Below are 272,629 nucleotides of genomic sequence, written 5' to 3'. Positions count from 1 at the left end.
TCTCACACACTGATAGCTTGAGGCATGAACAGCTTGGTATTTATTTCTTACAAGAGTAGTTATTCATACAAAAGTACAACATTATCAACATTCCTCTGACCTCCTCAGCCATTGCACCAGCTGTCATCATCGGCGGCTCTATTGTAAGAAACATCTTGGTTCCCAGGGCAAAAACCCTGTGCTACCCAGGAGCACGAGTACAGGACATTTACAAGACTGCTTCCGACCGTTCTACGACAGATGCCGGGAGCTGATGCTGCCGTAGTCCATGTGGGGTCAAACGACATCAGGAGGCCTAGCTTGGAACTTCTGAAAATGTATTTTAAAGAACTGATTCTAGCACTGAAAGATTCCAAAAAGCGGCCAATCATTTCAGGTCCGCTACCATTGTTGGTCCATGGGTGTGAAAGATTCAGCAGGCTACTGGCATGACACACCTGGCTAAAAGATTACTGTACCGCTGTTGAAATCACTTTTATAGATAACTTTGACACCTTCTGGATACAGAAGATATTCTACAGGAATGACGGAGTCCATCCAAATCATCTTGGCTCCTGGACTCTGTCTACACATTTCAAGGCTGCGTTGAGACAATGACTTATCAATGACCCAAAACCAGCAACCTGGTTTAGGTTATCAGTCAACCTACCAGGGTAGTTACAAACAGCAGAGGAATGAAATCATCAACATGTATTGATCACATCTTTACTAATGCTGCAGAAATTTGATTTAAAGCAGTATCCAGATCCATCAGATGTAGTGATCACAATATAGTGGCCATGTTTAGGGAAACCAACGTTCCAAAGGCTGGGCCTAATATAGTGTATAAGAGATCTTACAATAAGTTTTGTAGTGATTCTTATGTTGATGATGTAAAGAATATTTTCTGGTCTGTGGTGTGTAATGAGGAGCAACCAGATGCTGCACTTGATACATTTATGAAATTGATTATTCCAGTTACTAATAAGCATGCACCCATTAAGAAAAGGACTGTAAAAACTGTTAAATCCCCTTGGACTGATGAGGAATTGAAAAATTGTATGGTTGAGAGGGATGAGGCAAAATGTATGGTAAATAAGTCTGGCAGCACAACCAATTGGCAAACGTACTGCAAATTGAGAAATCATGTGACTAAACTAAATAAAAAGAAGAAACTATACTATGAAACAAAAATAAATAATGTAAAGAATAAATAATGTAAAGAATAATAGTTAAAAGCTTTGGAGCACCTTAAATGAATCATTCATTGAATCAGATGGCTCATTCATCACAAAACCCACTGATATTGCCAACTACTTCAATTATTTTTTCATTGGCAAGATTAGTAAACTTAGGCAGGACAACAAATGCTGACACTACACATCCAAGTATATCTGACCAAATTATGAAAGACAAGCATTGTACTTTTGAATTCCGTAAAGTGAGTGTGGAAGAGGTGAAAAAATTGTTGACAAGCCACCGGGGTCTGACAACCTGGATGGAAAATTACTGAGGATATTAGTGGACAATATTGCCACTCCTATTTGCCATATCTTCCATTTAAGCCTACTAGAAAGTGTGTGCCCTCAGGCCTGGAGGGAAGTAAAAGTCATTCCGCTACCCAAGAATAGTAAAGCCCCCTTTACTGGTTCTAATAGCTGACCAATCAGCCTGTTATCAACCGTTAGTAAACTTTTGGAAAAAATTGTGTTTGACCAGATACAATGCTATTTTACAGTAAACAAATTGACAACAGACTTTCAGCACGCTTATAGGGAAGGACATTCAATACAGAACTTACACAAATGACTGATGATTGGCTGAGAGAAATTGATAATAAAAAGATTGTGGGAGCTGTTTTGTTTGACTTCAGTGTGGCTTTTGACAGTATTGATCATAGTCTACTGCTGGAAAAACGTATGTGTTATGGCTTTACACACCCTGCTATATTGTGGATAAAGATTTACCTGTCTAACAGAAATCAGAGGGTGTTATTTAATGGAAGCTTCTCCAACATAATCCAGGTAAAATGAGGAATTCCCCAGGGCAGCTGTCTAGGCAACTTACTTTTTTCAATCTTTACTAAAGGCATGCCACTGGCTTTGAGTAAAGCCAGTGTGTCTTTGTATGTGGATGACTCAACACTATACACGTCAGCTACTACAGTGACTGAAATGACTACAACACTTAACAAAGACCTGCATTTCAAATCAAATCCAATTGTATTGGTCACATACACGTGTTTAGCAGATGTTATTGCGGGTGTAGCGAAATGCTTGTGTTTCTTGCTCCAACAGTGCAGTAATATCTAACAAGTAATATCTAACAATTTCACAACAATACACACAATAAACACAATTTTAAGTAAAGGAATGGAATTAAGAATATATAAATATATGGACGTGCAATGTCAGCAATGCAAAATATGTAAACATTATTAAAGTGACTAGTGTTCCATATATTAAAGTGGCCAGTGATTTCAAGTCTATGTATATATGCAGCAGCCTCTAATGTGCTAGTGATGGCTATTTAACAGTCTGATGGTTTCGAGATAGAAGCTGATTTTCAGTCTCTCGGTCCCAGCTTTGATGCACCTGTACTGACCTCGCCTTCTGGATGATAGCAGAGTGAACAGGCAGTGGCTCGGGTAGTTGATGATCGATTTGGTCTTCCTGTGACATCGTGTGCTGTAGGTGTCCTGGAGGGCAGGTAGTGTGTGCCCGGTAATGCGTTGGGCAGACCGTACCACCCTCTGGAGAGCACTGCGGATGAGGGCGGTGCAGATTCCAAACCAGGCGTGATACGGTCCGACAGGATACTCAATTGTGCATCTGTAAAAGTTTGTGAGGAGTTTAGGTGCCAAGCCAATTTTCTTCAGCCTCCTGAGTTTGAAGAGGCGCTATTGCGCCTTCTTCACCACACTGTCTGTGTGGGTGGACCATTTCAGTTTGTTAGTGATGTCTATGCCGGGGGAACTTGAAACTTTCCACCTTCTCCACTGCGGTCCCATCGATGTGGATAGGGGGGTGCTCCCTCTGCTGTTTTCTGAAGTCCACGATCATCTCCTTTGTTTTGTTGACGTTGAGTGAGAGGTTATTTTCCTGGCACCACACTCTCAGAGCCCTCACCTGTCTCGGCATTGTTGGTAATCAAGCCTACTACTGTTGTGTCGTCTGCAAACTTGATGATTGAGTTGAAGGCGTGCGTGGCCACGCAGTCATGGGTGAACAGGGAATACAGGAGGGGGCTGAGCACGCACCCTTGTGGGGCCCCAGTGTTGAGGAGCAAAATGCCTATAGGAAGGGAGGAGCAAAATGATCAGATTTGCCGAAGGGAGGGCGGTGGACGGTCCTGTAGGCATCCCGGAAGTTGGAGTAGCAGTGGTCGAGTGTTTTAGCAGTGCGAGTACTGCAGTCAATATGTTGACAGAACTTCAGTAGCATTTTCCTCAAATTTGCTTTGATAAAATCCCCAGCTATGTAAATGCGGCCTCAGGATATGTGGTTTCCAGCTTGCATAAAGTCCAGTGAAGTTCTTTGAGGGCCGTTGTGGTATCAGCTTGACGGGGAATATACACTGCTGTGACTATAATCAAAGAGAATTCTCTTGGGAGGTAATACAGTCGGCATTTGATTGTGAGGTATTCTAGGTTGGGTGAACAAAAGGAATTAAATTCCTGTATGTTATCACAATTGCATCATGAGTAGTTAATCATGAAACATACACCCCCGCCCTTCTTCTTCCCGGAGAGATATTTATTCCTGTCTGCGCGATGAACTAAGAACCCAACTGGCTGTACGGACTCAGACAGTATATCCCGAGAGAGCCATGTTTCCGTGAAACAGAGTATGTTACAATCCCTGATGTCTCTCTGGAAGGAAATCCTCGCCTTCAGCTCGTCAACTTAGCGAGTAATATACTCGGAAGCTGTGGGTGGATAGCACGCCTCCTGAGTCAGACTAGAAGTCCACTCCTCTTCTCCGTCTGCGATGTTTTGGGTCAGCCTCTGGAATTAGTTCAATTGCCCTGGGGGTTACGAACAAAGGATCTGATTCGGGAAAGTCGTATTCCTGGTCGTAATGCTGGTAATGTTGGTAAGTTACCGCTGCTCTGTTATCCAAAAGTTATTCCCGGCTGTATGTAATAACAAACAAAAGAATCTGGCCTAATAATCTAAGAAATAACACATAAAAAAAAATACTGCAAAGTTGCCTAGGGGCAAGAAGCTCGGCTGCCTTCTCTATCGGCACCATTTTACTCAATTTAGTTTCAGAATGGGTGGCAAGGAATAAGTTAGTCCTAAATATTTCTAAAACTAAAAGCATTGTATTTGGGACAAATCATTCACTAAGCCCTAAACCTCAACTAAATCTTGTAATGAATAATGTAGAAATTTAGAAAGTTGAGGTGACTAAACTGCTTGGAGTAGCCCTGGATTGTAAACTGTCATGATCAAAACATATTGATACAACAGTAGTTCAAATGGGGAGAAGTCTGTCCATAATAAAGCGCTGCTCTGCCTTCTTAACGACACTATCAACAAGGCAGGTCCTACAGGCCCTAGTTTTGTCGCACCTGGACTACTGTTCAGTCGTGTGGTCAGGTGCCACAAAGAGGAACTTAGGGAAATTACAATTGGCTCAGAACAGGGTAGCACAGCTGGCCCTTAAAAGTACACGGGAGCTAACATTAATGATATGCATGTCAATCTCTCATGGCTCAAAGTAGAAGAGAGACTGACTTCATCACTACTTGTTTTTTTAAGAAGTGTTGACAAACTGAATGTACCGAGCTGTCTGTTTAAACTACAAGCACACAGCTCGGACACCCATGCATACCCCACAAGACATGCCACCAGAGGTCTCTTCACAATCCTCAAGTCCAGAACAGACATAGTACTACATAGAGCCATGACTACATGGAACTCTATTCCACAACTGATGCAAGTAGTAGAATCAGATTTTTTTTTAAACAGGTAGAAATATACCTTATGGAACAGCGGGGACTGTGAAGAGAGACACACAAAGGTACAGACACATGCATACGCACACATACATTGTAATATTGTTGTATGGTGGTATTATACATTTTGTATTATAGATATGTAGTGGTGTAATAATGTAATATGATGTGCTGTTTATATGTAATGAAAGTGCCTTAATGTGTTTGGACACCAGGAAGAGTAGCTGCTGCCTTGGCAACAGCTAATGGGGATCCATAATAAATACAAATACAGTTCTCTATAAACTGATGGGTCCTTGGGCGCAGAATGCAAAAACATTATAATACAGTAAATCATTTACAATCCCACTCTAACATAGGTTTCTATTGAGAAACAGTTATAGTTGATTTTCTTCATAAACTAAACAGGAGATAAAATCTTCTGGCTTGACCAGGAAATGCATTTATCAAAAAGGGGATATGCAGGTCACAGGTGGGCCATTTCACCAATTCGGTGCCGTTTGAGAAGTGTAACTTGGTCAAAAGAAGTGTTTGATTTCACCTAATTTAACATTGTCATAAAGAGCAAATGTTCAACTTCCTAAAAACATGTTTCCCATCTCAAGAGTTTAAATAAAATAATGACTATAGTAAGTGTACAGGGTTGACGTTAACCGGATTTCATCTTAAATCAGCCATAAATCCCCTCGTGACAGGGGAAATGGAAGCTGGTTGTGTGCAACAGGGAGTGGCAATTGAAATTGCCAAAACATTTCAAGCCTGTCCATCTATGGGTAACAGGGTTGGCGTGTTATGCACGACCCGGTATGTTTTCCACCACAAAGTACCAGAAAATGGACAAAAGGAGTATAACCAGCTCACCTGATTTTACACTATGATTGTTCAATGTTTTTGAAAAAATATTTTAAAAGGAATAATTTCACCATATTAAAATTAGTTCAGTTCACAGGGTTGACCTTAAATTAAGGGACAGACGTAAATTAATCCCCAATCTTCAGAAATGACTGTTGAAGCAACAAAATGACTAGGGATTTACAACAATGGTGAAACTTGGGAGACATTTTGGGATTAAGTGGGTTGAAATCTTCCTAGAAGTGACACAGGGTTAAATAAGATGCTGAATTTTTACACTTTAGCAAGCCTTTATTCATATAAAAAAAAAAAACTGATTTATTGAATGCTCCATGTGGTCTTTATTAAAGAGCACTTCATTTAATATAACAATTCAAATTCAATATTGGTGTACAATTTCTACTTAAATTATCAAAGGGACGCTAAAGGCGCTTTTCGTGGAATGACCCAGGTATCTTCTGGTTGAGAGTTCAGACCTTGGGCGGGGGTTCAGTCCCTAACACAGTTAAGGCCTTGGTTCCTAGACTTGGAATGCAGGGAACACAAACCTTCCATTGCGACAAGGTCACAGAAAGGTTGCATCTGATACTCTAACCCTCCTGTTCCACCAGTTTCTGACGTGTCACCATCACAATCTCCTCCATCACCTCCGGTTTTAAGATATCCTTGATCTAGAAAGACAGAGAGACAGGTAACTTTATATGCTTTGTAAACACTTTGAAATCTGATGAAAGGTGCTAAAAAGGCAATGTCATCATAGTCATCATATGAATGGCTTGGATGGCTTTAGATTGTGTGTCATGCAAAATGGCTTGCCATCGTGTCCTTTTTAAAAATAATGATCTAACTGAGGCACAATGAATGGAAAGGTTTGCTTCTTTCAGATCCTCTTTCCATTAGCCAGATCAGTACAGACAGCGTTACCTGGTGTGGGAGTGATGACTCGTAACAGTAGAGCACACTGGTGTCATACAGCAGCACCTTGTGTGCCCCCAAGGCCAGCAAGCAGTTCCTTAACCGCGAGATCACCTCCCGATCAGAGAGAGAGACAGGCTGAGAGAGGGAGAGGTTACAGTGAGGTGAGCCGAAAGACAATGTTGAAAAGGGGAAACAGAAGGATTGGGGTAGATAATATAAATCTAGTAAAAGTCAAACAGTTATAAGTCTTGTTGAAAGATAAGTACAAATTCAAGTAACACTTCATATTATCTACATAGAAGTTGGATCCCTTGTATTTCCCACTCGCATCTCTGTAGCCCCAGGCAGCTCTTACCTCCAGACTGGTGTAGTATCCTCCAGCCTCCTCATCCTGCTGTCCTGGAGCGGGGTACAGCCACACAAAGCCATTGTTGCCCAGGATGATGGAGGCCCCACACGGCAGGTTGTGGAAGTGGGTTTTCTGTCTCTTGATGAGAGAGGGAGATAGCTGCACAAGAACTCCTTGCCCCAGCTGATGTGATGTGGTTGCAAATTAATAAGAGAAGAATATGAGGTCAATGATTTTCAATCAATTTAAAAACCATAGAACATCAAAATTATTGATCACACATTGGGTAGTTCATCTTTGCTACCTTTCCGTATTTTAAACTGCGGGTGTGAAGAGAGAGTGCTCCATCCGAGAAAACAGACTGTACCTCTGCCTGAGAGAAGAGCTAGTCAAGGACAATCTTGACCATAGTCACATACAAATTATGAAACAGATAGAAGTTAATGCATTCATCAATGAGAGAATGACCCTTTCTAGTAGACGGTAGAGTAAAAAAAAAGGGAATCTCAAGATAACAAAGATTCCATGTATTTCAGTGTGGTTTGGAGGGTAGGCTGGATATTATGAAGGCAAAAGGGCCCAGGTTACTGGTTAGGGTCAGATCAGAGGATACACTGATGAGGTCCCCCTCCTGAAGGTAGTCTCTCATGGTGAGCTCATCTTCTGCTGACCGTCTCCTCTAAGAAGGACAGATATAGACATAGAAAGATTGATTTATGGTAAGACAAAGAAAGAAAGAGAGAATAATGAAAATAAATATCCAAAGAAGTTTGACCAACAGTGTCATAACAATATGCTTGCACTGGGTGCTAAGAGGAAGAGAGGACCAAGCACACATTTACCCAAAGACACTTCCATATTCCCAGATCTAAGTTGTCTATTCCACTCACCAGCTCTCCTCCGGGCAGATTGACAGAGGACAGCAACAACACAGAGTCCAGTCTGGAGTTGGTCTCCAACTTCCAGCGCTTCTGTTGCACCTGCAAACAGCAGACAAACACTAAGCTCCAACCAGGAGAAGCACGATCACCCCAAGTCATTATTAGCCTTACTGACCGTATCACCACCTCAAACGGAAACATACCTCTGTGATCCTTCCGACCACCACATCTCCAACCTCCCCATTGAACCTGGGAATCAGAACAGATTATGATGGCAAAATTAATCAATAACAAGTCATATAGTTTTTTTGTTGTTGTACATACCAACTTAGACTGTGATACAATAACAGCAGATGCTGCACAATGGAACAGTTGTCTTCAACATAGAGTCAGTAGCTAACCACTGTGGTAAATCTAAGCCTACAGACATTACTGTGGCACCTGGTCCACTTACCTGGTCCTGAGCGGCCGTACACAGATGAGCTTATTCACCCTCTCCACCTCTCCTGCCACAGAGGCTGTTAGTTTTTCTTCATCCATGTAAGTCCCATGACCCCTAGAATGAAAATCAGTGTGGTCTAATCATGACTCACTCTATATCCACTTTCAATGTCATGTATACTCCGGACTCCGACATTGCTCGTCCTAATATTTATATACTTCTTAATTCCATTATTTTACTTTTAGATCTGTGTGTATTCTTGTGAATTGTTAGATATTACTGCACTGCTGGAGCTAGGGACACAAGCATTTCACTACACCTGCAAGTACATCTGCTAAATATGTGTATGCGACCAATAAAATTTGATTTGAACACAATTCAAATTAACTTGGCAGAAGGTGTATGATTCAATTAAGAGAAACTTGAAATTGTGCAGCAAATATTAACAATAGTATAGTAACCCATATGGAAAAGATTGTTATATGTTCTACCTGGAACTTGTAAGTAATACATATAGCAGTAAATATACTTACAAGATTCATAGAATATTATTTTAATATCTGGGTATGGGTATTTAACATTTAGACATAACAGAAATATTGCATGTATTATATAAAAAACATACAAGAGACATGAAAGCAAAGCATTCTAAGGTCTCACATACATGGGACATACACATTTCAAAGCACTTGCATACCACTGTCTGACGTCATTGAAGCATGCAAGACCACCTCGAGGAGGAAAGCAGGAGGAGTGGTGAAGGAGGAGGAAGGGGAGAAGATGAGAGAAGAGGAGGAGGAGAGGGGAGAAAAGGACAGGAGGAGGGGGAGAATGAGGAATGACTGATAACTAAATAGATTCACTGCTGTTAAGTGGAGATCTCGCAACAATCATACAATCATTCTCACGATAGCACATTGGTACTAGTCTGTGAAAAATATCAAAGCTAAGTGGAGGCGTCATGCCCATAGGGGGCACAGGGGCATGTGCCCCCTCATAATTGTCCTGTTTAATATACATATAGTGGAATTTTTGGTTGTTTTTCTCTGTAATACTACTAGCCACCTGGCAATTTTATGAAGTTGGCTTTAGCTATCGTAGATTGGTTCCCAATATTCTAACTTGCTACCACGAAGACATTTCAGGCTATCAATAAAAAGTTAGAGTAGCTAGCTTGTCTAACTATCTTAGCTGGAATGCCTGCTGGCAAGTAATTACTAAATGTACTGAATAAGACTCACATTCCTTTCCATCTTTTACCCAGATTTCAGCAGATAAGCATATTTAGTTTAATTAAAAAGGTGCTACACATAGCAACCATGATATACTCTAGATCAGGGATGGGCAACTTTGATTGGGGTGGGGCCACACAAAAACAGAACTCATGAGGGGCTGCAGTGGCTTGTAGGTCTGCGTACCCACATCCATAACCCCTCCCCCCATTTTCTGAAATTCTACACATTTTGCCACAGGGCGGAGAGAAGATTTTGCAATTGTATAACTAATTTCATGCAATTCTACTCATTTTGCCATGCGGCATATAGAAATAATTGCAGTTTTAAAGCTCATTTCCTGAAATTCTACACATTTTGCTATAGGGTGGAGGCAAATGTTTGCAGTTTTAATACGATAACTGATGTGTTGGGTGTATTGGTTTTTAAATCTATCCATGATTGTGCACCACAATACATGTCAGAGATGATTTTAAGTTGTGTACCCAGTAGGTCCCTCAGTTCCTCTGGCCTTTTAACTATCCCAAAGCCTAGGACCAAAAGGCATGGAGAGGCAGCCTTTAGTTACCATTCCCCAATCCTCTGGAATAGCCTGCCAGACAACCTGAGGGGGCTGAAACTGTGGACATTTTTTAAAAGCGATCTTAAAAACACACCTTTTTAGCTTTGCTTTTCAGTCTTTTGTATTCTATTCTCTCAACAGTAAAAATCAAGTTTCTCATCCCTGCTCCAGATTTCAGGAAAAAGCTCTCTCATTTCAAAATGCTAAATTCTCCAACTTGACCCCCTCGAGACCACCCCTTTGCCATCCTCACATACTTTGTGCCCCCTCATATTTTTGGGTTGCATGACACCCCTGAAGCTAAGCAGGGCTGGGCTTGGTTAAAACACTGGATGGGAGACCAACGGCATAGCTGTAGATACATTAACTGTCCAGTAGGAGGTGCTGCCCAGCCTTAATCATGGAAACTCATATACAATACAAATACTGTATTTCTTTTAGTAATTGTCATGTTTTTTTATATGTTGACTTATAAAAAACAATGTAAAACCTACAATTAAAGCATTTATTTTGTAGAGGTTACATTCTCAGTACACACTTTTCTTATAATATTCATAGACGACTCATAATGAATATATTTTGGCTCAAATATGTCATACCATATATTTGTAGGAAATGCAGCACAATCAAGTATTCAATTGTGTATATCATATAAGGCATATAATTTAACACAAATACACCACTGACATACACTACCGTTCAAAAGTTTTGGGTCACTTAGAAATGTCCTTGTTTTCCATGAAAACATACATGAAATTAGTTGCAAAATGAATAGGAAATAGTCAAGACGTTGACAAGGTTATAAATAATGATTTTTAATTTAAATAATAATTGTGTCCTTCAAACTTTGCTTTCATCAAAGAATCCTCCATTTGCAGCAATTACAGCCTTGCAGACCTTTGGCATTCTAGTTATCAATTTGTTGAGGTAATCTGAAGAGATTTCACCTCATGCTTCCTGAAGCACCTCCACAAGTTGGATTGGCTTCTTGGGCACTTCTTACGTACCATACGGTCAAGCTGCTCCCACAACAGCTCAATAAGGTTGAGATCCGGTGACTGTGCCAGCCACTCCATTATAGACAGAATACCAGCTGACTGCTTCTTCCCTAAATAGTTCTTGCATAGTTTGGAGCTGTGCTTTGGGTCATTATCCTGTTGTAGGAGGAAATTGGCTCCAATTAAGTGCCATCCACAGGGTATGGTGTTGCAAAATAGAGTGATAGCCTTCCTTCTTCAAGATCCCTTTTACCCTGTACAAATCTACCACTTTACCACCACCAAAGCACCCCCAGACCATCACATTGCCTCCACCATGCTTGACAGATGGCGTCAAGCACTCCTCCAGCATCTCACAAATGTTGTTCTTTGTGATCCGAACACCTCAAACTTAGATTTGTCTGTCCATAACACTTTTTACAATCTCTCTCTGTCCAGTGTCTATGTTCTTTTGCCCATCTTAATCTTCTATTTTTACTGGCCTGTCTGAGATATGGCTTTTTCTTTGCAACTCTGCCGAGAAGGCCAGCATCCCGGAGTCGCCTCTTCACTGTTGAAGTTGAGACTGGTGTTTTGGGGGTACTATTTAATGAAGCTGCCAGTTGAGGACTTGTGAGGCGTCCGTTTCACAAACTAGACACTAATGTACTTGTCCTCAGTTGTACAACGGGCCCTCACACTCTTTCTATTCTGGTTAGAGCTAGTTTTGTGAAGGGAGTAGTACACAGTGTTGTACGAGATCTTCAATTTCTTGGTAATTTCTAGCATTAAATACCTTGATTTCTCAGAACAAGAAAAGACTGACGAGTTTCAGAAGAAAGTACTTTGTTTCTGACCATTTTGAGCCTGTAATCAAACCCACAAATTCTAATGCTCCAGATACTCAACTAGTCTAAAGAAGGCCAGTTTTATTGCTTCTTTAATCAGAACAACAGTTTTCAGGTGTGCTAACATAATTGCAAAAGGGTTTTCTAATGATCAATTATCCTTTTAAAATGATCAACTTGGATTAGCTAACACAACGTGCTATTGGAACACAGGAGTTGCTGATAATGGGCCTCTGTACGCCTATGTAGTTTTGCTTTTCTTTCAGAAACAAGGACATTTCTAAGTGACCCAAAACTTTTGAACTGTAGTGTATAAGGAAAAACACCTTACAGGATCCTTATTACGGATTACTTATTCGATTTTTGTATAAATAATCTTCTGCCATACAAGATTCTTATTTGATTTTCATTATTATTATCCATACGGGACGTCAAGCTGGCTAAATAACCTATGAATGGAGTGAATAGCTACAGTACTGCACAAGTGAAACTTGCAGAGTATTATGCACTAACAAGTGAGACCTGACATATCATGTCAACATCATCATATCTAACGTTAGCTAGCTACCTATCTAAAGCAAATTAGGCAAACAAGCCTGTATTAATATTGATTTACAGTAAAGAGAAGGACAAAAAAAAAAAAGCTCAGACTCAAAATATTATACAATTGGAGCAGCATGTTGACGGATTGTTTACTTGTACTCGTGAGATTCATACTAGCTTGTAGACAGACATACCTCATAAACCCTGTATCTGATGTAATCACATCACCGGGCACAACTAGATCTTTTCCATCCAAAGCAGACAGAGAGGGTGATAACGTTACTTGTTTCCGAAAAGTTGGTAATCTCATGTCCGCAGCCATGTTTTCTGTCTTCTGTAAATTTAAACGGCGCATGTAATTGACGTCATCGGATACTTGGCCATTCAGAATGTACCGAAGCCGATTTCCACAAAATCTAAATAATGTCTCTCGACATTCATTCATTTTATAACTTATTTTCACAATATTTCAAACTGCATGAGTAATAATGTGAAACAGACAATGCATTGCTTTGCAAAAAAAAAACATTGTTTACGTAAGGATGCTAGTTTTCTTTAGTGTCTTGCGCCATCATGTGGATTTGAAGCGATACAACCCACCGAGGGCGTTTTTCATTATCATTATGTGTAGAGGGCAATAAATAAATAACAGAGAATCATAACATTTTAACATGGAAATAGCTGTTCTATAATTCAGCCTACAGTAGTAGCCAATGTGTGGTGTTCAAAGTAGGCCTACATTCCATGAGACTTTCGAAAAGGAAGTGACTGAAAATGTTGTGTTGTTGTTTGATGCAAGAAACCACTTTACAAAATAAAATGCGTTATTATTCCCATACTTTTATTACAGAGAATCAGCCAAATTATGCTACCCTCTGCCTATTGGCTACTTAGCTGTTTCAAGCCTGTCTCAAAATACAACACTGCCCCTTTAAGACAAAAAAAGCTCTTTACCTGACTAGCTTTTGATAGAAATGTACACATTTTGTGCTCTTGTAGGAAAAAATCACTCCCCCATTTCTGACTACAAATGATCTCTAACAGGGCTAATAATTCACTAACTAGCAAAGGATATGAACAAATGTGCACACGTTTTACATGCAGCTCTCGCTTTGATCTCAAAACAAGCCATCTACTCATTACAGCTCATGCTGTAAACACAGTCCAGTTCAAAGGGAACGGCACAGATACATATATGGCAATGGTCTATTTGCATATAGGCCTACTGCAGCCCTGATTGGTTATGCCCCACAGGTCTGTGTAGAGCACGGCCGAGATGTGCATGTCAATGCAATAGAATCCTACTCCGATACTTTCTGCTTACAACAGCATCTCTGGCATTGTTAGTTTTGCATACTCTTGCATAGTTTGTTTTGTTTTGCATTGAAAGAGGCTAATATTGCATTGATTTGATTACAATTCCCACAGTAAAGGGGGTAACTCTCTAGGAAGTTGAGTGAAGTTCAATCTCGTGCTTCTCTGCTCTGGCTGATATTTCTTCTGCACAACATTGACTCGACAAGGTGTCGAATGCATTCGACAGGGATGCTTGCCCACGTTGACTCCAATGCTTCCCACAGTTGTGTCAAGTTGACTGGATGTCCTTTGGGTGGTGGACCATTCTTGATACACACAGGAAACTGTTGAACATGAAAAACCCAGCAGCGCTGCAGTTCTTGACACAAACCGGTGCGCCTGGCACCTACTGCCATACCCTGTTTAAAGGCACTTAAATATTTTGTATTGCCCATTCACACTCTGAACGGCACACATACACAATCCATGTCTCAAGGCTTAAACATATTTATTTAACCTGTCTCTTCCCCTTCATCTACACTGATTGAAGTGGATTTAACAAGTGACATCAATAAGGGATCATAGCTTTCACCTGGATTCACCTGGTCACTCTGTCATAGAACGAGCAGGTGTTCTTAATGTTTTGTATAGTTCACAGGAGGTTGGTGGCACCTTAATTGGGGAGAACGGACTCGTGGTAATGGCTAGAGGAATGGTATCAATTGCCTTTCCATTCACGCCGTTCAAGCCATTATTGTGAGCCGTCCTCCCCTCAGCAGCCTCCACTGCGCTAGTTCATAATAGGCTACCAAAATGTCCAAAGTAAAGAACACTATGCAGACGTATTAATATCATTCTTTATTTAGAATATAAGGAAAGCACACGTATTTACATTCACATACAGTTCATAATTACACAACACTTTACATTAATATACAGAGATAAAGGGACAATTTATTACAGTGTAAAATTTTGAAATAAATGTACACCTATTTCTACATACTGTACATTTCATTGGAATTCAACTTTTTTACTTTACTTTTTCAAACAACCTTCCTCCTGAGTTGGAAGGCCTACGATGACAGGACGTAAAGTGAGGATAATTGTATTTAATGACAGCATGAAGGAACCACCCAAAAAGTAAAATATGTTATGGTAAAACATCCTTATCTGAAATACAGAGTACTCTTCTTGACCAATAGAATTATTAACTAGAATAGCAAAGTATTTCCTTTGACATGCTGCATCCTGGCAATAGTATATTGAGTAAACAAACAGATGAATAATGGACAGTTAACCTAAAAATAGCCTACTCTTGGAACCAACATTCAGTCCTTTGTTCAGATTCTCTGTACAGGCAATAGTACAACAGTTTCCTTTGGAACAACAAAGTGTTTTTGACACACTCTGATTTTTTGTGACCATTACAAACATAATACCCAATAAGTCTAAGCAGACTCGATTGTAAATAAGGCAACCAGTAAAAAAGTATTTGAGAACGGCTGTACTATCAGCTCAACCCACCAGACATAGTACACTCAGACATACTCTGGTCCATTGCAATGTCATAGCGATGCCTGCCACACCAGCAAACAGTAGCTTCTCTGAGAATGAGGGAGAGCGCAACCTGTGGCTCAAGTGTGCAGAAGTAAAGTGCAGAGTTGTTTGCATTAGCAAGTTTCTCTTTCTTCTCTGCTATCATAGCACCATGGTGGGGATATGGTGAACCAGGGGGACCTGGTGTTGGGTCAGGCTGGTGATCGGTGGGGGTGGAGGTGAGATTTGGGAGGCAGTGTCTGCGCCCCCCGCACCTGGTCTGTGCCTGGCACTCTTCTGGTGTGCCCGCAGCCCTGCCAATTGGGAGTAGGCGCTCTGGCACACGTGGCACTTGTAGGGGCGCTCTCCGGTGTGCAGTCGCACGTGGTTGCGCAGGGTGGATGACTGGCTGAAGCGGCGGTTGCAGAAGCGGCAGACGAAGGGCTTGTCCAGGGTGTGGATGCGCATGTGGGAGCGCAGGTTACTACGCGAGTTGAAGCCCCGATGGCAGATTACGCAACGCATGCGGCTGGTCGCAGACGAGGAAGAGGAGGAGGAGGAGGAGGGGGAGCAAGATGAAGAGCCGTCACATGAGTGGGAGTCCTCTGAAGGGAAAGGAGAAAGAGAGGGAAGGTGAGATCTTTAATTCATAAACTGATGTGACTGCCATATCAAATGTTGATTTTGACATGGAATAGAATCAGTCTATTTGCAGTAGTTTGAAACGAATAAGGGTGGTGTAAATCTGTTGGCTGCAGCAGAGCCCATAACACACTGGCACCACAGGTAAAGGGGGTCAGATAGTAATCTGGTTCTCTAACGCCCATGTAACAGTATAATTTTAAACCGTCCCCTCGCCCCGACACGGGCGCGAACCAGGGACCCTCTGCACACATCAACAACTGACACCCACGAAGCGTCGTTACCCATCGCTCCACAAAAGCCGCGGCCCTTGCAGAGCAAGGCGCAACACTACTTGTAGGTTTTAGAGCAAGTGACGTAACTGATTGAAACGCTAGTAGCGCGTACCCGCTAACTAGCTAGCCATTTCACATCCGTTACACCCATAGCATGAGGAAAAAGGAGCTCACCATTGCGGCTCTTTTTCTGATGCTCTTCTTCTGTACCGGGAACGCCAGGAATACCAAGGAAGGTGTTGTGGGAGTTTCCGTACCACACTAGCAGCTCCTGGTCTGGAGGGATAGTCTGTAGAGAGCAGGAGGAGGAATGTTAAAGAACGAATAGGATGAGGTAACTATATCTGTGGAGATCCTTTGTTCCGATGATACTCTCCACCAACTTTGCATTACGCATCAAGAGTCACAGATCTCTGTACAAACAGCAGGTTGTGCTATTCAGCAGCTGAAAATAGGTTGCCCTATACAGGCTAGGGGAGATTTGACCCTTTTATACAGTCTATGGAGTCTATACCAACAAAGGCCTACAAACGAATGGGCTTAGCTGCAGAACTTGTCATGGCAGCAACCACACGCTTTCAACGGTCCTTGTGAAGGCTGCATGTCAGAGTTGTGAGTGACCGTATCTGGCTTGGTTCTCACCTCCACGGCCCTGTAGAAGATGCTGCTCCCGATCTGCACCACCTCCAGGTTCTGCTCCTGCTCGTTGCGGGCACACTTGATGTAGGTCATCCAGCTGCGATGGTCCTCCTGACTGGCATCAATGAAGTAGCGCACCGTGCCATCATCGTTGAACACCTGAGATCAACAGCAAGAGGTTAGGAGTCTGGTACAATTTTAATGCAAATTACACACTGGGCACACACTGGTTAAATTAAACTGGTTTCCACATTATTTAAATGAAATTACTTAAAACAAACGTGGAATTGACGTTGAATTTATGTCTTTGCCCAGTGGGTATTATTGTCCATGTGTGACATAGACTCTTATACATACAGCTTACTGGTGAACAAGACCAACTATTCCCCCTTGCACATGTGCTTCCTTCACAAAAACATGCCATACAGATTCATTGCTGTTATTCTCCTGCCTAATTGTGATAGCAGCTCAGTCCCTAGTTATGGTAGCTGCACAGATGATTCTCACCTCCCACATGAGGTTGTTGTTCTTTAGCAGGTCCACGTGTTCAGGGGAGATGACCGTGCCAGTAAATGGACCCATCTCTGTGCCTGCCTTGATCCAGGTCTTGGAGAAGATGCCCAGGCCCTCGCCAGGTATAGAGCTCTGGGCAATGATCACCTCACTGGGCAGCACCAGGCTGGACAGCTTCTGGACCTCTGCAAACAGAAAAAAAGAGTAGGTTATTTGACTGCTGCGTACATTTAATTAAACCTGTGAATTTGGTCATTCCATGGTTATAAATGCATGAAATTGTAGGCCTAACCAAGCTAATCAATTTGCCTAAAAGACGTTGAGGATAGGAGTGGTTTAAGTCAGGCATTGTGCATTAATGCCAATATTACGTTTTTTTTCATAAAATAAAATGTCAAAAAGCAAATGGTTGATGTATCATCTTTCGAATAAAAAAGTTAAATATGATGTTTTGATAAATCATGAATTTTAAATATATATTTGTACTGGCTGGTCTAAAATATTATTTAAGTGTCGTACGAATTAGGTGTTTAACATTTTGTAATTGCCAACACAGCAAATAGATTGCATCTTATTTTGGTGACGAAATATTAGGTAGCCTAACATCTCATCCACCGTTTAATTCGATTAAATGGATGAATTGAAAGTTATTGTTTCAAAAAAAATATTTAACTCGCAAGCATTTTCACCCTCGTTCCAAAAAATTAAGAAAACACTTGGGTTTCTTTAATGTCAGAATCAAAGAAAATGTATTTGGGACTGCGAAAAGACGGCTCGAAGAGAGGTTAAATGGTCTTCTATTGCTCAGGGTCCAGCCATTTGTCATGCTTCAGATGTGATATTCATTATACCCTACTGGAAAGAAACGGCTAATTCCAAATTCATTATCCTTTTAAGAACTTTGTAGCAATAAAATTGCGCTGAATGAAATGAGGACTTGTTTAAAAGGCCCAGGAATTTCTCGAACAAAAAAATGGAAAGGCGATTAGATGGTTGACATGGTATGAATGGCAATAGAATTAGCCTTCACGGCGCATTATCTGAAGAACAGAAATCTTTTAAGGCGAGAGAAAGAGAAAAGCGCCGGAGCCCATAGCTGCCAAAATAGGAAAAGAGACTGTCCGGAGATTGATGAATGCGGGATAAAACCCGGGACACCTCAAAGAAAGGGGACCTTTCTCTCCCTTCGGTTTAAGTGGAAACTTTCTCAGGTCAAGCACAAAGTTAACCAAATGAGTTTAATACCCTTCGTCTTTCAGTCAGCAACAGTTACACGCCTAACAAGCTTCTAAATGCAAGGTCTCAAAGCACTAAATGGGTTAATGCGCTAAATGGGTGGAAATAAAAGGTCCAAAGAATGAAAATACGGGAGAACAGTAATGAGAAAGTCACAGGGACCTTGGGAAGAAATCTAGAACAGAGGAGTGACGGTTTCCACTTATTTTGGTTCACTCTCAATGACACATGAGACCTCACTGAGGTTCTTGTGTTGAATACATTCTTACAAAATGCCTATTTTACACGCCTTTTAGTCAATTATTGTCAACAAGAGGGACACTTGTTAAAATAACAGAAATTGTTAATAGAAAATAAATCTAGGTTGAGTCAAAATGTTGAGGGTATTGTTTTTTTGGACCAGTCGTTTTATAGCCTAATAAAATGAACCATCTTTAAAATATATATATGATTTCACCCTGAGTATAGCCCATGTCACAATTTGGTATAATAATAATAATAATAATAAGCCTACATTTAACGAGACAAGCATTAGGATGTTAAATTGCAACAGATAGGCCTAGGCAACACGTTCTTTAGGCCTAGTGGCTGGTTGCCCGTACAGAAATCATAGGAACAATTCCAAAAGGGGCAATTACCTCCAACGAACGACTGCGCGAGGACCTCAGCTGTGAAGGCTGTCTTGGGACCGATGCTGCTCTGCCTCTCCTCCATCAGGTGCTCTCCGATCACATTTCTCCACCGTCCATACAGGAAACTGTGCAGAATGTCTGAGGTGATAATATCAGACAAGGACCGACTCTGGCATTTAAATCCAGACTTCAGGGCTAAAGCCTCTGCAGGTAATACCGAGCCCATCTCGCAAACTATTGCAAGCCGTGTTCAGATATGAGTGTCTTCAAATGCAAAGTGGATATTCCTTCCCGTTAGACGGCTGGGTGGAAATGTGCCGTCCTCCTGCAGCGAGGGTCCTCTTTATAAGTTGCTGGTCTGACCCCTCTCTAATGAGTTATTAATGACACTCCCCTTATGGTATGGACCTGCTCCAGCAGAAGAAAAGCCGCCTCTATTAGGCGGTCCTTCCCTTTCATGAGAGAGAGAGAGAACGAAAGAGAGAGAGTGAAATGGAGAGAGACAACAAGGAGCCTAAGCCAATAGACTACTCAGCAATATAAATGCATAATGTCTTTAATGCAGACATGATTGTAAATAAACAAAAATCTGTTAGGGGAGTATCCATTTTTTTCAGTCGCTTACAAATTATTCAACATCCCTTTACACACCAATCAGATGAGATTTTTCTTCATGAGAGATGTCCAAGACTGCCTTCTATAAAACTAATTCCAAAAAACACCTGGTCGCCAGTTTACCAATAGTTTTAGTAAAATATAAAATGTACATTTTAATGTTACTGAGTAGGGCCGTATAACATATAGCATAGATCACATGTAAATATGGCTAAACAATTGATGCAAAATTCACGTTTCTATATTCCACTCAAATGCTATACAGCACAATGAGTCCCACGATTATTTAACAGAGTGAAAATACTGTCAACTTTACACTGGTTCAACAATTAGTTTAAAAGTTTGTCTGTCATCAAATTAAGGTCATTGGGTCTGGGAGTTGCTTAAACGTTCTTTCTCAGGCATTCCGCATTCATGTGGTTGGCAATATTAATTTTCTTCCAGGGAGTTATAGCGCGGGAATAATAGAATAGAAACAAGCTCAACGTGCTTTACCGCATTGTTCCCATGCAAAAAATGCAAAGCTGCTTTGACGTGGTTCACTTCTCTAGCCCTTGTTGAAATAAGCGGTTTAATATTCATGGTTGTTCATAGCCCTTCAGTATATTGTGACAGCGTTTAGATGAGTATATACAGCCCCTTTCTTCTCAATAGCCACAGTTCTCTCTGTTTTTTCCTCTCTATTTTTCGGGCTTGATGGACTGGGGGTAAATGAGCAGTTTTCCTTCTCTTCCAGCAGAGAGAACATCTTTATTCCGTCCCCGGCTCGCGGGTTTCCTATTCAGTTCCTCTCCAAGTAATGTCAGGGGGCTGAAAAGTGCTGCAAATCAATCTTTCATGGTGTTTTGAGGGCACTTTGACACCCATGCACTCCGCCTTTCATTCCAACAACTACAAGGGGATGGTCCGAAAAGTTGGTCTCTGACGAATGTGGACTAGAATTCGAATGGAAAAGAAGATATGGATTCTAAATGCAAAGTATAGAACGGGTTATTTTGAATACAGAGATAGTGAAAAGGTGAGTGACAAAGCACGAAAAAAGATGACTGTGCAACCCAGCTGCTTTTTTTTGTTTTGTTAGGAGGGGCACCTCCTACATGTGTGCCTTTTCCCAGATGAAATGTCCCCCTCGCTGAATCTGATTCGTTCTCAGATTTATTTACATGTATAGCATTTCAGCATTTATTTTACTAAGAGGCTTCAGCTTTGAGTTAAATCGTAGGGCCAGGGGAGGGACCGGTCTTTATTAAAGAGGAATTAAATGAATTGGAATGGGGTAACGCATGGATTTGATTTACTTATATGCATTAACCTTTTATTTTTCTGTCTGGTAAAGCGATGGACACGTCAAGATCTATTGAAAAACTATTTAGGCCAATATTTTCTAAATTAAAGTGTTGCCTATGGATTAAACAATAGCCTTTAAATTTGCTATAGATTTCTTTCCAATATTTTGCAAAAAAATCTCACATTTTAGGCCTAGGGCAAGCAGCCACTAAACGTACAATTCTTAAAGAAATATGAAGTTTTATAGAATGAAGTAAAATATTGCAGATTAATCTTGTAGGCCTACAACAATTAAACTAAAGGTTCTTATATCACTACAAATTACGTTAGCCTATATATTCTTAAACTTTATATACACTATATGATATTTATTGTTTAACGGGGTTGAGCTTAAGAGTAGGCCTTTTTTATAATTCCATTTAAAACAACTTATTTTATTTCATTAATCAAATTATAGCTGCAAAGACTCATTTTTTTTGTACATGGCATGTTACTTCAATATTTGTAGTCACCCATTAAATAGACCAAGCTCATAATACCCCCTATAATTTTTTTGAATTACTGTAAATCCATATTTCCTACCTTAAAGTCTTACATAAAACATGCTTTCCTTAAAACAGTCCTCTTAAAAAAGACAAAAACACCCCTTCAGCCATGCTATTATATAACAAGCATTCAACATTAAAGTGGGCTGAATAAATCGTATTAAAAACACCAAGCTCCTTTTAGTTTTTAACCAAACAAACATTCCCAACCGGAAGACAAATTGTCATTCATTTCGAAGCTGAATCATTCCTGTTACTAAAAAAGCTACTTGCCAACTACAACCTCAGCTGAGAGGGATGGGCAGACAGGCCTCCCCTGGGCTCCTCCTTGGGGCCATTAAAAAGAGATTAAGGTAGATATCCCAGCATGGTGGATACAGTAGATCGGCTTATCTGCAGGAAAGGTGAGAGAGGGCCAGTCCCTCCCATAAAGGGGTTTCCCTGGAATGAGACAGGGAGGCAGGACACCTGCTTAACGAAACTGGAGCTTTAGAGGGGGGCAAAGAGGAGGAATGCAGATGTTTGTATGTGTGTGTGTTTGAGAGATAGAGCACCCCCAATTCCCCCCCTGCTCAGATAGACAGGCTTGGTACTAAGTAAACACATTGTTAAAATGGCCAAATTAATTAGACTATAATCAAATGCTTGCATTTCATCAAATAATTTGTCTCACTGTTGACTTACCCAGACCCGTGAAAACAGACTGCACAACCATCCATTTTTCTTTGGACAGCCCTGCATAAACAAATCAATAAAGCCCATTTAATAAACTATTCATTGCTGTACAGGGCAGCTATTCAGGACCAACGTTGTGAACAGTGAATGAGCCATAATACGTACTGTCCCCTTCACATTCCACATTCTCTACATGAATACCCCTGGCGTACACCTAAAACGAAACATATACAGTTAGCGATACTATAGGGATTAGGTTTCACATGTAGCAGCATAGAGACCCTATTCAAAAATGAACGGCCAACCCCTTCATAATCATGGCTCTCAACCCATCTGGAGGTGATCTGGAGAACAACTAAATGATCACGCCTATACAATGGCCAAGCAGGCCAGGGACTGTCCGCAGGGGTTTCATATTAAAAAGCAAGAGGATCAAAATCAAGGGCTGGATTTGGAAACAGCTGCACAGTATCAATGGGGGGGACAGGGCCGGGCAGAGTAGGGTCCACTATGGCCGAGGCCCCCCCACGGGGAGTAAAGATGTGGGATGACAAAGCTGCTCAATAACGGTGCTCTGGGGACACCCCTGTGGACCGTTCACAAAGGGAGAGGGACAATGAGAAGAGTCAGAGACAAGAGCAAAGAATAACGGAAAAAAATGTATCCAAGAATATGCTCAACCTACGCGTTTAATTTTTGGTATAGACGGGAATTATAAAGCTTTGCGATAGTATAAAACATTGCCTAATTGCCTAACTGAACTATGGGAGAACTTCAGGAGAATTTCTCCAAGTGTTTTGCCATACCTGCAAAAGTTGTTCAGCCTGGCTCTGCCTCTCCAGTCTGAAGTCGATGGTAGATAAAGCGATGTCCAAATTACATCTCATTAACTACAAGAACATACACTAAGGTGGAAAAATATGGCAAATGCAAAAATGGCATACACTAACTTCTCCACAAACCTTTTCGTGCATGGTCACAAGATTAAGTTCACGCAGTGATGATGCATTAAAATGGGTTTAACAGCAGAGTGGATCAATTAATCCCCTTTCCCTGATATTGGGATGGTTTTAGAAATCAGCCAATAGGTGGTCTATGAAAATAATTTGGGTCGTTCCATGAAATTCGTGTCTTTTGTGTCCCTTTGATATTCAGAAATTGTGCACCAATATTGAAATTTAAGTCTGTTATATTCAATAAAGTGCTCTTTAATATAGACCATGTAGAGAATGCAATCAATCTGAAAAGTCTTCCTAAAGTTCCAAAAGTCAGCATTTTTGCATGTCTCTAACTCCAAAATGGTTCACCATTGTAAAGCCCTAGTTATTTTGTTGCTCTGACAGTCATTTCTGAAGATTGTTTCATGTTAGTGATTCATTTACACCTCTCCCTCATGAAGTCAACCTTGTTACCTGAACTCTCATTTTCATTTGGTGAAACTATTCCTTTCTTAAAATAAAAATGTAACATCAAATAGTGAAATCAGTGTATAAGCAGATGAGCTGGTCCTTTTTCTGGTGTTTTGTGGTGGAAAACTGAGCGGGTCGAGGATAACACGTCAAGCCTTCTACCCTGCAGGCTAGAATGTTTTTAATAAAAAAAACATGTGAAGCTCGCATTCAATTGCCACTCCCTGTTGCACACAAGCTTCCATGCCCGTCACAATGTGATTTATGGAGGATTTAAGATTAACTAGACAACCCTGTTACAGCCAATCCTGTTTATTTTGAATTTAAGTCATTTTATTTAACCTCGAGATGGGAAAATATGTTTATGAAATTGAACATGTGCTCTTTGACAGAATGACAAAATTAGGTGAAAACAAAATACATATATTTTTTTTTTACCAAGTTACACATCTCCAAAGGCACCGAATTGGGGGAACTTGCATATATATATACACATACATACATGTACAATAAGAAACCACAATTGCCATATTCATACAGCTGAGATCACACAGGACCTTGTGGTAAAGAAAAAACACCTTTTAACTGATTGTATGGGAACCCAAATAATTCCAGTTCTGAGCCACCTACACATAGGTGAGTAAAAGCAGGGGGGGGGGGGGGGGGGGATGGCACTTCTGCATGTAAATTGCTTATTTACATATACGGGCAATTGATCAGTCTTTAGGCAACCCAAAAAAAAAAAAAAAAAAATCCTCCTGACTTTCCCAATGGGCAAGTGCATTTTAGACTTTGGCAATCACTGCCATGCATCTTCTGGACATGTATATGAACTTTACACATTTGTATTGTTTCTTCGTGTCTTAAGGTATGGTTGCCAACTGCCAAGCAAAGAAAAAAAACATAAGAGAAGTGGTATGAAAAAAAAAATGTACCATGACATAAGAGCACTCAGAAAATATTCTCACCCTAGACTTTTTCCACATTTTGTTGTGTTAATAGTAGATGGATAAATTTCCATCCGAGCATGGTGAAGTTTCTAATTGCACTTCGGATAGTTTATCATTTATACTTAGTCACTACAAAAGATACACACGTCCTTCCTAACTCTGTTGCCGGAGAGGAAGAAAACCGCTCAGGGATTTCACCATGAGGCCAATGGTGACTTTTAAACAGTAAGATTTTAATGGCTGTGATAGGACAAAACTGAAGATGGATCAACATTGTAGTTATTCCACAATACTAACCAAAATGACAGTGAAAAGGTCTGCACGGAATAAAAAAGTATTTCAAAACATGCATCCTAAGGCACTAAAGTTTTTTAAAAAAGAAAAAAAAAAGAGGAAAAATCAAATTTCTCCTGAATACAAGGTGTTATGTTTGGTGCAAATCCTACACAACACGTCACAGAGTACCACGCTTCATATTTTCAAGCATGGTGGTGGCTGCATCATGTTATGGGTATGCTTGTCATCGTCAAGGATAAGGGATATTTTTTTGGGGGGGGGGTTAAAAATAAACTGAATAGAGCTAAGCACGTGCAAAAATCCTAGCGGTAAACCTGATTCAGTGTGCTTTCCAGCAGACAGACAAATTCACCTTTCAGCAGGACAATAACCTAAAACAAGGCCAAATATACACTGGAGTTGCTTACCAGGACAACACTGAAAGTTCCTGAGTGGCCTAGTTACAGTTGACTTAAATCAGCTAGAAAATCTAAAAGGCAAGAGTTGGAAATGGCTGTCTAGCTTGACAGAGCTTGATGTATTTTAGAACGTGCAAATATTGTACAATCAAGGTGTGAGAAGCTCGTAGAGACTTACCCAGAAAGACTCACAGCTGTAATTGCTGCCAAAGGTGATTCTTATATGTATTGACTCAGGCGTGTGAATACTTATGTAAAATGAGATTTCTGCAGTTCATTTAATACATTCGCAAAAAATATAAAACGTGGTTTTCACTCACTATGGGGGTTGTGTGTGTAATAGATGGGTGAGAAAAAAGAAAAAAATACTTTCATCCTTTTTGAATTCAGGCTGTAACAAAATGTGGAAGTCAAGGGGTATGAATACTTTCTGTAGGCACTGTAGCAACTAATAAAGATAGTATACTTCACCCACAAGAGAGGCTTGCGGAACATTTATTTGAATTTGTGAACTGGCAAAGTGATTTTCTATAGAAAAAAAATATATCTTCTGTTTATACAACATACCATACAGTTTGACCTTTATATTTACTTCATGTATAGCGAATACTCATAGTATTAAAACAGAGCGCGGAGGAAAGGTTTCACAGTTTAAACCCAATAAAATCATTAACACTCAATACTGGTATGCGACAAGAAAACTAAGCTTTCAAATGGCAAAATAAAACAATTTTAACAGAACACAAAGGTAGTCTTGATGTTTTTAATACACGGTTACCTGTACATATGAGGAAAAAACACTAAAATTAAACATTTTGAAATTATAATATCCCTTTTCATTAAGCAATGAAGTTAACACTAGATTCATTTTGTAACTAATCAATCATACATATATTAGATCACACAAAGTAGAAAGAAAAATGAATTAAAAAGTTTAGCATTGGACTGTACACGAGTCCACAGTGTGTACTGGATGGGGCATTAGGGAAACTGGGTGGTACCAAATAAGACAATTTTGATCGTAATACTTAGCATATAAAAAACTACAATTAATTATTACACAGGTAGAATCCAGAGGCTTAGCAGTCTTGAATTATTTAGGTACAAAACATACATAAAAACCTGGCATTTCTCATTTTTGTCCATAGCAAGTTGCAACATCAAATTTCAAATTCACGATCTTTGAACATTTTCAGTATGAAAACAGAACAGAAAAACAGGGACAGTTTTCCTGTGATAATGACTCCATGAAAAAAACTTCTTTGATTTAATTATATATATATATTTTTAAATAAAGTATTTAGTCAAGTATCTGAGCATACATACATAGTTTTACAAGATAGCAAAGGCAAATAACTCACAAAATGCAACATCCCCTTTTCCCATATCAGATCATTGTAATAAATTATTCATTACATTTTCATATGACTAAAAAAAATTCATCTAAGAACTACAAGTTAAACGCCTGTCAAAATATTAGAGAATCCATCTTTGTTTCAAAAATGAAATAAGATATTGCACCTTTTTTAAACCAGAGTACAATAAAAGACAATGGAAAACAATACAAAGCACAACAGGAATTAAATTAGGAATTGACTGCCATTTGCCAACATTTCGTATTTTGCAACAAAATTATACATTTTCCTGTAACAAAATATCACAGTTTCATCTCACTGAATTAAAATGCTTTTTGTAAAAGGAAAAGAAAACATTTTTACACATTCTTAAAACATCTTATGACAAAACAAAAATTCATTCAAGACTGCTAAGCCCATAATTGCGATTTTATTGCAACAGAACTAGAAAAAATAGATTATATTGCGTTTACTGAAAAGTTACAACTCCGGGGTTCGTTTTGGCAATGTAATTTGAATCAAAAAGGAAAAAATAGAAAACAAAACAGCTCTCTCATAAGTCCAAAAGGGATCCCGGAAATTGTCAATTCAAAATAATGGTGTACACAAGTATTTAGTAACAATTAAATGTTCCTGATTTAGAAATATTCTTTTTTTAAATTGTATAAGTCATTCTACAGCTAGTGTTTCTCACTAAGAAAAAAGTAAAAGTCTTCAAGGCGTTGCAAATCTAGAAACCTCTGTTACAAAAGGTTTGTTTTCATCCTCTCAGTGATTCAAAAATCTTCAACTAAAGGGTGTCCTCTCTAATGATCCTGCAAAACAGGTTCACATCAGTGACAATGGACAGACAGACATTTACAAGTTACAGTACATCTATTTACAGAAACCACTTAGTTAAACAGGTGGAGAGGGTGCTAAGAGATGGAATGGGTTCTCACCTGAAGTCCTGGGGCCGGTGTCTGCTGTGCACCCTGGCCATAGTAGGCCCCCTGCTGTCTGTAATACTCCACCCAGGCAGCACTGTAGTCCGGAGGGGAGCTCTGCTGGGAGCCGGGGCCTGCTGCCTGGCCTGGGGAGAGGGTGAGCACAGGGTAGAGGATTGGGGGTGACAGAGGAAGGTCAGGGGAGAGGGAGTTGGAGGCACCAGAGCATAGAGCACTACTGACAGCATCAAACAGTGAGCAGAAATCTACTTCCTCCGATGTTGTGCACTCAAAAGGCAAGTCTATTGGAGGAGTTCAGTGGCCACGTGGGTGTAATCTTACTCTGTTTCTTGTAGAAATCCTCCCATGCTTTGCTGTAGTCAGAGCCACTGCTCTGGGCTTGGCTCTGCTGACCTGGGCACAATAAAACAAGGATGAGTCAATACAATACACACCAAACCAGCTACCAAGATCACCCCAATTCATGTGTTTGGCTCCATAAATTACATTTCTTCCAACTCAAATATATTCAATTATTCAAACAAATGCTAATGTACATTGGTGATAAAATCAAGAGTCTGCTCATTACACCTTTGAAATGGCATTGATACACTAAGCAATCCAGCTGCACAAACATGTAACCAAAATGGTGAACTTCTGACTTCAATCATCAGCGTCAAATGGTGTCAAGGTGACATGACGTTTCTTTGCACGAAACTTCTTTAAACAAGGGCAGGGGGAAGGTTTGAGATCTGGTTCCGAGGTGTATACTGCGCACAACCCTAACCCTAAGTGGAGGTGTTATACAAGCGAGAAGGGGTAGGAGCTCCCTTCTCTGTTCTCCCCCAGAAGACTGACTCTTGCCTATCTTTTTAGAATACGGCTCCCATGCTTTGGAATAGTCCATCTGGCCGGTCTGTGATCCATTGAGACCTGCAACCAGACAGATAACACTGTTGGAGGACAGAGTTACTGCATGAGGGTCTTTCAATGGAAGCTGAGGCTTACCATCCAGACATGACCTGCTGTATCCTATGGCTTGTGGCCCCTACCCAAACTTAGCCCAAACCCTAACTAGAACTTCCATCAAGTGAAAATTGGCTTTGAAATTTGGAGAAACAATGAAGGAAACATTTTTAAGTAAACCCATATCTGGACGGTTAGTCACATTTTGAATGCAAGAACTACCCTGCCCCTCTCGAGTTGAATTTAAATGCACTGCAGCATTGCGAAAACCAGCCTTCAGTCTTTAATCTCTCCAATTCCTTGTATTCCTAGAAAATTTCTGTTCAACTGGCAAAGTCTTGTCAGTAAGCTGAGCAGAGAGCATAAGACATAGCTAGTTTTAGTCCTCCTTCCACCTCTTTGTCCTCTTTCATTTCTCTGGGAGGGACTGTTATGCCCAGCATTATTTTGATGATTGCATGGTCTCCATATATCAAGGAATTGTAGTGAAATGGCAGACCGATATTGGTATTAAGTGTTATGGGTATCCCACCCTCAACCTAACTAACTTACTGGGGTCCTGCTGGCCCGGAGCCTGCCATGTCTGATATGTTGTGCCCCATCCTCCTGTCAGGAATGTCTGGGGTCCACTAACACCACAAAAACAGAGATAAGCATGTTAGACAGTTTAAAAGACCTACGGTCACAGTTTATATTTATACTAATTGTGTTGGCATGGGAATTGCTAAATCATTGTTTTCATATTTTGGTCAGTGTAAGTAGCAGCCGAGAAGGTAGATGAAAGCATGTTAGACAAATGTAACAGTGGTAAAAAGTGGGGAGACCAAGAAGCTACTCACTTCTGATGCGGGGTAGTTGGTCCTTGGCCGAATGGGTTCAGACCAAAACTGCTGTTGCCCCCCATTCCGGAGGCCTAGACGAGAGAGAGCAAGAAAGGACAGGAGACCACACTTGTGGTTAAACGGGGGTGAACAGGCAAGGCCAAAGGGCAGCGCTGGCCGCTGACGCACTCCATTAAGTCCATTTGATGGATTCTTCATGTTTAACCCCGGGTGACATACTGGTGGACGGTAGGGGCACAAGAACCAGTTGCACCCCCCTTTTGACATGTGCCCTCATGAATATCAGGCCAGACAATAGCTTTGGGGGGGGGGGGGGGGGGGGGGGTATAAAAGGACCACCTACCCCAATCTTCTCATCGATCAGCTGGCGGGCCATTTCCATCTGCTGGTGGGTGCCGCGGATGGAGAAGATGCGCACGTTGGGGTCGGTGTTAGGCGGCGGGTTTCTCTGCAGCTCCACGTGCGCTCCGGACTGCTGGTTGATGTTCTTGATGGTTTCTCCACCTTTTAGGGAAGAGGAAATACACACGTTTACATTTTACCTCCAATCAATCAGTTAGTAAAAATCACAAACACTTCTTCCCCTGCTGTCTGGTTCTTAAAAAGCACCAACACTTCTTCCCCTGCTGTCTGGTTCTTAAAAAGCACCAACACTTCTTCCCCTGCTGTCTGGTTCTTAAAAAGCACCAACACTTCTTCCCCTGCTGTCTGGTTCTTAAAAAGCACCAACACTTCTTCCCCTGCTGTCTGGTTCTTAAAAAGCACCAACACTTCTTCCCCTGCTGTCTGGTTCTTAAAAAGCACCAACACTTCTTCCCCTGCTGTCTGGTTCTTAAAAAGCACCAACACTTCTTCCCCTGCTGTCTGGTTCTTAAAAAGCACCAACACTTCTTCCCCTGCTGTCTGGTTCTTAAAAAGCACCAACACTTCTTCCCCTGCTGTCTGGTTCTTAAAAAGCACCAACACTTCTTCCCCTGCTGTCTGGTTCTTAAAAAGCACCAACACTTCTTCCCCTGCTGTCTGGTTCTTAAAAAGCACCAACACTTCTTCCCCTGCTGTCTGGTTCTTAAAAAGCACCAACACTTCTTCCCCTGCTGTCTGGTTCTTAAAAAGCACCAACACTTCTTCCCCTGCTGTCTGGTTCTTAAAAAGCACCAACACTTCTTCCCCTGCTGTCTGGTTCTTAAAAAGCACCAACACTTCTTCCCCTGCTGTCTGGTTCTTAAAAAGCACCAACACTTCTTCCCCTGCTGTCTGGTTCTTAAAAAGCACCAACACTTCTTCCCCTGCTGTCTGGTTCTTAAAAGCCACCAACACTTCTTCCTCTGCTGTCTGGTTCTATCCTTTAGGCTTCACCACACGTACCTAAACTCAACCGACTGAGGGTTAGTTGTAGTGATACCTACACCTTCATCCCCATTCTATTTTAACATCCGTGCTAATCAGAGACAAAGGACGACAACACTTCCTCCCCCACGCTGACGAATCAGACGGCAGCTTCCTGACGTGAAGGAGAGCAATTAAACCAGCAGGAAGAAATGAAACTTAGATGGGGGAGAAAAGACAAATTAAAGCGTATCCTCTTTCTGGGATGTCGTTAGTCTCCTTTTGCTTTCCCGACTCCATGTTGCATTGTGGGGAGGGGGGGATACAATTACAACCTCTCCCCCCTCCTGCCATCCCAGTGAAAGGAGCGAGGGGGCTGTCCCAACATCAATTACACATTTGTTCACTGGTGGCTGACACTGGGCTGACCCCAGCTGACCTCGCAGTAAAAACGCTCATCCAAACCTCTCCTCCTCCCGTAGCCTCTTCCCTGCTGCCAATAGACTACACATGGGCCATTAACCCATTGTCAACCAAATGAAACTTCTGCCTTAATGAAGCCATTATGAGGTCCCCCCAGTCAGACAGCAGAGGGGAATGAAGAGCCACACCATTCATTTCATGAACTGGGCCTCGCTGGGACCACATCATACGGCCTTATTATTGAGACTGGTTTAGTAAGCTGGACAAAAAAGAAGGGGATATAAAGTGCAACTGGCGAGGGACTTAGGGTAAGGGGGAGGGAGCCCAGACAAGTTGGCCAGCAGTATGGGAAAATCAACCAGGCGCTTAAACTTAAGTGAGAATCAAATGTTATTTGTCACATGCTTCGTAAACAAGTGTAGACTAACAGTGAAATGCTTACTTACGAGCCTTTCCAGACAATGGAGAAAAAAAATAAAAAAATAACAAGGAATAAATACAATGAGTAACAATAACTTGGCTATATAAATGGGGTATGAGTACTGAGTCGAGGTGCAGGGGAACGAGGTAATTGTGGTAGATATGTACATATAGGTAGGCATGAAGTGACTAGGCAACAGGATAGATAAACAGTAGCAGCAGCGTATGTGATGAGTCAAGAGTTCATGCAAAGAAACAGTTAATGCAGATAGTCAACCAAGAGCTACCCGGACTAACTATTTAGCAGTCTTATGGCTTGGGGGTACAAGCTGTTCAGGGTTCTGTTTGTTCCAGACTTCGGTACCGCTTGCCGTGCGGTAGCAGAGAGAACAGTCTGACTTTGATGGCTGGACTCTTGGACAATTTTTAGGGCCTTCCGCCGTAGAGGTCGACCGATTAATTAGGGACGATTTCAAGTTCATAAAATCGTTAATCTGCCTTTTTGGACACCGATTACATTGCAGGCAGACAACCTGTTACGCGAGTACAGCGTCAATGGGGCCTTGTGGCTGCAATGAGTCAAGGTAAGTTGCTAGCTAGCGTTAAACTTATCTTATATAAAAAATAAACAATCTTCACATAATCACTAATTAACCTAGTAATATCATTAACCATGTGTTGTTAAACTAGCTTGTCCTGCGGTGCATATAATCAATGCAGTGGCTGTTAATTTATCATCGAATCAGAGCCTACTTTAACTTCGCCAAACGGGTGATGATTTAACAAAAGCGCAATCTTGGCACAAATGTACCAAACAATAATCATCAATGCCTTTCTTAAAATCAATACACAGAAGTATATATTTTTAAACCTGCATATTTAGTTAATATTGCCTGCTAACATTAATTTATTTTAACTATGGAAATTGTGTCCCTTCTCTTGCATTCAGTGCAAGCAGAGTCAGCGTATATGCAACAGTTTGGGCCACCTGGCTCGTTGCGAACTGTGTGACCGTAACTCATTTGCCAGAATTTTACATAATTATGACACAACATTGAAGGTTGTGCAATGTAACAGCAATATTTAGACTTAGGGTTGCCACCCGTTCGATAAAATACAGAACGGTTTGTCGTATTTCACTGAAAGAATAAATGTTTTGTTTTCGAAATGATAGTTTCCGTATTTGACCATATTAATGACCTAAGGCTCGTATCTGTGTTTATTACATTATAATTAAGTCTGATTTGATAGAGAAGCCTGACTGAGCGGTGGTAGGCATCAGCAGGCTCGTAAGCATTCATTCAAACAGCACTTTACTGCGTTTGCCAGCAGCTCTTAACAATGCTTGAGGCACAGCGCTGTTTATGACTTCAAGCCTATCAACTCCCGAGATTAGGCTGGCAATACTAAAGTGCCTATAAGAACATCCAATAGTCAAAGGTATATGAAATACAAATGGTACAGAGAGAAATAGTCGACGCGTCATAATTCCTATAATAACTACAACCTAAAACTTCTGAACTGGGAATATTGAGCTACCAGCTGAGCAAGGAATTTACGTTAGCTATTTATTTTATTTTTATTTATTTTTTATTTATATGGCACATATTGCACTTTTTTACTTCAACACCGTTTTTTGCATTATTTAAAACAAATTGAACACGTTTCATTGTTTATTTGAGACTAAATAGATTTGATGTATTATATTAAGTTAAAATAAGTGTTCTTGTTAATTCAGTATTGTTGTAATTGTCATTATTACAAATATATATAAAAATCGGCATTGGCTTTTTTTTGGTCCTCCAATAAAAATCGGTATTGGCGTTGAAAAACCATAATCGGTCGACCTCTATTCTCCTGATACCGCCTGGTATGGAGGTCGTGGATAGCAGGAAGCTCAGCCCCAGTGATGTACTGGGGTCGTACGCACTATCCTCTGTAGCGCCTTGTGGCCGGACGCCAAGCGGTGATGCAGCCAGTCAAGATGCGCTCAATGGTGCAGCTGTAGAACTGAGGATCTGAGTGGCCATGCCAAATGTTTTCAGTCTCCTGAGGGGGAAAAGGCATTGTGCGTGGACCATTCCTTAGTGATGTGGATACCGAGGACCATGAAGCTCTCGACCCGCTCCACTACAGCCCTGTCCAAGTGGATGTGGGTGTGCTCCGGCCACCGTTTCCTGTAGTCCACGATCAGGTCATTTGTCTTGCTGACATTTAGGCAGCTCTACAGTTTAGCTCAATGCAGATGTTGCCTGTAATCCATGGCTTCTGGTTGAGATACGTACGTACCATCACTGTGGGGACGACCTTGTCGACGCACTATTAATGAAGCCGGTGACTGAGGTGGTAAACTCCAATGCCATCGGATGAATTCCATAACATATTCCAGTCAATGCTAGTGAAACCACCATGTAGCCTAGCATCCGATTCATTGCACTACTTCTGTATTGAGCGTGTCACTGGTACTTCTTTTTTTAGTTTTTACTTGTAAGCAGGAGGATATAGAGATATATATACACTGCTCAAAAAAATAAAGGGAACACTAAAATAACACATCCTAGATCTGAATGAATGAAATATTCTTATTAAATACTTTTTTCTTTACATAGTTGAATGTGCTGACAAAATCACACAAAAATTATCAATGGAAATCAAATTTATCAACCCATGGAGGTCTGGATTTGGAGTCACACTCAAAATTAAAAGTGGAAAACCACACTACAGGCTGATCCAACTTTGATGTAATGTCCTTAAAACAAGTCAAAATGAGGCTCAGTAGTGTGTGTGGCCTCCACGTGCCTGTATGACCTCCCTACAACGCCTGGGCATGCTCCTGATGAGGTGGCGGATGGTCTCCTGAGGGATCTCCTCCCAGACCTGGACTAAAGCATCCGCCAACTCCTGGACAGTCTGTGGTGCAACGTGGCGTTGGTGGATGGAGCGAGACATGATGTCCCAGATGTGCTCAATTGGATTCAGGTCTGGGGAACGGGCAGGCCAGTCCATAGCATCAATGCCTTCCTCTTGCAGGAACTGCTGACACACTCCAGCCACATGAGGTCTAGCATTGTCTTGCATTAGGAGGAACCCAGGGCCAACCGCACCAGCATACGGTCTCACAAGGGGTCTGAGGATCTCATCTCGGTACCTAATGGCAGTCAGGCTACCTCTGGCGAGCACATGGAGGGCTGTGCGGCCCCCCAAAGAAATGCCCCCCCACACCATGACTGACCCACCGCCAAACCGGTCATGCGTCTCCAGACTCTGTCACGTGCTCAGTGTGAACCTGCTTTCATCTGTGAAGAGCACAGGGCGCCAGTGGCGAATTTGCCAATCTTGGTGTTCTCTGGCAAATGCCAAACGTCCTGCACGGTGTTGGGCTGTAAGCACAACCCCCACCTGTGGACGTCGGGCCCTCATACCACCCTCATGGAGTCTGTTTCTGACCGTTTGAGCAGACACATGCACATTTGTGGCCTGCTGGAGGTCATTTTGCAGGGCTCTGGCAGTGCTCCACCTGCTCCTCCTTGCACAAAGGCGGAGGTAGCGGTCCTGCTGCTGGGTTGTTGCCCTCCTCCACGTCTCCTGATGTACTGGCCTGTCTCCTGGTAGCGCCTCCATGCTCTGGACACTACGCTGACACACAGCAAACCTTCTTGCCACAGCTCGCATTGATGTGCCATCCTGGATGAGCTGCACTACCTGAGCCACTTGTGTGGGTTGTAGACGCCGTCTCATGCTACCACTAGAGTGAAAGCACCGCCAGCATTCAAAAGTGACCAAATCATCAGCCAGGAAGCATAGGAACTGAGAAGTGGTCTGTGGTCACCACCTGCAGAACCACTCCTTTATTGGGGGTGTCTTGCTAATTGCCTATAATTTCCACCTGTTGTCTATTCCATTTGCACAACAGCATGTGAAATGTATTGTCAATCAGTGTTGCTTCCTAAGTGGACAGTTTGATTTCACAGAAGTGTGATTGACTTGGAGTTACATTGTGTTGTTTAAGTGTTCCCTTTATTTGTTTGAGCAGTGTATATATATATAGTTACGGTCAGATTTGCCAAATGGAGAGCTTTGTACGCGTTTCTGTGTGTGGAGTAAAAGTGATCTAGAGTTGTAGCCTCTAGTTGCACAGGGGACATGCTGGTAAAAATGAGGAAAGATTTGTTTCCCTGCATTAAAATCAACGGCTACTAGGAGCACTACCTGCAGCTATGCATTTTCTTGTTTGCTTATTGGCCCGATACAGCTCCTTTAGTGCGGTCTTAATGCCAGCATTGGTTTGTGGCGGTAAATAGACAACTATGAAAAATCCAGTACCAGTCAAAAGTTTGCACACACACACCTACTCATTTAAGGGTGTTTATTTTTTATTATTTTCTACACTGTAGAAAAATAGTGAAGAAATCACAACCATGAAATAACACATATGGACTCATGTAGTATCCAAAAGTGTTCAACAAATCAAAATATTGTTTATATCTGAGACTCTTCATAGTAGCCACCCATTGCCTTGACATCTTTGCACAGTCTTGGTATTCTCTGAACTTGCTTCACCTGGAATGCTTTTCCAACAGTCTTGAAGGAGTTCCCACATATGCTGAGCACTTGTTGGCTGCTTTTCCTTCACTCTGCAGTTAAAACTCATCCCAAACCATCTCAATTGGGTTGAGGTCGGGTGATTGTGGAGGCCAGGTCATCTGATGCTGCACTCCTCTGATGCTGCACTCACTCCTCTAATAGCCCCTAAAAAGCCTGGAGGTGTGTTGGGTCATTGTCCTGTTGAAAAACAAATGATAGTCCCACTAAGCTCAAACCAGATGGGATGGCGTATTGCTGCAGAGTGCTGTGGTAGCCATGCTGGTTAAGCGTGCCTTGAATTCTAAATAAGTAGCAGACAGTGTCACCAGCAAAGCCCCATCACACCACCTCCTCCATGCTTCACGGTGGGAACCACACATGCAGAGCTCATCCATTCACCTAGTCTGCGTCACAATGACGGTTGAAACCAAAAATCTCAAATTTGGACTCATCAGACCAAAGGACAGATTTCCACAGGTCTAATGTCCATTGCTTGTGTTTCTTGGCCCAAGCAATACTTCTTACTGGTGTCCTTTAGTAGTGTTTTCTTTGCAGCAATTTGACCATGAAGGCCTGATTCACGCAGTCTCCTCTGAACAGTTCATTTTGAATTGTCACTTGAACGCTGAAGCATTTATTTGGCCTGCTATTTCTGAGGACGGTAACTAATGAACTTATCCTCTGCAGCAGAGGTAACTGGCTTCTCCTTAACTGTTGCGGTCATCATGAGCCAGTTTCATCACAGCACTTGCTGGTTTTTGCAACAGCACTTGAAGAAATGTTCAAAGTTTTTGAAATTTTCCAGATTTACTGACCATGTCTTAAAGTAATTTTGTTTCTCTTTGCTTATTTGAGCTGTTCTTGACATATGGACTTGGTCTTTTACCAAATAGGGCCATCTTCTGTATACCACCCCTATCTTGTCACAATACAACTGATTGGCTCAAATGCATTGAGGAAAGAAAATCCACTTAAGGCACACCTGTTAATTGAAATGCATTCCAGGTGACTACCTCACGAAGCTGGTTGAGAGAATGCCAAGAGTGTGCAAAGATGTCAACAAGGCAAAGGGTGGCTACTTTGATAAATCTAAAATATAGTTTGATTGGTTTAACACTTGGTTACTACATGATTCAATGTGTGTTATTTCATAGTTTTGATGTCTTCCTTATTATATTACAACGTAGAAAAAAGTGAAAAGAAAAACCCTGGAATGAGTAGGTATCCAAACATTTCACTGTTAATGTAGATACAAATCTTTGTAAATAGTATGTCTGCAGCTTATCGTGAGGTATTGTTACTCTGCCAAGAAAACCTAGATACTTCCTTAACATTAGAGATAAGGCAGACCAGCTGTCGTTAACAAAAAGAAACAACCCCACTAAATTTATCCGAAGCCGCCTTTCAGTCTTGACAATGCATAGAAAAACCAGCTAGATAATTATCCATGTCCTTGTTCAGCCACGACTCAGAGAAACATAAAATATTACAGTTCTTCAGGTCCCGTTGATGGTCTCGAACGGAACTTGTCCATTTTCTCAAGTGATTGTACGTTCGCCAATAGAACCGAAGGTAGAGGCAGTTTATTTACTCGCCGAAATAGTCGTCAGGGAGCCCAATCATTTGCCTCTCATTTGTCTGCTCCAAGAATGTTTCTGAATGCAAATGAAATTCAAGAAAGTTTATTAAAAAAAGTTAATCCTTGAAGAAGAGTTGCAGACACAAGAATAGAAGTACTCTTTCAGTTGAATGTTAATATCTCCACAGTTTACATAAACCACAACAAAGAGATGGGTCTAAAACCTTACACATGTTCAGAAGATCATTTTTTACCTTAACCCCCCTTACCCGGATGATGCTGGGCTAATTGTGTGCCGCCCTATGGGACTACCAGTCATGGCCGGTAGTGACACAGCCTGGGATTGAACCCGGGTCTGTAGTGACACCGGAAACACTGCAATGCAGACCGCTGCGCCACTCGGGAGGCCGGAAGATGACTTGTCTAGAGTTGATGACTTGTCTAGAGTAGCATCCCGCAAACAATTAACCCCCCCATAAAATATTCACGTTACATTGACATAGTATATGTCATTAATGAATTTTGGGTCATCTTCAATTGGGAAATAACAGTTCAGTAAAGTGACTTTCTTGTGCAACATTTCCTATTATAAAACATCCATTTGGGTATGTAGTGATACTTGTAGAATTAAAAATGGGACAACAAATACTCAAAATCCAGAGAAGTATGTGGAGGAGAATACCAAACCATGCAAAGCATAAATTGCATGGAATGTTTAACATGATTCTTGAATCACTACCTCATCTCTGTGCCCCCCCACACACAATTAACTGTAAGGTCTCTCAGTCAATTTCAAGCACAGATTTAACCACAAAGACCAGGGAGGTTTTCCAATGCCTCGCAAAGGAGGGCACCTATTGGTAGATGGGTAAAAAAAAATATATATACACATTGAATATCTTTGAGCATGGTGAAGTTATTACACTTCGGAAGGTGTATCAAAACACACAGTCACTACAAAGACATCCTTAACTCAGTTGCCTGAAAAGGAAGGAAACTGCTCAGGGATTTCACAATGAGGCCAACGGTGACATTAAAACAGTAAGAGTAATGTCTGTAATAGGAGAAAACGGAGGATGGATCAACATTGCAGTTACTCCACAATACTAACCTAAATGAGAGTGAAAATATGGAAGCATATACAGAATAAACATGCATCCTGTTTGCAAAAAGGCACTAAAGTAAAAGTGCAAAGAAATTAAACTTCCTGAATACAAAGCGTTATGTTTGGGTCAAACACATCAACACTATTTTCAAGCATGGTGGTGGATGCATCATGTTATGGGTATGCTCATCATCAGCAAGGACTAGGGAGTTTTTTAGGATAAAAATAAACGTTACACAGCTAAGCACAGGCAAAATCCTAGAGGAAAACCTGTTTGTACGCTTTCCAACACGCTGGGAGAAATTCAACTTTCAACAGGAGAATTATCTAAAAAGAATAAGGCCAAATATACAAGTTGCTTACCAAGATGACATTGAATGTTCCTGAGTGGACTAGTTACAGTTTTGACTTAAATCAGCTTGAAAATCTACAGCAACATTTGAAAATGGCTGTCCAGCAATGATCAACAATCAACTTGACAGAGCTGCCAAAGGTGATTCTAACATGTATTGAGATATCTGTATTTAATTCAACAAAATTGAATTCAGACTAACAAAATGGATTAGTCAAGGGGTATGAATACTTTCAACAGGCACTAACATATATACAACATTTCAGTCAGTATGTATAATCTCCGACGTAGAGGGATCTGCATCGCTGCGTGTTCAGCTCTGTACGGGTCTTAATGGACAAAGAAATGGTACCATTGTATACTTAAACTGAAAACCAGTAGGCTATAGTTCAACCTAATAAGAAAGCGAAAATGTTTAAAGTTGAAAAGAAAGCATGGGGGTATGGGTGCAGGGCCTAAAATAAACACCAGCAGGTAGATTTTGGCATTGGTGAGTCAGATGCGTATTTCACCAGCCACGTTGGCAGGGCTCCACAGTGTGAGCATTTCACTCGCATTTGTGAATAAAAATAGTCAAGTAGGATCACATTCAGAGTAAAATAAACGCTACAGTAGCGGTTTTCAACATATTTGACATTTTGTTTAATAGCTGGTAAATTAACGTTGAAGTCGAAGAACTACGAATCCTACATAGCCTATTACACCTTGGCGCTGCAACACTGTCTGGCTGGGGGCTGGGCCCGTGTGTAGAGCAGAGTGAAAGTTTCATTTTTAGAAATGCACAGGCAAAAAAGATGGTCTAATTTACTTGTAACAAAAGTCTCTTCAAGTCAACTTCATCCTTGTGTTTCGTGGCTATTTACATAGGTTTTTCTATGTTGGAGTTTCAACTGCTAGGGAAGAGAAGACAATGCTCCTACATGTCAGACTCAATCTCACAAGCACAAACATGACTAGAGCCACGCTACCACGGTAACCTCCCGCCCGTGAATGTCACATCTGTGATATTTTGGTTAAAAGACTGTTTAATTAAATTTTGTGTGACAGTCCACATTACTTCTTACTAGTAATACATTTATTGTTTTAGAAACATTACAAAGCATGCTCATCCGTTGTTTTGTTAGTGTAATTTTAGCGGGGGGAAAAATGTTGGCTGGTAAAAAAAAAAGAGGCTGGTAGATTTTTATATATTTTTATCCATCTACCTGCCACAGTGGCTGGTGGACCAAAAAGTACATTTTATGCCCTGTATGTGTGGGTGGGTGGCGTGAGCCCCAAGTTACCAGGCTGTGTGTATTTGGGGGTGTAATCAGTGGGTCAAGCAGCTGCATAAAGGCATCGTAAAGATATTAATCACCTCAGTCTCTAAGGCTAGGCTGACAGGGCCCAGACCCACAGTCATATTGGACCAGTTCATATGCTAATGCAGGGAGGGGGGGTTCGCAGGGGGACGCAACGCCCAGGTTTATTCGCCCCCCCCCCCACCTCACAAAAGCCACTTGACATTTCTATTGCCTTGTTTCTATCATAGGTAAAGAGCCCCCCCTCTAACCACGCCCACCATGGTACACACACCCATAGGACAGGGACACACTCAGGGCTCCTCCGTAAGCGCAATGGTCAATGACTTTTAAATAGCTGGCAATGGAGTGAGCATGAATGGCCAATAAGCTAATTCCTCTCATTCATTCCCTCACTCCACTCCATTGAGCTGAAAGGGCCTCATTAGATGCCAGGAAAACTTCCACGTGATTGAAGGCTGTTATTATGAACCTTTAACAATTAATGTCACATTACATGCATTATCCCTGTCATTAAGCCCTTAGGGATGGGACAGAATGCCACTTGTGCTGCATGCATGAGCCAGTGGAGGGGGTGAGGTGAGGGGGTGGCTGGACCCACACCATACGGGCTCATTGTGCAACTTTAAATGGCATTTCATCACGAGAGAACAAGCACAAGCTAATGGCCTGGCAATGATTCACTTTGGGCATAATCAAGGTTCTTGATAAATTGCGTATGCCTCTTAAGTGATGAAGACCGCTGGTAAAATAAAGAACCGACTGAAAGACGACATCATGCATTAAAGCTTGGTTTTCCCCGAGAAGGCACAGTTGGAGATGTCCTCTAACATTTATTTTTTTTAAACTTTTCCTATTAGAAGTACACACTAAAGGGTAAAAAAAACAAACATGTCCATTTATTTTATTTTAAATAAACACTATTTTGCTCAACTGAACTTCGAGTAGGGCTTTCAAGGAGTTGGTCTGATGATGTCACCGGACTCCCACCTTGATTGAGGAACAATATTGAAGAAACGAGGAAATCCCCACACCCCCCACTTGTTCCATGTCATACCTGGACCACTTATTGAGATGTGCCTTTTGTTAATTAACTCAGGTGTTAAATGAGGTGAAAATGAGACCAGAGTAGGACTTTAAATGGGTCATTTGCTTTACTCACAAATGCATCCAAATGACAAAGATTGTTTTTGTTGGTAATGGATCTTGACACCCCCAAATGTAAAGCTTGCAGAATAATTTACTCACAGCGTTTGCTTTCTCACCTTTTCCAATCACCAGGCCACACTTGTCGGCAGGTATCGAGTATGTCACTTCCTGCAGTCCACCGGGAGCACCCATGTTCCAGTCTCCGCGGCCTCTGCCCCGGCCTCTGGGCCCCACGGGACTCCCAAAGCCATCCCGTTCCTGTAGAGAGGAACCAGAGGGTGAGAGCAGGCTCCTAGACAGACACAACAGCACAAACATTTGACACACCTCAACCATTCCCCTCAATCACGCACCCCCCCCAAGTATCACCAGTGCAGCAAAGTCTTGTCAAATTAAACAGCTCAGATAGACATTCTCTTCAAATTCGTGTGACTTGCATTATTTTACCTTCGACCCGATAGAAAGAGTAAACCATGGGATATGACCAAGAGCGCCACCATGTGGGAGTCTCTGTATGTTCTAGGGTTGGAGAATCAGACTAAGCTCACCCACCCAGTGTACATTCTCTGCTCAGGGGCAGTGGGGGTCAGGTGACAGAAACTAGCAAGGAGGTGGAGACCCACTGCCCTGTTACCTGTCTGTACACCTGTCTGAGGAGGTCCCCCCCACCACCCAGCCACAGGGCTAGGGGGTCCAGAGAAGCTTGAGAGGGGGCCAGGCTGGCCCTGTCCGGGAGCCAGCCAGCTAGAGAATGGGCTGGGGAGGCCTGGTACACAGGCAACAAGGAGTTTAAGGGGGGCATAGCTTACTTCAGAAATACTGTAAGGCAGGAGTGAACAAATCTGATACGTTTCATAAGGGGTTGTTAATTTCATGGCAAAATATTTAAAGTAGAAAAAGTGGAATCAGTGCTGTACCTGTACCTGTGCCGTTTGGACCAGCTCGTTGATGAGGTGCACTGCATGCTGGCAACGGTCAGACTGGCCCATCACCTGGGCAATCCGGTCAGGACTGATGCCATCGTCTGAAGGAGAGGGGGACACTAGTCAGAACTGTTACATTAAACATGGTCCTTTGTAGCCCAGTTGGAAGAGCATGACACTTGTAACGCCAGGGTAGTGGGTTTGATTCCCAGGACCACCCATAGGGAATAAGTATGCATTTATGACTAAGTCGCTTTGAAGTGTAATCATGGCACAGCCTCACTGAACATTACAGATTCTCCAAGACATTTGTTGTTACAGCCCCCATGTGAGTCGATTGAAGAACAAGACAGGCAAACAAGAGATTCCAGATTGATTCAAGATTGAGGCCATCACTAACATTGACAATTGTATTAGCCAAGCACACTGGACTATGCCTTTAGTAGAGGGGAGCGGTCTCACCTGGTTTGAACTGGATCCTGACCCCAGAGTCATTCTGGATCTTCTTGATCATCTCTCCGTTCCTGCCAATGACGATGCCCACAGCAAACCTGGGGACTGCCACATCCAGACTGCTTCCCCCCAGTCTGGATCCAAAGTCTCCCCTGCTGGCCCGGAAGTCTCCCTGGTCCTTGTCCCGGATGATCTCCACCACCAGCTCTCGTGCTTGCTGCAAAACACCCATGCCACCAGCAGAGAAATGTTAACATCTTTTAACTGTAATATACAAAAAGGCTGATTGATACCTTGAATCCTCTCTCCTTGCCTCTTTCAAACGTATTGGTCTTCTCCGACAAATTTTTATACTTTACAAAAATAGAAAACGCAACAATTTTACTGAGTTACAGTTCATAAGGAAAGCAGTCACTTGAAATAAATTCATTAGGCCTTAATCTAGGGATTTCACATGACTGGGGAGCCAGGCCCAGCCAATCAGATTGAGTTTATCCCCACAAAAGGGCATTATTACAGACAGAAATACTCCTCAGTTTCATCAGCTGTCCAGGTGGCTAGTCTTAGACCATCCCGCAGGAGAAGAAGCCAGATGGAGGTCTTGGGCTGGCGTGGTTACACGTGGTCTGCGGTTGATAAGCCAGTTGGACATCTTGCCAAATTCTCTAAAATGACGTTGGAGGTGGCTTATAGTAGGGAAATTAACATTCAATTCTCTGGCAACAGCTCAGGTGGACATTCCTGCAGTCAGCATGACAATTGCACACTCCCTCAAAAACGTAAGACATTTGTGACATTTTGATTTTTGACAAAACTGCACATTTTAGAGTGGCGTTGTTGTCCACAGCACAAGGTACACCTGTAACAATCATGCTGTTTAATCATCTTCTTGATATTCCACACCTGTCAGGTGGATGGATTATCTTGGCAAGGAGAAATGCTCACTAACAGGGATGTAAATAAATGTGTACAAATTGAGAGAAATAAGCTTTTTGTGCATATGGAACATTTCTGGGATCTTTTATTTCAGCTCATGAAACATGGGACCAACACTTTACATGTTGCCGTTATATTTTTGTTGAGCACACGAGCAGGCGTGGAGTTGGATAAGAAAGAGGGGATCCAGGTTTCAGGCACTGACTGACCTGCACTTTGTAGGGGTCCCCGGTGATTCTCAGGGGTTTGTCTGCTCCAGTGGGCATGGGGCCATCCTGGATCATCATCATCTTCACTCCGGTTCTCTCCTGTGGGGAGCAAACAGGTCAAAATAAATCTGAACTTCCTATTCCAGATGTAGAGGAAGTGAGATGGTTGAATAATGTTGACAATGAAGCACAAACTAGTAGATATCTTCTCACTGCTTATTGACAACTTCCTCCATTTCAATACCCACGGTTTTTGAAGAACTGCCTAACCTAATGTAGTTAACATCAATAACCCAAAACAGTGGCATAAGACATTTATTTAGCCGCTTAAAAACGAATCACTAAGTCCGGCGCATGTTAATACACGTGTGCTTCAACCACAGAATCCACTGTGAGCGTCTCCTACCTGCAGTTGTTTGATGGTGTCCCCTCCCTTGCCAATGACCAGGCCCACTTTGCTGGCAGGGATGAGGATCTCCTGGATGGCGCTGTTGCTGTCCATCTCGCTGTGGAACCCCGGGCCGTTCCGACACCGGTCCACAATCTGGCTCAGCAGCCTTTTGGCCTGCCTGTTGGGAGAGGGGCACAGTCCACTCATGTCCATGTTCATAAATAGCCAGACCATGCATACAAACTATACCTGATGGGTTTGTCCATGTGCAAAAAAATAGATATTGAATAGTGTCAAGGGATTGTAAGGTGGTGCCACCTAATAACAGCACTAGACCATTCATCCGGTGCTGGTCATTATGGTGGAGTTCAGGAGGGCGCCGCGTAGAGCAGTACGATAAACCGACACAGCCTTCCTCTTGCCGAAGCATTTTGCTTAGGTCTGTATTTGTGGCCGATTTTGCTACACAACGTTCCCGTAGATTGTAAAAGCATTATTTGGTCAACAGTAGTCTATGCATTATGTTGATTCCTGCTATGAAAGTATATGCCGGTCTCCGTTCCACTGCCGGCTGCTGGCGCCCACTCCCTCTCCCCACTGCGCGCACAGAGGGAGAGATGCAGTCGGAGAAGCATCAGCATATGACCTTTCTTCAAAATGCTATTGCGGGAAAAATGCGCACAGAGGGAGAGATGCAGTCGGAGAAGCATCAGCATATGACCTTTCTTCAAAATGCCATTGCGGGAAAAATACAGTTTTCAAAGCAACCAATGTTCTAGTTACAGAGCAGAGAGTGACAGCTTTCTGAGAGTATATCATGTATTTCTCACCTCTTAATATTGAGTTCATGGCACCACTTTACAACCAGTGTAGGCTGTGTTGTATGGGTTTTATGCCCCTGCGGAGCAGAGCGTGCTTTTCACAGTGAATAGGCCTACATCACATAGCTTAGGCATAGCGCTGGAAAGCTTTTGTGGGACATTAGCCTACATTTACTGATACATTAATCAATTAGCCTACATTGCTATATAGCAATAATATAATATTTAGAGTTAGCAATCTAGCTAAGTGTTTATCAGCTGGTGAATAATATAACCTATACGTCAATATGGACAAAGATTTCAGCAAATTCTCTATAGCCAAAAATAAATCAGATAATTCTGGATAATATTTTTAGAGGTAGCACATCAAAATATAAAATCATGCATTTCCAAGATATATTAGATGTAACTGCTTACTTTATCAATCATAGGCTACCATCTCAGTTGTCTTACTTGGCACTGGAAAAATGTTTTGTCTAGGGAGCCCCTTTTTGTTATCTGGCATATTAGTTCCATTTATTGTGACACTGTTGCAATAAACTCAAGTTCTGATTTTCACGACTTGTGACTCGACCATTGGGGCCTTCTTGTGACTTGTATTTGCACTTGGACTGGATTGGATACTATGATAAGCAGTATATTAGCAGCACTGGATGTGCTCAGCAGCGAGGGTTCTGTTCTCTAGCAGTGGGAAGGAAGCGCCACACCCGGCACACGCAGCCTACATCAGCTGGTGAGCTGTGGAAGAGAAAGACATGTGGGCAGACAGGCAGGCACCGCTCATAGGCGACAAGACGCCAAAGCGACTCTTTTGCTTCTCTGTAACCACCAGTCACCAGCCTACCATTTAGCTTTGCCTGGTTATGAAAAAACAAACTGTTTATGAAATTGAAAACTATAGTACTGCGTTTAAAAGTAAAGCAGTCTAGCTATTGTCCCTCTCCCCTCGAGTATTGAAAAGTAGGTCGTCTTCGAATTTGTTCTCTCGCTCTACCCTCCCAATTTCCCCAGTCTCCATTTAGTTTTCACTCTGGAATAAATTTAAAAAACTACACAAATAAACGGGAATTACAAAAAAGTAGCCGAGAGCCTGTCACAATTATTGCAAATTATAATATGGTCAATCTGACAGGAGCAATAGCCAATTCCGTAGAGACCATTCATCCCTTCAAAACCGCATTACCGATTAGACATAACTATTGAACATAATATAAAAGTGTGTTAGCCTATGAAACAAGTCCTTCTCACACAGGCTATTACAGGCAATCATGACCACATTACTATTGGTTTCACACAGACCCAGTGACTTAGACTAGAGCACTTGGACCTGGACTCGAGCACTGGGGCTCAGACTCATGACTTGACCTCGAGCACACAGGATTGGACCTTGAGTGACTCGACTACAACACTACTGCGATATGACCTCCCCCCCCAAAAATATTTATCATAATTCAACCGCTGATTTACCATTATCACAAATTTTTTAAAATTTATGGCCAAAAATCCATATGGTCATCACCCAGCTCTAGTGCCACTTTGCTGAGCTGACATGTTTCCTTACAATATATTTCCATCTGATCACTATGTAGCCATAAGCAAGGTACCAAATCCCTGAGGAGAATGTGCTGTAACTTACTCAATGTTCTCTGGACTTCCGGTTAGGGTGCAGGCCCTGTCCATCATGCCGCCGCTGTCTGTTACACAACACAACACACAGCTCCATTATACACACCTCCATGTTAACAGTCTATATGCTACCTTATTATTGATTCATGTTTATGAAGTCACATTGGTTATTTCACTACAAAATGACTCAATGTATTCATTGTGGGCGTATATATGGTTGCAGATAGGATTTGACAAGGCCTCAGTTTCTCTCAGCTGAACCTGTTGAGCAGGTTGTGTTATGAGCTTGCCTCGTACTCAGGGTGTGCTTCTGGGCTTCCTGGAAACGCTATCACCGATAACAGGAAGGACCTTAGTAGCTACTCAGTCAAGTACCGACATGACAAACTAAGGTATAGCGGGCCACTGTCTCTTCTTTAGGCAGAACTTACCTGCAGCTATCTGAATCTTGCAGCCTGACTCCAACTGAATTCTCGTGATCTGCTCTCCTCCTCTTCCAATGACTGAGTGTGGGTGAGAGGAAAGGGAATTACAACAGTTAAAATGTCAATATCCCAGCCCGTGTTTGTTTAAAATGACCCCAAACAGTTCATGTGAGTACTGTAAGTTGGAGACAATCACTAAAATGTGTATGGGAGTATTATCAACAGCTAAATGGCATTACTTACTGAATCCAACCATCTTATCAGGCACTTTGAAGTCTTCTGTCATAATAGCTCTGCAAGACACCACGACGACAATCAATGACCGAGGCCCCAGTACAAAACCATTAAGGGTATATACACTATCTACTGTGATGTAGTATGGCCTACTTACAAATTATAGGATTTTATTATTATACTTATGAAAGCTTGACGGGATAGTTCATCAACCCGAAGATACAACTCAGTGTTTCCCTAGGATTTTTTTCAGCAGCAATGACAAAGTGAGGTTGGGGGGGGTTGGTTTGGTAGTGGGCATGGCCAATGGCACCGTCTCTGACCAAAACTTTAGATAACCTGACATGTTTGCTGTTTTAAAGTGATTTCCCTGCAACCCTACACATTTTGCAACGGGGCTGAGAAAAAAACATAAGGCAAAATAATATTTAATGTACATTTTATTAAGCTGACTATCTAATATTACAGTAAAGCCACGTGCATTAAAGTACGAAATTTGCTGACTAGGATCAAAAAATGGCGATGAGAAGCGAACGCAAAATGCAAGTATTATTTAATAACTTTGTAAAATGAACAATACATTATACAAGGCCTAAAGCTTAAGTTACAAGGCAATACTGACATTAACAAGACAATAATGTAGGCACCAGAGAGGGAGTGTTCATGGCCTGAGAGGCCATGCTCCCAGAGTCCCTGGGGAGGAGAGAGTCAGTACTGCATCTCACCAGAGCAGGTCAAGAACAAAATGCAATTAATCTAAAACCACTTCATAAACATTGAGCTGTTTGATTAAAAAAAAAAATGCATTAATAACCAATAGTATTACAGATAGACGTACAGGAACTAAAGACAACAGAACCTCTGCTTCAGAGGTCTAAGGAATTGGGGGATAGGGAGAGCGACAGAAGGCTAAATGGCTTATGCCATGTTCTTATGCTATCTGACTGACTCAAACATAAAATCAAATGGGGGGCTCCATGCCAGGACTTTTTATTTTAGGTTCTGCCCGTCTAGTTTTTATTATGGTGATTGTTAGTTCTCAAAGATGATCCATTATCTTCACTACATACATTATATCTGGTTTGAGTCGTTTAAGTTTACACAGAAAACGTTTTAAAGTCACGAAAAATAAATAAATAAATGCATCATCTTTATTTGGAGTGGCGGCCCACCTCGGCTAAATTAATATAGGGGAAACACTGCATCTTAGGTTGCGCCCATATTTCCTATTCATTTGGATTGATGCCTGCCGATTTCTACAGAACATGGACTCTGCTCAACTCGAGACATGAAAACTTCAAACTGGGTATCCCTTTAATTCTTGAAAGTGTCATTCTGTGCCAAGTTTGATGACAAGAAGAACATGTGTTTGACTAAAACCACAGAGTTGCTTGCAGAACAAATAGGCCAAGACATGGGCCTATCTGAAATGCTACTGGATACAGGGGCAATAGTGAGGTTCATAGCCTGATTGATCTACTGTTAAATCAATATCTACTCACACATCCATCAATACAAAGTCATTTGAGAAGATGAGTCTCACCTTTGATGTACCATTCCACCCAGCTGGTTACCTACTGAGAAACGATATGATAGGAAAACAGGAAGGGGAAAAACAATTAGCTTGAGACCAAATTAACTCCAATCACTGCAAAACTCAATAATACAGAATAACCATTGTGGCTGCAGGACCAAGAGAAGTGACTCCGGGTGGATTGGATAAAAAAAACAGATGGAGATGGCTCTGTCTGACACACAGCAGGGGTGTGCACAGCTATGGAAATGAGGCGTGTGCATGGTTCAGAGATGGTACCCGGGTCACTGGTTATCAGCACAGACATACATTTTGACAGGTTGCAATAAGCAGTGGACTTAAAGGGTCACTGAATGATATGGTGCTACTGACAGAACACCATAAACGGATATCTACAAGGTTCACTACATTTTTACGGTCGCTTGCACATATTTAGTTGTTGGGAATGCATTGAGGTAAAGAAATTAAATGCCTATGAATATAAAGCATGTACGATGTGGTGTCAATTCACACAGACATTACACTGCAGAGGACTTGCGCTTAACTTAAATGGTGTTAAATGGTACTTGTACTATTTAAAAATGACCATTAAGGACCTAACAGGGATGACAGATATATTTATACAGCACAACAGCCGACTGTTGTTACATTTCATATTTTGTGTAGCTTAACCTTGAGAAACTGAAGAGCAAATTGTTGAAAACAAGTGAGTTGGCCAGCCAAACATCCACCAGAATTGCACACAACTTATTCAGCCATGCATACAGAGCAAAAACATACCACACCATGACAGGTTAAGAGGACAATAACTGACTGGAGTTTCCACTTCAGACACAAAATTGCCCAAATCTACATTTTGGGTGCATATGGGTAACCACACAAAACATTCCACCATTCTGCAAAGCCACACCCTTACGGGTTAGCTACAATTCCAGAAGAATCAACCGCCGACGTACACAACAACAATAATAATAACAATAATAATAATGTGGAAACTAAGGACAGCTTGTCAAACATGCTTGGTGAATTGAAAACATTGTTGGTAAACAAGATAGGCTAGTTCAAATTTACTGAGTGTTCCATTGTCATATGCTTCTAAAACAGACTGAGTAAAGTACGCAGGAAAATACTGACCTACAGAGTGGAAAAACTATGAGCAATGACAGATACACACTTTAGACACAAGTATTAGGACAAGTCATGAATTCTTTCGCAGACAAAATACAGTGTACATTTGAAATCAGAAACACACCCAGCGCTAAAGGCCCAAAAGAAAATGCAGATGTTGGAAAATGAAAACGCATACAGTTCAGTTACATTTCTAGTTTGCCAGGTTTCAAACTGCGAGAGCAAAACAGAATTGAGCCGGAATGTGAATCGAGGGCTTCAATGCAAAAACGTAAAACCATGTTCACACTGACCTTTGTGACCATCAGACAATACCTCTTAACCCCTTATTAGATTAGGCCAAGCCGTTTCCTCTTTTATAACATAAACGCTCAGACAGAACTGCTTCCTCAGGGAGAGGCTGGAGTTAAGTCATGAGTAAAGCCTTACATAAGGTTTAGCTGACTTCTGTTGCTCCTGCTTTTACTGGGCCTGTAAGCTTAGAAGGTAATTTTCCACATCAAGGACCCCCCCCCCCCATGAACTGGTCTCATCTCATCCCCTGCAATTCCTTCAAGGCAGCTGCAGCCCATTTGCTGAACTGATTCTGCAGCAAGATGTGGCAAACACACTAACACCACAGAATTACAATTCCTATAACCACTGGAAGGGTGAACGTGAAGCCAATGCAGCAAGATCCTTAATGTAAGGGCTCACTCAATTACAATGAAATCCAGATCAGTTGTGCTGTCTATTGAATTGTTTTCATCTGTAAATACACTTCATTGGTCATTAGCATAACAAAAAGTAACCATAATGACAATAGTTACAAAAATGAATCTTTATGAATAGCAACAACTGATATGAGCTCAATCAGCATTATCCACATTTCTAGAAGCACAGTTATTTTCTCTACTTGGTGGACTTGCCTCTAACCACAAACCTGTTTCACTTGCTGCTGCTTGCTGCATTTGGCCTTTTTTTAATCCCTTACAGCTTTGGAGGCATGTAACCTGCAGTTTGCGGTTTATCAAGCAACCAGTGTCAATCAATCATATCTGTCGCAGCTAGAGCATTGTGCTGCAGGAGGAGGGAGGGTTAGAATGAGAAATCCCCTCAATGGCCTCTGGGTAACTAGGGATCTGCTTCTGTTCTGACCTAACAGTTAATTTACTTTGTGGTGTTGGACAGTAATCCTGCCCTGAAATAACACAGGACGAGGAGGAGAAAGCTCTGTCTGAATCGAGTTACAGAGAGGCAGAGCACTTCCCAACTCCTCCTGGCTAGTGGTTACTCTTCCCACTTCCACATTTCCCCTCCCATTGGCACAAGGCAGCACCGATCCAAGCCAGCCCACTACTAGTACAATTACATGTCATTCAAAACGCAACAGACCTGCTATCCAGAGGGCCCCATTGCTCGACAAACATACTGGCTAGCTCCTACACCTTCCACAAATAGGCTACGAGACGGAATATACATAAACAAGTGACAAGAGCTCACATTACGTAGTGCCGTCACGACTGATCTCCTGACCTGGGGGTCGCTGATTATCCTGGTCAGTTGGCTACACCAGTCTCAAGACAGCTGAAATATGGAGTGGATTTAAAAAGCTAAGGTGGACCAATCAATTACTTCATAGTGTTTGCAATGGCTCTTCAGACAACAGGGTTTGATTCAGCCAACACTGTATTTGGCTTAAGTGTTGTAAGTGTTGTACCACAGTCCTCAACAAGTACGGTAAGATTGCATAAAAACCAGAAGGACCCTCACACTCGGGTGCAGCGCTCTTTCCCAAAGCCGTTTGAAGGGTACCCAGTTGAGCATACTGTAAATGGGATAAGTGTTAAGGCTCATTTTAAAACTGGAGGATTGTTTTGTATGGTGCTTGAGGGAGAGTGGAGACGCACTGCCACCGCCGGCTTACCTCCATCATCCATTGAGCGCTTCTGACCTCCGTAGCCGTAGAGAGAGGGGTCTAGGACTGGAGAAGAGTTGTTCATGTGGGGCATCTGGTCACCTCCCATCTTCGCCGCAATCTGAGGAGACAAGAGGGATAGAGGAGAGGGAGGGCGAGCACACTGATAGCAGCACATAACCGGTCCTAGATAATTAAACTAGTTATATCATTAGAAAGGTTTTATTTGACCTTTAGTAGTCAAGAGACATTTTTACTCAGTCCCCTACATCTGAAGGAAAATGAAAGGCAGTAACTACCTAGTTATGAAACTAGCTATAGCAGCACCACATGCACATTTGACAAAACACTGCTTACAACTCCTCACCCGAAATTTGCCCCTTGCATACACCAATTAACTACATGTATTCTCAGCAGATTGACATTCAAATCCAAACGCCACACAAAAGCATGAGGCCAGTTTCTCCCAAACCCCTCCTCCGCCACTAAAAAAGTATAGTTTCGGCAACATAGTCGCAAATTAGAGGCTGACAATTAGAGCCTTCCATCAACTTTATCTACTTCAGTGCCACCACACAGAGCTTCCTGCCTGCCTCTGAAAGTGACAGGCGAGGAGAAAAAACAACAGCTTTCCAACATGGCTCCTGATCCCAGTTAAGGCTGAGCTGAACTGGGTAGGGGGCCACAGACTGGGTGAGTGAGGGCTCCCCCTCTTCCCTAGAGCTAAACCTTCTTTCTGGGAAATGTCGGGGTGGTATGTCAACAATGTGAGCCGCACACTGAGAAATCAACTACCTAGCGAAAGGCTCGTGCCTAGAAGACTAGTATAGTCCTCACAAAACAACTGTTGCTGACTGTCAAGGGGGTTTGGGACAGGCTAGGTCCATGAGAGAAGAAATGCCAGAGGATATTCTGATGCTCAGGGAACATGCCCGAGGTTGGTGAGGCCTGTTTGCTCTAAAACTACAGGTCAAACACTCATGTGTCAGGGGGTAATTCAGCTCTGCATACTACACTATGGCATTAAGGTTCTTGAAGTAAAAAAAAGAAAAAAAAGAAATTCATGAAGGGCTGGACATTTGCATAAATATCCAGCTAAATCAAAAACATTACGAAGTGAAAGATTCTCCGGTACTTTTATATAGTTTTTGGCCAGTAGTTCGGAAAGTAGCGCAAGGCAAAAGTGGTCGCCGAAAATTGCGTACTACAACACATATGTGCACGTGTACCACATCATTGCTCCCTCGCTCTGCGTGCATCATGTGCCTCTTGCTAGATGTCACTCAAATGACGAGGGGCTGAAGCCCATTGTATTGAACTCATATTGCTTGGGGTCTGGCCCATGTGGGGGAAAATGGCACAGCTTCCAGAAAAAGTCAATTTTAAACAAGGGATTTCGTGGCTAAATGAGGTAAAACAGTAATTCCGCTCAGATTATGCATGTATGAACTCCACGTCGACACATCCAGCGCAAAGCTACTTCTATTCTTCCCATTCTTAAGTTTTGTTTTTGCCTCTTAATCTTGGTTTTGTCCATCAGCGTCAAACAGCTAAAAATACAATATTTTTGGTTAATGAAATTATATTACACAGCAGTTTAGATTAACCTCCTTTAAATGTTCACACCCAATGGAACATACATGTTCTTCGATTTATGCCCATACTTAAACATTGTAATTTGTTTTTTTTAGGCGAACGAGGATAATTTTTGCAACCAGGAAATGGAGGAGCAATTTTTGCATATTGCACCTTTAAGGAGAAACGGCATGCATTTACTTGATCAGAGAGAGAATAGAAACTCAACCTCAACATTGAATACATAGGGCCTACAGAAAACATAAGACAAGGGCTATTTTGGGGTGGAGTGCTATTTTAAGTTAGAAACAGTAGTGCTGAGCGATTAACCAGAATTCTGGTTAGGCGTGTTATACATTTATTAAACTAATTGACCTACGTCTGTTCAACTATTTGAATTCCCATTTTGGTTCTGTGCGCTCAAAGCGCAGTTTTTTATTTATTTAGATAAGAGAGATCATGCTCGAACTGCGCACTGTAGTAGGGAGTTGTAGTTTCCAATAGGCCAATATTCTACATAGTTTAGCAAAGAAAACATGGTAATTAACTACAATGACCATAATCCATTGTCTGGTCTGTGTGGGTCAGTCACAGAAAGAGAGAGGAGAGAGAACACACAATTGAGACAAATAGAGCTGTTGCTTCGAAGGCATCTACCTGAAAATATATCATTAAGTGACTGATAGTTGGTATTCAGTAGTCATAAAATGATGCCTTATTTATTTTGATGAACTACTAAAAACAGCGATTTTGTCAGACAGCAGCTCTATAGAGATGAGATGAAATAAAGTAATCAAATAAAACAAATGTAATATTTCATTAAAGTAATGTGAATTAATCATGGTTATGATAAGCAGTAATGGGCAGTCACTACCATCATTTATGAATTGTTTTATTCTGTGTTATAGCATTCAACCCACATAATGCATTTAAATATTTAAAAACATAATTGAAACGGAAAACTGATATTTTAAAAATCTAACTGAAACCAACCTCAAAAAGCACTAATTGCTCAGCACTAAGAAGCAGTGTATTGACATTTTTGGTCTTTGTACAGGCTGGCAGTAAAATGGGCAGTGTCTCTGGACCGGTTCTACTTTTCCCCCTATGGAGTTGATAAAAGCTAAATGGGCAAATGGCATGCATGGCTGTCCTATTCCTCTTCCCAGAAGCACAGACCTGGGGCCTACAGGGAAGGCGCAAGGGACAGCACGGTGCCACGGTTATCAGAGGAAAACTAAAACCTGACCCACAAGCGTGATGCATGACTACAAGGCCACACGCTTGTAGCTCATGGGATACGCACACAGCTGAGAGAGTTGGGGGAGAGACCTCAGGCATTATGAAATGGACACCAGTAGACCCAAACATGTGCTTATGCCATATGCTCATCTGGGTTTATTCGCAGGAGTGTGTCTTTGTCAGGGCGAATATGTTGTGAATATCTGGGTTAGTGTCGATTATGGTAATGAAGACTAATAGTTGCTTTTACAATACGCAGTTAGGAGGATTTCAGCTCATTATTTTCTTTGTCATATTTCCCTGGCCGAGACTATGTGAAAACAGGTGTGGGTTTTAGCCCTGGGAGTAAAGGCTTCACAAGAACTCGGCCCCGAGTGCAGATACCAACTAGGAAGGAATGGGGAGCGGTTGGCAGCTTTCCTTCACTGTTTCCAATAGCCTACGTCCTGAAGTTATAGTCATCGTAGGAAACTTTTACCATGTTGCATGCATGATACTGATATTTTAAATTGAATAATTTGCACAGTAGTAGCTATGTAGCTAGCTGTGGTTTGATGATCAATTGTAATATTGTAGTCGAATACAGAGAGTGTTTGAGGTTAAAGATGAATAAATTCTGAATAACTACAGTGCCTAGCATTTTTTCATCATATGCCCAAAATCACATTACTAACTTCGAGACGTCAAATAGTAGCTAGTTAGCTAGCTAAACAAATGCATAGGAAATATTGGAGGTTACAACTCGTTAGCTAACTAGCTAGTTAGTTACCGGTAGCTAATTCCGAGACTGGAGTAACGTTGTTGTAACGTTAGCTAACTAGTAGCTACTGACTGATAACGTCCATTACTATTTAGCTAGCTGACACCCTGGCTGCAAACAAAAGTTCAGTGTTCACATTTCCGCTAAACTAGACGGTCAACATTAGCTGTTGACGTTTCTAGCTAGTTAACCGTGCATGTTAACTGTCTGAATTTGTATAATCGAGGTTAGCTAGTTTTGCTACCAGACTGAAACACTCGATAGCTTAACAGCTAGCCAACGTTAACTCGGTACTGGATTCTGAAATTGTTTGACATGGCTACATCGCTGTAGTTAGCTAGCCAACTTATTTTATCCAGTGTAAATGTGCGAGTGGTTGCAATTTAACACATCGAGTTATCCGTTTTCTGCTATTAAGCTAACTTTTGACAGCGCGTGGCTGAAATAAGCTGATATTTCTGGCTTCACCACGAAACTAGGCCACGGCCATACCGGTAGTTTCTCGACGCTGGTGGTAAAAATAGTTAGCTAGTGCTAACTAGCTTCAACTTATGTGGCTTTACAACAGGTTGCAATTTGTTGCTTATGCCTTGCTTTAAAAAGTTACCCTCACCTCAGTTTTATGCAGTTGATTTCTATGTTGCGTCAATCATGCTTTGCCTAATTAAGTTGCTTAATTAATTAAGTTTTTATTGTGCGTCTTTTGGTCCGCATTCTCTTAATCTGCAGGCACAGCCATGCAAGTCACTTGGACCTAGTGTGGCTAGTTACTAGTTATATATACGGGCGAAGTGTGTTTTTTAGAGTAAAGGGGGTTCTGTGGGTGCGCTGGTAGAAAAAAAGTGCACTCCTCCACCACGCAGAATGGTCTTGTTCGTTTCTCGTCTGAAATCATTCGGTTTTTCTTCGTTGTAATGAATTACCTGTCGGGCCCGGTGTAAAGCGTCGGCGAAGCCATCTGCTTTCGTTCCAGGCTGAGCCACCGAGGCCTGTCCCTGTACCAACTCCGCCATCATCATCATCCCTACTACAGCAGCTCAGCGACACACCAAAAAAAAAAACTTTAGACTAGCGAGCAAATCAAGCAGCACACGCGCCGACCCCAGGAAGAAGAAGCTGAGCCCCTTTCTACACGATACCGCGAGATTCAGAACCATCCATTTTGGATAAATGTATTTGATGAAATCACGCGTTACTTGACAGATAGCAGTACCATTTTAACCGGAAGAAGTACTGATGGAGGTCAGATGGGTCGTCATTAGTTACCACAGCCACCACGTCATAAACTCCGCCTATTTCTAAATGTAACTTCTTAAAGATTCATTTCCTGGATGCTAAAATTATAATAGGTCGCCTAATTTCAGTTTATGTGACAAAACAAGCACGTATAGTGTAGATAATCATTGTAAACCGCTGTGAAATATATTTTCCATAACCAAAGTACTGTATTTTCAGCTGTGTTTAGCTGGTGTACAAAATCGAAAGTAAAATACGCAAATATGAAACTTAAGACCAGGAAGCATAGAAATAGCGCACATTGAACACATCTAAACAGGAATAGCGCACATAGAACAGATATACCGCTTCTTAGACTTGCTTAGACCCTAACCCTATGTGAATTTGGTCACGTCACCCAAAAAGTTACATATTGCAGCTGTAAAATGTCATTTTAAACCTAACCTTAATCACACTGTTAACTTTATGCCCAACCTTAACTTTAAATTAAGACAACATTTCTATTAAATTTTTTCACAAATTTCACAAATACAATAGAGCCAAATTTGACTTTGGGTCTGTGGTAACTAGTGGAAACCGGTCAGATGGTGGTGGGTTATGTTTCATGATATTGGATCGCTCCAATATATTGGTATCACTCCGTGGCGGAGGGATACATTCGAGGTAAGGATTTACAGATTCACTCCGGTGTACCTGTGTCACAGCTGGGGTCCGCCCCTATATATAGACCCCATGGCCGTGACACATGATCTCTTTAATTTTCTCGGCGGATGTCCGTATGGTTTGAGGTACAAACTTTCTGAAGTTCTCTTGGTAAGTCGCTTGGTAAGGGTAATATCTTGCATGGAAGTATACTCACTGGCTGTTTGCAGCCTGGAGCCCTCCTCTTGAGTGCTCCGCGCGCGTTTGATCTGTGTCTTCCGCCCGTGGTTTGTCGTACTTGTTTCGTTAGCGTTACAAAACGACTCCGTGTGCATCCATTAGTATGGTGGCTCTTGCTACTACAAAATGTAATTTACCTTTCACAACTTGCCGACTGGCTTGGTCTATGTGTGTGTTGTGAATTGCTTTAACATGCCAGAGGCGTGGGTTCTGTGCTAATTACCCTGCTATTTTCTTTCATGTTATTTCCTCTGCAGTGTAAGAGTATCATGGTGGGCTTTCCACTACGTAGAGTCATTAACTTTTGAGTTCCTAAACGGAGTTACTCCAACATATGGCTGTTTTTACTGCTTGGATATTAAACCGGCTAGGTAATATTGCAGTTGGAGTAAATCAAATCCATTACCTGTTTGTTTTTTTGTCTGCCTGTTTTTCCCACACAGGTTTTCCCTGTTTTTTTGCAGAGGTACTGGGTAATTTATCCCTCACCAGGTTCCTATTCCTCACTGGGTTACTACACCGGGTTCCTCTGCCATGGGCGCAGGTGGTTACCTCCCGGCGCCGTCTCTGGCTGGCCCAATCCCATCTCCCAGCTGCTCTCCAGAGAACAATTGCCACTCTACCCATCACCCTAGGGCTGACGTTTGGCTCAGGGGTTGATGACGTTCTGGAGCAGACCAATAAGGGTCGTAGGGACCGGGGGACCCTGAGACGGTTCATGCCGCCTCCTCAGGCCCCGGGTCCAAGGCAGACGGACTGTCGCCATCCACCTGCACCCGAATGACGGTGGGGTCCGTCTCCTTCCCCATCGCCTCGTGCTGAGGGACGACAGCGGGGAGGGGCACAGCGTGCGGTGGATCAACAACATGTCAACTGTCACCGCCATAGGGGTGTGCCTGGGGGACCCAGGCGCTCAGAGTGCCAGAGGAGAGGAGGGCCCCGGCAGGACCCTTGACAAACCTTCCCCCGGCCTCGGCCGCTTCTCCCGGTTTCAAAGAGCGAAGTGGGAGGAGGGTGTGGAGTCCCCCTGGGTGTTGTCCACAATGCTCAAGGGGTACGGACTATAATTCCGGACATCAGAACGGCTAAGTGGGTTCTACTCCATTTATTTTGTGATCCCAAAAAGAGACGGAGGGTTGATTCTGATTCTGGACCTCCGCAACCTCAATGGGTACTTGAAGGTACTGAGGTTCCACATGCAGTCCCCAGCCCGTGTGTTGCAGAATGTGTTCAGGGATCAGTGGTTTGTTATGCTGGACCTGAGGGATGCGTACTTCCATGTTCCTGTTCACCAAGCTTATTGGCAGTACCTCCGATTTGCTTTCGAAGGGACGGCTTACGAATTCATGGTTCTTCCCTTCGGCCTCTCCTTTGCACCCCGCACTTTCACAAAGTGCATGGACGCTGTCCTGGCACCTCTCACATCCCGAGGATTATTGATCCTCAATTACCTGGACGATTGGCTGATTTGTGCCCTGACCAGGACCCAGGTGCTGTCAGAGACATGCTCCTGACCCACATCGGCAGGCTGGGCACGACGAGTCGTCGTCTGACGCCCACACAGAGGGTGGCCTTCATTGGCATGGAACTGGACTCAGTTCTCATAAGAGCATGCCTGCCCACCAGAAGGGTTCAGGCGATCTTATCTTGCTTCAACCACTTTCGCCAGGGGCGGGTGGTATCCGCCCTGACCTGCCAACGCCTGTTGGGCCTGCTGACGGTGGCCTCGTTGCTGATTCCCCTGGGCCTGCTCCATATTCGGCCTCTTCAACGGTGGTTCAATTCCCACCGACTGCACCCGAAGCGCCACCGTTACCGCCAGCTGCGGGTGACTGCACAGTGCCTCGGGCATTGTTGAGGTGGCACTGTTTCTCCTTTCTCTTAGGGGGTGGAGATGCTGAGGATGTGTTGCTGGTCAGCACAGACCCCTCCCAGATCGGCTGGGGGGGTGTGGCCAAAGGCAAGTAGGCAAGGGGCTGTTGGCTACCCCCTTGAAGCGGCAGGCACATCAATACACTAGAGCTCCGAGCTGTACTGCTGGCCATGCAGTCTTTCCTTCCTCATCTGAAGGGAAGACATGTCCTGGTGAGAACGGACAACACCACATGTGTGGCTTACATCAACCATCAGGGTGGACTGAGGTCCCACCGCCTCTATCTTATGGCATGAGAGCTCCTTCTCTGGTGCAGCACCTGTGTGATTAGTTTAGGAGAGCGCAGGTGGACCTGTTTGCCTCCCTGGACAATGCACACTGCCCCCTGTGGTACTCTGTCGGAGCCACCAGGGCCTCTGGGCTTGGATGCTCTGGCTCACAATTGGCCAGGGCTGGAGCTTTACGCATTTCCCCTGATCCAGGGTGTGCCAGACAGGACCAGGATGGCGGAGCATCCTCTGCTGCTGGTGGCCCCATACTGTCTCAGACGACCCTGGTTCAGCCTTCTCCTGTCCCTGTTGTCTGGGGCCTTCTCCTGTACCTGTTGTCTGGGGCACCTTGGCAAATGCCCCTGAGATCTGACCTGCTGTCTCAGGCCGGGGGAACTCTGTGGCATCCGAGAACGCACCGCCTCAGTCTGTGGGCTTGGCCGCTGAACGACACCAATGGTCCATGTTAGGGCTACAGGAGGGTGTAATGTACACCATGCAGAGCACAAGAGCACCGGCTACAACTGCGGCATACCAGTTGCGCTGGCGGTTGTTCTGCTTTTGGTGCACTGGTATTGAGGTTGTGCCCGAGTCATGTGGGGTGCAGTATGTCCTCCCAATACCTGCAGTCTCGCTTGGATGAGGGCTTGGCAGCCTCTACACTTTGAGGGTATTTGGCTGCTATATCTATCAATCAATCAATCAAGTTTATTTTATATAGCCCTTCGTACATCAGCTAATATCTCGAAGTGCTGTACAGAAACCCAGCCTAAAACCCCAAACAGCTAGTAATGCAGGTGTAGAAGCACGGTGGCTAGGAAAAACTCCCTAGAAAGGCCAAAACCTAGGAAGAAACCTAGAGAGGAACCAGGCTATGAGGGGTGGCCAGTCCTCTTCTGGCTGTGCCGGGTGGAGATTATAACAGAACTATGCCAAGATGTTCAAAAATGTTCATAAGTGACAAGCATGGTCAAATAATAATCATGAATAATTTTCAGTTGGCTTTTCATAGCCGATCATTAAGAGTTGAAAAACAACAGGTCTGGGACAGGTGGCGGTTCCATAACCGCAGGCAGAACAGTTGAAACTGGAATAGCAGCAAGGCCAGGCGGACTGGGGACAGCAAGGAGTCACCACGCCCGGTAGTCCCGACGTATGGTCCTAGGGCTCAGGTCCTCCGAGAGAAAGAAAGAGAGAAGGAGAAAATTAGAGAGAGCCAAGATTTTCAAAATGTTCATAAATGACAAGCATGGTCAAATAATAATCAGGAATAAATCTCAGTTGGCTTTTCATAGCCGATCATTAAGAGTTGAAAACAGCAGGTCTGGGACAGGTAGGGGTTCCGTAACCGCAGGCAGAACAGTTGAAACTGGAATAGCAGCAAGGCCAGGCGGACTGGGGACAGCAAGGAGTCATCATGCCCGGTAGTCCTGACGTATGGTCCTAGGGCTCAGGTTCTCAGAGAGAGAGAAAGAAAGAGAGAACGAGAGAATTAGAGAGAGCATACTTAAATTCACACAGGACACTGGATAAGACAGGAGAAGTACTCCAGGTATAACCAACTGACCCTAGCCCCCCGACACATAAACTACTGCAGCATAAATACTGGAGGCTGAGACAGGAGCGGTCAGGAGACACTGTGGCCCCATCCGAAGATACCCCCGGACAGGGCCAAACAGGAAGGATATAACCCCACCCACTTTGCCAAAGCACAGCCCCCGCACCACTAGAGGGATATCTTCAACCACCAACTTACAATCCTGAGACAAGGCCGAGTATAGCCCACAAAGATCTCCACCACAGCACAAACCAAGGGGGGGCGCCAACCCAGACAGGAAGATCACGTCAGTAACTCAACCCACTCAAGTGGCGCACCCCTCCTAGGGACGGCATGAAAGCACCAGTAAGCCAGTGACTCAGCCCCTGTAATAGGGTTAGAGGCAGAGAATCCCAGTGGAGAGAGGGGAACCGGCCAGGCAGAGACAGCAAGGGCGGTTCGTTGCTCCAGAGCCTTTCCGCCTACCAGGCTTGTGGGGTGGATGGACAGGCCAGTGGGGCGCCATCCTTTGGTCTCCAGGTTTATGAAGGGCGTTCGTCGCCTGTGTCCACCTAGGACCTGCTCAATGGCGAACTGGGATCTGGATGTGGTCTTGGCAGCTTTGGCAAAGCTGCCTTTCGAACCATTGGAGTTTGCCTCCCTGAAACACCTCTCTATGAAGGTGGCTTTCTTGGTAGCGATTACTTCCATGAAGTGGGTGCGCTCCATGCTCTTTCAGTGCTACCGGATGGACCCCGGTGGGAGGAGTATATCTCTCCACCCCAACCCTTCATTCCTCCCGAAGGTTCTGTCAGACAGGCATGTGAACATCCCTTTCATCCTGTATGCTTACAACCCCCTGGGAGTGGCGAGGGAGTCAGGGCCTCCCTCCGGCATGCTGTGCCCTGTGCGGGCACTGGCTGCCTATGTGGAGCAGACTCGGTCAGTGAGAACAACACACCAGCTCTTTGTTTGCTATGCTGAGAGTCCTGGGGGCTGGGTTATCGAAGCAGAGGCTCTCTCACTGGATCGTGGACACGATTACGACAGCATACCGCCTGGCTGGCAGGCCAGTGCTGGGATCTGTGGTGGCACATTCAACGCGAGGTGTGGCTGCGTCTTGGGCTCTACTGAGAGGAGTGTCCCTCACTAATATCTGTGCTGGGGCCAGCTGGACTTTGCTAGATACTATTGGGTAAATGTGGCACCTCCCCTCTGCGGTTGGTTCAGCGGTCCTGGGTATCGCCTCCCCTTCCCAGGGACTGGGCCAAGACCCCCCTTCCACATTGACGGCCCCTGCGTCTCGGTCCCGCACTGGGACTTCGCCGTTGGCTGGCCAGGTCCCTCTAGCACCAACTAAATCTGGTACTGGTATACCAATATATTGGAGTGATCCAATATAGTGAAAAATAACGAAGGTTACGTATGTAACCACAGTTGTGAGCTGTATGGATCACTCCAATCCTCTATGGCACTACAGGCGCCTCAGAAATGATGTAGAGAACGTGTGTTGCGGCCATGGGGTCCATATATAGGGGAGGACCCCAGCCGTGACACAGGTGTACACAGGAGTGAATCTGTAAATCGTCACCTCAGATGTATCCCTCCACTGCGGAGTGATACCAATATATTGGCGTGACCCATATAGCTCACATAACCGTGGTTACATACAGCTGAAGTCGGAAGTTTACATACACTTAAGTTGGAGTCATTAAAACTCGTTTTTCAACCATGACACAAATTTCTTGTTAAACTATAGTTTTGGCAAGTCGGTTAGGACATCTACTTTGTGCATGACACAATTAATTTTACCAACAATTATTTACAGACAGGTAATTTCACTTATAATTCACTATCACAATTCCAGTGGGTCAGAAGTTTACATACACTAAGTTGACTGTGCCTTTAAACAGCTTGGAAAATTCCAGAAAATTATGTCATGGCTTCAGAAGCTTCTGATAGGCTAATTGACATCATTTGAGTCAATTGGAGGTGTACCTGTGGATGTATTTCAAGGCCTACCTTCAAACTCAGTGCCTCTTTGCTTGACATCATGGGAAAATCAAAAGAAATCAGCCAAGACCTCAGAAAAATGATTGTAGACCTCCACAAGTCTGGTTCATCCTTGGGAGAAATTTCCAAACGCCTGAAGGTACCACGTTCATTTGTACAAACGATAGTACACAAGTATAAACACCATGGGACCATGCAGCCGTCATACCTCTCAGGAAGGAGGCGCGTTCTGTCTCCTAGAGACAAACGTACTTTGGTGCGAAAAGTGCAAATCATTCCCAGAACAACGGCAAAGGACATTGTGAAGATGCTGGAGGAAACAGGTATAAAAGTATCTATATCCACAGTAAAACGAGTCCTATATCGACATAACCTGAAAGGCCGCTCAGCAAGGAAGAAGCCACTGCTCCAAAACCGCCATAAAAAAGCCAGACTACGGTTTGCAACTGCACATGGGGACAAAGATCGTACTTTATGGAGAAATGTCCTCTGGTCTGATGAAACAAAAATAGAACCGTTTGGCCATAATGACCATCGTTATGTTTGGAGGAAAAAAGGGGAAGCTTGCAAGCCGAAGAACACCATCTCAACCGTGAAGCACGGGGGTGGCAGCATCATGTTGTGGGGCTGCTTTGCTGCAGGAGGGACTGGTGCACTTCACAAAATAGATGGCATGAGTAAGGAAAATTATGTGGCTATATTGACGCAACATATCAAGACATCAGTCAGGAAGTTAAAGCTTTGTCACAAATGGGTCTTCCAAATGGACAATGACCCCAAGCATACTTCCAAAGTTGTGGCAAAATGGCTTAAGCACAACAAAGTCAAGGTATTGGAGTGGCAATCACAAAGCCCTGACCTCAATCCTATAGAAAAGTTGTGTGCAGAAATGAAAAAGCATGTGCGAGCAAGGAGGCCTACAAACCTGACTCAGTTACACCAGCTCTGTCAGGAGGAATGGGCCAAAATGTACCCAACTTATTGTGGGAAGCTTGTGGAAGGCTACCCAAAACGTTTGACCCAAGTTAAACAATTTAAAGGTAATGCTACCAAATACTAGTTGAATGTATGTAAACTTCTGACCCACTGGGAATGTGATGAAAGACAAAAGCTGAAGTAAATCATTCTCTACTATTATTCTGACATTTCACATTCTTATAATAAAGTGGTGATTCTAACTGACCTAAGATGAGGATTTTTTACAAGGATTAAATGTCAGGAATTGTGAAACTGAGTTTAAATGTATGTAAACTTTCGACTTCAACTGTACGTAACCTTTTGATTTTTAAAGAGCACGAGCAGCATGTTGATCAATATGAAAATGTTTGATTACATGAGGCATTAGGTGTGAATGTGTTTATATGTTTTGGAATACTCTTTAGGAATGTTTTTGTATAAAAATAAGTACAAGCTGATGTGTATTTTTAAACTTGCCCACTTAGTATGCAGTAGCACTACACTGTTTTACCGATGTTTGGCTAAATAAATATGAATTGTTTCCAGGTAAAAAAAATGTACCACTTCCTCACATCGCCCTTGTCACTGAGCTAACAGTGCGTATGGTCTTGAATTTGACCAGGTCACAGGATTTATATAACTGGCAAAACATTTTCAAACAAATTTGCAGTTTTATGTTAATTTTCTTCTGTTACTATTTGTGTGACCTCCTTTGTTAAACACTAAATGTAGCCTACTCAGATAATGGTCTACAAGGAAATTGGTTTTAAAATGTTTTTTTTGTGTGTTACAATTGCCTCCACAGTTGGCTAAATGTGTCTGTTTTTGCATGCAGGCCTATTCCTTATGAGTAAAGACGTGTTTTATTGTGTAATATGGGTGGAGACCATCGTGTAACCAATCTGGTTGGACCCAAAACAGTTGACATGTAAGCCTACAGAGATGAAAATTGAGGAATATTGATTTTCCTTCTCATTTTCTCCTTGCACATGTGGAAACATCTATCGTTACACATCTGGCAGACTCCAGCACTTTGGAGAGAGGCAAGTAAAATTGCCTCAAATTTATAGATGTTTATGCAAAACAGCTCATGTTCCTTAAATTCCATCCAATCCCAATGCTACAAGAACAAGATGCAAGTAGGCCTCACTCCAAAATTAATTTGGAGACAAACTGAATGTATAATGAAAGCACATTTGTTTGAGTAGCATAATTTTTTTTATTGTCCAAGGAATGCAGTGCTTTACATTTCCCCTGAAAATGCAAACAATGTGTTCTCTGTATGTACACCGAGTACACCAAACATTAGGAACACCTTCCTAATATTGAGTTGCACCCCCTTCTGCCCACAGAACAGCCTCAATTCATCAGGGTATGGACTCAACAAGGTGTTGAACGTGTTCCTTGGGGATGCTGGCCCATGTTGACTCCAGTGCTTCCTAACAGTTGTGTCAAGTTAGCTGGATGTCCTTTGGGTGGTGGACCATTCTTGATACACATGGGAAACTGTTGAGCATAAAAAACCCAGCAGTGTTGCAGTTCTTGACACAAACTGGTGAGCCTGGCACCTACTGCCATACCCTGTTTAAAGGCACTTAAATATTTTGTCTTGCCCATTCACCCTCTCAATGGCACACATACACAATCCATGTCTCAATATTTAAAAATCCTCCTTTAACCTGTCTCCTCCCCTTCATCTACACTGATTTGAAGTGGATTTAACAAGTGACATCAATAAGGGATCATAGCTTTCACCTGGATTCAGATGGTCAGTCTGTCATGGAAAGAGCAGGTATTCTTAATGTTTTGTATACTCAGTGTATAGTATGTGTGGGATATAAACATGTGTGTCAATGTTGGGGGGTGCTTGGACATGACTGATTAGGGTGGCCTGTGAGACAAGGAGATTGACATTCCCTTGGTCTGCTACCTCTTACGGACACAGAGATATCAATTTTCCTGCCTACTCAGCCTCATGCATTTTATCACATCCCAAAAAAAGAGAAGAAATTAAGTGGCTGAGAAGTAGGGGTTCCCATTACCATAGCCAGACTGACACCACTAAATTAAGATCTCACATTTTTGTGAAGTATGATCTTGCGCCGCTATTGCTACCATGTGCTCGACAATGTATTCAGACTCAGGGATGGGTAGGAATGGAAGTAAAATTCACACAGAACCATTAGAGATTCGGCCGCCTGCAGCCCCCAGTCTCTCTCCCAGCGGTACAGGAGAACAAGGATAGCCAAAGCAGGTGTGGTGGGCCTCTGGAGTCCTGCCAGTCAACAGTGGGAACTTTCATGAGAATGGAGGGGATGGTGGGGTGTGCAGAGTGTGGTTACCATATGAGGCTGATCAAGTGTCATGTTGCTCCCTCTCCTCTCCATTATTGTTGAGAAGGGTCTCTTGTCTCCTGGGTCGTCTGTGGTGAAATGTACAGACTTTCTCACTGTGTGTGTGTCTGTGGTAAGAGCTAAGCTTTACAACAACATGCTGAAGAATAACCAACCTGTGGGATTCCTTCCAAATGACAAAAACATGGCTTTCCTCTGAATGTTCCACTTGCTTCAGGCTTGTGACGTAGATCTATCACAGTATAAATGGGTTAGGGGGAATAAATGCACACATGCAATTGTCAGTCTCTATGACTGCATTTAGACAGGCAGCCCAATTCTGATATTTTTTTAATTCATTGATCTTTTAACCAATCGGATGAGCTCTGAAAAAGATCTGATGTGATTGGTCAATAGACCAATTAGTGGAAAAATATCAGAATTGGGCTGCCTGTCTAAATGCAACCCAGGTGTTTGAACTGGTTTCGAGTGAAGTACAGTACTGCTAAGCTTACACATTCATGCAGTTGTGAAAAAAGCATACAAGCATACATATGACTGCTAATTTTCTTTTTAAAATGCACTTGTTGATATGAGTGAGGATGTGCACCTTTCTCAGTGTTTTATCAAAAGACAATATAAAACATATTGGTTGCTTACGAGCTATGATATCAGTGGTATATGAGTAACTGAGCACAGATGGTCAGAGGACAACAGATGGCCAAAACTTTGAACATTGACACTGTCACTCATTAAATGACAGACATACTAAACTCAGCAAAAAAAGAAACGTCCTCTCACTGTCAACTGCGTTTTTATTTTCAACAAACTTAACATGTGTAAATATTTGTATGAACATAACAAGATTCAACAACTGAGACATGAACTGAACAAGATCCACAGACATGTGACTAACAGAAATGGAATAATGTGTCCCTGAACAAAGGGGGGGTCAAAATCAAAAGTCAGTATCTGGTGTGGCCACCAGCTACATTAAGTACTGCAGTGCATCTCCTCCTCATGGACTGCACCAGATTTGCCAGTTCTTGCTGTGAGATGTTACCCCACTCTTCCACCAAGGCACCTGCAAGTTCCCGGACATATCTGTGGGGAATGGCCCTAGCCCTCACCCTCCGATCCAACAGGTCCCAGAAGTGCTCAATGGAATTGAGATCCGGGCTCTTCGCTGGCCATGGCAGAACAGACATTCCTGTTTAGCAGGAAATCACGCACAGAACAAGCAGTATGGCTGGTGGCATTGTCATGCTGGAGGGTCATGTCAGGATGAGCCTGCAGGAAGGGTACGACATGAGGGAGGAGGATGTTGTCCCTGTAATGCACAGCGTCGAGATTGAGCTTGTTGTCATTGCAGGCAGTCTGATGATGCTGTGACACACCATGACGGACCCTCCACCTCAAAATCGATTCCGCTCCTGAGTACAGGCCTCGGTGTAACGCTCATTCCTTCGACAATAAACGCGAATCTGACCATCACCCCTGGTGAGACAAAACCGCGACTCGTCAGTGAAGAGCACTTTTTGCCAGTCCTGTCTGGTCCAGCGACGGTGGGTTTGTGCCCATAGGTGACGTTGCCGGTGATGTCTGGTGAGGACCTGCCTTACAACAGGACTACAAGCCCTCAGTCCAGCCTCTCTCAGCCTATTGCGGACAGTCTACGCACTGATGGAGGGATTGTGCGTTCCTGGTGTAACTCGGGCAGTTGTTGCCATCCTGTACCTGTCCCACAGGTGTGATGTTCGGATGTACTGATCCTGTGCAGGTGTTACACGTGGTCTGCCACTGCGAGGATGATCAGCTGTTCATCCTGTCTCCATGTAGCGCTGTCTTTGGCGTCTCACTGTACGGATATTGCAATTTATTGCCCTGGCCACATCTGCAGTCCTCATGCCTCCTTGCAGCATGCCTAAGGCATGTTCACGCAGATGAGCAGGGACCCTGGGCATCTTTCTTTTGGTGTTTTTCAGAGTCAGTAGAAAGGCCTCTCTTTGGTGTCCTAAGTTTTCATAACTGTGACCTTAATTGCCTACCGTCTGTAAACTGTTAGTGTCTTAATGACCGTTCCACAGGTGCATGTTCATTAATTGTTTATGGGTTATTGAACAAGCATGGGAAACAGTGTTTAAACCCTTTACAATGAAGATCTGTGAAGTTATTTAGATTTTTACGAATTATCTTTGAAAGACAGGGTCCTGAGAGAGACGTTTCTTTTTTTGCTGAGTTTAAATGCTTTGATTGAGCTACATTATAGATGACCCCAGAACCATGAAATATCCAGATGTTGGGCTTGTTCAGTAATCACTTTGGAAAAAGAAACATATTTGGACAGAAGCTATAAATAAGAAGCTACTTTAACACCATTTTGAAATGTCAACATCTCAGAAAATGCAGGATTATGAAAACAGTACCTCTCTGGGGATTATTGGGAAATAGAAAGGTTAAACACAAACACTCGCACACTTATCCCAGTTGCCTCTGATTATTTCACCCTCTCCCCCAGAAGAAGGGGCCATATAGAACTATAATTGCAGTATCTCTCAGCATGTATGTGGAATTCTGAAGGCAGGATACATACAGGGATATTGTTTCATTGAGAACCCTCTTCGGTATCTCTATCTCTGTCCAGCTTTCAGTTTTCCTTCAAATACAAATCATTGTCTATGGAGAGAGGAAATATCCCCCCAAAAAATGTTCATAAAATGCAACTTCAAAAGGAAGTAAAGGGAAAGATCATTTTCAGTACCAGTGTAATTGTAAGAAAACTACAGACAATAGGAAATGAAAAAGGAGATCAGGCAGGAGAAAAAGGCATCTGATCAGTAAGTATCACTTTGATGTGAAAAAGAACAGAGAAATGAAATGAAACTGTATGATGGCTGGAGAAGGAGTACCTTAAAATAAAAAATCCTGAAATTCAAAAAAAAAATATTGACAGGTGAATATTTGAAAACAGACAGTCGTTCTCCAATGACAGGAAATGTACACGTTTACCTCCTTATTTCCCCCCTTGTCTTTTCAGCTTCCTCAGCCTCCAACCCCCAGCCACTTTGCTTTGATTCAGCTCTGTATCTGTATTTTAAATGACTCAATTACATTGGATCCTGTGGTGAAAATTATGGATGTTTTCCACTATTTCTCTCTCTCCTCTGGGACAGCATGACCCTGCCCTGCCACCAATCAACCCCACCTCTTCCCTCCACCAATCTTTCCTGCCCCACCTGTCCTACTCTTCTTTCCCCAGCTCTTTCCTCTGAAAATTTTCACTTTATTGTGTGTCTATCTGCGACAGAGGAAATAATAGCTAATTGGGCTTGTGTGTGAGCTCTATTCGCCGTGAACTGACAGTGTTTGGCTGCTGTTTTTCCAGCAGCTAAAGCTTCGCCTGTCATCACTGCATAAGTCAGAGTCTAGCTAGAGTGTATCCTTTCAATGACAGGAGCCCACAGTGCTTCCAGCCATTCAAAGCCACCCAGACAGAAATGAACACACACATCAGCAGGAATAGTAAACAGAATAGTCTTTATTCTTTAAAAGCAACAGACGTTTCCCTTCAGGCTCACAGTTTACAACCCTGGTTAATCAGGCTCACAGTTCACAACCTTGGTTAATGTGTATGTCTGTTTCCACAACAACGAAAAGGAATGTTACATGGAAACGAAAATAACGTCAAGGAACTATTCATAAAATGCAAGTTGTACCGGTTGATTATTCTCTCTCATTGTGTGAGAAAGACATGGATCCACAATTGAATTCTGTCTCATTAGAATCTCTGTTGAAAAGCAAATGAAATATGAGGTGCTTTATCTAGCCCTCTAGTGGTGAAAGTTATCCATATATATATATACTATTGCACGGTGTATTTCCCTGATTACACTACTGCTCTAAAGTGGTCATTAAGAAAAAAGTGGCTCTGATGAAGATTTCAGAATGTGCGAAGATGCTAACAAGACACACTCCAACCGACCACTGCCAATCAGCATCAGTCATTACACCACATGCACATATACAGTACACTGAGCAAACATTCTGAACATCTTCCTAATATTGAGTTCCACCCCCTATTGCCCTCAGAACAGCCTCAATTCGTTGGGGCATGACTCTACAAGGTGTCGAATGGATGCTGGCTCATGTTGATTCCAATGCTTCCCACATTTGTGTCAAGTTGGCTGGATGTCCTTTGGGTGATGGACCATTCTTGATACATGCGAATAACTGTTGAGCATGAAAAACCCAGCAGCGTAGCATTTCTTCACACAAACCGGGGCGTCTGGCACCTACTACCATACCCCGTTCAAAGGCACTTATATTTTCTCTTGCCCATTCACCCTCTGAATGGCACACATACACAATCCATTTGTCTCAAGGCTTAAGTATCCTTCTTTAACCTGCCTCCACTTCATCTACACTGATTGAAGGGGATTTAACAAGTGACATCAATAAGGGATCATAACTTTCCCCTGGTCAGTATGTCATGGAAAGAGCAATGTTTTGTATACTCATTGTAAACAGGGCCATTAAACATTAAAATCACCTTCCTAGGGATACACTCACACTCAAGCAGGATCACCACCTTGAACCTGATAGGCCACTCATCCATTCACCACCTCTTCCAGAAACAAATCGAAGGACATAATGAGTGTGCCTGCTAACAAACCAGCAGACTCCAGGGAGGGAGCTGGAGAGCGTAGTCACTGCCAGGGAGATAAATCTATTGATTTGAGATAAACATACTACATTACTGCTGCCCTGGGGAGTTGGGTTTTGGAGCTGGTCTGAGACCACAGGGCAGCTGGTTATGGGATAGAGACCAGACCCCTCTGATCCTGGCTGCTTCTCCCTGGTGAGATCTGTGAAGACTTCCTGGCTGCACACTCCCTCTATGGAACTGGCTGGGGGAGGAAAGCCCCTCTTAGAGAAGCTTTAAACCCCATGGATTTGTCATCTATGGATTTGTATTGGTCTGAATGGGGCACAGGGCAAACCATCATTCACATCTATCCCTACATGAACACTGTTGTGACAAAGATGGAGAGGTATGAATGGGGTGGAGTAGACAGCAGGTAACATTTATTTATTTAACCTTAATTTAACTAGGCAAGTCAGTTAAGAACACATTCTTATTTACAATGATGGCCTATGAACAGTGGGTTAACTGCCTTGTTCAGGGGCAGAATGACAGATGTTTACCTTGTCAGCTCGGGGATTCAATCTAGCAACCTTTCGGTTACTGGCCCAACACTCTAACCACAAGCCTATCTTCCGCCCCTAACATATCTGTTAAAATACTATTGTGAATATGAAAAGTTTAGAAAAGTATGTTGGATAATATTTAGCAGATGATGAAATACAACAGAATTCCTGTGCAGTGACCACATTGTAAATCTACCAAACTTTCCAACATATTTAAATCTTGCATTTTGGTGAACAAGATTCAGCCTGGCCACAAAGACCTCGTAGACCAAGAAAAAGTTAATCTGGCATTGTAAAAGGCTATCGATTAGCCCTGGCCCCAGGGGGACAGACCCTATAAGTCTAGTTGCTGTAACAGGAGACAGGGAATCCCAAACACTCATTAACCCTCTCAGATGGGCAACATTAAGCAGGAGGCAAAATATTTATAATTTTCCATCAATATTTCATCACTGGCTGTGTCCAAACAAAGACAAGGCTTTGACCATAATGGTCCTACATCCGTTTATAGATTTTGGGGAGAGGAAGTAACATACCAGTGTCCTTTGACACCAGAAATAAGTCTGTCCCAACCGCCGTGAACACAGGATCCATGCATATTAGATAGCTAGGTTGTCCTACAGTCAAGTACTGTAGAATAAGCACTGCAAAAGGAGAGGCTGTTATGTTTCTCTGATACACTTTCACAGCCTGGGTTTGCTTCACATTAAACATACTGCAACTCATATGTCGAACACGGTGGTGGACTTGGCAAGGCATCTTCGGTGTCACATGTCACTGTCTGTGAAACCTTATACCATCCTCACATCTCATCACAGTGGGATTAAGTCACCTAATGCCTACATCCATTAATCCCAGCGGTTCCACTTAACACAGAACAGTATATAGTAAGTCAGAACCAATCTGTGGTGTGTCTCGGCCTGTCGTAAATCTCCCCGACTCACTCTGCAGTGAGAGGATGACCTCATTGTCTTTTCCTGGCCCATTAGCTTTCTGGGGAAACCTCTGGGGACCGTTGTTAACCCCTCTGGTGCTGGATCAGGCAGCATTACACTCCATCCCAACCAGGTGGAATTGGTTTCATATTCTAAAATATTGATGGACTAATTTGCTCTACATGCTATGCAGATAATGTCACACATTGGTTTCATAACATTGAGGATTACATGCATATTATTTGGGTGCATTTCGACAGTCAAAAGTGTCTGCCTCCCCACACATCATTTGCACTGATCTGTAAACCAAGGGGAGTTGAAGGCAATAAGGTACATGCATACTGTGAATTTTATTTAACCCATCCGGCTCCTTCCTCAGTGCCAATCTACTCTGCACCCAGAACCAAAAGTTCATGTGAGACCCCGCCTCTTAATGTTTCCATCTGTCAGGAGAGACTACCTCAGTGCAGACGGAGTGAACACAGGGAAGGAATGCGCTCATGCGTTACTGCCACTCTTCCAGGTGTCTAGCTGGGAACCGTGGACGCAGGGTCTACACTCCCAGTCCCAGGGTGAAGTGCACTACAGACATAATAGAGAAAGCTTATGGGGCTGTCGTCTTAGGTTACAGGTTCACCATAATGATGGGACCTGCCTTGCATTCTAATTGCAGGTAATTGACCTCCTGTGGACTGTTATTGTTCCAGCTTCTTTTGTGCTGGCTGCCGTTTAGAGCAGAGGTCAGTGAACCTGGGACCCCTGACTCCTCCAGACAGGTAGGCTAGGATTAAATGACCCAAGACGTTCTGTTAGAGAATAGACTCATCTTCTGTGCTTAATAGACCCCCAGCTCTCCCTCCTTTACTGTTACATTGTTTGCCATTAACTTCAGTTTACAGAAAACTTTATGAGGATGACTTGATTGAAGATATTGTTTCTCATTCAGTTATACACTTTAGAGCAGGTACAGATGAATTCCGAGAGAAATAAAAAAATATGTATAATTTGAACAATTCACAATTTGAGATATCGCAGTTACAAATTGGACTACAGTCCATGTCGTTCACATTTTTCACTACAGCAGAGACAAATCACCTGCACCCGTGCACCCTCTCTGTCACAAAATACTAGAGGATCCGTCTCAAGAGGCCACAGTAACCTGGGAACAATGGTGTCCTTTGTGTGCAGTGAGAGAGTGACAGAGAGTGAAGGTCTGCTCCTACGGAGACAGACAGAAGAGCATCCATTAGGGCTCCATTCAGGGACGCCGTTGACTTTCATGTCGTCCCATTGTGGCGCTGCTCCTTGGAGAGGCTGACACAGAGTGGGTAATGAGGGGTAATTGACTCAGGGTCAAGGATGATTAATTCCCTTGGTCAGGTGTCCTCGCTTTCATACCTGACAGAGACGCAGGCTGCCGTGAAGCCACAGGCGGGCGGGCAGAGCGGAGCAGGAGGCTGGCTGGCGCTGAAACACGAGACACAGGCAACACACACGGTACACACTGCCCAGGCCGTTCTCATGATGTCATCCAATCCTTGGACAGGCTAGTGGTTAATGCTCTGAACTGCGGCACCTTGACTGCTGCCACAGACCACAGCTCTCCATCACTCTCTCTCACACACACCTAGCCACCACTCTCTCACACACCTAGCAGTGTTCACATGTCAGTCTGCTTCATTTATATGGCTAATGACCTGGGGTAAGACACAAAGGTGAAAGGTCATAACTATCTTCCCCCTACACAGAGTTATACTGAGCTCCAACCACAGACCACAGATTGAGAGTGACAGTCGTACTACCCTCCTTTCTCCTTCAGCTTCACTGGCTAATCTGAATCCCTCATTTTCTGCACAAGCAATTTCCCCCCGAAAGGCCAGTGATTACAGGCGACCTGCTGAATGTATGCACGCGTTACTAAATGCCAGGGCTTGCTGGTAATTGACCAGGCAGACTGAGACGCCTGCGGTGTAATTGAGCAGGGTTGAGGGGTTCTGGTGGGACTGAAAGGACCTGGGGATCCCCCACCGGCCATTAAGCCCAGCAGGAGGGCTCCTGCTTGGGTCCACCTCAGGCTCAGGGCGGCCCCTCATTCAGCCTATCGCCCCTTCAACAGTGTGGGACACACCAAGATCTGGAGAGGGTTTGGATCATATAGTGTGAGAGGAAGAATGAAAAATAAGACTATAGGGCACTAACTTTAAAAACAGTTTGTTTAAATTCAAAATCATTTAACATTGATTCTGCATTGAGACACGCACATCCATGTCAATGGAGCCTCAGAGAAGTTTATACGTTCATAAGATGAGAAGTTCATCTCTTGCTGGCTGTCTGTCCATATGCAGTTGGGATGAAGAGAGCAGAGCACACATGCTGAGCCTGATATACGTCGACCCCCAATTGGCCTGTCCTTTCACTCCAGTCGTGCCGTCACAGACCAGAAATAGTCTCATCACTTCCACTACAGTAGATGACAGCTAGCCTAGCAACAAGGCCAAAGCACACCAGTGCAACCAACTAACCTCCCACTAGGCAACAGCGTCATCTACTGATCTACATATACTGTTAACATGATACAGCTTCCCTGATACCCTTAACCGCTTGACGGAACAGTGCCCAGATACGACTGTTCTGTACCAAAAGGACACCTATCAGATATACTAAATCAATGTGAGAATTTTCATTTACCCTCTTAAGCACAAAATTTAGTGTGACAGCAATACACTTCAATGATCCAAATACGTTTTATTTCAAGATACGGTAACAAACACCTAATATGAAATATACAACTAAAAAACTACTCCGGTAAGGCAAGAGGGATGAGAGTAAACATTAGGAAGTGTAAAGCTGCTTAAGACACAGGGGAGAGAAAGATGATCCAAGGCTGACCGTCTAGCCCTAGTGCTTGGAGCGATGTTCCCCCTGCAAACGGTGGTGCTCCCTTAGTCTGCAGTGAGAGAACAGAGAGTTAGTTAGCGCATTTATCTACATTTAAAAAATGTATGTAAAAAAATATGGTTGACGCTCAAGAAGCCTTCTTGAAAATATAACTTTTTGGGACAAATGAGTTTGCTTATGAAGGACACAAACCTGACAGCGTTGATCTTGATGAATCCAGAGGCATCACATGGGTCATAGTCTCCCTGCACGTCCATACTGGGACGAAAGAAGAGGGATAAGTCACGTTATTGTGTAGGCCTATGTGGTTGGGGAAGGGCTTTTGCAGTCACATTCTAAACTGTGGTTATTCCAACACCCGTCTAGCACACAGGAGAGGTAGGACAGTGAATAACATTAACCACGGATTATTGCGTCATTCAAAAGAATGTCAATAGATTTTTCTCTGAACGCATTTGCTCTTTATGTTTGCGATTTCAGAGGGGGGGGAAAAACAACCACACGTTGAGAAAAAGCACAAACACCCAACTCATTTGTAGACAATCCAGTTTTGTACAAACTCCTAAGCAGAGGAAATGAGTTTCTCATAACCTGATGGTTTTTTGTCTGTGACATCCTTTTTGTAAGCTACTCCCGTGATGTAAAAATTGTGCCAGTGAACATCTATTATATAGGCCTCTTGTGGCTCGTTCCCTTCTCCTCCTCGGTGTGTGTATTTGTAAGGTGTGTGTGTGTGTGTGTGTCGGAGAGGGGAGAGTATGTTCCTCTATGTTAGAGCCTCGCTACCCTCCGAAGGTAGTACACGACACAGTTGAAGCAGGGCAGTGGAAACAATTGTCTCCCTGAGCCAACATTCCTACAGTATAAAAGGTAATAGCAGAGGAATGTTTTTTAAACAGCTGAACTGTATAGACATTTTCCTTATATTTGAGACTTGTTATACTGCGTTTTTACCTGAAATTGCAGTAACAACCCATTACATTTGGAAATTGTAGCTGCCGGCTGCACTGAGGCATGTACAACATGGAAGACCATCCCACTACCAAAAACATGTCAAAGGTAGATCATACACATAGGATGTGTTGTTTCATTTGTAACATTGGGTGATTTCAGAGGTGGCACCACAGGTCCCAGAGTGGTGGTGGTGGTGGTGGTGGTGGTGGGGGGGGTGGGGGGGGGGGGGGTTGTTTTCCTGGGGCCCAGAGTTTTCCCTGACCTGGTAGTAGGCTAACCTAACCAACTTCGGACCCAAGTTGTGGCGTATGACATAGCAATAAATCAGCTGTAAAAAACAGTTTTATATGGGCTATGATGGGACCAGATAGTTTTTCTAATCCGGTCATGTGGTTTAAAATAAAACTCCTGGAAAGACTCCTGGCCCTAGGGAGAATTAAAACCATTTACAAAAACATACTAGTCTGAGCTTGCTGTATGCAGGGTTGCATCATGTAGGCTTTCGCATCTGGAATTAAAGACACTCAAACAGCATGTCATCACTATTGTGTTGATTCATTCCACTAAAAATACCTAGTTAGCGTAGCCACCCGAAGTGTGACTAGAAACCAAATTTGATCACATTTTCTCAAACACAAATAAACAGGCCTACTTTAGGCTATAAAAACACACCGTTACATTTCCCCTGGCCCACATGGGATCAAAGAGCATAGGATTCTCTAGGCTATCTGCAGCTGTGGTTGTCATCAGTAGGATTCTCTAGGCTACCTGCAGCTGTGGTTGTCATCAGTAGGATTCTCTAGGCTACTTGCAGCTGTGGTTGTCATCAGTAGCCCACAGTTGATCAGACTGAAGCACAGACTAATTGCACACGTTGACCAATCAGCCATTTTATTTCATTACATTTTGTTGGTGGCAGGTATGGGCTTCCATACAAAACAGCTCATCTAGGTCTATTCACCTATGCCCATGTTTTCAGTAGCAATGAGTTACCACATTTAATGATTCACATGATATTGAAAAAAATTAAGGCTGATTTGTTTTAAGGTATGCCTACTGTACTTTTATATTCATATGAGAAGGTTAATCGTTCCTTTTTGATGGGCTAACGTTACTTGATGAAGGCATGCTATAAATCAAAATGTAATGAGTGTAGCAAACAGACAAGAAAATAAACCTTTCATTGTCTGCACAATGCACATACATGCTTATGAATTGTTGTACTATCCAAGAGTGCAATGTGGCTGTTGTACTATCCAAGAGTGCAATGTGGCTGTTGTACTATCCAAGAGTGCAATGTGGCTGTTGTACTATCCAAGAGTGCAATGTGGCTGTTGTACTATCCAAGAGTGCAATGTGGCTGTTGTACTATCCAAGAGTGCAATTTGGCTGTTGTATTATTCAATAAAAGCGAAGTTTCCATCCAATTGGCGACAGATTTCCATAAGAATATTCTAAAATCAGCATAAAAACAATATGCGCATGTCCCCACCAGAAACGTGATTCCATCAAATGGACTTGTTGTGGATAAAAGGCTTTGCGTGATGATGTAGTGCACATAAAAATAACTTGGTTAAATTCCCATGTACCCAATTAAAAAGTACAAGTTAAATGGGTTTCCATCGCATTTTCAACTCTGCTGATGGTCTTGTCACAAACAAAATGTGTGTTTTATAGTGAATGTGCCCATTCTGGTATCGGCACTTGCGCTCTAGCCAACAGCTCCAGATACAGTGAGGGTATAGCCTACATGATGAGAATATTATGGACAGCGAGATTGTTTATTTGTTAAATGGTAGCCAAGCATCGATCATCATGTCACCAGAATAAGACCCTCAATATTTATTGGAAAGTTGCATCAAGCTCATCACCCTGTGAAGTTCATCATAACTTATTTCACCTGTAGCCTCAAACTGTATACGTGGACCACACGAGTCATTGCATGACTCCAAGTTTACTTCGATATGGTTATAATATAAATATTTGAGTATAAAAGCGTTTCCACCTAATTTTACCGACAAAAATAGCCCACCTTGTTAAGTGTATTTTGTTTTGTCGACATTTGGAAAGTTTACCGACAAATTGTTTTTTCCATTAGGCCTGTTGTGATTTTTTTTTTATCCGACATGTACTTTATTCGCATAAAAAGGCTGGATAGAAACCTGGTTATTGCTGAATATTTTGTGTTTACTGGCTACTGTGATATTTACGGTCAATTTGAGCTGCGGACCAAGAATGTCACGTTGCCAGCCACAACAGAAGGTGAGGCAAGGATGTGATGTGAATTGAAAAGTAGAATTCTCTTCGCCACCCTGTCCCCTTATACTCGCCTTCATATCTCGTAGTGGGAATAGGGCCTAATTACAGTAGTTTTTACCTGCAGCGCTGACACCCTCCGCTCCTCCTCCACGGAGCCCCAGCTGCTAATCTAAGACCTGCACTCATTCTTCAGACACACCGTGCTGGAGGAAATCAAAGAACGGCAGGAGAAAAAAAGATTCCGTGGAGAGAAAGAAAGGCAAGACCACCACCAACTCTCAAAACAAGGCTCCCTACCTACCATCTTATGAGTGCTGTCAATGAGGTGTTGAATGGCTGTGGAAGCAGGTTTCCAGAAGGTGAATACATAGGAAAAACCATGTGGTCTAATTGACTGCCAAACACCTAGCAGGAAACCTTTTGACATTTGTCCCAGATCAATGCAGCGTGTGTGCGATGCTATACCACTGTGTTAATGACACTGTTTACTGAGGAGACGCAGCTAGCTGTCCACCAGGGTCTTACAGTTAAGCATGGGTTTGGAGAGTGAAATGGAGTGTGTGCGTAGGGCTGTTCTTCAGGTGGTATAAGTGGACTTTGCACCACAATGGGATCCTTCACAGGACACTCAGCACATCTGTTACCTCAGAATAGTGCCCCTAAGAACTTCTCCTCCAGTGCAACCCAACACTCAGTCACCAACAGGAGTGTGTGTGAAAGAGAGCAAGGTTGAGCTCTGTTGCACAGCTCCCCCTGCTTAACTAGCACGAAACCTGTGCTTTGGCCCTAAAAGCAGCGCTCTCCTTTGGCTGGAAATGCCATTAGCGGTGGAGGGTAGATGGAAGGGGGCATATGGAGGCTTTGCTTTGGTCAGCACTGAGCCAGCCCAGGGGGCATTGGGGGTTAGGTGTCTGAATGGACTCACTGTTCCACAGCAAAGAGGCCAAGGGGGAGAAAGCCCTCCAGGAATTGAGCTTGACACCCCTGCTCCGCACACTGATGTCTTTGGAGCCAGTGTCCATTTATTGTCGGTGTGGGGTCAGTGGAGAATGAAGTGACCTGAGCAAACAATGGGGATACTGCATATATGCAGTGAACTGATTATACTGTACCCAGAGATTAGTCACATGCACACAATGCTATAGGTCCTTACCTGACCAGTTCCTCGTTGTAGAGGGATTTGGGCGACTCACGGCCCAGGATGTAGACCTGGCCTTTGAAGACAGACAGCTGCACCTTGCCCTCCACGCTCTCCTGGGACTTGTCTATGCAGTGGCGCACAAACTCACACTCCGGACTATACCAGAAACCTGGGGACAACAAGGAACTGGATGTATACATACTACTATAATGGAAATCATCCTTCAGCCTCCATTAGAAGTGTGGTTCAATTGTGCACATATGACCCCCCACCACATCCTCCTCCAATCACACTCCTCATGCGAGCGCTCGTCCCATCGCTCCAGGTGAGGCTCAGACCCTTTCCCCCCTCTCCTGCCTCACCCAGGTGACCTGCTCTGTCGGTCTGAGGGACAGCTGGACTGGGGGGGATAGAGAGAAATGACGCCCATCTCCATGGGGTGGCTCTCTCCCTCTTCCATGCCCTTCCACCTCCCAATCCCAAGAACAATCCTCTCACCCAGTCCCTTTCCACTGAATCTGCACTGGTGTGAGTATCACACAGTCAGGCCAGGGCTGAGTGGATGGATCAAGCCACAGCTGTCCTCTTTCTCTCTCTCTCTCCATACTGTGTTCTGTTCAGGGAATCCCCTGTGGCTTTAGCCCATGCAGTGGGCCAGGCAGAGACAGTGGTATTTCACGCTTTAAGACCATAATGAGTTTAATCTCTGCCCCCCTCCTAGAAGGACCTAGCTAGCGCCTGTACCTTGGTGTCTCGCTCTCTCTCCCTGGTCTCTCTGCCTGCCTGGCCAGCTCCCTCCTCTCATGAGGGTTTAAATTGCAGTGGCTCAGTAATCAGTCTCTAACGGCTGTGATCCTATTATAGGGATGAAGGAAGGCCGGCCGGGGGGGATTAGGACACCTGAACCAGGCGGACAGGAGGCCTAGGCCCCAGTCATTCAGTCACACATTACCTCTATGAGAGGCAGAAGTAACATAGTCACTCCTCACCTGTCAATCACCGTGATTGCCACTGTGTGAGGTGTTCTGGCACAAAATGGCTGTCGTGTGCCATGCACAATTTATCACCCAGGTCGGTGTAAAGTATTTTGCATAATTTTATCATCAATGTAAAGTGCTTTGAAAGCAAGTGAAAATGATATAAATCAAATATATTATCAGGAGGCTGAATAGTTTTTGGCTAACCATTTTGTGTGTGTTCTAGGAGAGAACACAACCATGACCTCCTCATGGAGTGAATGCACCGTTTCTGAATGCTGTATGAGCATTACTTTAAATGTTTCTGTTTTTTTGCATTATACACCAAACGTACCGTTGTAGAGCATCTCGGCGAACTTGACCCCCAGGCCCCGTTTGATCCTCCTGACCTCTCGGTCCATGGTGAAGGTCTCTATGTCCAGGTGAGCGTGGTACAGGATGGTGCCTCCTGGGGTCTCATAGATACCTGGGGGAGTACAGAAACACACAACTAGGTGCGGAACGAAAGGTGGAGAGACAAATTAAGCACATAGGTTGCGTTGCATTTCAAAATAGTCTGAAGTTGCCCCCCCCCCCCCCCCAAACAAAATATTCCATTCTTACTTTTAGATGCGTGTATGGTTGTGAATTGTTAGATTTTACTGCACTGTTGGAGCTAGGAAGACAAGCATTTAGCTACAGCCACAATAACATCTGCTAAATATGTGTATGCGACCAATAGAATTTAAATTGATCAGAAGAGGTCCCTGGTGGTCCTGTGTCCATGACAACCTCATTGTACTTCCTTCCAGGACCAACTCAACTCAGACAGCTCTATTAGGCACCAGCCATCTTCACCCTCCTCCTCCTCCTCCACTACTGTGGCTGACGGACAGGCCAGCACCACAGTATATCAACCCAGTCAGAATGAGCCTGTCGCGGGCAAATGACAGGGTAGGAGTCCCCCGCCAGCCCTGAGCTAGGCCCCAGGCTCTCCCGACCCTGCAATTTACCCCCACTGCACTGTTGAGGGGAACGGAGGGAGAAGACAGAGGGGGGGGGATGACAGGAGAAATGAAGCTGTCACTCAGCTGTCTGTCTTATGAGGTCGAAAAGAAAAGAGAAGGCCGAAAGAGACCAGAGGAGAGATCGCGTTTCTCTATTCAAATAATGCCATTCTAATACGCTAAACCACTTGGAATCTCTGTTTAATTGACTATGGTTGCGTGTGGGCAGCATTTAACAGGATATTCCTATCCTTTCCATTCAGTCGTTGGGATTAAACTCTGCGGATGGGCGCCTTGTGTTGGGACTTCAATTCACTGTTAGAAGGGGCACCGATACAATTCTTGTCTTAGATGGAGCCTACTTGAAGGTGAGGGGGGGACCAAAACATAATCTGAAAATTGAGAAGCACTTACAAAGCACTGGCTGCCCATAGCAGTTTTGCCAAATCCTGTTTATCATCTAAACCTCAAAAAGGGGCAATTTGAGCCACTAAAACAAGGCAACAGAGGGCAAAACAAGGGTATTTCAACTGTCACTATCTGATAAAACAGTTCAAATTGCCCAATTTACTTTAAGCACCCCAAAGAGAGATTAGAAAGACAAATGAACAATAAAAAGTCTCTCTTACCTTAGCTAAACCAACTGTGGCTTAGTTAAGCTTAGGTAGACAAAAACACCAGTGATTTCCAGGTATTAACCTTTTAAACAGTTTCTCTGTATGTAGGCCAATTCTGCTAGAGGGGGTAGAGGGGTTAAGACTAAGGCTTAACCCCACCTTGGGCGTACAGCCCACGAATGCAGGCACAAATACACACATTAAGCCTGCTTCCTGCTTTCCTGATGTTCCTCTGATCAAGGATCAGAGCACACACTTCAGAATTGTAGTTCTTGAATTCAACTAGGCCTAAATTCCTGAAACACGAAAAAGTAAAAATGTCTGATATTCCAAAATGTCTGAAAAACAACAAGATAATTCCCCCCCCCCCCAAAAACAAATCAATTTTCTTTCAATAATATATCAATCAAACCAGTTAATCATCACCATAACGTTCTCTACAGATCCTCAGCACAACATGGTTCGTCACAGTAGAGAGTTCAGAGCTCAGACAAGGGTTGACAGGTGTACACCACTTACATACACCAGTGAATGTTTTGTCGAGAACTGACAACATTCTTGACAACCATTTCCATGCCCCGCCTTCTTGACCCCACCCCCCCCCCCCCCCAAGACATACAAATAAATGACACATTCAGTCTGTCAACTAGTCAATCCTCCCTGGCATCTTTTGTGCAAACCCCCCTTCTCCCCCTGCCGTCAACACACAATCTTTACTAGTTATTCACTGCCGTCAAACCTCACACTCCTCCTTTCCCATTTCTGTAGAAAAGATGAGCTTTGATCTTTTGTGCAGCCAAGAGGGAGAAAAGTGGGCTTCCCATTTTTCAATTTCTACCTGCCACTACGCCAGAGGCGGAGTGTGTTGGCGAGTCAATTTGCTGGTCAGGTTATTGTGAGGAGTAGAAATGCAGTGTGGCAGGAGGCCGGGGCCACTGAAGGAGTCAGTGACGTGCTGTCTGACATGGGACACGGTGCCACAAACATCTTGGCCCCTCACGGCCCTTAAGCATGCAGAAATAAGGAGGTTTCTGAGAAGCTCTGTTGACGGAGAGAGGGGAATTAGAAGTCATGCGGAGGAGTGGCCGACTGCCGAGATGGAGTGTGTGTGTGAACAACAGCGTGTGTCTGTGTGTGGGAGGCTGCAAAAAGAGAAATGTGAAGGCTTTCTGCATGTGAAAGTGAATGTGGGTCACATCAGACCCTCAGTTTACAGGTGAACCAGAGAAAAACATTTCCTCTGAAAGGAAAGAGAGGCACATAATGCTGTGTTTGTTCATGGTCTTGCTTTTCCTCCACAACACTTTTATGCAAGTGGAATAGCAAGTGTTCCCTTTTAGCACTGACATAAAATGACTGCAATTGCCTGAAAGCACTAGATTGTGACAGGAAGCTTTACAAATGGATAGGACATGGAAGTGTTGGCACTTATGGTGGAGTAAGTACTGTATGTCTTTGTGCTAGCTTATCTATAAATCTAAAATCTCTATAAAAGGGAAGTACATTTTAACCAAAGCTATTGATACAGTATACATTTTTTTCTCTCAATTCAATTCATCTTTATTCTCTCAGGAGCTCTTCTCTTTATACATATAGGCTCTCTCATTACACCTCGTCACTGCCTTACCTCTGGACTTCATGCCGATGAAGCGATTCTCCACGATGTCGATCCTCCCAACTCCATGCCTCCCTCTGAGACCACAATGGAAACCACAATGGAATTCTTACTCACCAAGAACAGTAGTCAATATTTCTGTATTCTCGCCTGCAAACACCCACACTTTGCTGAAAACACTGCAGTAAGAGTTAACACACTGCCCTCTAATGGTGGTTCCATGCAGCCAATAAAGGATTCTCATTCGCAGTTTGGCTCTCCCTACTGATTGTCCGACTCACCCCATCTCCTTGAGGCAAGACAAAGTCCGACTCACCCCATCTCATTGAGGCAAGACAAAGTCCGACTCACCCCATCTCATTGAGGCAAGACAAAGTCCGACTCACCCCATCTCATTGAGGTAGGAGAAGATGTCCAGCGGTGTGTCCTTCGACTTCCCCTCCTTGACGTGGGTCACCTTGATGGGCACACCTGTGTGGGTTGGAATGGAACAGTCAGACACGACAAGAATGGAACAGTCAGACAGTCAGTTACGACAAGAATGGAACAGTCAGACAGTCAGTTACGGCAACAGTCTGGAGAGATACTGCATCATCATAATACTGTACTACAGTAGGTCACTGAGGTTAATATTGTTCTCTTACAGTTTCAAATCTGATCTCGTCACATTCAGCCAATTTTGGATTTGGGCAGGAGCTGTATTTGTGAATCTGACAGAGTCAATATATATGGCCAAAATTGTTACTACATTTCCACCTATTCGTTTAATGTTCACTAAAAACAAACAAAGTGAAGAGACTGATTCCCAGGCACTGAACACAGTTCACAAGGGAGATGGGAGAGACCATGAAAAGAGTGCGGGAGTGGAGAGGGAGATTTGGATGTGGGGGAATGTGGGAGGGAGGGTAAGGGGTGTTAATGGTAGAATACTTCAATGGGATGTGGTGAGAAGTACTAATACATTCAAAAGCCCTGCTCATTTGTAGGCTGTGAAATCCCAGACAGGCCTTTCCTAATTGAATTACACACCCGGGCTTTGAGTCACCCATACCTTTTCTACCAATAGCCTCGCACTGCGGTATGAGTGAATGTGTGTGTGCGCATTATTAGGAATGCATTGACCATTCCTAATAAGCACACACACGGCTAGGTGCTCCCCAATTAATCTCCATCCCCAACTTTTTTCAAAGACACACTAAACTCAGTTTATTAGGTACACCCATCTAGTACTGGGTTACCTCCAGAACTGCCTGAATTCGTCTGGATTCTCCATGGAAATGTTGCTCAATTGGTATCAAGGGAGCTAACGTGTTCCAGGAAAACATTCTTCTCACCATTACACCACCAGCCTGTACCGTTGACACCAGGCAGGATGGGTCCAGGGACTCATGCTGCTTACGCCAAACCCTGACTCTGCCATCAGCATGACGCAACAGGAACTGGGATTTGTCGGAACAGGCAATGTTTTTCCACTCCTCAGTTGTCCAGTGTTGATGATCCGGTGTCCACTGGAGCCACTTCTTGTTTTTAGCTGATAGGAGTGGAACCCGGTGTGGTCATCTGCTGCAATAATCCATCCGTGACAAGGACCGACGAGATGCGTTCTGAGATGTTCTGCACATCACTGTTGTACTGCGTCGTTATTCGCCTCTTAGCGTGCACGATTCTTGCCATTCTCCTTCATCCTCTCATCAACGAGCTGTTTTCACCCACAAGACTGCCACTGACTGGATGTTTTTTGTTTGTCGCACTGTTCTCGGTAAACCCTAGACACTGTCGTGCGTGAAAAGCCCGCACCGACGATCATAACATGCTTCAAAGTCGCTTAGGTCACATGTTTTGCCCATAATAATGTTTGTAATCAAACAGTAACCGAATGCCTCGGTGCCTGTCTGCCTGCTTTATATAGCAAGCCACGGCCATGTGACTTACTATCTGTAGGAGCGAACCATCTTCATGAAAGGGGTGGTGTACCTAATTAACTGGCCAATGTATAAATCACTGTCATTTACTTGCTTATTCATAGTATTCATAGGTTAAAATGAGCAACGCAGAGGTCAAAGGTGGAGGAGGTGCAATAGACTGGGACATGGGCGAGGGAGGGGGGGGGCTAAAAGAGCTTTTGAAGACAAACGAAGGATAGAAGAAAAATAAATCTGCAGATAGTCACTCCCCTATCCATCCAGCGCTCATTAGCATTTAGCATGCTTGCAGTTGCCAATCAAGTCCCGGTAAAAAAGCAGCACTCCTGGTTGCATTTCAATGGGCCCAAATGTAAGCCCTGTTCGAATGACACGTAAAGGACTTGACAAAATATTTTTAGACAAGGGCTTTGTCACTTCGGCCCCTGAGGAAAACTCCCAGAGCCGGAGAGGGCACACGGATAGCGCTCCGACAAAGCCCCCTGATCCCCCAAATAGTTAATAATTAGATTAAAAGTTCAAATAAATTAAGTGAGGGTGTGAATGCGGGAGCCGGGCCCGGCCTCTCGTCCTCCTCTCCTCCATCTCGCCCGGGTCTATCATTCACTGGGCCTTTCTTTTCCCTGCCTGCCCTTTTCTTCAGCGCTGAAGTGAACAGTGCAAACAATGGGACAGCAGACACAGTTGTAGGAAAAATTACTGCTTTAAATTTTTCCTCTCTCTTTTTCCTTTCCCCCCTCTTTCAATGAAAGGAAGAGGGATAAAAAAAAAAGACAGAAAGGGGAAAACTGCTCCTGATGAAAAAAAGTTTAGTTTATCTTTTTAATCAGTGAGAAAGCCCGGTGAAAAAAGGGCTGGTGGGAGATGAAAAGATGGAAACATTCTTGCGCTGATCTTGTGCTTGAGGAGGAGGAGTAAGCTGAAGCCTTTGTGTGAGCCACTAAAACAGCTTTTGTCATCGTCACTCAATAAGGGGAGAGAAAAAAAACCGATAAACTGATTGCAAATGAGCAAAGGGCCAAGGTGAAACCAGGTTATACGATGACGTCACAGTTTCAGATTCCTATTACCAATTTTAAAAAGTTGTTTAAACCTTCCTTCAAATGAAGATTTAACAGTTGTCTATAAACTTTATCATTGCTCCTCTCCCTCCAATTTCACTTATTTCAGATATAAATCTCAAATAAACCCCACAAACCTTCAAAGTTGCATAAATCAGCAGACAGATACCAACATAAATCACAGTTGAAACCTCCTTTCTCTTCTATTCCTCTCTGAACTGCTTCAGTGTAGTAGCAACATCATAAAACTGTCACTGGTCATCACCATGATCAGAGGCTAATGTCCTGCCATGTCTTTTGAAGTCCCAGCAGACCTCAGTAGCCTGTAGCCCCCATCTATACATTTATACACACGGACACTTGTGACCAGGATCTAGATTAGAGGGATTTCTGCTTCTGGCCCCAGGCTGGGATGTGTGTCTCTTTTCAGCGACTGTGCAAATGTGACACTTTCCTGGGCCTCCCTCAGTCAATTGTATTAGCTGGCTTAACGCTTCCGGCCCCTCCATGCCCCCGGGCAGGCTGCTTTAGTTTAGACAGTCTGCTCCGGGTTGTGGGGCTGGGCTGTCCTAGGTCTGGGTGGTCAGAGTGATAAACACAGCCAGGGAAAGGCAGGGTAGCACGGGGTCTACAGCAGCCCTGGGGCTGTGGGTATGGCCAAGCCATTGGTGGACAAGACGAACAGACTAACACAGGTCAGGACTGGACTTTGAATCATAAACCCCGGCTGAACTAGAGGACTAAAAAGTCCCACTACATGGGATGAGGAGATGTAGACAGACGGACGGGGACACACCTTTCTTGAACTCGATCTCCAGCACATCTGGGCTGTTGGGGGCGTCCTCTGGGCTCTTGGTCATCTGGTACAGGCCAGCTGGAGCATGGCTCTGTAATATACACACAATGACATTCACATTTCAGCACTTAGTATGGTACTAGGAGATTCAGTTGAGAACATGGCAGACATAGCCAGTCTCCTGTGGGCCTAAATATAGTAGGTGGAGGGGTGGGATGATGCGTGAAAAAAAATAACCTTCAAAAGCTGTCAGGATCTGAGAGAAAAAGACAAATCTACATCCTATTTTTCTCCTCTATTTAGTTTCATTTTTCCCTGCTTGGCCTTTCACCGCAGAGGGAGGTGGAAAGAAGAGGAAGAGATGCAGCTGGAAAAAAAGAGAGAGAAAGACCGACCCCAATCCACTGAAAGAAGACACTTCATAAGTCAAAACACACCTGATACTATGACAGGATGTACTCAAGCGACTGCCACACAATATTCACCGGCTGTTTGGAAAGGCGCAAGCAAATCTTCCAATTCTGCCATCCAGCCTCCCCTCCCCATAAGCTTTTCCACATCTTCTGGAATTGACTTTCTGACTGACATTTTCTCCTTTATTTCTCTTCAGTTGAAGAATGAATCTTTATGGGAACCACACAACAACAACCTACCCCTCCTACCCTGAGAGCCATAGGAAGTTGTAGGAGCCGAGACAGACGTTTGTTGTTTTCCAGTTGGGGGGAGTTGGTGGTTGAGCACTTAAATAAAAATCGGGCTGACACCCCTGCCAATTACCTCACATTACAACCAGACGATGGCCAATGTCCCCTGAGCTGAGCCAAATTGCAGGGGAACTATGCAAAATAACCACTGGGTGCATTTAAATGAAAACCTTTACCAGACGAAAAAAATCATCATACGATAACTAATCTCGCTCTCAGCCGCAGAGAGATTGCCCACATCGGGGAACGAGTGCAATCGCTTCTTTCCTTTTAACTAAACACCAACGTCGACTTTGAAGGCTCCCATCTCTCCTTTTATTTTCTGCCTCAGCGCCCAAGAAGGCGACAAACGAGAGGGAGAAGGAGTGGGGCAAAACGACTCCCCTAAAAACCCATTTGATGCATACTATTGAAGGGGACAGAACCGAGGAAGACGGCATGATTTCAATTGAACAACAACTGAGGAGGCCTTGCTCTGTGAATCTGGGTATGATTACTATGGTGGTGTGGTTACTATAGTGTTCTACAGAGTTGCCTTACCTACTACAGTGGTTTAAAGCCTACACAATCCTAACCAATGAAGATGCATTGTTTCTGCCGGCTAGACTTCACTATATGATAAAGACGTTATCCTTCTTACCTCTCTACACAGACACATCATCACAAGGAAATACATGGAATATCAATTCAAACATGTATGCTCACGAGACGCGAGTGACTGAAAGTGGGAGAGAGAGAAATGGAAAGAGCGAGGGAATAGTTTCCAGTGCTTAAAGATCAATGCATTTCAATTCCAGCCCCCCGCAGGTGGACCGGTCCCAAAGCCCCTGGCCCCGAAAGACAGGAACATTTAGAAATGGAGCGAGAGAGAGAGAAAGGGAGCGCAATGCTGTCAAATGGGGCGTGAAGCTCAGCCATCATGTCGCTGTGCATAGCTCCCTTTTGCAGCCATTCTCCAGTTCTGCCATATTGTGGTGCTGCTGTGGTCCCACTCAATGCAGCCCCCAGAAAGAGGGCTGTGGCAGCATGAACTTAAAGTGAGTAAATTTCTATCTTTCCACACGTTAGCTGCCTCATTGCCTTTCAATCGAGTCCGGTGGCCTCCAAAGAAAAGGCAGAGGTGGGGAGAGGTGGGGGGAGGGGGGGGGGGGGGGGGGGCTGGAAGAAAATCTGGCCCACTGGCTTGGAACTGACACTTAAATCACCACGTCTAAAGTCAGGCCTTGTCTTTAAAATGCCATTTGCAAACATGGCACATTGAGAATGTATTAAATCTGATTTGTGAGGACTATTTTTTTATGTTTAACACCCAGCTACATTTGGTTAACATTATCATTGGCCGTATCATGGGGCGGCAGGTAGCCTAGCGGTTAGAGAGGCGAGCCAGCAACCGGGGGCTGGCCTGTTCGAATCCCAGGTCAGTCGGGAAAAATCTTGCGGGAAGTGAGCTGGCAACTGGAGGGTTGCTGTATCAAATCCTAGATGCCATTGCCTGTCGTTGTGCCCTTGAGCAAGGCACTTAACCCCTCACAACAACAGCTCCCCAGGTATCCAGTGTGGTAGCCCCCGCACCTCTCCAAAACCTGTGTATGTGTGTATTTCAGGGGGGTTGGAAGCAGAAGTAAAATTTTGGTTGAACCTTGTGTGCAATTGACCAATAAAGCGATCTTAACCTTTGTCTACAGTATCTACCAACAGCTTTGCCCAAAAGGCAATACTAGTAACAAGCACAAACTATAAGATAGCAACTAAAACAGAGATAAATAGATTGACAGAGAGCTCTATAATAGGTCAGACCCAACCATCTGACCAAGGGGCGAGAAGGTTGCATGACAAATCTAACCCTCCGTGCTTGAAAAGACACCTACACACACCATCCAACGCATCCTTCCCCCTAGGCAGCTGCGTCATGGGCCGGGTAATTTCCAAACTAACAGAAAACAAGTTTCATTTCCTCTGTGTAACAACACCGTCTGTTCCGCTACCACCTCTTTCGTCAATACCAGTGGGCCCAGGGCCTGATCAAAGGGGCTCGGGGTTTACCACACAACATCATTGTCCTTCACTCCTACTGGGCTACTGGGCCAGGGGAAGTCCAGCCAAAGCCAGGGACTATCATTTAGACAGAGGGGATGTTTTAATGACTGCTGACGAGTGTCACACTGCCCCAGGGACCCGGCCCCTGACCGGTAAACTGACAGCACAGAGGATATTGGGTTGTGTTTCAGGACAAATAGCTTGCCTTTTCAAGTTAAACAGCTTCACGTTATTTATACAAGTTCAATCAGATCAGCAAAGCAGCTAAAACATGTTATCGATAAGGCAAATGATAGATCTGCTACACAGGGTTTAAACTTTACGGAGTTGAAATGCTTGTCCTTAAATTGCAATGTGTTAAAAACAAATATGCATCATCAAAATTCCATCATTCATAGAAACTTTAACCTCCTGGTTGCTCCTAATCCAGTAAAACTGGCTAGAAGAACAACGTCAAATGTGAGCGGATAAAGACAATGCAGCCTAGCGGTGGAGCTAAGGCTAACCTCTGGGGTAATGGGAGAGAATCCAGCTAGTGGTAATAACCACAGTGCAACCTGACCCTGGCTGCCTTATCTCAGAAGGAACATATGAGCGACCTTTGGACATTTCCTAATCTGTGTGTGGGGAGAGTGGAGCCATTGTGTTTACAGGTGGGCGGAGAGGCAGTGTGAATGGAGGGAGTCTGCTCAGGCCTTGGGGGGGTAACTGGACTCCTAGGAGGCAGATGCCCAGTTGAGAACTAAAAGGTTGAGATGACCTTTTCAATGTCTCCTCACGGACAGTCATGTTGATTACAGGTTAATAATTACATAGTACATTGATGTAGTATTACCATCTGGGTTGTACATTCAATTTACAGTAAGGTTTCTTAGAAGCCTGAAACAGTTTTAAATTGACACGCACATCAAAACTAAAATGTTTAAAGTACTTAAAAAATGAGTATTATCTCAAATATTCTCCTATGGGAGCAGAAACTGAGCAAATTACTGAATTATTACAGTCTGTTCAATCTTAAATGGATCATAACACGCCCCGAGTAATGTATTCAAATCCCTTTATCACTTGTATCTCCTCCACCATAAATATTTCATCGCATTTAATTCCATTGATAAATTCATTGTGAAAGTAAATGGGACTAAAACCATGAATTAAATCAATTACACAATACTGTCATACTACACATCGCTATGCTATTGAGTCGTTTCTTTTCAGGATGAATTTCTCCACAGGGCGAGCGTCGGAGAGAGAAAAGCCTGCGTTACAGTTCTGCCCCTGCCCCGCCAATCCAAAAGCGGGGGACCCCTCGCCTCCCTGACACCCCGTCCATTGGGACGCTCATCTGTCTGCCCGCCTTTGTACTTTACTGTTACTGGTGACATTCTGGTGTCACGGTGAAATGGGTCCCTCCCACGTTGCAGCCTGCGGCGGCGCAACCAGAAACAATGGTCCCCCAAGAGCCGGGGGGACCCAGGAGGCCCAGCTGGGCGCGCTGCCCTAACCCTTCCCCCGGCTCCCATGAAATCGGGAATTATGCGAGCCGTTTCTGATGACAAGTCAGTGTCTGTGTGTCCCAGGCTCTTCCCAGGCTCGGCAAGGTTTAGGGTGAGAAGAGACAACAAGGAGGGATGAGGTTTGAGTCGTCAAGGGTGACCTTTGTGTACAGCCTTGACCTCTGACCCCTGAAGAGATCAAACTATCTCTGTCTCACTGTGGGCTCAGGGTTTGGTTCGTCTGTGCTGGTGCCAATATAAGACATTGGGGGGGGGGGGGGGGGGGCTCTTCCTTCCTCTTAACTTTATCTCAATAGACTCTCCAATCTAGGGTTGCAAAATTCCAGTAACTTTCCCCAAATCTCCTGGTTTTCCAGAAAACCTGGTTGGAGAATTGATGGAATTTAGGAGGGAATAAGCAGGAAATCTGTGAATCCCCTAACCGGGATTTCAGGAAAAACTTTTTGGGAAAGTTACTTCACAACTCGACTCCTATCAGCTATTGCTTTGTACATATTACAACACAATAATCTATACTGTAAAAAAAGAACACGTGAAACAGGGAGAATCTATAAACTGCCAGGCAGGTTGACAATGGAGAGAAATGTTGAATATGAGTAGGAGAACAAAGGATGTGATAGATACTGTATGGTCAATGACATGGATTAGCTGACACTATGTGAACCTAGGACCAGTGTATCCATCCTGATACTCTTGAAAAGTTTGCTGTTGTGATTCAGAGACAGCAGGGGGTGAGATGAACAACCTGCTGAATCTAGGATGAATGGTGAGATGTTAGGGGCCATAATTGTCCTGATTGATTCCTCAGCCTGCTCATGCATGTAGAAGATCTTACCTTGGGATTTTCCAGTATTCCAGACTCGTAGCTGTTGAAACAGACAATGAGAAGGTATGTTGGTGAACACATTCATTCCCTTTGTCATTCTACAGCAGTGTTTCCCAACTAAGCACACCTAATTCTACTTTTCAACTAATCATCAAGCCCTTGATAAGTTGAATCAGGCGTCATTGTCCGGGGAGACAACATAAATGTGTGGCGTTGGGGGTACTCAAGGACCGGAGTTGGGATGCACTGCTCTACAGGATATAGCTAATGTGGGAGACAAATGACCAAAAAGGGCCAATACCGCCTGAAAGTTAAACTTTTCTTGTAAAAAAGAAGAAGAGAAGTATATTCTTCAACCTTAATTTAACCAGGAAGTATTGTGAGCATCATTGGTGTTCTTCTCACCTGATGTGCATGAGATTGGCATCCATGCTCCAGGGTGCTTTAGGGGTGACGGGCACAGGGATGCCATGTTTCTGGGGGTGATGAAAAGGTCAGAGAAGAGTCAATGATAACAGTATATTAACCGGGTGACACTTCAACTGAGACCGCTCTGAGCAATACATTTTTAATCTGCTAAATTCTGAATAGTCAAACCAATCATATCACCTCCAGCTGTTCTTTAACAATTGTGATTTGACTTAAAATCTGATCATTCCATTATTTATTTGAGTTCAACGTTGTATAATAAAATCATGGGAAGGGAGAAAAGCTTGATAAAAAAATGGTGACTGATGCACACATTGGACTTTCAGCTCACTAAAAGGCCATGATCCCCCTCTAGTGGGCAGAGTGGAGAACACCACCTCGTAGACAAACACTGCCACATGTTATGAAGAGAACCTATCATAGACTCACTGTCAGGCAACGTGTACTAGGGGTGTTAATATTTAAATGACATTGGGACCTTGCATTTAAAAAAAAATCATCCCTAACCGTTTTATTTATTTTAAGCTGCAATGTCACTTTTTGGGCAAACCAACAAAAATCACATAGAAATGTGAGTTATATATCTGTCATTCTCAATGAAAGCAAGTCTAAGAAGCGGTAGATATAGCACACATAGAACATATCTATGCTTCCCATTTTTAAGTTTCTTTCTTGCATCTTTTCCTATCGGTTTTGTACACCAACTTCAAACTGCTGAAAACACAATATTTTGGGTTATGCAACAAAATATTTCACAGCGGTTTAGATGGTACAATGATACTCTACACTATATTCGCTTGTCACATAAACTGAAATTAGGCGAACTATTAGAATTTTAGCAACCAGGAAATGGCAGAGCAAACAAAATTCTAATCACAGTGCAGGTTCCGATCATCATAATGAAAGGAAAAATAACAATTTAACAAAATTCTTAACGTGCTGACCACACCGCTCGCGTTTCGTGCTTTGTAAAATAAATGTACACATACACGTTATTCAAATAATTGCACCCGCACGTCTGCATAGCCAGTCGCTAAAATAGAACTTGGTTCTATTTTTGATGCGCTGCAAGTCCTGCCTCTCCCATCTCCTCATAGTTTTTTTTAGGAGCATATACCCACATCCCATCTCCTCATTGGTTTTTAGGAGCATATACCCACATCCCATCTCCTCATTGGTTTTTAGGAGCATATACCCACAGGGGTGATTGAAAGATGAACTGAGGTCCACACTCCAGTCGGGAGTGGTAATGCACCTTTAAAGTTGGTTGCCAAACACAATATAAAGTCCAAAGAAGAATACATTTCTAGAAACAAACTCGGTTTACCCTTTTATCTGTGGAATAATTGTCGGAGTAATGGACTTTGTGCATTTCAGGTAAAATAACAACCCAATGTTTATATCCCAGGTACCTAAATTGCCATAAATGTTTAACGCTTTTCAACTTGTCTCCAAATTAATATAGTTGGTTCAGAGTTTGTTTTGTTATTTCAACCTGCATATCCTGATTGCGTCTGGTGTGGGTGGACAAAAATCAACATGAGCGCAATGGCGGACGCACGCGCGCGAGCGGTCTGGTCAGCATGTTACGCAACGATGCTGTAACGTTTGTTGGGGGATATATGCATCTTTCAAATGATTTGTCACAGATATAATGCGCTCAGCACGTCATCGTTGTTTACAGTTGGGAAAGTGGCAGAGTCAGACAGGGACGCGACAGCAGCGAAGCCCTGTATGGTAATACTTTGAGAAGTTAAATGAGAAAGTGGTAAAATAAATGCGAGGTGGAATTGAACTACAGTGGTAGGATAGTTGCAACGCTTAACCATCTGAAAAGGGAGGCATCGCGAGACCCAAGCCGTTGCTGGCAGCAGTGCGATATTGGACGGAGTGAGAAAATCACAGCGCTGATTACAGAAATGATTGCAGTTGATATGCAGCCACTGTCAATGGTAAAGGACGTAGGCTTCAATGCACTGATGGCATATATAGAACCAGACTACAAGATGCCAAAAAAACGTAACAGCCCGGATGGAAAAATTGTACAATGATTGCTCTGCAAGTACAAAGGGCGAGCTTTCAAAAACCATACGTGGCGTTAACAACATATTGTCAGAAGTCTATGAACACGCTGTCATGCATCACTGCAGCGAGCCATCACATTGATGAGAAGTGGGACATGTACTGCCAACTGAGAAGGACACAGCAGAGAACCTAAAATGGCATTAACTACCGTCATTGTTGAGTGGGAGGGGGACAGCAGTAAGGTGACTGCCGTCTGTTAGGTAGTCAGGTCTGTGCTAGATTGAACGGCACTGCCCCCTAGCGGCCACACACAGGACTAAATGTGAAGTCACGTCATTTAATACCTTTTTTAATCATTTAAACCATTTAAAAATGGCAGTTTAAACTTTCAAATGTTTACATAAGTCACATCCCTAATGTGTATGAAGAGATCCTATCACACACTCACTGCCAGGCAACATGTTATGAAGTGATCCTATCATGTGGAAGTGTTACCTCGGCATACTCCATCAGATCCTTCCTCCCAACGAAGCGATTGTAGAACTCAGGGATCCTCCATGGAGCAATAATCTGAGCGGTAGAGAGAGGAGCGAGGGTTACGCATTTCATTTGTATGGTGCATTATCTGAAGTAATGTTGGATGATGGGACAGTCATGTTGTGTAGTTACAGATGTGTTCATGCAGAGGGGCTGGGGAAGACAGAACTCACCTTAACCTCAGGGTAGAGGGCATAGCAGGTGAGCTCGAATCGGATCTGATCGTTGCCCTGAAAGCCACAGTCAACCATTCAGACACAAAACACTAGTAACATGTCCAGAAAAAATCTAAAAACTACTAGCAAAGAGTGAGATAATCAAGCAGGTGATTTCTCACTCACCTAAGACAAGTTAAGGTTTAAATCACTTCCAATGGTAGTTGAAAAAGCATATAAACTGACAAGCTTCCAGTGAGTGACTTCTTGCAGTTACTGTTGGTTGAAGGCTCAATTCAGTGGCATTTGTCTCCACCTACAGTTGGAGCAGGGACACTACATCTCCCCACAGTATCGTTACACTGGTGGCTGACTAATGAATGCCATCGTGGTAGCTGAGAGCTATTTGAATGTGACCTTCCCACTCACTCCAAAAGCTAATTGGGAAAACATTCAGATTTCAACAAAACAGACAAACATCTAAAATGAACCTTGACAGATGTCAACAATTTGCTAATGGCTCCACCTAGCCTTCCAGGTTCTTGTCGGCTCTCCCCTTGCTGATTGACCCCTCACCTTTCCCGTGGCACCGTGGGAGACGTACTGGGCGTCCTCCTGGTGTGCGATCTGGATCTGGCGGCGGGCGATGCAGGGCCGAGCCACTGAAGTGCCCAGCAGGTAGCGGTCCTCGTAGATGGCGCTGGCCTGGACCGACGGCCAGATGAACTCTTCCACAAACTCTGCCCTCAGGTCCTCGATGAACACCTATACATGGAGGGAGGTTACACCTGAACCATTCGTCGTAAAGCTTACGTCAACAAGATTTCACTAAATGCTCCGTTGACATTCTTAATACACAAGCGCAGTCAGTTGAGTTCACCTGCAATGGCTTTGCTTTGTGTTGACAAACTTTTGCTTAAAAATCTTAACTGGCAAGGCAGAAAGAGCGCAGACCTCTGCCAGTGTTAGCTGCTAAGAAGACGACAACCCAGACCTCATATCCTCATGCATCTTTGATAAATCAAAATACGATTTGCCTGTTTAATCATTTCCCGTAACTCTGTGACCCAGATGTCAGGACACATAATTCTAGACCTCAAGAACTGACAATCCAACCTTGAACTGGCTCATCACTCTGTAACCAAAGTAGCAAATGTATCACGGTTCTCATTGTTCAATTGAAAGTTGTATCAGTTTCATATCAACCAACATCTAATTGTATTTTTGCATACATACAGTACCGTGAAATTATTTCCCCTTTTTAATTTTCTATACTTTGCATATTTTTTTATACTGAATGTTAACAAATCTTCAACCAAAACCTAATATTAGATAAAGGAACCTGAGTGAACAAATAACACAACAATGACATACTCGTTTCATATAAGTTAGGCAACACTCAATGTCCCTGGGTGAATAAGTAATTTCCCCATAACACTCAATAACTGGTTCTGCCACCTTTAGCCCCAACCAAACCCTTCCACGTGCGGAGGAATTTTGGCTCACTTCCATGCAGAACTGTTGTAACTCAACGACATTTGTGGTTTTCCAAGTCCTGCCACAACATCTCAATTGGGATTAAGTCTCAACTTTGACTAGGCCATTCCAAAACTTAAAATGTGCTGCTTTTTTGCCATTTTCATTTAGACTTGAACGTTTTGGATCATTGTCTTGCTGCATGACCCAGCTGCGCTTCAGCTTCATCTTACAGACGGATGGCCTGACATTCTCCTGTAGAATTATCTGATACAGAGCAGAATTCATGGCTCATTCTATTAAGGCAAGTCGTCCAGGTCCTGTGGCACAAAGCAGCCCCAAACCATCACACTACCATCATTATAATTTACTGTTGGTATTCTATGAAATGCAGTGTTTGGTTTTCGCCAGACAAAATGGGACCCATGTCGTCAAACAAGTTATACTTTTGAATCATCTGTCCGTAGAACATTCTTCCAAGAGTCTTGATGATCATCCAGGTGCTATTTGGCAAACTTGAGTCAACCTTTTGGACGACACGGTTCCCATTATTCCTGGCGAAAACCAAACACTGCATTCCACAGTAAGAACCTTGTACCAATGGTCCAGACCTAATCCCAATTGAGATGCGTCAGGACTTGAAACGATCAGTTCATGGTTTAAAACTCAAATGTCGCAGAGTTAAAGCAGTTCTGCATGCAATAGTGGGCCAAAATTCCTCCACAGCGATGTGAGAGACTGATCAGCAACTACAGGAAGCGTTTGGTTGGAGTCAATGCAGCTAAAGGTGGTACAACCAGTTATTGAGTGTAAGGGGGAAATTACTTTTTCACACAGGGGAATTGGGTATTGCATAACTTTGTTTATGAAATAAATAATAGATTTGTTATTTGTAAATTCAGGTTCCTTTTATCTGACAACATTCAGTTTCAAAAATATGCAAAAAAAGAGAATCAGAAAAGGGAAAATACTTTGACGGCACTGTATGTAATTCAGAATGACTAATCTTGAGACCCAGAAGAAGAATTTGCTCCGTTTAGCCATGTTTTGTTGTTGTTGCCACCAAGCTATTGGCCTTGGCTTTTTAGCCTCTGGTACTATTAGCCTATGCATTTCTTGTTTATAATTTTTGTGTATTTGTATTGTATCCGCAAGAGATTCTACTGCACTGTTACCTCAACCAGATCCTGGAACTCCTCTTTAACCTTTTCTACCGTGTCTTCCACACCACTATGCTACCTTGTCTTACCAATGTCATGACGCTTAGACTCAGCTTTTTACCTTCTTTGCTCCAAGACTCTCTGCTTTCTTCTTTGCAGCATCAAAGTCCTCTTCTTGTCCAATATTGGCCTGCAAGAAGAGAGTTTGTTACATCTAATCAACTGGTGCCTAAAATAGTATACTACAGCAGTGTTTCAGTGAAAATATTTAATGTTCTCCAAACTTCATTAGCATGTTTTTTACGAGAGCACTTAGTCAGAAAATCAGAGTTTTGAATTCTGCCATACACTCTTTGAATCAGCTATTTTCTCAAAGGAGAAGAGCATGCAAACATTTAAACAATGTGCTACTTATCCTTCTATTTATAAAATGTCTTGCACAACTAGCAAAATTAGTTTTTGATCACTTTAGACATTTTGGGATTCCACCCTGTAAAAGTACTTTGCCTGTTGACACGATTGGAAAAGTAGTCCCATTTCACACAAGCATACTTTTTTCCACTTTCCCTCTTCTTGCTGCTTCTCCTCAATTACCTTTGACCTTTTTCAAAAGGAGGCCAGAGAAAAAAGGCATGTGTCTTCATCCCAGGTCCTTCTCACCAGGGACCAAAGCTATTGATTGTCACGGATTGGCTGCTGAAGTCCCGTCGCCCACCATTTTAACATTCAGGTCACATCTATGACATGATAACACTGACATACTTCCACACAGTCTAGCAGTGCACTGCTGCTCCATGAATATCATGGAGGGATTTCTGCTGAGATTGTTGATTAACCATGTCTTTTTCCTTTTGACCAGTAACTCATAAACTAAGACTTAACAAAACCCAGCTCAGACGGGAAAATCAGGTGCGTAGTGAGCCGGCAACCGCAGGATTTCTGGCATGAACATACAGTGCCTTCAGAAAGTATTCAGACCTCTTGACTTTCTCCACATTTTGTTACGTAACAGCCTTAATCTAAAATGGATTATATATATTTTAAATCCTCTGCAATCTATACACAACACCCCATAATGACAAAGCGAAAACAGAAATACCTTATTTACTAGGGATGCATATCGGTGACCATATCGGAATCGGACGATATTAGCTAAAATGCCAACATCGGCCCGATGTCTAGTTTAACGCCGATGTGCAAAACCGATGTCAAAGCTGACGTGCATACCTATATGACGTAATGACGCCACGTAAAATGTTGCGCTACACATGCAACACAGCATTCCTAACCTAGCCCACAATGTCTGCTGTGTGGATCGAGCAGTCAACAAGTCGAGCAGTCATTTGAAAGAGTAAGAACATTTCAACGAGACAACTCAAAGGCGAAATCCATTAACGCCAAAATAATGGAATTCATTGCCCTTGACAATCAACCATTCACTGTCGTGGGAGATGTTGGCTTTCACCAACTGGTCAAGCGCCGGTACACGTTGCCCTACCGGAGTTACACAGTAATAGTAGTGTCACTGCTATAAGCTTCACGACATATTATGGAACGCCCTTTGGGTCTTTGCATGTCAAAAGAGATACATGTCAAATAACACTATTTGACACGTTAAATAACACATTTCTATTATAAAATGTTGTGTTCTGAATTTGCACATGCAAGCCAAGTGCCACCACTACTATCAGTAGCACTGTCAAAGCTAAACAAAAAAAGTCTGCAAACAAGTAAACACCGGCCAAGAACGATGTGTTTATAATACCACGTTGGTAATAAAGCATCATTTGTTTGACTGCAACTTCTGGGGTAGCTAGCTTTAGCTTGGTACCTAGCTAGCACCAATACAACCAGCCTGAACACAATGACCAGTAGAAACTGCAATCACTCATTATTCTTAGCAATGATTTAGGAATCCTTGTGAGTAAGTATTAGCTAGGTAGCCACTTGTTGTTCGCCTATTGAAATTGAACTTCAGTTCATGAAAATAAATAGCTAGCCAGCTACTTAACCCTGTTGCCCAAAGCTAACGTTATAAGCAGCCTGCTAGCTTCATCTGGCTAGTGAGGCTCGACCAGAACGTGTTGTGAAGCTCGCCACAATAAGGATTAGGCACGGTGGAATTTGCGGTTTGCTTTCAAAATAAAAGTAACTCTTTGAAAGTGATGCAGAAGGTTACAATTGGTAGAATCATGCCATATTCAGACTAGATAATGTTAAACAAGGTTGAAATGTGAAGCAATGAAATGGGGTATCAGTCTACTCGGTGACGCCCACAGAACACAACTGTGAAGAGTTTATGCAAATATTAGCGTTGTAGCTCTTATCGCGGGACTAACTGTGTGAAATCACCTCCCCAGTCAGCCTATTCTGTGTATTGACATTCATATTTCACTGTACAGCTTTACCTAAGGATTGGGGATCAATGAAAACAGTCTGCTTGTTTCCCAACGTCCTCCTCTGAGTTATCAGACTCCAAAACATCCACGTCCCTATGATACTCCCAATCACGGCCGGATGGGATACAGCCTGGATTTAAACAAGGGACTGTAGTGACGCTTCTGGCACTGAGATGCAGTGCCTTAGACTGCTGCGTCTATGTGTGTGTTAACTATTTAACTGTACTAGAATTCTTAAAAGTCCGCAAAAAAATGTAATATCGGTATCGTTTTTTTTTTGGCAAAGAAAATATTGGAATCGGCCAAAAACTTCATATCAGTGCATCACTATTATTTACATAATTATTCGGACCCTTTGCTATGAGACTCGCAATTGAGCTCAGGTGCATTCTGTTTCCATTGATCATCCTTGAGATGTTTCTACAACTTGGAGTCCACCTGTGGTAAATTCAATTAATTGGACATGATTTGGAAAGGCACACACCTGTCTATATAAGGTCCCACAGTTGACAGTGCATGTCAGAGCAAAAACCAAGCCATGAGGTTGAAGGAATTGTCTGTAGAGCTCCAAGACAGGATTGTGTCGAGGCACAGATCTGGGGAAGGGTACCAAAACATTTCTGCAGCATTGAAGGTCCCCAAGAACACAGTGGCCTCCATCATTCTTAAATGGAAGAAGTTTGGAACCACCAAGACTCTTCCTAGAGCTGGCAGATGGAAGCCACTCCTCAGTAAAAGACACATGACAGCCCGCTTGGAGTTTGCCAAAAGGCACCTAAAGGACTCTCAGACCATGAGAAACGAGATTATCTGGTCCGATGAAACCAAGATTGAAGTCTTTGGCCTGAATGCCAAGAGTCACGTAAACCAAAAACCATTCCTAAGGTGAAGCGTTTGTGGCAGCATCATGGTGTGGGGATGTTTTTCAGAGGCAGGGATTGGGAGACACGTCAGGATTGAGGCAAAGATGGGGCCTCCCGGGTGGCGCAGTGGTCTAGGGCACTGCATCGCAGTGCTAGCTGCGCCACCAGAGTCTCTGGGTTCGCGCCCAGGCTCTGTCGCAGCCGGCCGCGACCGGGAGGTCCGTGGGGCGACGCACAATTGGCCTAGCGTCGTCCGGGTTAGGTAGGGTTTGGCCGGTAGGGATATCCTTGTCTCATCGCGCTCCAGCGACTCCTGTGGCGGGCCGGGCGCAGTGCGCGCTAACCAAGGGAGCCAGGTGCACGGTGTTTCCTCCGACACATTGGTGCGGCTGGCTTCCGGGTTGGAGGCGCGCTGTGTTAAGAAGCAGTGCGGCTTGGTTGGGTTGTGCTTCGGAGGACGCATGGCTTTCGACCTTCGTCTCTCCCGAGCCCGTACGGGAGTTGTAGCGATGAGACAAGATAGTAATTACTAGCGATTGGATACCACAAATTGGGGAGAAAAGGGGATAAATTAAAAAATATATATATATAAATAAATTAAAAATGAAAAGGATTGAGGCAAAGATGAACGGAGCAGAGAGATCCTTGATAAAAACCTGGTCCAGAGAGCTCAAGACAGGGGTGAATGTTCACCTTCCAACAGAACAACGACCCTAAGCACACAGCCAAGACAACGCAGGAGTGGCTTCGGGACAAGGCTCTGAATGGCTGGGCTACTCAGGAACAGAGACCAGACTTGAACCCGATCAAACATCTCTGGAGAGACCTGAAAATAGCTGTGCAACAACACTTCCCATCCAACCTGACAGAGCTTGAGAGGATCTGCAGAGAAGAATGGGAGAAACTCCCCTAATACAGGTGTGCCAAGCTTGTAGGGTCATACCTAAGAAGACTCAACGCTGTAGTCGCTGCCAAAGGTGCTTCAACAAAGTACTGAGTAAAGGGTCTGAATACTTATGTAAATGTGATAAAGGTATTATAAATGTGCAACATTTTCTAAAGACCTGTTTTTGCTTTGTCATTATGGGTAATGTATGTAGATTGATGAGTGAAAAATAACTTTCATCCATGTTAGAATAAGGTTGTAACAAAACATGTAAAAAGGTCAAGGGGTCTGAATACTTTCCGAATGCACTGTAGATACCATTGACTGCCGTTGTGCCTTTGAGAAAGGCACTTCACCCCCTACAATTGCTCAAATGGTGCTACACTGCAGCTGACCCATAGCTTTCAGGCCCTTAGTGTGTCGGGTTGTGAGCATAAAGCCATCTGTTCTCTGCAAGTTCATGGACAATAAAGTACATCTCTCTCATTTAATCAAATAAAAAATACACTTTGGGGGGGGGGGGGGGGGGGGCAAGCCATTGTTCCACATAACTGAGGTAGCTGTGCCTGTCTTTGTCTGCCTCTGTGGTATTCTGAATGCTTGCTTGGCAGAGGTTTTTCTATCACAACCTAACATGAGCAGACAGGGATTTCAACAAGAAAAACAGGTTGCCGATTGGGACAGTGCCTTCGCCTGTTTTTCTGGCTTCGGTAAAAAATGTCAGAAGTTAGCAGATTCATTAAATTCAAAACAACTTTCACAAACAACTGCCGTTTTGACCCTGCCCGCCCAAAACCAACAGGAGGTGCCATAGCCCTTCAGCATACCCACCCCTTTCTCTAGCCAGACAATGAATAAACAGTTACACAATAGAAAAATCTGCATTGTGTGCAGTTCTGAACTGGCCTAAGGGCAAAAAGTTAATCTAGACTGCTTTTCACCAGCATTATGCAGCCAGATAGCACTTTTGTGGGGGGTTAACTCACTGCTATGGTGAATTAATCCCTTCTTTACAAATACCGAATACTGCATGAAATGAACATTCACTGGGGTTTCAGCTGCACAAGTGAAATATTTAGGATCTAATAGGTTGACCTACAATAAAGGAGAGCACCAACTGGATGGCTGTGTGCTGTCCAACCCCAAGTTATATTGGCCCCACCTGTCACACACTGTTCCTTACCAAGTATGCGATGACATCATATCCTTCTTCCTTCAACCACACCAAGATACAGGAGGTGTCCAGTCCTCCGCTGTAGGCCAGAACCACTGTGCCTTTCGACATGATGATGATATTCAAATGATGCAGGTCAAAGGGGGCTGTTGTGTCTGGGGGCGAATTATACAAGGAAAATACATTATTTTTCCATAGAAAATTAATTGGAGTAATACAATTACGGAAATCTCCAATCATCTTCTATCCTGAACATACTCGCGTATTCATAAGGCTGTGACTGGATGGACAATGGAAGGATGATGACATCCATCCATTTTCCTGAAAGAATATCATTATAGAAACTAGTAGCAATCTCCAATCGCATAACAATGACTATGGCTACAAACATCTGTAAATATTTAATGGAGAGCAGGTTCCAAATGCTTTCGCTCAATAAATGCACACATGTAAACCACGCATGTTATACTATTAAGTATTCTACTGTTATTCAACACCTGTTGTTAAGAAGCATGTGGCAAATAACATTTGCTTATTAGCTACCTAGTTGGCTAGCTAGCTAACACGCTTCACTGAAATACCAACTGTTGCATTCGAATCAGCCGTTAGTTAGCTACCATGGACTCAATAATCAGCAGCAATCACGCACGATATGACCGTTATCCCGTTTCATGTTTTGATAGCAAGCCAAATGTAAAGTTAAATATTTAAAATATAGGTGACGCCATTTTACAATGATATATGTATTTACCGTTCTAAAAGCTTGACAGGGCGAAATGAAGTCTTCTCTCCAGTCTGGTCTCCACCGTGAACGGAACGCGTGTGCAAATGTATTGGGCGAGATTTTGTATACAGCTGCAGCCTTTCACTAATAGTATCGCCACCTACTGGGCGTGGTTTATCTCTACCACATACTGTATATGTGAACTCCTTTCCTCACTCCCATTCCTTTCCTCCTTTCAGCTCTACTGGCCGTTGTTAACCCCTACCACATACAAGTGAACTCATTTTCTTTCCTAGATTCCTTTCTGCATTTCTTTGCTCCCTTTCCTAGCTCCTTTTATTTTCTTCCTTTCCTGTCTACTGGCTGTGGTTAATTCCTACCACATACATGTGAACTCCTTTTCTTTCCTAGATTCCTTTCCTCACTCCCTTTCATTTAATATCCAAGCTCCCTTTCTTTTCCTCCTTTACGAGCTTAATTTCCTAATTTCCTTTCATTCCATACCTCCCTTCCTCATGTCCTTCCTAGCTTATTCCTTTAGAGGAAAGAGAATTAAGGAAGCAAGGAAAGGAAACTAGGATAGGTGGAAATGAACTAGGAAAGGAGATAAGGAAAGTGAGACAGGGATGGAGGAGAGGAAAGGGTGGTAGGGAAGGAAAGGAAGCTAGGAAAGGAAAAGTTCACATGTATGTGGTAGGGATTAACCACAGCCAGTAGAGGAAAGAAAGTTAGGAAAAGAGGAAAGGAAGCGAGGAAAGGATGAAAGGAATATAGGAAAGTAGGAGTTCACATGTATGTGGTAAGGATTAACCACAGCCAGAAGATGGCAATAGTATTGGTTTTAGGTTTTAGTGACAGGTTAGTTTTACTCACAGGCTGCAGCAGGGCTGCAGTAATTGCAAAATTCAGGAACACCAACAGCCAATCAAAACTCGACTACCTTTGGAGGGGGTGTATGGAATGGGTGTGATGAGTCAGAAAATCTGCTGTCTCAGCCACTGCCTGTCACAAAGGGAGTACCCCAAGGCTCAATCCTAGGCCCCACGCTCTTTTCAATTTACATCAACATAGCTCAGGCAGTAGGAAGCTCTCATTCATTTATATGCAGGTGATACAGTTTTATACTCAGCTGGAACCCTCCCCAGATTGTGAGTTAAATGCTCACAACAAGGCTTTCTTAGTGTCCAACAAGCTTTCTCTACCCTTAACCTTGTTCTGAACAACTCCAATACAAAGGTCATGTGGTTTGGTAAGAAGAACGCCCCTCTCCCCACAGGTGTGATTACTACCTCTGAGGGTTTAGAGCTTGAGGTAGTCACCTTATACAAGTACTTGGGAGTATGGCTAGACGGTACACTGTCCTTCTCTCAGCACATATCAAAGCTGCAGGCTAAAGTTAAATCTAGACTGGGTTTCCTCTATCGTAATTGCTCCTCTTTCACCCCAGCTGCCAAACTAACCCCGATTCAGATGACCATCCTACCCATGCTAGATTACGGAGACGTAATTTACAGATTGGCTGGTAAGGGTGCTCTAGAGCCATCAGATTTGCCTCCAATGCTCCTTATAGGACACATCACTGCACTCTATACTCCTCTGTAAACTGGTCATCTTTGTATACCTGTTGCAAGACCCACTAGTTGATGCTTATTTATAAAACCCTCTTAGGCCTCACTCTCCCCTTTCTGAGATATCTACTGCAGCCCTCATCCTCCACATACACCGTTCTGACAGTCACATTCTATTAAAGGTCCCCAAAGCACACACATCCCTGGGTCGCTCGTCTTTTCAGTTCGCTGCAGCTAGCGACTGGAACAAGCTGCAACAATCACTCAAACTGGACATCTCTTCAAAGACTCAATCATTGACACTCTTACTGACAGTTGTGGCTGCTTTGCGTGTTGTCGCTACCTTCTAGCCCTTTGTGCTGTTGTCTGTGCCCAATGATTTGATCCATGTTTTGTGTCGCTACCATGTTGTCATGTGTTGCTATCATGCTATGTTGTTTTCTTAGGTCTCTCTTTATGTAGTGTTGTCTCTCTTGTCGTGATGTGTGTTTTGTCCTATATTTATATCTTTTTTAATCCTATCCCGTCACCGAGGCCTTTTAGGTAGGCCATCACTGTAAATAAGAATTTGTTCTTAACTGACTTGCCTGGTTAAATAAAGGTTAAATAAAAATAAAAGAGTCAGAAGGGGAAGAAGACCGGCCCCTGGTTGTGAGTTTAGCCAAAGATTAATAGAGCAAGAATGATAAAAACCTCAATATAAAAATACCAATTTTGAGATCAAGCAGATGCTTTTTGCAATTTTCCATGATCTCTGAAAAACAATTACAAATACTATATAAACTTCTGATAATCAATAAACTCAAGATTTTTATTTCCTTATACAGTATGAAGCAAAAACACTGAACAAAGGAAAGTCAGGGTGATTGCTGACTCTTCAGTTCTGCTTGCTTCTTTAGATTGAGGAATATGGTGTTTCACAAATGTCAAACTCCCACTACTGCCCTGTTAAAATACAGTTACTAGTTAGGCATTTGCCCTAGATGTACTGAACAAAGCGCCCAAAAAAAGAGTTCTGGTGCTAACAATTGTTTCAATATTCAATCAAGCACAACTTCAATCCACCATTTTGAATAGTAGTATACAATGCACACATCCCCCACAACTCATCTCCATTTGCAATCCATGAGTCACAGCCATGGGACTGGATGTGTGTAAGGATGAGGCCTGGGGCTTCTGCAAAGCGGGGAAGATGGCAACCTACAGAGTGAGGGAGAATCGTATCGCATTCAGTGCCTGAGGTCTCAGTATTGATATGAGCAAGTCACAGATGGTCCAACAAGCAGGAAAAGATTGGCGTCTTCCTTGGCCAGCAAACTGATACACGTACTCACCACTGTTTTTCAGCTATTCACAAAAAACTGTTTCTTTCTGAAAGGTTATGATAACATCCATAAATACATTGTGATATTCATACCTCTCCAACACAGAACCAAGTTATTTTTTTCATCCACCCATCACTCATGAATTAGTTACTTTGCACTTTGACAGTTTATTCAAAATCTGACTTTTTCCTTGCCACCAAAATAAAGGGGACATAAATAGGTGTATAAAATAATCCAGTACCGACCATATTGACCTCATAAAAACAAACAGCAGCTGGAAAACAAAATGTGAAAAAAGAAAAGGAGGAGACAGAACGGTGGAGGGAGAGGTTGCTGTGGATGGTCAAGAAAATGACGAGTACCCTGGGGGTCCTTGTGTGTCCTGGGGTTAGTGGTGTTTGTGCATCTCCCTCTCCCTACCATTCCTTCTTCTTCTCGTCCATGGACACCCCGCCGGGCCCCAGTGCTACGACCAACAGCAGCCCTCCGATGACGGACGTGGTCTGGAAGAAGTCGTACTTGAGAAAGTCATGCATAGGCTTGTAGGCGGGCACAGTCCAAAAGGCGTTGAAGTAGACGTTGATGGCCAGCAGCCATATTACCAGGGTCAGGGCGGCCAGCTTGGTCTTGAAGCCAATGGCCACCAGAATGATGAGAGCCGTGCCCACCATGTTCTGGAGGATCTGGGGGAGTGGAGAGGGACACTTGGGTCAGGAGTCAGACTGAACCACCAATAATACAGTACAACCATTGCAACAGATCCTGTCTAATGGAATGCAGCACTTAGGCCATCAAATTTCTAAATACCATACAAATCTAAAATTATTGTTTATAAGCTTAACAAAAACTATCAACACCCCACATGCATCAAAGCCAAGACCGAGAGACTGAAAAACAGCTTCTCAGACTGTTAAATAGCCATCACTAGCCAGCTACCACCCGGTTCCTCAACCCTGCACCTTTGAGGCTGCTGCCATATATACATAGACATGGAATCACTGGTCACTTTAATCATGTTTACATACTGTACTGTTTTACTCATCTCATATACTGTATTCTATTCTACTGTATTTTAGTCAATGCCACTCCGACATTGCTCGTCCTAATATATATTTCTTAATTTATATATTTCTTAATTCCATTATTTCTCTTTAGATGTGTGTATTGTTGTGAACTGTTAGATACTACTGCACTGTCGGAGCTAGGAACCCAAGCATTTCGCTACACCGGCAATAACATCTGCTAAATATGTGTATGTGACCAATAGAATTTGATTTGACACAAACTCAGCTTGATCTCCACATATGTCCATGAGAAAATGCATTACACAGCTTATTCTCCTCCGGCTTTAGTCCCTGCTGAGTGGTACCATAGAGGCAGGGTGATGGCCTACTCACCGAGAAGAAGCTGGGGTCAAAGTGCAGCAGGGTCATGAACATGAGCACCAACAGGACTCTACCTCCCAGCTGCATGTACTGCTTTGGTGAGCTCTCCCCCATGGAGGGGACGCCAGCGAACATGCTCTTCCCTTCTGAACGTGACTCCGCTAGTAACAGCAGGAGTCCACCGCCAAGAGCAAGGTTCCTGATAGAGGAATGGGGGGGAGGAAGACATTGTGTAGGAGAGGGGAAATAAGACCAATACTTAGTTCAACGCAGTGCTGCAGTACTCGAGTCTGACTCGAGTCCAGATTTTCATGACTTGTGACTCGCCTTCTTGTGACTTGTATTTGCACTTGGACTGGATTGGATACTATGATAAGCAGTATATTAGCAGCACTGGATGTGCTCAGCAGCGAGGGTTCTGTTCTCTCGCAGTGGGAAGGAAGCGCCACACCCGGCACACGCAGCCTACATCAGCTGGTGAGCTGCGGGAGCGCAAGCGATGATTGTGGGAAGGCAGACTCCTCTCCGATCATTGGCTACACATCACGCAAGTGACTCTCTTGTTTCCCCGTAACCACCAGTCACCAGTCTACTATTTAGCTTTGCCTGGTTAAGAAACACAAACTCCTTTACAAAATTGAAAACACTAGTATTGAGTTGAATAGTAAAACAACAGTTTAGCCATTTGTCTCTCTCTGGCCTTGAGTATAGAAAAGTAGTCCATCTTTCAATGTGTTGCCTCGCCATACCCTTCCACTGTCCCCCTTCATCCCATAGCCACATTCTGATAAGCCTCCATTCAGTTTTCATTTTGCAAGAAAAAAATTCTACACTATCAGTGGGCAATTAAAAGAAAAGTAGCTGAAAGCCTGACTTACCATTAATTTATGTAGTAAATAAGTAGTGAAACACAAGTCCTGAGTAGAACTTGTGAGCTAGTGATGAATAGTTGAATTTTTTTATGACAGTGGTCAAATGGTGGCTACTAGACACAATTGCATAAGTCCAATTATAAATTGATGGACTCGTGACTCGACCATTGGTGACTCGGACTTCAGCCATAGGGGCTAATGACTCGACTCTGACTTGTGCATAGGGGACTTGTGACTCAACCTCAAGGTTTAGTGACTCAACTACAACACTGGTTCAATGTATGGGGGTATAAAATTAGTGGGACAGACAGACAGTGGAAAACGTACCTAAGGTTTAAAGACACTTAAACAACTAATATAATTGGTCATGTACAAGAGACTAAAGTCAATTGCATATTTTCAATTTAATATGTAAAAATATTATTCATCAAGTTATTGGAAGAGACCTACCTCATCAGAAATTTTATATCCCATAAAATACTGTATGCAACCGTCTGGAAAATACAAGTAAAAGAAATTCAGCACGAAATATTACATAGCCAGAAATTCATGAACATAGCCAGTGTCCGGGTTGTCAGCCCAAAATCACAGAAAGGTGCATGAAATGCAATGCCAATAGATGAGATATTTCCTCACCTGTAGAGCTATGACTCCAAATAATCCAAAGCAGGCATACTGTACAAAATTTCTACTGAGGATAAGGACACAGCCACCTGTTGCAGCGGGGGGAAAAAGTAAGACAGAAGGTTAGGATTGCAGAAACTCGTTCAATTGAACCGCACAACTGTACCCTATCTTCCCCAAAAGGGGTGGCATTCCCACTTAATACAACTCCTGTATCTTTCCCCAGCTTTCAAAGACAGCATGGGGTCATCATTCTACAGTCTTAGGCCCACACCACACTAACCACTCAAATTTCGTCGACAGTTAATGAATGATCACATCATGGGGCTTGGGAACGAACCCAGATGGACTTTCTACTGAACAGGTTTTTTTCAATCCATGCATGGACCCTATCTGGACCTATGCAGATTGCTGTTTGTTTACATTGATGACACTAACAGGCTAATTATCCCAGCCTTGCTCACCAAGCTGTCCTGTGAGGTTGAGCAGCACAAAGCAGGTGGCCAGGAAGTAGCCACAGCCCCACGTCGCCTCGATGTAGTCCTTTTGCTCGTTCCACTGGAACCACATACGGATGCCGTCCTCCAGGAAGGTGCTGATTAGACACAGACGAGCCAGGTGAGGCAGGTACTGCTTCGTCACCCGCAAGAACTGGGAGAGAGAGGGGAAAGGGACATTTAGGCCAACATCTGACATACAGTACATTGACATTTCAGCAGACACTAGCATTGACAGTGAAAGAGTAAATAAATATACTGAAAACCTACGGGAGATTACATGAAAGGTCCTTCCAGAAGCAATTTGGGAGAAGAGACAGAGTAGGCCAGCTGGTAGCATTTCAGTAGGGAAAAAGGTAAGAAGAGGAGATATATATATATATATATTTTTTTTTTTAAACTCCCTTTTTCTCCCCAATTTCGATCTTGTCTCATCGCTACAACTCCCCAACGGACTCAGGAGGCAAAGGTCGAGTCATGCGTCCTATGAAACATGACCCGCCAAACCGCGCTTCTTAACACCAGCCCGCTTAACCCGGAAGCCAGACGCACCAATGTGTCGGAGGAAACACTGCTCACCTGACGACCGAGGTCAGCCTGCAGGTGCCTGGCGCGCTACAAGGAGTCGCTAGAGCGCGATGAGCCAAGTAAAGACCCCCCCGGCCAAACCCTCCCCTAACGCGGAGCCAATTGTGCGCTGGCCTATGGGACTCCCGATCACGGCCGGTTGTGATACAGCCCGGGATTGAACCCGGGTCTGTAGTGACACCTCTAGTACTGCGATGCAGTGCCTTAGACCGCTGCGCCACTCGGGAGGCCCTAGAAGATGGTATATTTAATGACAAGTTGGACCAATACAGGCTCTCATAGAAAAGCACCCTGCTTTGTGTCAGTCTCAAAGTACTACGTACTAGGTTAGAAACATCTGCAGATACCGCAAGGCTCTCCAGAGGGTGGTGCAGTCTGCACAACGCATCACCGGGGGCAAACTACCTGCCCTCCAGGACACCTACAGCACCCGAGGCCAAAAAGATCATCAAGGACAACCACCCGAGACACTGCCTGTTCACCCCGCTACCATCCAGAAGGCGAGGTCAGTACAGGTGCATCAAAGCTGTGACCGAGAGACTGAAAAACAGCTTCTATCTCAAGGCTATCAGACTGTTAACAGCCATCAGAAGCAAAGAGAGGCAGCTGCCTACATAGACTTGAAATCATTGGCCACTTTAATAAATGCTTCACTAGTCACTTTAATAATGCCACTTTAATAATGTTTACATATCTTGCATTACTCATCTCATATGTATATACTTTATTTCATACCATTTTGCCTATGCCGCTCTGTCATTGCTTATCCATATATTTATATGTATATATTCTTATTCCATTCCTTTACTTAGATTTGTGTGTACTGGTTGTTGTGGAATTGTTAGATTACATGTTATACATGTTAGATATTGCTGCACTATCGGAACTAGAATTTGGCCGCCTTTCCTTCCAGTTCTCTGCTGCCTGTGACTGGAACGAATTGCAAAAGTCGCTGAAGTTGGAGACTTTTATTTCCCTCACCAACTTTAAACATCTGCTATCTGAGCAGCTAACTGATCGCTGCAGCTGTACATAGTCCATCTGTAAACAGCCCACCCAATTTACCTACCTCATCCCCTTACTGTTTTTATTTACTTACTTTTCTGCTCTTTTGCACACCCGTATCTCTACTTGCACATGATCATCTGATGATTTATCACCCCAGTGTTAATCTGCTAAATTGTAATTATTCGCTCCTATGGCCTATTTATTGCCTACCTCCTCATGCCTTTTACACACAATGTATATAGACTCATTTCTTTTATTATTATTTTTTTTCTTCTTCCTACTGTGTTATTGACTTGTTTATTGTTTACTCCATGTGTAACTCTGTGTTGTTGTCTGTTCACACTGCTATGCTTTATCTTGGCCAGGTCGCAGTTGTAAATGAGAACTTGTTCTCAACTAGCCTACCTGGTGAAATAAAGGTGAAAAAAAATATAATAATAATAAAATATAGAAGCACAAGCATTTCGCTACACTCGCAATAACATCTGCTAACCATGTGTATGTGATCAATAAAGTTTGATTTGAGATTCTTTCAATTCTGCATAATAAATATCTCCTGTTTCAGATTATTAGCACCTGCGACTACCGTGTGTGTGAAATCAATCCCTGCTCACTTAGTTTAACTCAAACAAAAACCAACTGCCCTACATTCAATAAACCTCCATATGTTGGCTTCCCTCCAATACTTTGGAACTGATCATTGTCTACCTACTAAAGTACATCAGAAGAACAGTAACCATCCCACAACACCTCCCACCATTCAGTACACATCAGCACTGCCTGGTTCAAGGTGGCCTATCACAGTTCAACAACTCCCACATGTCATTCATAGAGCACACGAATGGGAGGGCCTAGCAGCCAATCAGAGAGGACCTAAAAGGAGATGCTAAAGCCTAGTCGAGTAGCCTTCATTAGTTCAGAACTGTTTGCTTACAGCTTATTAGTGAGGAATTTTCAGCACTGTCTTGTTAAAATGTGCCTTTAAAATATAGGACAGGCCTATCCTAAGACATGTTTCATGGCACAACAATTTAAGAGGTGAAATTTCCAGACTATGCTATTTTACAGCAATGCTAAAATGTCAATGGGGTGAACTAAATATTTGGTATCAGCTGGGGATTATTCAAAACAGTGTTTGAATAAAGTAGCAGGCCTATATTACACCTTTACTTAATGTCTGTCAGGAGAGTATGTAAACTGGGCAAACAGAAAAGTTCACATGGATAGTGGTAGGCTATAGAAGGAGAGGAAATATTGTGACTTCCTATCGACTGAAATACAGCACGATAGTGTTGTATTCATTTGACTTCCAGTCCAATCTTCAACCTGTGTAACAGCTCTGTAACCTGAACTATGGCTCTTGACACGGTCCCCTTAAAGATCAGAATTCCAAGGGGCTTGCAATTTCATCCACAGGGCAAAAAACTAGACTTACCAAAGGGGCATACAATAATTTGTTAACATTTTCTGCCTCTGTCTTGTACATTACACAACACTCTTCTATTGTGTTCTTACACACTCTTCATTATAAAAGTTGAGTGTGTTGTCTCTGTGGGAGGGTGAATTTGCATAGACAGTCAACTATAGTGTGTTACCCGTTTGGCTAGCTGAGAATTCTTAACTCCACCAAAACTCATCGCCACAACTCCATTGAGAATGAGATGTTTAGTAGTACGGTAACGTCAGCTAGCTACATATCGTGAAGTTGAGAATTCTAAGCGACTGTGTGGCCAGAGTTGCATCATTAACTAGTTAACCGGGAATTATGAATCATTGCTTCCAAGTTCACTGGCTAGGTAGCTTGCATGTGAGCTACCTAAATACAAGTAACTAGGGAAAGCACTGTAATAATATGTGCAGTTGTATTCTGCTGCAGTTATTAGTTACCTACATCATGCTACCTAACGCGTTTGATAGTTGGCAAGCTTTGTCTACCTAACGTTATCTAGCAAATAATGCGTGTAGCTAGCTAATTGCGCAAGTAATATTAGCTAGCTAACAAGATATAAATGAATAACCCACTCAGGCAGCTGTGGCTACCTAGCTAGAACCCGCTGTTCCTCTGAATCGGTCTGAAAAGTTAGCAACCTAGCTAGCAAGCCATTAGCTAGCTAACAACTAACTTTAGCCTGTGAAACAACGAAGTTAGCTACCTGGTCCGCCACATCTTCGGCTCGACTCATAAGCTCCTCCTGCCCCATGTCTAAAGAAACTGAGGCTTAGTGTAATAAGTCAAGAAACTATTAATTAACTAATACAGAAGTCTGCTGCCTCCGATATTTACTTCAGCAAGTCTTGCCGGTCTCAATAAAGAGAAGGCCGCCTCTGCCCCACAATGCTTCACGTTGCTACGATAGCCCCCGTAGCTGCTCTACCGACTGCTGTGTGCCACGTACACTAATCCAGGGGGTTCGTCGTTATACCATGTTTGCGTCATGTAAACACAAGTTGGCACAATTAGCTGAGACCATTCCTAATTGACATTAGACAAGATGGCCTACTGTAGTGTATCATGCAGCATCTTCAATGTGACTCAATACTGGCATGTTACAGACTGCTTTTTATTTTCATACTCTGAGTATAAGATCACATTTTACTATTCTATAGTTAGCTACTAAATATGGACTATTTTGAATATTGGGGTACTTTTATTATACTGTTTAATGACAGAATTTCTGGAGAAGAGTGAGGTAGTAAGTGGACAGAAAAATAATGCATGTTATCTTAAATCCCATATTGAAAAATTAGCATACTTTTCAACATAATCTCAGAAAAAGTTTTTATTTTTTATTTACCAAACAGGCAGTCAATGCAGTAGAGACAGACACTACACTGCCTTTGTTCAACAGTTGCAAAATTCCTTGATAAAGTAAACACTATCAAAGTTCATTGAACTGTTCATGTCCGAGTGACACAGCGGTTTAAGGCACGGCATCTCAGTGCAAGAGGCGTCACTGCAGTCCCTGGTTCAAATCCAGGCTGCATCACATCTGGTTTAGATTGGGAGTCCCATAGGGCAGCGCAGAATTGGCCCAGTGTAATCCGGGGTAGGCTGTCATTGTAAATAAGTATTTGTTCTTAACTGATTTGCCCGGTTAAATAAAAAACTGTCCAATAAGACTATAGAGAATATTTGCATATCTACAAGTGAATAATTTAGTGGTCTCAACCCATTTAGTACAGGTAAAAGTAAATACTTCTCACACTTTTTACACCTGCAACAAGTAGCCATTACGACGGTTCCTGTTTGCACATCATTCCAGTCGCGCTAGGGCCTGAAGCTGAGCTGACCCCATAGGTGTGACTGACACAAATGGAAGGTCAGCCACAGTGGCTTTCAGAGTCTGTGTAGTTGGTCTTGGCCATCCAGACCGGTCTTCGGATGGCTACAGAAGAAGCCATGACCCTTCCAGACAGTTCAGCCTAGGTGGGAGGACAGCTGAAGCGTGAACTGGCCAATGATCTTCAGCTCATTGAGGATCGCCACATAACTCTGTGCTGAACGATCCTCAGTGATCTCCAGCAGCAGCCTCCTCTGGTAGTCGGATAGGTAGCGCAGGTAGTTGGCCGTCTTGGCAAACATGCTAGCAGTCTGGTACATCTTCTCTACTAGAGTCTCAGTGAAACGCAATCGCTCAGCCAGGACCGGCGCCTCCTTGTTCTCTGTGGGCTTCATCGCCTGGAAGATGGCCGACATAAAGCAGTTGACCTGAGGCATCTGGTTGTAGGCTGGAGACTGGCAGTTGTGAAGCCTGTACATCTTGGAGAACAGCTCCCTGTACGGCTTCAAGCTGGCAGGGTTTGGCCAAGAGCACTGAACCAGGTCCTCAAACTCTGGAACCATGGTAGAGTCTGGTGGGCTAGAGCTGGTTGGTGAAGTCTATGCCAAGATACTTGGCGGCTCGTGCTATGAGGCTCTGAAGCTCCTTAGCTGCCAGTAAGTCCTGTTTGGAGATAGGACCATCAGTTGACGGAGAGGCATCCTCCCCTTCCACATCCCTGAAAGGTCTCAAGGCAGATGAGATGGAGGAGGGCTCCTCTTCCTGCTTCACAATGGTATGGGAGATAAGTCTCTCTGCTCGCTTTCCTGAGACAAGGTGGATGCCTGAGGGATGGAGGCATGAAGATGTGTAGTTTGGGCTGAAGTGGGGAATGACACAACAGCTTCTGCACCTTTCCTCTCCAGAGCCTCAATGCACTTCTCCAGAACTGCCCACTGTAGCTGGGTGGCCTGTTGCTGGGCCTCTAGTCTCTGTTGAACCATCTCCACCTGCTCCCTGTGTCTCCTCTCTGACCGGACAGCCTGCCGCGACTCTCTCTGAGACCTCCTCCACTTTCCAGAGGAGCAGAAGTCAGTAGGAGGAGGAAGACGAGGAAGATGGAGAGCGTCTCCGCCGGAGGCTACCACGGCTCCGTTTGAAGTGCTTGGTGCAGTGCGAGCGGCATTTTGAGAAATGGTGTTGTTTGCCGAACCCTGGAAGTCAGCATGTGGGAACCTGATTGGCTCATGGATGGGGTGGTCAGCTGACTGCTGAATAGCAAGTTGTGAGAGGAAAGTGTCTTTTGGGATGCTGGAATTGGGCCCTGTCTGCGCTGGGTGCGGGGAGAGGATGGTGAACAACACTGGCATGGTGGACGAATAGACAGGTGTGGTAGTAGAGGGCCGAGGTGGAGGCAGAATGGGGACTGGGTCTTCCTCCAGTTTTGGTTCCTTGATGGGAGCTGAGGTGGTCTCAGACTTGAGCTTAACTTCAGACAGTGCTGCCTCATGCTTCCTCTGCTGGCTCTCATGGTGCATTATCTCCTGAACTTTGGTGAGGCGGTTGATGCAGTTGCTCCAGTCCATCTTGGCACACTGGGGGCATTTCCCATACTCCAGAACAGCCTCCTTGGCATGTTGGATGCCCAGACATTGCAGGCACAGCTCATTGGTGTCTTTGACATGAATCTTGTGTTTGCGACAGTCACACCACGTGAACCTTGGGGATGAAGTTATCATGGCTAACAACTGTTGAGAGCAAGGACCCAAGATGCCTCCTGCCAATGTTCTCAGTTTAGGAGATATTGTTGGCTCCCCTGTAACAATAAAATTGCCATATGAGCCCAACATAGGTCATCAACGTTCATCATAATTGTGCATATATTTTTTTATGTTTAGCTGACTAGCTTGGTCAGTAGCTAGCTAGCTATCATAAACTACTGCTGGCTACGAGAGCTAGTCCATCGCCGAAAAGCAAAATAATTAAAGATTTTATTCGAAAATGGCAGAATACTTACAACTTTTTTTTATACATATATATCTCATAAACATCACTTAAAAAGTAGACTCGGCAGTATGCGAATACAATTTGCATTAAACTGTCTTTGTGTTGTCCTTCATCCATTTGTTTGTTGATGTTGCGGCGACCAGCCAGGCAAGCTACCTAGAAGGTAAACAAACATACATTGAAAACGTAGCTATGCATATTGGAGACCATATATGGAAGAAAAATGCACGCACTCCTACCCCAATCGAATCTGATAAGGTTTGCTTTGTTGTTTATTCGAAATTATGATCTGCAAAGATACAGGAAATGTGTAGATATGTCCTGCAGAGTTGCTCCTACGTCGTACTCTGTGCGACAGAAGCTAAAGAGCAAAGATCTTGTAACAACCAGATCCCACGATTGCACGGTCTCCTGTAGAATTAGTCAAAACACTAGAATGCACATGAACCTGATGGTATAAAGATCAGCCATTTGGTCAGGGAGTTGGTCAACCTGCCAGTGCTGTGATAAGATAGTGTAAAAGAATGCATTTGAATGTATCTGCACTGTATGTTTGTTAGCCAGACAGTTTTAGAGGAATTATTCCATACATTAAAATTAACTGCCAATATTCTATTCAAACTATGCAGTCAATCCACAGCCCTGAATTTGTCCAAAATAAACTCATTTCAGTTTAAAAAGTTTATTTTCGACAATTTCAGGGGTGTACTTATTCAGCTGATTCTGTTGTGCAACCGAATGCTTTGCAACAGTTTGGACGAATGATTACAGCCCTGATTGATTGAGAACGCATAGAGGGGGCTATGTCATAAATCCTCAAAGTTCCAGAATGGGTTGAAAATAGCAGCCATATTGGTCAGGGAGATATCCAAACCAGTTTAATTGGACTGAATGGCAGTAGAGGCCTAATCAACATTTGAGTGTAGGTAGGAGGAAGGACATTTTGGGTGGCGAAAAGTACTGACATTTCTTCTTCAGGTTTTGGAACCGCTTGCCATTGACATGCCGTAAGAGGCGTGTTCAGCCTCCTTGTATTTGGGTGTACCACGGCATCTGTCCAGAGACAGATTTGCAACTGTTTGGACTTTCTATTAGACAAGTTCAGGTAATGCCCTCCCTGTTTTGTTTGCTTAGATTTTGCAACAGAATCAGCGGAATGAATAGACCCCTGTTAAGTCCCTCACCGTTTCATTTGCTTTTGTTTAAGAAACGTTTTGCAACAGAATCGGCGGAATGAATACAACCCAGTCTTTAAATACCTTAGCTGGCAGTTACTGTATCAAACTTTTCCATAATCTCTTCTATTGATACTGAATGAATACTCTAGTACGGTTGGGACATTTTCATAATTGGAGCTATATGATGAAGATGAAATGCTGTAGTTGAGATTATAAACAGGACTACATTTACTTCTGGACATTAGCAGAATCCATGTTATGACTGGAAAATGCTTGTGTGTGGAACATTACAGATAGTGTTGATCTGTCAACTCTTGCTCGAAATAGGACCTACAAATCGTTGATTAGCTGTTAGAAGTAGCGTTTAACCATGTTTGCATCTACTTATCAACACTCGACAGGATTCGACAAATTCAAAGTACGAATAGAGAAACGTTTTATATTCACCTTTATTTTACATTTTTTACTTTCACATTGGTCTTTAAACCTTTTCTTTTCAAGTTATGATTCTTGAATTTCTTCTGGAATCCACCAGACTGAACCTGTTGAGAATACAAAGAGAGCTGTGTTACTAATTTCAGTAATTCAAAAACCACATAGTCAGACCTGTTTGTGTGGAAGACCGCGCAACACTATTGGTGTAAAGACAGTGCTGTGAGAGTTAAGCCGTCTGACCTTTTTGCGTTTCTGTGGCGCCTGTTTATCAACTTCCATCTCCTCATCGTCATCCGTTTTAAAGTCATCCTCTTTTTCCGCCTCCATATCCTCCTCAGTCTCTTTTTGCAGAGAAAATAAAGAGGCTGTAGGGAAAGAAAAAGCCAGACATCAGTTTTCTCCTTCCAGAAAGGAAGGGAAATTAATCAAATAAATCAAAATGAACTCGAATCCACATATCAGGTTATTGCTCGTCCACAGCAGACATTGTCACCATTGACTGTTTTACACATTAAATGACTGAGGTACTAACATGGGTACAGGTCACTCATGCTGTCCTCGGAGTCGCTGCCACCCTCGTCGCTGGAGTCAGGAGCCCACGCTACATTCCCCCGCTGGGTATTCCCCCGATGGGTGTTGCGTCCCCTCTCACCATCTCTATCTCTGGGCTTCTTCTGTCGGAGGCTGGCTGGAATGTACTCCACTCCCTGTTGTACACACGCTTCATCTAGGGGAGAGATTAGATCATTCATAAACTGTACTGACAACAATGAAATCAAACCTTCTATGTGGTGTTTCAGGTAGTTCTATTCTACCTATCCAACAAAACTCAAAATGGAAAACCCTCAAACTGAGTGGAAAGGAAGCATCAACATTTGAGTGTAGGAAGGACATTTTGGGTGGCGAAAAACTGACATTTCTTCTTTGCTTTTTGGAACCGCTTGCCATTGACATGCCGTAAGACCTGGTGTGGCAGGCGATTGATATGTCTGAGTGTTAACTTGCAGAAGAGATGATTGCTGTAGGTCAGACATACAGAATTTGTCAGTAACAATTCAAACTGGTTGAGAGGCAGACAGGCAGCTGATAATCACAGAAGTCCTGTAAACAGGTACTGAAAGTCCTGTAATCAAGTACTGAAAGTATGACTCTTGGAGAATACTTACGGTTGCTTCGAGCTGGGCACAACATGAGGTTCATATTGACCATAGTTGAACTCTGCGGTAGAACTTAGTTTCTGATATTTCTTCCCTTTCGTGAAGTTCTGGAGCTCTGTGAGGTTGCAAGGACAATCATGTCCATTGAGTGTGCATTTAATCTGAAAAGGGGGGTAAAACAAAACACTGTCATTTTTTTACGTCTTGTTGCGCACATCATTCGCAGATACAACCAGCCATTTGACAGAGCAGAAGCCACTAGCTGACAAGCTAGCTGCGCAGCCTATTGTCATATCTGTGCTATCGTTATGAGCTAACTAACGGTAGCTGGCTAGTTTATACAGTATTTTGTAAAAATACGTTTTTTTGGAAATTCTTCTAGCTAACCTTTTTACCGTCATCCGTAAATTCAAGAAATGGGTGATTCATAAGGAACGCTTTGATATCTGCAGGTAGGTCCATGGTCGAGTAATCAAGTGGCTAGCTAGATAAGGTTATTTTATTTTAGCTCACTAGCTACTAGCTGACTGTCCCTATCATGTATGCAGGGTCCGAGACACGTGTGTACGCCGGCGTATTTCTTCCTCGCAAGATGCGTAGTACTTTGCCACCACCTATTGTTCATTACAGTATGAAGCAGTCTGAGATAGGGCCTAGTACTCAAGACAAAATAAACTAAACTGTCTAATGCATAAATATCAATAGAAATTGGACATTACAATTCACCAAATGAAACACTGAAAAGTTTAACATTGACGTTGGAATGAATGATAGAGGCGATTTTCCAAATATAATATACTAATATAAATCACAAGATAGACATCACGAAACTGGCCACAAAACTGCCTGATGTGAATCTATCGATCCTGAAATTGTGTTCCAGTCTGATACACATGCAAAATTAGATTTTTTTTATATTCATCATTACAAGGACAGATATATTGCAGATGTAGATGTCTTGAAGTATTTGTTAAGCAATGTTTGGACATTGCGTCAAGGCATCATTTCCGGCAGCTTGTTTCGGTTTCCACTAATTACCACAACCACAAAGTAAAAATGGTCTATATCGTAAAAATATATGAAAGTATAAATGTGCTTTTTGGTCTTAATTTAAGGTTAGGGTGAGGAATAAGGTTAACAGGTTGGTTAAGGTTAGGTTTAAAATCCTTTAAAAATATATACATATAAATGGGCGGGGTTTAGGACTTTATGGTTGTGGTAACTAGCGACGACTAATATTGTTATCAGTCAGCTGACAGTGCGTGACAGGTTTAGACCAAAGACACTAACCGTTGCAGATAAGCAAAATCCAATTTGTGCATTACGATTGTCATTTTGACTTTTTCAGCGGAAATTTGTGTTAGAACCCCCTCTTATATGTTAAGTGCACTGGTGATGAGCATAGTAATATAAGTCAACTAGCATCTGTTGTTAAGTTAGCTACTATCTATGCTATGGGCTATGCCTAGCTAGCTAACGCATCCTTCCCTAATTCATTTTAGTGTAGTTAATTATACGTAAGCAACAATATGTCTGGACCAAATGGAGATCCTAACATCCCAAGTGACGATGGCATCATTGAGGATGAAGATGAATTCAACGAAGAAGGTAATACTGGTATGTTTCAGATGTCAATGGCATCATACACCATCTAGCGTCATCTCTTCACCTGTGAGTAAGGGATACTGTTTGTGTGTGTGTATTCTCATTCTCCGCTGTTTACATAGTTAAGTCAAAAGTGCCTGCATTTGTCTGTTAGGACTTGCATCGTCTCTGTTCTTACATCACTCTCGTTTGGCAGAGTATGCAGCCATCAACACTATGCTGGATCAGATCAACTCCTGCCTGGATGACCTGGAGGAACGCAACGACTCACTGAATGGCAAACTACATGAACTGTTGGAGTCTAACCGGCAGGCCAGGCAGGAGTTCAGAGTTCAGCTGACCACTGCTACACCCCCAGGAGAGGAGCAACTGTTCCCAGACCAGGATTCTCCAGCCACTGAAGGGGAGAAGGGCAGAGAGGCAGAGTGAGAGGACAAAGCTCGACTAGAGATCTTCTCATACAAATCAACAACATTCCTTTCATCTATATGAGCATATTTCCTCAAGTGTTCCTGTGTGGTGTGTCGACACTTAGATAAGTGTGAATAGGGTTTGTCCTTTTCTGCCCCTTACATGTAGTGCTTATGAATCCACACTCAGCTGTAGAAATCTTAAGATGGTTCCTGCAAAGGGAAGTCAAATTAGCCAAAAGCTGACAGTTTATTCTGTGTGTTGAAGTGATTAGTTTATGCCAACACGTATCCACCACCACATACTATGTATACTAATGTTTCAGTTTAGCTACCTGTATACAGTCAATTGATACAATAGTACTTATTTATCCCCGTGCTTGGTATGGGGTGAAAGCATGTGGAATGAGCTCAGTGATTGACATAACTGGTTGTTTGTAGTCAATATTTACCTCTTTGTGGGGAAACTACCTTTACAGCAATAATGCAATATTCCAAATTATGTGACTTTCATTGGTCAATGTTTTTCAGTGATGTGCAAGAAGAGATTCATGTTTTGTGCTGTGTTCCACTTTTTCCTATTCTGTTTTTGTTAGCCAGGTATAAATACAGTATATTTAATGTTACTGAGTGTGACATCTTGAGAATTGCTAACTTAAAGCACTAGCTCTCTAAAACATTTCAAACAATGAACAGGTGTTATATTCAATAGTGAGGCAATAGTCATATTTTATTTATAAATTAAAATGACCCCAATACAGAAAACAAACATCCCCCCCAAAATACAAGAAACTTCTAGCTGCTAGAAAACAACTATTTTGTTCATCTGAGTTTGTCATTTGTTGAATAAAAATACATTAAGAAACATACAGCTTTGTTTGAAATTTCATCACGCTCTGGTCCTGTAATATTTCAGTGGGACCGGAACCAGATAATCTAGCAGACAACTGCACTTACCTTCATCAAAACCAATATGTATCTGCTCTTCCTCTGTGCAGGTTAACTAATAAAACAACTGGCAATTCACTTAAAGTATAATCTGGAAGGGAAAGATTGATTCCTTACATGTTCCTCAAAAGAAGAAAATAAAGTGTCTATTTCAACTTGCTGTGATTGATGACTTATCTGTGGAGTGCTACATTACTTTTAGTTTTGTGTAGTTCTGTCTACAACTTAAACATCCTATATTCAGGTAGAGAAGTCTCCTCACCAGTAGATCAGTGACAAATGCCTATCCATGTCCTGTGATGAACCATGAATAGATCTCCATTCTTGTGTATTTTATTCCTCTTGTGGACTATTATTTCTAACTCTGCATTGTTTGGAAGGGCTGATAAGTAAGCATTTCACTGTAAAGTCTACACCCGTGGTATTCGGCGCATGTGACAAATAACATTTAATTTGAGATCACAAGCTGGTGAATCATCCCATTCCTTCTATTGGTGCTCTTCAAAATCAGAGCTGCTGGTTATCAGTTTCTTTAACTGCTAGTCTGCTACACTAATTGACTATCACTGGGGAAAAGACACTTCATTCTCCATTTCAGGGGCCAAGAGTTTTTCCTGGCCAGTTAGGGCCCTGAGTTTCACCCAGGCATGTCTCATGGTTAGGAAAAACTCAAAAGTCCTATCATTCCACTTCATTGGTGTTGATAATAACCTTGATGTTAGGTTACCCAGTTGAAAGGTGACAACGCTGCCATGCAATTCTTGTACAGACTGTTCTACTCCAATGAAAACGACTCTACTAGTCAAGTGTACTGGAGCGTACAAGATGTGAAAAAAAGAATGAAGTTCCAACGCAATTTAAAAGGTTGGAAAACAAGCACAATACTACTCAACTCTTTTAGTGTCACGTTGTGATGTGTAAACTATGTTAATGCAACATTGCAGGACATTTGAAATGGTAAATATTAATGGGGTGACAGGCGTTGGAAATCCACCCAACGTATCAACTGGCAATAGGTAGACCTAATGCTTCCAACTGAGGAAAAATATAAGTGATCACTTACCTTTGCATAAAACTGGTTCTCAGTTGAGAACAAACTATGGCAAAGAGGATCTGTTCTCAGCCAACTTGTTCTCCCTTTCGGAGTCACATCTAAAAAGGAACTTTTTATGGTCTTAGGATGTCTACTCCAGCACTTTCACAACATTGAGACTTTCAGTAAGAGAAGCTACATTCTAAGGCTCACTAAAAGCATGTACTGCTTCCTAACATTGCAGAAACACTACTGACCTAAAATTCTCCCAGTCTTGACAAAGCCATATGAGCTTATAGCTCAGCCTTTTGGAGGTTCATGTGCAACTTAGGCACAACACCAGTGGGATTTAGGCAGCAACCACGGGGTTAAAGAGCTAAACAAGTCAGAATGGCTTTAGTAGTACAGTGACGATGGGAAAACAGTAGCTCACGGTGTATCTGAGCAAAATAGACAAAGCAGTTAGGACTTATCCCCTTTGAAACCCCCCTCGAACATATCCCCTCGCCTGCTAATACATCCCAAGAAATCTCCATTACAGTTCAGTTTGTGTAAAAAAATGTCAAGGACAGTAACACTTCAACAAAGCTAGGATCAAATCAAGGTTCATCGTTACTCGACATTCAAACAAAAGTACAGTTTACTTTTTAAACGTTTAGTTCCCACCCCCCTCACATTTTTTTGTTCTTCAGATAAAAGTCAACTGCTAAAATGCTACATTCTAAGTCTTACTAAAAGCATTGTTAGCTTTATGGGAAATGCCTGGACTAAAACAACACCATTCCCTTCCTAAACTTGGTTACAATGTGTTACGGAGTTAGATTGAACACAACGTGTTGTTGAACTAAGCTTGACCTTTGTTTTCACTGGACCCTTTTAACACTATGATAGAAACACAAAACATCCACACGTTGTTTCCCAATGGTTCTCCTCTTCAGTCAGGTTTAACTGAACGCCTGTTAGAAATACATCTGTATCTAGTTGTGGTTGTGTTATTAAAAAAAATTAACACCTAGGTATGCCAGGAGGGACCACTGGTTTTGAGTTGCCAGGGTGTTCTTTTCTTGGTCTATTGAGCTATACAGAAAAGGAGGTGGGGGATCCTGTCCCAAACTAACCGACCCTGTCCTAGGGTAGCGATTGTACTGGATATCATCTTTTTCTTCCACTCTCTCAACGTCTCTGTGTTGTCCTCCCGGACCTTCTTTTGGATCCCTCCTTTGCGTTCCCGTTGCCCAGCTTCTCCTCTTGGGCAGCTGCCTCCTCTTCCGTCTCTCCCGTGACTGGCTCCTCCTCGGTATCTTCTGTGACTGGTCCTAGGTCTAGGGTTGGCTCTTCCTCCTTGTCCTCAGGCCCAGCTAGGCTCTGCTGCTCTGGGGTGGCTTGGTCCAGGGTCCCCCTCGTGCTGCTGGTGGTAGGGGTGCTGGTAGTGGCGAGGTGCTGCTGGGATAAAGATGAGGCTGAGGGAGTGTTGTCCTGGGGTTGAGGGCAGGGCTGAGAGGGCCTCAGCGTGGTGGTGGGCGGCAGTAAGGCAGGGCTGCCGAGGACCTCTGAAGGCAGGCTGTGGTTACTGTCACACCCTGCATCTCCATCCACGGGAGTAGGTTCCAATGTCCCATCCTTCTGGCTACGCAAGGCCCTGTACTTCTGTAGGGGAGAGAAGGCACAAGCGTATAGGATTTAACGGCGATGACTGCAACAGACAGACAACTATAGGCAAACCCGTAAATGTTGTGTGGGTAGCGTCTTAATTCATACACAGTACGTGCGATTATACAACCAACCTTGAGGTTCTCAAAGTGTTTGAGTGACTTGCAGTGCGAGTGGCGGGCTGAAGACTCAAAATGGTAGAAGTGCTGGCAGATTCTACAGAGGAACCCAGCCACGGGAACCACAAAGCTAGAACCTGGGAGATGAGCAGAGAGAGGTACTGTTAGTCAATGAAAATGGAATGGCACATGATAAAATCATAATGTGCAATATACAAATAACATGAACTGATAAATGATTTTATTCGGAATGGCTTTTCAAGTCAGTGAGTGGTGTGTGGTGAGACAATCCCCAAAGCCAACACCTCCTTTGGTTACCTTTCCTTCCAGTTCTCTGCTGCCAATGACTGGAACAAATTGCAAAAAATCACTGAAGCTGGAGACTCATATCTCCCTCTCTACCTTTAAGCATCAGCTGTCAGAGCAGCTTACTGATCACTGCACCTGTACACAGCCAATCTGTAAATAGCACACCCAACTACCCCATCACCATATTATTACTTACCCTCTTGCACCCCAGTATCTCTACTTGCACATCATCATCTGCAAATCTATCACCCCAGTGTTAATGCTAAATTGTAATTATTTCACCTCCATGGCCTATTTATTGCCCTACCTCCCCACTCTTCCACATTTGCACACACTGTACATAGATTTTTCTGTTGTGTTATTGACTGTACGTTTGTTTATGTCTAACTCTGTGTTTTTTGTCGCACTGCTTTGCTTCATCTTGGCCATGTCGCAGTTGTAAATGATAACTTGTTCTCAACTGGCCTACCTGGTTAAATAAAGGTGAAAAAACAATGACCCCTGGTAGAGTGTGTCACTCACCGTACACCGTGTCAGGGTCATATTCCTCATCTTCATCTATGTCCTCCAGTAAAGCCACCTCCATCTGAGTAGGCCAGCCCTCCTGCCACACCAAAGACACACATGACCAAATAGATGGAAACCAACACAAGAGACCACATACAGAAGTTTCATGAAGAACACTTCAAAATGTCTCTAGTATGGATCCTGTGACAAAGTGAACGTGAGCATGGGAGAAAGAGCGAGGAACGACAAAGCATGTACGAGCAGACGCCTAACCTTTCCATGGGAGCTGCTTTGTTCACCATCTTCTCCGTCCTCTTCCTCCCCCTCCTCCTCTTCTCCGTCATCTACAAAACAGCCCTGTTCGTCCATGGCAACCAGTTCAGCTAAGGCCGCTGGCCCTCTCTCCTCCCGAAGCTGTCGTGGGAGGAGCACAGAACAGTGAATAAGAGGGGGGATGGCTGACAAGGGTTGCATCCCAAATGGCACCCTATTCCCTAGTTAGTGCACTATATAAGGAATAGGGCGCCATCTGGGACGCGAGAAAGGAAATCAATTGAATGGATTTACAAGCTGCCGAGGCAGAGATGAGTAGACCGGCGGACACACCTCGTCGACTCTCTGCTTGTGCTCCTGGGACTGCATGTGCTCCAGGAACAGGCATGGGCTCCTGAAGTGCCTCTTGCAGACGGTACAGGAGGGGTTGGAGGTGCGGCTGGTCAGCTTGTGCTCACTGGTCCTGCGGTGCACCATGACTGTACTGGTGTAGTGGATTTGGCAGGTGGCACACCAACGCTGCAGGCCGGGTCTCTTCTCTCTGTGTTAAACACACACAGCTCTGAGGACCATCAGGGTCGTATTCATAGACCGTAGCAAAACATTTTGCAATGGAAAAAGAAAACAAGTGTTTCTTATTGGACAAGTTTAGACAGACCCTTCCTATTTGGGTCAGTTTTCATCCATATGGTGCCTAATGACGTGCATTAGTACTGACCCGTCCCTGAAGGAGCTGTCCCTGCGGCCTCCCTGCAGTGACTCCTGGACGCGGGGCATCAAGGTGACCAGACAGGCACTGGACATGTGTTGGATCTCCATCATCCTCTGCTGGTGGACCAGGCTGTTCATGTGACTCTGGAAGTCCTAATGACGAAAAGAGATGGAGCGAAAGGGAGATAGAGAGAGAGCGATACAGAGAGATGGAGAGAGAGCGATACAGAGAGATGGAGAGAGAGAGCGATACAGAGAGATGGAGAGAGAGAGCGATACAGAGAGATGGAGAGAGAGAGCGATACAGAGAGATGGACAGAGAGGGATACAGAGAGATGGAGAGAGAATGATACAGAGAGATGGAGAGAGGGATACAGAGAGATGAGGTAGAGTGATTCCTCTGTCGGATACGTCGAGCTGAGTGCTTGCCTTGGACCATCCAAAAGCAAACACATTTCACTCTACACCCTCAGGGTGGGTGTGTTTGTGTGTGTGTGTGTGTGTGTGTTTGCGCTACCTGCTGGTTGTGACAGGTGATAGTGCAGATGTAGCAATAGAACTTGTTTGCAGCATCATCCCCCTCCTTGCCCTCTTCCTGCCCTCCTTCCAATACCCCTGAGGCAGCCTTGCCCTCTGCCATATCCTTTAGGCCTGGTGTAAATGCCTGGCGCTCACCACTCAGTTGCTCAGAGGCTGGCATGGCCGACACTCCACTCTGGACCTGCTCATAAACAGGGAGAGCCCTTAAAGCAGGTCATGATATCACTTTGGGAGCAGAAATCAGGTGCCATCTGTCTGATCTAGCATTACACTGACAGTTTGGTCTTCAGTATAGCACGATGATAAAACTCACCTTGGCTGCTCTGCTTTCCTCTAGTGCCTCTGGACCAGCCGTGCTCCCGTCCTCCTCCAGAATGAAACAGTCTGTTCATGGAAGCGAGAGACCAGGTGAGATAAGGGCAGCACTAGTCCCACCAGGCCACATGTGAAAGGCCAGTGCTGTAGCTGGGTGGGAGGAGGAGGCGTGGAAGTGCTGCTGGAATGGAAGGGCTAGGATGGTATACGAGACCACTCACCTTCAAGCTGGCTGTCATCTGGTGGGCTTTGATGCACTGCTGCACCTAGGACCCCATCTGTCTCCGGAGGCTGCTCCACAGTCTCCTCTGACCTGAGACAGAAAGGAACAGGGAGGGGATACATGTCACTACAAGCTGCTACCCTCCAAGGACTCATCTCAACACATGGATACTCAGTTAAGTGTAGTCTGAATAGGTACGTAAACAAAACAACTGCTCAACTGCTCTAGAACTTGAGATATTTTCTAAAGTCAAAACAGTGTTACTTACCCCTCTGTCCTCTGCTTCTTCAGTGCTGGCTCCTTGGGCTCAGGTTGCACTGAGGGCCGTGCCTGTCCATCTGGCCTTCCCACTCCTCCATCTGCAGGGAGAGGGAGACACAAGGCTATCTACTGTTCCAAACACATATTGACTGTTTCACACCCACTCAAAAAACATACATAGAAGGAGACATAAGAAAAGAACAAGCAACCAAAAAACCAAACCCTTTTCATGCTTCTGAGATTTCACTAGCTCTAAAGAAAAGACACCAAATTAACACTAGTACTAGCAGGCATTGCTAGCAGGTGTTGAGTGTTGAGTGTTCAGGTACGGTCCTACCTTTGAGAGTCTTGTCATTGGGCAGGGTCCTGCTGGCTGCAGGTTGGTTATCTGTGCTCCCCACGGCTCTCTGCTCCCTCTTTCTATCCGGGTACCGTGAAGCATAGTCCTACATGGACAGGGTGAGCCATTTGATCAACCAATCAACTGCCCCCTCAGCAATCAGCAACAGTTAACGTGTGAAACAGGTATAGTGGACTAAGAAATGTTATTTGAGCATTTCAGTATAACAGTGCATTCGGAAATTATTCAGATCCCTTCACAGCCTTATTCTAAAACTGATTAAATAAACATTTTCTTTATCAAATCGACACAACATACACTATAATGACAAAGTGAAAAACAGGGTTAGACATTTTTGCAAATGTATTAAAAATAAACAGATACCATATTTAAGTATTCAGACCCTTTCCTATGAGACTCGACATTCAGGTCTTTATGGTAGAGTGGCCAGACGGAAGCCACTCCTCGGTAAAAGGCACGACAGCCTGCTTAGAGTTTGCCAAAAGGCACCTAAAAACTCTCAGACCATGAGAAACAAGATTCTCTGGTCTGATGAAACCAAGATTGAACGCTTGAATGCCAAGCGTCACGTCTGGAGGAAACCTGGTAACATCCGTACGGTGAAGCATGGTGGTGGCAGCATGATGCTGTGGGGATGTTTTTCAGCAGCAGGGACTGGGAGACTAATCAAGATCAAGTGAAAGATGAACGGAGAAAAGTACAGAGAGATCCTTGATGAAAACCTTATCCAGGGTGCTCAGGACCTCAGACTGGAGCGAAGGTTATCCTTCCAACTGGACAACGACCCTAAGCACACAGCCAAGACAAAGTAGGAGTGGTTTCGGGACAAGTCTTTGAATGTACAGCCAGAGCCAGGACTAGCACCCGTTCCAACATCTCTGGGGAGACCTGAAAATAGCTGTGCAGCAACGCTCCCCATCCAACATGTCAGAGCTTGAGAAGATCTGCAGAGAAGAATGGGAGAAACTCCCCAAATACAGGTGTGCCAAGCTTGTAGCATCATACCCAAGAAGACTGTAATCGCTGCCAAAGGTGCTGCAAAAAAGTACTGAGTAAATGGTCTGAATACTTACGGAAATGTGATATTTCAGGGGGGTTTTATTATTATAAATTTGCAAGAAATTCTAAAAACCTGTTTTTGTTTTGTCATTATGAGGTATTGTGTTTAGATTAAATTGTTTTTTCCTCATCAATTTTAGATGAAGGCTGTGACGTAAGAAAATGTGGAAAAGATCTGAATACTTTACGAATGCACTGTATACGCATTTTGCCTAATCATGATGTGGCAGGTGACACTTTGCTTCTTGAAAGTCCAATATCTTGAAAACTTGACTGCTGACACGCAAAACATTTTGGCAATGTATCAAACAGTGGACTAATGTAAAAAATACCAAAGGATAGTTTGAGTGGATTTTCCCTTTAAGCCTCATAGCATTGTCCCACAGTTTCAAGACAATCAAAGCAATCTTAACAACTCAGACTAAAACGCAAGTAGAACTTTTAGCTAGTCAACCAGAAACTGCTCAGAGTGGGTGCTCAGTGCCTTGTAGTTCTCCATAATTAAATAGAGGTTGTGATTACATTGTTGTTGTTGTTGTTGTAGTAGCGGGTGTGGGGATGGTAGTGTCGGGCAGGGAAGCCCATGTGGGGGTTCTTCATGGACATGCCCATGGGTACAGGCCCCAGGAGAGAGGACCGGGACCCCGCAGCAAAGAACTGGGTGAACTGCTGCCCGCTCGCTGTAAAGCCCCGCATGCTACCTGGAAAGCCAGAGAAAGAAGGAGAGATAGGTGGGAGAGGCGGAGATGGGGGATGAGTATGAGGGAAGGAGAGAGGTGGGAGAGGCGAGGATGAGTATGAGGGAAGGAGAGAGGTGGGAGAGGCGGAGATGGGGGATGAGTATGAGGGAAGGAGAGAGGTGGGAGAGGCAGAGATGGGGGATGATTATGAGGAAAAAGATCTAAATGGGGTCATAGTTTCTATCAGGTGGCCTTTGGAGCGATAAGGAACACCAAATCAATGGAACTGCAATAAAAACAAAGTGTTAACAGTGCAGAGACTCATACAGCTTTTAATGTATTTTTTAAATTTTATTTAACTAGGCAACTCAGTTAAGAACACATTCTTATTTACAATGACGGCCTACCCCAGCCAAACCCTAATCCGGATGACGCTGGGCCAATTGTGCGCTGCCCTATGGGACTCCCAATCACAGCCGGTTGTGATACAGCCTGGAATCAAACCAGGTCTGCAGTGACGCCTCTAGCACTGAGATGCAGTGCCTCAGACCGCTGCGCCACTCGGGAGCCCTTTTGCACGTACACATCAGCGACGTAGATATAAAGATGTGATACCATATTGGAAACATATGTCAATCTACTTGTCTGTACATTTGCTGACATTCTGAAATGCTCTCACCTTGCATCTGCTGCATCATTAGAGCCCCTTGTAACATTGGGTTGGGGGCGATGATGGTGGCCTGGGCAGACAGGTTGACCATACGAGGAGGTGGAGGAGCAGGGCCTGGTCCAGCCATGGCCCTGGTGATCACAGAGCCAATGGGCATTAATTACAAAGCAGTATTTATATCTAAACATAATACAGCCCCAGAGTTTGGAACAGTTGGCCAGTGTAATTTTCAATAACAAATACTATTTATACAAAGAAAATATGAGGTGCGTTCAGCAGGACAGAAAGGTGTGCAACATTTAATTCAATAGAAACGATACTGTTCTGAATGACCAGTCAAAGAACGTTGTGATTATGGGAGGGTGTGTGCTGCACAAGTTTTGCAAATGGTCACACACATGATCAGGCCACACCCCACCACACCCACCTAACGGGAGCAAACATACTGGCACAGAGTTTCTAAACCCAGAGGCCCAATATCGTGATACTTCCGGGAACGCATCACGAAGCAGACCGAACCGGGGTTTGGCAAGTCAATAGGAGAAGTGAAAAATGTGTCCTTAGTTGTTAATTTTCTCAAAATCTAAAATGGCAAAACCTAGTGCTGAGTGAATAACCAAAATGTTCGTTATTTTCGTTTGTTAAACAACGAATTGACAGACATCAGTCAATTATTTGAAATCCATTTTGTTCTGTTTTTTCTTCCTTCTGTCAGCGCAATGCAGTTTCCCTAGCGATCAAACAGCGCAAGCCCGAACTGTGCGATGTAATAGCAAGTTGTAGTTTCCAACAGGCCAATATTAGACATAGTTCAGCGCAGAAAACATGGTAATTAACTACAATGACCAGAATCCATTGCACGTCTACTGGTCCAGTCTGTGTGGAGCAGACACGGAGATGGAGAGAAGAATGCACGACTGAGAGGGATAGAGAGCAGTTGCTTCGCGAGCTCTCTCTACCTGAAAATACACGATTAAGTGATTGATAGTTGGCATTCAGCAGTCATATTTATTTTGATGAACTACTAAAAATAGTAATTTTGTCAGACAGCAGCTCTATAGAGATGAGATGACTTGGAATTAAATAAACTCATCAAATAAAACAAATGCAATATACACAACTGAAATGTAATGTGAATAAATGATGGTTAATAATTGATAAGCACTAATGGGCAGTCACTACCATCATGCGACATATTACGAATTGTTTTATTTTTTGTTGTTCAGCATTCATCCCACATAATGCATAGTGCATTTAACGTAAAACATTTTTATTGAAATCGAACTGTGATTCTTTTTTAATTATCGAACCGAAACTACCTCAAAAAGCACTAAAATCGCTCAGCACTAGCAAAACCTAGATTCGAGCCAGTCTTAAGTAGCTGAAACTGTACTACAACCTTGTGAAAGTGACAAACTGACACTTTTGAGTGACTGATTTAACGGCCTGCACATGTGCAGTTCAGCACAAGATGACTGTTAGAACCGATGACATGTGTTTCTGCGCATGAGCTTGGCCAACTTACGTTGCCATGACATCGTCTACAAGCGTGATCGGGGATTTCTATTGGATTAGGTGTTTCTAGGCCCCTTTATTTAAAAATTGTCTTTGATACCGGGGTGCGTTCAGTTTGCTTAAACTTTTGCTAAGTAGTGTGACGGTTTGTAGCATTCCTAAAACGATGCGCACCGTTCTTTAGCCTTTGAGGTATGTTTGCTCTTGTTTGGTGGGTGTGTGTGGCAATATGTGGCCTACGACATAACTGTGTGAATTCACTGTTTCACACAGTTCTGTCATATTGAACACAATCCTGGGGTACATTCAGTTCGATTCAACGTTTGCTACGTCACCTGACGGTTGGTACTCTACACAGGTGGTACCTTAATTGGGGAGGATGGGCTCGTGGTAATGGCTGGAGCGAAATCTGTGGAATGGTATCAAACACATGGTTTCCATGTGTTTGCCATTCCATTGGCTCCGTTCCAGCCATTATTATCAAATGTATTTATAAAGCCCTTTTTACATCAACCGTTGCCACAAAGTGCTATACAGAAACCCAGCCTAAAACCCCAAACAGCAAGCAATGCAGATGTATACACCTTCCTCCCCACAGCAGCATCCATTGGTACTGAACAACAAGTTTCCCCAAAATGGTGCGCACTGTTCTTCAACAGGGGTGTATTCACTAGGAACCAAACAGGGAGGGGCCTATCTGAATTTGTCCAATATTAACTTGCTTATGTTGCTTTGGTTTAATGATTACAACCCAGCCTTTGAGGTACTTCTACTCCCGTTTGGTGGGTGTGGCCTGATCAATATGTGTGTGACCATTTTAAATCGCAAAACTAATGCGGCACACACCAAACACATCTCCCTCTGGGCCACCATAATCACACCGTTCTTGAACTGGTTGTTCAGTATTGTCGTTTCCGTATTATTAAACACCGTTCTCTTGTACTGAACGCACCCCCTGTAGAATGGTTTGCAGCGTTTGGGAAAGCTCGTCTAAAACAGTTAGGCAACGTTGAATGAACTGAACCAGAGGAAGATATATCTAGATCATATTTGACTGAACGCACCCCTGGCAAATGTAATCCAAGCTAAACATATTACTGCTTGTCTGATTTTAGCAACTGTTGCTAACAAGTCAGTTTTAGGGCCTTATATCCACGACCTCGGGTTCACATTTCTTACCGTCCTCTTTGGTGGTGATGTGGAACATGGTGCGATGGTTGGGGTTGTGGTGGAGGAGGCGGTGGAGGGGGGGGCTGGTGCTGGAACAGTTGCTGAAGCTGCCGCAGATGATGGTGAAACTGTTGCTGTTGTTGGTGCTGTTGGTGGTGATGTGGGTTAAACATCTCGGCGTTCAGTAACGTGTTAGCTAACGTTAACTGTCCGTGGTTGCTTGCAGAAAAGCCTACCGTCGATACCTCGGCTCAGGATCTTGATAAGAGAAAAAAAAGCTTTTGATTATCTGATCCACAATAAACCTTGAATCCAGCTACCTATCATGCGGAGTATAACGTTGGCTACATAACAGTTAGCTAAATACGCCTCCCTGGCTATATAGAACATAATAAATACAGCTCGTTAGCCAGTAAGTTATTTGTGCTTTTCTAGCGAGGATGTTCTAACGTTCCTGCCCATGGTTTCTAGCTAGCTAGTCAGCATTAGCAACGCTACAGTCAGTGTCTACAACCTCTGGCAAACATAACTAGCTATCTAGCCTATAACGTTTGTTTAGCTAGCTAGCAATTTAGCCTAGCATTAGCATCATAGCTAGCTATTTGGCTTACATTAGTTGCAAGCTTTAGTTTAGTGCCTTTGTTTTATGTAATCGGAATAATCAATGGTAGCTATCTAAATTGTATTTACATGTAATGCTTTTTTTTACCATATAACGATAACCTACGTTTTAACAGAAAAAATTGTTTCAATTATTTTAGACGCGCAGGTTTGTATCGGTCTGCAGCCTTTTTAAATTTCTCAGCGATTGTTCCGTTGAGACTGCAATCGCTGTGAAGCAGGCAAGACTAACTAAGCTTTTCCGGGTCACGGGTTTGTGGAATCCTTCAGAATAAAAGTTCCGTCCCGTGTACTTTGTAAATAAAACAGTTGGGTGAAAATGATGGAACATTGGCACAATTATCAATACATTTTACACTAGTTATAATACAAATAATTATTCAAAGTATTTCTATAAGATATTATGTGATGAAAACATATTGTTTTGTGTAATCCTATCATTTATTGAACTGTACACAATTTTCTCTATATTGTGTCGCAGTAAAAGGGGGATCCGTTCTACTCAGGAGCAATTCTGCTTTTCAAATCCATAGAGTTTACACCCCCAGCATGTTACTGCTCATTTAGAGGACTTTGCTTCTCGTTAATTTCTTAGAAAATTAGCTACTTTATATTCACAGTCTTGATTTTCTCATTTGTAATAACAAGGCAGTGGTTTATGGCAAGAATAGGAAAGATCTCACAGAAATAAGATCTCACAGAAATAAAAGACATTTCAGATGATCAAAGGTTACCTTGAACAGCAATTAGCCCAACAGGGTAGGGTTTGTAGCATGTATGTTTACACACTGCTGGGGGTGTAAAGTCTGTGGATTTGGAAAGCAGAAGTGCACCTGAATACAATAGACCGCTTTTTACTGCGACAAAGTACAGGAAAGGATGTACGGTCCAATATGTATGTCCAATATGAAAAACATACTGCATGTAACATTTTACTGCAGTGGGCTAAGTCAGGGTCAGACAGTGTTTCTTGGTAGTCTTAAACAAATCTACTTTGAAGCCAAAGTATACACCTCACACACATGGTTATAGACTTTAAAAAAGAAGACACATGTACCATTTGTATTTGTATTGATTAAGGATCCCCATTGGTTCCTCCCAAGACAGCACCTACTCTTCCTGGGGTCCTGCAACATTAAGGCATTTATATACAATTTAAAATATTACATGACATTACATTTCAAAACACTTTCCCCAATACATTTAGTGTGTTCCCTCAGGTCACTGCTCCACCATCGCATACTTACAATACAACATCCATGTGTACGTGTGTGTAGAGTGCGTGTCTCATCGTGTCTGTGTGTGTCTGTGCCTGTGTGTGTGTGTGTGTGTCTTCACAGTACCCGCTGTTCCATAAGGTGTATTGTTATCTGTTTTTTAAATCTGATTCTACTGCTTGCGTCAGTTACCTGATGTGGAATAGAGTTCCATGTGGTCATGGCTGTATGTAATACTGTGCACCTCCCATAGTCGGTTCTTGACTTGAGGATTGTGAATAGACCTTTGGTGGCATGTCTTGTGGGGTATGCATGGGTGTCCAAGCTGTGTGCTAGTAGTTTAAAAAGACACCTCGGTGCATTCAGCATGTCAACACTTCTTACAAAAACAAGTAGTGATGAAGTCAATCTCTCTTCTACTTTGAGCCATGAGAGATGTACATGCATATTGTTACTTTTAGCTCTCCGTGTACATTTAAGGGCCAGCCGTGCTGAGCCAAGTGTAATTTTGTGGCACCTAACCACACGACTGAACAGTAGTCCAGGTGTGACAAAACTAGAGCCTATAGTACCTGCCTTCTTGATAGTGTTGTTAAAAAGGCAGAATAGCGCTTTATTACGGACAGATGTCTCCCCATCTTAGCTACTGTTGTATCAATGTGTTTTGATCATGACAGTTTACAATCCAAGCAGGTTACTCCAAGTAGTTTAGTCACCTCGACTTACTACATTTTCATATTATGTATTACAAGATTTAGTTGAGGTTTATCGTTTATTGAATGATTTGTCCCAAATACAATACTTTTAGTTTTTTTTTTAATATTTAGGACTAACTTATTCCCTGCCACCCATTCTGAAACTAACTGCAGCTCTTTGTTAAGTGTTGCAGTGATTTCACTCGCTGTAGTAACTGACGTGTATAGTGCTGTCATCCACATACATAGAGACAGACACTGGCTTTTCTCAAGGCCAGTGGCATGTCATTTGTAAAGATTGACAAAAGTAAGGGGCCTAGACAGCTGCCCTGGGGAATTCCTGATTCTACCTGGATTATGTTAGAGAGGCTTCCATTAAAGAACACCCTCTGTGTTCTGTTAGACAGGTAAATCTTTATCCACAAAATAACAGGGGGTATAAAGCCATAACAGATACATTTCTCCATCAGCAGACTATGATCGATAATGTCAAAAGCCACACTGAAGTCTAACAAAACAGCTCCCACAATCTTTTTATCATCAATTTCTCTCAGCCAATCATCAGTCATTTGTGTACTGTAGGTGCTGTAGTTGTTAAATGTTATTCCCTATAAGCGCGCTGAAAGTCTGTTGTCAATTTGTTTACAGTAAAATAGCATTGTATCTGGACAAACACAATTTAAAAAAAAAAGTTTACTAAGGGTTAGTAACAGGCTGATTGGTTCGCTAGTTGAGCCAGTAAAGGGAGCTTTACTATTCTTGGGTAGAGGAATTACTTTTGCCTACCTCTAGGCCTAAGGGCATACACTTTCTAGTAGGCTTAGATTGAATAGGAGTGGCAATATCATCCACTATTATCCTCAGTAATTTTCTCAGTAAAGTTGTCAGACCAAGTGGCTTGTCATTGTTGATAGACAACAATACTTTTTCCACCTCTTCCACACTCACTTTACGGAATTCAAAATTACAATGCTTGTCTTTCATAATTTCATCAGTTATACTTGGATGTGTAGTGTCAGCATTTGTTGCTGGCATGTCATACTTAAGTTTGCTAATCATTAAAGTAATTGGCAATGTCAGTGGGTTTTGTGATGAATTGCTATCTGATTCAATGAATGATGGAGCTGAGTTTGTATTTTTGCCCAAAATGTAATTTAAGGTGCTCCAAAGCTTTTTACTATTATTATTTATGTAATTTATCTTTGTTTCATAGTATAGTTTCTTCTTCTTTTTATTCAGTTTAGTCACATGATTTTTCCATTTGCAGTACGTTTTCCAATCGGTTGTGCAACTTGACTTATTTGCCATTCCTTGTCTCATCCCTCTCAACCATACCATTTTTCAATTCCTCATCTTTCCATGGGGATTTAACAGTTTTTACAGTCATTTTGTTAATGGGTGCAAACTTATTAGTAACTGGAATACGCAATTTCATAAATGTTTCAAGTGCAGCTTCTGATTGCTCCTCATTACACACCACAGACCCACAAATATTCTTTACATCGACAACATACACTATATTAGGCCCAGCCTTTGGAACTTTGGTATTCCTAGATATGGCTACTATATTGTGATCACTACATCCGATGGATCTGGATACTGCTTTAAAGCACATTTCTGCAGAATTAGTGAAGATGTGATCAAAACATGTTGATGATTTCATTCCTGTGCTGTTTGTAACTACCCTGCTAGGTTAACTGATAAATGAACCTGTACCAGGTTGCAGGTACTAGTTACAGTGTTGAGCTTTTTCTTGAGTGGGCAGCTTGATGAAAGCCAGTCAATATTTAAATCACCCCGAAAATATACCTTTCTGTTGATATCACATACATTATCAAGCATTTCACACATGTTATCCAGATACTGACTGTTAGCACTTGGTCATATATAGCAGCTTCCAACCTGAATGGGCTTTTGGTGAGGCAGATGAACCTGTAGCCATATTACTTCAATAGTATTTCACATGAGATCCTCTCTAAGCTTTACAGAAATGTGGTTCTGAATGTAAACGGCAATACCTCCACCTTGGACATTTCTGTCGATGTTATAACCATGTATTGCTTCCACTGTATCATCAAAGCTAGTATCTAAGTGAGTTTCAGAGATTGTCAGAATATGAATGTCATCTGTTACTAGCAAATTATTGATTTCATGAATCTTTTTTCTTAAGCTACATATGTTAATTTGGGCTATTTCAGATTCGAGTTGAAATGTATTCCATTTTGAGTTTGCATGCCAATATTACACTTTATATACAACACAGAAGACTGAAATATAACAAATCATGTTTGACAGAAACACTGGATTTTTGGCAGGTTTAAAAAAATAATGTTTATGAATTATTAAGAACATTCCACCGATGAGGCCACTAGGTAATTTGACTGCAGGAAAGGAGTCTGATTTGCCACTCTTCAAGGGCTGCAGAATGAGCAGCTACACTGCTTGGGGTGTAAATCTGTGGATTTGGAAAGTAGAAGTGCTCCTAAGTAGAATCGACCCCCCTTTTACTGTGACACGACGTACAGCAATGGTAAACGGTTGGCCATGGTAAATGGACGCGGTGAGAAAATCTGCCTACCTTGTGTAGAGACCAGCATTCTCGATTGGGTTCCTACTATCTGGAATCCTTGGGACATCCATACCCCATTGAAGTTGAAATGTATAATGTTTAAGGTTAGGGTAAGGCTAGGCATTAAGGTTAGGGTTTATTGTAGTGACGTCCCAAGGAACCCGGATAGCACCGGCCATCCCGGTTGTGGTCAGCCCTTCTCCCATTGAAGCCTATCACGGTAGCGATCACCACGAACCGTGCCACTTGCAAAACTGCTTGCGTTTTGCCATCCGCCGCCCTACTCCCATTGAAGTCAATGATACCTTTGACGCTCACCGCGGCCCGTCTGTAAACGCCTTTAAAGGGCCACAGAAGTGGAAGTGCTCCCATTTACTGGAACATAATGTACAGGAAATTGTGTACGGTGCAATATGTATGTTCAATGTAACACTGAAGCCTTCAGTCATTAGTTAGGGTTTATAACAGCCAGTAGATAGGGTAGTTGTTCAAAGTGAAATGTTCTTGTTAATGTGTTTCTCTTTTTAATCCATGAGCTAGAGGGGTCGGTCGGGCTCACTTGGGCCAACCATGTCACATGCCAATTTTTTTGAAGTATTATGTCCCTAGAGTTGGAAAATGTTTGATAGCAGTGCAGCAATGGTAGCTTGTTGTGAATTTTTTAGATATGACTGCACTTTTAGAGCTAGAAACACAAGCATTTCGCTACACCCGCAATAACATCTGCTAAACACGTGTATGTGACAACTAATATTTGATTTGATTTGCTTTTGATTAGAAAAGCACAAACATAGAACATAGAAATTGGTTATTTGAAAAGCACAAACTTAAAATGTCCATTATATACCCTAAAGGTGAAAGGTCAAAGTTCTGTTGACCTGAACATTCCTGAAAATGTGTTTGATGGATTGCTGTGAATCTAAGCTTTCCAATGGTATATGATTAAAGGGTACAAGTGAGCAATAACTTGTTGTATACTGACATTGTTTGTCAATGAGTGGGATGGAGGGATGAAAGAAAGAGTGATAACACACAGAAAGCTACTATTGATGCACTGCTATCACACATTTTACAACTCTAGGGACATGGACCTTTAAAAAAATCACTATGAGACATTGTCGGCCTAAGTGAGCCTGACAGCCTAAATCTGGGGGTCTGGCTCATGGACAATTTTATTTTATTATATCTTATGCAAGCTGCACTGCAATTCAGTTTTATTTTAACCTGAGAAAGTGCTCCTTTGTGGCACCCATTGTGGCAAATGTATTTTTGTAAATAAAACGAATCTATTTAATATGCAAATATTGAATACATCTGAATGACAGAACAATGGGACATAACAATGGAATATAAACGTGTTTTCTAAAGTGGATTATTATAAGATATTATTATTAATAATAGTAGCATTATAAATAATGTTTTGTGATTTAAATTAGGCCTACTGTTGTTACCATAATTACTATCTAGTAGGGCTTAATCATTACTCTTATTGCTGTTAACAATATTGTCAGTGCTATAATATTATTTGTGCTTTTACGGCTATTGACTATTTCCTTTCCCAAAATTCAAAGTCTGCTAATATTTCCAACATTTTTTAAACGAATTCTGACAATTTTTTGACAAGTCTTTATTGTGGGACTTTTATTTTGAAGGAATATCGCCGAGGTCACTTATTCCTGGTAGGTATTGCTTATTCTTGCTGGTAAAACGGAGGTGACACTGTGCACCTGCTCCCGGTATTTTACAGGGATGCGCACCTCTCATTATTCCTCGGTGTGCGCACTGTGACTGTCTGTAGCGTATGTCGCCCTCTTTCCCCTAGGAGGCTGAGGAACAGATGACGTCGTTTAACAATTTCAGCACCATGGACAGATCAACACTGCCATCCACGCAAAGCCCACCAAACATAATCAGCATGGGCATAGCATAATTAATCTATGATGTAGCAAAGTATCAATATGTATCAATATAGCCTATTTATAAGTACAATGTTTACATAGCCTGTATTTTCTATTTCTTACAGCATAGCGGTAAGAGAGAGCACACAAAGCCTAGGGCGCAAGTCTGTCGATGTAGATCGCCGCTGAGTGGTGCATGCGCGTCAGTGCAAGGATCCCCTAGCGTATTCTGAGAAGAGATCATCCCTCGGTGCTGCGTGGTAGAGAGTTGAATATAGCTGTAGAGGAGAGTGAGAAGAGGAGAAGCGTTCTGTGTAGAGGGGACACCGGGAAAGCGTAATCAATGAGGGTGCAAGCAACATTTATAAAGAAGTCGGATTCCAAACGTTGAAACACCCTCATAACGGAAGGGTGATAAAGGGGGGACAAGCGCTCGGTTCCGAGGGAGAACGCTTTCCCTCATTTGTTTCTACTAAGAAGGAGCGACCGACTCCCTTGCAATCATGGGGAACCGGGGGATGGAAGACCTTATTCCTCTTGTGAATAAAATGCAAGATGCCTTCTCGGCCATCGGTCAAAATTCCCAGTTGGATCTGCCTCAAATCGCTGTGGTCGGCGGGCAGAGTGCAGGGAAAAGCTCGGTGTTGGAGAACTTCGTTGGGAAGTAAGTGGTTTTGTGTTTCTGTATGCAAATGCATCCCTCCATGATCAAAGCCACCTAGGCTGCAATCGTTCTTACACACCTATCTAGACCCAGCCCCAACCCCCATCCCTTGATTTACAGCCATTGAGATCCATTGGATAACCTCACAATTATATCGAATGTATTAAATTAAGATGAGTTGCTGAAATTGCTGCCTTGAATCACCAGTTCCTCCTCTTCACGCATAATAAACGTAAACAGCTTATTTGGTTACATAAAACCTTTCATGTGCTAATTGCTGCATTATATGCATTGGCAGAATATAATACCAAACCAAAATGGACGTTGGATTTTGTTGTTAGTGCTCCCTATTATAAAACTATTGTATTTAAGCTTAAACAATAATAATTGTAATCATTATTGGCCAATTATGTATTTCCTCTGTGGTGCTATTCTAATATTTGTCATAGTACAACTTTACAGTAGATAGAAAATAATGCCCCAACATTTTGCCTTTCCTTTGATATTACAAATTGCATATCGGAGGTTTCCAGTTCTTATGATTAAAGACATCATAATGTACCGGTTTAATGGGGTTGAATACGGTATGCATTTCCCCCCATCCTCTCGTGAGCTCTTCCACTTTACGCTCAGGTCGCATAGCGCATTGAAGGCCACTGCCCAATATTTTGTAGGCACCTTGTAAACATACAATTCCAACAAGAAAGCCTAATGTGGGGTTGTTTCTCAGACAGGGTTGCCATTTTGTAATTCATAAACTAAACACAGACCACAGAGGATAGATATTATGTGTATCTGACCTTCAGTCATTTACGGATTAGGGTACACCTAATGTGAGATATGAATGAATACATAACATTAATTATGTCATAGTCCCTATCACGACTGTCACGGTGTTGATGATGGATAAACCACATTTCTCCGGGGACACAACCCCGCTATGCTGCAGTATGACCTTGCGAAAATACATGGAGAGGAGAAGGAAGGGAGAGTCGCTTTGAGCCCTTCGATGTCGGCTCCCCATCCATCTGTTAGTGCTTAGCTAGGCTGCTGCACCCGCTCAGAACCGGGCGATACGATAGGTGACTGGACTGATTGTCAGGCCTCCCTTGGCTGTTGCAAATTTTGCAATACAATGCTTTGCTTTAGTATACAAAATCACACAGCCTACACATTTCTTTGTAATGTCAACGGGAACAGTTGGATGTCCTGGTCAATATTAATTATATGTGTTCTCAGCAGTATTGTCATCCTGACAGGTTTATACTGTAAGTGCCTATGAAGATGCATACTGCAGTCTCGACGCAATGAATTGCCTGCTGACTAGCAGAATGTACCATCATGCAGTCTACTCTCCCTGACCAGCTGCACTGACGTCACCCGGGTCTTCCTAATCACACACTACTGCCGCACCCCCTTCCTGCTGTTTTCTGTTTACTCACGCACCACACACACACACACACACACACACACACACACACACACACACACACACACACACACACACACACACACACACACACACACACACACACACACACACACACACACACACACACACACACACACTGAACTTGTTGTGTTTACTCACACGTACACACATACACCCATACATACACTACCGTTCAAAAATTTGGGGTCACTTAGAAATGTCCTTGTTTTTGAAAGAAAAGCACATTTTTTGTTCATTAAAATAAGATCAAATTGATCAGAAATACAGTGTAGACATTGTTAATGTTGTAAATGACTATTGTAGCTGGAAACGGCTGATTTTTTTATGGAATATCTACATAGGCGAACAGAGGCCTATTATCAGCAACCATCACTCCTGTGTTCCCATGGCATGTTGTGTTAGCTAATCCAAGTTTATGATTTTAAAAGGCTAAATTATCATTAGAAAACCCTTTTGCAATTATGTTAGCACAGCTGAAAACTGTTGTTCTGATTAAAGAAGCAATAAAACTGACCTTCTTTAGACTAGTTGAGGATCTGGAGCGTCAGAATTCGTGGGTTCGAATACAGGCTCAAAATGGCCAGAAACAAAGGAATTTCTTCTGAAACTCGTCAGTCTATTCTTGTTCTGAGAAATGAAGGCTATTCCATGCGAGAAATTGCGAGAAATTGCCAAGAAACTGAAGATCTCGTACAACGCTGTGTACTACTCCCTTCACAGAACAGTTGCAACTGGCTCTAACCAGAATAGAAAGAGGAGTGGGAGGCCCCGGTGCACAACTGAGCAAGAGGACAAGTACATTAGAGTGTCAGTTTGAGAAACAGACGCCTCACAAGTCCAGATGCAGAGTTCCTCTGTCCAGTGTCTGTGTTCTTTTGCCCATCTTAATCTTTTAATTTTATTGGCCAGTCTGAGATATGTCTTTTTCTTTGCAACTCTGCCTAGAAGGCCAGCATCCCGGAGTTGCCTCTTCACTGTTGACGTTGAGACTGGTGTTTTGCGGGTACTATTTAATGAAGCTACCAGTTGAGGACAGCGTTTTACGTGATCTTCATTTTCTTGGTAATTTCTCGCATGAAATAGCCTTAATTTCTCAGAACAAGAATAGACTGACGAGTTTCAGAAGAAAGTTCTTTGTTTCTAGCCATTTTGAGCCTGTAATCGAACCCACAAATGTTGATGCTCCAGATACTCAACTAGTCTAAAGAAGACCATTTTTATTGCTTCTTTAAAATCAGAACAACAGTTTTCAGCTGTGCTAACATAATTGCAAAAGGGTTTTCTAATGATCAATTAGCCTTTTAAAATGATAAACTTGGATTAGCTAACACAACGTGCCATTGGAACACAGGAGTGATGTTTGCTGATAATGGGCCTCTGTACGCCTATGTAGATATTCCATTAAAAATCAGCCGTTTCCAGCTACAATAGTCATTTACAACATTAATGTCTACACTGTATTTGTGATCTATATTATTTTATTTTAATGGACAAAAAATTTGCTTTTCGTTCAAAAACAAGGACATTTCTAAGTGACCCCAAACTTTTGAACGGTACATACATACATACATACATACATACATACATACATACATACATACATACATACATACATACATACATACATACATACATACATACATACATACATACATACATACATACTGTGCATACACAATGCACATGTGTTTACACACTCTCTCACTGTCAATCCTACTCTCCCTCTCACAATAATTGAATTCTCTCTTTCTACCTTGGCCCTACTCTAATCTGTTGGCCTTCATTAAGCTGCTTGCTGTTTATCCTTTTGACTTTTAATAGAATCTGTCAGCGTGTAGAATGGAGGTGGCTCATAGTGTGGATGCAGACAGAGACACCTCCTGTCTGGACGTGTGGACAGAGGACCATTCTGTTGGCACTGGGGTTTCCTAAAGAACTAGGAGACCATCTGACCATGTTTTGTCAGTCCACTCACTCCCTTGACCCCATGGTGACATCATTGGCTTCACAGGGAACTGTAGAAACACTGAGAGATTAAAGCAAAGAGAGAAAGCGAAATAGCGAGACTCAGGCCACAGTTATCATGAAAGTGTGTAAATGCAGAGAGATGGATAGAGAGAGAAAGAGAGAGAGAGAGAGTGAGAGGGAGACGCAGTGTCTCAGGCCACAGAGTCTTATGAAAGTGTGTAAACGCTTTACTTAACATCTGTCATAAGAGGTACAAAATAACAATAATTACATGATATAGGATGTAAACAGTGATGAGAGTTGGTAACTGACTTTACACAGCCATGACAACAATCTTAGCATTTTGCTGATCCCAATTCTGAGTTTCATATTGCATTGAGATATACTGTAGAGGCACATTTGCTATTTAGAATTCGTCATTCCTCAAAGTATTTCCTCGATGTGATGACTTGCAGGTAGATGTAAAATGACACGATTCATCAAACAGTTGTTATAACACCTGTGGCAAAGCAATTCACGTTTTGTCCTGAATAGAAAGTGTTTCCCTTATGTTTGGGGCAAATCAAATACAACGCATTACTGAGTACTACTCCACATATTTTCAAGCATAGTGGTGGCTGCATCATGTTATGAGTATGCTTGTAATCATTAAGGACTGGGGAGTTTCAGGATAAAAAAGAAACGGAATTGAGCTAAGCACAGGGAAAATCCTAGAGGAAAACCTGGTTCAGTCTGCTTTCGACCAGACACTGGGAGGTTAATTCACCTTTCAGCGGGACAATAACCTAAAACTATCATGACACAAGGCGAGACCCAGATGCTGACACAGGAGGCAGATGGTTGGAGTCTAACAATGTTTATTAATCCATAAAGAGTAGGCAAGAGAATGGTTGTGGACAGGCAAAAAGGTCAAAACCAGATCAGAGTCCAGGAGGTACAGAGTGGCAGACAGGCTCGTGGTCAAGGCAGGCAGAATGGTCAGGCAGGCGGGTACAAAGTCCAGAAACAGGCAAGGGTCAAAACTGGGAGGACTAGAAAAAGGAGAATGCAAAAAGCAGGAGAACAGGAAAACCGCTGGTTGACTTGGAAAACATACAAGACTAACTTGCACAGAGAGACAGGAAACACAGGGATAAATACACTGGGGAAAATAAGCGACACCTGGAGGGGGTGGAGACAATCACAGGGACAGGTGAAACAGACCAAGGCGTGACAAAAACACAAGGCCAAATCTACGTTGGAGTTACTTACCAAGAAGTCTGTGAAGTGGCCGAGTTACAGTTTTGACTTAAATCTGCTTGGAAATCTATGGCAAGACCTGAAAATGGTTTTCTACTAATGATCAACAACCAATTTGACAGAGAATCATTTTTAAAAGAATGGGCAAATTCTTCCCAATCCAGATGTGGAAAGCTCTTATAGGCTTACCCAGAAAGACTCACAGTTGTAATCATTGCCAAAGGTGATTCTAACATGTATTGACTCAGGGGGTTGAATACTCAAGATACTGTATATTAGTGCTTTATTTTTCACATCTTTTCTTTTACAAATGTTTGAATTTCTCTTCCACTTTGACATTACGTAGTATTTTGAGTAGATCAATTCAAATCAAAGTTTATTTGTCATGTGCGCCGAATACATCAGGTGTAGACCTTACAGTGAAATGCTTACTTACCAACAATGCAAAAAAGGTATTAGGTGAACAATAGGTAAGTAAAGAAATAAAAACAACAGTAAAAAAGACAGTGAAAAATAACAGTAGTGAGGCTATATACAGTAGCGAGGCTATATACAGTAGTGAGGCTATATACAGTAGCGAGGCTATATACAGTAGTGAGGCTACATACAGGCACCGGTTAGTCGGGCTGATTGAGGTAGTAAGTACATGTAGATATGGTTAAAGTGACTATGCATATATGATAAACAGAGAGTAGCAGTAGCATAAAAGAGGGGTTGGCGGGTGGTGGGTGGCGGGACACAATGCAGATAGCCCGGTTAGCCAATGTATGGGGGCACTGGTTGGTTGGGCCAATTGAGGTAGTATGTACATGAATGTATAGTTAAAGTGACTATGCATATATGATAAACAGAGAGTAGCAGCAGCGTAAAAGAGGGGTTGGGGGGGGGGGGCACACAATGCAAATAGTCCGGGTAGCCATTTGATTACCTGTTCAGGAGTCTTATGGCTTGACAAAAAAGACAACTCTATTTTAATCCCACTTTGTAACAACAAAATGTGGAAAAAGTCAAGGGGTGTGAATACTTTCTCAAGGCACTGTAAATACTCCCCTAGATTTATGTCCATTGGTTGAAAGAAAGGAAACGTATTATTGCACGAGTGAGCCCATAGGTTCATCAGCAAGCGTGTTGGAATTGCCTTAGTGTGCTGAAGTGAATAGGTGAATGACATTCCACACGCTTGCTAATAGTAAAGGAGGAGAGACGTGACGCTATGAGGTAACATTATGGCACTACCCTATAAATACCTGTTATGCTGATGAGGTAACATTATGACACTACCCTATAAATACCTGCTATGCCGATGAGGTAACATTATGACACTACCTTATAAATACCTGTTATGCCGATGAGGTAACATTATGACACTACCCTATAAATACCTGTTATACTGATGAGGTAACATTATGACACTACCCTATAAATACCTGCTATGCCGATGAGGTAACATTATAAACACTACCCTATAAATACCTGCTATGCTGATGAGGTAACATTATAAACACTACCCTATAAATACCTGCTATGCTGATGAGGTAACATTATAAACACTACCCTATAAATACCTGCTATGCTGATGAGGTAACATTATAAACACTACCCTATAAATACCTGCTATGCTGATGAGGTAACATTATAAACACTACCCTATAAATACCTGCTATGCTGATGAGGTAACATTATAAACACTACCCTATAAATACCTGCTATGCTGATGAGGTAATATTATGACACTACCCTATAAATACCTGTTATGCCGATGAGGTAACATTATAAACACTACCCTATAAATACCTGTTATGCTGATGAGGTAACATTATGACACTACCCTATAAATACCTGCTATGCCGATGAGGTAACATTATGACACTACCCTATAAATACCTGTTATGCTGATGAGGTAACATTACAAACACTACCCTATCTGCTATGCAAGGAGCGGGCCGGTCCGGACGGTGAATGTGGAAATCTCGGATGATGTTGGGATCTAGAATGTCATCCACCAGAACCCAACACCGCTCCTCTGGACCGTACCCCTCCCAGTCCACCAGGTACTGGATCCGACCACCACGATGTCTGGAGTCCAGAATGATGCTTGTGACTGATCACCACATCAGCCACACTGACCCTCAACACAGGGGCCCCTCAGGGGTGCGTGCTTAGTCCCCTCCTGTACTTCCTGTTCACCCACAACTGCGTGGCAGCCCACGACTCCAACACCATCATTTAGTTTGCTGACGGCACAACGTGGTAGGCCTGATCACCGACCACGATGAGACAGCCTATAGAGAGGAGGCCCACAACCTCTCCCTCAATGTCAACAAGACAAAAGAGCTGATAGTGGACTACAGGAAACGGAGGGCCAAGCACGTCCCCATCCATGTTTACGGGGCTGTACTGGAGTGGGTTGAGAGCTTCAAGTTCCTCGGTGTCCACATCACTAAGGACCTATCATGCTCCAAACACACCAACACAGTCATCAAGAGGGCATGACAATGCCTCTTCCCCCTCAGGGAAAAAAACTTTAGCATGGGCCCTTAGATCCTCAAAAAGTTCTACAGCTGCACCATTGAGAGCATCTTGACTGGTTACATCACTGCTTGGTATGGCAACTGCTTGGCATCCGATCGTAAGGCACTACAAAGGGTATTGCGTATGACCCAGTACATCACTGGGGCTGAGCTCTCTGCCGTCCAGGACCTCTATACCAGGCGGTGTCAGAAGATGGCCTGAAAATTTGTCAAAGACTCCAGCCACCCAAGTTATAGACTGCAACCGGTACCGGAGCATCAAGTTCTACCCCCCCCCCCCCCCCCCCCAATTATTTAAAAATAAATAAATAATAATGATATATATATGTATATATTTTTAAATGTAACAGCCAGCAACCAACCCGTGTTCATCTGATAAGGACATATAAAATAACAGGGTTAACAGGGTAATACACTATAATATAATACATTTGATGTGAGACACAAAATGGCCTCCCAGTGTATTTCCTGGAAGCGACCGGGCCCCATATCCGTCAATCATCTACTGTTGGGCTCTGATTGGCATGCCGGAACCTTTGTTGTTTACAGCCATTGGCTGATATCAGGGTAGAAGATGAGAGGTGTCGGAAATCTCTCTGTCCTTCCTCCTCCCCTCCTCTTCTCTACCCCCCTGCCCCTCTCTCTCTCGCTCTCTCACTCGCTCTCCATCTCCTCCCATGTTTAATTAGCACAGCAACACTAGACCTTGACTGGGCAGGGACCTACACTAGCCCACAGACCCTGGCACAGAGACAGCCAGCTGGGGGACATGTGGCCCATACACAGGGTGGAGGTGGAAGTCGCAATTAGGGCACTGATCCAGGCCCATGTTTCCTTTTCTAGCCTTAATAATTAGAAACAGGACAGGTGGAGAAATCTGATCACAGACCAGTGTATAGGGGAGTACCACCACCACTATTACTGGATGATTATATCCATTGGTGGTAATAGTCTACCTATATAAAGAATCCTATTGAAACCTAAGATACAGGTGGGAACAGACACCAGTTACAAACATCATGGTGCGATGCCTCCGACAGTTGCTATTGCAATGATTAGTTGAATTTGTCCCTGTTATTTTATATGTCCTTATCAGATGAACACGGGTTGGTTGCTGGCTGTTTGGTTTACAGAGCCTGTACTTTCCTCTGAGGCTGCTTTCAGGACCTAGGAGAGCTCTTCAGAGGAATACCACAATACAGATGCAGGGTTTTTAATTTGAGCCAGTTTGCTACAGCAGGAAAATAATCCTACAGCAACAGGAAATGTACATTATTATGTGGATTATAATTAATGGCCATTTTTGTAGGGATTTCAAGTCTGAAATGTAAAAGTGGAAATGACAAACTTCAGAAGCTTTTTTGAACCTCACACAAGTTTTAAAGTTCTCTTTTAACAGGGCGATCAAATTAAGATCCTACATCTGTACAGCAGACCCACAATAACAACTCAGTCAGGGAATACTGCCATAGACTATCAGTTCGACCTCTGTCACCTAGGGGATTCAAGACCTTGCAACAAAACTTGTAAGTCTTTTAAGGTTAGGTTAAGATGAGCATGACTGAGCAAGTGATCTCTAGCCTTTGTCTTTTATAATCACCAGATAATAAATGACTGAATAATGGAAATAAGGGGAAGTATTGCTCTAGAAATATGAGCCTCGTCATCAGATTTCCAAATAAATTATTAATCGAAAGATATGAATATCTATTTCTCAGATCACCACTAATTTCTACTGATGCAGCTGTTCTAGGTCAAAGAAGTGCTTACTGCAGAGTGGATTGCACTGTTCTCTTCTGGAGAACCCAATTTGAGAACAGACCTTTATTAGAGTGCTGGTGCTTGCAGCATTTAGACTAGAATATGTAAAATGGTATCTTCTGCTGCGTAGGCTTCCTCTCATTTGCTGACAAGGCAAAAAAATGAATCTCTACTGGTCCAATTGGAGAGACTATTATTGCAGGGTGGAATTACAGTATATGACATAATATGAAGAATGCAAAATGCAAGGGATTATCTGTATCCCCAACATAAGAAGGACAGTATTGTAACGGCTGTTTTCCTCCTCTTCTTCTGAAGAGGAGGTGTAGGGATCGGACCAAAACGCAGCGTGTTGTGAAGACATGATGAATTTATTTAGACAAGACGAACACGAAATACACTTGAGAAATTACAAAACAAAAAACGACGTAGACCGACCTGAACATGAGAACTTACATATAAACGAAGAACGCACGAACAGGAACAGACTAGACAAACGAAACAGTCCCGTGTGGTAACAAACACTGACACGGAAGACAATCACCCACAAACAAACAGTGAGAACAGCCTACCTTAATATGGTTCTCAATCAGAGGAAACGTCAAACACCTGCCCCTAATTGAGAACCATATCAGGCAACACATTGAACCCAACATAGAAACACATAACATAGACACATAACATAGTTTTTAGGATAACTGATAGAAGCAGTTGTATCATTATTTGTTGCTTATGAAATGATTCTGGCAAGAGAGGGTAAAATAACCAAGAAAGTGGAAGATGGGGGGATAGAGACTAAAGAAAGAGTGAGAGGAAAGAAAGAGAGAGAGAGAGTGGAGCTGGGTTTGCTGCCTTTACACTGCTCAAAGGGATTACATTTAATCTGTGAGTCTACACACAGCTCACCAACAACCAGCACTCTCATTGGCTCCCGCCCTTACTTTAATCTGGGCGCACGCCATCGGCCAAGAACGAGCCATTTGATTGGCCCTTTCACTACAATGACTGTAATCTGGAGGTGTACATGGCGACACAACAAGCAATCTCAGCCACTAAGGCTGTGGCCTGGGGGATAGTGAAATAGCCTTTTCTGGTTATCGTATTCATAGCGTGACTGTAATTGCTGCACACCATTGATCATGATTAGATTACAGCCTGTAGTCTGTACATTTACATCTGAAGAGTGAAATGATGCATTGTTGGATAAGGGCCTGTAAGTAAGCATTTCAATGTTAGTCTACACCTGTTGTTTACCAAGAATGTGACAAATACATGTTTTATTTATTTATTAGACCAGGCCAAATACATTATCATACCTGGCAGGAGATCCACTGGTGTTGTAGTTTAAAGCACTGCATGGCACTATCATCATTTTCACTCAGCTGGCTAAGTGTGTTGGAGCATGGTGGTAGCAACACTAAGGTTGTTGGTTCAAGTCCCACCAGGACCATCCTCACAACGCCTCTGTCTAAGAAGCTGAATGTCAGACAATGACAACACCCTCTCAGGGTTTCCACTAAGCAAGGCACAGTATATTCACGTGCATGTAGGCATGCTTTGGAGTGTGTGTGTGTGTGTGTGTGTGTGTGTGTGTGTGTGTGTGTGTGTGTGTGTGTGTGTGTGTGTGTGTGTGTGTGTGTGTGTGTGTGTGTGTGTGTGTGTGCAGTAAATGTGTGTGAGTCAATGATGCTCTGCTGCAGATGCCTGGCAGGATGTCAGTGCTGGACAGGTCTATTGACCGTGTGTGTTTGTGTGTACAAGTGTGTGTACGTGTGTATTTATACACAGCAGAGACACAATATAATATTGAATATCTGTTTGTTTATACCGTTTCCTTATGGGTGGATATGTTTGTCTCCTCAGTGCCTTCATAGTCGATCTTGCTTTGGCAGTGGATAGCCGCTGGCTGATGCGTTTGTATGCTATCACCAGACAGGGGGAGGGGTTGAGTCTCCCAGTGGGATTAGACGGATGGTAGATGGGTGGACTGTCCATAATCACAGCTGCCCACACGTGACCGAGAAGGTGGGGGTGGAGGAGAGGTGCAGGCTGGGGTGGAGGAGAGGTGCAGGCTGGGGTGGAGGAGAGATACAGGCTGGGGTGGAGGAGAGGGGCAGGCTGGGGTGGAGGGGAGGGGCAGGCTGGGGTGGAGGAGAGGTACAGGCTGGGGTGGAGGAGAGGTGCAGGCTGGGGTGGAGGAGAGGTGCAGGCTGGGGTGGAGGAGAGGGGCAGGCTGGGGTGGAGGAGAGGTGCAGGCTGAGGTGGAGGAGATGCAGGCTGGGGTGGAGGAGAAGGACAGGCTGGGGTGGAGGAGAAGGACAGGCTGGGGTGGAGGAGAGGGGCAGGCTGGGGTGGAGGAGAGGGGCAGGCTGGGGTGGAGGGGAGGGGCAGGCTGGGGTGGAGGAGAGGGGCAGGCTGGGGTGGAGGAGAGGGGCAGGTTGGGGTGGAGGAGAGGGGCAGGCTGGGGTGGAGGAGAAGGACAGGCTGAGGTGGAGGAGAGGGGCAGGCTGGGGTGGAGGAGAGGGACAGGCTGGGGTGGAGGAGAGGTGCAGGCTGGGGTGGAGGAGAGGGGCAGGCTGGGGTGGAGGAGAGGGGCAGGCTGGGGTGGAGGAGAGGGGCAGGCTGGGGTGGAGGAGAGGGGCAGGCTGGGGTGGAGGAGAGGGGCAGGCTGGGGTGGAGGAGAAGGACAGGCTGGGGTGGAGGAGAGGGACAGGCTGGGGTGGAGGAGAGGGGCAGGCTGGGGTGGAGGAGAGGGGCAGGCTGGGGTGGAGGAGAGGGGCAGGCTGGGGTGGAGGAGAGGGACAGGCTGGGGTGGAGGAGAGGGACAGGCTGGGGTGGAGGAGAGGGACAGGCTGGGGTGGAGGAGAGGGACAGGCTGGGGTGGAGGAGAGGAACAGGCTGGGGTGGAGGAGAGGGACAGGCTGGGGTGGAGGAGAGGGACAGGCTGGGGTGGAGGAGAAGGACAGGCTGAGGTGGAGGAGAGGGGCAGGCTGGGGTGGAGGAGAGGGGCAGGCTGGGGTGGAGGAGAGGGGCAGGCTGGGGTGGAGGAGAGGGGCAGGCTGGGGTGGAGGAGAAAGACAGGCTGAGGTGGAGGAGAGGGGCAGGCTGGGGTGGAGGAGAGGGGCAGGCTGGGGTGGAGGAGAGGGGCAGGCTGGGGTGGAGGAGAGGGGCAGGCTGGGGTGGAGGAGAGGGGCAGGCTGGGGTGGAGGAGAGGGGCAGGCTGGGGTCAGGCACGTTGTTCACCTACTCCTTCACTCTGTTTTCCCCTGCAATCACATATAACAGGCTATTGATGTGGTGAATGCTTGTCAGCATTGCTACATGATGGTTTGTGCATGTGTGCGTCCATCCGTGTTTGCTCATTTGTGTGACTGAGCCCATTCAGCAAGTATGTAGCATATGTATGAATGTGTGCACGTGTGCGCGTGTGTGGGGTGGATACCCCAGGAACCATGCCTTGCCTTGAGCCATCCCCCCAGCCAAAGCAGCGTTTGGGATGAAGATGGATTGGTGTGGTGTGTGTGACAGGGTCTGGTTGGTTGGTGCCGGCTCCGCCCATCTGGATAATCCAAATGGTGGTGTTTTTGGGGAAGGCGGAGTGGAGAAGGGGGAGAGGAGGGGACCTGCAGTTTGGGCCATCTGTCCCCTACACGATGTTACTAGAGGAGAGGAAGGTGCAGAGAAAGCCAGGTTTACACCCCAACCAGAGAGAGACCGTAGACAGGAAATTGATTTGACACAGTAGGAAATGGAGCTGTTGTAGACGAGACTGTGCTGCCAATGCTTTCTATGTTTTTCTATGTTCAGATAGTGATCTGAAATGGATAATATCATTCAATTATTGTAATGACGTAGGTTAGATGTGTGTGTGTGTTAGGCATGTGTGTGTTTATGTGTACACATGTGTGTTTATAAGTGTGCATGCTTGTGTGTGTGTGTACATGCGTGCATACGTGTGTTTATGTGTGCGCACAAGTTTGTGCGTGTTTGCCTTGGAGAATGGCTGGAACATATTTGTTCATAAACACTTATAGAATCATTTGTTGCGAGACTGCAGTTCAATTAGCATAATCTCTTCCTCGCCAGTCAAATGGGTCTTCACTAACTGCTAGCACTGTGCCTCTGGTTATAGTAATATCCACAATTGTAGTCACATTATCTGGCTAGCCGGGCTACTATTCTTAGTTGGCCAATCATAATTCATAACTGAATATATTCTCATAAACTGCTGTCCATTCAGTAACCCACTGAGCATACTTAACTAATATAATCGTCGGTGAATATTCAGCCATGGTCGCTATTGACCCGCAAGCACCGTAAAGTGAATATCTATGGTGGTGATGCAATGAAGCGATCAGGCACTACTACTATTCAAATCAAATCAAATGTTATTGGTCACATACACATATTTAGCAGATGGTATTGCTGGTGCAGCGAAAAGCACAGTAGTAGCCTACACGCTCTTGGTTTACAGGACCCTATGAGATTCTATCTGGGTGCATGTCCCTTCTAGACCCCGGTTGTTGAACCGCAGGTGGAAGTGAATTAGCTACGACTAGTGTCAGGTCAGCAGGCTATGTAACAGCATATATACAAACAATGTCACCATGGCTGCTACTGCTGTTACGGCAGTGTCGGCAGAATTCTTCAGAAGAAAACACACATAGTGTGTTCTCACACACACACACACACACACACACACACACACACACACACACACACACACACACACACACACACACACACACACACACACACACACACACACACACACACACACACACACACACACACACACACACACAGCCACTTTAGGACCATGTTGTGTACCATAACATCTGCATGTTACCAGTCTCACAGATAGCTGGAGGCAGGTGAAGACACTCATATCTCTCTCTTGCTCTCTCTCTCACTCTCTCTCTCGCTCTTTCTCTCTCTCGCTCTCCCTCTCTCTCTCTTTTCCTGAGGTAGTTGAAGAGACACATATCTCTCTCTTGCTCTCTCTCTCTTTTTCTGAGCCAGAGCTGCAAATTAAAAGAAAGACGAAACAGTTGAAAACATTGATAAAAGCTTCAGAGGGATTCTATAGAGTCTACAATGCTAGTGTGTGGAGAATGTCTTCTGAGAGCCTTTCAGTCTTTTTTAAAGAGCTTACATTGAGTGTGTCATGGAGGACAGAAATAGACTACAGAAGAAAAAAAAAGAGGAAACGTTTCTTCTCTCTTACCACTCCATGCCATGGAGAATTAATGGAGAATTCATGGAGAATTAATCGTTTTATGGGGGATATTTGTCCCAATAAGATTTTGTCTATGAGATTAGTGTTGCTCTTCAGCAAACACCGTGCAGAATGTAGAGTCCTGTTCTCGGCTTGCAGAAGCACCACTGTCACATGATACGGGTGGGCTCTCAGGCTAATAACTTTAGCTGCCCCTTGTTTGAACAAAGCCTGCAATTATGGTGCTGATTATCCAGTGATTTATCCATTAAAGGCCCAGGCCTGACTGGCAAGGCACTGATTCCATTCATTGCCACCTGACAATGGAGCTGAGGAAAGAGAGTGCTCCTCAGTTGTGCTAGAGCTACAGTACAGCTCTCTCTCTCCCTGCGCCTTCTTTCTCTCTCTCCCTTTCTCTTGCTCGCTCTCATCCTCTCTGCACCCTCTCTCTCTCTCTCTGTTTTTTCTATTATTTACTCTGCTCTCTACCTTCCTCACCCTCTCAATAATTTTCTCCCTCTCTGCAATCTTCTGTTTCTCTCTCTTCCTCCAACCCTTTCTCTTTCTCCGTCTCTCATCTCTCTCTCTCTCTCTCTCTCTCTCTCTCTCTCTCTCTCTCTCTCTCTCTCTCTCTCTCTCTCTCTCTCTCTCTCCGCTCTCTCTCTCTCTCTCTCCGCTCTCTCTCTCTCTCTCTCTCTCTCTCTCTCTCTCTCTCTCTCTCTCTCTCTCTCTCTCTCTCTCTCTCTCTCTCTCTCTCTATCTCTCTCTCCGCTCTCTCTATCTCTCTCTCTTCTGGCCCAGTGCTTATCAGTCCCTGCATGCTCAGACCTCACACAGGCTCTTAAGTGGGCTACTCTCAGAAAGAGCTAATTGTATCGCATCCCAGACAAAGACTGCCAGGTGGAATAGAAAGTGTTTCCTGAAAAGCAGCACAGACTTTAAGGCAACAGTCATTTACAGAAACTGCAGTGACAGTCTGTTCATTTTCAGCTTCAATATGTCTCGCAGTCCCACTTTCTATGAGGTAAAAATGTATTTGACATGATCAGCACTCCTTCTCTGAGATGCTTAATGAATATGGGTCCAGGTGTTTCCGTTTCTTTTCTCACTTCTCTCTCCCATGTGTTACAGAGATTTTCTTCCCCGTGGCTCTGGCATCGTCACCCGCCGTCCCTTGGTCCTCCAGCTGATCAACTGTCCCACAGGTAAACTCTTCCCCATCCCTCCCTTCCACCTGCCTCCTCTCCAGAGCAGTGGTGTAGTGCATTTTGTTTTAGGTGAGGGATAGCGATTGTTTTTGTATATGACATCATAATTTTCTCAGTCAAAGTTTGTACCGTAAGATATAGCCAAATGAATAGCCTATCATTATTGAATATGCATAAAATGCATCCTCCAATTGCATCGTCTGCCATCATCACTCTCAATTGTGAATGATAATTATTCACGTTTTACCGGTGAAACGTCCAAACTGCATCTCCATGCCAATCATTTGATTGATCTCAATCAGTTTCATGGTAATATGCATTTATATATTCTTGAATGGCTGTTTTGTGAGAGTATTAGAGCAGATGGTGTTAAACCACTATTAGCCTTTCTTGTGTTTTGTTTCATTCAAAGCGTATGTCCTGCCTAGTGGTTCTGTTGGTATTTGGTGCATTTTTTTACTATTCAGCTTCAGCGAACCATCCTAAAATCTCATTCCAGATGAGGTGTTGTTGGTGTACCAGTAGTGTCGTAGGACTACTATGTTATGGAAAATGCAGATGAATCATTATGTGATCTTGCAAGACATTGATTCAGCTTCTAACTTTACTAAACGAGCGCCATTGTGAAAAGTGATAATCTTCTATTTGTAGTAGTAATAATATTATGTGATGAGTTTGACTATTAGTCGTAGGCAACAGATCTTGATGACATGCCATTTCAAGCAATTAGAGCGTCCTTCGTGGTGCTGAAAGGACAGCACCAGGATCGTGCAATGATGTTAAAGAAGTTGAACCAACTTGTGGTGCTGAAGGAAAGGTGAAGGACAGCTCTGTGCATTTGTTATAAAACAGCCATATACTCAAGCTTTTGGTGTGGTGTATTCATGTAGCTCAATAACCTATAACCTAAATGCATTATTACCTCCAACTTTGCCCAATTCACATTTCCAATTGCCCACCCTGTCATACCAGGCTAGAACGGGCCCTGCGTCTCAACCAATAGCCAATGTAGGCTAAATATCCCAAACAGGGCTACAGCAACATCCAGAGGGTCAGGCTCTTTGGGCTTTGCAGTGGCCACTCTGGTTTGGGTGTCTTTGGGAGAATAGTGTCGCTGTAACCAAGTGGTCACATATATTCTGGGTTCCACTGTGTTAGAGTAGAGAGGAGTTTTATGAACATTAATGCAGACACACGGTGAATTTGTATTTTTTTCAATTTTCTGACTGGCCAAAGTGGTCAAGCCTCCGACGGGCCTCCACTGTGCACACGTAACCTGTATAGTTCTTCATCATTCTCGCCACCGCCAGAGAGAAGACAGGGAAGAAACCACCATTTACCTACAGTGCCTTCAGAAAGTATTCACACCCCTTGAATTTTTCTAAATGTTGTTGTGCGACTGCCTGAATTTAAAATGGATTAAATTGAGATTTGGTGTCACTGGCCTACACACAATACCCCATAATGTCTACGTGGAAAAATGTTTCTAGACATTTTTACAAATTTATAAAAAATTAGAAGCTGAAATGTCTTGAGTCAATAAGTATTCAACCCCTTTGTTATGGCAAGCCTAAATAAGTTCAGGAGTAAAAATTTGCATAACAAGTCACATAATACGTTGTATGGACTCACTCTGTGTGTAATAATAGTGTTTAACATGATTTTTGAATGACTACCTCACCTCTGTACCCAACACATACAATTATCTTTATGGTCCCTTAGTCGAGCAGATCATTTCAAACACAGATTCAACCACAAAGACCAGGGAGGTTTTCCAATGCCTCGCAAAGAAGGGCACCTATTGGTAGATGGGTCAAAATAAAAAAAACTGAGATTGAATATCCCTTTGAACATGGTGACGTTATTAATTACACTTTGGTGGGTGTATCAAAACACCCAGTCACTACAAAGATACAGGTGTCCTTCCTAACTCAGTTGTCATAGACGAAGGAAACCGCTCAGGGATTTCACCACGAGGCCAATGGTGACTTTAAAACAGTTACAGAGTTTAATGGCTGTGATAGGAGAAAACTGGGGATGGATTGTAGTTGTAGTTATTCCACAATACTAACCTAAATGACAGAGTGAAAAGAAGGAAGCCTGTACAGAATAGAAATATTCCGAAACACATCCTGTTTGCAATAAGGCACTAAAGTAATACTGACAAAAATGTGGCAAAGATATACATTTTTTGATGTGAATACAAAGTGTAATGTTTGGTGAAAATCCAACAAAACACATCACTTAGTACCATTCTTTATATTTTGGTGGTGGCTGCATCATGTTATGAGTATGCTTTTCATTGACAAGGAATGGGGAGTTTTCTGGGATAAAAATAAACAGAATAGAGCTAAGCAAAGATAAAATCCTAGAAACCCTGGTTCGGTCTGCTTTCCAAACACTGGGACACAAATTCACCTTTCAGCAGGACAATAACCTAAAACCCAAGGCCAAATATACAATGTAGTTGCTTACCAAGACGACATTGAATGTTCCTGAGTGGCCTAGTTACAGTTTTGACTTAAATCAGCTTGAAATTCTATAGCAAGACGAGAAGATGGCTGTCTAGCAATGATCAACAACCAACTTGACAGAGCTTATAGAATTTAAAAAGAATCATGTGCAAATATTGTACAATCCAAGTGTGCCTGGCTCTTAGAGACTTACCCAGAAAGAATCACAGCTGTAATTGCTGACAAAGTTGATTCTAACATGTATTGACTCAGGGGTGTGCATAATTATCTCTGTATTTAATTTTCTATAAATTTGCTAAAATTTCAAAAATCATATTTTCACTTTGTCATTATGTTGTATTTAATTATTATTTTTAAATCAATTTTGAATTCAGGCTGTAACACAACAAAATGTGGAATAAGTCAAGGGGTATGAATAACTCTAGGCCGCCATACATATTTATTTGGTTTGTCATTCTATTGTTTTTCATGGAATTTTTTGTGGTAATTAAAAATCATTTATTTGGAATTTATCCAAATAAATTTTCAAGGAATAGTTTTACCAGCCCCGTCTATTCTCAAATGTAAAAATGTGAAGGAGTGCTGTGGCAGCACCACACCAGTGCTCCTGAGGTCCAGGCTGCCTGCCATCCAGGACCTCTACACCAGGCGGTGTCAGAGGAAGGCCCTAAAAATTGTCAAAGACCCCAGCCACCACAGTCATAGACTGTTCTCTCTACTACCGCATGGCAAGCGGTATCGGAGTGCCAAGTCTAGGACAAAAAGGCTTCTCAACAGTTTTTACCCCCAAGCCATAAGACTCCTGAACAGGTAATCAAATGGCTACCCGGACTATTTGCATTGTGTGCCCCCCACCCCCTCTTTTACGCTGCTGCTACTTTCTGTTTATCATATATGCATAGTCACTTTAACTATACATTCATGTACATACTACCTCAATTGGGCCGACCAACCAGTGCTCCTGCATATTGGCTAACCGGGCTATCTGCATTGTGTCCCGCCACCCGCCACTCGCCAACCCCTCTTGTACGCTACTGCTACTCTCTGTTCATCATATATGCATAGTCACTTTAACCATATCTACATGTACATACTACCTCAATCAGCCTGACTAACTAGTGTCTGTATGTAGCCTCGCTACTGTATATAGCCTTGCTACTGTATATAGCCTGTCTTTTTACTGTTGTTTTATTTCTTTACTTACCTATTGTTCACCTAATACCTTTTTTTGCCCTATTGGTTAGAGCCTGTAAGTAAGCATTTCACTGTAAGGTCTACACCTGTTGTATTCGGCGCATGTGACAAATAAACTTTGATTTGATTTCATGACAGTGGCTTGGTAGTGTTGTTATGGTAACTTCATAAGGCAGAGTAGGCTTTCAATAACAGGCACAATGCAAAATATTATATATATATATATATACACTACCGTTCAAAAGATTGGGTTCACTTAGAAATGTCCTTGTTTTTGAAAGAAAAGCAATTAAAATAGCATCAAATTGATCAGAAATACAGTGTAGACATTGTTAATGTTGTAAATGACTATTGTAGCTGGAAATTGCAGATTTTTTATGGAATATCGACATAAGTGTACGGAGGCCCATTATCAGCAACCATCCCTCCTGTGTTCCAATGGCACGTTGTGTTAGCTAATCCAAATGTATAATTTTAAACGGCTAATTGATCATTAGAAAACCCTTTTGCAATTATGTTAGAACAGCTGAAAACTGTTGTCCTGATTAAAGAAGCAATAAAACTGGCCTTCTTTAGACTAGTTGAGGATCTGGAGCATCAGCATTTGCGGGTTCGATTACAGGCTCAAAATGGCCAGAAACAAAGCCTTTCTTCTGAAACTCATCAGTCTATTCTTGTTCTGAGAAATGAAGGCTATTCCATGTGAGAAATTGCCAAGAAACTGAAGATCTCATACAGCGCTGTGTACTACTCCCTTCACAGAACAGTGCAAACTGGCTCTAAGCAGAATAGAAAGAGGAGTTGGAGTCCCAGGTGCACAACTGAGCAAGAGGACAAGTACATTACCGTGTCTAGTTTGAGAAACTAGCAGCTTCATTAAATAGTAACCGCAAAACACCAGTCTCAACGTCAACAGGGAAGAGGCAACTCCGGGATGCTGGCCTTCTAGGCAGAGATCCTCTGTCCAGTGTCTGTGTTCTTTTGCCCATCTTAATCTTTTATTTTTGTTGGCCAGTCTGAGATATGGCTTTTCTTTGCAACTCTGCCTAGAAAGCCAGCAATGGTGACAGCGAGTCTTACTGGGGTCTGACACATAAGGAAAGAAACTTTACTGGTAAAAATACTTTACAATTTAAACAAATTAAAAACATTAAAATCAAATGAAAGACACAAATGTACACAATAAAAAAGCTAAATAAATAAATAATAATGATGTGTGGGTGTGTGTAGTGTGTGCATCTATGAATTATACATACAGTGCATTCAGAAAGAATTCAGACCTCTTGACTTTTTCCACATTTTGTTACATTACAGCCTTATTCTAAAATTTATAAAATTGTTATTTTTTTCTCATCAATCTACACACAATAAAGCAAAAACAGGTTTATCAAAATTTTAGCAAATTTTGTCAAAATAAAAAATTGAAATATCACGTTTACATAAGTATTCAGATCCTATATTCAGTACTTTGTTGAAGCACCTTTGGCAGCGATTACAGCCTCAACTCTTCTTGGGTATGACGCTACAAGTTTGGCACACCTGTATTTGGGGAGTTTCTCCCATTCGTCTCTGCAGATCTTCTCAAGCTCTGTCAGATTGGATGGGGAGCGTTGCTGCAAAGTTATTTTCAGGTCTCTCCAGAGATGTTAGATCGGGTTTAAGTCCAGCTCTGGCTGGGCCACTCAAGGACATTCAGAGACATGTCCCGAAGCCACTCCTGCGTTGTCTTGGCTATGTGCTTAGAGTCGTTGTCCTTTTGGAAGGTGAACCTTCGTCCCAGTCTGAGTTCCTGAGCGCTCTGGAGCAGGTTTTCATCAAGGACTTCTCTGTACTTTGCCAAAGAGTTTTGCCTTGGTTTCATCAGACCAGAGAATCTTGTTTCTCATGGTCTGAGAGTCTTTAGGTGCCTTTTGGCAAACTCCAAGCGGGCTGTCATGTGCCTTTTGCTGAGGAGTGGCTTCCGTCTTGCCACTCTATCATAAAGGCCTGATTGGTGGGAGTGCTGCAGAGATTGTTGTCCTTCTGGAAGTATCTCCCATCTCCTCAGAGGAACTCTGCAGCTCTGTCAGATTGACCATCGGGTTCTTGGTTACCTCCCTGACCAAAGCCCTTCTAGGAAGAGTCTATGATGGAGGCCACTGTGTTCTTGGGGACCTTCAATGCTGCAGACATTTTTTGGTATCCTTCCCCAGATCTGTGCCTCGACACAATCCTGTCTCAGATCTTTACAGACAATTCCTTCGACCATGGCTTGGTTTTTTCTCTGACATACACTGTCAACTGTGGGACCTTATATAGACAGGTGTGTCCCTTTCCAAATCATGTCCAATCAATTGAATGTACCACAGGTGGACTCCAATCAAGTTGTAGAAACATCTCAAGGATGATCAATGGAAACAGAATGCACCTGATCTCAATTTCGAGTCTCATAGCAAAGGGTCTGAATACTTATGTAAATAAGTAAATCAATCAAATTCAATCAAATTTATTTATAAAGCCCTTCCTACATCAGCTGATGTCACAAAGTGCTGTACAGAAACCCAGCCTAAAACCCAAACAGCAAGCAATGCAGGTGTAGAAGCACCTGTATAAGTATAAGAATAAGTATTTGCAAACATTTCAAAAAACCTGTTTTCGCTTTGTCATTATGGGGTATTGTGTGTAGATTGATGAGGAAAAAACAATATTTAATACATTTTTTAATAAGGCTGTAATGTAACAAAATGTGGAAAAAGTCAAGTGGTCTGAATACTTTCCGAATGCACTGTACATGTCCTTACATACACTTGTGTAGTGTGTGTGTTAGAGTGTGTGTGTGTGCATCTATCAATTGCACATACATGTCCGTACATACACACAAACATTTGGTCACATGGGGGAGAGGCGTTGTGCTGTGAGGTGTTGCTTTATTCGTTTTTTGAAACCCAGTTTGCAGCTGTATTGCATTTACTGTATATTACAACATTTCAATATATATTTTAAGGTTCATGAAGACCAAACTGTCCTAGAGGAAAACCTGGTTCAGTCCTTAATGCTCAAGTAATGTATAGCCTACCCAAAGTCATTGGAGAGGTAGATTCAAAATAATCCCTTTGCAAAATAAATAAACAAAACACCAATCTCATCAACTGTCAAGACCAAACATGGTTACCTGAGATCCTGTTAGCAGCGGTGTTTACATATAAGGCCTTATTCATATCCTGTATTACCAATTGGACAAAATGGGCTTCTAATTATTTTAGGATCATTACAAGGTCTGTGTCCGTCTCACAGTTTCATCAATAGTGCCATCTAGTGTTGCTACATTATCTTTCAAACTGTGAGTGATGAAAAGTCAAGATATGACAGAACGACTGTCCTCATTTCCATTCAAACTGTGAGTGATGAAAAGTCAAGATATGACAGAACGACTGTCCTCATTTCCATTCAAACTGCCAAAAATGGTGTCCTGTTTTTGTCATTGTTCTTGAATGATTTTGTTATCCTCACTCCTCCTTTCCTTTCCTCTCCTCTTCTCTGTCCCCCTCTCCTTCTGCAGAATATGCTGAGTTCCTTCACTGTAAGGGGAAGAAGTTCACAGACTTCGATGAGGTTCGTGGGGAGATCGAGGCGGAGACGGATCGCATCACTGGGCAGAATAAGGGAATCTCACCTGTGCCAATAAATCTCAGGGTCTACTCCCCACATGGTGAGGACACAGATCCTGCATCTTGGCACATGGGCAACTTGGCAGAACTACCATGGCGACACTCATAATACTTTGATTGTAGGAAAGAGTAGTTTAACTTTATAAAGTGGAATACAAGTATCTTAATTCTATACACAGAATTTGGTGAATCAAGTTTCCCTATTCCCTATTGGTCAAAACTGGCAACCAAGTTTGATTGTACAGTATAGCCAGGGCCCAAAGTTGGTTGTTGTATAGTGAGTCTCAATCAGGTACTATTAATTATATTATATATTATTTTATTTTCAAGGTTAGTATCATTCATCGGATCTGATATCATATTTACAAATCTCTCTCTGTCTCCACCTCTCTACCCTCTCCTCTCTCCCCCCTCTCCCCTCTCCACACTCTCTTCCCCTTTCCCCTCTACCCTCCCCTTCTATCCCCTCTGCCTTTCACATCTCTCTCCTCTCTGTCCTCCCCTCTCTCCCCTCTCTCCCTTTACCCCTCTCTCCCCTCTCTCCCTTTACCCCTCTCTCCCCTTCTCTCTCCCCTCTCTCCCCTAGTCCTGAATCTGACTCTGGTGGACTTGCCAGGGATGACCAAGGTCCCAGTAGGGGACCAGCCTGTGGACATTGAGCAGCAGATCAGAGACATGTTGTATCAGTTTGTGACCAAGGACAACTGTCTGCTGCTGGCTGTTTCTCCGGCCAACTCTGACCTGGCCAACTCGGATGCCCTGAAGATTGCCAAAGAAGTGGACCCACAGGGTGGGTGAGGTTAACAAGAGGTTAAAGGAAGGAACTGTAGGCCTTCTGCTTTCATCTGTGCTCTCAGTATCATTCAACATCAAGTTGTGACAGAACAGTTAGACAAGGATGCAATTGAACCTACCTACAGCTCAGATCTGGACTTTGTTAATGTAGTGTGTGTGTGTGTGTGTGTGTGTGTGTGTGTGTGTGTGTGTGTGTGTGTGTGTGTGTGTGTGTGTGTGTGTGTGTGTGTGTGTGTGTGTGTGTGTGTGTGTGTGTGTGTGTGTGTGTGTGTGTGTGTGTGTGTGACCAGGTCAGCGAACCATTGGTGTGATCACCAAGCTGGATCTGATGGATGAGGGGACTGACGCCAGAGAAATTCTGGAAAATAAGCTGCTCCCACTGCGAAGAGGTGAGACTACTCACACACACACACACACACACACACACACACACACACACACACACACACACACACACACACACACACACACACACACACACACACACACACACATACACACACACACACACACACACACACACACACACACACACACACACACACACACACACACACACACACACACACACTGTCTCACACACACACACTGTCTCAGTGCTTCCCTCTAGTGGTTATCTAGTTGTATTGCTCACTGCAGCAGCCTAGAGAGAGTTAGACAGGAGGAGGGTGATGGAAAGAGAGAGAGAGAGAGGGAGAGAGCGAGAGGGAGAGAGAGACAGAGAGGGAGAGAGAGAGAGAGAGAGAGAGAGAGAGAGAGAGAGGAGGAGAGTGAAGAAAAGAAAAAGAGAGGGAGAGAGAGAAAGGCGGACAAAAACAATGTCTTGATTTCAGTGACACATCTGGAAAAAACATCTGCTATTTTCTTTGCAATAAAATATATTTGTGGGAAACCCTAATGCAATCCGCTGATGTGTCGTTTTTCCACTGGCGCTTGGTTAGAACCCAGGCATGTGCTTCTGAACGTTTTCCATGTCCTTTGTCTCTACCTTCTCTGCTTCTGTCACTCTCCCGTGTTGGAAGGCCTCATGTTAAACCACTAGCATATTTACAAGGCTATTGGCGTTCAGTCCAAAAGGTTATAGAGCAAGACATACTGCTTAACAGAGAAATGCATGAGAAAACTTAACTAGATGGGGATATGTGATCCCTCTTGCCCATGTGGCTGCCATTCTTTATTTGTTTTCAGTCATAGCAGGATATGTAGGTAGGCATGTAGTACAATCGACAGCTGTTACAAATAACCATCCCACAATAGGGATGTGGGTAACTTCAAGGACCCCCAGATTACCCTTCATACCTCCCCCAGAACTCCCCTCCTCATTCGGCCCACTACCCAGTGTGATAAACCCAGAGAGGCAAACAAACAAGAAAATAAATCTCACCCACACAAACAAGAATAATAATTACCCTAACAAACTGTTCTTTCTTTTTTTCTCTCCACAAAACAACATTGTGCCTATCTTTGCATCCTGATGTGTCCAGTATCAGCTGACCTCTCTTTCTGTCCCAGGTTACATTGGTGTGGTGAACAGGAGTCAGAAGGACATAGATGGGAAGAAGGACATCACAGCGGCTATGGCTGCAGAGAGGAAGTTCTTCCTGACCCATCCTGGATACAGACACCTGGCTGAACGCATGGGCACTCCCTACCTACAGAAAACACTCAACCAGGTTAGTCCCCTACCTACAGAAAACACTCAACCAGGTTAGTCCCCTACCTACAGAAAACACTCAACCAGGTAAGTCCTCCTTTGTGTGTGTGTGTGTGTGTGTATGTGTATGTGTATGGAGGGGACACAAATCCCTCAATCATCACCAAAGTGCATAGTAGGAATATTATTTTAGCGGTCACAATATGTATGTTTTCAGTTAATTTTTATAGCCTTCAGAGAAGTCTTCTACCAGATGAGCCATCCACATGACACATTTTGATGCTTTCGACCAGTTTATAATATCCACTAGAGATAAGGGAGTAGAACGGTAGTAGGCTGGTATGCTAGATCACTGTAATCTCTTCCGTCGCATGTCATAACCCACACTGAGGACCTTGCCCTCTGCAGCAACTGACCAATCACATCCGGGACACTCTGCCAGGGCTGCGGGCCAAGCTGCAGAGCCAGCTGCTGTCTATAGAGAAGGAGGTGGAGGAGTACAAGAACTTCAGACCTGACGACCCCTCCCGCAAGACCAAGGCCCTGCTGCAGTAAGTAGAACACACAAGTACGCATGATGGCATGCACGCACACACACACAGACACACAAAAAAAGACTCCAGTCACCCAAGTCATAGACTGTTCTCTCTGCTACCAGACGCCAAGCGGTACCGGAGCGCCAAGTCTAGGTCCAAGAGGCTTCTAAACAGCTTTTACCCCCAAGCCATAAGACTACTGAACAATTCATCAAATGGCTACCCAGACTATTTACATTGCCGACTGACCTGTATATAGCCTCGTTGTTGTTGTCATTTTTTTGTTGATGTCATTTTCTTGTGTTACTTTTTGATATGCTTTGATTTTTTACTTTATTTAGTAAATATTTTCTTAACTATATTTCTTGAACTGCATTGTTGGTTAAGGGCTTGCAAGTAAGCATTTCACAGTAAGGTGAAATGCTACACCTGTTGTATTCGGCTCATGTGACAAATAAAATTTGATTTGACACACACGTCTAACTCCCTTATCCCTGTATCCTTTACTCTCCAGGATGGTGCAGCAGTTCTCAGTAGACTCTTATCCCTGTATCCTTTACTCTCCAGGATGGTGCAGCAGTTCTCAGTAGACTCTTATCCCTGTATCCTTTACTCTCCAGGATGGTGCAGCAGTTCTCAGTAGACTCTTATCCCTGTATCCTTTACTCTCCAGGATGGTGCAGCAGTTCTCAGTAGACTCTTATCCCTGTATCCTTTACTCTCCAGGATGGTGCAGCAGTTCTCAGTAGACTCTTATCCCTGTATCCTTTACTCTCCAGGATGGTGCAGCAGTTCTCAGTAGACTCTTATCCCTGTATCCTTTACTCTCCAGGATGGTGCAGCAGTTCTCAGTAGACTCTTATCCCTGTATCCTTTACTCTCCAGGATGGTGCAGCAGTTCTCAGTAGACTCTTATCCCTGTATCCTTTACTCTCCAGGATGGTGCAGCAGTTCTCAGTAGACTCTTATCCCTGTATCCTTTACTCTCCAGGATGGTGCAGCAGTTCTCAGTAGACTCTTATCCCTGTATCCTTTACTCTCCAGGATGGTGCAGCAGTTCTCAGTAGACTTTGAGAAGCGTATCGAGGGCTCTGGGGATCAGATCGACACAGCAGAGCTGTCAGGCGGAGCCAAGATCAACCGCATCTTCCACGAGCGCTTCCCCTTCGAGCTGGTCAAGGTGTGTGTACTGTACTGTATGTGTGTGTGTCTCTTACCAGGGCCCCCGCGCTCCTAACTCTTGAGACAGACAGGGCTGTGGATCGACCCCAACCCAGAGACTTTATTATAATTATAATAATTATAATTTGTTTTTTAAATTTTTTACTTTTACCCTTTTTCTCCCCAATTTCGTGATATCCAATTGGTAGTCTTGTCTCATCGCTGCAACTCCCCTACGGACTCGGCAGAGACGAAGGTCGAGAGTCGTGCGTCCCCCGAAACACGACCCTGCCAAGCCGCACTGCTTCTTGTCACAATGCGCGCTTAACCCGGGAAAGCCAGCCGCACCAATGTGTCGGTGGAAACAACGTTCTGCTGGCGATCGGTCAGATTGGAGGCGCCCGGCCCGCCAAAAGGAGTCGCTAGAGCGCGATGGGACAAGGACATCCCGGCCCGCCAAAAGGAGTCGCTAGAGCGCGATGGGACAAGGACATCCCGGCCCGCCACAAGAAGTCGCTAGAGCGCGATGGGACAAGGACAGCCCGGCCCGCCAAAAGGAGTCGCTAGAGCGCGATGGGACAAGGACATCCTGGCCGGACAAACCCTCCCCTAACCCGGACAACGCTGGGCCAATTGTGCGCCGCCTCATTGGTCTCCCGGTCACGGCCGGCTGTGACACAGCCTGGGATTGAATCTGGGTCTGTAGTTACGGCTCAAGCACTGCGATGACCACTGCACCACTCGGGAGGCCCAACCCAGAGACTTTATGAGGAAAACATCCCTCCCTCCCTCCCTCCCCCCCTCCCTCCCCCCCTCCCTCCCTCCCTCCCTCCCTTCCTCCACAGTAAAACATTCTGTTTGGCCTTGGCCACAGGATCTGGGCCTGCTGGGGCCAGACTACAGTCTCAGTCGTTAAACATCGCACAGTCAGACTGTCTGTCATCATACACTCATGGTATAGCTGTGTCATATCAAATGATTAACAGAGGTGTCAGACTGAATGGAATAACTAAGCAGTGTTAGTACTTAGTCTGAAGGTTTGTTGTTGTTGTAAATGTGCTCCTGTGAAGAATATTCTGTTTGATGTTCAGAGCCACTCAATGGATACAAGGGACCTTCCATCTCTATCTCTGTGGTATCTGCTGTGCGTCGGAGGCGTGTTCTCACTATTTAACGCGCGTGTGTGTGTCCTTTCTGTGTCCGTACAGATGGAGTTTAACGAAAAGGAGCTTCGCAAGGAGATCAGCTACGCCATTAAGAACATCCACGGCATTAGGCAATGTCCTTCTTCCCCATCCCCCTCTCCCTCCCCCTGTCCTCGCCCGCCTGGGTCGCCTCTGTGGGCCAGGCCAACTCTAATCGCCGTCACCCATCTGATCACAAAGACCTCGAGACACACCGACCGCAGACATGCACCCAGCATGCTGTCGCATACTGATGTTATCAGAAACAGAAGTGGAGGGATTTGTGATTAGATCTGTGACCGCTGGTTGGATGGTATCTTTCTCTCGCTCCTTGCCCTGCGCCCTGTCCACCTGTCTGTATCTTGTATGTATGAGTGTCTGTCTGTTGAAGCCCTAGCCTGATATGCCAGTTACGTGGGACCTAGCTCACTTTTTACCCGTCCCATGACAACGTCCTGTCTTTTACGTAGGTCCCAGAGTGATATAAATCAGAATCCGACAGTGACGTCATCGCTATTCAGGAAGTGAACCTGTTGAAGTGAACCTGTTGAAAGTCCCCTCTGTGTTTCTTCCTCGCACTCAACCTCCCACAGTGAAGCTAGAAGGAAGGCTTCAAGAACAGGGGATGGTTTGAGCCATGTAGCAGAATACATGATCCTGGTGACCTACTGCCAAGAAAACAAACTAACTTAAACTATGAACAATTATTTTTGCTTAGTGTATACAGTTTCCCTCAGAAAAGCTACAAAATCTAAATTTGCTTGAGCTTGGAACAGTATTGCTATTTGTCTGCATTTCCTTGTCACATTTCCTTTGTGAAAGCAAAATGGCTGCAAACCTGTTCTGACAATGAGGGTGAGCTCTACCCGGTCAGTGGTTCTGAAGGAGGGGGAATGGTGAAAGGAAACCATTCAAGAGAATTGAGACACATTCATTATGTTGTAGTGGTATAGGGATTCCAATAGTAATGGCATCTGGATGAGTCATATGCTGTAATAAGTGGGCAAAACTATTCACATACTGTATAGCAGGGTTATCCAACTGGCGACACAAATGATTTTATTTGCCCCCCCAAAGATGACTGAAAAGTTATCATTAATTTTTGCTGGGTTGGGGGAGACATAAGAGACTGTAAAAACACCAGAAAATTAGATTTTTATTTAGGATATATGTTCCAAAGTACTCCCACACAAAAGAGAGGTATACTGTATGTGATCGTATACAAATGTAAGCGAGGTTTGAAATGGTTATGTTTTTCAAAATGTTATATCTGTTTGGGCTTCTTGCGGTCAATTTGCAGTCTACAAATAATTAGTAATTCTGTTCTGGCCCCCTGACCATCCGCTCAAGAAGACATCATCCCACAGCTGAATCTAGTTGATGATCCCTGCTGTAATAATCATAAAAGTTGTGTTCTTTAAGTTCAGTTGTGCTTTTATCGGCACCTTTAAACATATCAGCACATTTGAACGAGCTCAATATTTCCCCCAAACAATGATGTGATGATTTAGCTTTGTTTTTAATACTGTTTTTTGTTGAAATGTATTATCTGTCTTTATCTTGCTGTGCATGTTTCTTCTTTATGCTTTATGTGGAAGGGGTTTGGGAGGAGGAATTTATTTTCAATTAACACTATTCTCTCTGCCTGACTTCCTCCTCCTCTTCCTCCTTCTTTCTCTGTTTCCCTCTTTTTTGAACCTGTCGCTCCTTTTCTCTCTACCGGGCAGAACTGGCCTCTTCACCCCGGACATGGCCTTTGAGACCATTGTGAAAAGGCAGATCGGCAAGATCAAAGAGCCCTGCCAGAAATGTGTGGACATGGTCATTTCTGAGCTAGTCAATACCGTTAGGCAGTGTACTCAGAAGGTAAACGCACATGGTGGAGAGCGACACTATGGTTTCATCTCTCCCTCCCACCAAAACCTTCTGCTATGTCATCCCTGTTATCGTATCACCGCACCGCCTCGTTTTCCATACCCTGTTTTCCCGGGTTGGGACAGTAGGGGGCGTACTGGGGTAGTTGGGGTATTGTGAGGGACTGCCTGCCTACCGCTTTGGATGGGGTGGCTGGGCAGAGTGGCCATCGCATGGCCATGTTAGAGAACTGTGCTGGGTATAGAAGGGGTCTGGATGCTGCTGAGTTGCTGCTATGTGGCTACATGTCAAGGGTGGCAACTTTAGACACAGGAGTAAGGATGAAAATGATCAAATTAACATTCAGAATCAAATTAACGGTCAAATTAACACATCTCAAGATGTTTAAGTTCTGTTAAGTCACAGGTGACTGAGTTCCTTTTAGCAGTGGAAAAATAATTTTCAATGCCTTGAGTGTCACATCAAAGTGTCACTCCGCTGTTGTCCCTGGCAGCCATGTTGGTTGACCTCAGCATCCAGACTTCATGCTTGTGAGACCGGAGGCTGTGCACCTGCAGCAGACAGGAGCCATGACAATGTGAAGATCTGGATGATTACCAAGGGCCAAGGACAGCTTTAGAGGGCCCTTTAGGGCCACACTCAGCCAAAGGGGCCCCAGTGGTCTTAATACCAGTGGTCTTAATTCCACTGTGACCAGGTCATGTTATGGAATGTGGCCTGACCACAGTGGCTCTGGGACAGTGGAATAACAAATGCTGTGACCCTGCTCTGTGTGGTCAGCTGGGGGATAGATGGAGATAGGGAGAAGAGGACAAAGATTTGGGGTCAGGTAGAGAGGAAGAGCAAGGTGCTTCGTCTGGGGTGTTGGGTGCACAGCTACGGTCTGGCATGGCTCATAACTCAGAGCTGTTGGCCGGTGGAGTGGTGCAGGCTGTATTCTCTCTCTCTCTCGCTCTCTCTCTCTCTCTCCCTCTCTGGATGGAGGGATAGACCTCAGTACTGGCCTCTTTAGAGGGAAACCAAATGTCTCACTTGTCTTTTATTCCCTCTTTACTGTTTACCCACCTCCCCCTGACCTGTCACTATCCCCTCTTTTTCATCTGTCTCTCAATCTGTCATCCCTCTTTTTTCCCTCCTTATACGTTCTCTCCTTCTCTGTGTGGCCCTCTTGTGTTATTCTTTCGCCTCTCTATCTTTCTCTCTGCTTTGACCTGCTCTCTATCCCTGTGGATTTTCTTAGCTCTCTCTCTCTCTATCTCTCTCTCTCTCTCTCTCTCTCTCTCTCTCTCTCTCTCTCTCTCTCTCTCTCTCTCTCTCTCTCTCTCTCTCTCTTTCTCTCTCTCTTCTTTCTCTCTCTCTCTTCTTTCTCTCTCTCTCTCTCTCTCCCGTCACCAACTTCTCTCTACAGGACGGGCCTGTTCACTCCTGACCTGGCCTTTGAAGCCATAGTGAAAAAGCAGATCCAAAAGCTGAAGGAACCCTCACTGAAGTGTATAGATATGGTAGTGAGCGAACTCACCTCCACCATACGAAAGTGTAGTGACAAGGTAACCAAGGAACCGAGCCACGTTCGGAGTCTGGCTTGCGTCATTCTTAGAGGTAGGGATAGACCGATGGCTGGACTACAAAAAGGAAGCAAATGACACAATTCAAATAATTTATCTATCTTAGATGAGCATAGTGGTTAGTGTTGTAGCTATATGCTTTCTGTTTGGTCGAATAAGAGGCAAATTATTTATGATAACCAGTTGATAGTTCTTTGAATTTATGAGAATATTTTAGTTTTTTTTACTACTTATAAGGACAGATGCTGAGTGATACAAAAATGAGTGTAGCCATGGCCTATCTGTGTCTGATTGTATTTATTTAGTTTGACATACACTACCGGTCAAAAGTTTTAGAACACCTACTCATTCAAGGGGTTTTCTTTATTTTTGCTATTTTCTTAATTGTAGAATAATAGTGAAGACATCAAAACAAATGGAATAATGTAGTAACCAAAAAAGTGTTAAACACTTTACCCCCCTACTTTGTCACAACACAACTGATTGGCTCAAATGCATTAAGGAAAGAAATTCCACAAATACATTTTTAAGAAGGCACACCTGTTGATTGAAATGAATTCCAGGTGACTACCTCATTTTTTATTTTTATTTTTTATTTTTTTTATTTCACCTTTATTTAACCAGGTAGGCTAGTTGAGAACAAGTTCTCATTTGCAACTGCGACCTGGCCAAGATAAAGCATAGCAGTGTGAACAGACAACAACACAGTTACACATGGAGTAAACAATAAACAAGTCAATAACATGGTAGAAAAAAAAGAGAATCTATATACAATGTGTGCAAAAGGCATGAGGAGGTAGGCAATAAATCGAATAATTACAATTTAGCAGATTAACACTGGAGTGATAAATCATCAGATGATCATGTGCAAGTAGAGATACTGGTGTGCAAAAGAGCAGAAAAGTAAATAAATAAAAGCAGTATGGGGGGTGAGGTAGGTAAATTGGGTGGGCTATATACCGATGGACTATGTACAGCTGCAGCGATCGGTTAGCTGCTCGGATAGCAGATGTTTAAAGTTGTTGAGGGAGATAAAAGTCTCCAACTTCAGAGATGTTTGCAATTCGTTCCAGTCGCAGGCAGCAGAGAACTGGAAGGAAAGGCGTCCAAATGAGGTTTTGGCTTTAGGGATGATCAGTGAGATACACCTGCTGGAGCGCGTGCTACGGGTGGGTGTAGCCATCGTGACCAGTGAACTGAGATAAGGCGGCACTTTACCTAGCATAGCCTTGTAGATGACCTGGAGCCAGTGGGTCTGACGACGAACATGTAGCGAGGGCCAGCCGACTAGGGCATACAGGTCGCAGTGGTGGGTCGTATAAGGTGCTTTAGTAACAAAACGGATGGCACTGTGATAAACTGCATCCAGTTTGCTGAGTAGAGTATTGGAAGCTGACTGACAAAGATGAAGCTGGTTGAGAGAATGCCAAGAATGTGCAAAGCTGTCGTCAAGGCAAAGGGTGGCTATTTGAAGAATCTCAAATATAAAATATATTTTGATTTGTTTAACACGTTTTTGGTTACTACATGATTCCATATGTGCTATTTCGTAGTTTTGATGCCTTCACTATTATTCTACAATGTAGAAAATAGTAAAAATAAAGAAAAACCCTTGAATGAGTAGGTGTTCTAAAATTTTTGACCAGTAGTGTATACGTTCCCGTTATAGAATGCACAGTAAGCCACACAGCTAAGAAATCATTTCATAGTTTGTCTTTGTCAGTCAGTCTCTTCGTTCATACTCCTTATTCCACAGTTTTCTCTTCTCCTCCTCTCCATGGTGTGATATTAGTGTTTGAAGTTTATCTGAAAATGTGCCTGCCCCTCTTACATATTTGTTTCCAAATGACAAAGAACAAGACTCGGTGTTGGCTCTTAGCCAGCTACATAGCAGATTTAAATATTTTTTGTCTTCAAACATGCCATTCCATTTATGCAATGATGGTATCCTAAAAATGATGAATACTGTGTCTGACTCAGAAGACAGACTGCCATTTTTTCAAAGCAGAGTCAACTCACCCACCAGTGACAATATACAGTGACATTTATTTACTGTGTACTGACTTTGTAAGCTTGGCAAATGCAAAAGACAGATGGTAGGTCACTTGCGGTCAAAAGACGAGTCCTTTCAACACATGAAAGCATTCAAACATGTATTGTCATGGTAAGCTAGATACACTGCCTTCAGAAAGTATTCACACCCTTGACTTTTTCCACTTTTTGTTGTGTTACAGCCTGAATTTAAAATGGATTACATTTATATTTTGTGTCACTGATCTACATAATGTCAAAGTGGAATTATGTTTTTACAAATGTTTACAAATTAATTAAAAATGAGAAGCTGAAATGTAAATGTCTTGAGTAAATAAGTATTCAACCCTTTTGTTATGGCAAGCGTAAATAAGTTCAGGAGTAACAATGTGCATGGACTCACTTTGTGTGCAATAATAGCATTTCAAATAATTTTTAAATGACTACTCCATCTCTGTACCCACTTTGTAACACAACAAAATGTGGAAAAGTGTTGTGAATACTTTCTGAATGCGCAGTATGTCGTTTATTTTCAATAGGAGACACCTAACTGTGCACACTACTTTTGATTAAACGTCATCTTCTCTAGATGTGTGATACGGATAGCTTTCTGTCACACTTCACTATCTATCTCCTGTGTGCACTCAGGAATATGTTATGTAGTCAGTACAACCCCGGTGAACAATATGAATCGCTTTCACATTGATAGTCTGAATATAGTAGGACTGAGACTATGGATCATTCTGTGCTCACTTTTTTTTTTTAGATGTGGCATCCAACACATTAGTCCAGCAGACTATCGGTCTATCCTTACTATGGTCTTACCATGATATTTAACTCCCATGTTGTTTTTTTGTCATTCTATTTCTATTCAAACAGTCGTTTTTATTCTGTTTTGTTTTTGATTGGCCAAAATAGACAATTGATCTAATTGTCCCAAGTTTCCATCGTAACCAGCATTTGTGTGTTTTCTCCTCAGTGAGCAATACTGTATCTTTGTGACGTCCTCTCAGTCTCCGATTCTGTCATCTGATTGAGTTCCTCTAGTCGATTCTACTCACTTCCATCCCCGTGTCTGTCGATATGATTTGATCTGTTGTAGTAACTAGTGCTGTTGCAGGTGGAACAGTTGCGTCTCAGCATCTCAACTAACAGCTCTACCCACAACATCTATCTCTCTCTGTTTCTCTCTCTTTCTCCCTCTCTTTATTGTCTTCTACATCTCGTTGTATCTAACCTCTCACCGTCTTGTTTATTCTTCAAGCAAATTTTTGAAAAAATGTAAAAGAGCCCTCTTGTGGATTTTTTCAAGACCATAAAACAGAAAATCCACAAGAGGTCTTTCTGCCCTTTTCCACTCTCTCTCCTCGTCCTCCCCCCTGCTCCCCATGCATTGTGTGTGTGTGTTTGTGTGTAAAAATCTTCCTGCATGCTGCCCATACCCTGTTTGTATGAGTTATTATATATCGATGTACTTTTTACAATGCATCTCTGTCAAACAGAACATTCCTAACTGGCTGTGCTGCAACTATGTTGTGGACGTGAACGTTGCAATGCTTCTTTACAACGACACATTGGTTAATTGGTCTTAAATAAAAAAGAGCCACTAACATCAGTCTTATTTTGATTGGTCAATTTAATGTCTGCTCTAGTAAGTCACCTGGCCATAAGGTAGGATCTTAATTTGAGAATAATAAATCCTACAGCAACAGGAAATGTGAGTTTTTATACTAAATTGAAATTTTTTAGGGGTTGATACAGTACAGTACAAGTTGAACATTACCTGCATTGCAAGAAAGTTCGACTGCAACAGGGTGATCAAATTAAGACCCTACATCTGTATTAGTGATAGCCCGACATGGCATTATAACACAGTATGTGAAATAGCCCTGCAATGGTTTCATCAAAGCTAAAGAACCAGTGTACAATAAGTCACCAGGACTTGTGTTTAGACGACAGTACAGAAGGAAGACACTAATACTGTTATATAATAGGCGTCAATGACATGGCTCTCTGTCTATACATATGAATAAGCCTTAAAGAGCTCAATGTCGCCTACTGTGTATTTGGGCCCATGCCAGGAAGTGATAAATCAAACGATAGAAGAGAAGGATCTCATTGATTCCAATGTGATCCTGTAACCTTGAACAGCCAACGCAAAGGATGCATTGTAACTTGCCAGACGTCAGCTTATTTTATTTCACTGTGATTTCAGTTGGCTTTCCTCCCTCCCACCAGACTCTGTGATTCAGTTGGCTTTCCTCCCAACAGACTCTGTGATTCAGTTGGCTTTCCTCCCAACAGACTCTGTGATTCAGTTGGCTTTCCTCCCAACAGACTCTGTGATTCAGTTGGCTTTCCTCCCACCAGACTCTGTGATTCAGTTGGCGTTCCTCCCACCAGACTCTGTGATTCAGTTGGCTTTCCTCCCACCAGACTCTGTGATTCAGTTGGCTTTCCTCCCACCAGACTCTGTGATTCAGTTGGCTTTCCTCCCAACAGACTCTGTGATTCAGTTGGCTTTCCTCCCAACAGACTCTGTGATTCAGTTGGCTTTCCTCCCACCAGACTCTGTGATTCAGTTGGCTTTCCTCCCAACAGACTCTGTGATTCAGTTGGCTTTCCTCCCACCAGACTCAGTGATTCAGTTGTGTGTCTGCTGTATTGGAAGCACACCAATGTCTGTATTGGTGTGTTTACAAAGAACACATAGAAAAAGGCCGTAGTGTGCCAGGAAAATAATGTGTTATTGGGGAGAAGACTATTTGTTGGGCAGAAGACTGTTTAGTGTTTTATGGCAGTTATACAGACTTTGCACTATTAATTTACTTGTAATTTGATTAACCCCTTGTGGAAAGATAGACACACTAAGAAAAGCCAATATTAACACTGATTAACTTACATTGTTGTGACTAGGGCAGAGTCTGTGCTGTGCTCTTGTTGTGCGTGCACTGTATGTTTTTGTGCTGTTAGTGCTTGAGTGTGTGTGTTTGGCTGTGTTGGCTGTGCTTTATGTCTGGTCCGTGTCTGAACTGTGCCTCCCTACCCACACGGTGTGCCCTGTGCTGTCCTGTACCCACAGCTGGCTCAGTACCCCATGCTGAGGGAGGAGATGGACAAGATTGTCACCCAGCATATCCGAGACCGCGAGAGTCGCACCAAGGACCAGGTGACACGCACACACACGCACACACACACACGCATACACACACACGCATACACACACACGCATACACACACACACACACACACACACACACACACACACACACACACACACACACACACACACACACACACACACACACACACACACACACACACACACACACACACACACACACACACACACACTGTCTCACACACACGCAAACACGTGCACACTCACACTCTTTCTTTCTCTCTCACACACACACATAAACACACGCACACACACACTATTTTCACTGGCGTAGTGCAGTTTCTCTGGACCACTGCAAGGTTTGGAGTTTGGGCCCCGTCCTAAAAAAGCGACTACTACCAGGTAGAATGGACAACACAAACACTTCACTTACAACACGTGGAGATTAAAAAGGAGGGTTGCTGTCAAAATGATTTGTTTAAAAAAGTAATACAATTTAGAGATGGGTGTGAGATGACGAGCGGGTGGGCCCCAGGAGCCTGCGGGGGTTTCCACTCCACCAGTGACTATCTTCCCAATTCAAACTCTTATGTTTAATCCTAACTCTAATAACTCCTGATGTGTGTCCCTCCATCTAGGTGATGCTGCTGATTGACATTGAGCTGGCCTACATGAACACCAACCATGAGGACTTCATTGGCTTTGCCAAGTGAGCGTCGCCCTCTTGACCGCTTTCCTTATACAGTCGATTAGAACAGATAACCCAGTATAGACACAGTACAGTCTGTGAACTCTGACCTACCCTGACGTACTAATGAGTCCTGTGTTTAGGTGTGTGTACCAATCTAACCTATGATTATGTTTACCCCTGTAGTGCTCAGCAGAGGAGCAGCCAGGTGGCCCAGAAGAAGCAACCTGGCAACAAGGTACTATAGGCACAGGACAGCACCTACAGATAGTCTTACAGTACATTCACTATGATTTTTGTTCTGATGGGCTGTTCAGAAAGCATTGTAATGGCCCAAGATGCAAGGTTCTAGGTAGAGTGGCAACATTCTGGATAACTTTCAATAACTTTCAACTTCCAAAAATCCTGGTTGGAGGATTCCTGGAATCATGAAGAAATAAGCAGGAAATCAGGAAATCTCCAACCTGGATTTCAGGAAACCCAGAGAATTTATTGAAAGTTCCAAGAATTTTGCAACCCTAGTCCTAGGCCCATGTTGAGCTATTCCCAAACCAGATTATGGCTCCAAGTGAGTGCAGTTTTGAGTGAGTTTGTATTACTTCTCCATTTGTTCTCTAATAAATTCTACTGTTCCTTGGCTTTGTTATTCGTTAGTAGTGCTGTGTGTTAGTTGTGTTGTGTTCCCACACTATCTCTGTTTTCCTCTGTTTCTTCTGAGTGATTTCTCTTTCTGTTGTCTTTTTTTCTTCACCTCTATTGCTACAACTGTTCTGCTTTAGCAGGATGAAATCATGGTGAGTAGAGAGTGTGTGTGTTATTAGTGCGGGTGCGTGCTTGCGTATCCGTGTTTCTTTGGGAGTGTGTTAGTATGTGTGTGCGTTAGAATGTGTGTGTGGTTCTGTGTTTGTTAGAATGTGTGTGTGTGGTAAGAGCTTCTCATTACTGTAGATGGACAGGTGGCTAGGGAGCTCTCTGGGGCTTCTTTCCTCAGCTCCCTCCCTCCTCCAGGCAGTGCTCCCATCCAAAACAATAGAAAAGTACCCAGCTAGTGCTGCTCATCTCCCATTAGAAACCAGCATGAGAGGAAAAATAGCACACCCCACAGTACACCCCCCCCCCCCCCCCGACATAGACAGAACACAGAGGGGTTGAGACCAGATAGGCCTTCCCGTTGCATAATGCTTATGTGTAGACGTCTCTCTCTCCCATAGAAACAACACCATTTGGAGACGTCACATTTCAAAGCTTGTTGCCGAACAGTCGAGCCTCCTTTTCCTTGGTCGTGTGATCGCTCGACGCTCCCTTAGCCTTGCTTGACGACTCAAACTGAATTCTTCCGCTTCTCTATGTTCCCTAACGTTACATACTTCAGTCTGAGACTGCCATCGTTGACATCCATTTGTGGTGACGTAAAATGAGGGATGTTGTACAAAACAAAGCCATCAGCGATTGGATCATCTCTAACCAATCAGAGTACTAAATTGGTTAGAGATGTGTTCTGGCTCTGGCCCAACCCATTGGTGTTTTGGGACCAATCAGAAAGGCTAGAATGTGTTTGCGTTCTAGAAATCGTCAGGAGGTACTCAGATCCAGACTCATTGTGGAGAAGAACCTAAGGTCCGTGGGCGTGGCGTAGTGTTTGGCCGGAGAAAGGAGTTTGGATAGCCAGTCAACCCCTAGCCTTAGTGTTTGGCCGGAGAAAGGAGTTTGGATAGCCAGTCAACCCCCAGCCTTAGTGTTTGACCGGAGAAAGGAGTTTGGATAGCCAGTCAACCCCTAGCCTTAGTGTTTGGCCGGAGAAAGGAGTTTGGATAGCCAGTCAACCCCCAGCCTTAGTGTTTGGCCGGAGAAAGGAGTTTGGATAGCCAGTCAACCCCTAGCCTTAGTGTTTGGCCGGAGAAAGGAGTTTGGATAGCCAGTCAACCCCCAGCCTTAGTGTTTGGCCGGAGAAAGGAGTTTGGATAGCCAGTCAACCCCTAGCCTTAGTGTTTGGCCGGAGAAAGGAGTTTGGATAGCCAGTCAACCCCCAGCCTTAGTGTTTGGCCGGAGAAAGGAGTTTGGATAGCCAGTCAACCCCCAGCCTTAGTGTTTGGCCGGAGAAAGGAGTTTGGATAGCCAGTCAACCCCCAGCCTTAGTGTTTGGCCGGAGAAAGGAGTTTGGATAGCCAGTCAACCCCCAGCCTTAGTGTTTGGCCGGAGAAAGGAGTTTGGATAGCCAGTCAACCCCCAGCCTTAGTGTTTGGCCGGAGAAAGGAGTTTGGATAGCCAGTCAACCCCCAGCCTTAGTGTTTGGCCGGAGAAAGGAGTTTGGATAGCCAGTCAACCCCTAGCCTTAGTGTTTGGCCGGAGAAAGGAGTTTGGATAGCCAGTCAACCCCTAGCCTTAGTGTTTGGCCGGAGAAAGGAGTTTGGATAGCCAGTCAACCCCTAGCCTTAGTGTTTGGCCGGAGAAAGGAGTTTGGATAGCCAGTCAACCCCCAGCCTTAGTGTTTGGCCGGAGAAAGGAGTTTGGATAGCCAGTCAACCCCCAGCCTTAGTGTTTGGCCGGAGAAAGGAGTTTGGATAGCCAGTCAACCCCCAGCCTTAGCTTGAACCAGATAAAGAAGTCAGCCATGTGTTCTCCAATAACAACAGATCCCAGAGAGATGGAGGCTTTAGCTTTAATGTGGGATCAGGCCATTGGTTTCTCATCCATATCAGTGGAACTGTCCGTTTGCAATATTACAACAACGAAGACATTACTTCAAACAACCAACAATGTTTTTTTCCCTCGGACATCATAACACATCATTGCACGGGCAATAGAACAGCACAGCATGCACTATGATTTTCTCTTACCATGAAGCTGGATGCTCATTTCCTCTAAACTAAAACAATAACAAATGCGCAGGGGGAGGCCAGTGGTGCTGTTTTACCTATCGCAGATCTCAACTTTAAGACCAGTTAAACAAAGCCATTTATAAAGAGGAAACATCACTATACACTATCTAGTTCCCTCTTATTCTCTCTTTAACCCCCCCCGTCTCTCCTTCACTCATTATTTACACTCTTCTACACTCTTCTACTCTATTCTACACTATTCTAATCTACTCTACTTGACACCATTCTACTCTACACTATTCTACTCTACTCTATTCTACTCTATTCTACTCTACTCTACACTATTCTACTCTACTCTATTCTACTCTACTCTATTCTACTCTACACTACTCTACACTATTCTACTCTACTCTACTCTACTCTACTCTATTCTACTCTATTCTACTCTACTCTATTCTACTCTACTCTATTATACTCTACTCTACTCTACTCTACACTACACTATTCTACTCTACACTGCTCTACACTATTCTACTCTACTCTATTATACTCTACTCTACTATACACTATTCTACTCTACTCTATTCTACTCTACTCTACTCTATTCTACTCTACTCTACACTATTCTACTCTACACTATTCTACTCTACTTTACACTATTCTACTCTACTCTATTATACTCTACTCTACACTATTCTACTACACTATTCTACTCTACTCTACACTATTCTACTCTATTATACTCTACTCTATTATACTCTACTCTATTCTACACTATTCTACTCTACTCTACACTACTCTACTCTACACTACTCTACTCTACACTATTCTACTCTACTCTATTCTACACTATTCTATTCTACTCTACTCTATTCTACTCTACTCTACACTATTATACTCTACTCTATTATACTCTACTCTATTCTACACTATTCTACTCTAATCTACTCTACTCTACTCTACTCTACTCTACTCTACTCTACTCTACTCTACACTATTCTACTCTACTCTACACTATTCTACTCTACTCTATTATACTCTATTCTACACTATTCTACTCTACTCTATTCTACTCTACTCTACTCTACACTATTCTACTCTACACTATTCTACTCTACACTACTCTACACTATTCTACTCTACTCTATTATACTCTACTCTACTCTACACTATTCTACTACTCTACTCTACTCTATTCTACTCTACTCTACTCTACTCTATTCTACTCTATTCTACTCTACTCTACACTATTCTACTCTACTCTATTATACTCTACACTATTCTACTACACTATTCTACTCTACTCTACACTATTCTACTCTATTCTACTCTACTCTATTATACTCTACTCTACACTATTCTACTCTACTATACTCTACTCTACTCTACTCTACTCTACTCTACTCTACACTACTCTACTCTACACTATTCTACACTATTCTATTCTACTCTACTCTACTCTACACTATTCTACTCTACTCTATTATACTCTACTCTATTCTACACTATTCTACTCTACTCTACACTACTCTACACTACTCTACACTATTCTACTCTATTCTACTCTACACTATTCTACTCTACTCTCATCTACTTTACTCTACTCTACACTACTCTACACTATTCTACTCTACTCTATTCTACACTACTCTATTCTACACTACTCTACACTATTCTACTCTACTCTATTCTACTCTACTCTACACTACTCTACTCTACACTATTCTACTCTACTCTACTCTACACTATTCTACTCTACTCTACACTATTCTACTCTACTCTACTCTACACTATTCTACTCTACTCTACTCTCATCTACTTTACTCTACTCTACACTATTCTCCCTATCTCTCGCTCAATTCAATTTCTCTCTCTCTCTCAGTGCAGCACAGATAAATACATCACCTCCAGAAGCACACCCTGTCAGTTGCCATAGTGACCGCCCAAGCGGGAGGGTCAAAGGGCTTAGGGGCAGTGTAAACACATTGGCCCTCGCTGTTTCCTGTTTAGCTGGCTGCGCTTACCGCCTAGATCTGCCCTCCCCCCTTTCAGCAGCCACTTTGACTAACAGCCTCCCCTAGTATCTCCCTTTTACCTCCCCCTCTACCCATCTAGTGGATTTTCAAACCACCCAATATGATGCAATATAATAACTAACAATGCCTTGGTGGAAGGGGCAAGTAAGCAGTTGGTTGCACTAACACAATCGTTGTCCAACAGAAAAGTTTGTGAAAACAGAAGTTTTGACATGACACATGATGACTAGGCATCTGTCAGCTAATAACCAAATGATCATTCTCTCCACCCCACCACACCCCACAAACACGAAACAACTGTGCATCCACATATGCGCTGCATGTGTTTCGATTTGAAAGCAACCTTACTTAAGTAATAAGGCCCGAGGAGGTGGTATATGGGCAATATACCATGGCTAAGGCCTTGCACGACGCAACGTGGAGTGCCTGGACACAGCCCTAGCCGTGGTATATTGGCTGTATATCACAAACCCCCGAGGTGCCTTATTTCTATTATATACTGGTTACCAACGTAATTAGAGCAGTAAAAATAAATGTTTTGTCATACCCGTGGTATACTGTCTGATATACCATGGCTTTCAGTCAATCAGAATTCAGGGCTCAAACCACCCAGTTTTTAAAGCTCCACATAGCTCTTTGTCCTCCTTTGTCCCTGCCTGCCTTCCCTCGCTGTACCACCTTCTAGCTGGCCAGTGTGCCAGTGTGCTGCCTGCCCCTGTGCATTACGAATGGCCTATGCCCCGTGCACTGTGCTCTGTCCGTGGCATAGCTGTGTAATGTTCTCTCCACATCCTCATTCAGCCGGAGAGAGGAGCGGTTAATGATCGGTTTAAGGTAAATACAGAGGCATATGCATTCTATGTTTATGGTGTGGGAGAGACACTGATAGAATCACAAGGATAGTTGTGCTTAGATGGTAGTAGATACGCCCACAGATCCGATCCCATTTGTCCCATGTTGTGTCCCCTGCAGTGACTCCCTATGGCCACTAGGGGCAGTAGTGAGATAGGATACCACACACATGCCATACATACACAGACCGAGAGGGGATAGAGAAGGCTAGCTTTGTGTATGCCTGCCTCTCTGACTCTGTCTCTCTGTTTCTCTCTCTCAGGTGATCAGGAAGGGCTGGCTGACCATCAACAACATTGGCATCATGAAGGGAGGAGCCAAAGAGTACTGGTTCGTCCTGACCGCTGAGTCCCTGTCCTGGTACAAGGATGATGAGGTGAGGTTTTGGTTATGCAAACACTCGTGCGCACAAAGACACAAAGACACAAGGGCTTACACACACTGGCCTCTGCTGGTTCTTGATCTTTTTATGTGTCACCTAAATCTCTCAGATTTTATAGCAAAGATTTCATACCAGAGTGATTTAATGAAGGTACCTCATTTGCTTATGTCCCGGTTCTGTCACAAGTTTTTGGGGAAGGAGCTCACATATGGAGGTTTCTCATAGAATGCCTAATTAAATTCATTTTCATTGGCTTTATTGTGTTGGATGGAATGACAATAGAAGACCACTAAAATGCTGCTCCTGTCTTTACCGCCAGCACACGTCTCGTCACCCAACAGTGATGTGTCTCCAGTTAACGACAACTCACGTGTGATTATCGGTAGCTTTTTCCAAAACCAGTAATAGAATTATTTCAGTGAGATACTTTAAGTTTTACTTTACAGTTTTTTACAATCGCTAGGACTCATTTCTCAATACTTAGGTCACTTTTTCAAAACTCTTCACACAGTGAGCACAACAGCAGTCTATGTGAGCTAAACCGTGGATCATTTTTCATTGCTTTGGCACAAAATGCGTTCAATGACTACATCTTTCAAATTTCATGAATTCTTTTCTCACTCAGACACAACCACCACCAAAACTCTATGTACCTACAAGCCAATTTATACATGTGTATATACTCTTTTCAAAACTGTTAAACTTAAGTTCAAAACCTAACATAACACAACATTGAATAAGACAGCAATTTGCTACATTTCTACAGTGATACCGTATTGAAATATATTCCAAATCTAAAAAATTAAATACTATCAAAACAATTAGACCAACCACAGCTGATTCCCATTGTAGCTGAACACCTACCCAGGTGTTCGTCTTTCAATTTCATTACCATCTATACAAAAGGGGACATTTTTAGGAATAATGCTGTACTGTAAGGTAAACATGGACCCTGCCAGAGACAGAGAAGTGGCTGACAGAGGAAGAAGAGTGGCTGGGAGAGGAAGAGGGAGAGGGAGAGGGAGAGGGAGAGGGAGAGGGAGAGGGAGAGGAGTACGAGTGCGTGGTGGAAGAAGACTGAGAGGAAGTTCAAGAGCTGCAGTCTCAGATGAGATTAGGGCTACTATAACTGATCATGTAATAAATCATGGTCTATCAATGAGAGAGGCTGCTCTGAGAGTGCAGACAAATCTGCAACACTCGACAGTGGCATCTATTGTGAGAAATTTCTGGCAAAACAACAGGTAAGATGTGCATTCTGCAAGGGCATCTGACTGAACTTCACATTACAGAAGTAAATTGAGCAAAGCCTCCAAACCCACTTGTGTGTAATTGTTTTTGTATTTCTGCGTAGGACCCAACGGTTACCTCCCACAGGCAGGAGAGGTAGGATTTTCACTGCTGTGCAGGAAACTGCAATCGTTTATATGGTCATCAGAAACAATGGCATAAAACATATTGAAGCATATTGCATCATGTCTGATTCGTTCCTGTAACATATACTGCAGTGAATTCTAAACAGTAGAGAGGTGTCATTCTTGTTTTGTAAAGACATTTTACAAAAGAAAACATTGTGTAACGCTACCTGTTGTTAGTGTTGTTTAGGTCATTGTTTTATGAGTGACAAAGTGTGCTTGTTGGGTGACAACCTTTGCTAGTGTTATAGAAGAATGAGTTGATTTGAGACATGTATGAAGTGTTTTGGTAGTTTTAGTGCATTTTGGATGTGAAATTAACTGCTGTGCCAAGCTGAAAGTTGGTTAGGAGAACTGTGTGAAGAGTTTTGAAAAAGTGGCCTTAGTATTGAGAAATGGGTCCTAGCGATTGTAAAAAAAACTGTAAGATGTTTAATTTTAAGATTCAATGTTTCTTTTCCATAGTTTATTCCAAGTCAGATGCTGAGTTTTCCAGTAAAATGTGCTGGTGTAGTTAGGTGGTTGTGTTTCAAAAGGCTTGTTCTGATAATAGAACCTGACACGGTTTGAACCAGGTCAGATTGGTCAAAGACAATCCCAGAACCCTATTAGAAGTTATTCAGCCACAGTCTGGCTGTCTCCATGCCCTAGCTACAGCCGCTCCACTGACTGACTGACGTCACTGTGTGTGTGTGTGCGCGTGTGTGTGTGCGTGTGTGTGAGTGTTCGTTTGTGTCTCTCTAACAGAAAGTTTATATTATATATTTTTCTCCTTAACAAAGAGTCTGTTCTTTCACACACTAAAGGTGTTGAGATGGGTGAATGGATGTTTTTTTGTCGGGGGCAGGGGGGTTAGTGGAAGTAGAGAGGGTGGGGGTGAGTGGGGCTGTAGTGGGAGAGAGGTAGTTTAGAGGGTCTGTTCAAAGTGAGACAGGGCCCCCCAGCATGTCAGACACCAAAGCTGGCACCCACATGTGCATACCAGAGCCCTGCGCTGAGTGTGTGTTTCCAATTACACACACACACTCGCACACACACTCGCACACACACTCGCACACACACTCGCACACACACTCGCACACACACACACACACACACACACACACACACACACACACACACACACACACACACACACACACACACACACACACACACACACACTGTCGGGACCGGCCTGCATGTTCCCCTTCAAGACTAGGGCCCGTATCCACAAAGCATCTCAGAAAAGGTCTTAAGATTCCTGTTAAAATCTGTTTTAAGACAAAATAATCTCCCAGCTCAGACTATGTTTTTAGGATGACCCACTCTGATGCAGGACTAAAATGCAACCATCAAATGTGATCTCAGCTGATAATCACGACAGTTTGAGGTACCGCAAAGGACAGATAGTGATGATGCTCATTGACATTGTTAAAAACGATAGGGAATTACCAATCGCGATGAGGCATCGCCAGCTGTGAACTCTATAGAACGCTTCAGACAACCCTTGTGAATGTGACTGTACATCAAATGTTGCAATGGTCAAACATTTTATATAATTTTTGCCTGACAACCACTTTGCCTAATCTTAATTATTAATATGTTGGCATGCGTAACCCTTTTTTTTTTAACCGATTCTGATTATTGTTAAAATCTGAATTTTGCCAATATTACCATTATATCAACACACTTGCCACTCCTGTTTAACAACTCTAAATCGCTTTGGCACAGTAGGTATCAAGTCACCTGCTGATAATGTTGCATACAACTTTTGAAAGGTCTATCATTTTCATCGAACACAATGAAAGTTAACACATGCCCTAGATGCCTCCAATAGCCCTAGTTAGAGAAATGCTCAGTTTAAGCATATTTTTTACCAATGTGGCGTTGCGCTCCAAAGGGATAACTTGAAATAACATGTTGTAGGTAATTAAATGATCATTAAAAAAAAAAAAAATGTGTTTATTTATTAGCCTAGTGGTGAGAAGTATTTACGCATGTCACATGAAAGGCCTTGTGAAGTCACTGTCGTTAAAAGTGCAAGAGATACTGTTGCATGTAGGTCCAGATAATTGATGGATTGATCACATAGAAATATCAAAACATTCTTTCAACCCTAAAGGAATTACCTGTCTATGGCGCAGGAACCACTGACTCACTGCCTTTTTCTCTTATCAAGACACCTGCTGGTAACTCTTAACTGGTTAGGACAGCTCACGAGGTCTCCTAAATATCTGTAGACTAGGTTAGGACTCTTATGACTAAAGCGGCTTCATGCATAGCATATATTTTTACCCGTAAGAGTAGGAGTAAAATATCTCTATTCTCAGCACTTACCACCAATTTCCTACTCTGAGACACTGTGGATACGGGCCCAGGGCTACTTTTCATCAACTTATTTAATTTCAAAGGGGGCTAGAGAGGAGGAGGGAAAGAGGAAGAGAAAGGGGAGGGAATTGGGTGTAAAGGAGTAGAGGAAGGAGGAGAGGAGTGTCTCTGGTTAGCTGCTTAGGGCCGCAGTAACAAGGACCATGTGGGACGGACAGAGAGACAGGGACAGAGAGAAGGATGCTGTGGTCTTCCTTTCATCTCCCTGTCTACTCCCTCCCTCCCTCCCTCCCCCATCCCCAGAGCCCTATCCCAAATAACGAACACACATACAGGACAGGAGCCCCCCTCCCCAACTTCATCCTTTCCTCCCTCCCTCTTTCGGCGTTGCTCAACATGTATTTATTTGAACTTGGCGGTCTCTCTAAGCATAGGGACCCAAAACTAACATAGCACCACTGCTCCAGCTCAGAGGAGAGACGGACTAGTGTAGCTTAATGAGCAGGGAACAGAAACTTTCCATACCTTTGTCTAGGCAGGGTGGACATGCTTTAATTTTCACACACTCAGTCACATACATAAGAACACTGAGGGGCATGCAAAGCACACACTGGCTAACGTACACCCACACAGATGGACGCAGACACACTCATCCACACATGAACACCATACACACTCTCTATAATTAACCAAGCATATGTTAAGTACACTATTTAACTGAGTTGCTTTTTTGCTTCTGTCCGTGTTTTCATACCGAGGATCATCCACACTAACACACATATAGAGCTTTAAAAAATGGACTTGCTTCTCATTATTGGGAACCCATGCCTTGTTGGGAACCCGTGCCTTGTTGGGAACCCATGCCTTGTTCTGGCAGCTTAAAACAAAAAAGGAGGTCAAGACTATTGTGCTGCTTCAGTAGTCGGTATTGTAACACACACACACGCACGCACGCAGGCAAACACACACACACACACACACACACACACACACACACACACAGAGGGTAGGGTCTAGGGGGGTTAGGGGTCTGGTTTGTATTACCAGACATGCCAGGGCTTTGAATCAAGCATCATTGGAGCACAGAGCTCCCCAAAGCCTCAAAAACCAGAGAACCGGAGAACCAGAGAACCAGAGAACCAGAGAACCAGAGAACCAGAGAACCAGAGAAGAAGTGAATTAAGAGAAACCCTCAAAAGCACGAGCCAACGCCAAGCCCATGACTCTCATTATTTACACACACACACACACACACACACACACACACACACACACACACACACACACACACACACACACACACACACACACACACACACACACACACACACACACACACACACACACACACACACACACACACGCGCACATACACACATACGCACATACGCACATACACACATACGCACATACACACACACACAGCACATTAGCTTGCAACGATGCTATAGTTGTCATCGAGCTGCTGTGGGACCCTTCACGCTTGTGTGTGTATGTGTTTGTGTGTGTGTGTTTGTGTGTGTGGGTGAGGGTCTCCCTGCAGCCCAGTCCTGATGTAAAGCTGCTGGATAGCAGAGTCTCAACTGGTGATCTGAGCTGTAAATAACCTGGGGGGAAATAGGAGGCACTCGCTCTCAACAGCACTCACCAAAACATGTGTGTGTGTGTGTGTGTGTATTTGTGCAGTGTGTGTCTCAAGGACTGCATCTTATAAAAAGCAGTTGCGCTCAACAGCGGACTGTTAATTGGAAACATTTTGCTGTGTGGTTTTCATTCCTCTGGTGAATCTGAGAGCCGGGATATCGTGCGAATCAGTCTCAATTGCATGTGAGAGAGAGAGAGAGAGAGAAAGGCAGAGAGAGAGAGAGAAAGGCAGAGAGAGAGAGAGAAAGGCAGAGAGAGAGAGAGAAAGGCAGAGAGAGGGAGAGAAAGGCAGAGAGAGAGAGAGAAAGGCAGAGAGAGAGAGAAAGGCAGAGAGAGAGAGAGAAAGGCAGAGAGAGAGAGAGAAAGGCAGAGAGAGAGAGAGAAAGGCAGAGAGAGAGAGAAAGGCAGAGAGAGAGAGAAAGGCAGAGAGAGAGAGAAAGGCAGAGAGAGAGAGAAAGGCAGAGAGAGAAGAGAGAGAGAGACAGAGAGACAGTCAATCAACATCGATGTAAACCCCCTTCTCTTTTGGGTCAGTCTAGTCAAAAACTAATAGGGGCACATGACATCATACAGTATGTATATCATTTTACAGGAGACATAAGCCTATCTTAGAAAAGAATCAGAGGCATAGACATCATTTAGATATGTTCAAGTATTTTATTTCATGTCAGGGACTTTAGATGGAGCTTTCTTGGAGGTAGTCTGCCAATTGGTCAGCGTGATACAACCACCACTTCTTTATGTTGCTCAGGTTGTGACTTAATTGTAAGCTTCCGTTTAGCATAGAGCAACAGTTACACTTTGGGTTAACAATCTATGGTCATTCATCCTCCTGTATGCTGTATCTTAGTCATCCCCCTGTATGCTGTATTTTAGTCATCCCCCGGTATGCTGTATTTTAGTCATCCCCCGGTATGCTGTATCTTAGTCATCCCCCTGTATGCTGCATTTTAGTCATCCCCCGGTATGCTGTATTTTAGTCATCCCCCGGTATGCTGTATCTTAGTCATCCTCCTGTATGCTGTATCTTAGTCATCCTCCTGTATGCTGTATCTTAGTCATCCCCCGGTATGCTGTATTTTAGTCATCCCCCGGTATGCTGTATCTTAGTCATCCCCTGGTATGCTGCATTTTAGTCATCCTCCTGTATGCTGTATTTTAGTCATCCCCCGGTATGCTGCATTTTAGTCATCCCCCGGTATGCTGTATCCTAGTCATCCCCCGGTATGCTGTATTTTAGTCATCCTCCTGTATGCTGTATTTTAGTCATCCCCCGGTATGCTGTATTTTAGTCATCCTCCTGTATGCTGTATTTTAGTCATCCTCCTGTATGCTGTATCTTAGTCATCCCCCGGTATGCTGTATCTTAGTCATCCCCCTGTGGTTGGAATATTTTGGGTTCTTCATACAAATATAACCACTCCAGTAGAAGCCATCTTTAGTATATCGATGTTCATTACCAATACCAGTGTTTCCCATTCAACCGTAACATTGTAATTATATAGCATGTACAGTCTTATGCAAAGATGAAATCTGCAGTTTTAATTCTTGCCCATGACAATATTTACAAAATATAAAGTACCATTTCTGGATTCTACCTCTATGGCAGACGCCTTAACCCAGAAAAGACACTAAGTAGGCTCAGACTGATCTTCAAAAAAACACTATTTCAATTTCTCAGGACATACAGTCAGTCATCAACTCAGAACAGAACACAACAGTACTAGACAGGTATATATGTAGTTGGGCATGGCCTGTTTCTGTGGTTGAGCCTGTGGTTCGGAGTCTTAATGCTGTGCCAGGCTTGCCCAGAGTAGTGCCATGGTCTTTTTGGCTGCTGTCGCCCACTGGCTAGCTGTCTCTCTGTGTCCTGATTCTCGCGCTTCCCCACCCAGCCTAACCAATGTGCAGACTACTGTGCAACCACTACTTCCTGAACAGGTAGTCTGAACACTGGGCAGGCGGGGCGGGCTGCTGGTCCACGAGGGAGGAGGGTGAAGGAGGTACACATATATACATGTAAACACTCACACATACGCACATACACATGCACTGAACACACACACACACACACACACACACACACACACACACGCACACGCACTCACGCGCACGCACGCACGCACGCAGACACAGTCGCTCACACACACACACACACACACACACACACACACACACACACACACACACACACACACACACACACACACACACACACACACACACACACACACACACACACACACACACACACACACACACACACACACACACACACACACACACACACGTAGACACGTAGACACTGAACACACTCAAACATACACACTACTCACTGTGTTATCTGCACTGTATCCAAAATAGCTATTTGACCAATCCCATGGGCTCAGGAGAGAAGAGCGATTTCTGCCCAGTGTAGAAAGAAGTAGAGGTCTTGTCTGGAAAAGAGACAGAGAAAGAAAATGGGAGAGTAAATGGCTGAGGTCAGGGAGAAGTGATGAGTTGTGATTGGCAGTATGAGTATTTCTTCCTGTGTCCTGCAGGGAGAGAGAGAGAGACAGAGGCAGCAAGAAAGGCAGAGCGAGAGAGAGAGAGAGAGAGAGAGTCATTTGAAACCCTATCATGAGTCACAGAGAGGATTTAAAATTGTGCAATGTGTCAGTAGTCTCTGAAATGAGTTTGTGTTTTTTCTTTACATATGAAAGCAGATGAAAATGTGCACACACACACATACACACACGCACCCACACACGCACACACACAGACACATTCACAGTCAGTGTCTTAGCTAACTAGACTGGAGTTTGTATGCCCTCATTGACCTTAAGTGTTGAGGTAAAATGGATATTTACAATCCGTGTTTTTCACTACACCTAAGAAATTACCAGTGAACTAAGAACTCTTTGATCTTAGTGTAAAGTTGGTTTGGTGATCACACTGCTCCTTTACCGGCAACCATCTGTAGTACTGTGGTCAGGAAACAGTCACCAAGCGGTCAATAACACTGATAGACTTACCGGTGGAGAAACACGCTCAACATAGAGGTTAGTGGTTCATACCCAACTTCTCATACCCACATCCATCCAACTCTCTCAAACACACATCTACCCGACACCTCCCACAAACGCAGCAGTTTACATCATCATTCCTTCACAGACACTTAACACAGTGAGGACAGAAAGGATAGAGATACCTAGTTCTGGATGGGTTGGTCAATGGACTCTCGCTCTCCGTCTCCTCTCTCCCTCTTTCACCTCTTGGCGTCTCTCCGGAGAGAAGTCCCCTTTGCCGGTTGGTGATAGCGCTGGTCAGTGGATTTGTCTCTTCATGCTATCTCAACCAAATTTACCCTCCACTTTTCACCCTCCAACTCCCTCTCTCCCTCTTTCCCTCTCTCCCTCTCTCCTCTCTCCCTCTCTCCTCTCTCCCTCTCTCATCTTTCCTCTGCCAGCAGAGAAAGTGTTGATTCAGGTAGACTCCTGTTGTCTGTACATGGAGCAGAGAGATGTTGTGTGGAGGTTGTAACAGCGTTGTAACAACATTGTCCAGAGGTTATCTCCTCAGTACGAGAGAATTCTCGCTGAGAGGCAAAGTGAGGACTAGCAGCAGGCTTACGTGGCAGACGAATGGTCACCAAAAGTTTCCTTGGTGAGAGAGAGGGAAGGAGAGAGAGATGGAGGCAAGAGAGAGAGAGAGAGAAAGGAGGAGGAGCTCTTATTGTCCTCTTTTTCTTTTCCCCTTCTGTCTGGGTCATAGGTTTTTTACAGCTTGGGCTTTTGGGGAGGTAGCAAGAAGTGGAAGGTCAGGGGTCAACAGGAAGTGAGGCGCATTAATTTGCTGCGTGTGTTGTGTAATTGTAGCGGGGGGAACAGGGGCTGGGGGGGGGGGGAGGGGGAAAGGGATTGGTTGTCTAGCTGGTGAGCTTTTTGGGGAAGCATGTGTGTGGGAGGAGTGTGTGTGTGTGTGTGTGTGTGTGTGTGTGTGTGTGTGTGTGTGTGTGTGTGTGTGTGTGTGTGTGTGTATAAAAGTGTTAGGGTGAGTGTGTTGGTTGTATGTCATCGAGTTTGAATGTGTGTGTGTCAGTGAGACTGTGTGTGTGTGTGTGTGTGTGTGTGTGGGAGGGAGGGAGGGAGTGAGGCTGGATGACTGCAGAGGCTCCATGGCTTTGTAGCCAGGGCAGGAATGTCGGCGTTTCTTGGCGAGAAGGAAGGCTTGTAATAACTCCAGATGTGCGGCCCTGTGGTCTTTTCTCTCTCTCTCTTCTCTGTGCTCTGTTTTGTCTTCTAAAGCTGATTTCCTCTCCCTGTCCGGCTTGAATAAAGGGCTCTTTATACTGGTCTACACCGCCCACCACACCCCCTCACCCCCAACACCCCATCAGAAAGAGGGGGACTGGTGAATTGGGCAATGGGGGGGGGGGGGTGTTAAGGGTGTACTACTGGGAAATCAAAACCAGAACATAAGTTGAGGTGTGTGTGTGTCTGTGTGTGTCTGTTTGTGTGTGTGCAAAGGTCAAACGGTCTACTGGTTAGAGACATGGCAGTAGTGGGATAGTCCAGTGAACATGACAAAACAGAGGAAGATGCTGCAAAAATAACATTTGGCACCTTTATCATTCTCCCTCTCCCTCTCTTACTATTTCTCTCCCTTTATGTCAGGTGGCGGGTCTCACGCATGGTGATTCGGGGAGTGTGTATGTGTGTGCGTTTATGTGTATGTGTGTTTGCGCGTGTGTGTATATGAGGGGTTCCTGGCTCAGCACTGGGTGGTAGCTGGGCCTGTGTGTTTGCTTTAGCTACGGTTTCTGAGCTCCAACCTGAGAGAGAAATCAAACAGCCTCCCCGGGGAGCTAGGGCAGCACTATTGAGAGACAGAGGGAGAGCTAGGGCAGCACTATTGAGAGAGAGAGGGAGAGCTAGGGCAGCACTACTGAGAGAGAGAGGGAGAGCTAGGGCAGCACTATTGAGAGACAGAGGGAGAGCTAGGGCAGCACTATTGAGAGAGAGAGAGAGAGCTAGGGCAGCACTATTGAGAGACAGAGGGAGAGCTAGGGCAGCACTTGAGAGAGAGAGGGAGAGCTAGGGCAGCACTACTGAGAGAGAGAGGGAGAGCTAGGGCAGCACTATTGAGAGACAGAGGGAGAGCTAGGGCAGCACTATTGAGAGAGAGAAGGAGAGCTAGGGCAGCACTACTGAGAGAGATAGGGATCTAGGGCAGCACTACTGAGAGAGAGAGGGAGATCTAGGGCAGCACTACTGAGAGAGAGGGAGATCTAGGGCAGCACTACTGAGAGAGAGGGAGATCTAGGGCAGCACTACTGAGAGAGAGAGGGAGATCTAGGGCAGCACTACTGAGAGAGATAGGGATCTAGGGCAGCACTACTGAGAGAGAGGGAGATCTAGGGCAGCACTATTGAGAGAGAGAGGGAGAGCTAGGGCAGCACTACTGAGAGAGATAGGGATCTAGGGCAGCACTACTGAGAGAGAGGGAGATCTAGGGCAGCACTATTGAGAGAGAGAGAGGGAGAGCTAGGGCAGCACTACTGAGAGAGATATAGGGATCTAGGGCAGCACTACTGAGAGAGATAGGGATCTAGGGCAGCACTACTGAGAGAGAGAGAGGGAGAGGGAGAGCTAGGGCAGCACTACTGAGAGAGAGAGAGAGCTAGGGCAGCACTACTGAGAGAGAGAGGGAGAGAGCTTGGGCAGCACTACTGAGAGAGAGGGAGAGCTAGGGCAGCACTACTGAGAGAGAGAGAGAGCTAGGGCAGCACTACTGAGAGAGAGGGAGAGCTAGGGCAGCACTACTGAGAGAGAGAGAGAGCTAGGGCAGCACTACTGCGAGAGGGAGAGAGCTAGGGCAGCACTACTGAGAGAGAGGGAGAGAGCTAGGGCAGCACTACTGAGAGAGAGGGAGAGAGCTAGGGAAGCACTACTGAGAGAGAGGGAGAGCTAGGGCAGCACTACTGAGAGAGAGGGAGAGCTAGGGCAGCACTACTGAGAGAGAGGGAGAGCTAGGGCAGCACTACTGAGAGAGAGAGAGCTAGGGCAGCACTACTGAGAGAGAGAGAGAGCTAGGGCAGCACTACTGAGAGAGAGGGATAGCTAGGGCAGCACTACTGAGAGAGAGAGAGAGCTAGGGCAGCACTACTGAGAGAGAGAGAGAGAGCTAGGGCAGCACTACTGAGAGAGAGAGGGAGAGCTAGGGCAGCACTACTGAGAGAGAGGGAGAGAGCTAGGGCAGCACTACTGAGAGAGAGGGAGAGCTAGGGCAGCACTACTGAGAGAGAGGGAGAGAGCTAGGGCAGCACTACTGAGAGAGAGAGAGAGAGAGCTAGGGCAGCACTACTGAGAGAGAGAGGGAGAGCTAGGGCAGCACTACTGAGAGAAAGGGAGAGCTAGGGCAGCACTACTGAGAGAGAGGGAGAGAGCTAGGGCAGCACTACTGAGAGAGAGGGAGAGAGCTAGGGCAGCACTACTGAGAGAGAGAGGGAGAGCTAGGGCAGCACTACTGAGAGAGAGGGAGACAGCTAGGGCAGCACTACTGAGAGAGAGGGAGACAGCTAGGGCAGCACTACTGAGAGAGAGGGAGAGAGCTAGGGCAGCACTACTGAGAGAGAGGGAGAGAGCTAGGGCAGCACTACTGAGAGAGAGGGAGGGAGAGGGAGAGCTAGGGCAGCACTACTGAGAGAGAGAGAGGGAGAGGGAGAGCTAGGGCAGCACTACTGAGAGAGAGGGAGAGCTAGGGCAGCACTACTGAGAGAGAGAAAGGGAGAGGGGGAGCTAGGGCAGCACTACTGAGAGAGAGAGAGGGAGAGGGAGAGCTAGGGCAGCACTACTGAGAGAGAGAGAGAGAGGGAGAGCTAGGGCAGCACTACTGAGAGAGAGAGAGGGAGAGAGCTAGGGCAGCACTACTGAGAGAGAGGGAGAGAGCTAGGGCAGCACTACTGAGAGAGAGGGAGAGAGCTAGGGCAGCACTACTGAGAGAGAGGGAGAGAGCTAGGGCAGCACTACTGAGAGAGAGGGAGAGAGCTAGGGCAGCACTACTGAGAGAGAGGGAGAGAGCTAGGGCAGCACTACTGAGAGAGAGGGAGAGAGCTAGGGCAGCACTACTGAGAGAGAGGGAGAGAGCTAGGGCAGCACTACTGAGAGAGAGGGAGAGAGCTAGGGCAGCACTATTGAGAGAGAGAGAGAGAGCTAGGGCAGCACTACTGAGAGAGAGGGAGAGAGCTAGAGCAGCACTACTGAGAGGAAACAGAGGTAAAGCATGAGGTAAGTCAGAGAGATGGAGAGTGGGAAAGAAAGGGATTTTTCAAGTTTTTCAAGAAATGAATAGCAGAGTGAAGGAATGAGGGATGGAGGGTGGCTGTGGCTGCACCAACATTGTTTCCACAGTTTGGACATCCAAGAAGCCTCAACTTCAACTCACATCCTTTGTCTATGACGCCAGGCCAGACACACTGAAAACCAATACTGACTCCAACTTATCCAGCCTTGTCATGATTTTTAGGTTTAGGGTTAGGGTTACAATTAAGGTTAGGGTAAGAGGTTAGGGTTAAGGTTAGGTTAAGGGTTAGGTTTAGGGGTTAGGGAAAATAGGATTTGAATCAGTTGTTCGTTCCTCTCAAGGATTAGTTTTACCAACATTTTCCAGAAATCCTTGTTGGGATTTTGGGAAAAACAGGGAATTTATTGAAAGTTCCCAGAATTTGCAACCTTAACAAGGATAGTAAAACAAACGTGTGTGTGTGTGTGTGTGAGGGACTGTGTGTGTGTGTGTGTGTGTGTGTGTGTGTGTGTGTGTGTGTGTGTGTGTGTGTGTGTGTGTGTGTGTGCACGTGAGTGCGTCCATGTGAGCATATATGTGTGCGTGCAATAATGTGTGTAAGCCTTTGAGCACTATGGAGGAGCTTTGTCTGAAGCCAAAACCATACAAGCTGACTCAAATCATATTCTATGCTTTCACTCCAGATGGATTAGTAAGAAATGCTCAAAGAAAACCTCAGGATTGTAAACTTCTAAATGAAATTAGATAGTATGTCAAATTACAATGAGTAGTTTTGGATCAGAGTAATGCTGCCATATGCCAAACTATTTAGTCCCCCCCATTTCTTTTGCCATGGGGAAGTATAGAGGGATGTCTACACATTTCCTCACTCCTATTCTCTATTCGCACCAGAACTGACCACATTGTTTTCCCTATTCACACATTGCATCATCCACGGAAGTTGGTACGTGTGTGAGACACAGTCAGACCAACGGTTGTTGTCAGACATACTCCAGTTGATCCTGCTGTACAGTTTGCTTACATTTCAGCTTTAGAGTGGGGCTTTCAGAGAGTTGTATGATAGCTATTTCAAATAAACAACAATATCTGATGATAAGGAGAGCAGTAATGCACTAGGTAGCAGGGGTTCACCTAGAACCAGTGGGGGCAAGAGAGAGGGAGAGATAGAGGTAGAGAGAGCGTAGAGAGAGGAAGTGGGGGGAACAGTAGAAAGAGAGGGAAAGAGAGAAAGTAATTGAGATGAGTGGAATGAGAGGCGACCCCTGCCTGGTAGAGGAGACAGCAAGAGAAGGAACGAGGGAAGGAGCAAGTCAAGCAGGCAGGGTGAATAATTCTCTTTCCAGCCCCTGGTTGATGAGATAAACATCTGTGGCGTCTGTTTTTCTTTCAATACGTTTTCTTCTTTCGTGTTCCCTCCATACTCCCCAACTCACCTCTACAGAGTTTCATATCCCTCAAAAGTTCATAGAAGTATATATTTATATATATGGCTTCCTCCTCCCATTCCAACTGTACTTCACAAGAGCTACAGTAAGGGAAGCAATTCAGAGCAAGCTTAGCACAATAGGCAACATTGTGATACAGGAAAACCACATTGGTTTTGTGTGTGTATGTATTTGTGTGTGTGTTTGCTTGTGTACAACCACTAAAATATTTGGGTCCCTCATGATTTCTGTGTTTGTGTACGTTGACGATTTTGTATGTGGACTTGTGTGTGTGTGTGATTGCAGACTAGTCTCTTTGAACGTACTGAAGTGTTGGAGATTTATAGACGACATATACATGCACACACACTCGTTAACTCAACATTGCCCTCTCGTTGATGACCCTCCCCAGCGGTGTGGGAATGTTCACATGTGTTTATGTGGTCAGCAGGGATCGTGTGTGAGAGAGCCTCCCAACCCCCTTTGACTGCTGGTGGTCAACATTGATTGTAAAAGGTCACCGTTTGTTGGAATGACCTATGACTGAGATAAATATAACAAATAATTAGACATTTAGCAATTACCCACTAAAGAGGGAAATATCATTGACTTGTAAACCTGCATTCAACTGCTGCTGTGCTGGTTAATTGAGGCATTGTTAATCTGTAGTAGAAAACCTTGCTTCCTTCTCTTAGAGATTCGTTTTTATTTGTGGTTATTCACACAGGACACTATGCAAAGCACAAAAAGAGCCTTAGGGTTGCCAATGGTTTGCCAATGTTTTGCCAAATGTTTTCCAAGACGTTTGAGTGGAGACTGAAGTCCAGCGCCACACTTTTTTACACGTTGTCTCGAAATAGCCTAATTTTAGCAGAGGAAAATGTTACTGTAGTAAATGATCTGCTGTGCATGTTTTTACAGTTGGGCAGCATTGTGTGTTACTATAAATGAATAGAGTCGTAAAGTTGTATTAAGGTTTCAAGGAGATTGTGTCATCGACTATTCTCCCTCTGGCTTCTTCCCTCATGTTACTAAGGGAACATATACCTAGCTGGTTGTCGGGATGTTTGGAACATGTTCCTCTCTATCTTACGGTAAAAGGAGGAACTAAAGTTGAAGTGGTTACATTTGGAATTGGGAGCTGGGGCATCCTTGGAGGGGTTAGGGTTAAGCTAGGGATGAACATAAGGGTTAGAGTTAGTACTTTTATCCTACTTTCTATCCAACTCCACTTTGGACCCGTAAGGTGCAGGAGCCCTTCTTAGGGTAGCGCCGGCCCAAATGAACCACAGTCACTTTCCCTCATCTAGTCCCTCTTTCTCTTTACTACTTTCTGATCTCTCCTATCTCCCTTAACCTCTGATTCATAATGGAATCAAGCCCTTCTATCCCCCCGTTTCTCTTCCTCTCTATGTCTCTCTCCCTTCCTCTCTATGTCTCTCTCCCTTCCTCTCTATGTCTCTCTCCCTTCCTCTCTATGTCTCTCTCCCTTCCTCTCTATGTCTCTCTCCCTTCCTCTCTATGTCTCTCTCCCATCCTCTCTATGTCTCTCTCCCTTCCTCTCTATGTCTCTCTCCCTTCCTCTCTCTCTTCACGTCCTCTGTGTTCAATAAAGGACAGGGATTCAGACAGGTCCCAAACCTAAGCCCTCTCCATGGTTCACAACTCTCATGTCTCATCTCATGTTCACTCATCACACTGCAGGAGAGAGTTGGAAAAGTTTTTGCCCACATTAGAAGTTTTCGTTCAACGCAAGCAGCCTCTGAGATCATAGTCCAAGCAATGTAGACGCTCTTTTATTGAGAATGAAAGAAAGAGAATGAAGGAGGAGAAATGGAGGGAGGTAGGGAGGGGAAAGAAAGAGAATGAAGGAGGAGAAATGGAGGGAGGTAGGGAGGGGAAAGAAAGAGAATGAAGGAGGAGAAATGGAGGGAGGTAGGGAGGGGAAAGAAAGAGAATGAAGGAGGAGAAATGGAGGGAGGTAGGGAGGGAGGGGAAAGAAAGAGAATGAAGGAGGAGAAATGGAGGGAGGTAGGGAGGGAGGGGAAAGAAAGAGCATTTAGAAAATTGCCGTTGGCCCCCGCCCAAGGCCCAGTCGCTGTGGTAATGAGGGGTTAGGAGCAACGTTATTGCTCCCAGATGCTGTGCTGGTTTTCTCCAGGCTTTGATGCAAACCCAAGTCACCAGCACTTTTCAATCTGTCTCCACACACACACACACACACACACACACACACACACACACACACACACACACACACACACACACACACACACACACACACACACACACACACACACACACACACGTATGGACGTGCACACACACAAGTGCACGTACACACACGTACACACACGTACACACAGGCAAATGTGCTTTATACACGCACACACACAACTCTTAAAGGAACAACCCTTCTAACCTTATGTACCTGAAAAGCCACACTCTCCTGAACCAGATGCAACCTTCTCACTCCCACAACAACTCCCAAAGACCAGCTGTATGTGTATGTGTGTGTGTGTGTGTGTGTGTGTGTGTGTGTTGGACCAGTGTGTGGGTGTGTGTATGTGTTGGACCAGTGTGTGTGTGTGTGTGTGTATATATTTGTATTTGCAAATATATATATACACTACCGTTAAAAAGTTTGGCGTCACTTAGAAATGTCCTTGTTTTTGAAAGAAAATCATATTTTTTGTCGATTAAAATAACATTGATCAGAAATACAGTGTAGAAATTGTTAATGTTGTAAATGACTATTGTAGCTGGAAACGGCAGATTTTTTAATGGAATATCTACATAGGCGTACAGAGGCCAATTATCAGCAACCATCAGTCCTGTGTTCCAATGGCACGTTGTGTTAGCTAATCTAAGTTTATCACTGGCAGCTTTATTAAATTGTACCCGGAAAACACCAGTCTCAACGTCAACTGTGAAGAAACGACTCCGGGAGGCTGGGCTTCTAGGCAGAGTTCCTCTGTCCAGTGTCTGTGTTCTTTTGCCCATCTTAATCTTTTATTTTTATTGGCCAGTCTGAGATATGTCTTTTTCTTTGCAACTCTGCCTAGAAGGCCAGCATCCCGGAGTCACCTCTTCACTGTTGACGTTGAGACTGGTGTTTTGCGGGTACTATTTAATGAAGCTACCAGTTGAGGACATGTGAGGCGTCTGTTTCTCAAACTAGACACTCTAATGCACTTGTCCTCTTGCTCAGTTGTGCACCGGGGCCTCCCACTCCTCTTTCTATTCTGGTTAGGGCCAGTTTGCACTGTTCTGTGAAGGGAGTAGTACACAGTGTTGAACGAGATCTTCAGTTTCTTGGCAATTTCTCGCATGGAATAGCCTTCATTTGTCAGAACAAGAATAGACTGACAAGTTTCAGAAGAAAGTTATTTGTGTCTGGCCATTTTAAGCCTGTAATCGAACCCACAAATGCTGATGCTCCAGATACTCAACTAGTCTAAAGAAGGCCAGTTTTATTGCTTCTTTAATCAGAACAAAGGTTTTCAGCTGTGCTAACATAATTGCAAAAGGGTTTTCTAATGATTAATTAGCCTTTTAAAATGATCAACTTGGATTAGCTAACACAACGTGCCATTGGAACACAGGAGTGATGGTTGCTGATAATGGGCCTCTGTACGCCTATGTAGATATTCCATAAAAAATCAGCCTTTTCCAGCTACAATAGTCATTTACAACATTAATCATGTCTACACTGTATTTCTGATCAATTTGATGTTATTTTAATTGACAAAAAAATTGATTTTCTTTCAAAAACAAGGACATTTTTAAGTGACCCAAACTTTTGAACGGTAGTGTGTATATATATACATACTCTTTCATACATATATATATATAAATAAATATATTGTATGAATGTGTTGAATGCTGTGTGTATGTGTGCTGAAATACAAATGTGTTAGCAAGTGTGTGTGTGTGTGTGTGTGTATGAGTGTGTGTGTGTCTTGGAGGGAGCATTTGTGTGGGGCCCTTGTTTGGATTACCCAAGCAGGGGTTGGAGTGGGACGTGAAGTGTGTTTATGAATCCAACGTGAACTTCCTCTGGCTTTATAATTAGGCTGGTATTAGTCACAAGCTAAACAAAACAATGGAAAGTATTTCAACTCCTCACTCTGTGGTTTGTCTGATAGGTTTATACATACCTAGCATCAACACTGACCGGAGTGAGGTTTAAGTAAAGGGCTGGGTGTGTTGGTGTCTTAAATGTTTAGGTGTGTTACATGTTCTCACACACTCGCTGAGCTGAATCTTTTCCAGAAGAGAGTTTATCTGTATCTGCTCAGATGTGTGGTCTGTCATAGAGTAGTGTGTGTGTGTGCGTGTCTGTGTGTGTGTGTGTGTGTGTGTATGCGCACGGGTGTGTTTGTCTGACCTTTAGTGTGTCCCATGCTGCCGGGCTGACGTTGCTGGTTTTATAGGAACATATGGAGAATCACTCTGTCTGTCTGCAGTCTCCCTCAGTCTCTACTGGGAGATGGAGGGAGGAGAGGGGGAGTTCTAGGTCTGCCCCGACACACACCTCCTGATGACTTCCATACACAATCCGTGTGTGTGTGTGTTATAGCAGTCTGTCTGAGTGATAAAGTGCACAGTGAATCCTCAGAGTGCAGTGTATTAGTCTGTGTCTATGGGGCCATCCATGGCTTAGTGCCCACTCTCTGTCACCCTGGCTCCTCCTCTTCTCCTCACACTCCTCCATCTCCCTCCTAATCCCTCCATCTCTCTGGTCTATCTCTTTTACCCCCCTCCTCTCCAGTTTGTCCCTCTGTTTCACTCTCTTTATTTTTTTCTCTCACTCTCTCTCTCTCCTCACTCTCTCACTCTGTCTCTCTCTTTCATTCCCACTCTCTCTGCCTCTCTTCAAACCTCCCTCCCTCTCCTCACTTTTCCCTTGTTTCGTTTTTTTTTTTGCGCTGGCCAGGGGAAAGGAAAATGTGTGAGTCAGTGAAAGGCCGCTCCCTCCCTGGGATGAGAGAGTCGAGGGAGGACTGGGACTTGTTTAGTGTGGTGACGTCACCCTCTGTGTCCCTGGTAACCACGTGTTTAGTCTCCGGTAGTGGACACCTGGGCACACAAACTTGGCCTGTTAAGTGTCACTCCACAGCGGTGTGTGTGTGTGTGTGTCCGTCCTTAGGGAGCTCTGACCGTTTGACTGTGCAGGTCTGAACCCTTTTGATGAGGGGAGGTTGGTTATGGTGTATGTACAGGGAATGGGTTGGGCAGAGCTAGGAAGGGAAGGGCCGTGGTTGGACACGTTTCTAAAGTTGAAGAGAAACTGTGCTTTTCCGTAGTCATAGGGGAGTTTGTGCATTTTGGGGTAGAGCATACAAAAGAGTAACTACGTGGAGACTGACTCACGTGTTGTCATGTTCTACACCAAACAAAAAAATAAACGCAAAATGTGAAGTGTTGGTCTCATATTTCATGAGTTGAAATAAAGATCCCAGAAATGTTCCATACGCACAAAAAAAAAAAATCTCTCAAATTCTGTGCACAAATTTGCTTACATCCCTGTTAGTGAGCATTTCTCCTTTGCCAAGATAATCCATCCACCTGACAGGTGTGGCATATCAAGAAGCTGATTAAACAGCATGATCATTATTGGGCTGGTGACAATAAAAGGCCACTAAAATTTGCAGTTTTATCACATAACACAATGCCACAGATGTCTGTGGGCAAATGCTCACCTTCGATGGCCACTGGCATGCTGGAGAAGTGTGCTCTTCATGGATGAATCCTGGTTTTAACTGTACCGGGCAGATGGCAGACAGCGTGTATGACGTTGTGTGGGCGAGCGGTTTGCTGATGTCAACATTGTGAGTGGCGGTGGGGTTATGGTATGAGCAGGCATAAGCTACGGACAACGAACACAATTGCACTTTATCATTGGCAATTTGAATGCACAGAGATATTGTGACGAGATCCTGAGGCCCATTGTCGTGCCATTCATCCGCCGCCATCACCTCATGTTTCAGAATGATAATGCACGGCCCCATGTCACAAGGATCTGTACACAATTCCTGGAAGCTGAACATGTTACAGTTCTTCCATGGCCTGCACACTCACCAGCCATGTCACCCATTGAGCATGTTTGGGATGCTCTGGATCAACGTGTAAGACAGCGCACGCACGCACGCACACACACACACAAAATCCACATTTTCCTAAACCCTAAACCGAACCCTAATCTTAACCCCAAACCCTAATTGTAACCATAACCCTAAACCTAACCCCTAAGCCTAAAATAGCTTTTTCCCTTGTGGGGACCAGCAAAATGTCCCCACTTGTACAAATGTTCATTGTTTTACTATCCTTATGAGGACTTTTGGTCACCACAAGGATAGTAAAACCAAAAACACACACACTGGGTGGGATGGCTCCTTTTAGTAACAGTGGGTTGTGAAGCTCAGTGGAGTGTGACCACAGGGTGTGTGTTGCTTTGCCCATCTGCCCAGGTCTGGATCTCTAGCCCTGGATTCACTTCTGTGGTTCACATCCCCGGATTCTGGGTCTCTTTCGACTGGCTTTCTGAGCTTTGGGCTCTCTCTCTCTCTCTCTCTCTCTCTCTCTCTCTCTCTCTCTCTCTCTCTCTCTCTCTCTCTCTCGTGTAGTCAAGGAAAGTCTAGCTCTCTCTCTTTCGTATAGTCAAGGAAAGTCTAGCTCTCTCTCTATCGTATAGTCAAGGAAAGTCTAGCAACTCTCTCGCTTTTGCCCTCGCCCTACCTCCTTTCTGCGTGCACCAGGCTGCTGTGGTGAAGGCTGTGTGCTGTAAGGCTCGCCTGCCCCCCTCTCTCTTCTGTGCTACTTACAGTTACACTGCTTTAATCACAACCAGGCACTTTGCTGGGCCTCTTTTCCACCCCTCCCTCTCTCCCTCTGTATATGTATCCCTCTCCTTCTTTCTCTGTCATTAATTTAATCAGCCTCTCTCGCTCTTTGCCTGTCTTTCTTTATTTCTGTCTGACAGTCTTTCTGACTCTCTTTCTCTCTCTGTGTCTTGTTGGGTTCATGCTGTACTTTCTCTAACCTGTGTATTGTTGTGTCTGCCCCCTGCAGGAGAAAGAGAAGAAGTACATGCTCCAAGTGGACAACCTGAGGCTGAGGGATGTGGAGAAGAGTTTCATGTCGAGCAAGCAGATATTCGCCCTGTTCAACACGGAGCAAAGGTTAGTTCTTTGGTGGACATTTCAATCATAAATTATAGTTTGTCAAATCTTTTCAGACCTCAAAAAGTAAAGTAATATAGCTGAATCCACACAAAACATCTCTCCACACACATTGACCACACACAGTCTCTGTTCCATCAAGGCAAGCACCCACACAAGCACGCAGGCATGCAAACATCCCTCTCCTACTCCTTACCATGTAGCTCAGTACTGTGACACGTCCCACTCACTCCCACAAGAATGTACAGGTAACTGCCAAAATAATGGAAACCCTTGAGTAAATGAGGGATACAAAGTATATTGAAAGCAGGTGTTTTCAAACAGGTGTGTTTCCTAAGTTAATTAAGCAATTAACATCCCATCATGCTTAGGGTCATGTATAAAAATGCTGGGCAGGCCATTATTTTGGCTACCATGGCTATGCCCCCATAGGATGACAATTCCCCCATTCACAGGGCACGAGTGGTCACTGAATGGTTTGATAAGCATGAAAATGATGTAAACCACAAGCCATGGTCGTCTCAGTCACCACATCTCAACACAATTGAATACTTATGGGAGATTCTAAAGCGGTGCCTGAGACAGCGTTTTCCACCACCATCAACAAAACACCCAATTATAGAATTTCTTGTGGAAGAATGGTATTCCGTCTCTCCAATAGAGTTCCAGACACGTGTCGAATCTATGGCGAGGTGCATTGAAGCTGTTCTGTCTCGTGGTGGACTAACACCCTATTAAGACACTTTTAGTCGTTCAGTTTTTGTCATTCTTTTGTTTTTTTTATCTTGTTTGTTTTGTTTATTTATTCATTTATTCCCTGTGAAGTACATTGTGTTGCATTCCATGTCTGAAATGTGCTGTATAAATAAGGCTTGATTTGATTTGACTTTACTTTATGTTGGTATTTCCTTTATTTTGGCAGTTACCTATATGTAAATCCTACTCACTATCAAACCACACACACACACACACACACACACACACACACACACACACACACACACACACACACACACACACACACACACACACACACACACACACACACACACACACACACACACACACACACTCTCAGACTTTCCCCTTTGTGTCCACAGGAATGTGTATAAGGACTACCGTCAGCTGGAGTTGGCCTGCGAGACTCAGGACGACATAGATGGGTGGAAGGCCTCCTTCCTTAGAGCCGGGGTGTATCCTGAACGCGTCACGGTACCACACACACACACAAACCTGTACATTTCGTCAGTAACTCCGCCGGTCCAAAACATACAGTATAGCTGATTGTGATGATGGTTTGCTTTCACAGTACTAGTGGCGCCAGTCATCTAACATTTAACACCATCTCTCTTTCCCTCTCTCTCTTTCTCTCCCTCCGTCATTCTTTTCCTCAATATGTCCTTCATTGCTGTTGGACCCTATAGGAAAAGGAGGGCAAGGTATGTGCTTTGTGTCGTGATGTCTATTCCAACTCTTCACCCCTTTTACACAGCTTTCTGTTCACCTATGCTCAAGCTAGCGTTGGCAATTGAATTTGATACTGAACTCTGATTGGCCCTAAAGATTTATACAGGCACAGTCTCCTTTTTTGTCTCGCCTCATTGGTGCTGTTTCTAATCAACGGCCCAGTCATTCATCATTCGCACCAAACCAGGAAGTTCAAATGTCGCTATCATCAGGGTTCTGCCATAGCTGTATTATACAACCATCTGATTGGAATAGGCTAAGCAAATTAAGGAATTATCATTGGGGCGTGAGCCAAGAGAAAGTGGTTCAGAAGGAGACACGTTGTCTCCAATGGCTCTCGTCTGAAAGCAGTCACACGGTTAGCTAGCACCAGTAGTGTGTGTGTGCTGGCTCAGTTTGAGGTTATTTCTCTTTAGAGCCAGTTTAGGACTATATAGTAGATGTAATTAATGATGTGTGATATTGAGGATTATTTCAATACGTTGTGTGATTAGAGCGATCACTTGTCTCCATCGTTCTCTTTCTCAACTCTCATTCACATATTTCTCTCTTTCTCTTTCTCCCTCTCCCCATCCCTCTCCTTTTGCCTCTCTCTCCTTCCCTCTAACCCTGTCCCTCTACCTCTCCTCTCCTCTCTACCTCTCTTCTCATCCTCCAACCCCCTCCCCCCCCCGCCCTGGCCTTGTCCTCCAGCAGAGTGAAAGTGGAGACGGAGAGAACGGCTCAGATAACTTCATGCACTCCATGGACCCCCAGCTGGAGAGGCAGGTGGAGACCATCCGCAACCTGGTGGACTCCTACATGGCCATCGTCAACAAGACCATCAGGGACCTCATGCCCAAGACCATCATGTACCTCATGATCAACAACGTGAGTCCCCATTGGTCGCTTTTGCTTGTGGAGTCGTAGGGCCAGCGGATTTTCATCCTTGTCTTTGAATCTGTGTCTGATTGGTTTAGACTTGGGAAACCAGCTGGCCTGTGAAATCTCTAACCAATCAGTGACAAGAATGGGTCAATTAAGTGCAAGGGAGGAAGAAAACCCTCTTTCATCTCCACAGCCACTTTTTCCTAGGTTATTGTTGTAAACAAAAACGTAAATCTCCAACTCCCCCCATTCATCACCTTTACTCTCCCCCTCTCTTCCCCCTCCTCCACACAGACCAAGGAGTTCATCAACGCGGAGCTGCTGGCCAACCTGTACCACTCTGGGGACCAGAACAGTCTGATGGAGGAGTCCCAGGAGCAGGCCCATCACCGCGACGAGATGCTCCGCATGTACCACGCCCTGAGGGAGGCCCTAAACATCATCGGTGACATCAGCACTACCACTGTCACCACCGCCATGCCGCCGCCTGTAGACGACTCCTGGCTGAGGCCGGGGGGAAACAACTCCGGGGGAAGGTACGAATGGAGGGAGAGAGGGAGGAAAGGAGAGGAAGGGAATGAGGGCAAATTATATGGGTGAAGGTATGGATGGATGGAGGGAGGAAGAGGAAGGAGGGGATGAAAGGAGGACAACAGCTCTGAGTAAAAGGTATGGATGGAAGGAAGGAGAGGGGTAATAAGGGAATAGAAGAGAGTGGGGAGTAAAGGATGAGGGGAGTAGGACTGCTGTTGTGGCCTCCCCTGCTGGTGTGAAAGAGAACTGCCTGCCGAAGCACTCAGCCTCTCTCTCTCTCCCCCTCCCCCCTCAGGTCCCCAGCCAGCAGTCCCACTCCGAACAGAAGGGCTCCCCCAGGTCCCCCTGGTCGCCCTGTTTCCCGTGGCTCAGCCCCTGGTCTCCCTCCTGGCCCCCCTGTCCCCTCTCGCCCAGGGGCCTCCCCGGACCCTTTCGGTGGGCCCCCCCCATCAGTCCCCTCCCGGCCTAACCGCGCACCCCCCGGTGTGCCCAGGTGAGTGAAACCGAACCCAAACGTTACATCTCAATGCAAAAAGTCCCCAAGCCTATCAACGTGTGACACTACACTAGGTCCTACAGGGAGACAGACAAGCCAATGAGGTTGTGTAAGTGATATACTATGAGAGTGGTGATGATGGTGATGATGATGAAATCACATCTAAGCTGAAGTGTCAATGCTCTCTGTTGCTAAGGGGGATGTGAAGACGCCAGGAGGATTGATGGAGGTAAATGAGAGGGGAGAGAGCTTGGTGTGATAGAGGACAGAGCCAGATAGACAGAGAACGTTAGGTCCAGAGGGTGCTGAGAGCTAGAGAACAGATGGGAGGTAGAGGTAGGATGGATGAGAGACATGTCATAGATGGACCCTTCCAAAAGCCCAGCTCCTGTAGTAAAACATTGCCACACACACACCTAACATATCTTTGACTTAGGTTGTTGTACCGATTTACATTGCTAACTGCCAAGAAGGTTTCAGGCGTTACTGACTTACATTTCCTACACACTACTAGAACCTCCCAGGAACCAACGGCTTTAATTACCAGGCCACATGTTCTTATCATTCCCCTAATAGCCCTCACCAGTAGCCCCTCACTATTAGTCTAGTGGCCTCCTCTGTGGTTGAGTCCTTTGCTAGAATATAGTTTTGTACTAGAGAACTATCCTATATCCCCCTCTCCCAACCTTCGTCTTTATAGTTTAGGAATAGTGTCTCTTATCTATCCTATCTCCGTGTTGGAAATAAACAGAGAGAGAAAGAGAGGGGAGGATAGGGACAGAGAGAGAATGAGAGCGAGCGAGAGGGGGCGTTTTTCATTTTCGTTCTCTGTTAAACTGCCTCCGCACTGCTAACGTTTGCCTTGTGCTTGCCTGTGGTTGTGAGCTAATGGACACTGTACTGATCTGATGTGAACTCATGGTCAGGGCAGCAGCTTGCCTTACTTAGGGAGACACACACATTGCCTGACACTGCTCTTGCTCACACACACCCTCAAACATCTAAATAACCCTCAAACAATGACTCTAAAGCAGCCATGTTAAAACCAATTACCCCAAATAACTTTCAAATAATGCTCCAAATCTGATTGGTCCATGGGGAGAGCAGTGCTTTGTCATGCGACGTGGGTCTCTCCTGCACTGTAACCTGTATGTGTTTGTTTGCATTCCTCTTCCTGTCCATCTCCTTCACCACACCTCTATCCCACCGTTGACTATGGTTCCTCTTTCAGAATCACTATCAGTGACCAATGAGGACTAACGCTTCTGGTACGTTTGGTACTAATCACTGTCATCATCTTCATCCTCCTCTTCCTCATGCTGCTTTCTCTTAGATACCGTCACCTCACTGCATGCCCATCACGCTCTCCTTTTCTTTCATTTTTTTTCAGAGCACTCCCTAATGCCTCTTTTAGTATTGCATGGACAAACACACACAAGCACACACACAGGTCGTTTGTGCGTTTGTGTCACTGTGTGAGCCTTGCTGTTATTTTGTTATTGTCTGCTGAAGTCAAGTTTCTTTTCTAGTTTGGGAGAGGTTTGTGTCGATGAAAAAAGTCAGAGGATACCTCTAGATACGCACATGCATACACACACTCAGACACACACACACTCACACATACACACACATGCATATACACACACGCGCATGCACACACCTGACCGGAGCTGCTTGTTAGGGGTCAGAAGTCAAAGGTCATGGGTTTGTGTCAGTGTCATGACATCTCACCCTGTCCCCAGTCCTGTCTCTGATTGTTTGGTGGCGTGACACATTGCTGTGCTATATTTATCCTGTCTAAATGTCAACATAGTATTCAATAGAGCCTAGGGAAGCTGTCAGAGAAAGGCTGTACTGTGGGTGGTGATAGTGATTTCTAAAGGATATGTTATGTCTAGTTAACGTCTATCCAACTAGCTATACTGGCGGTCATCATTTACCCTGCCTCCTATAGTTGAAATCTACTTTTTAGCATTTATGCTAACTAGCCCCTCTTTTGATAGTGAAGTAAAGATAGCATAGCCTTGATGATCATGGCAGAACTACTATGGAGATTATACATGTGTTATGTACCCTTTGTAGCAGTTATAATCACACAGCTGGAGGGGTGAAATGCAACCCTCTATTGCTCACGTTTTGCATGCTGATTGGGTCGAAAGAGGAGAATATTATGGATGATAATATAGTGGAGCTATACTGCCCTCTTCTGGGCACCAAAACAACTGCCTGTCACCAATGGAAACTATGTACACTGAACAAAAATATAAACGCAACATGCAACAATTTCAAAGATTTTACTGAGTTAGAGTTCATATAAGGAAATCAGTCAATTGAAATAATTTCATTAGGCCATAATCTATGTATTTCACATGACTGGGAATACAGATATGCATCTTTTGGTCACAGATAACTTAAGGTAAAAAAGATAGGTGCGTGGATCAGAAAACCAGTCAGTATCTGGTGTGACCAGGATTTGCCTCATGCTGCGCGACATCTCCTTCGCATAGAGTTGATCAGGCTGTTGATTGTGGCCTGTGGAATGTTGTCCCACTCCTCTTCAATGGCTGTGCGAAGTCGCTGGATATTGGCGGGAATTGGAACACGCTGTCGTACATGTTGATCCAGAGCATCCCAAACATGCTCAATGGGTGACATGTCTGGTGAGGATGCAGGTCATGGAAGAACTGGAACATGTTCAGCTTCCAGGAATTGTGTACAGATCCTTGCAACATGGGGCCGTGCACTATCATACTGAAACATGAGGTGATGGAGGCGGATGAATGGCACAACAATGGGCCTCAGGATCTTGTCATGGCACCTATGTTCATTCAAATTGCCATCTATAAAATCAAATTGTGTTCGCTTATGCCTGCCCATACCATAACCCCACTACCAGCATGGGGCACTCTGTTCACAATGTTGACATCAGCAAACCGTTCGCCCACACAACGCCGTACACTGTCTGCCATCTGCCAAGTACAGTTAAAACTGGGATTCATCCGTGAAGAGCACACTTCTCCAGCATGCCAGTGGCCATCGAAGGTGAGCATTTGTTCACTGAAGTCGGTTACGACACCGAACTGCAATCAGGTCAAGACCCTGGTGAGGACGACGAGCACATAGATGAGCTTCCCTGAGACGGCTTCTGACAGTTTGTGAAGAAATTCTACGGTTGTGCAAACCCACAGTTTCATCAGCTGTCCGGGTGGCTGGTCCATACCACAGGTGAAGAAGCCGGATGTGGAGGTCCTGAGCTGGCATGGTTACACGTGGTCTGCGGTTGGAGGCGGCTTATGGTAGAGAAATGTATATTTAATTTTCTTGCAACAGCTCCGGTGGACAATCCTGCAGTCAGCATGCCAGTTGCACGCTCCCTCAAAACGTGAGACATCTGTGGCATTGTGTTATGTGACAAAACTGCACATTTTCGAGTGGCCTTTTGTTGTCCCCAGCATGAGGTGCACCTGTGTAATGATCATGCTGTTTAATCAGCTTCTTGATTTGCCACACCTGTCAGGTGGATGGATTATCTTGACAAGGAGAAATGCTCACTAACAGGGATGTAAACAAATTTGTGCACAAAATTTGAGAGAAAAGCTTTTTGTACATATGGAACATTTCTGGGATCTTTTATTTCAGCTCATGAAACATGGGACCAACACTTTTCATGTTGCGTTTATATTTTAGTTGAATCTATATACTGTATGCAGTATATTCCAAGATTCATGAAATCTGCAGGAATTATGTGTTTTAGTGTGTTAGCTGTTATGTCTGATTGTATTCTCCCACATTGTCCCATATAGCTGTGTGTGTGTGTGTGTGCGTGCGTGCGCGTAGTAGTATGTCAGAGTGGCGTTGAGTTATACCGTTTGTGCGTAAGGGGGAGACACCCAGCCAGAGTGACAATCCTAACTCATCCCTGTCTTCGCTTATATCTGTGTCCCTCTGTCCCTGTGTTTCTGTCTGTCCGTCTATGTGTGTATCCATGGTCCTCTTGGCAGCCGAAGACCCCCGCCCTCACCAACCCACTAGACTACTGAGCCCCCTTCCCCTCCGACTCACCACCTACCCCACGGCAGAGAGACCAAGGACTGCAGAGCAACCTTCCTTACCTAGACCTGACCCTTCTTTCTCCTCTCCCTTCTCTACTAAATGACACAGTCACGTCACACACACGCACAAACCCACAGACAGACAGACAGACACATTGTATACCCCCAATACAGAGAAATGCATTCACCCTCCACTGTATATTAAGGACCATTGTAGATAAGAATTCGAACACATTTACACACACTCAGACACACACTTAAGTAGTCACACACTTAAACGGACAGGGCAGTGTATGCGTGGGTGGATTCAGCAAATATGGACGAGAGGGTTAAGGAATGCTATGCTGAAATATTTTTTCTTTCTCACCCTCCCCTTCAGATGGGTATTTCTGGTTGCTGACTTTCTTTCTTCCTCTCATATCTGAATTATATTTTTTTCTCTGATAATTTGGGATATTGATAATGATCTTTTTTGTTCTGGTTGACATGTTATTCTGTGTGTCGAATCTCTCTCGGGAGTAGATGCATTATCCATCTATCTAGGAAAGTGGAGTGGATCAGAAGGGATAACTGCATCTGAACAACAGCTTTCTTTTTGTTGTCTTCTGCTATGATCATCATGATCCATACTGGTCCCTAAAGTCACAGGCTCGGACAAACCTGACATAGATGGGCAAGGGCCCTTTTAGTCGGAAAAACACCCAAAGAGAAAATATATACATTAATGGTACTGACTCTCATGTGTCACAATGTGGTATCTATCTCTGTGATTTCTATGTATTATTTATGATACACTGATTCATGTGTCCTATTATATCTAACATCACGACAGTGTTTCCTCGCCTCTGAGTTTGGGGACATTTTCTCTCGTTATGTTTCATTCACTTGTTCATCCTTGACTTAATCTGGCTTCATTATGTCCTCTTTCCTATCTGTTTCTACTTTTCTATTTTTATTGAATAGCGGGCCATGCAAGGGTGGGCCCTCACCCGAGAGCCCACTGCCTCCTTTTGACTCCTAGAAGCCCCCTTTTTTGCCCCTTGGGACCCCCTGACACCCATCTCTTCTCTAACACTCCCCCCTTTCCACCACTCAGCCCCTACATGTGAATCCACACTATCCTTCACACCCAACACACACACCAATCAGAGATCTCAGCAGCTCTTCACAACAGCCTCCCTCAAAGTAAGTGGAGGGGGGAGCAAGAGAGAGGAAGAATAAACGCGAACCCCGCCCTCTCAGTGGCCATACCATTCTTGTTCATGGATAGAAAAATAAAAGATCTCTTCCTCCCCTTCAGTAGGAGTGAGGGTGAAGAGAACGTGTGGAACGTTCTGCATCTGTGTCCATGTCCTACCTTCTGTAGCCACCAGGCCTTGCGTCACTGTGAAGGCCCATTCTTATGTGATGTGATAACCATGATGATGATGTATTCCTGTGTCTGCAATGATACAACGATTGTTCAGGTGTTCAGACTAACTGGGATCTGGTCACAGGAGGTTGGTGGCACCTTAATTGGGGAGGACGGGCAAGGACATGGTTTCCATGGGTTTGATGCCATTCCATTCGCTCCGTTGATCATTATGAGCCGTCCTCCCCTCACCAGCCTCCTGTGGATCTGGTGTAGATCGGTGTAAAATCCTCCTTGACCAGCTCCCTAAGGCACATTTGAAGACATGTTTCTCTCTGTGCTTCAGTCTCTGTACTCATGCCACGAGTGCTGGGGGGGGGGGGGGGGGGGGGGGGGGGGGTTGTGAACTAGAGGGTCTCCTGCTAAAACCTCCTCCTCTCCCACTTGTCAATGAACCACTTCACCAATGAACCACTTCCCCACTAGTGAAACTCAGTACCTTAGCGAGGCGGGATCTAAATAGAAAGTGCAATATGTTCTTATTGGACGGCTTAATGAGAGCTGTCCACCAATCACACCAGACTCAGAGTAGCTGCTCAGCCTGAGAGGAGGCAAGGAGACAGACAAGGCCCTAACGGTTCATCTCAATACTGTTACATGGCATCCTTTCTCCTTTCCTCCCAAGGAAAGCTCAAACATTGAAGTTGTTTTCAGGAAGACCATTTATAAGTGTTGCCAGTCCAAGATTAGATTTTTTGACCCTGAAAGTGTTTCCAAGAGCAGTGACCGTAACAGGAGAACGTGTGTTGAATATCATTGGAACTGTGTAATAAGTGTTGGGGCGGGGGACACTGATTTTGGCATGGCTTATCAACTTTTTCCTTTTCTTTTCTGTTCTTCCCTTTTTTCTTTCTTCCCTCTCTCAGTGGTCAAGGGGGTGAGTGAAGACATCAGGTTTAAAACCACCAACAACCCAATCAGTGATGGTCTATACATAGAAACCTATATACACACACACACCTATACAGTGCACCTCTCCCGCTCCCATGTCACTCATGCGTTCCATTGCTGTTTGAGAGATGTGAGTTGACCCCCCTTTCTACCAGTGGACTCTGTCTGTAGTTTGTTGTATTTTTGACCCTGTTGGTAATAATAGTATATGGGCTCATTAGCCTACCCACAAACCCCTGTTTCAGTATCCATATCGTACTCACCTCATACAAACCTACCCCTCTTCACAACATCCTTGAGTCTTAGCAACAGCCAATAAATAAAAAATATTAGCTATTATGAAATGAATGATTAATTCAGAGTACATTTTATCATGGACATATCTTACTTGTGTAATGTATCCTGTGTGGTGCATCTTCTGAAATTGTGTTCCACTTGTCTAGACGTTAGTTGACATTGTATGAATACTGAATATTAAATTATTACAAATAAGTGACTGAGTGTGGTGTACAATGAAACATGATAAAAATAAAGACAAACAAATAAGTGAATAATGTTATATGAAATCCTTGGCTATGGATGTGTTGAGTATTGGCAGGTTGTGATTAGTAGTATGTAGAATCATTTGTCGCTTGTTTCTCGGTCTCTGTCCGGAGAGGAAATGAGGGGGCAGAGTAAATGTTTGTATTCTATCCTGCTGTGACAACTTCGTCCTGTATCTTAACTTACTGCTGTCGGTGGAATGTGTCTGTCCAACAGGACTGCTTTGTCAAGAGATTAAAAGTCAGCTTACTGTACCAAAATGGTCTGAGTCTTTTGTCAAGGAATCTCACACTCAAAATGACATCTCTAACAGGACATATTGAAGGTAGAAACTCCAGCACTTACTAGGATCCATTGACCAGATGCTGTCTGCTTTGCTCAATCACTTTTAATCAGGAGAAATCACATCAGAAATATACTGCCCGGAAGCCATTTTGTTCTCTCACAACAATCCTACATTGCATTAAAACTGATTAGTTTCGATACTTATTACAAATAAATATATTTTTTTACTTTTGTATTAAATCACAGACGGTACCCCCACCCCTTCACTTCAGCTGTCCGTGTGTGTCCTGAAGCCAACAATGGCTCAGACAGACACACAGACAAGCCCTCTGGGCTGCTAGCAACACTACAAACAGCCATTACACTTATTCCCACACACCAGGCAGAATGAATATACAATATGTTACACAGTTACAGTATATACAGTTCCTTTAAACAGAAGGCATTCACCTCTGTCTCTTAATCATCATGTGTTCAATCCCACACATTCATTCAAAAGAACAGTTTGAATTAGAAAGCGTGGGAAAACTATTTCACCTGTTACTTTTACTCTCTCGTCACCACCTCCAAAACAATAACTCAAATATTCTCTTGGTTTTACCACTCCCAAAACAAAAGTTCTCTCTCTAAAAGGAAAAGAAAATGCAAAGAAAGCCATGAATTTAAATATTCAGATGGGATCACTTTCAACAGAAACCACGTCAAGTCCTACTATGAAAAGTGCTTTGCTTCAGGTTAGACATGGTTCAGATTAGGTACACACACACACCTGAAAACTCTCTCCAGAACCACCAAAAACCTTTTTCAGACTGTTTTTGACATGCTTAAAGACTTCCATTCTTGAATAAAAATAAAATTCGGACATTGGTAGTCAGAGATACACTGGAAGCATAAAAATTCCAAAATATCCAAAATATTATGGGAGTACACACATTTCCCCAAAAACTGCGGGGTGGCAGAGATGCGCCTATGGCAATTTCATCTTTATTTGGGTCATCATTGTAAGGTTATCTAAAAACAGAGGACCTTCCTGCATCTGTCAATCAAACAGCAAAGCTTACCCCATTGCCCATGACTTGTGTTACTGGAATCATTACAACCCTCTATTCATATGTACATACCTACACATCCTCCTAGCGCACACTGCGCGCACACACACAATCTTTCGGTCACTTCAACACACACTCTGTCTTCATTCGTGGAACTCTGAGCCCCGATGTGCGAAAGTGCACATGATGACATAGGGCTCCCAAGTATAGAAACCAAATGTCTAGAATGGATCTGCCATAGAAAAGCTACTGTCCAAAACTAAGTGAGATGGGACAGGGTTTGATTACAAGGTCTGTCCAATTTTAGTGCAATAACCTACAGTAAAAGCCCATGTAACTTTAGAGAGAAGAGACAATGACATGAGGATACAATTGAGATTGAATCATTTATCAAACAGACTCACAATCTTCATCCAGTCTCAAAGGGAGTGACTTAAATTATAAATGAGATATGTTGAGGGGCAACAAGCACAACATAATTGAAAGATTGATAAACAAGAGATGATCAACTGGTGCTATGAAATGGGGCCTCAAATAAATAAACGCATAGCAAACTTGAGGAATACAACTGAGTTGACTGGCTTATGTGCATAAATAAGATAAAGCTCTAGTGTACATACATATGTTCAGATTTCAGTGTTTCCACATAAAAGAGGATGGATAGACAAGGTAGTTGTAGGGGTGAGCAGCCATGTGTCTACATGCTAGTTCCTCTTTCCTGACGTCCTATGGTGTCTCCCTACTTAGAAGTGAAAAGTGCAAACTGCTCCCATCACTCCAAATGCTAGTGTCTTTACCAATGCTTTCCTGACTGACTTCCACCTCAGGTAGGCCAAGGCTCCAGCCTGGCCCTTACCTCCTTCATGTACTGTACCCAACTCCTCCTGCCCTCCTTTACCCCACCTGCTATCCTGCCCTACTCAGACAACACACTCACTACACTGCCATAGAACATACCAACAGCTACCAAGGGCTGTGCCTCGATACGGTACTCCTCCATTCATGACCACTTGTCTGAGTGAGTCAGTCTTGTCGCCGATCAGTGGTCATGGAGGAAAGGCGACGAGGAAATTAATTGAGACAACCCACGCGCCAAAACCAAGCCATGTCTGTCTCTCCTACCAAACAGACAGGCTAGCCCAGTTCTCCTCCAGAGTCAGACACAAAACCAAGCCATGTCTGTCTCTCCTACCAAACAGACAGACTAGCCCAGTTCTCCTCCAGAGTCAGACACAAAACCAAGCCATGTCTGTCTCTCCTACCAAACAGACAGGCTAGCCCAGTTCTCCTCCAGAGTCAGACACAAAACCAAGCCATGTCTGTCTCTCCTACCAAACAGACAGACTAGCCCAGTTCTCCTCCAGAGTCAGACACAAAACCAAGCCATGTCTGTCTCTCCTACCAAACAGACAGACTAGCCCAGTTCTCCTCCAGAGTCAGACACATTGTGAATGGGGATCCAGTTACTGCCTTAACATAAAGGTACCAGTGGAGGATGGTGGGAGGAGCTATAGGAGGACGGGCTCATTGTAAGAGCTGAAATTGAATCAATGGAATGGAGTCAAACATGTGGTTTCCATGCGTTTTGTGTGTTTGATACCGTTTCATGTATTCCATTGTTGCCGCTAACGTCTCACTCAAAGCCTTACATTTCTCCTGTAATAGACAATGACTGAGGGACAGAGATACTTTATTGCGCCTATGGTACAAATGGCAGAGAAGGGGAGAAGATAGCGAACAGAGGAGAGGGATCAATGTGCAGGAATAAACATCTCTCCATCAAGAGAATCACAGGAAGAATCTCAATAGCATCCGGTGGAATACTTCCCAATCATCTAACGGTATTAAATACCAATTAAAAGAGACAGAAAAAGCGGACAAACATTCACACTGCAAGTAAGGAGGTTGCGAAGGAGGAGGAAGAGGTGGACGAGGAGAGGAAGGCCACCACACACACTTACACAAGGAGTTCACATCCTTAAGTCACTCTGTTAGTGCAATGGAGAAAAGAAACGGCATGCAAGACCAGCCAAGGACTCAAAAGGAAGAGTGAGAAAGAAGGAGGAAACAACCTCTCCCAGAAAGTAGAGAAAGTGAGTGTGCATGTGTGTGAGAGACAGTATACCCAGAACTGTGTGTACGTGTACATCCTAGATGACCTAAGTGGAGTGTGACGTGGTGGAATGGTGTGTGTGTTCACAGATCCTCCAACATTGCCAGTTAGCTCCATAGTCTCATCATCATCATCAGACCACCAGGATCTTGACTTCGTCCTGCTCGTCGGGCCGGTAAAAGAACGGGACGCAGGGGTTGTCCCCCAGGAAGGGCACGGAGCGGGGCCCCTGGGGGTTTTGGATCTCCTGGAGCAGCTGCATGATCTGCCTGGTCGTGCCGTCCTCTTGGGGCCTCATCAGAGCCTGGGAGTCTGGGGGGAGCCCCTGGCCCTGGTCTGACGGGCCACCGTGAGGGGGGTCGGTGGAGTCGGGCTTCACGGCTGAACTTACATCCGCAGACTCTGGAGAGAGAAGGGGGGGAGAGATGAGAGATCAGGGAGGTTAGTATAATGACGTGGATGTGTGTGTATTGTTCTACTCCAGGGCTCTCCAACCCTGTTCCTGGAGAGTTACCCTCCTGTAGGTTTTCAATCCAACCCCAGTCGTAACTAACCTGATTCAGCTTATCAACCAGCTAATTATTAGAATCAGGTGCACTACATTAGGGTTGGAGTGAAAACCTGCAGGATGGTATCTCTCCAGGAACAGGGTTGGAGAGCCCTGTTCTATTCCATACACATTCATATATATATATACACATTTGTATTATTTGATGTATGTTTGTGTATCTGGTCCGTCCACAGTGCTGAGTTCCTTGTGTCTCCGTGTGCGTGTATTTGTGTGTTTGTAATATATATAAGTGTGAGCATACCTTGTCCATCCACAGCGTTGAGCTCCATGCGTCTGTGTGCGTGGTGAGCCTGGACCTGCTCCTCTCCGGCTGGCAGCAGGTCAGGGTTAGCCGCAGCGCTAGCCAGCGCCCCAGTATAGAGGCTGTACCACTCGTTCCTCTCGCCTACCAACCTCATCACCAGGTCCTGCAGCTCTGCCAGTTTGGCCTGCACGGGCACAGAAACACGCTCAGAACACTGGCAATACTCTGAAACGTATGTAGTTCATTCCTTGACTAATTCATGTTCTGTACCATGTATCATGTGGACCCCAGGAAAAGTAGCTGATGCTTTTGGAGCGGTTAATGAGGATCCTAATAAATACCAAATACTACTAGTGTGTGCAAATTTATTTAAAAAAATATATATTCTTCTCTTATTTTACCAGGTAAGTTGACTGAGAACACATTCTCATTTACAGCAATGACTTGGAGAACAGTTACACTGGAGAGTAGGGGGGGATGAATGAGCCAATTGGAAGCTCAGGATGATTAGGTGGCCATGATGGTACGAGGGCCAGATTGGGAATTTAGCCAGGACACCAGGGTTAACACCCCTACTCTTACGATAAGTGCCATGGGATCGTTAGTGACCACAGAGAGTCAGGACACCCGTTTAACGTCCCATCCGAAAGACGGCACCCTACACAGGGCAATGTCCCCAATCACCGCCCGGGGGCATTGGGATATAATTTTTGGGGGACCAGAGGAAAGAGTACTTCCTACTGGCCCTCCAGCACCACTTACAGCTACATTTGGTCTCAACCAGGAAAGGAAAGGGCAGAACGACAGATTTTTACCTTGTCAGCTTTGGGATTTGACGCAGCAACCTTTCGGTTACTGGCCCAATGCTCTAAACACCAGGCTACCTGGACCAACCCTGCTTAGCTTCAGAGGCAAGATAGCAGTGGGATGCAGGGTGCTATGCTGCTGGTGGTATACTGCAGCTTCCCTCTCATGTTTGGTGTGTGTGTGTACCTTCATCTCCTCTTTGTCCTGGGCCAACATACTGATGTACTGCTCCTTCTCCATGTGTTTCTGCTTCATGATGGCTCTCTGGTTCTGGTAAAGGGTGATGTACTCTCCTGAACAGACATACACAATGAAGGAATAGGATGAGCAGACCTGTCACACTACGCGAGTGAACGTGTCAGTGCATCCCTGTTAGTGTGTGTGAGAGAAAAAGTGTGTGCGCGTCACTGATAGTGCCAGTCTTTACAGACAGAGAGATGATTGAGTGTCTCACCAACAGCGTTTCTGAAGACAGTTGTATACAGCAGTATATATACAGAACCAGTCAAAAGTTTGGACACACCTACTCATTCAAGGGTTTTTCATTTTTTTTTTATTATTTTCTACATGGTACAATAATAGTGAAGACATCAAAACTATGAAATAACACATATGGAATCATGTAGTAACCAAAAAAGTGTTGTTAAACAAATCAGAATATATTTTACACTTGAGATTCTTCAAAGTAGCCACCCTTTTCCTTGATGACAGCTTTGCACACTCTTGGCATTCTCTCAACCAGCTTCACCTGGAATGCATTTCAATTAACAGGTGAGCCTTGTTAAAAGTTAATTTGTTGGATTTATTTTCTTAATGTGTTTGAGCCAATCAGATGTGTTGTGACAAGGAGTCCATATTACGGCAAGAACAGCTCAAATAATCAAAGAGATTATTTACTTTAAGACATGAAGGTCATTAGAGTTAACTGCACCTCAGATTGCAGCCCAAATAAATGCTTCACAGAGTTCAAGTAACAGATACATCTCAACATCAACTGTTCGGAGGTAGACTGTGTGAAATCAGGCCTTCATGGTCGAATTGCTGCAAAGAAACTACTAAAGGACACCAGTAAGAAGAAGAGATTTGCTTGGGCCAAGGAACATGAGCAATGGACATTAGACCGGTGGAAATCTGTCCTTTGGTCTGATGAGTCCAAATTTGAGATTTTTGGTTCCAACAGCCGTGTCTTTGTGAGACGCAGAGTAGGTGAACGGATGATCTCCACATGTGTGGTTCCCACCGTGAAGCATGGAGGAAGTGTGATGCTGTGGGTGTGCTTCGCTGGTGACACTGTCTGTGATTTATTTAGAATTCAAAGCACACTTAACCAGCATGGCTACCACAGCATTCTGCAGCGATACGCCATCCCATCTGGTTTGCGCTTAGTGGGACTATCATTTGTTTTTAAACAGGACAATGACCTAAAAACACCCCTCCAGGCTGTGTAAGGACTATTTGACAAAGAAGGAAAGTGATGTTGTGCTGCATCAGATGACCTGGCATCCACAATCACCCAACCTCAACCCAAAATTAAACGTGCCTATTTATATAATGAATATGAGTTTATGAAATATTAAAGATTTTAAACCTCTCACTAAAAGCCTCACTCATACATAAGTTATACTTAAACGCAAAATGGTTCTCCAGTAGATTATTAAGAAAGGCTCATCCTTTGTTCAAAACTGGCCTTTTTGCCTTGATACAGATTAGACAAAATGTCATTTTCAATTAGTAAAAAATTTGAAGTTGTAAAGTATCGCCCTTTCTTAAACAAGCGATACAAAGCTGGTAACAATTTGTAATATATATATTTTCTGGAGGATAAAACAACAAATGTTAAACTCAAATATACAGATCAATAAAAAAATAATGGATTTTTTTCTCTTTTTTTATTGTATAATATTTATTAATGATATTAACAATAGAAACGGAGGAGTTGTCACATATTTTCGATAACTGCATATGGGAATATCTGCTCAATCCAAACTCACAACCAACTGATTGCAGCACTACCACAAAAATGGAGTGAAGTGGAAAAGGGAGAAGATAAGGAACTTGTTTGCCTGCCATATATTAAAGATACAAATTGGCTGAAATGAATTGGCATAAATTGAAAAACATACCAGTTTAATTTGAGGACAAAAACATTGACAGCTGTGCCATACAGCTTGCAAAATAAATGGGAAGAGATTCCACGGCACATCGTTTATGAACTGGTACAAAAGAACGACGCTTGATTCAACACTTAAGAGTTTTCCAATTTAAATTATATTGACAGCTGCCACCAACAAAATGCTATATATACACACACACACAATGGCTTGCAAAAGTATTCACCCCCCTTCGCATTTTTCCTATTTTGTTGCATTACAACCTGGAATTAAAATACATTTTTGTGGCGGTTGTATCATTTGATTTAAACAACATGCCTACCACTTTGAAGATACAAAATATTTATTGTGAAACAAACAAAAAATAAGACAAAAAAAACAGAAAACCTGAGAGTGCATAACTATTCACCCCCCGAAAGTATGCTTAGGGTCATTGTCCTGCTGGAAGGTGAACCTGCATCCCTGTCTCAAATCTCTGGAAGACTGAAGCAGGTTTCCCTCAAGACTTTACCTGTATTTAGCACCATCCATCATTCCTTCAATTCTGACCAGTTTCCCAGTCCCTGCCAATGAAACACATCCCCACAGCATGATGCTGCCATCACCATACTTCACTGTGGGGATGGTGTTCTCGGGGTGATAAGGTGTTGGGTTTGCACCAGACATAGCGTTTTCCTTGATGGCCAAAAAGCTACATTTTAGTCTCATCTGACCAGAGTACCTTCTTCCATATGTTTGGGGGATCTCCCACATGCCTTTTGGCGAACACCAAACATGTTTGCTTATTTTTTTCTTCAAGCTTTTTTTCTGGCCTCTCTTCCGTAAAGCCCAGCTCTATGGAGTGTCCAGGTTAGTGGTCCCATGGACAGATACTCCAATCTCCACTGTGGAGCTTGGCAGCTCCTTCAGGGTTATCTTTGGTCTCTTTGTTGCCTCTCTGATTAATGCCCTCCTTGCCTGGTCCGTGAGTTTTGGTGGGCGGCCCTCTCTTGGCAGGTTTGTTGTGGTGCCATATTCTTCACATTTTTTAATATGGATTGAATAGTGCTCTGTGGGATGTTCAAAGTTCCGGATATTTTTTATAACCAACCCTGATCTGTACTTCACAACTTTGTCCCTGACCTGTTTGGAGAGCTCCTTGGTCTTCATAGTGCCGCTTGCTTGGTGGTGCCCCATGCTTAGTGGTGTTGCAGACTCTCGGGCCTTTCAGAACAGGTGTGTGTGTGTGTGTATATATATATATATATATATATATATATATATATATATATATATATATATATATATATATATATTAATATATATACATACATACATACATACATACATACATACATACATACACATACATACACACACACACACACACACACACACACACACACACACACACACACACACACACACACACAGAGATCATGTGACAGATCAAGTGACATTTAGATAGCACACAGGTGGACTTTATTTACCCAATTATGTCACTTCTGAAGGTAATTGGTTGCACCAGATCTTATTTAGGGGCTTCATAGCAAAGGGGATGAATACATTTGCACGCACCACTCTTCCGTTTTAAAAAACATATTTTTTTCCCTTTCACTTCACCAATTTTGACTATTTTATACATGTCCATTACATGAAATCCAAACAAAAATCTATTTAAATTACAGGTTGTAATGCAACAAAATAGGAAAAATGCAAAGGGGGATGAATACTTTTGCAAGACACTATATATATGGTGCATACAACAATGTCAGCTCTGTAGATTTTGCTGCGAAGAGACAGAATCAATAGATAACTTTTTATGGTATTGTCCCTATGTAGCTTGTATCTGGTCACAAGCTCAGGAATGGTTAATTTTTTAAAAATAAAATCACAACATGCATTAAAAATGTACCTTACAAATAGCAGTGTTGGGAGATTTGGAAAGCCATAATCGGTCAATAAATAACACCTGTAGCAAAGATTTATCTTTAGCTCACAATCTGTGGATACTACATGACTAGAAAGAAAAAGAAAAAAAAGAAAAAAAAGAAAATCACAGCACAATTGAAAAATGTATGGCACATGGAAACCAAAGGAAGGTGGTCTCAGGTGATAGGTGGGATGGGCTGAGAGCGGCTGAGGGTTGGGATTAAAGAGCATATGTTTGGTAATGTATTATTGTTATGTGACTGTGTTATATAAAAGTAACATGTATGTAAAATTTGTATGAAAAAGCTATGTAACATGTACAGTTGAAGTCAGAAGTTTACATACACCTAAGCCAAATACATTTTTACTCAGTTTTTCATAATTCCTGACATTTAATCCTAGTAAAAATCCCCTGTTTTAGGTCAGTTAGGATCACCACTTTATTTTAAGAATGTGAAATGTCAGAATAATGTCTTGAGTCAAACATTTCAGGTAGCCTTCCACAAGCTTCCCACAATAACTTGGGTGAATTTTGGCCCATTCCTCCTGACAGAGCTGGTGTAACAGTCAGGTTTGTAGGCCTCCTTGCTCGCACACGCTTTTTCAGTTCTGCCCACACATTTTCTATGGGATTGAGGTCAGGGCTTTGTGATGGCTTTGTTGCCCTTAGGCCATTTTTCCACAACTTTGGAAGTGTGCTTGGGGTCATTGTCCATTTGGAAGACCCATTTGTGACCAAGCTTTAACTTCCTGACTGATGTCTTGAGATGTTGCTTCAATATATTCATATAATTGTCCTGCCTCATGATGTCATCTATTTTGTGAAGTGGAGACCAAAGCACCCCCACAACATGATGCTGCCACCCCCGTGCTTCACGGCATGGGTGGTGTTCTTCGGCTTGCAAGCCTCCTCCTTTTTCCTCCAAACATAACGATGGTCATTATGGGCAAACAGTTCTATTTTTGTTTAATTAGACCAGAGGACATTTTACCAAAAAGTACGATCCTTGTCCCCATGTGCAGTTGGAAACCATAGTCTGGCTTTTTTACGGCGAGTTTGGAGCAGTGGCTTCTTCCTTGCTGAGCGCCCTTTCAGGTTATGTCGATATAGGACTCGTTTTACTGTGGATATAGATACTTTATACCTGTTTCCTCCAGCATCTTCACAAGGTCCTTTGCTGTTGTTCTGGGATTGATTTGCACTTTTCGCACCAAAATACATTAATCTCTAGGAGACAGTACGCGTCTCCTTCCTGAGCGGTATGATGGCTGCATGGTCCCATGGTGTTTATACTTGCATACTATTGGTTGTACAGATGAACGTGGTACCTTCAGGCGTTTGGAAATTGCTCCCAAGGATGAACGAGACTTGTGGAGGTCTACAATCATTTTTCTGAGGTCTTGGCTGATTTCTTTTGATTTTCCCATGATGTCAAGCAAAGAGGCACTGAGCTTGAAGGTAGGCCTTGAAATACATCCACAGGTACACCTATCAGAAGCTTCTAAAGCCATGACATAATTTTCTGGAATTTTCCAAGCTGTTTAAAGGCACAGTATGTAAACTTTTGACCCACTGGAATTGTGATACAGTGAGTTAGAAGTGAAATAATCTGTCTGTAAACAATTGTTGGAAAAATGACTTGTGTCATGCACAAAGCAGATGTCCTAACCGACTTGCCAAAACTATAGTTTGTTAACAAGACATTTTTGGAGTGGTTGAAAAACAAGTTAATGACTCCAACCTAAGTGTATGTAAACTTCCGACTTCAACTGCACATGTAAAAAGTACATGTAAAATTTAGAAGAAAAGCTGTTAAAAAAAGAAAGATATTTGTCCTCAGAAGAGGGGTGGTGGTGGAGGGGTTAACAAAAAAATATATAAAAAATAACAAACAATTGAGACGGTTTGGGATAAGTTGGACCGCAGAGTGAAGGAAAAGCAGCCAACAAGTGCTCAGCATATGTGGGAACTCCTTCAAGACTGTTAGAAAAGCATTCCCCATGAAGCTAGTTGAGAGAATGCCAAGAGTGCTTAGCTGTCATCATGGCAAAGGATGGCTACTTTGAAGAACCTCAAATATATTTAGATTTGTTTTACACTTTTTTGGTTACTACATGATTCCACGTGTTATTTCATAGTTTTGATGTCTTCACTATTATTCTACAACATAGAAAACAGCAAAAATAAAGAAAAACCATTGAATGAGTAGGCGTGTCTGAACTTTTGACTGGTACTGTATATGTATGCATGCGTGTCTCGCTCACCAATAGTATCAGTCTCTCCAGACAGCTGTATACAGCGGTGTTCCAGCTCTTCTACCCTCTCCTTCAGGTCAGCCTTCTCCTGCATCAGAGAGGTGAAGCGCTGCTGCAGCCTCTCCATGGCAACATACAAGGCCTCATGTACCTCCACTGCTACACCCTCTGAACCTGAGACTAACATGGGGGGGGGGGGGGGGGGGGTGTAACTGGTCAGACACACTGCACTGGTAACACTCAAAACCTGGCATAGTGTTCCTAGAAAACAAAAGTCATGCAAGTAGCACATACAAATACGTGCATACACACACACACACACCTTTCCTCCTCCTCTCACCTGTATGTTCAAGGTCACTGTGGTCATCATGGCTGTGACCGTGGCACTGACCGTGGTCGTGGTCATGACTGTGGCGCTCTATGCTGAGTGCTGCAGCCTGGTGTCTGGCAGCGAAGTGCAGTCTCCTCTCCTCCTCCAGTCTGCTCCTCACCTCGTCTCGCTCTGCCTCCACACGCGCCACCGCACCGCGCACAAACTCCTCCTGAGAGAGAGACGGAAGGGAGGAATTATTCTTCAGAGACCATTATCTGATAAATACTTTGGAAATCCTCGATGTAGGATTCTCTACAGCATTTGGGAACACTAGATCCCACTGATAGGTATTTTCTCCTCACCATCTCCTCGCGGCTCTCAAAGTCTTCTGGGATAGCGATCGAGGACTTCTGTGGGCTCTCTGGCAGGGATTGGCTCTCCACTCCGTCTCCCTGGTTTCTGGGGAGTGTGGCCAGGGCTGAGCTGTTGAGCAGCTCTGTGACTTCAGCCTTCAACTGCTCGTTATCTCTGGACAACTGCTCCAGCCTCTCCTGCAGAAGGCGCCAGAGGGGTCAATACAGACACTGTGTGTACGTGTGCATAGTGTGCGTCTCTTCATGTGCGACTGTGTGTGTGTATTCGGAGATATGTGACTACATGCGCGTGTGTCCGTCCCTGACCTGGTATTGCTCCAGCTGTTTGTGGCTCATTTCCAACTGAACCCTTCCCTGGGTCTCGTCATGCTGCAGCCGGTCCATCAGCTGGCTCTGCTGCAGGTACTGTCTGTGGAGCTGCTCTCGCTCTGAAGCCAGGGCTGTATAGCCTGCAGAGTACTGCTGTAGGTTGGCCACTACCTGGTCCCGCTGCTCCAGCAGTGCCTGGTACTCCTGCGACTTCAAATCCAACTAGGGATGGAAGAGACGTGCGAGTGTCTATATGCTGTTCCTGTACCTGTTCACCATGACATGTGTGTGCCCGCGTGTCCCTACCTGCTCCTTGACATTGTGCAGGTCCTCCTGTAGTTGTCCCATCCTGCGTCCCAGCTCCTTCTTGACGTGATGCTCTGACTGCAGAGCAGTGGTCAGCTCCATGTTCTCATTGGTCTAGGACCACAGAGACATTCAACACATTCATGAGGTCACCCCCGATCTGAATGTGGCTGGATAACTGAAGATGCGTTTCCACATATTCCATGTTTAAACACTAATAAAACCTGGCAGATCAGTGATTACTTCACATAAGTAAACAGGAGAGTAAAAAAGGTACCACTCCTCATTACCAGTTTGACGAAGCCGTTCTGCAGCTCAGCCAGTTGGTCTTTAAGGGTGCGGTTCTGGGCCAGGGCGCGGCTGATGGTGGCCTTGTCACTCTGCACGTCCTCCAGCATGCGCCTGCGGTCCTCTGCATCCTCAGCCCCGAGCTCCGCATGGCGCTCCAGCTGAGAGAGATGGGACTCCTGCTCCGAGCACATGCGACTCAGCTGCTTGTTGTCACGCAGCTATTAACAGAGAAGGGAGGCCAGAGAACAGTGAGTTTTCAGTTGTGAGACACAACAGGGATGGACAGGGTGTGCAGGATTTCATTCTAGACCAGCACCAACCCACCCCATAATTCATCTTATCAGTCTATGCTTTGATGAGAAAGTGTTCAGAGTGCAACTTCACTGAGGAGTGTGACACACACAGTGTGTGTTATTATTGCCTGGCAGTGTGTGTGTGGTCATCACCTGGGCTTGGAACTGTGAGTTGAGCGAGTCTCTCTCCTGCTGCAGGCTGCCGAGGGCCTCCTGGAGGGCCAATTCACTCTCCGAGGGCCCTGAGGGCTGGGGCTCCGCCTGGGCCCCTCTCTCCTGGGACAAAAGGGCTGGGGAGGAGAGGAAAGTCCTTACGGCAATGCAAATATTTGAATGATAATGATTGACAGGATGGGGAGGGTCAACGCAGTAAGTTGGTCTTTTTGAGAATTGACGTGCAAACCGAGGAGGGTAGCTGTGTGTCTCACCTGCAGTGTGCTTCAGGTCTGTGATGTGGGCTTCAAGCTCCTGGATCTGACTGATGCTCCTGTCTCTCTCCTCTGCTACTAGTGTCACCTGCACAGGACACACGTCAATCAACTCAACCTTAAAGTGACTAGGTATTTATAGCGTTACGTCCAGGGCTGTGCCGCCTCTATAGGCTGTGCTAATGGGGTGGTAGCATAGTGTACCTGAGAGAGCAGCTGCTCTGTCTTGTCCTTCCAAACTTGTCCCTCCTCCTGGATCTGCTCAGCGTAGCGGTCTCTCTCTGTCTGCAGCTGGGCCACCGACTCCATTAACTACAGATGACACCAAAAGAGATCTTTAACACAATGGCGTGGCAGTCAAAACTTTAAAGAGAGGCACACACACACACACACACACACACACACACACACACACACACACACACACACACACACACACAGGGTTGAATGGCGGGAACCCAGTTACCGAGATTTACCAGCCACAACCACTCCCTTTTCCCCAGGATAAATAACTTTGTGTATTGACTGGTACATCATAACAAATTACAGCATGCGTGAAATTCGAACTGTTAAATTATATGCCATGTCTAAATCTGGGTCCTCTGAATCATCAACGCTCAGGGTGGGGACAGACAGCCCATCTCAGTATGGAGTGCAGATCACAATGCATGTAGAGCTACAGTGCATTAGGAAAGTATTCAGACCTCTTGAAAGTTTCCATATTTTGTTACGTTACAACCTTATTGTAAAATAGATGAAAAAGATATAGATAGATATATATCCTCATCAAGTGAAAACAGGTTTAGACATTTTTGCACATTTATGACAAATAAAAAACAACCTTATTTATATAAGTATTCAGACCCTTTGCTATGAGACTCGAAATTGAGCTCAGGTGCATCCTGTTTCCATTGATCATCCTTGAGATGTTTCTACAACTTGATTGGAATCCACCTGTGGTAAATTCAATTGGTTGGACATGATTTGGAAAGGCACACACCTGTCTACATAAGGTCCCACAGTTGACAGAGCATGTCAGAACAAAAACCAAGCCATGAGGTCGAAGGAATTGTCCGTAGAGCTCCGAAATAGGATTTTAATCGAGGCACAGATCTGGGGAAGGGTACCATAAAATGTCTGCAGCATTGAAGGTCCCCACAGTGGACTCCATCATTCTTAAATGGAAGAAGTTTGGAACCACCAAGACTTTTCCTAGAGCTGACAGCTCGGCCAAACTGAGCAATCGGGGAAGAAGGGACTTGGTCAGGGAGGTGACTAAGAACCTGATGATCACCCTGACAGAGGTCCAGAGTTCTTCAGTGGAGATGGGAGAAACTTCCAGAAGGACAACCATCTCTGCGGCACTCCACCAATCAGGCCTTTACGGTAGAGAGGCCAGACGGAAGCCACTCCTTAGTAAAAGACAGCCCGCTTGGAGTTTGCCAAAAGGCACCTAAAGGACAAGATTCTCTGGTCTGATGAAACCAAAATTGAACTCACTGGCCTGAATGCCAAGCGTCACGTCTGGAGGAAACCTGGCACCATCCCTACAGTGAAGCATGGTGGTGGCAGCATCATGCTGTGTGGATGTTTCTCAGCGGCAGGGCCTGGGAGAATAGTTAGGATCAAGGGAAAGATGAACGGAGCAATGTACAGAGATCCTTGATGAAAACCTGCTCCAGAGCGCTCGGTACCTCAGACTGGGACGAAGGTTCACCTTCCAACAGGACAACGACCCTAAGCACACAGCCAAGACAACGCAGGAGTGGCTTCAGGACAAGTCTCTGAATATCCTTGAGTGGCCCAACCAGAGCCTGGACTTAAACCCGATCAAACATCTCTGGAGAGACCTGAAAGTAGCTGTGCAGCAACACTCCCCATCCAACCTGACAGAGCTTGAGAGGATCTGCAGAGAAGAATGGGAGAAACTCCCCAAATACAGGTGTTCCAAGCTTGTAGCGTCATACCCAAGAAGACTCGAGGCTGTAATCGCTGCCAAAGGTGCTTCAACAAAGTACTGAGTAAAGGGTCTGAATACTTACGTAAAATGTGATATAAAAAAAATAAAAAGACAAAATTATATACATTTGCTAAAACTTCTAAAAACCTGTTTGTGCTTTGTCATTATGGGGTATTGTGGAGGGGGAAAAATGATTTAATCCATTTTAGAATAAGGCTGTAACGTAACAATATGTGGAAAAAGTCAAGGGGTCTAAATACTTTCCGAAGGCACTGTATGTATTGGATCACAATCATTTGGGCTTTTTAACTTTGGGCTCATTAAATGTCTTTAATGTATTGCTCACCAGGCTTGAATTTTTCGACCAAAGCTCTAATCAAATAAACACAAAGGCGTAATTATATTGAATTTTTTAATTGAACCTTTTTTAATTAAACCTAATCTTTATTTAACTAGGCAAGTCAGTTAAGAACAAATTCTTATTTACAATGACGGCCTACACCGGCCAAACCCAGATGACGCTGGGCCAATTGTGGCCGCCCTACGGGACTCCCAACCACAGCCGGTTGTGATACAACCTGGATTCAAACCAGGGTGTCTGTAGTGACGCTTCCAGCACTGAGATGCATTGCCTTACACCGCTGCGCCACTCGGGAGCCCAATGCTTTATAATGCTTTTGAATGACACTTCCGGTTTTGGCGGGAAATACCGGGTCAAGTGATTTATTTTCGAGATGGAACATTTATAAAATACCGGGAAAGTATTCAACCCTAACACACACACACACCTGAGCAGTGTGTGCCTCAATCTGTAGTTTCTCCTCCAGTAGTAAGTGCATCTGCTGGTTGGCACTGGGAGGCCCTGACTGACTAGAAAACTAGGAATAAAAAGAAAGAATTGAACAACTGTAGAACAAATGATGTGTGTATGTGAGTGATTAAGTGAGAGACACCGTGTGTGTGTGTGTGCCTACCTGTTGCAGCATGTCGTCAGTCATCTCCAGTCTCTTGCGCAGCTCGTCCAGGTCTAGTCTCATAGCGCTGTTCTCACTCACCCTCAGCTTGAGCTGCTCTGACAGCTCTGAACTCTGCTGCCTCCCCTCCTCACTCACACTACTGCACAGAGACAGAGGGTCAGCTAGGAACGTGCACACACACACAGACACAAAGAGCCTCTGATTTACCTCGCCGCAGACGACAGGCATCACTCTCCATGTATCACAATCACACAAACTGACTAGGTGTGGTATCCACCATATTCCTTTCCCTACCTAGTCCACAAATCAAACAAGGGAAGGCCAGCCATGGAGTAGAATGTCAGCATACTCAGGGTAAGACTTACTTTAGTCTGTACACCTCTAGCCTCAGGTTGTCTCTCTCTTTCTCTAGCTCTTTGTTATGCTGCACATACAAGAGAACATCAATCATTTGTTAGACATTACCGCAAAGCTCAAATCGATAGTCATCGGTCATAGCATTCAACTGTAGCAATGTCAGTCTAGCGTGCAGACTACCTCCTCAAACGGTCTTCAGTGTGTGTGTGTGTGTGTGTTACCTTGTCAAACTGTTTCTGTTGTGTGGAGACAGAGGACAGGGTTCTTTCCAGCTCAGAGACTCTCTGTTTGGTGGCCTGGAGACGGTTACTCAGCTCCTCAGCCTCCCCTGAAACACACACACACACACACGCTTAGTAACACAAATAGACTCTCTCACCCATTCATATTAAACACATCAACGCCATCTCTTTCTCTATCACCTCCTCTGAACACACACCACAATATATCACATTACTGAACACGTTCACATTCATAGACACATTAACACAGACTTGGATGATTAAATGCCTTCTCTTTCTCACACAGGCTCTTTCTCACACGCCAGAAAACACACCTGTTTTCTGGCGGGCAGCCTGCTGTGTGTACGACAGAGCGGTCTGCAGCTCTGATTTCTCTGACACCAGGATGCCGATGGTCTGAATGTGGACCTGGGGGAGAGGACGGACAGACCGAGACAGGGCGAGATACAGACAGGGCGAGAGACAGACAGACCAGTTATTGAAGCCTCGCATGATACAATTTGTAAATATTGGATAAAAATCAAGCTGTGTTTCATTTGCAATGATGAGACAGTATTCAGTGTATCAGTGCTCGCATCCCTGGGTAAAAAGGGAACAGCATGGTGCGCTGACCCCAAAGGCAGATACATAGCACACATCTGGAACTGCAGAGTGAACATTTGACAATTGCTTTCAAAGGTCTTCAAATGGATTCAGAAAAGTGCTCTGAGGGAATGAAAAACCTTGAAGAAGTTCCTTCTGTGTGTTTGTGTGTACCTGTAGCTGTTCCCGCATTGCTCCTTGCTCCTTCACACACTTCTGTTCAAACTCTCTTCGCTCCTGATCAAAGAAAGCACACAGAAAACATCCTGTCATTGTCCACTGAGGAGGAGACGAGAGAATGAGAGTCTTCCTTAGTCTGCTCACCTTTTGCAGCTGATCTGTGAGCTCCTGAGATTGCTCGGTCTGTCAGACAAAACAGGACAGAGGAAAAATCCATGACATCATCATCATCCCCACCTCATAGACTTCAAACCACCACCCCAACATCTCCAGTAAGTCACCCATCTAACCCTACACCATGTCATCTCCTTTCACTCTTCAAGAGTTAAATCACTGTTGAGCACCAAGGAAGCTCCCTCGCATACTCAAGAGAAGCACAGCAGCGTATTAGCCTAGCCAGTGGGGTTAGCAACAGTTAGCTGTTAGCAAGATGGCTCCAGAAGAAATATCAATGCAGTTGGTCTAAACAGTCCCTCATTTCAGTCAGCGTGTCCATCTTGGTGAGCATGTAAAAGCTTGGCTGTTACCAATGGGAACAGGGCAGTGCAATGAAATTATTTATGAGGTGAATAAACAAAACCGACTGTGCTACCACTCAGCGCAGCTGCTGTTTATCCAGGGTGTTACGTCATTTGCTAGTCAATCTGTGGCCAGTCAGTCTTGCTATGGGGGCTGTCAGGGGTTATTTGCCACACAAGGCAGAACGCCAAACTTCCACGAGCACACACTCTTACCAGCCGGTCTAGCTTGGTATTGAGCTGATTGTTTGTTAGGTTGCTGGAGTCCAGTGCGGCTGCCAGCTCCTGGTTTCGACTCTGACGTGCACGCAGCATGCATTGAAAGAAGAAAAAAAAAAAAAGAGGGAGGGAGGGAGAATTGAAGGAAAAGACAAACAGCGATGGGAGGAGAAATACAAAACAGTAACTCATTAATGTGAAAGTAAATAACACCTTCTCCCTCTCCTTCAGGGAAAGTAAATAACACCTTCTCCCTCTCCTTCAGGGAAAGTAAATAACACCTTCTCCTTCTCCTTCAGGGAAAGTAAATAACACCTTCTCCCTCTCCTTCAGGGAAAGTAAATAACACCTTCTCCCTCTCCTTCAGGGAAAGTAAATAACACCTTCTCCCTCTCCTTCAGGGAAAGTAAATAACACCTTCTCCCTCTCCTTCAGGGAAAGCAAATAACACCTTCTCCCTCAGGGACAGCAAATAACACCTTCTCCCTCAGGGACAGCAAATAACCCCTTCTCCCTCAGGGACAGCAAATAACCCCTTCTCCCTCAGGGACAGCAAATAACCCCTTCTCCCTCAGGGACAGCAAATAACCCCTTCTCCCTCAGGGACAGCAAATAACCCCTTCTCCCTCAGGGACAGCAAATAACCCCTTCTCCCTCAGGGACAGCAAATAACCCCTTCTCCCTCAGGGAAAGCAAATAACCCCTTCTCCCTCAGGGAAAGCAAATAACCCCTTCTCCCTCAGGGAAAGCAAATAACCCCTTCTCCCTCAGGGAAAGCAAATAACCCCTTCTCCCTCAGGGAAAGCAAATAACCCCTTCTCCCTCAGGGAAAGCAAATAACCCCTTCTCCCTCAGGGAAAGCAAATAACCCCTTCTCCCTCAGGGAAAGCAAATAACCCCTTCTCCCTCAGGGAAAGCAAATAACCCCTTCTCCCTCAGGGAAAGCAAATAACTCCTTCTCCCTCAGGGAAAGCAAATAACACCTTCTCCCTCAGGGAAAGCAAATAACACCTTCTCCCTCAGGGAAAGCAAATAACACCTTCTCCCTCAGGGAAAGCAAATAACACCTTCTCCCTCAGGGAAAGCAAATAACACCTTCTCCCTCAGGGAAAGCAAATAACACCTTCTCCCTCAGGGAAAGCAAATAACACCTTCTCCCTCAGGGAAAGCAAATAACACCTTCTCCCTCAGGGAAAGCAAATAACACCTTCTCCCTCAGGGAAAGCAAATAACACCTTCTCCCTCAGGGAAAGCAAATAACACCTTCTCCCTCAGGGAAAGCAAATAACACCTTCTCCCTCAGGGAAAGCAAATAACACCTTCTCCCTCAGGGAAAGCAAATAACACCTTCTCCCTCAGGGAAAGCAAATAACACCTTCTCCCTCAGGGAAAGCAAATAACACCTTCTCCCTCAGGGAAAGTAAATAACACCTTCTCCCTCAGGGAAAGTAAATAACACCTTCTCCCTCAGGGAAAGTAAATAACACCTTCTCCCTCAGGGAAAGTAAATAACACCTTCTCCCTCAGGGAAAGTAAATAACACCTTCTCCCTCAGGGAAAGTAAATAACACCTTCTCCCTCAGGGAAAGTAAATAACACCTTCTCCCTCAGGGAAAGTAAATAACACCTTCTCCCTCAGGGAAAGTAAATAACACCTTCTCCCTCAGGGAAAGTAAATAACACCTTCTCCCTCTCCTTCAGGGATGTATAATGTGAATAACAAACAGAAAAATATGTCAGCAGGTACTTGTTGATCCTACTAGTATTCAGAGAGGTCATACACAGTGAGGATGGGTAACTAGTGAAGGGGCATGGGGGCACAGGGGCATGGGTAACTAGTGAAGAGTTCAGCAATACACGGTCAGACTGGAGAGTGTAATCTAATGAGATATAATGGGTTCACATGAGCCCAGTTTCTCTAGAAGTCCACATAACATGCATGACCACAATAAGAACATACAAGTCCCTAATGTGATCTCAGCCAATTTAACAAGTCACAACCCAGTAGTCACTGTAACAAAATGTTGTATCCTGTAAAATCCTAGTGACAGGGACCTATAGCCAGCTCAGATCAAGGCTTTGGAAAGATGATGCCTGAAAATATTATTTGCAAACAGAAGAGAGTCGATTCTCTATATAGACTCCATCAATCTACAAGGCAATCTAACAGGTGAGGTCTGAGGACTATCAGACAAGAGCAAGAGAGATATATGAATAGAGCAGACAAAATATATATATTTTTTATGCATTAAACGTTGTATGTTTGCAGGGCCTGGGCAAGGTACAGTGGGGAGGCCTGGACAGCAATTCATACATTTGCTCTGTTCTGACTGCGCCGATCTTTCAGATTGCATTGTTGTCTCAGCCATGCAACACAAACTCAGTTCTAATCATGAGTATCACTTATGTGGAGTACATGTGTGTGTAACCCGAGACAGGACGCAGGGCAGGAACAGGAAGTGGTCATGTGAGCTGTGTGGCCGAGGCCAGTCACATACCTGCACAGAGAACAAGAATGGAGGGATTGTGAGAGAGGAGAGGGGCCTGTGTGGATTGAGAGTGGACAGAGGACAGAATACCTCTACATAACCTGGGGCCACAAGGGCACCTTCGGGGAGAGTGGGACTGGGTCTGTCTGATCAGAACAAATGGATAGCATTTTATAGTGCTTTTCCCAGTGTACCGTGTCCATGACGAGGGGGCAACGTGTGGTGTTGTGATGTGTCACTTACCTCCAGTTCTTTTTCATTGGCTGGCGAGGGAGCACTGTCTCCATTTATATAGGTGGTGGATGACTAGAATAGGTCGGGAAAGAAACAAAACAGTACAAGTCAAACCACAATAAAGCAAGCTTCTCAAAGCCAATGAGAGTATCACAAATAACACTCTTGATTATGCAACGCACTAAACTGGGAGCAAGCAAATATCCAAAGCAAGTAAGAGAGTGTATCCTCATTGAGACTGGGGTGAGCTGCTTGCACTTATCCAATGTGCACATCTCAGGGGTCGCCTGGATCTTAAAAGCCAAATTTCTCCTTTTTGTGGCCATAAAGTACATACCCCAGAGAGAAGACCGTTGAGCTGCTGTGAGAGCTGCCGCAGGCTCTCTGTGGACGACAGGGGTCTGTTGACACACACACACCAACAAAAAACACAACATTAGCCCAGTGTTATTTGGTAATGAACACACCAGTCTTATTGGGTATTCGGGCATTCAATATGTGACAAATTGCACTGCCAGCCATCATAACTGTGCTTCTAATTCTGTGTGTGTGTGTGATCAACAGTTGCAGGTGAGGGGGGCAGGGCAGTGAAGGGTAGAGAAGGGGCAGTAAGGACCAGGGGGCAGACTCATTCTGAAGAGGGATTGAGAGGTGTGTGTGTGGGTGTACATTGGATGACGAGGCGACCAACCTATTCTCATCCGCATGGTTTTCATTACCGTCATGGGGGCAGTTCTGCGGCAGAGAGAAGAAGAGAAAGAAAGAGGAAATAGCTGTGAGCGAAACTGAGGGAGGTGAATACGTTAAACGTAAGCTAGGCCTATCCGAGAGAGAGAGAGAGAGAGAGACACACCGAGAGAGAGAGAGAGATACCGACCGAGAGGGAGAGAGATGGACACACCGAGAGAGACCGAGCGAGAGAGAAAGACCGAGAGACACACCGAGAGAGAGAACCGAGAGAGAGACACACCGAGAGAGAGAGAAACACACCGAGAGAGACACACACACACCGAGAGAGAGAGAGACACACACACACCGAGAGAGACCCGAGAGAGAGAGACACAGAGAGAAACACACCGAGAGAGAGACACACAGAGAGAGAGAAACACACCGAGAGAGAGAGAGAGAGACACACACACACCAAGAGAGACCCTGAGAGAGAGACACACCGAGAGAGAGAGAGACACCGAGAGAAAGAGAGAGAGACACACCGAGAGAAAGAGAGAGAGAGACACACCGAGAGACACACCGAGAGAAAGAGAGAGAGAGACACACCGAGAGAGAGAGAGAGACACACCGAGAGAGAGAGAGAGACACACCGAGAGAGAGAGAGAGACACACCGAGAGAGAGAGAGAGACACACCGAGAGAGAGAGAGAGAGAGACACACACACTGAGAGAGAGACACACCGAGAGAGAGAGAGAGAGAGAGACACACACACCGAGAGAGAGAGACCCACCGAGAGAGAGAGACCCACCGAGAGAGAGAGAGAGAGACACACCGAGAGAGAGAGAGAGAGAGAGAGACACACCGAGAGAGAGAGAGAGAGAGACACACCGAGAGAGAGAGAGAGAGACACACCGAGAGAGAGAGAGAGAGAGAGAGACACACCGAGAGAGAGAGAGAGAGAGAGACACACCGAGAGAGAGAGAGAGAGAGAGACACACCGAGAGAGAGAGAGAGAGAGAGACACACCGAGAGAGAGAGAGAGAGAGAGACACACCGAGAGAGAGAGAGAGACCCACCGAGAGAGAGAGAGAGAGAGAGACCCACCGAGAGAGAGAGAGAGAGAGAGAGACCCACCGAGAGAGAGAGAGAGAGAGAGAGACCCACCGAGAGAGAGAGAGAGAGAGAGACCCACCGAGAGAGAGAGAGAGAGAGAGACCCACCGAGAGAGAGAGAGAGAGACCCACCGAGAGAGAGAGAGAGAGACCCACCGAGAGAGAGAGAGAGAGACCCACCGAGAGAGAGAGAGAGAGACCCACCGAGAGAGAGAGAGAGACCCACCGAGAGAGAGAGACCCACCGAGAGAGAGAGATCCAGAGAGAGAGAGATCCAGAGAGAGAGAGATCCAGAGAGAGAGAGAGATCCAGAGAGAGAGAGAGATCCAGAGAGAGAGAGATCCAGAGAGAGAGAGAGATCCAGAGAGAGAGAGAGATCCAGAGAGAGAGAGAGATCCAGAGAGAGATCCAGAGAGAGATCCAGAGAGAGAGAGAGATCCAGATCCAGAGAGAGATCCAGAGAGAGATCCAGAGAGAGATCCAGAGAGAGAGAGAGAGATCCAGAGAGAGAGAGAGAGATCCAGAGAGAGAGAGAGAGATCCAGAGAGAGAGAGAGAGATCCAGAGAGAGAGAGAGAGATCCAGAGAGAGAGAGAGAGATCCAGAGAGAGAGAGAGAGATCCAGAGAGAGAGAGAGATCCAGAGAGAGAGAGATCCAGAGAGAGAGAGAGATCCAGAGAGAGAGAGATCCAGAGAGAGAGACACTGAGACCGAGAGAGAGAGAAGACTGACGGAGGGACACACCTGCTGCAGGTCAGTGTTGTGGGATTGGCTTGCACACTCAGGGTTAGTAGCAGAGCTAGCAGGGTTAGACACAGGAGAGCCGCGGCCGGTCTCTCCGTTTGGGTCCTCCAGTAGCTGGGTAACTGGGGACCCCCTCACCTCCCCATGGACGTGGGTCTGAGGCAGCAACACACACAGCCATTACTTTTCAGTGCTCATCCAGAGAGTGCGTGGTTACAGCAATTTGGAAACATACACAGCACACATACACATGCCCACATCATATCCTAGAACACAAGGTAGTGTCAGAGACCACAATCACAACACATGGACGGACAATCACACATGAACACATCTTGTTTTCACTGATGGAGACATGCCAGTATGGTAAATAAAGTAAACATCAGGTCCAGAAGTTATAAACCTCACGCCCAGATGGACTGACCCAGCATTTAGCTAGGCTTAATACTGGTAGAATGTTAGTAAGTCAACAATGGCTAAATAAATACCAAGCACTTCTCTCACTGTAGCAAAATTACTTAAGAGCAACCAGTGACCATAAGGAATAGCATGCGGGAGAGAAGAGGAGCAAAAACAGAAGGGGTGGGATAGAGAAACAGTAGGGAGGGAGTGGGACAGATACAAGAGAGCTCAAGAGAGAGTGAAGTAGAAGGAAAGAGACAGGTATAAAATAACAAAAGGGAAAAAGATAGCAGGGAAGAACGATAGCCCAAGAGAGAGGGGGAGAGAAGCAAGGAAGGAGAGAGGCTCACCTGGCTTTTGCCATAGGCAGGCAGAGTTAATCCATTGGTCTGACTAAGACCTTTCAGAATACTCTGAATCTACGGCAGAGGAGAGGGGGAGTGGAAGGGTGAAAGAGAGAGGGACAGTGAATGAGCAAGTGAGGGAGGGAGAAAGAAACAGCAAGAGGTGACGTAAAAAGGGAGACTAGCACCTATAGAACCCTATCTACCGCTAAGCCCCTGTTGTTGTACGTGATGAGGTGTAATCAATATGGTGGAAGTTCAACCTCGCTAGCCTACCAGAGGGTGGCGCTACTACCACAAAGCTAATAGCTACTTTTCCTTTCGGATTTCCAAGAAGTGCTTTGGATTAACGCTAGGGGTCCATTTGGAATTGGGCATTCATTGAAAGATAAAGAGACTTTAAAGCCCAGAACCTGGTTCATCACTGCCAGACAATGTTAGTGACCAACTCATCACAATCATATCTGTCTCTGGGAGGTACAGAAAATATTTGACTCTGTGACAATGTTTCTCCAAGCAAATTACTGTCATTATGACTGTCTGGATGGGAGCACAGGCTAAGTCTATACTGATGGCAGAGAAACTGTTTTCCCCAAGGGAAGCCTAAGGCAGTAGCTAAGGAGGAATGCAAAAAAAGATCCAGGAACTTCAGAATTATTACAGCAACCATCTACTGCCACTGACTCACCACTTTTACTATGAAACAATTGCCAACCTGATTGCTAACAATTAAACACACAACATAATATTGATTCTTAATCAAACAGAAGGGTGTGTGTGTTAAGATGCAATGTCCTGACGGGAATACAAATTGCCAAGAGCATGATAGTCTGTTCTCACCTGACGAAGACATATCCTTTCATCGCTGGAGTATAGCTGCGTTTCACATACAATAATCTGACATACGACAAACACTGACAGTAAACTTGCAAAAGGACACACTCACACATCCAGTAAAAGTCGGAAGCTGCACTGGAACGTTCAATGTGATTCCAGAGAAGTATCATCAGACTGCTTTCTTGCAACGTTTCACTTTGTTATTGAAATGCAAATATCGGCATGTGAAATATTGCAAGGAAGCAGTGTGCAGAAAGAGTACTCAAAGTCATAACACACACGCAGACAGAGACAGCCAGCATACAGTTGGGTGACTTACATTGTCTGGAGAGTGTCGGTCAGCTGAGGGTGTGTCTGGCTGGCTCCCTCCCTTTACCTTCCTCGTCTTCTTGGCCCCTGGTCCTCCTTCTCCTCCACTGGCAGGAGAACTCTTCTGCTGAAACTCCTTCAGCTGGCCGGCATAAGAGAGGAGGAGGAGCGGGCAATGAGAGCACTCAACTGTCTGGAACTCACACCTTTGCTAGGCTAACTATATCAGCAGACATTCATTATAAATCGCAGAGGAAGTACAGGGAGCCTTGGTGTGGCTGAAAATGGTGCGACTGTTCAGAACTATCCCATACGATTCGACTAGAGATCTACAGTATGTACAGTTGGTATCATTTACATTTAAGTCATTTAGCAGACGCTCTTATCCAGAGCGACTTACAAATTGGAAAGTTCATACATATCCATCCTGGTCCCCCCGTGGGGAATGAACCCACAACCCTGGCGTTGCAAGCGCCATGCTCTACCAACTGAGCCACACGGGACCGTATCATTGGTGTGGGTGACAATGGAACGACTATTTAGAAAGATCCAATACAGTCCAACAAGATCTTATAGCATAACCAACTGCTGCAACAGCTGATGGTTGAGGAAGGTAATTGTTTAAAAAAAAAAGTGTAATGAAAGAACCTTCATGCACAAGTGTATTTGTTTTTAAACATGTAACGTTAATGGTAGAGCATGTGCTTTATTTGATTAACTAAGTACCTAGCTATCTAGCTAGGTCTTTCTAGGTACACACAGCAGGTAGCTCACAAGACAAGGAAGGGGGCGTCTGCTGTCAAAACAACCAGTCACTCTTCAGTGACACATGACCGTTTCCTGTCAAACATGACTCAATAATAATCTAGGCAGCATTCATCGTAAATTAGTTAATTAAGTTTAAAATAGTCAATAAGCAAGCCTATTTATCGGACACCCCGTTCTATATTATATTGAGTTAGCCAGTCGCTTCGGCACAAGATGATAACGTGCTACATGTCAGTTCATTGGTATCTAGATAGCTAGCTAAATCGCTATGGCTAACGTTAGCCAAAAATCAGCACGGTAGCTAGATATCGCTAACTACCTTGCCACTTGGGTCGATCAAATCACAGGTTTATACCTAGCCGAGCAGCATTATTAGCAAACTTGAAGTCACTGCCCTGTATAAATCGTCCACATAATCGTTCTAGCTAAGATTAGAGGCCCAAGCGAATCCTCGGTATTTCGTGCGCACTGACAGCCACACAGGGGCACGCGAGTTCGGATGGGCGACTGCAGAGAGGTCGGGGGACGTGGAATGTCAACATCACACGGGTTCGTGAAAACCTGAAACTACAGACAACTTGAACCCATTACAGAGTAATGGATGAAATACTTGTTATATTCCCTGTGTTGTGGGAATTAATTTGTTTACCTTTTTCTTGGCTGCGGCGAGTTTGATTTGCCTGCTCTGGTCGGCCATCCTTATCGTCCGGTCGACGAACCGCACCACGTCATCAATTTGAGATCAGTCGGTGATGCAAGAAACTATCTTCCCGCTAGAGGCGCAAAATCTCCCTTCTGACCGTGGCAAATTCGTGTCAGGCGTGTTTTTTCAAATAGGCCAGCTAACTCGATGTCTGAATTTAGAATTTGTTTTATCATATCAAGGTGATTATTATCAGAATGAACAACATTCAAGACAACACCGACTAATCATGCATTTTATTACAAAAACAAACAATAATATAACTATGGAGTTAGCTTGTCATCAAAGGTGTCAGAGGTCTGCGGCAGAACTGTCTGACACCAACTCAGTTAGTCCGTGTTCTGAGAGAAGTACTTCAGATTTGGTGTCAATCTCCTGATGCAGTCTGGAATATTTCTTGCCAAATATCTCAAAGGATGACAGTTTGGACTCCACATACTTCTTCTCTAACTGGGCGGTCTTCAGCTCTGTTTCTAGTTTCCTTCAATGAAAACACAAGGACTGATTGAGAGGGGAGAGGCAGGTGTAACTATCTGGCAAAGCTAAAGGACAGAAGTATGGGACTTTCTGAAAACACATTTGATTAATTCAATTGAGAACTAATAGCATGCATTTGCTTATCAGTTCTGATTTGGTCCATATTTCCACTTAATCTGTTCTAGCATGGCCATCTAATGACTCCTGGAAAAGGCATAGCCTGAAGACCCAACATTGAATTGCATAGAATTCTATGTCAGGGCAGAAATTAGTGTTTGGATCAGGATAGTTCTCACGACCTCTACAAGACAGAATGATGAATAAAATTATATTTACTGGTGGTCTGTGTGGTCGGTCCTATTGCTGGTATGAATGGGGAAACAAAATATCCAGTAGTGTTATCAACCCCACCTTCAGGATGTTGGTCTGTATACATAGCCATTGGAAGTAGGAATGCTGAAGGTGCTGCAGCACCCCCTGAAAAATCTGAATATAAAATAAAAAGTAAAAAAATAATATATATATAAAAAAAGTTTTTCACAAAAGTAGTGCACTGGGCCTTTACTAGTATTAGCAGACCAATATATATGTCTGTAGTGTGGGCAAAACTTTTTTCAGCATCTCCACTTTGTCAAAAAAGGTAGTTGTATAATTAAGAACAGTATCTTGCAGGATTCAATAGTTGGAATTGTAAGAGTTGTTGCCCTGTCCCTTCGTCTGCGATTGTCATTCTAATGGAATCCAGAAAGAACAAAACCCTGTCCTCAAACATTTACATCAAATTGTGCAAAGTTATGGCAAAGACAAAACATCCACATCAAACAAAATATTTTTCTTGATCAAATAGCATGGAAAACCACTTTGTGCAGTATTAATTTTCCATCCTTACAAACCACTTAATGTAAAATGTACATTACTGTATGGTACAGAAGCTGGTCATCTAGGTTTGTACCTGTAGTCTCCATCACCATGAAGAAAAACAATACACAATACAGTAATTGAGTACATTGTGACAGTAAGTGGTTTATGGTGATGTGGCTCAGTTGGTAGAGCATGGTGCTTGCAATGTTCAAAAATGCGCCCCGAATACAACAGGTAGACCTTACAGTGAAATGCTTACTTACAAGCCCTTAAAACTTCTTGAAGTATTGTTGGTTAAGAAAAAAGTGTTAAATAAAAATTTTGAAAATAAAAGTAACAAATAATTAAACAGCAGCAGTAAAATAACAATAACGAGGCTCTATACAAGGGGTACCGGTACAGAGTCAATGTGCAGGGCACCGGTTAGTCGAGGTAATTGAGGTAATATGTACATGTAGGTAGAGTTAAAGTGCCTATGCATAGATAATAAATAGAGAGTAGCAGCAGCGTAAAAGAGGGGTCTGGGTAGCCCTTTGATTAGCTGTTCAGGAGTCTTATGGCTTAGGGGTAGAGGCTGTTAAGAAACCTTTGGGACCTAGACTTGCCGCTTACCATGCGGTAGCAGAGAGAACAGTCCATGAGAAGGGTGGCTGGAGTCTTTGAAATGTTTCAATGTTAGGGATGTGGGTTCGATTCACATGGCGGACCAGTACGAAAATGTATGCAATCGCAATGTAAGTTTCTCTGGATAAGAGCGTCTACTAAAATGGAAAAAGATCGAATAGACCATTTCAGTTTTCATATAGAAATAAGTTGCATTTGCAAAGTATTTAAAGAAACTGGAAAACATATATAAAGCAAGTATTTTTATTATCAAATTAACTTTTGTACAGATAATTATCAGACTCAAGTTACAAATGCTGGAAAACACTCAAATACATTTAGTTAAAACAGTTTTACAAAAGTAGTGCACTGGGCCTTTACTAGTCCTGTATTAGCGGATCGATACAGACTTCTTCAGTGGGGGCAATTAATTTTTTTCTGCATCCACCCCCTTGGCATAAAATATTTAATAAATCACTGCACCCCCAAACTACTTTCCACGGCCATGTCTGTATATAGTTTGTATTTCCGGTTTTTATTTTCATTCCTGTTACAATTTGCACGTGACAAAGACTTGCACAATATTGGCGAGCCTAAACAAATGGCAAACCCTAACAGTTGATTGCCTGGAAATGTGCTTCGGTCATCAAGTGCAATGCGTCAACTATTGGCACTGCAAAAAGTCTGGTAAACAACGCTTTCCTGTGGATACCCTATCTCCACCTACCGCCAAAAGGACCGACAGCATGTACAACCGGTAAAGTAAGTGTAAATATAATTGTATTTAATATTCTGTCTTGTAAAGACTATTGAGTCTTTTTTACAGCGACTTCTTTCAGACTGATATTCATGTAGTAACCATGGTAACAGTCTGATGTTTAGGCAAGGAAAGGCATAGTAGATGAACAAAGCTGTCAAAAAGAACAACATGAGTGGGAATGATGTGTAGGTGTTGAGAGCCCCCAGAGTGGTTGATATGATAATGACATTGAGTTGCTGGGCAGCATTTGACTCACCTTGTTATTCTATAGGCTGATATTGTGTCTGCTGTGTAGGTGTTCAGCTGAATTTCCAACATCTCTTCTCTGTTGTGAAGAGACATATTTAAGAAATGTAAAAGAGACACGAAAACTGAACATTGCTGATGGACATGCATGAAATACCAATTTCTCACACTCATTAACAGTGAACTGCATCTGAAGGAGCCCAGTGTAGAGTAGATGTAAACAGGAGGGGCTAATCACACCTGATCTTCTGCATGATGATCTCACATTTGGCCTCAAAGTACTCAAACTGTTTCCTGTCAAGTTATTTCTGGGCTTTTAGCCTGTGGTCAAGGATAAGTGACTGGAGAATCTGAATGCATCCTAACAGCTCCTGGAGAAAACACGTTGATCGTGAGTGAAGGTCGCAACCCGTGAGACAAACCTAAGAATACATCAAACCAAGTGTTGAGAGTCTCTTACAGAGAGGTAGCAGGGAGTCTGCTTTTGCAGCAGGGCGGCACTCACGGCTCTGCCCCTTCAGGCTCTCTGCTCTTTTCCTTTCGCTTTCCAGAAGGCCAGACAAGTGAGACAGCTTCATGTTCTTCAGCCTTTCACTCTCATCCTCTGTCCAAGAAAGAAGAGGAGTGGTATGTTTCACCATTCACACACATGCAGGTGAGCGGCTATACCATAAAGCCAGATACTGCCACATTTGCTAAAGACCATTGGTGTCCATTACATAGGAAGACATACTGTCAAATGTAAAATCGTATTTATGCTACATATCTACGTTTTGGTAAAAGTCTGGTGTCTCTTTACCCCATTCAGTCTGATAGTAGGACAGGAGGCTGAAACACGTCTTCCAGAGATGCTTTTCTAATTCTCTGGGCAGTTTGTTTCATTTTCCACATATCCTGTTTAGAGAAACAAGAACAAGTCCAAGAAATAAAACATGTTTATTCAGTGATCTCTAGGGGTTACCAGAGCTCTAGAAGAGCAGTGTGTGTGTGATACTGTACATAAATAGGAAAAGCACTCGCACATCTAAGACAACAGGCTTGTCACTGCATTGTAGAGGAAGAGTTTGTAGCGTTTCACTGTATTTTTACACCTGTTGCAACCTGGGCAAGCGATAAACTTTGATTTGATTACTTGTTGCCGGTGCGTGGGAATTATTTGAAAATTGCTTGAATTTTTACATTTTTTTAAACACACGTTGCACCTGCCAGTATAACTTGTGTTAATGGATCTTAAAGGAGAAGTTTTATTTTTTACAACCAAATCACAATTTTTATGTAAATAGCATGTTATACAAGGGTCCAGACACCTTTTGTGATTTATATAACATTGCGGATAAAGTTCAGAATGACACAATTTCATGTGTACAACATCTAAAGACCTGCATCACTGTACTGAGAGCTTTGCTGTTTCTAAAATGACGTATCTGGGTGTTTTTGGAGCCTTAGTTCTTTTTTTCCCCGGACCCCCCTTACTACACAACGAGGATGAGAAAAGGATTAGCTGTTTGGGGTAAGTTTCTCAAAAACATGTCAAATCACACAAAAGGTGTCCACACCCTTCTATAACATACCATTTTAATCTAAAATTTCGATTTGGTTATAAAAAGAACTCATCCTTTAAGTATCAGCCTCACGGACAAAGTGTACCTACCTCCTCTTGTGGCATCAGCTACAGCACCTGTTGGACACTCAGTCCTAGGACAGGAGGTTGGTCCTGGCTGGTGGTGTCACTAGGGTCCAGCTAGAATAGAGCAGACTAGAGTTATGTATAGTAGAGTCCATTCAGCAATGAGCAATGAGTACTGTTCTGTATTGTACCGTGTCGTCCTCTGGAGGCACAGTAGAGTGATGCTTTCTGACACAGTGCTCCTGGATCATCTCCTGCAGTAGCCTGTACAGGCTCTCTGAACACAGCCCATTAAGCCTCTGTCTGCAGGTCCCTCTCAGCCTGGATTAAAACAACATAATCTCAGTCATTTAAAGCGATTCACACAACACGCACCCACACACAGAGTAGTCCAAGTCCATAACACGGTCTTAAATAGCAACAACAACTCTAGTAGTGTAATAACACAACAACAATGTCATTGCTTAAAGTAGAACCACAATTGTATTATTATGAGAGGGACAAATTAATACTCTTGGATGCACCAGAATCTTTAAATGCGAGCCTGAGACATGTACTTTATAGTAATCGGTTAATTCTTACAATCACGCTTGAGATAGCAACGTTTTGAGCACTCGAAGATAAGTTGTTTGTGTGTAATACCTTCTCCAGCTCTCTCTTCAGTGTAACAGTAAGGCTGGGGCGGTCCACATGCTGTGACAGCGTTATCGAGCTTGCAGAATAGAGGATTCTCGGTCAGGTCTTCTGTCAGCTGACACAGTGAGAATGAGGCGAGGACATGAAAGACAAGTTGTTACTGGTTACAGGTAAAAACATTCATAATGATAGCAGTTTGGACACACCTACTCATTCAAGGATTTTTCTTTATCTTTACTATTTTCTACATTGTAGAATAATAGTGAAGACATCAAAACTATGAAATAACACATATGGAATCATGTAGTAACCCCAACATTTTTTAAACAAACCAAAATATATTTTATATTTGATATTCTTCAAAGTAGCCATCCTTTCCTTGATGACAGCTTTGCACACTCTTGGCATTCTCTCAGCCAGCTTCATGAAGTAGTCACCTGGAATGCATTTCAATTAACAAGTATGCCTTATTAAAAAGTTAATTTCTGAAATTTCTTTCCTTCTTACTGCGTTTGAGCCAATCAGTTGTGTTGTGACAAGGTAGGGGTGGTATACAGAAGATAGCTCATTCTCTCAACCAGGTTCACCTGGAATGCTTTTCCAACAGTCTTGAAGGAGTTTCCACATATGCTGAGCACTTGTTGGCTGCTTTTTCTTCACTCTTTGGTCCAACCCATCCCAAGCCATCTCAATTGGGCTGAGTGATTGTGGAGGCCTGGTCATCTGATGCAGCACTCCATCACTCTCCTTCTTGGTCAAATAGCCCTTATACAGCCTGGAGGTGTGTTGGGTCATTGTCCTGTTGAAAAACAAATGATAGTCCCACTAAGCCCTAACCAGATGGGATGGTGTATCGCTGCAGAATGATGTGGTAGCCATGCTGTTTAAGTGTGCCTTGAATTCTAAATAAATCACTGACAGTGTCATCAGCAAAGCATCCCCACACCATTTGTATACCACCCCTACCTTGTCACAACACAACTGATTGGCTCAAACGCATTAAGAAGGAAATAAATTCCACAAATTAACAAGGCACACCTGTTAATTGAAATGCATTCCAGGTGACTAACTCATGAAGCTGGTTGAGAGAATGTCAAGAGTGTGCAAAGCTGTCATCTATAAGTCTTTGCTAGGTAAAGTCCAGCCTTATCTCAGCTCACTGGTCACCATAGCATCACCCACCCGTAGCACGCGCTCCAGCAGGTATATATCACTTGTCATCTCCAAAGCCAATTCCTACTTTGGCTGCCTTTCCTTCCAGTTCTCTGCTGCCAATGACTGGAACGAATTGCAAAAATCACTGAAGCTGGAGACTCATATCTCCCTCACTAACTTTAAGCACCAGCTGTCAGAGCAGCTCACAGATCACTGCACCTGTACATAGCCCATCTGTAAATAGCCCATCCAACTCCCTCATCCCCATACTGTTATTTATTTTTGCTCCTTTGCACCCCAGTATCTCTACTTGCACATTCATCTTCTGCACATCTATCACTCCAGTGTTTAATTGCTAAATTGTAATTACTTCACCACTATGGCCTATTTATTGCCTTACCTCCCCTGTCTTACCTCATTTGCACACACTGTATATAGACTTTTTTTTCTCTATTGTGTTATTGTTTATTCCATGTGCAACTCTGTGTTGTTGTTTGTGTCGCACTGCTTTGCTTTATCCTGGCCAGGTCGTGGTTGTAAATGAGAACTTGTTCTCAATTAGCCTACCTGGTTAAATAAAGGTGAAATACATATATATATTTTTTTAAGCTGTCAAGGCAAAGGATGGCCACTTTGAAGAATCTGAAATATAAAATATATTTTGATTTGTTTAACACCTTTTTGGTTACTACATGATTCCATATGAGTTATTTCATAGTTTTGATGTCTTGACTATTATTCTACAATGTAGAAAATAGCACAAATATAGAAAAACCCTTGAATGAGCTTGTGTGTCCAAACTTTTGACTGCTACTGTATGGTTTGAGGTATAATACGATACTAGAGGTGGACCGATTAATCGGAATGGCCGATTATTGAGGGCCGATTTCAAGTTTTCATAACAATCGGAAATTGGTATTTTGGACACCGATTTGGCTGATTTTTTATAAAGGACACCTTTGTTTAACTAGGCAAGTCAGTTAAGAACACATTCTTATTTTCAATGAAGGCCTAGGAACGGTGGGTTAACTGCAGAACGACAGATTTTTACCTTGTCAGCTTGGGGATTCGTTTTTGCAACCTTCCGGTTACTAGTCCAACGCTCTAACCACCTGCCTTACATTGCACTCCACGAGGAGCCTGCATGGCAGGCTGACTACCTGTTACGTGAGGGCAGCAAGAAGCCAAGGTAAGTTGCTAGCTAGCATTAAACTTATCTTATAAAAAACAATCAATCTTAACATAATCACTAGTTAACTACACATGGTTGATATTACTAGTTTATCTAGCGTGTCCTGCGTTGCATATAATCGATGCGGTGCCTGTTAAATTCTCATCAAATCACAGCCTACTTCGCCAAACGGGTGATGATTTAGCACTGTTGTTGCACCAAACCAAACCATAAACATCAATGCCTTTCTTTAAAATCAAAACACAAGTATATATTTTTAAACCTGCATATTTAGTTAATATTGCCTGCTAACATGAATTTCTTATAATTAGGGAAATTGTGTCACTTCTCTTGCGTTCCGTGCAAGCAGTCAGGGTATATGCAGCAGTTTGGGCCGCCTGGCTCGTTGCGAACTGTGTGAAGTCCATTTATTCCTAACAAAGACCGTAATTAATTTGCCAGAATTGTACATAATTATGACATAACATTGAAGGTTGTACAATGTAACAGCAATATTTAGACTTAGGGATGCCACCCGTTAGATAAAATACAGAACGGTTCCGTATTTCACTGAAAGAATAAACGTTTTGTTTTCTAAATGATAGTTTCCGGATTCAACCATATCAATGACCAAAGGCTCGTATTTCTGTGTGTTATTATGTTATAATTAAGTCTATGATTTGATGTTTGATAGAGCAGTCTGACTGTGCGATGGTAGGCAGCAGCAAGCTCGTAAGCATTCATTCAAACAGCACTTTCGTGTGTTTGCCAGCAGCTCTTCGCAATGCTTCAAGCATTGAGCTGTTTATGACTTCAAGCCTATCAACTCCCGAGATTAGGCTGGTGTAACCGATGTGAAATGGCTAGCTAGTTAGCGGGGTGCGCGCTAATAGCGTTTCAATCGGTGACGTCACTCGCTCTGAGACTTGGAGTAGTTGTTCCCCTTGCTCTGCAAGGGCCGCGGCTTTTGTGGAGCGATTGGTAACGATGCTTCGAGGGTAGCTGTTGTCGATGTGTTCCTGGTTCGAGCCCAGGTAGGGGCGAGGAGAGGGACGGAAGCTATACTGTTACACTGGCAATACTAAAGTGCCAATAGTCAAAGGTATATGAAATACAAATGGTATAGAGAGAAATAGTCCTATAATTCCTATAATAACTACAACCTAAAACTTCTTACCTGGGAATATTGAAGACTCATGTTAAAAGGAACCACCAGCTTTCATATGTTCTCATGTTCTGAGCAAGGAACTTAAACGTTAGCTTTTTTACATGGCACATATTGCACTTTTACATTCTTCTCCAACACTTTGTTTTTGCATTATTTAAACCAAATTGAACATGTTTCATTATTTATTTGAGGCTAAATTGATTTTATTGATGTATTATATTAAGGAAAAAGAAAAGTGTTCATTCAGTATTGTTGTAATTTTCATTATTGCAAATAAATTTTTTTTTTTTTTTTAAATCGGCCGATTAATCGGTATCGGCTTTTTGGGGTCCTCCAATAATCGGTATCGGCGTTGAAAAATCATAATAGTCAACCTCTATACGATACCCCAGGATTTAATACTACAAGACTTCTCAAACATTTCCTTAACAAACAGTTTAGATAGAAGTGCTAGAAAGAGGGCAATATACACTGTTGTGTAATATGTTAGCTAATGTAGTTACTAACAATGACATTGACATCAGAAATAGGCTGACACTTTATTTTCAGAATACCTTGTTGATGCAAGTTGTATCCTTTTCCCTGGGCTGGTATGCCCATAAAATGTTTTGGTCTCATATGAGATTCTATACAGGGAATAAATTAAATCTACTTTCACCCCTGCCTGACCCTAACGTCCCAAGGATTCCAGATAGCACAGACCCTTATGTACAATTTACCTGATGTAACAACTAACTTTGATTACCTTTTTTTTTTTTTTTACACACAGATCATTTGGCTTTTGCCTACCATCATCATGTTATACTATATGGCACTGGTTTTAGTTCACTACTTCCCTTGCACAAGTATTAGGCTTGGGTTTACTGTAATTTAATACAATTTAGATTACAGTGGTCCTGAAATTGGAAAATGACCCCCAAATGACTGTCAATTCAATGCACCAACTACATTTCTATGTATGACACCGGCATTTCACGTATTTGGGACTTGACACATTGACACCTAACCTATCAGCGTCGTACAGTAAAGCATGAATCATGACGTTCACTTGACCAAACGTGTGCAAATCAGCAGCGGCCAGCATGTCTGGTGCTGCCAATGAACGCGTTCCAACGAACTGCTGTCTGGCCAATGGGAAGCCTCCACGATGGGGAAGAAGTGACGGCTTATATACGGAGAGCACCGTTCATTTAAACATCATTTTACGACTCACAATCGTAGGCGTTTTTGAAGAACACAGGCTGTGAAGCAAATAACTTCCATTGAGATAAACCCCAAAGGAAGACTCCAAAGAATTATTTACAAAGGTATGTGAATTAAACGCAAGTTAGCTCAAAATAAAGATTCCATTTTACATAAATGCCAGAGGGAGCTTTTTTTGGGGGGGGGGCAGTTTCCTGTTTAACTGAAGTTAGTTAGCTGACCAGCAGGTTATCCATAAATTAAATTGAATATTTAACTAATTTATATCTAAACATGGAGATTGTTTAAAGACAGTTTAGCTACCCTTTTAAATTGTGTCTTTCGTCAGCTAGCTAACGTTAGCTATCATGCTTGAAAAAGGTCAGCCAGTTTGGTAGCTAAGTTACCTCGCTAGCGTACACGCCTTTTGAAACCGGTGTCTCAAATTGGTCAAGCAGCATCAGCAGCTAACTAACCACTAGCTCTAGTTTAAATCCCTATAATATGGAGATGTTAGCTAGCCAACCACTAGATATTCGTTTAAAAAAAAATGTATAACCTCGCCAAAAGTTTTAATTACCAAATGTAATGTTGGCTTCATTTGGGCACATTATTACCGGTAATCTTGTGCTCATCTTATTCTTATTCTTATTGTTAGCATGTGGGCTACCCTCGGAGTCTACACACACCAGTATGCACCGTCATGTCTTCATCAGAGGGCCAAATTAACTCGTTCCGTTAGATGTACAAGGATGAAAGGCCTACACCGTGAACTAAGCAACAACATTTATAGTGTCTTGACTTTCTCTTTTTGACAGAGTACTTCAAAGAGTTGAGTGAATAGACACAGAATAGAGATGAGGCTTTTGTGCGTGGTTCTGCTGGTCGCCAGCAGTGTGTTTGCCGATGATGACGACAAGCGGGAAAGTGTGGGAACCGTGGTTGGCATCGACTTGGGGACCACCTATTCCTGGTAAGCATTTTGTAATGAATAAAAAATGTAATCTTAGGTCTCATACTCCCAATCATTTGGCTAAAGGACTCTAGCGTATCATGTCAAGTGATGTAGTTGATACTTTCCATGGTTCTCATCTATATGCTTCTCCTTTTCCAGTGTTGGTGTGTTCAAGAATGGCCGTGTTGAGATCATTGCCAACGACCAGGGAAATCGCATCACTCCATCCTATGTGGCCTTCACCGCAGAGGGGGAGCGTTTAATCGGTGACGCCGCCAAGAACCAGCTCACCTCCAACCCTGAGAACACAGTTTTTGATGCCAAGAGACTGATTGGCCGAGCCTGGACTGATTCTGCTGTGCAGCATGACATCAAGTACTTCCCCTTCAAGGTGAGCCCTAACAAACACACTCCCTGCCCTAATCGCCTGAAGCAGTCACTATGCAAATAATATACTACTTATTCAGCATATAACTATGCTGAAGTAGCTCTGAAATTGTTTTTAGAGGAGAAATGCTTAATGGTGGCTACTTAAATCTTCTAGGTTATCGAGAAGAAGAGCAAGCCCCATATTCAGGTGGACATCGGTGGAGGTCAGCTGAAGACCTTCGCTCCAGAGGAGATCTCTGCCATGGTTCTCACCAAAATGAAGGAAACCGCCGAGGCTTACCTGGGAAAGAAAGTGACACATGCTGTGGTCACTGTCCCCGCCTACTTCAATGACGCCCAGCGGCAGGCCACCAAGGATGCTGGAGTCATTGCCGGCCTGAATGTCATGAGGATCATCAACGAGCCGTAAGTGTGTTTGTCTTCACAATGCAGAAACTGAATTAACATTAGAATGACTGGCCCAATATTTATTTCAATCACTGAAAATATCTGCCAATACCATGCTGGTTACATCTGGTTCCCTCTATTCCAGAACTGCAGCTGCCATCGCCTACGGCCTGGACAAGAAGGACGGTGAGAAGAACATCCTGGTGTTCGACCTGGGTGGTGGCACCTTTGATGTTTCCCTCCTGACCATCGACAACGGCGTGTTTGAGGTAGTCGCCACCAACGGCGACACTCACTTGGGAGGAGAGGACTTTGACCAGCGTGTCATGGAGCACTTCATCAAGCTGTACAAGAAGAAGAACGGTAAGGATGTGCGCAAGGACAACCGTGCGGTGCAGAAGCTGCGTCGTGAGGTGGAGAAGGCCAAGAGAGGCCTGTCTGCCCAGCACCAGGCTCGCATTGAGATTGAGTCCTTCTTCGACGGAGAGGACTTCTCAGAAACCTTGACCCGTGCCAAGTTTGAGGAGCTCAACATGGTAAGTTGGTTCAAATGAGTGACACAGTGACACTGCTGGCCCATTGATCTTGGAACATTCAAATTGAAAACACATTCATGGAACCTCTTTTAATTTGCCATTTGTATTACTTGTCTATCAGGACCTGTTCCGTTCCACCATGAAGCCCGTGCAGAAGGTGATGGAGGACTCTGACTTGAAGAAGACCGACATTGACGAGATTGTCTTGGTGGGTGGCTCTACCCGTATCCCCAAGGTCCAGCAGCTGGTGAAGGAGTTCTTCAACGGCAAGGAGCCCTCTAGGGGCATCAACCCCGATGAGGCTGTGGCCTATGGAGCTGCCGTGCAGGCTGGAGTGCTGTCTGGAGAGGAGGACACAGGTGGGTCTTGGTCCATGTGCTTACGCCATGCACTATGCTAAGTTAAGGCTATACCCTGAGGTATCTTCATTATTTATACATAAGGAAATGTAGGCTAGATGCTTAGATTTTAAACCAAACAATGGATACAGGTCATAACACATCAGGTCATAACACATCAGTGCTGTCCTATTATGTATATCACAACTAATGGTTTCCTGTCTTCACCATCAGGTGACGTGGTTCTTCTGGATGTGTGCCCCCTGACCCTGGGTATTGAGACTGTGGGAGGAGTCATGACCAAGCTGATCCCCAGAAACACTGTGGTGCCAACCAAGAAGTCCCAGATCTTCTCCACCGCCTCTGACAACCAGCCCACTGTCACCATCAAAGTTTACGAGGGTAAGCTCCTTTGATTAATCGCTGCCCCATGTTGCTACATCCATAAATGGTGTTTTCCACTGTAAAAAATGACATCTGTTTAAAATTCTGCTTCTCGCCTTCATCCAGGTGAGCGTCCCCTGACCAAAGACAACCACCTGCTGGGAACCTTCGACCTGACTGGCATCCCCCCCGCACCTCGTGGTGTGCCCCAGATCGAGGTCACCTTCGAGATTGACGTCAACGGCATCCTGCGCGTCACAGCCGAGGACAAGGGAACAGGCAACAAGAACAAGATCACCATCACCAATGACCAGAACCGCCTGACTCCAGAGGACATTGAGCGCATGGTCAACGATGCTGAGCGCTTTGCCGACGAGGACAAGAAGTTGAAGGAGCGCATTGATGCCCGCAACGAGCTTGAAAGCTACGCCTACTCGCTCAAGAACCAGATCGGCGACAAGGAGAAGCTGGGTGGCAAGCTGTCAGCCGAGGACAAGGAAACCATAGAGAAAGCAGTAGAGGAGAAGATTGAGTGGATGGAGTCTCACCAAGAGGCTGAGCTGGAGGACTTCCAGGCAAAGAAGAAGGAGCTGGAAGAGGTGGTGCAGCCGATCGTCAGCAAGCTTTACGGAAGTGCAGGTGGACCCCCGCCTGAGGGAGGAGAAGAAGAGGGAGAGGCAGATCAGGGCGACAAGGATGAGTTGTAAGGCTGTCGAGTGGCACAGATGTACATATTGGACTTAAAATGGTGAGAAAAGGGGCTGCAAAAACGCAACCATGAATCTGCTGGAAAGACTTGTGAAATATTGTTTCAACGTGAGGGACGTTCTCTTCGCTGAGTGGCGGAGGTATACTAGTCGGCCTGTTTGAGGCTCGCTGCTGCTGTTCTTAGGCAGTTTGAAAAGGAGTTCTCTAGGGGGAGGGTTTAGTGGGGTGGGTGCTAGACTGGGGTTTCTGGGTTAAAGGGTAACATGTTCACAAGCAATGTTAACAAGTTATTTATTGAATCTGGTCATTGTAGAAATTACTTTCTACTATAAAGACATTGAAATAAATGTTTGATACAAATGTCTTTGATTTGTCTCTGATATTATTCTGCATCAATTTACACATGTCTGATGGGTAATCATATGTTAAGAATGAGACACCACAATGGACGTTGGCTGTGTGCAGCGGGTAGACGTCCTATTGCATCTGACCACAGAACATCGACTGTCATTTTCTGTTAATTTCCAAAATATTCCATGTTTAAAATTCAAATGTAACTGCGTTGAGTTATGATTTGGGGGTCTGCACCATAATACCATCTGTGACAGCATGGGCAGTGCCATTGAGGCTATCTCCATTTTGAAGTAGTCAATTTTCTGGATTTGCTTTTTTTTCTCCCTCCCGATACACCGATCAGCTAATGAAGTTTAACATCCCACACAGTTGACTACATAAATGTTAAGCGCTCTCTGGCAGGGCTCTCCAACCCTTTTCCTGGAGAGATACCTTCCTGTAGATTTTCACTCCACCCACAGTTAACTAACCTGGTGCAGCTTATCAGGACTGCAACTCTCCAGGAACAGGGTTGGAGAGCCCTGCGCTATAGCCTGTGCGCATCTGCCATGCAACACCATTTTGCAGAGATACTTGTAGTTCCGTATGTATGTGGGGTGTAAATTAGGCTCTACTGGCACTGAACCATGATCATATGTCATTGGATGGATGGGCAGCTTATGACACTGGTTGGATTTGTTTGAAAAAGGTAGTGCTAAAATTAACTGCAGCAATATTATTGACAAATAGTTCAACAGGCACATGGTATTTCCCAGAGCAGTAGCTATCAAGGTCATGTTAGGACAGTTACAACACAGTCACTGTGTATGACCCCCTGAGTGTCCATCCCTCCAAACACAAATGCCAGCTGTACGGTCCCTGACGCTGAGGAGCTCTGGGCCTGGTCTCTCTCTCCACTGGTGCTCTCAGGCCTTACTCTCCAGGGTAGGACACACATGGAGTGGTCCAGTCTGTTGGGTGGCATGTTCCCTTCAAACCTCAACAGGGTCCAGCGCCTTTTGTCTGCACAGGATGACAAGAGTAAAACAAAATACTCAAGGTGCATTAGTATCCCAAAACAGTATGGCTGTCAGTAAATATTCTCTCCAGGATAGACAACAGTGACTTTGTGTGGCAATTATTACATCTGAAAGTAGAGAAACGACGCACTGCAAAAGTAGAAATCATGTGACCAAACTGAAGAAGAAACTACACTATGAAACAAAGATAATTGAAAGAATTATAATAAAAAGCTTTGGAGCACATTCAATGAAATGTTGGTAAAAAAGGAAAACTCAGATTCATCACAACACCGACTGATATTGCCAACTACTTAATTTGCAAGATTATGCATGACATGCCAGCAACAACTGCTGACACTACACATCCAAGTATATCTGACCACATTATGAAAGACAACTGTAATTTTGAATTCTGTAAAGTGAGTGTGGAAGAGGTGAAAAAATTGTCTATCAACAATGACAAGCCACCGGGGTCTGAGAACTTGGATGGAAAATTGTGGCCGACATTGCCACATCTTCAATTTAAGCCTACTAGAAAGTGTGTGCCCTCAGGTCTGGAGGTAGGCAAAAGTAATTCCAATACCTTGGAATAATAATGCCCCCTTCAGTGGCTCAAATAGCCAACCAATCAGCCTGTTACCAACCCTTGTGTTTGACCAGATACAATGCAATTTTACAGTAAACAAATTCAACAACCACAGCACTTACACGAGAGAAATTGATGATAAAAAGATTGTGGGGGCTGTTGTGTTAGACCTCAGTGAGGCTTTTGACATTATAAATCATATTCTGCTGCTGGAAAAACGTATGTGTCATGGCTTTACACCCCCTGCTATATTGTGGATAAAGAGTTACCTGTCTAACAGAACACAGAGGGTGTTCTTTAATGGAAGCCTCCAACATAATCCAGGTAGAATCAGGAATTCCCCAGGGCAGCTGTCTAGGCCCCTTACTTTTTTCAATCTTTACTAATGACATGCCATTGGCCTTGAGCAAAGCCAGTGTCTCTATGTATCCGGATGACTCAACACTATACACGTCAGCTACTACAGCGACTGAAATGACTGCAACACTTAAAGAGCTGCAGTTCATTTCAGAATGGGTGGCAAGGAATAAGTTAATCCTAAATATTTCAAAAACTAAAAGCATTGTATTTGGGACAACTCATTCACTAAGCCTTAAACCTCAACTAAATCTTGTAATAAACAATGTGGAAATTGAGCAAGTTGAGGTGACTAAACTGCTTGAAGTAACCCTGGATTGTAAACTGTCATGGTCAAAACATATTAATACAACAGTAACTAAGATTGGGAGAAGTCTGTCCATAATAAAGCGCTGCTCTGCCTTAACAGCACTATCAACAAGGCAGGTCCTACAGGCCATAGTTTTGTCGCACCTGGACTACTGTTCAGTCGTGTGGTCAGGTGCCACAAAGAGGGACTTAGGAAATTGCCATTGGCTCAGAACAGTGCAGCACGGCCGGCACTTGGATGTACAGAGAGCAAATATTACTAATATGCATGTCAATCTCTCTTGGCTCAAAGTGGAGGAGAGACTGACTTCATCACTACTTGTCCAGAACAGACTGTGGGAGGCGCACAGTACTACATAGAGGCTTGACTACATGGAACTCTATTCCACATCAGGTAACAGATGCAAGTAGTAGAATCAGATTGAAAAAACAGATAAAACATAGAGGCAGCACATGCACACACACACACACACACGATAACATACACACTAAACACACATGTACACATGGATCTTCTACACCTGCATTGCTTGCTGTTTGGGGTTTTAGGCTGGGTTTCTGTACAGCACTTTGAGATATCAGCTGATGTACGAAGGGCTTTATAAATACATTTGATTTGATTTTGTGTTGTATATATGTGGTAGTGGAGTAGGGGCCTGAAGGGCACGCACTTAGTGTGTTGTGAAATCTGTTATGAATGTATTGTAATGTTTTTAAAATGGTATAACGGCCTTCATTTTGCCAGACCTTGGCAGCAACTAATGGGGATCCAGAATAAATACCACATTCATTAAACATTCCAAAGTAGATATTTTTTGGCCTCACCACACTGAAATCTGTACATTGCATTGCTGGCCCCTTCTGGGGTCATCCCTCCAAAGATGTAGATGTTCTTTCCGAGGGCCACAGCTGAGTGGGCAGCCACTCCCGGGGGGATGTCTCCTTTGGCTTGGACCTTCTCCCACTTCATACTGCCTAGATAAAGTGTAGCACCCAAATAGTTAACAGGACCAGCCATACCACTTCTCATGCCAACACAGAATGAGATTTCACTGGAACTACATTTGAGTCATTTAGCAGACTTCCAATTAGTGCATTCATCTTAAGATAGCAAGGTGAGACAACATCACAATCGTATCAAGTACATTTTCCCTCAACAAACTATTTATCAGCAAAGTCAGTGATAGTAGGAAAACACAAGTGCCTTTTTTTGTAGGGAGAGGTGCGTCGGGAAAGTTATTTAAGATACTCTTCAAAGAGGTAGGGTTTCAGACGTTTTTGGAAAATGGGCAGGGACTCTGCTGTCCTGACTTTAGGGGGAAGCTTGTTCCACCATAGAGCCCCACAGTGGAGGTGTCATAACACCCATAAAACCTAGCGGTCAAACAGGGAAATGGTTCCAATCGTTTTTCTACCATTCATTTTTCCCATAGGGGATTTTAGAAAAACATAAAATAAGGGCTGTTTCTTGTGAAGGCTTACCCTGGTGACAGTTTGCTAACCATGTACATCTCGAGGTGACTTTTATCAATATATTCAGCTCTATTTATTCTGATTCGAAAATGCTAATTAGCATCAAAGTAGACGTCATGCAAAACTACAAATCCCTGCAAGCTCCTGCACGTCATCTCTAGCTGACACCTTTGCTAACAGGTATTGTGTCAATTTAAAACTTGCAGTTTTAAACAGTTCACAGAATGGCCAATTTAAAGAAATGTAGCCAATATATTCATTACTACATTTAGCTAACATTAGATAGTTAATCCAGAGATTCTTATCATTGCCTCGATTCGCCAGTCTCCCCCAGATCATCATGGCATTTGTAATTCTTTACGATAGCCACATTAGCAGTCATTTAGCATTTCATTTTTGCGGGGTAAATACAGGCAAATATGATATAAAAGTCACCTTGTCCTAGAGAGATTAAGAGTTATCAAAACGTCACGCCGGAGTAAGTCTACATGAAACAGCCCTTATTTTAAGTGTTTCTAAAATCACCTATGGGAAAAATGAATGGAGGAAAATTGATTGGAACCATTTCCCTGTTTGACCGCTAGGTTTTATGGATATTATGACACATACTGTGGTACTCTATTGGGGTGCCAGGACAGAGAAGAGCTTCGACTGGGCTAAGCGAGAGCTGCCGGCCCTTTGGGTGGGAGGGCCAAGAGACTAGAGGTAGTGGAACAAAGTGCTCGGGTTGGTATGTAGGGTTTGAGCATAGCCTAAAGGTAAGGAGGGGTAGTTCCCTTTGCTGCTCCTTATGCAAGCACCAGGGTCTTGAAGATGATGCGAGCTTCGACTGGAAGCCATTCCATTCTATTCTATTGTGTCCTTCATTTCAACAGAGGAAACAATATAACACAATTAAAGCAGGATCAAGTTCTTCATGTGTATGACTGACTTGAATACTTACTGGTGTCTAGAGAGTAGATGTCGCTGTGGAACTTCTCTCCTGCCATGCCTCCATGGATATAGATTTTGGGTCCTACCGCTGTCACCACGTGGCCGTGTCTTGCAGGGGGATGTCTGCCCTGTGTGTCTGGCTGAGACCAGGTGCAGGAAACTAAAAACGGAGACAGAGGAAAACACAAAATATCTCCTCCTAACTCTAAATTCAGTTGATACTTTCTGAAATGTAACTTTAAAGGCTGAATTTGGCCAACAAGCTTGTTGCCTCTAACTACTGAGCTTTTGATCCACATTTGGGCTGGTTCCTCTGTAACTGCTGTGTGAATGTGTTGTATTGGCAGACTGATTCATGCATTTTCAACCTGTGTTGAAGACGTGAAGCTTGGGGTCCGAGACAGGTGTGGCCCCTGAGTCCCCTCCAGAGAAGACAAACAGTCGGTCCCCGACGCTGGCTGAGTTAGTGTGATACGTCCTGGGACAGGGCGGCGTCCCTTTCACCTCTACACCCTTCCACAACCCACCGTCTGGAAACGTAGCAATACAAAACCTCAGGAGACTAAAAGGTATGGGACATTGCTCAGAGTCAGACATGATATGAAGGAGATTGTTACTCTGCAAACACTGCTACTAGACATTCATTAACTGTTCTATGATACTACGCTCTAAAATAATCCATGCAACACTTCATTCTGTAGATCTATACCTTCCGACTTAGCTACAACCATATATTAAAATCACACTATACAAATCTCTATACCTGTGAGTTGTAGGTTCTGGACACAGTTGCGGTTGCCACTCTGCTGTGCCCCAGCGAACACCCACAGGCTCTGTGGACAGCTCTCAGGGACAAAGCTGCAATGTTCATACCGTGCCTCCAGACCCTCCCATTCAGGAATGTCCCACTCGTGACTGTCTGATAGGGTGAGAGGGACAAACATGGAACTGTCAGTCAAAGAATATATCAGAACAGATTGATGTTATTGGTAAGATAATGAGTTGACTCATTGATATAAAATAAAACATTGAAATGATATGAAACACAATAAAGAGACAGGTGCCAGGCATAATATTGTGTTGATGTGACATTTTGTCTTTACCCAGGTTTATGATGTGGGATTCTGAAAAGCTGCCATTAGGGTTGGCTCCTCCTATGATCAGGACCTTCCCCTTGCCATCATCCTCAGAAGGGATGTATATACAGGTGTGGCCCACACTAACTCCTGGACCACCTCCTCTGGGTATCATAGCATACCTGGGGACAAAGACAGGAACACCATGTCATGAATACCAGAATTGAAAGTCTAGTATAACTTAATCCTAGTTTGTTGAACTGTACGTTTATTTACCACAGTCCTGCTCGTGGTTTATCCTCTGGATCCAGCACAGGAAGTAATTCCATTTTTCTGTGGGAGGCATCCATTCAGATGATCAGTTACAATGATGATCAGATCAGCTCAGGCATGAACCGGACCATTGTGTCCACTAACATTTTGCGAAATAAAATGCTGCTGCTGTAAAATTAGGCTAGAAGGGATCTCGCTAGGTCATCCTTCCAAATCTCGTCTCGTTACACAACTAGAAGGTGAAACTTATTTGGCTAGGCTGCTGGATGTACCATGCCACACTGGGAAAGTTAAATTGTCTTTAACCTCAATGAGGTTAAGAGACAAGGCTTTTCGATCATATTCATTCAATTTGAAAGGAAGACAGATGACAGTTAATTAGCTAACTGATGTTATAAAGCATGAAATCAGAAGCTAACAGTAACGTAGCTAGGAAGTTCATTCGCTCACTCACCCACGTTCGAAGGCACAGTGTTATCTTTTGCACGTCGTTTAGCTGCTATTTCAATTATATGATGTATAATATAGCTACATTAATCAATATAAAGACATGTTGACGGTTTAGCTGCACAAAAAGTATGTACTAGCTGCTTTCCCAGCTAGCTAGCAACAAAATGTCAGACTCAAGAGTCCATTGTCGTGTCCGCGCGTAAACGACGTAACAGCGCTGTCGTCATGGATATTGCGCAGGTGTAGAGTCTGTGTGCGGTGCCAATGTGTCCACATGAGGTCACTGTTGTTGCAGGACTAAATATCCCAACACGCACATTACCCAAGAGGAGGACTACCAATAGAGAGACTGGGAAGATCTAAATGGCATAATCCTCACATCTTCCTCAGCGAGGAGTTCTCTGAAGCTATGCGACAGAGGCAAAAATAACTGATCCCTGCCATGACGCCTGCCAGGGAGCTTGGGAACATTGCTTGCATCCGCTATGACATAATCATTGTCCACCCTCCCACCCAAAAGTCTGGAAGTGGTGAGAGAGCTCCAACCCCACATCACACTACTACACTCACAAGTGCCTGATTGCCAAATAAAGTAATTTTTTTGCTTTGTTATTTTTTTCTCTGTCAATATTATGAATATCTCAGATAAGCTACCAAGTAAATATCCAAAGATAGCCCATATTAATATATGTAGCCTTAGAAATAACATTAATTTATTGACTATATCTGAGACTTAGATCATTAATTTGATAATACATTAGTAGCGAAACAGGGAGTAGCGATACCCCCACCCCCTTTTGCCCTTAGAACAGCCTCGATGTGTCTTGCCCATTCATCCTCTGAATGGCACACATACACAATCAATGTCTCAATTGTCCCAAGGCTTAAAAATCCTTCTTTCACCTGTCTCCTCTTTATCTACACCGATTGAAGTGGATTCAACAAGTGACATCAATAAGGTATCATACTGTAGCTTTCACCTGGATTCGCCTGGTCAGTCTATGTCATGGAAAGAGCAAGTGTTCCTATTGTTTTGCATACTCAGTGTATAGCCTTGACAGACATACGTACTTGCAATTCCAATGTAACAGAATTACACTTTAACTCTGTCTTTTCACTTTAAAATGTATGCCAAACAAAAACCATTGATTTCAACGTTTAACAAACCATACAAGGAAAACTTGTAATAGTTTTCACATAACATTTTTGAAAAACAAATTTGGTGGAAGAACTGTGCAGATGCAAACATTGGTATACATACTTCAGTGTATGTGTATATATATACACTATCATTCACAAGTTTGGGGTCACTTAAAAATGTTCTTGTTTTTTAAAGATTTTTTTTTTTGTCCATTAAAATAACATCAAATTGATCAGAAATACAGTGTAGACATTGTTAATGTTGTAAATGACTATTGTATTGATTTTTTTTTGAATATCTACATAGGCGTAGAGGCCCATTATCAGCAACCATCACTCCTGTGTTCCAATGGCACGTTGTGTTAGCTAATCCAAGTTTTTAATTTTAAAAGGCTAATTGATCATTAGAAAACCCTGTTGCAATTATGTTAGCACAGCTGAAAACTTTTGTTCTGAATAAAGAAGCAATAAAAATGGTCTTCTTTAGACTACTTGAGTATCTGGAGCATCAGCACTTGTGGGTTCGATTACAGGCTCAAAATGGCCCAGCATCCCGAAGTCTCCTCTTCACTGTTAACGTTGAGACTGGTGTTTTGGGGGTACTATTTCATGAAGAAATGTATTTTATTTTATTTATTTATTTATTCAATTTTGAGTTTATATACACTACCGGACAAAAGTTTGGCACACCTACTCATTCAAGGGTTTTTCTTAATTTTTTACTATTTTCTACATTGTAGAATAATAGTGAAGACATCAAAACTATGAAATAACACATATGGAATCCACATATGCTGGGCACTTGTTGGCTGCTTTTCCTTCACTCTGCAGTCCAACTCATCCCAAACCATCTCATTTGGGTCTCGCCTTGTGTCATGATAGAAGCATTTATTTGGGCTGGTAACTCTAATGAACTTATCCTCTGCAGCAGAAGTAACTCAGTGTCTTCCTTTCCTGTGGCAGTCCTCATGAGAGCCAGTTTCATCATAGTGCTTGATGATTTTTGCGACTGCATTTGAAGAAACTTTCAAAGTTCTTGAAATGTTCCCGGATTGACTGACCTTTTTTTTTTATTTTTATTTTTTTATTTATTTCACCTTTATTTAACCAGGTAGGCTAGTTGAGAACAAGTTCTCATTTGCAACTGCGACCTGGCCAAGATAAAGCATAGCAGTGTGAACAGACAACAACACAGAGTTACACATGGAGTAAACAATAAACAAGTCAATAACATGGTAGAAAAAAAAGAGAATCTATATACAATGTGTGCAAAAGGCATGAGGAGATAGGCAATAAATCGAATAATTACAATTTAGCAGATTAACACTGGAGTGATAAATCATCAGATGATCATGTGCAAGTAGAGATACTGGTGTGCAAAAGAGCAGAAAAGTAAATAAATAAAAACAGTATGGGGGGTGAGGTAGGTAAATTGGGTGGGCTATATACCGATGGACTATGTACAGCTGCAGCGATCGGTTAGCTGCTCGGTTAGCAGATGACCTTCATGTCATAAAGTAATGATCGACTGTCGTTTCTCTTCGCTTATTTGATTCGATTAACACTTTTTTCGTTGCTACATGATTCCATATGTGCTATTTCATAGTTTGATGTCGTCCCTATTCTACAGTGTAGAAAATAGTAAAAGAAAGAAAAACCCTTGAATGAGTAGGTGTGTATGTATACAGTTGAAGTCTGAAGTGTCCATACACTTTAGCCAAATACATTTAAACTCAGTTTTTCACAATTCCTGACATTTCATCTTAGCAAAAGTTCCCTGTCTTAGGTCAGTTAGAATCACCACTTTATTTTAAGAATGTAAAATGTCAGGATAATAGTAGAGAGAATGATTTACTTCAGCTTTTAGTTCTTTCATCACAATCCCAGTGGGTCAGAAGTTTACACACACTCAATTAGTATTTGGTAGCATTGCCTTTAAATTGTTAAACTTGGGTCAAACATTTCGGGTAGCCTTCCACAAGCTTCCCACAATAAGTTGGGTGAATTTTGGCCAATTCCCCCTGACAGAGCTGGTGTAACTGAGTCAGGTTTGTAGGCCTCCTTGCTCGCACATCCTTTTTCAGTTTTGCCCACAAATTTTCTATGGGATTGAGGTCAAGGCTTTGGGATGGCCACTCCAATACCTTGACTTTGTTGTCCTTAAGCCATTTTGCCACAACTTTGGAAGTATGCTTGGGGTCATTGTCCATTTGGAAGACCATTTGCGACCAAGCTTTAACTTCCTGACTGATGTCTTGGGAAGTTCCTTCAATATATCCACATAATTTTCATCCCTCATGATGCCATCTATTTTGTGAAGTGCCCCAGTCCTTCCTGCAGCAAAGCACCCCCACAACATGATGCTGCCACCCCCATGCTTCACGGTTGGAATGGTGTTCTTCGGCTTGCAAGCCTCCTCCTTTTTCCTCCAAATGTAACGATGGTCATTATCGCCAAACAGTTTCATCAGACCAGAGAACATTTCTTAAAAAAGTATGATCTTTGTCCCCATGTGCAGTTGCAAACCGTAGTCTGCCTTTTTTATGGCGGTTTTGGAGCAGCGGCTTCTTCCTTGCTGAGCTGCCTTTCAGGTTATTTCAATATAGGACTCGTTTTACTGTGGATATAGATACTTTTGTACCTGTTTCCTCCAGCATCTTCACAAGGTCCTTTGCTGTTGTTCTGGAATTGATTTGCACTTTTCGCATCAAAGTACGTTCATCTCTAGGAGACAGAACGCGTCTCCTTCCTGAGCGGTATGACGGCTGCGTGGTCCCATGGTGTTTATACTTGCGTACTATTGTTTGTACAGATGAACGTGGTACCTTCAGGCGTTTGGAAATTGCTCCCAAGGATGAACCAGACTTGTGAAGGTCTACAATTTTTTTCTGAGGCCTTGGCTGATTTCTTTTGATTTTCCCATGATGTCAAGCAAAGAGGCACTGAGTTTGAAGGTAGGCCTTGAAATACATCCACAGGTACACCTCCAATTGACTCAAATGATGTCAATTAGCCTATCAGAAGCTTCTAAACCATGACATCACTTTCTGGAATTTTCCAAGATGTTTAAAGGCACAGTCAACTTAGTGTATGTAAACTTCTGATCCACTGGAATTGTGATACAGTGAGTTATAAGTGAAATAATTTGTCTGTAAACAATGTTGGAAAAATGACTTGTGTCATGCACACAGTAGATGTCCTAACCGACTTGCCAAAACTATAGTTTGTTTCGAAGAAATTTGTGGAGTGGTTGAAAAATGAATTTTAATGACCCCAACCGAAGTGTATGTCAACTTCCGACTTCAACTGTATATATGCATACCAGTCAAATGTTTGTACACACCTACTTTATTTTTACTATTTTCTACATTGTAGAATAATATAAGAAACTTTTGAATGAGTAGGTCTGTCCAAACTTTTGACTGGTACTGTATACATTCAGAGCCATATTCCTGTCATGTCAAATGTTGTTGAAGTGCTGTGGTTCACCTGCCTCATCTCAAGCCTGTTCTTTTGGGGTACTGCTATAGGCCACCAAGTGCTAATAGTCAGTATCTGGATAATATGTGTGAAATGCTTGATAATGTGTGTGATGTTAACTGAGGTCTATTTTTTGGGTGACCTGAATATAGACTGGTATTCATCCAACTGTCCGCTCAAGGGAAAGCTTATCACTGTAACCAGTGCCTGTATTCTGGTTCAGGTTATTAATCAACCTACCAGGGTGTTTACAGACACTACAGGAACTATATCATCCATGTGTATTGACTAATGCTGCAGAACTGTTTTATGAAGCTGTATTCACACCCATTGGATACAGTGACCATCATATAGCGGTTATGTCCAGAAAAGCCTAAATTCCAAAGACTAGGCCTAAAATAGTGTGTAACAGAGCATACAAAATGTTTTGTAGATGTACATTTTTGGGGGGAGTTATGTGTGTAATGAGGAGCATCCAGACAACTGCACTTATGACATTGTTTCTTCCAGTTATTGATAAGCATGTGTAAAGGACATCTCGCTGCTTGCTTGGCGAGTACCACTTCCTCCTGATTTGGCTCACACCGAGGCTCGAACCCAGGACCTCTGCTTTGCTATCACATGTGACTTCCCTTCTGAAGTCGTCTTACCAGTCTCGTCACTCGAAAAGCTAGCTATTCACTGGTGCAAGTGGGGACACTTCAGGCTGGGGAGTAAGTTTCACACATTCCCATATGCTACATTCACCCCTCAAATTTACTTAACTATAGATAGGGGTCACGGCACCACTGTAAAGGACGTCACGCTGCTTGCTTAGCGAGTACCACTCCCTCCTGATTTGACTCACACCGAGGCTCGACTCAGGAATGTTGCTTTGCTAGCACGTGACCGCCCTCCTGAAGCCGCCTTACCTGTCACGCCATGAAAAAGGCTAGCTATTTGCTTGTGCAAGTGGGGACACTTTAGGCTAAGGAGCAAGTTTCATACATCACCATGGCCTACCTATTAAGAAACTGACGGTTAGAACTTTTAAGGCTCCGTGGATTGATGAGGAATGGAAAAACTGTTTGGTTGAGAGAGATGAAGCTAAAGGAGTAGCTAATAAGTCTGGCTCACATCTGATTGGCAAACGTATTGTAAATTGAGAAATGATGTGACTAAACTGAACAAAAAGAAGAAACTCTATTATGAAATTAAGATAAATATGATAAAATATGATGGAAAAATGCTTTAGAGTACTTTAAAAGGAAAGGTACAGTATTACACAGAGCCATGAGTGCATGGAACTCCCTTCCATCTCATATAGCGCACGTGAACAGCAAACCTGGTTTCAAAAAACAAATAAAGCAACACCCCATGGCACAACACCTCTACCCCATGTGACCTACTTGTTGTATGTACTGTCATGTATGTGTAACTGATAGATACACACACACTACATGTTCATGTTTTTATATGTATGTAAATTGTAAAGCATTTAGTCTGTAATGTCTTTTTCATTATGTGTTGAACCCCAGTTAGACTGTTGGCATCGGCTAATGGGGATCCTAAAAAATATAATCAATCCAAAATGAAATGATGGGCAGAAAGACTAATTGAACTCCATCTTTCATTGAATCAGAAGGCTCAGTCATAACAAAACCTTTTGATGTTGCCAATTATTTTAATGAGTATTTCATTGGCAAAGTGGGCAAACTCAGGAATGAAATGCCAACAACAACTGTGAGCCATCATATTCATGCATAACAGACCTAATGATGAAAGAAAGGCATTGAAATTTAGAATTCTGTATAGTTTGTGTGGGAAACCAACTGTTATTGACATTTATATTTTACATTACATTTTTGTAATTTAGCAGACGCTCTTATCCAGAGCGACTTACAGTACTGAGTGCATACATTTTCATACTTTTTTTGTACAACTTAGATGGAAAGCTACTCAGGATGGTAGCGGACTGTATTGCCACTCCTGTTTGTCATATCTTTAATCTGAGTCTGGAGAAAAGTGTTTGTCCTCAGACCCGGAGGGGAAGCTAAAGTCATTCCGCTACCCAAGAATGGTAAAGCGCTCTTTACTGGTTCTAACAAATCATTCCCTAAGTTCTAGACATCAG

General features: G+C 43.7%; 12 protein-coding genes and 1 long non-coding RNA gene across 27 annotated transcripts; 3 read left to right on the top strand and 10 right to left on the bottom strand.

Moving 5' to 3' along the window:
• Positions 1–6,057: 6,057 nt before the first annotated feature.
• LOC120021293 (exosome complex component RRP4-like) lies at positions 6,058–12,894 on the bottom strand. Its single transcript, XM_038964990.1, has 9 exons — positions 12,740–12,894; positions 8,396–8,497; positions 8,145–8,190; positions 7,951–8,040; positions 7,674–7,739; positions 7,365–7,433; positions 7,067–7,243; positions 6,718–6,846; positions 6,058–6,464 (listed from the first exon to the last, which is right to left on the bottom strand). The coding sequence occupies exons 1-9, from the start codon at positions 12,865–12,867 to the stop codon at positions 6,384–6,386; spliced, it is 888 nt and encodes a 295-aa protein (XP_038820918.1). The 5' UTR covers positions 12,868–12,894; the 3' UTR covers positions 6,058–6,383.
• Positions 12,895–15,539: 2,645 nt separating this feature from the next.
• Positions 15,540–19,540, bottom strand: LOC120021896 (PR domain zinc finger protein 12-like). Its single transcript, XM_038965736.1, has 5 exons — positions 19,321–19,540; positions 17,441–17,631; positions 16,937–17,092; positions 16,469–16,583; positions 15,540–15,982 (listed from the first exon to the last, which is right to left on the bottom strand). The coding sequence occupies exons 1-5, from the start codon at positions 19,538–19,540 to the stop codon at positions 15,540–15,542; spliced, it is 1,125 nt and encodes a 374-aa protein (XP_038821664.1).
• Positions 19,541–25,969: 6,429 nt separating this feature from the next.
• LOC120021210 (far upstream element-binding protein 3-like) lies at positions 25,970–57,040 on the bottom strand. Of its 6 annotated transcripts, none has more exons than XM_038964869.1 (18): positions 56,896–57,040; positions 52,405–52,516; positions 49,380–49,413; positions 47,846–47,895; positions 47,609–47,680; positions 47,188–47,245; positions 44,746–44,908; positions 44,340–44,438; positions 43,204–43,411; positions 42,736–42,842; positions 41,935–42,076; positions 29,923–30,083; positions 29,577–29,650; positions 29,290–29,366; positions 28,636–28,704; positions 28,114–28,185; positions 27,787–27,917; positions 25,970–27,660 (listed from the first exon to the last, which is right to left on the bottom strand). In XM_038964869.1, exons 1-18 carry the CDS (start codon positions 56,992–56,994, stop codon positions 27,652–27,654), a joined length of 1,737 nt encoding a protein of 578 aa, XP_038820797.1. In that variant the 5' UTR covers positions 56,995–57,040; the 3' UTR covers positions 25,970–27,651. The 6 variants fall into 6 exon arrangements, with proteins under 6 accessions (XP_038820797.1, XP_038820793.1, XP_038820796.1 ...); XM_038964865.1 differs by having other exon boundaries at positions 25,970–27,651; XM_038964868.1 differs by having other exon boundaries at positions 25,970–27,651; positions 42,742–42,842.
• Positions 57,041–75,940: 18,900 nt separating this feature from the next.
• On the bottom strand, positions 75,941–105,511 carry ass1 (argininosuccinate synthase 1). The gene is made up of 15 exons (XM_038964864.1): positions 105,378–105,511; positions 104,636–104,781; positions 99,426–99,494; positions 97,245–97,433; positions 96,687–96,743; positions 96,472–96,546; positions 93,928–93,998; positions 93,532–93,562; positions 88,442–88,532; positions 85,049–85,133; positions 84,675–84,739; positions 81,779–81,910; positions 80,480–80,636; positions 76,306–76,371; positions 75,941–76,162 (listed from the first exon to the last, which is right to left on the bottom strand). The coding sequence occupies exons 2-15, from the start codon at positions 104,735–104,737 to the stop codon at positions 76,114–76,116; spliced, it is 1,239 nt and encodes a 412-aa protein (XP_038820792.1). The 5' UTR covers positions 104,738–104,781; positions 105,378–105,511; the 3' UTR covers positions 75,941–76,113.
• A 2,191-nt stretch (positions 105,512–107,702) lies between these two features.
• Positions 107,703–115,586, bottom strand: LOC120021208 (surfeit locus protein 4). Its single transcript, XM_038964863.1, has 7 exons — positions 115,371–115,586; positions 111,589–111,775; positions 111,137–111,213; positions 110,951–110,994; positions 109,641–109,827; positions 108,664–108,926; positions 107,703–108,118 (listed from the first exon to the last, which is right to left on the bottom strand). Exons 1-7 carry the CDS (start codon positions 115,416–115,418, stop codon positions 108,049–108,051), a joined length of 876 nt encoding a protein of 291 aa, XP_038820791.1. The 5' UTR covers positions 115,419–115,586; the 3' UTR covers positions 107,703–108,048.
• Positions 115,587–115,927: 341 nt separating this feature from the next.
• Positions 115,928–121,844, bottom strand: LOC120021205 (surfeit locus protein 2-like). Of its 3 annotated transcripts, XR_005472479.1 has the most exons (8): positions 121,642–121,844; positions 121,264–121,415; positions 121,013–121,116; positions 120,630–120,824; positions 120,338–120,462; positions 120,110–120,204; positions 118,495–118,640; positions 116,020–118,293 (listed from the first exon to the last, which is right to left on the bottom strand). XR_005472479.1 is itself a non-coding variant. In XM_038964860.1 (6 exons), exons 1-6 carry the CDS (start codon positions 121,714–121,716, stop codon positions 120,112–120,114), a joined length of 744 nt encoding a protein of 247 aa, XP_038820788.1. In that variant the 5' UTR covers positions 121,717–121,844; the 3' UTR covers positions 120,094–120,111. The 3 variants fall into 3 exon arrangements, 2 of the variants coding, with proteins under 2 accessions (XP_038820787.1, XP_038820788.1); XM_038964860.1 differs by lacking the exons at positions 116,020–118,293; positions 118,495–118,640 and having other exon boundaries at positions 120,094–120,204; XM_038964859.1 differs by lacking the exons at positions 120,110–120,204; positions 120,338–120,462; positions 120,630–120,824; ... (1 more) ...; positions 121,264–121,415; positions 121,642–121,844 and having other exon boundaries at positions 115,928–118,293; positions 118,495–118,636.
• On the top strand, positions 121,495–124,372 carry bbln (bublin coiled coil protein). 2 transcript variants are annotated; one of them, XM_038964861.1, is made up of 3 exons: positions 121,495–121,706; positions 122,757–122,871; positions 123,056–124,372. In XM_038964861.1, exons 2-3 carry the CDS (start codon positions 122,784–122,786, stop codon positions 123,286–123,288), a joined length of 321 nt encoding a protein of 106 aa, XP_038820789.1. In that variant the 5' UTR covers positions 121,495–121,706; positions 122,757–122,783; the 3' UTR covers positions 123,289–124,372. The 2 variants fall into 2 exon arrangements, with proteins under 2 accessions (XP_038820789.1, XP_038820790.1); XM_038964862.1 differs by lacking the exon at positions 121,495–121,706 and having other exon boundaries at positions 122,510–122,862.
• LOC120021204 (cip1-interacting zinc finger protein-like) lies at positions 123,982–136,439 on the bottom strand. The gene is made up of 15 exons (XM_038964858.1): positions 136,341–136,439; positions 135,623–135,871; positions 132,938–133,059; positions 132,101–132,279; positions 130,496–130,604; positions 130,166–130,256; positions 129,896–129,987; positions 129,673–129,743; positions 129,337–129,540; positions 128,827–128,972; positions 128,442–128,649; positions 128,109–128,249; positions 127,851–127,932; positions 127,035–127,156; positions 123,982–126,897 (listed from the first exon to the last, which is right to left on the bottom strand). Exons 2-15 carry the CDS (start codon positions 135,784–135,786, stop codon positions 126,424–126,426), a joined length of 2,205 nt encoding a protein of 734 aa, XP_038820786.1. The 5' UTR covers positions 135,787–135,871; positions 136,341–136,439; the 3' UTR covers positions 123,982–126,423.
• Positions 136,440–143,116: 6,677 nt separating this feature from the next.
• LOC120021514 (dynamin-1-like) lies at positions 143,117–211,298 on the top strand. Its single transcript, XM_038965302.1, has 20 exons — positions 143,117–143,277; positions 158,579–158,652; positions 165,862–166,011; positions 166,557–166,760; positions 167,056–167,154; positions 168,278–168,438; positions 168,828–168,970; positions 170,000–170,135; positions 171,325–171,392; positions 173,028–173,166; positions 179,854–179,940; positions 180,531–180,601; positions 180,767–180,818; positions 181,363–181,374; positions 186,550–186,663; positions 207,824–207,933; positions 209,034–209,145; positions 210,094–210,270; positions 210,562–210,803; positions 211,097–211,298. Exons 1-20 carry the CDS (start codon positions 143,117–143,119, stop codon positions 211,296–211,298), a joined length of 2,514 nt encoding a protein of 837 aa, XP_038821230.1.
• A 7,266-nt stretch (positions 211,299–218,564) lies between these two features.
• Positions 218,565–245,532, bottom strand: golga2 (golgin A2). Of its 6 annotated transcripts, XM_038964849.1 has the most exons (27): positions 245,447–245,532; positions 244,040–244,171; positions 242,890–242,958; positions 242,138–242,293; positions 240,305–240,348; positions 239,951–240,014; positions 239,623–239,685; positions 236,888–236,968; positions 236,298–236,336; positions 236,148–236,210; positions 235,706–235,799; positions 235,371–235,477; positions 235,158–235,216; positions 234,790–234,931; positions 234,604–234,693; positions 232,060–232,167; positions 231,856–231,943; positions 231,581–231,717; positions 231,134–231,352; positions 230,844–230,957; positions 230,535–230,759; positions 230,217–230,405; positions 229,882–230,083; positions 229,551–229,721; positions 223,450–223,556; positions 222,454–222,640; positions 218,565–222,043 (listed from the first exon to the last, which is right to left on the bottom strand). In XM_038964849.1, exons 1-27 carry the CDS (start codon positions 245,492–245,494, stop codon positions 221,775–221,777), a joined length of 3,267 nt encoding a protein of 1,088 aa, XP_038820777.1. In that variant the 5' UTR covers positions 245,495–245,532; the 3' UTR covers positions 218,565–221,774. The 6 variants fall into 6 exon arrangements, with proteins under 6 accessions (XP_038820777.1, XP_038820780.1, XP_038820779.1 ...); XM_038964852.1 differs by lacking the exon at positions 234,604–234,693; XM_038964851.1 differs by lacking the exon at positions 236,888–236,968.
• Positions 245,533–247,695: 2,163 nt separating this feature from the next.
• LOC120021203 lies at positions 247,696–252,968 on the bottom strand. Of its 2 annotated transcripts, XR_005472478.1 has the most exons (6): positions 252,917–252,968; positions 250,717–250,825; positions 250,266–250,395; positions 250,099–250,188; positions 249,247–249,341; positions 247,696–249,051 (listed from the first exon to the last, which is right to left on the bottom strand). It is a non-coding gene; the product is annotated as an uncharacterized LOC120021203 (long non-coding RNA). The 2 variants fall into 2 exon arrangements; XR_005472477.1 differs by lacking the exon at positions 252,917–252,968 and having other exon boundaries at positions 250,717–250,930.
• Positions 252,969–255,382: 2,414 nt separating this feature from the next.
• LOC120021201 (endoplasmic reticulum chaperone BiP) lies at positions 255,383–259,448 on the top strand. Its single transcript, XM_038964855.1, has 8 exons — positions 255,383–255,511; positions 256,205–256,359; positions 256,501–256,732; positions 256,886–257,136; positions 257,264–257,654; positions 257,776–258,013; positions 258,227–258,394; positions 258,503–259,448. The coding sequence occupies exons 2-8, from the start codon at positions 256,244–256,246 to the stop codon at positions 259,081–259,083; spliced, it is 1,977 nt and encodes a 658-aa protein (XP_038820783.1). The 5' UTR covers positions 255,383–255,511; positions 256,205–256,243; the 3' UTR covers positions 259,084–259,448.
• Positions 259,360–266,088, bottom strand: rabepk (Rab9 effector protein with kelch motifs). The gene is made up of 8 exons (XM_038964857.1): positions 265,901–266,088; positions 265,450–265,506; positions 265,201–265,355; positions 264,861–265,016; positions 264,466–264,627; positions 264,108–264,257; positions 262,517–262,666; positions 259,360–260,440 (listed from the first exon to the last, which is right to left on the bottom strand). The coding sequence occupies exons 2-8, from the start codon at positions 265,500–265,502 to the stop codon at positions 260,211–260,213; spliced, it is 1,056 nt and encodes a 351-aa protein (XP_038820785.1). The 5' UTR covers positions 265,503–265,506; positions 265,901–266,088; the 3' UTR covers positions 259,360–260,210.
• Between the last annotated feature and the right edge of the window lie 6,541 nt (positions 266,089–272,629).

This window comes from Salvelinus namaycush, chromosome 26, assembly GCF_016432855.1.
Source record: "Salvelinus namaycush isolate Seneca chromosome 26, SaNama_1.0, whole genome shotgun sequence".
In the NCBI taxonomy this organism is placed as follows: domain Eukaryota; kingdom Metazoa; phylum Chordata; class Actinopteri; order Salmoniformes; family Salmonidae; genus Salvelinus; species Salvelinus namaycush.
The sequence above is the reverse complement of the archived record's forward strand: the minus strand, read 5'-3'. Positions and strand labels throughout refer to the sequence as shown.

What these genes read in the sequence shown, in the direction of transcription:
- LOC120021204 (XM_038964858.1), bottom strand. Translation starts at nt 135,786, where the DNA reads ATGTTTAACCCACATCACCACCAACAGCACCAACAACAGCAACAGTTT. An exon ending in ACAACAACAACAACAACAAT is followed by an intron (nt 130,605 to 132,100) that starts GTAATCACAACC and finishes CTGTCCATGTAG; the next exon opens with GACTATGCTTCACGGTACCC. An exon ending in CAATGACAAGACTCTCAAAG is followed by an intron (nt 130,257 to 130,495) that starts GTAGGACCGTAC and finishes CTCTCCCTGCAG; the next exon opens with ATGGAGGAGTGGGAAGGCCA.
- ass1 (XM_038964864.1), bottom strand. Translation starts at nt 104,737, where the DNA reads ATGTCGAAAGGCACAGTGGTTCTGGCCTACAGCGGAGGACTGGACACC. An exon ending in GCCAATCTCATGCACATCAG is followed by an intron (nt 93,563 to 93,927) that starts GTGAGAAGAACA and finishes CTGTTTCAACAG; the next exon opens with CTACGAGTCTGGAATACTGG. An exon ending in TACAACGAGGAACTGGTCAG is followed by an intron (nt 76,372 to 80,479) that starts GTAAGGACCTAT and finishes CTTTCGTCCCAG; the next exon opens with TATGGACGTGCAGGGAGACT.
- LOC120021208 (XM_038964863.1), bottom strand. Translation starts at nt 115,418, where the DNA reads ATGGGGCAGGAGGAGCTTATGAGTCGAGCCGAAGATGTGGCGGACCAG. An exon ending in CAACCTCACAGGACAGCTTG is followed by an intron (nt 111,214 to 111,588) that starts GTGAGCAAGGCT and finishes CCGCTGCAACAG; the next exon opens with GTGGCTGTGTCCTTATCCTC. An exon ending in TTGGAGTCATAGCTCTACAG is followed by an intron (nt 110,995 to 111,136) that starts GTGAGGAAATAT and finishes TGTATTTTCCAG; the next exon opens with ACGGTTGCATACAGTATTTT.
- LOC120021896 (XM_038965736.1), bottom strand. Translation starts at nt 19,540, where the DNA reads ATGGGCTCGGTATTACCTGCAGAGGCTTTAGCCCTGAAGTCTGGATTT. An exon ending in CGCGCAGTCGTTCGTTGGAG is followed by an intron (nt 17,632 to 19,320) that starts GTAATTGCCCCT and finishes TTCTGTTTGCAG; the next exon opens with AGGTCCAGAAGCTGTCCAGC. An exon ending in TCTTCTACAGGGCCGTGGAG is followed by an intron (nt 16,584 to 16,936) that starts GTGAGAACCAAG and finishes TGCTCTCTACAG; the next exon opens with ACTATCCCTCCAGACCAGGA.
- LOC120021205 (XM_038964859.1), bottom strand. Translation starts at nt 118,528, where the DNA reads ATGTTTATGAGATATATATGTATAAAAAAAAGTT. An exon ending in TATATGTATAAAAAAAAGTT is followed by an intron (nt 118,294 to 118,494) that starts GTAAGTATTCTG and finishes TTATTGTTACAG; the next exon opens with GGGAGCCAACAATATCTCCT.
- LOC120021201 (XM_038964855.1), top strand. Translation starts at nt 256,244, where the DNA reads ATGAGGCTTTTGTGCGTGGTTCTGCTGGTCGCCAGCAGTGTGTTTGCC. An exon ending in TTGGGGACCACCTATTCCTG is followed by an intron (nt 256,360 to 256,500) that starts GTAAGCATTTTG and finishes CTCCTTTTCCAG; the next exon opens with TGTTGGTGTGTTCAAGAATG. An exon ending in AGTTTGAGGAGCTCAACATG is followed by an intron (nt 257,655 to 257,775) that starts GTAAGTTGGTTC and finishes CTTGTCTATCAG; the next exon opens with GACCTGTTCCGTTCCACCAT.
- LOC120021210 (XM_038964865.1), bottom strand. Translation starts at nt 56,994, where the DNA reads ATGATGATGATGGCGGAGTTGGTACAGGGACAGGCCTCGGTGGCTCAG. An exon ending in GGAAGTCCAGAGAACATTGA is followed by an intron (nt 44,909 to 47,187) that starts GTAAGTTACAGC and finishes CTCTCCCAACAG; the next exon opens with GCAGGCCAAAAGGCTGCTGA. An exon ending in TGGCCTGGTGATTGGAAAAG is followed by an intron (nt 30,084 to 41,934) that starts GTGAGAAAGCAA and finishes CTTCCCTAAAAG; the next exon opens with GTGGAGAAACCATCAAGAAC.
- golga2 (XM_038964849.1), bottom strand. Translation starts at nt 245,494, where the DNA reads ATGGCCGACCAGAGCAGGCAAATCAAACTCGCCGCAGCCAAGAAAAAG. An exon ending in CCAATGAAAAAGAACTGGAG is followed by an intron (nt 236,969 to 239,622) that starts GTAAGTGACACA and finishes CGTGCACGTCAG; the next exon opens with AGTCGAAACCAGGAGCTGGC. An exon ending in CAGAGCAGCTGCTCTCTCAG is followed by an intron (nt 231,944 to 232,059) that starts GTACACTATGCT and finishes TGTCCTGTGCAG; the next exon opens with GTGACACTAGTAGCAGAGGA.
- bbln (XM_038964861.1), top strand. Translation starts at nt 122,784, where the DNA reads ATGTCTGGACCAAATGGAGATCCTAACATCCCAAGTGACGATGGCATC. An exon ending in CAACGAAGAAGGTAATACTG is followed by an intron (nt 122,872 to 123,055) that starts GTATGTTTCAGA and finishes CTCGTTTGGCAG; the next exon opens with AGTATGCAGCCATCAACACT.
- LOC120021514 (XM_038965302.1), top strand. Translation starts at nt 143,117, where the DNA reads ATGGGGAACCGGGGGATGGAAGACCTTATTCCTCTTGTGAATAAAATG. An exon ending in AAGACCAAGGCCCTGCTGCA is followed by an intron (nt 168,971 to 169,999) that starts GTAAGTAGAACA and finishes TTTACTCTCCAG; the next exon opens with GATGGTGCAGCAGTTCTCAG. An exon ending in GGAAACAACTCCGGGGGAAG is followed by an intron (nt 210,804 to 211,096) that starts GTACGAATGGAG and finishes CTCCCCCCTCAG; the next exon opens with GTCCCCAGCCAGCAGTCCCA.
- LOC120021293 (XM_038964990.1), bottom strand. Translation starts at nt 12,867, where the DNA reads ATGGCTGCGGACATGAGATTACCAACTTTTCGGAAACAAGTAACGTTA. An exon ending in TGGTCGGAAGGATCACAGAG is followed by an intron (nt 8,041 to 8,144) that starts GTATGTTTCCGT and finishes TGCTGTTTGCAG; the next exon opens with GTGCAACAGAAGCGCTGGAA. An exon ending in GCAGTTTAAAATACGGAAAG is followed by an intron (nt 7,244 to 7,364) that starts GTAGCAAAGATG and finishes ACATCACATCAG; the next exon opens with CTGGGGCAAGGAGTTCTTGT.
- rabepk (XM_038964857.1), bottom strand. Translation starts at nt 265,502, where the DNA reads ATGGAATTACTTCCTGTGCTGGATCCAGAGGATAAACCACGAGCAGGA. An exon ending in CATCTACTCTCTAGACACCA is followed by an intron (nt 262,667 to 264,107) that starts GTAAGTATTCAA and finishes CACTTTATCTAG; the next exon opens with GCAGTATGAAGTGGGAGAAG. An exon ending in AATGTACAGATTTCAGTGTG is followed by an intron (nt 260,441 to 262,516) that starts GTGAGGCCAAAA and finishes CATCCTGTGCAG; the next exon opens with ACAAAAGGCGCTGGACCCTG.